General features: G+C 40.2%; 2 protein-coding genes across 4 annotated transcripts; one reads left to right on the top strand and one right to left on the bottom strand.

The window, feature by feature from the left end:
- Nucleotides 1-36,623: 36,623 nt before the first annotated feature.
- Nucleotides 36,624-166,088, top strand: adamts3 (ADAM metallopeptidase with thrombospondin type 1 motif, 3). Of its 3 annotated transcripts, XM_058636802.1 has the most exons (23): nucleotides 36,624-37,045; nucleotides 37,513-37,534; nucleotides 41,059-41,492; nucleotides 61,519-61,675; nucleotides 93,749-93,945; nucleotides 106,155-106,238; nucleotides 107,240-107,396; nucleotides 118,191-118,296; nucleotides 124,569-124,712; nucleotides 127,241-127,373; nucleotides 134,541-134,654; nucleotides 135,318-135,463; nucleotides 136,964-137,139; nucleotides 138,825-138,958; nucleotides 139,848-139,971; nucleotides 144,379-144,462; nucleotides 144,899-144,979; nucleotides 149,679-149,842; nucleotides 153,021-153,177; nucleotides 153,513-153,645; nucleotides 158,613-158,820; nucleotides 160,113-160,230; nucleotides 161,831-166,088. In XM_058636802.1, the coding sequence occupies exons 1-23, from the start codon at nucleotides 36,986-36,988 to the stop codon at nucleotides 162,313-162,315; spliced, it is 3,618 nt and encodes a 1,205-aa protein (XP_058492785.1). In that variant the 5' UTR covers nucleotides 36,624-36,985; the 3' UTR covers nucleotides 162,316-166,088. The 3 variants fall into 3 exon arrangements, with proteins under 3 accessions (XP_058492785.1, XP_058492787.1, XP_058492786.1); XM_058636804.1 differs by lacking the exon at nucleotides 144,379-144,462; XM_058636803.1 differs by lacking the exon at nucleotides 144,899-144,979.
- Nucleotides 166,089-190,722: 24,634 nt separating this feature from the next.
- Nucleotides 190,723-205,817, bottom strand: npffr2a (neuropeptide FF receptor 2a). The gene is made up of 4 exons (XM_058635138.1): nucleotides 205,536-205,817; nucleotides 200,520-200,854; nucleotides 193,771-193,870; nucleotides 190,723-191,600 (listed from the first exon to the last, which is right to left on the bottom strand). The coding sequence occupies exons 2-4, from the start codon at nucleotides 200,845-200,847 to the stop codon at nucleotides 190,748-190,750; spliced, it is 1,281 nt and encodes a 426-aa protein (XP_058491121.1). The 5' UTR covers nucleotides 200,848-200,854; nucleotides 205,536-205,817; the 3' UTR covers nucleotides 190,723-190,747.
- Nucleotides 205,818-230,359: the final 24,542 nt, after the last annotated feature.

The raw sequence follows: 230,359 nt of genomic DNA, 5'->3' as shown, positions 1-230,359 counted from the left end.
TCTTACACAGTGCAACTGGAGTTGAGGTGCAGTCATGGTTGCAGACTCTTTTTTCCCTTGTCTTTAACCTAAATTGGCTCTCTGGGACTGTCTCCCTCACCCCCAATTAAACGTCGCTCATATTGTCAGCGAGTGTGTGTGCAAGTGGATACTTGCTGAAATGGTCTAATTTAATAGAAGAGAGTTGACCACCGGCCTCATTTGTGGAACACAGCGTCTCTCTCGCTCTCCCTCTCTCTTTCCGCCCATAACGATGTGTGCGGCATGTGGCAGGTTTAGGATTTTGAACATTATTTATATAAAAAATATGTGCATATTTTTTATATTTATATATATATATATATATATCTATATCGTTTTTAAGTTATAAGTGTTCCTTCTTAAAGTGTTTACATTAAGAAGTTTACATTGAGCTTTGTTTTGTTGTTGTTGTTGTTGTCTTTAAACCTGTCCTCTGCAGCGTCCTTCATCTATAGTATAGTCTCTGAGTATCTGTGCCAGACTCTGCAGAGGAGGATGATGCAGGTGAGCACACTCCTCCGGAGGCACAATATATATTCTATGCATCGTTGAGATGAAGCAGGACTTGTCGGGTTGCACGGGGACATATGGAGAGTGGAAATGATGGTGGGGGGGACAAGAGAGATATGAAGGAATAACAACAGGATCAACCGCAAAATCTTATTATTATTTTATTTTATTATTATTATTATTATTATTATTATTATTGTTGTCACATCTTTAGTTCGGTGTTGCATGGCTTGTGAGTATATAAAAATTTTACCAGGCAATAACACAACTTTTTCTTTTTTTCTTTTTATCAAAGACAAATGTTGTTGCCCTGGGGCCACTGCATATTTAATGTAGATCTGTGTTATGTCCACCACTTTCTATTATTTCATTCAGGCAGAGCAGAAAGACATTCACCAGCAATTGACTTTGAGTTGAATTGATTTGAGCTGGAGTTTGTTTTTTAATGAATGTTTGTTTGCTTGTTTTTCAGGGTTTTTTTTTTGCAGCAGCGTTTGAAACAGGCAAAGTTAGAGATCGTGGTTTGGAGAAGATGGACATTTGGTTTGCCGTCAGATTTGCTGTGTTCAGTGGTGAAGCAGGTCGTCTTCCAACCTGGTTGGAGATTCTAAACTCAGCTTCTCTAGTCTACATGCCTATGTGTCCTAGTGGACGGCATTGTGTCTCCTCCAATCTCAGGTCCAGGCTAGGAGCCTGAGGGTTCTGTGAGGTATCTTCACTGTTCTTAGGACTGCGTGCTTTTCTGCACAGAGATCTCGGGTGTTGATCCTGGAATCTGTTGGAGCCACTCTCCCAGTTTGGGGGGGATTACAGCCCCTAGTGCTCATATCACTACTGGAACTACAGTGTTTCTCAAGCTTGTCTTGTCCCTTCTTCTTGAACTTGCTCTCCCTTGGGCATTGTCACATCTATCATTTCTGCTCTCTTCTGCTGTTTATCAACGCCCACCATGTCAGCTTGATGAGCCATCACTAGTGAAAGACCCACATTGTGATAACAGAGGGAATATAGCTGTAATAATTACACAGTGACACAACATTCACTCTGTAACACACATGATCTTAGCTCTTGTTGTTCTCCCACCAGTTTCCCAGCCAGCCTCTTACACCCTGCTGTGATGCGCTGCACGGTCTCAGGGGCAGACAACAGACTACAAAGCCGACACCTAGTGTCCTCCCTGTTGTGGTAGACCCCAGCCTCTATCGATCTTGTTCCTGTGTGGTGATTAACACACGAGAGATAACAGCGCAGTCGCAACATATTTGAAGTCACCACGAGAAAAGACATTTACTAATAAGCCACTGGATCAACTGAAGTCACAAAGACACTTTCCAACCGAGGATTGAATAAGGCCACTGTGGGTTCGAGTGGGTGAGGTGATTGCTTCTGAAAGGTAAGACATTTGGCCGGGAGAAATGAGCAGAGGGACAGAAACATAGGGAGCAAACCACTCAATGTATTAAAAAGAAATATCATTAGGGAAGTCTAGAATAAAATGAGTCTATATAAAATAGCAAATCATGGGAAATTGTGCCATAGTGGGAAAGTGACATAGATGATGTCCCAACTACACCCAGCAGGTGCACAACATGCAGAATAACTGACATGACATTTGTAATCTGCATACATGGGTCCATCTAAACTTTTCTTATTGGTTGCATCTGTGAGTGATCCAACAGATTATCAGTTATCAGATCACGAGCAGGGCCATGTAAACCTGTAATCCTCAGTGCGAAAACACATTGGCCTAAGGCTGCTCCCAGATTCCTTATTGTTGGCAACGTTTTTATTTTATTTCTCAGTAGATTGTTATATTTTGCCACCCGCAGGCAGTTTAAAGAAGCTGTAAACATTGCACGCATAATCACCTTTGAAGTTGATGTAGAAAAACAACTGTTGCACCAAGAGATTTTGTCTCTGCTTGTGTCATAGTCACTTTCGTTTTATTATTCACCTTCAATCTGCTCCAAACTCCAAAAATGAATATTCCTCTTAAGTTGCTAAAAGCTCTCTTGTGTTCAATCAGTGTCTATAACTGTGTGTGTTTGCTCTGTGACGCTGAGCAATTAGTGGAGCTTTTCCTCTGAAAACTGCCTGCTGTGGATTAAAGTGACACTTGGTGAGCAGTGAGTGAACCAAAACAGAAAGGTTATACGCTCGGCTGCAGAACACGAGCTGTTGTGTTTGTAGTCTGTCATTTTATTTACCTATTTTTATTTTTTTTCACATGTTCACATTCACGTTTGATAAATTGCTTTTTTAAAGAAAATTGCTTTTCTCTATAATGAGAGTTTCACTTATCAGCAGTTGTTTTCAGCGCAGCTGAATCAATTGCAGTACTTCCTGCACGAGCGCAGACTCAGTCACCGGACTGAAATACCGCAGTGCTGTCGCTAAATACACCAGACTCCTCTGTTAAATATGAGATTTAAGACATTTCCTTGCTAAATGTTGGAGATGAGCGCATGTTTTCAGGATTTGTAAGTCTTTTTAACTGCTCTACAGTCCGGCTTTGTCCCGTTTCACTCTTGTGTCGGACGTCGCGCTCATGACTCTTCCAGTGACGACACCCTCTGACCAGAGCAGGTACTAAAAACTACTATCCCTAATGGAAGTTTATAGTGAGAAAAGCACCATAATATAAAACTAATAATGCACTTGCAGTTACTCAAATGACCATTTCAGGGAAACAAAGACGTAAATGTATCAGATCTTCACCAAAGAGAAGAGTCATGAACTTGTTGAATGCTAAGTACTTAGAGCAGAGGCCATGTTTTAGATCTCCATTTTGAATCATTGTCAGATTGTCACCAGTAATGAAACCGGTGCGAGTCACACGGGACAGAGAGCAGTGAGTTGTGAGTTGGAGAGGTTTGTTTGCGGTGACAAAAAAAACTAGGTGTGGCAAGTCATCTCTTTATTTGACCCTGATGTGCTCAGGAGGAATTCAATGTCTGAAAGAGAAGTGGGATTAGAAAAGGCCGCCAGAGCAGGTGGCTGGATTGTAAATAGAGACGATCGCAGTCTGTTGGCTCAGTGCTTCGACGCTCTGATAACATTTTTTCCTGCAGCTGCAGTATCAGGGCTTTGATGTAATGATGGTGTTTTTTTCCCCCCAAAGATCCCGACAGTATGAGCAGATGCTCTTTGATGCTATTTGAACACTTGAACTCCGTCAACACGGCCCGCCGTACAGTGGACAGTTTGAAAAGGATGAAAGTTTTTTTTTTTCTCCACCCTGTCAAAATCTGGCCGCCACATTACCCACGGTGCATCTCGACAGGAGACGGTTCGTTTAAAGCTTTCAGTAACTTCAGTGTTGAGATAAGTTTGCCTTTGGGGATTTCTGCCAGAAAGCCTCATTGGCAAATTCCATAGTTGGCTCTTGTTTGATTATGTTTTGACAGTGAAATTATAGTGTTATATGGTTTTCTATATTCTTTAAAAAAATGACATTATATGTTTTCCTTCCTGGGCCTTTCTGCATGGAGTTTGCATGTTCTCCCCGTGTGTGCTAAGTTGTCTCCAGGTTCTCTGGCTTCCTCCCACAGTCCAAAAACATGCAGATTTGGGGATTAGGCAAATGTGACACTCTAAACTGATGTGAATGTGAGAGTGGATGGTTGTTTATCTCTATGTGGCCACGCAGTGGACAGGCGATCTGTCCAGGGTGTACCCCGCCTATCGCCCTATGTCAGCTGAGATTGGCACAGAACCTCCCGGGACCCTCATGTGGTGAAAACAGCGGTAGAGGATGGATGGATGGATGGATTTTCCTTCCTATATACATATTCTGTTCTGTTTTACTCTCAGGACAAATACAAATCCTTGAAATCTACTTGGTCAGTTTCACTAAAACATCATGGGTTAGATGGACCCCTCTGTAAAATTTAGCTCTCGCAAAGGATGTCAAGCCTGTAAAGCTGTAAGAGTTGAAAAGAGTTGATGTAGCTATCAACCACTACACACCAGATTTATTTTAGTATCATATTAGGCACTAAGCAATGCTTACTTTAGCGCCATGGTTCTCAAACTGTGGTACATGACATTCCTCTGGTGGTACTTGGAGGAAAATCGGGAATACTGTTCTCGTGTATATACCAGGGTAATGTGGTAGGGGTGGAGCTGAAGAATTTTAAAATGCTAATAATTAGAGTCACCTTATCTCTTGCTCCATCTCAATCAGTACACCAGTGGGTGAAGTATATGTGAGGAAGAAGAGGATGACGAGAGAGGAAATGATCTCACTGGGAAAAAAAAATCTGCCTCCTGTGAAAAGTCCTTGCTGACTTTGCTCGACCTGTTTCCACCATTATATTTTAACGGTGCAGATAATGATGGCACTTTATTTTCTCAGGTTGTTTAAGAACTGCTGATTTAGACCCTTAAAAGCTTTTAATAACCTCAAATTAACTCCACAAGATCTGTAAACAGATTTTTTTTTCTCCATATCAACTTGAAAACATTACATTGTTGTGAAATGATAGTATATAATAACAGTGTGTGTGTGTGTGTGTGTGTTGTGTCTCGTATTTATATCATTGTGTTTTGTGGTTAGGATCAGGTTAGGGTTAGGTTAGAGTTAGAAAGGGTTAGAGTTAAGGTTCGGGGTTAGGCCAGTAGTAAGTCATGTCTAAATATTTTTTTATTTTTAGTTTATTTATTTAAAAGGGATAGTGTACATTGATCAACATTTCAGTTTAACCCTAAAATGTAAATGTATCAGAGTTAGCAGTTGCCTAACCCTAAACCCAATGCTATGATTATGTCTTATCAAGAAGCAGCTTGAAGATACTATAGGTTGGTTATTCATGATTGCAAGTTTGGTTCATTTTAATCCATCGTTTAAGTTTAACTGTAGCTTGTACTGTAGCTAATTTAAACAATGTGAAGGTAAATCCCAGTGTTACAGTCAGTTACTTATTTGACAGAATAATTAAAAATAAACCCAGTACCTTTCTTAGGTCTGTGGGGAAAATGTGAAGAAAAGGTTCAATTCGGCCTCCACTGAATTATCTCCTATGTGTTTTAATGAGTTACTTAGTGGGCGCATTCAGGACATTTAGAGTTCGCCATAGTTCAGGAGAGCAGGGGCTGACAAATTATCTGCACCAAGAGTTCAGTCTGCTGCTGCTGCTGCTGCTGCTGCTGCTGCTGCTGCTGGGAAAAGTGATTAAAAAAAAACCGACATACATTTATTCAGAGGTGACTGATTACATTGACTGCCACAGAATTAATTCAGTCTCTGGCTGAAGCAGATAATGCACGTGCATGCGTTTTTGCTCTCAGGCAAAACAGAAGCCACGATACTGGTTCACAGACTTGAGAGTGAATGAGAGAAAGAACTGCATTTCATGACACGGATGTATGAGGTCCAGCTGTTTGCATGTTTGTGGTTCATTATAAAACAGAGGCTGGACAAATTAGAATATAGTGGTCCACGACAGTCCAGATCAGAGGTTCTTTACAGAGCCAGTTATTGACTGAGATTAATTGAACCATCTGTCCTATCCAGAGGTGGAAAGAGTACTGAGATATCCTACTCAAGATTATTTCCATAAAAGTTTACTGCAGTTCAAGTAAAAGTACTGGTCTAAAAAAGTACTCAAGTCAAAGTAAAAATTGTAACTTGTTTAAAAGTTATTTCTTCTGTAGTGCTAAAAGAACATGGGGACACATAATTATCTCACATTAATTGTTTTAAATTAAAGACAAATCTTACAAAATAAAATATGTAAATACATAATGTAATGGGTCAAAGGTCACAAATGCTTTAACTTTCTCACTCACTCACAGAGAGTGTCAATTCACCTGTCCTCATCATTTATTCAGCTGTCCTCATCATTCATTCACCTGTCCTCTACATTCATTTACCTGTCATCATTCATTCACCTGTCCTCTACATTCATTTACCTGTCATCATTCATTCACCTGTCCTCATCATTCACCTATCCTCATCATCCATTCACTTGTCTTCATCATTCATTCACCTGTCCTCATCATTCATTCACCTGTACTCATCATTCATTCACATGTCCCCATCAGTTATTCACCTGTCCTCATCATTCATTCATCTGTCTTCATCATTCATTCACCTGTCCTCTACATTCATTTACCTGTCATCATTCATTCACCTGTCCTCATCATTCACCTGTCCTCATCATTCACCTGACCTCATCATTCACCTATCCTCATCATTCATTCACCTGTCCTCATCATTCACCTATCTTCATCATCCATTCACCTGTCCTCATCATTCACCTGCCCTCATCATTCATTCACCTGTCCTCATCATTCATTCACCTGTCTTCATCATTCATTCACCTGTCCTCATCATTCACCTGTCCTCATCATTCATTCACCTGTCTTCATCATTCATTCACCTGTCCTCATCATTCATTCACCTGTCCTCATCATTCACCTATCTTCATCATCCATTCACCTGTCCTCATCATTCACCTGCCCTCATCATTCATTCACCTGTCCTCATCATTCATTCACCTGTCTTCATCATTCATTCACCTGTCCTCATCATTCACCTGTCCTCATCATTCATTCACCTGTCTTCATCATTCATTCACCTGTCCTCATCATTCATTCACCTGTCTTCATCATTCATTCACCTGTCCTCATCATTCACCTGTCCTCATCATTCATTCACCTGTCTTCATCATTCATTCACCTGTCCTCATCATTCACCTGTCCTCATCATTCACCTGACCTCATCATTCACCTATCCTCATCATTCATTCACCTGTCCTCATCATTCACCTATCTTCATCATCCATTCACCTGTCCTCATCATTCACCTGCCCTCATCATTCATTCACCTGTCCTCATCATTCATTCACCTGTCTTCATCATTCATTCACCTGTCCTCATCATTCACCTGTCCTCATCATTCATTCACCTGTCTTCATCATTCATTCACCTGTCCTCATCATTCATTCACCTGTCCTCATCATTCACCTATCTTCATCATCCATTCACCTGTCCTCATCATTCACCTGCCCTCATCATTCATTCACCTGTCCTCATCATTCATTCACCTGTCTTCATCATTCATTCACCTGTCCTCATCATTCACCTGTCCTCATCATTCATTCACCTGTCTTCATCATTCATTCACCTGTCCTCATCATTCATTCACCTGTCCTCATCATTCACCTATCTTCATCATCCATTCACCTGTCCTCATCATTCACCTGCCCTCATCATTCATTCACCTGTCCTCATCATTCATTCACCTGTCTTCATCATTCATTCACCTGTCCTCATCATTCACCTGTCCTCATCATTCATTCACCTGTCCTCATCATTCATTCACCTGTTCTCATCATTCACTAAAGTTTCTGGTGCGTGAAATGTATTTTTTAAATTCATTTATTCAGGCTCACATTTTTTTATATTCAGCTAAATCACAGATATGATTTCAAACGTAGTGAAGTACAGTACTTCCAGAACAACATACTTAAGTTAAAGTAAAAGTACACACACACACACACACACACAAAAACCGTCTCACGTACAGGAACGTGAGTAAATGTAATTGATTACTTTCCACCTCTGGTCCTGTCTGATAAACGATTTTGGTAAGAATCTGAATTCATGTGGTGATGAAAACTTGATGCGTATATTTCATTTCAAGCTCAGAGGGGGCCGTTCAGGATGTGGATGAGGGCCTGATGGCTGCACTTTGCATATCACTGATCTATACGAAATGGGAAATACTGAAGTGACACATAAATGACATATTTTGTATTCAAACCACGATGGTAAATGACACAAGTAAAGGGGGTTTCGTGATGATATGGTTTGGACAGCAACGTGTTTATCATTGAGATTTATGTGGTCATTGGGGGAAAAGTATTACTGGTCAGCATTCCAGGCTGGAGGACATGCTTGAATCATTCATTATTGTCACCGCAAAAAGTTAAGTGGCAATTTGTACTTGTTTACTGCAGGCGGTGAAGAGTTTTTGTTGAAAAAAGTGGAAACATCGGTGCCGTCATTGTGATTTTTTGAATGCAAATGTTTGCAATGATTCACCAAGACTGTATGCACAACTCCCGTCCGCTTGTGATGATGGATTTTCCCTCATATTTCGCACAATATTGAAAATAGAGTAATAAAAGACGCTGCTTAAATTGACTCTGGCACACAGGAGATGAACTGTGCCTGAACAGTCTGCCCACACAAACCCTGCTGACCAAATATTCACCAGGCATGTAGGCAAACCATCTATCTGCATTCCTGATGTGCTCGAGGCTCTGCAGAAACAAGAGTTTCATCACATGAACTCTGTGAAAGAACACTTTCTCAAAGAAACTGCTTCATTAGAAGGACAGAAAAAGTTTATTTTGAAAAAACACCCTGGCTATAAATAAGTCCAATATGGAGAACGAACGCCTGGCATGCAGCAGTGACATTCTTTTATATATATATATATATATATATATATATATATATATATATATATATATATATATATATATATATAATAAGTGAAATTGTCTTCTTTCTTTTTTTTTTTTTTGAGCAGAGAGATTAATTGAAGGATGACAGCCAGTCTCAGACTCATGCAGGGTAAACATAAATCACCGCTCTAATAGCTTTTCAGTTTTTTTTTTGTTTTTTTTTGGAACTCCAAAGTTTAAGCCCAGAGGCTTCACGTCAGTTTAAATCTGCAGCTGCAAATAATTCCTCCACAGAGTAACAGAGAGATTTTTCTAAAAACTGTCAGACTCTCTTAAGACTAAAGCTTTGTGGTCGCACATTTCTCACTTCACTTTAAATTGCTGCGCTTGTTATTAAACCATATGTGGCGTTGCTACTGTACATGGTGTAATGCTTCTTCATTTACACCATTTTTTTTTTCTTTAACTTCATGAATAATTCCCTGCCGTGTTCTGTTACAGCTGCCTTGTCAGGCATATTTGTCTTGACGGGAAGTTGCCGCGTGTCAGCAGTGTCTTCAGCAAAGGAAAACATAAATAAATGTCTGTATATTCAGACTGTCACGGGCTCTTATGTTTCAGACGTCTGATACCGAGGTGTTTATACACAGTTGATGTTTGATGTCAGAGGTGTCGAGGGCCAGATGAGGTCAAATAACCATCCCATTTGCTGCACTCAATATTTACTAGATGTCTGAAGCTAAAAGAGAGGAAGCCAAATACAAATAACCCCCCTCTAGTTCCGGCTCTGTGTTTTCAAAGTATTTATTTTACTGGCAAAGTAACTTGGTACTAATCAGTGAGTCAGTGGAGAAAAAGCTGGAATGATATTATCTCGCGGGCCAAATATAATTGCATGGCGGGCCAGTTTTGGCCCACAGGCCTTGAGTTTGACACCTGTGTTTTATGTGGTTTTGTTGGCACAGTTTTTTTTTTGTGGATTAAAAAGTAAAATGCTTGCATTTCCTCTTATTTCTGATGTTTGTGGGCACTGCATGGCGTATACAGTAATTGTCTTGAAAATGTCAATTTTCACAAATAATATTTTTAAATATAAATATAATTATGAACGTAAAATGTTCTAATTCTATAAAAGAGCATTTTGTCCAGTTGTATAAGTCTGTAGCAGAATGGTTGGATATTATACCATGTCGATATTATTTCTGCATTATCAGATAACTTGATGAATGAATATGTAATAATAATAATAATAATAGTTAAAAGACAACATAAAGGTGCCTTATTTTTTATACTAAGAAGGTAGTCAACATTATTGTAACTCTTGAGATATATAAATATTACATTTATCTGTCACCTTTTTTTTGGCTTAACTTTGAAAGGATGGATTGCATGTGACACCTTTGTGACGACATTGTGCGCTTCAAACATAAAATATGCAGTTTGAGTTTAATTTGCAAGTTAAAGCTTTTTAAACTTCACAAATATTTCATGTTCTTACGACAAAAGAACTCTCAAGAGAGTCGATAAACTAGGATTGTAAGAGAAATGCTCTCAGTCAGATCCAGAGGCCCCGATCACATTTAAAAGCATCGACGCACTAAACATTTTATTATACACAAGGTGTCCCACCGTGAAGTACTGAGACGCTGCAAAGGGAATGACACTCTTGAACTTTTAGTTCAGTGCTCCTTCAATCAGTTTCCAACGTATTTTCAGAGGGGAGGATGAGCGGTGGAGAATAAATTCTCTCGACTCATACATTTTCATATGGAACGTTTGGCAGAAACCTGTCATTATTTGCCTTCGGTCAAGGTGAATCTGATAACCTCGCCGTTAAGCTGCTGCCACAGTAGAGGAGTGAAAGAGAAGTGGGGCACGTGAGAAGGGGAAATACATAATCCTCTACTCTCTCCCGGAAATTGTACATGTAAATACATATTAATACAACAGATGGTAATACTGGCTGCTTTGAAAGGCATATAGAGCATGAATTTCACTTTCACTTCTTACAAAAGGAAGCTGTTCATGTGCTATTTCATCCATTTAAAATGTAATCTTCTCCCCGTGTGTGTGGGGGTTTTCTCCAGGTTCTCCAGTTTCCTCCCTTAGTCCAAAACATGCAGATGTGGAGATTAGGCATCTGTAGGTGTGAGTGTGAGAATGGATGATTGTTTGTCTCTATGTGTCCCTGTGATGGACTGGTGACCTGTCCCTGTCTTTTGCCCCCCCTGTAACCCTCATGTGGACTATAAAGTGCTTGAAGATGAGTGAGTGAGTGAGAATTGAACCTATAAGACAATAAAATGTGGAGTAAGTGAAGGATTGTCTTCTGAGACCACTCCATCCATCCCTCCATCTATCCATCCATCCATCCGTCTTCTACTGCTTTATCCTCCACATGAGGGATGCCAATCTCAGCTGACATAGGGCCTTGTGATGGACTGGACAGTCAGCCAGTCCATTACAAGGACACAGAGACAAAAAAAATATCCACTCAAACCTACGCTTAATTTAGATTATCCAATTTACCTAATCCCCATATTGCATGTTGTGTGGGAGGAAACTGGAGAAAACTGGAGAAAACCCACACACACACATGGGGTCGCGAACCCGAGTGTTCTTGCTGCAAAGGCAAGAGTGCTAACCACTACACCAACTGTGTGGCCCTACTCATATAATGCAACGACTTTTACACTGTAGTGCCTTTGATTTCACGATTTCGGTCAAAGCTGTGAGTAAACGTGACAAACGTAGCCGCAAACTCATACAAGCAAGAGCATCCATATGATCACGATAGAAAAACATGCTTCCACACATCATGACAGTGTGCACGACAACAATCTCCGTTCTCTCACTAGACAATACAGACAAAAAAACATCACACTCCACAGTTAAGGTTTGTAAGTGCTATCATCACAGTGAATTACTGTAAACATTCCCCCTCACAAATCCCTTTTATCTCTAAGGTAAAATCAGCTGCTATTCTATATCCCCTCAGCTCTCACAACAAACACATTTAATGGACATTTAATGGACAACAGAAATGCAATAATACCCACACCCATGCCATACAGCATGCTGAGGTTTAGCCTCTTACTTTACTTACTCCGCTAGTCTACCTGCTGATGTGTCCTGTGAGTGAATGGACGTGAAAGACTAGTAAAGCACTATATAAATACGGACCATTTATCATTTACCAAGTCTTAACTCAGGTGAGAATGAGGTGAGACTCTCGGTATCAGTTTTACTTTGGATATTATTTATGAATTATTTCATCCCACTTGTTATCTCCACCACATATTTGAGAATGAAATGAATCGTCTTGGATTTATGAATCTTCAACATTTACAATGGCGATTGTTTTGAGCTGAGCTTTTATAGAACAAACAAAGTCAGTACAATGTATTCCCTCAGTGCCAATAGGAACCATTTATATTTATATTATTCACATTATATGGGTTTTACAGATGCGTTTACTGCAAAGTCACATCCAGTCTTCTGTTTAAGTTAGTTAGACAAATGAAAGAAAAAAAAACAGTCACTGAAGGAGTGGTTTGTTTTAATGAGACAAATTATCTAGAGAATGACATCTCAGCATCACAGCTAGCAGGAAGAAAATGTTTAATGAGACCTATTACTCACAAATCAAAGATCTGTGGTATCTGTATCCGATAATGAAGTATAATAAGCAAACTGCAGCAAAGAAAAGATCTCAAAATAGGAGGTTTTGATAATAATGTCAAATTTCCCAAATTTAAAGACTGTTAATCAGTCAAAAGAACAAAGTAGCCTGTGAAGAGAAAAGACAGGAAATATTAGTTACACACTAACATTATACCAATCTGAACCACTGCACCTACAGATCACTGCATGGGTTTTGTCACAACAAATTAAGTTAAGTAGTTGGAATTAATTAGTATTTTGTATGCACGTTTTACCTATTTCGTGGAAATTAATACTAATATACTAATTTGTTCCCACATAATAGGTAAAACATGCACTCAAATGACTAATTTGTTCCTACAAAATAGGTAAAACGTGGCCATGAAATACTAATTTTTGGCAACAAAATACTAATTAATTCCCTCAAAATAGGTAAAACGTGGCCCCAAAATACTAATTAGTTCCCACAAAATAGGTAAAACGTGGCCACAAAATACTAATTAGTTCCCACAAAATAGGTCAAACGTGGCCACAAAATACTAATTAGTTCCCACAAAATAGGTCAAACGTGGCCACAAAATACTAATTAGTTCCCACAAAATAGGTCAAACGTGGCCCCAAAATACTAATTAGTTCCCACAAAATAGGTAAAACGTGGCCACAAAATACTAATTAGTTCCCACAAAATAGGTCAAACGTGGCCACAAAATACTAATTAGTTCCCACAAAATAGGTCAAACGTGTACACAAAATACAAATTTTTGGCCACGAAATACTAATTAATTCACATAAATTAGGTCAAACGTGGCTAAGAAATACTACTTAGTTCCCACAAAATAGGTAAAACATATGGATGGACATTGTACCTGTTTAATGGAAACAAATGAGTATTTTGTATTTTTTTTTTATCCCATGTCGTGTCTGGAGCTCCATTATTCTCACACTCACACCCATGGTCAATTTATAGTGTCCAATTTAACTAATCCCCATATTGCGTGTTTTTGGACTTTGGGAGGAAACCGGAGAACCCAGAGAAAACCCCAGGTCTTCTTGCCGCAAAGGCAGCACAGTATTATCTGCCAGTCGTGCTAATGAGGCAGAGCCTCATTTCTGAGGAACTGGTTAAGTTAAGGTGCAGTTAAGGTTATTGTTATTGCTCTCCAAATGAATGCACATCGTTGAGAGTCCTTAAAAAGATGGCTGTGTGTATATGTGTTCCACAGCTAAATGAGCACCATACACAGCCTTTTCAACTCTGTCTGAGTAGGCAAACCTCGTCAACAACACACCTCCCTGAGAATATCTGCCTCCTTATGAGACGAGAGATAAATATTATGTCACCAAATGGATTGTCAGCAGGAAGCAGCTCCATGCAGGGATTAGTATACAGGATGTGCTGTTGTGTAACAGCTACAAGAGAAATGCGTTTAATGCTGAATAGTAATTTAAACATGGAAATTGCTTCTTTTTTTTGTCTACCTCTGACATTTTTGCTGCTGTGACTAAAAAAATGAATTTTCCCTGGTGTGTGAATCAATAAAGTCTCATCTAATCTGATGATCATCTGATTGAGATAAATATGAACAAAAGTGGAACTGAATTAGAGCATAGACTAAGAATTAGATGTTCAATTCTGAATGGGTGTTTTTTTTAAAAAAAAAAGGCAAATCAATGAAAATAACAAATGACACAGATGAAGTTCTCCAATCTACATTGTTCCACACTGTGCAGCTGCGCTTTGAAATAGGGATTCTATGTTTCCAAGTATAGTTTTCTTCAAATAATAAATACGACTTAATTTGTCTAATTTGATTCATTTAATCGTAGAAAATAGAGACTGTATTCCAAAATACTTGCAGATTTTTATTCATGAAATATGTTAGCTTTTTGTTTTGTTTCGTTTTTTTGCATTTTTATGCATTTTATCTTATACTTTTTTCCTGCTCCATATATTAAAAATAGACTTATTACTCACTTGGCCACTTTCACACTCTAAAACTATGCAATTTGCACACTTGCACTTGCACACTCTCAAGCTGTTAATTATCTCCAGGTTCACCTGCGGTATTCTCACACTCTGTCTGACATTATTTTGAAACTTCACCAAAGTCCACTCGCAGGAGAAGTTTGGGCAAAATGTGCACACTGACTTTTGTGTACATTTGAGATGATGATAAGATATGACTTGATTGTCCTTTTGCGCCACCATTGTGACAGATGTTAGACAAAAAACAGACAGTATTTCAAAGTAAGTCCATAGAATACATTAAAATATAATAAATTACACATTAAATACATTAAATAGACCTCCGTAACGGCCTAACCAGTCCTTCCTTCGGGATTCATTTTTGTATCTGGATCTCTAATAGATAATTCAGTATCATTAATAAAGAGAGTTAGTTTACACTGTCAGTCAAGTCTCGTGGTCAAATCCAGCACCAGGATTAAGAGTGAACAGTTCAAATATTGGCACTTTTTGACAGGCTGGTTTAGTGGTTGACGGAACAATGTCACCACAAAGAGACAAAGATGCCGAGCAGCTCCGCACTGTCTCTTCCAAAACCAGTATGTGTCGGAGACGTGGGAGACATATTAATGTGGCGCTGTGTTCCTCCGTGTAGGCTCACACATGCAAATTCATATTTCACTGTCAACGTTCCCATTATCACTGTCACGTTGCTGTGCAATTGCTGGATCCACGTGGGATTAATTTCTTCACAGACCTGTTCACACATACTTACTTTGTCCCCCCTTCTCAGTGGACAACTGGAAGAAGGGGGAAAAAAGGAACACAACCCCAGAGACTTGCTGTTCTTTGAAATGAGCTTTATTTACACATTTTTATCCAGTTGTTTAGCAGAGGTTTAGCCGTCAGTCCCAGCAGATGCTTTTCTTTTTCATTAAATCCAATGCAGGTGAACTGTGCGGTCTCTCCCTCCCTCTCGCTCTCTCTCTTTCTCTCCCTCTGTGGGCGGATGGATGGATGGGTGGGTGGGTGTGTGTGAAAATTCACACCAATAGTAAGAACAAATATTCTCAAGATAGTACTTGAGTTCTCTAAAGTGTGGGGAGGCAGGCAAGCTCACTCCAAGGTCCATCGTGTGTGAAGTGCCAGGCCCAAACAGCGATTCAGGGGACGACAGAACCAACACTTCAATCAGTTTCCCACCAGAGAGTCCTCATCCTAAAATCTGTCTCCCTCGTAACACTAACACAGACACTTCCTGTTTCAAAACACTGTTAATGTACTATTTCACTATTTTGCATATGATGCTGGTTCTCTTTGTCCAATTCATTATTATGGCCTAGAATTATCATGTCTCAGGGTGCAGTTTGTGATGTTCACCCGTCCTTGTGAGTGTCTAGTTTTTATTTCTAGTGTCGAGAGTTTTTATTTTTTATTGTTAAACAAGAGCAATATCAGGCTGATGACCCGCTGTGACCAAATAAAAAGGACAAAAAAGTCATTGTTGCAAATGTTAAGGACAATCTAAAAATACACGTTGACAAAATGTGATACAAAAGTGCAGTTTTTTTAAATGTAGACCATAATATTAAGATGATGTGAGCATCACAAACATTGTCTGATATCCTTTAAATACTGAATATTTTCATCATTTCGTCTTTAAAACCCTTTAACAACGTTTGCCCAAGCTCATTTTGCATTACCGTAAATACATCATGGTTTGTGCTATCGGGAAAAATTCGAACAAGTCAAAGCCGACCTGTGGGTATTACGGTAATTTCCCTCTCGCTGTGACAGGAATCCGGCAAATCAGCGTCTTTGTCACCAGAGAGCGGAGAGTTGGAAAAACACCTGTACATAAGTTTCCTGTTTTTGGACATTGAGACAAAAACTCAAACAGATGTTATTTTAAATATGTTTTATACTGTTCAAAATTCAAATTTATACAGAATCTGGTGTCTGTGTACAACTGCAGGTTTTTTTCCTCAATAAAACTTTTTGTTTTTCTTCATTTTAATTGCTAATACACTATTTCTGGTCCTTTTATGGGTAAAACAAGCAAAAACAAGTCCAGATGGATCTTTTGAGGCTTAGGTGTTAAAGGATTAATGGTTTAGTAATACCGGCAGACACACACACACCTCATGCACCTATTGTTTTCCCACTTCACATACTGATGCTTACTGTACATGAGCGACAGCTAACTTTGCACTGTAATACTTGATAAAGGCTTCAAATTCATTTCATCTTCATCTCTTATATATGAATAATAATTAGTCCTTTGCCTTGGATAAGCAAGATAGAAAGTGTGTAATTCCAGGCAACTGGAATGACCAAAAATCAGCCTGAAGGGCCACAGGAAAAAAAAGCTCCTGATGATGTTTAAATTATTGAGCGACAAAGATAAAATCATCTCATCAGAGAAAAAAAAAAACTCTCAAACTGAAGCTTTAGGGGACATTTCTGTTTCATTTGACAAAATATCCAACCCAGCTGCCTTTCAATTTAATACAAGAACTGGAAAAATATCATCTGCGCTGAATCAAAGTGATTGTGTTGACAGTCTGCAGAGCTTGGAGACAGGATTGTTCTGTGGCATGAAATGTGTCCCGTAAACAGAAGTGGCCTCCAAAATGTTGGAAATGGAAGATCCAGCTGGCTGCCGCGTCCGAACTGAGTTAGTGTTTTTATGTACTTTCAAAAGTCATTCAGAGGAAGCTTCTGTCCGACCATTCTGACATAATCAGTGGGGATCTGAGTGTTGATGATGTGGAGAAACTTTGATGATCTCTGGAGCTCCAACTGCCTCGCCCCAAAAAAAATAGACACTGAATTTATTGTGATTTAGCGAAAAGCAGTTCATCCTCACATTTAAAAACCTTGAAATTAGGATTTTCAAAATGACTGTCTATGACCCTGCTTGCATGCCTGCGTGCAGTATCTTCCAGTTGTCCTCCGGGGGTGAAATCAGGGAGGGAAATGTAGCTCAGCCTCATTCTGTTCACCCATCTGTGCATTTATGTGTAATTCTTAATTAATCCACCTTCTGATATCCAGACTCTTCTGCACTAGAAACTGGATTTAATGAGACTTGAAAGGTTTTGATGTCTTCCACTGCCCATCTGTGGCACAAGATTTTTGTGTTACTTTTTATGTGAGGGTGTGGCGAGTATTTGTTTTATCTTCAAGGGTTTTTTTTTTTGGCGAGATTTGCTGTAGGGATTCTGTGATGTTTTCATTTTTATGCACTCAAACACCTACATTTATGTCCTTAATTTTTACCATCAGTAAACATGTCACCTCTTCCACAGTTATAGCAACGGTATAGCAGCGTCTTTCTTACCCGAGAGTCTTACCCCTCATCAATCCTCTTGCCAGCACCTCTCAGCAGAGGTTATCATTTCAGAGTAACAATACCAGGCTCCTAATGAGGGGAGAAAGATTAAACTTCACCATTAATGGCTGTCGGCACATAAAAGCTACACATATAGAATGAGCAGTGAGGTGTGATTCAAACATTTCAATAGATCAATGACTTAGCCCCAGTTAACCACTTACTTTTTAATGACTTATTCTATATGTGTTAGGTTGTGGCTCAGTCCACAGAAGTGATGCCTTCAAGCCTCTATTTAAATTATAATTTTAGCTCGTCCCACCATGACACGTGAACACATAGATGTATGTAATCCTGTATATGAAGCCTGATAGCTTGAGTCCCTCCGGCTGTCCCACATCAGTTGAAAGTGCTGCTGTAGATATATCTCCTGGCAGATGGCATCTAGGAGGAAAGGGCCATATTTTCTCCATCATTGGTGTTGTGGACTTTACGATACTCGGTCTCTTCTCTATTATGTCTCAGGGACATGAAAATGTGTGATGTATGTTGTATTTAATTTGATATGTTTGGATGAATTTCTTCAAAAGTTGCCTAAAATGTTTTGTTATGGTTAAATGTCTTGATGAGAATGTCTAGATGACCTGTACCTGCAGCTGGGGCGTCTTTTAGCGTGCTGAGGGCTCCGTGTCTTAACTGTGGATGCTGAAAGGAAACAAACTGAACTCTTCTGATCCCTGAAATCCTGTGTCTGGTGTGGCTGATTCCACGGATAAGCAATCACTGCACTTTGAAGTCTGCTACATTGACATGTGCAAAATGTCTTCATCCCGATTGGAAATTACAATTCCATTGTTTACATGGACGCATGAAGCGCTCAGTCGGAAAAGACTGTTTTGGCCACATGTGCAGTTTTGTCTAATGCTCTGGAAGAAGAAGAAGAAGAAGAAGAAGGAGAAGAACCTCCGGTTCCATAATAAACAAACATTGGACGTGTCTGCTTGTCGCCTCATTTTCCTCCTCTGTCGCGTCTGTGACCTTTGTGTCTCTTCATTATTCTTTTCTGTAATGAAAATACAGCAACAATAAAACGGAAACACATCCCGTTTACGTGGATCAGACACGTGATAGCACCAAACCTGGAATTCATGATCAATGATTGTTTATACGAACACCAATCTGATGAACGATCAGCATATACTAACCCTCTCATTCAGAATGAATATGCTGTAACGGATCAGAGTTTCCAAACTGGCACGTTTTCATGGCATATTGTTATTCTGATCATTATTGGGATTCCTTGTGTCCATGTAAACTTAGCAGAACGTATTTATTCAAATATTTCAAAGCGAATCATTGTCACACTCCGCTGCCCTTTTTATCACATCTGCATATCCTGCTGTGCTTATGTAATATTGTGGCATGTTTATGTATGAAAGCCGTGACCTTTTGTTGTAGCCTTTAATCACTGGAGCTTTGTCTTGCAATTGCACAGTCTTCCAGTTACAAAATGAATACAAAATGCTTTTTTTTTTGTTAAATTAATGTGTGCGTAAGCATCGGTCTAAAAACACTGCCCTGGGTTGTTTCAAAATACTCGTTGTTCTTCTCAGGACGGTTGTTTCTTAAAGGTTAACTATGTGGAAATGTTCCATGGTGAGGTAAAAACAAAGGAGCCCAATGGGATAAATGCAAAAAAACAAATGCGAACTTTCATACCTCTTCACACACTAAAATAAAGTGCCACATGTGGCCGTCCGATCGATTACCCGCCCACCACTGTGCCAGGTGATGGAATAGAGACAGAATATAAGACTAAATGTATTTGCCGGCAATATTTTTATAATAGTAATAAGACCTTCGGTTGTAATCAATGCTTTATTAAATGTATTACACTCAATATGAAATGACATATATTTAAGCTGTTTTAATCACAGTTATCCTCGTCATTATTTGCTAAATTTTCAATTTAATTCTCCGTTTTTGTGCATCATAAATATGTTTCTATTGTGAATCATTTTATATCAAAACAAGCACTTTTAATGCAATTCTGTCTAATATCATAATCAATATCTTATATTGCCCACCGGCTACTAAATAGTTGTTTTTTCCACTTTTTTTTCCCGTATGTCGGCCCCCGCTTGACCAGACACCCCTGATGAGTAATAATAATAATAATAATAATAATAAAAAACAGGCAATTGGACAACTTCCCGAGCCCAAGTAATCATGCAAAGGAGAAAATTGATGTATTGGCTGCGTACATCTGACTCCGCCTCCGTAGGTGGCGCTGTATCTCCCTGTAAGCTAGTGTGTATTGAATCAGTTTCCTGTTTCCTGGGCGGTGAGATGGATGGTGCTATGGTTCTGAGTGTTTCCAAATTAGATGAGCATGGCTCATGTGGCTCCTGTCTTATCCGCAGTTTATACGTCGTGTCTCCTTCTACGTCCGTTTCAAAGACCGGACAGGAAGTATTGGTACGTGCGCACAGCGCCAAGTCCGACTCCAGTCCGACTAAGCGTATGTTTGACATACGTGACATTAGGAAAACCAAATTATTGCCTTCGTTCCACTAAAATCTGACTTTTAACCTTCGTGTAAACGAGTGTGAACCGTCCTTCATCACTTTGTTATTATAATGATAATAATAAGGATTTAAACTGAAGACTTGTATAGCGTTTTTTTAATGTACCTATGGTTGCTTTTAAAAGTAGGGAAAGAAGAACACAAAAAAAAACTAAGGACAGAACATCTCATTGGGATATTGTTCTCATAAATAGACGATGGCTCGTTCTTTGGTGTTTGGCGCTGCCTCGTATGTCCACGTGTGCAGTCAGAGGAACATGTGAAAGGATACACTGACTCAACTCTATCCTGCGCACAAGCTTACAAAGAGTTGAACTGCTTTGTGCAACACAGCAGCTTATGAAGGAGCCAAGGCCCCAGGTGGGAGTGCTTTTTCATCCTCACTTTACAAGGTGACATGTAAAATGGTCAGACAAGGCAAAATGACGCAGGTTTAACGCCATATGGGGTCCCACAAATTCACCTCTTTCACCATTTGGACACGGTTGAGGTCTGTTTCCACTAAGCCACGTCTACTGAAGTGAGCCTCGTGAAAGCAGAGGGAGGCAGGGGGTGAGTGCGCGGCCCTGTTCTCTTTAATCGCAGACGGCTTGTGCGACGCGACGGAGGAAGTGAGGATAATGACTGTGTTTGGAGAGAACGCCACTGGTGTGATGGTCAGAGGTGCAACTCTGATGTGTCAGAGAATAAAAATCTAATGAAAATGGCATTTTAAATGGGCAGGGGGCTCTGGGACTTTCATTAAATGTCAATTTCATCTTTAAAAGGTAAACTTAAAACTTTAGCGCTTTAGAAGATAAAACACGTCTACTTTTTTTTATTCTCTCGACACACAGGTGTCTTGATTGCAGCCACAGTCTTCTAATAAGCAAACCAACTCAAATGAATGAGTACTTTGTCCCACATAGGGTTTTCTCAAGCTTACTATGATAAGTGCCTTGAGATAATGTATGTTACACACGTGGACTTTAATGCTTTTTTTATTTCTTACCCTTAGCCAATCTGAGTAACCTTAACTATAGTTGGATTTACATTGCACCGAGAAATATGCAAAACCTAAATATCGCAATAAAAGACTGGTAATGCAAACACCAACATTGGAAAAACCTCTGAAATATCGCTAAAACATTCTTATGCTCTGACTCCATCCAACTAAGAGTATGTTTGCAGGAGTAATCAGACTATGAATTGCATTATCCAGGTTTGTTAATCCGACTAAGAGCATGTTTGCAGGAGTAATCAGACTATGAATTGCATTATCCAGGTTTGTTAATCCGACTAAGAGTATGTTTGCAGGAGTAATCGGACTATGAATTGCATTATCCAGGTTTGTTAATCCGACTAAGAGCATGTTTGCAGGAGTAATCGGACTATGAATTGCATTATCCAGGTTTGTTAATCCGACTAAGAGTATGTTTGCAGGAGTAATCGGACTATGAATTGCATTATCCAGGTTTGTTAATCTGACTAAGACTAGCTTGATTTTAGTCAGACTAATGTGTTTACATGGTATTAGGAAAACCAAATGATTGTCTTAGTTCAACCCCCCTACGGTCATGGAAGAGAATAGGGGGGGGGGTCACTGTTCTCTTCAGACAAGATGGTGTGGTACGTGTGGACAGAACTCACCCCTGCCTTCGTCTTCTGTTGAGAACAGTCACAGCAACAGCAGGGGCGGCAGCCGAGTTCACTGTTCCAACGTTTCCCAGCGAGTCTCGTGGGAAATTTTAGAAATGGCACTTTTATTTTGCAAAAAAAAAAAAACTGTAATGGAAACACAATTGATGAGAGAATGGGGATTCTGTAGGACGCGGGGCATCTCACAAATGAAGTGACCCTATGACACACAGACATGGGAGGTCTATAAATGAGGTACATAGTTTGACCATCTTGGCTGTTGCCTCTGGCCTCGCACCAGTTCCTGAAGTCTACCTGCGGAGACACTCTGGCTTATATTAGGTTCCTCTCAGAAAACGCTTCATCCACCATCCGCCCCTGGAACATTTATCCCAACACACTAGCTTTCACTGTGGAGACAAGTTGAATACAGAGACAGTTCATTGTGTAAGAGGATGTGTACAGTCAGTCAGAGTGTGGGGTGGGGGGGGGGTACATCCATTCCTCTGCTGCTGAGGGTTGTTGACATTCACAGACTGTCGGAGGCTCTGCTGGTTCCGTTTCCGTAGAAACAGCAGAGAGATTGTTGGAATCAAGGAATGGAGAAGTCCATTCATTCCTCCATTTAACTGGTAAAAAAAAAAAAAAAAAAAAAAGCTAAGCAAATTAATTTGGGGACAGCATCACCTGCTGTGGCTTAGTTAGAAATAGTTTTTGCAAATTGCTACTTGTAAGAAAAGATAAAGACGCAGGAAAGCAGAATAAATATTGATTGATTGATTTTTTTAATGGAAAAGGTTGTTGTTGTAATTACTAAACATTAAAGTAGTACTGTACATGAGTCGGTGACACATCATGTGGCTCTGGCACAAAAGGTGAATTCTAAAGAAAATTGATATTTAAAAACATTGCAGTGCGCTGAGCTGGAGTTTACTTCATTCAATAATTGGCGTTTCACCTGAAGTTTGAAATCCAGTGACTGAACAATTTGTAATTGAAGTCATACGTTTTCTGTTTTCTCTGGTGTCCAATCATCACCGCTCATCTTCCCAGAGACGAACTGACAATCACTCGATACAGGGCTGGGATTATTATGACTTTGACTGACAGGGCTGGATGTACCTTATATTTTTGGTATATCCATGTATATATAGTAGGTCTTGGTTATATATTTTATTACAGCGTGTGTCTGTGGTTTTTGCTTAATAAATGTCCTTCCATCCCTGCATGTTGTTCCTCTTATTCAAGGTCAGGTTGTGGGAAGCAGTTTGCTAAGCATGGTTTTCCATGCTTAGCAAGCTCTGCGTCTTAGCTCTAAACGGCGGATCAAGAATAAATCCCAGACCAGCTTGAATATAAAACCCACACCTCCAGTGATTCGTGGGTTTACCTCGGGGCCTTCTTCCAGTTAGATATGTCTGGAAAACTTCCAATAAAAGGTGCACAGGATCCATCCTAATCAGACAGCTGAACCACCTGAACCCACCACTTTTAATGCAGAGAAGAAGCAGCACGACTCACAGCTCCAAACTCCTCGCCGTATCTCCAAGGCTTAGGAAGGAATCTCATTGAGGCCGGCATGACTGATAATGGTCTTTGAATCCCAACCCAAAGCCCATGACCATGAATGAATGAATGACAGCTGGGAAGTTGGCTGGTAAATTGAAAGCTGTATTTTCACCGTGTGATCTCTGCTCACAGCTTCCTTTTGAAAGCATGTCGGGGAATTTACGGTGGCCTTCGCGTATCTGAAAGGACGTAAACAGTGTTTCCTTCACTTTGTACGTTCAGTGTATTCTTCGTGTACCAAGATGGCAGCATTCATAAAGCAAGGCCCTCACGTATGAAAGGTTCAGAAAAAAAAGCTAAACAAACAATGGTTATTTAAAACTGCCTGTTTAACACAGTGGTACTATAACATGCTTCAATTTTCTCTTTTGGGGAAAATAACTCATTGAAGTCATGTTTTATTCAAACTCCACACAGACATCTGCATTAGATCTGTGTGTCTCATCGAGGACATGGGTGATGTCATACGTGTTCATTCATACACGTGTATGAATGAACGTGCCTTGAGAAACTATTTTTGTCCTTTTTTAACATAAATAACACATTTAATGACGCTGAATGTTCATTCTTGACGGAGCTTCGGTGCTCTTGAAATGACCAGATTATTTTTTGCTTTTGAAGGGAAATAACTTTGCTTCCTTTGGACTTCATATAGTGCCCGTCCATGTTTTTTTGCTGCGCCAGACAACATCACATCTTCACCCTCCACAATAAAGGCACCACCTGAATTGCTTGTTGATTGAGCAAACACCGTCTCCCATTGCCAAGAGCCACCCAGGAGAGGCCGTGTGTAAATACATGCATCATTAACTCCACATATTGATAGGACTCTAATGTGCTCCCTCTGTGACAGGTGGCTTTCATCTGATTACAGGAAATAAACAGACTATTCAGTCACATAATGCGGTCGCTTCACCAGTTAATTACACGCGGCAAAACAACGATGCCGCTGGTGTACATGACACAATCCTTTGCACAGGTGGATTCAGTGGGAAAAAAACGATTTCATTTGTTCTTTCAAAGCCATGAGTCATTTTCACTCATCTTTGAAGGATTGCTTTTTGATACTGTGTGCTCCCACTCATTTTAAAGGTTAAACGAATGCAATCGTCTTCTCTGTACTTCCTGTCACTAAACCTCAGCCCGAATCTGTGCGCGTTGGACCTGATGTTTTATTTTTAATTAGTTTTTTCTAATTATTGGGAGTTTGACGAAAGTACACAGCGGAATGCAAATGGCTGCATCTGTTCGCGTTTGTTAAAACAATAATTGACTTTATAAAGCCACTGTTTTGTTGTTATATATCAATCTTTTGATCTGCCACAATAATGTAATAATGAGTTTAAAGGAAAATACCTCAAGTTGAGGGCTTTTTGAAGTAATTTGTAGGTGCGATTAAAAAAAAGAGATTAATTGGATGAATTAATTACAGATCATAATGAATTAATCGCTCCATTTTTTTTAATCTCTTGACAGCACTACTTATAATACGCCTGCAACTCTTGATCCTTGCAGATTTGGTCAAAAATCACTTCCCCCACCTTTCATATGTATATTGCGAGACACCAAAGTAACCTCTATGCACTCAATTCGATTGTTTATCTCCAGTTCCCAAACAAATCTATTTAGCAGTGCATGTGCTGCTCACATAAGAGAAACAGAGGAACACAGAAATAAATGGTTTCCACTCTGGGGGAGGTAGCTCCCATTCAGAATATGACAACCGTGTTTTAAATTATGTCAAATCCCATGAGACCCCTCCCTCTGCTGGAATGTCACCTCCTTTTGCACCGAGGAATTTCACTGCCCTACCTTCCCGCTGCTGTCGTGTCACTGGGGGACAAAAAAAACGAGTGCTGACCCAAAGGGGGCATCTGCTTGGCTCGCCACCTAGATGCACATTGTGGCTGTGGAATAACTTTGCTGTTAGACGTCACGAGTCATTGTATTGGGGTGTTTTTGTGTCTCGGGACAAAGCGCGCGAGAGAGAAAAGAAAACAATCCAGATGCCTTCACTGAAATAGCCCAGCCTGCTCCCTTTTATAATGCAAGTGGGGGTCAGCTTTGTTCCAATGTGGTGATAGTTGTCGTTTTAGAGAAGCCAACTTTCAAAGCGCATACCTATGTCTTGTAATTAGGTTAGCTGCCCCCGCCCCCAACACCGTCCCCCACCCACCCACCCCCTGGTCTGGACTTCCAAATGGCCCTGTCCTCTCTTGAGGATTATTTTCACTACTCAACAAAATTATACAAGCAGGAATCCCGTGTATGTTCTACGTATTCATTACGTTTGACTAAATATCAGTTCCCGTAACTTGAGGCATGCAGAGCCTATAATTGAGGGCTTGTGAAACAATGGGCATTTACCAAAATGTAATTTGGGTTTTTTTTTGTTATCGGCTTTTTGTAAATATCTGGCATAATCATTCGGTCGCATGGGCTGCTGAACAAAAATGGCAGACAATTAAAAGAGCCCTCGGAAGATACTCAGTGTCTTTCAATATCTTCCCAGATGCCTTCTGTGACCTCTCTTTGTACGCACTGGGAAGTACTCAGATCATTCACTTATTACACTGTAAAAAAAACAAATAACACTGATGACTGATATTAAAATAGACTAAAATAGACCATGTTTCTGGCTCAAACTTTTCACAACGACGTTAAACCAGATTGTACAGTGTAACTGGAATATAAAAATCACATTCTCCACATTTATATTGGTCCCCTGTAAACCTTGAGCTCCCTATATTATTGTCCTGGCACTAAAGATGCAGCATTCATAGAAAAAAAAGGGGACAAAAGAACGGCATTTTGCAGCTGCAGCTGGTATCTACGGCATTTGTCACGGAAAGCAGTGCAGCAGTGACCTGCTACTTATGCATCTTTACTGCAAAAGCCTCTATAATTATCACTGTATAAAATACATATTTAACAGTGTAGGTTGTTAGCACGTTTCACAACTAAATGTGAGAGTTCATGAGAGTAGAAAGAGAGTTTTACAAGAACAGAATACATTACAATAGAGTACTATAATACTGTGACACTATTTTCTACACTGAAGGATTACGGGATTTATTTTATATGGCTTGTCGGGTTGTTATCACCCCTATGAAAGACGAAAACACCTGTTCTTTCAAGCAACTTCCTCCCACACAACTACATGAAAGCCAAACAATAAAATCTGTCTCTCTCTCTCTGTAACCACTTGAGTAAAAGGTTTTATTGCATGGAAATGTACTTTTGGCACACGGTTTCGTATTTGCTGCATGTCATTCACTGACAATTGTAACAGCAACTTCTTAGAGTGGCTCTGTGGTTGCGAGAAAGACCAGCTGTTGGAGGGTGTGAGGGTCTGAGTCTCTGCACTGGGTCAGGGATGAACAGGATGTTCAACCTAAAAAAAAAGAAAAGAAAACATCAATAATAATAAAAACAGGAAATCTTGATGGTTTACAGAAAAAAAAAAAAATCTTCTTCCTTTTCACCCAGCAGCCTTCATATCTTAATTGTTCAATTTAATGAATGTTTTGTGGTCTATATCCTGACATCCCATGAATATCTGCCTGCCTGCTTGTTCCTCTTCCACAGCAGTGAAGGCATGAGGCGTGCGGATGTGCCAATGAATTCAGTTTCCTTATCTGCGAGCAGCTCACCTACAGTCGAGCCAGCGAGGCACACACAGTGACTGACACAAACACGAGCAAACAACAGCAGTCATTAAATGAATCGTGTGACTGAATGAGAAGGCAGCTTCATCTCAACACAGTGCAGACGGAGAGAGGGAGGGAGGGAGAGAGAGCGTGGGGAGAAATGTGAGGGAAAGACACGTCGCAAGGCATGAGGACAATGAACAGAATGGCCTGATACTACCTTTTTTTTGTTGTGTCTACTAAAAGCAGCGATATATGATAATGTGGAGTATAATTCTGAGATTCCAAATGTGTGAAATTAATGTTTGTTTTTCTTTTGGCTGAGTGTGATCAGGTGAATGTGGGGCTTTTAAACAGAACATATCACATTGAATTACAGTATATGTATAGATATTAAGTAGAATTGTTTAGTATTTTAACCCTTGGTGCTCACACAGATACGTGCTGCATGCACCCTTGGTAAATTGTCGCGGGAAAATACACAACTCCTTATATGGACATCCTGGGGGGGGGGGGGGGTTATGTTAACATGTTCGAGCTTCACAAAATGCATTTTTCCGTCTTCTTTTTGTGATGCTTAGTCAAAGTTAGATTTTATTTGCATATTTTTTATTTTATTTTATTTTATTTTATTTTTTTAAGTAGCGATAATTGTGCAGAAGTCACAGTATATAATATACATATATATTTCAAAATTTCACAAATTCAATCCGATTTAAAGATTTCGTTTCAGGTTGTGCTGAAAAAAAGGATATAAGACTATACTCTAGATTGCACATTCTTATAGCCTCTGTATGTCATACATAGTAATGGACAAATGCAGTCAAAATGCTCTGTGTTCTAAGGGTTAACTGAACTGGTTGAATTGAAAACATATTCAAACTACACAATGGAATTATAATCCTCATTGCTGTATTTGTGTCACTTGCAGTTATTTTCAAAATCTGACTTAAATCCTTTAGCGCAAAAACACATCCTCATCACCAAATTGAAAGTCCAAATGCAAGTCTTTCCACTGGCGGAGTGCTCGTCATTAAAATGACAAGCATTTGAACATTATTTTCTTCTAAAGCTGTGTTCACACTGAGTTTTACCTCAGAGCAGTGGCCTAGTGATTACATATTCCAACTTTGTGGTCTGAGCAAGATATGATACTTCTGGGATTTTACAAGGTCACTTAGGACTTCATTTGCTTTACGAAACAAGTACAAGCAAACCAGAAAATAGCACAGACACTCATTAAATTTGAAGCGGAATAGCAATATAAAATTAAACTAACGAGGAAAAATAGTTCCTCCCATTTCTTTTTCAAGAAATGTCAAGGATTTCTTGTTCTGCATCATTGGAGGCGCACAGTGGGATTTAAGTTCTTGTCTGAAGTCGACAGCTCTGGCTATATTTAACTTTTCACGTTTCAGCCAATACAGCCAACACTGACATCATGTCCAGATTGTTGGACAAATTTAATAACATCTCTTGTCTAGAGTTTTGGGGGGTAAACATATCATTCCCACTAGTCTTCCTGACTATATATATATATATATATATATATATATATATACATGGCGTATTCTCCCATGGATGGTAAAATTAAATTGTGCACAACAGGAACATTATTAAGTTCCTTGGGGTAGAAGAATGAGAAGGGGGAGGGGGCGCTGCTGAAACATGATGGACAACAAGTTACAGACAGTGAGTGGAAAAGTTTAGTCTAGCTTCAAATCACAACTGAGCATTAAGAGAGAGAGAGAGAGGCCAAAGTTCACAGCACTCTGAAAACATTAGAGGCTCACACAAAGGTGAAATGCCATGGACGGCATGGCTATGAAATAAAAATTCATGAAAAACACGGAAAAATTAATTGATCATGAATGTTGACTTTCCTTCGGTTCATTTGAGTTCACTCACACATCAGAATGTCTGTCCGGTGCTAGAGTTTTGTCACATCTTCTGTTTCACTAGCTTGTGTCTAACAGGAAAGGGATGAGGCCAAACTGACAGCACGGCATGACATCTTTGAGGAGCAAATGGCCTCACTGATGGGCCACAGTCAGTCACACCATCTCAACTGCTGCAAAATTCTTTCCCTAAAATATTTTGCTCAAGGCTGCGTCAGAAGTATAGGTGATAACTACTGGTTAGTATTTGGATTAAAGTTGCAATAGATAAGAGTGTTAAAAATTGAAATATTGGGATTGCAGCCCTCTGTCCTGAGCTCCTCTCATCAGATAGGCACAGACATGGGCACTTACTTGAGCAACAGCTCAACAATCTCTTAATCTATGGAACACTCAACACGTTTAATTCCTCTTAAGGTTTCTTTGCAGCATAGGTCGTGCTTGCAGTAGCCTTGAAAGAGTGATTCCCACCGAAGGGTCATGAATGCATCAGAACAGCCATCCTTCTCTCACTGGAGGTGTAGTTCTCTCAGATCGTTTCATTTACAATATGTTGCAAGGCTGTTATGAAAGTATTCATCACTGAGGACAAAACTATGCTGCAGCCAGACAGCAGACAGACAGACAGTTTATTGATTTGTCAACAGAATAATCACAGCAGTCTAGGGAAAAAAAAACACAAAGTGTAGCCTTCGCTCAATCAAAGCCTGTATTCTTCTTCGGATAAACAACCACATACCAACAAAAAAATAACACAAAATGACCCACAAAGCTGACCCATCTATCACCATCCGGCCCACACTCGCCACAGTGGAAACATAAGCCAGATCCTGGTTTATCATTCCAAATGTCCAAATTGGACTGTATTGTAATGCTCGGTGAAAATAAGGCTTTAGTTGAGCCACTTGTCTTATGACAGACTGTACTTTCTGTTATAATTCATTTTTGTTAATATTCTAAATATTTACATTTTAAATAACTTTCACCCAGCTCTACCTGTCCACCAAACCCAACCCCACTCGCCCTTGCTCCATCACCAACCGTCTCCTTGAAATAAAATCCTGGTTCGCCTCAAACGTCCTAAAATTAAACAGCAATGAAACACAATTACTTCTATATTACTTGATGATACCCAGCTGTATCGTTCATTCCCACCTGACAACCACACATTCTCAGCAAGAATCCCAGACTGATGAAAGCCCATCACCTCCAGCTCAACCTCTCCAAAACTGAACTGCTGGTCTTCCCAGCCAAGCCAACAATACATCATAACATCTGCATTAATATCGTCTCCGTATCTCTGGGTCCTTCCAAGATAGCAAGAAACTTGGGTGTCATGATGGATGACCAGTTGACAGATTTACAGATCATGTCGCTTTGCAATATTCAATATAAGAAAAATCAGACCGTACCTAACTCAGCAGGCTACCTAGCTCCTAGTACAGGCTCTGGTCATCTCCCACTTTGACTACTACAACGCCCTGCTAACAGGCCTCCAGACCTGTGCTGTGAAACTACACTACAGATGGTCTAGAATGCGGCGGCGTGTCTGGTCTACAATCAGCCTTAAAGGGCACGTGTCACCCCTCTGTTCATTGAGCTCCACTGGCTACCTTTAGCCGCCCGCATCAAATTCAAATCACTGATGCTAGCCTACAAGGTTCTCCATGGGTCTGCTCCCACCTACTCAAATGCTCTCCCAAAGGCTTATGTTACCCCTCAACACCTCGTTCATTATTGTCGTCTGGCGGTGCCAACACCCCGCACAAGACAATCCAGGCTCTTTTCATGTGACGTTCCACGGTGGTGGAATGACCTACCAAGCCCTACCAGAACAGGGGCGTCCCTGTCTATCTTCAAGAAACTCTTGAAAACCCAGCTCTTCTAAGAGCATCTTCTGTCCTAGCACTTACCCTACACCTACCCTCTCCTTCTGCACTTGGATCCACCTCGGCACTCTCACCCTCTATCAATCCACTGTTCCTATCTAGTGGAGTTCTTTCCAAGACTACTTCTATGTAGCTTATTCCTCTTTTGGATGTAAATGTACTTTTAATTGGCACTAAATCCACTTCATCCAAACTCCATAGTTTCTCCATATCCATCGATGACTCTTCCATCTCCTCCTCCCCTCAGGTAAAGTGTCATGCTCAACAGCACACTCTCTTTCTCTCTTTCACAGCCCATATTAATAATGTTAGCCGGTGTGTTTTCTTCCACCTCCGAAGTATCAACTGTCTCCGCCCCCCTCTCACTCCTCACACCAATGCCAGCCTGGTCCACAGCCTTGTCACTTCCCGTATGGTTTACTGTAACTCACTTCTGTCTGATCTCCCTCAAAAAACTCTCCCTAAACTCCACCTGGATCAGAACTCAGCTGCGCGTATAATTCCATGAACTGCCTCCATCCATCACGTCACAACACATCAGTTACAAAATACTGCTCCTCACTTTCAAAGCCATCCACAACTTTGCACCTCCATACCTCTCTGATCTCCACATTTCCACTCCAGAATTCCATCCCTCCTGACATTTACAACACTGGCTCTCTCCCATATGTCACTATAGAAACATACCTGTCCAGAATGGCATACTCCCAATGAGCACATTGCATTTATTGTCTTTTCTTCTTCTTTTTGTGTTTCATGTATGTGACCTTCAGTGCTGAGAAAGGCGTCTTCAGACAGCCCTTGTTATTTTGTAATTTGAAGAGAACACTCATAATGGAAACTTGCTGTGTGTCATAAGTCACAGTTGTTTCTTTTTATAATAATAAAAACAGGAACGGGAAAGGAGCCATTACTCAATAGTTACTGGTTCAACTTCCATCTTAAATGTATTAAATGTTCTCTGAAGATTAATGAACTCACTGTACCAGAACCAACTGAGGCAACACGGAACTTTAGATCACTAATTTCAAGTTGAGGCCTTTTCAAGAACTATTTAGAATGTATCCATTCATTTAGCTAAAACTAGTATATGACTAACATTATAGGCCAAAAGTAAAAGATGAATAACCTTTCTCCTCTTTACTACTCTTATATTGATCTTATGAGCCTAGGATCCCTCAGTTGGGAATCACATTTATCTACAGTAGTAAAAAGTCAATCCAATAAAAACATACTTCCACCTGGCTGCTTCAAAGTCTATTTCAAACAGACTCCAGATATCCAGCTCCCTGCCGTATCTGTTGCCTTTCATTGGCAGGTTGGTGCTCGTGTCTGAAATACTTCAGTCTATAAATATGTCTTTTCACAATGTATTTGGATGTTGTTTCCCCTCACTCTCGCTAGCGTATGTGTAGCTGTGCTGGTTTGTGGCTCATAAACTAAAAAAAAAAAAATAACAAGTTGCAGCCGCAGTGGTGGGAGGATGACGGTGTTCTGTGCTCTCAGCATCAGAACGCACGTTATTTTGTTCATGAGGACATTGAGCTTTATAAATGTGGGGAGAGTCGGTGCTTCCACAGAGACTGACTCACTTGCATCAATAGACAGTATGTCTGTGTACTAATGTGGAAGTACAGAAATTGAATACACGCATACACACACACAAGTGAGTTAGTGGAGCACTCTTTTTTTGGTCAAAGGCATTGATGTTTTCATCCTGGTCCATTCTGAGGCCAACCAGGAAATGAGAATATATTGAATAGCCTCTAGGGGGCGACTCATCTGATCTATAGGACAATGAGTCTACTCACTTGATGCATTACGTCACATACGTTTCAGGTCTTCTTCAATGGCAGATGGTAATGATCAATTTTGTAAATTATGCTACACTTTAGAGGGAAATCGCAGATAAAGTACGGCACATATGACTTAGACTTAGACTTCCTTTTATTGTCATTGCACAGGAAACACAGCAGTGAAAACTGGCAACGAAATTTCGTTGCTTGGCAGCAGATAAGAAACCAACACATAGCATTGAATTTTGTCACTTCTGAGTTTTTATGGGAAATGTCTTTTATCTTACTGTAAATGTCTATACATGTATCCAACTCTTCAGCCTAACTATGATTAATAAAAAATAAATAAGTAAGTGTTTTTATGTATATAAATATATATAAAAGTAGTGCAAAAAGAAAAACAGGAATGAAAACTGTAAGCAGCAATATGAAAAGAAAAAGAAAAAAAAACAGTTAAATATTGCACAGATAGTGTCGGGGGGGGGACGGCTAAATTGTTATTTGGAATTTAGCAGTCTGATGGCCAGCGGAAAGTAACTGTTCTTGAGTCTGTTTGTTCTGCAGCGGATGCTGCGGAACCTCCTGCCAGACGCCAGCAGGGAGAACAGTCCATGGTGGGGGTGGGTGTGGTCAGTGAGGATCTGGTGGGCCCTGGTTAGGCAGCGCCTGTGTGCAATGTCCTTGATGGGTGGGAGTGGAGTCCCACACATGAGTGGACAACAGTGTGATTAATAGTTGATGTTTTTCAATCTGTTTGTAGACGATGCCTTCAAACGTTTGGTTGCAAAAATGTCACTGTGACACTGGCAAATGATGGGATTCTGGAAGCTTCAACATGGACGTTTGGGTGTTCTTATGACATCACAACTGTTTGCAAACTCAGTCAAAAAAGTGGAAAATACAAGGGCATACAACTCACTGCTCCCTAATATAGAACGTGAGATTGAGAGGCAGCAGTAGACCAAAAACTTCGAGCAAAAATCGGTTAACAAAGTGGCACGATCTTTAGATTCCTGTCGATAAAGGATGCGTAACAGTAGCAAACTAAACTAAAACATTAAGCAGACATTTCCTGCTGTCCTGCTTGCATTTTTTTCATTGCTCTTATACCTGTGTCCCCAGCACATGGAGTGTGCAGAGTAAGTAATTCATGTAGCCCCACTTCATAAAAACCTTGTATATTCTGTACATATAACCTTTAGGAGGTGAAACCTTTCACTCATTCAAATCTCAATGGTCTTTTGTTACATCTGCACTATGGCTTTTATCCTTTACAGAGAGTAAAAGCCCCGGGAAGAAGCCGCTGCAGACAGTGAACCAAATGATATGCTGTCAGTGATGAGGTGAGAGACGATAAATACCGTTTCTATTATTGCAAATGACTGCTACACCCCCTAACCTCATATTACATGCAACTCTCCCTGCTGGAGTTTTTCAGTCAGCGAAGGGAGGAACTCTACTGCTGTCACAGACGGTTAATGACAAATCATTCCTCCCATTCTTTCACTGACCCTTTCCAAACCTCAATGTGATCCGGGCTATTAAGAGATTCAATTCAGGGTTTTTTTTTTGGGAATAAAAGTATTAGTACAAATATCAGTGGAGTTAACGAACATGTATACATATGTTTGAGTTCTCTTTTCAGATAATGTAAAAGAATCACGTGAGAATAAATGCATTTTTGTATTGAATGAATTCAGTCACTTTCCACAGTTACGACTGATTCAGCAACTCAGATAGTTGCACTATTAATTCTAATTATCAGAATAATTATTATGAAATGAAGTTGATTTTCAGGCACATATACGATATATTATGTATATTTACAGATGAATGAACACATGTGATGAAGACTTGAGTGGCTTTATCCCATCAGTCCTCTGTAAAGGACATATTTCGATTACACTTTTGGGGAGGATGTAGGTTATAGGTTAATATATTTCTTCAGGATTAAAAATGGTTATCCTTTTGTTCATAATTTCAACATTGTTTTGAGTTGTTATCTGATTTACTGTTGCATTTCTGTCATTTCAAACCAGTCCGACTGTTCTCCTCTGACCCCGGGGAAAGTTTTCTCTCTTTGTCTTAAACAATTCTCTGTAAAACCTAGAGATGCTTGTGCAATAAAATCCCACTTGATCAGCACTTTCTGAAATACTCGCCTGGCATCAACAACCACGCCATAGGCAACGTCGCATGAATCACCTTCCTTTAGAAAGGAGATCGTAGACCTGTTTTTCAACAAGCTCATCTAAAAATATTGACATCTAAAGAAATCCTCCTCGGAATCTGAATTTAAAGGCATTTAGTGGGATTAACTCACTAAGCTGGAGCTCAGTCCATGCGGCTGGTGCAGAATACACAAGAAAGCTTCTTTTTTTCCGATCTCTATGTGAACATTTGGAACAGGAATCAAAACACAGCCCTGAGAACATGGAGTGCACTTTCACACCGGCACGATTCCCATTTAGGCTCTGGTTCCATTCAGCGCACAATGTGACCTCAAGCAAACACAACAATGGCAACAGTGAAGCTCTTCTTGTGCCTCTGCGGTCTCTAAGATCAGCTGCTCTTAGTTGTTCCTAAATCACAGCTGGAGCCCAGAGAAGGTCGGGCTTTCCAGTCGCAGCCCTTAAGTTGTGGAATGGACTGCCATTACACTTCAGACAGACCCGTTCACTGTGTCATTTCACATCGATTTTGAAAGACTCACCTGTTTTCCTTTGCATTCGAGACAGTGTGAGTCTGTTGTTCTGCACTTTCTTGGTTGCGATGTTGATGTCTACACATGTCTTTTATTTGTTTGTTTTGCATCAATTTTTATCTATTTAATCACTACTGTTGTTTTTAAATGTGCTTTATGAATAAATTGGATTGAGAGTGGACTCGGTAATCTGGAAAATTTTATTTTTTCCATCAATCCAGTTTGCAAAATTCAGGGGATGCCCGAATTGCCACCACACGTTTTGTCTCTCCTGGAGACCACGTATGTTCTTCATTTACTCGCCATTTTCACGGGTATTTGGTTCTTTCCCGTTTCCTCCAGTCGACAGCTTACGTTTTGAAACCCAAGGGAAAAATTCAGTGGTACAGCGAGTTGTCGTTTCAACTCAAAGGATGTGGGATCGATTCCTGGCTCCACTTGTCCATGTACCGATGTGTTGCCTTGGGCAAAAAGAAAAAAAAAACAGGCGACTTAAATCCTCACACTTGGGTGTAAAATAAGTCATCACACGGACGCTTACCTTGAAAGTATGAAAGGTGAGACCATTACAGACCATTAAACACACAAAAAAGGGTGATTCTTTTGGCTCCCGCTGGACACCACCTACTCAGCACCTGAAACTATTAATTTTTTGGTGTGAACATGCTGTAAAAAGCAGTAAGAGAGTGTTTACCCAGTAGTTTCTGCAAAATACTGACGATAAGGAAATACAAGAGAAGATCAACAGCAGCCTTATAAATAAATAAACTTACCAGGGACTGAAAGTGACATGAAGTTAGTCATCAGACAAACTCACCCTGTCCTGTCCTGGATGGGATGAAGATGGGAGTTTGGGAGTTTGGGATCCTCCTCCTCCTCCTCCTCCTCCTCACCATGTGTTCAGGGCTGGAGGAGAGGACATGGTGACGTCACACAGGGCTGGACGTTTATTACACAGGGAGCCAAGTGCCAAGTTGTAAGAGCTTCACTCCGCAGCTCTGTCCGGCCAGCGGCAGAGTGTGTGCCCTTAACTTCACCTAAAACTTTCTGGGAAACTTAGGCAACAGGAAGAAAAGAGGAGGGAAAACAAAACAAAAAGAAACGAAAAAAAAAAGAAAAACACTGACTGACAAAAGTGTCGTAACTCGCTTCACTCTTGTTTTAATGAAACTACTTATTATTCATGTCTTTGTTTTTTTAAACTGCCATGCCCCCCTGAGAAGTTTTGAATGAGCCGGGTGACGCGTGGGTTTTGACTTTGACTTTTTTCTTTTTTACATTTTTCTTTTCTTTTTCTTTTTTTTTGAATTTTTTTACTCTGACGTGCGGATAAAGTTCTTCTTCTTTCCCAATTGAAACTCGTGATGGCTGTCCTGTCACTAGCGTTTCTCCTTGCAGGATTTGTTTTGACTTCAGCTGACAAGGTAAGTGTCTGCGTGATGACTTATTTTACACACGAGTGTGACGAGTGAACTCGCCACCGAGGCTGCGTGGGGATATGAAAGAAAGTCGCTATCTCTCTCTGTGTGTGTGTGTGTGTGTGAGTGAGTGAGTGAGTGAGTGTGTGTGAGTGAGTGAGTGTGTGTGTGTGTCTGTGTGTGAGTGAGTCGCGGGGGAAAAGTGAAGGCAACTCTCTCCCGGAACTTTTCTTCCACTTTGCTGGGAGTATATGCGCACACTGCTTCCTCTGTGGAACACACGTTGACAGTGTTAGAGTGTATCCTGTTACATAAGACATGTGAAATAAAAGGGGCATTTTTGTAAGACGTTTTACGAGCAGCAGCAGCAGCAGCAGCAGCTTAGGCGACAGTAAACTGCTGCTTCACATCTCTCACATCATGATTTCCTCCTGACTTGTGCCTCATTTAACAAGCTTTTTCTTCTCCAACAGGCTGGCGAAGTTGATCGCGAGGGTAAGTCCTGTCTCTTTCTCTCCCCCCCACAACTTCCCTGTCCTCGACCTTGTTTTACAATTAGCTGTTAGAGAGTGGAAGAGAGTTTTCTCCTAAAGTTAGGAGGGCATCTTTGGAGGGGAGTTTGTGTGTGAGGAGCACTGTAGTGCACCTCCTCGCCCTCTCCTCACCCTCCTGTGCCACCCCACCATTCCCCCTACACACACACACACACACACAGCCATATTATATGAGCAAACTGCTTCAAGGGCTTTGTTATACAGGAAAGAAAATTCCACTTCTAAATCCTGCACATCTGTTCTCCATCCTGAGGTTGAGAAGTAAGTGAGCTTCAACAGTGTCCACGTAGGATCCCTGTTATCTCCCCTCGAGGGCCTTCACACAGAGAGAGGGCAGCTATAGTCTGTGGTCTGCCACTGTTGGCCTCATAAAGCAGCTAAATCACCCATTGACTTTGCTTTTCCTCCTCTCGCACCTTGTCCTCAGCGAGGAGACTCATTTTGTTGTGTGAGTCCTTTACAGTGATTCAAAGCACACACACACACACACACACACAGAGACTTCCTCTGACACATTTTCTCATTGATGAATTTGACATCAACAACACCAGCGACATCATTAATGATAATAATAATAGGACAGATCCCAAACAAGCCCCAAGCTATTTGCACGGGGCCTCATTAAGGGGTTTGCGACCATGGTGTTATAGCCGTCACCTGTACTTAATCCGGTCAAAGAATTTAAGGGGGTGCTCAATAAATTGTTGTTGCTTTGGACTAACATCATTAGTCTTGGCTGGGTTTATTCAGCCCGGGGGCCTCAGGCAGTCGCCTGCTTTACGCCCTGATTAACGCCCCAGGCTGCCAGCTACTGCTGATTTTGGCTTTAGTGGCCATTGAGCTCGAACATCCAGTTTTTGCCCTTTACTTCATTCACATCACATTCCCACGGCAAACAAACAACTCCACTCTGAGTCTGTGACTGCTTTGAGATCGCTTCTTCTGAAGAAAGTATCTTGATGACATCTTTTGGTCTGCGCCCAAGTGCAATTGCTGTGTTCTTGCCCAAACAAATTGTACTAAGGATTAAAATGAAAAAAAAAAAAAAACAGTTTGTGACTCAAACGGCACAGAAAGGGACCTTGTTTCTTTTCCCAACATGTTCTATAATTCTTGAAACCGAACTTATTCTTGAACAATTCACAAGTGGAGTGTCTGCACAACAATAGGAACAATGAACATGCTAATTATTACAGAGGGAGGCCTTAATTTGACTGAATTATCAGGACTGCATGATTTTGACTGGCATCTATCTACAGTTGTTAAAAAAACTCTCAGGTTTTTATGCAGGTTGGTGCCCTGAGGGTTATCCTGTGTTCGATGTAGCATCTCGCTGTATGAAGGTGTTTTTTTTAAAACCAATTTAATGTCAAGGCCCTGCGATGGACTGGCGAACTGTCCAGGGTGTACCCCGTCTATCGCCCGTTGTAGCTGAGATTGGCACAGCACCCCCCGCGACCCTCTGGTTGAGGATAAAGCGGTAGATGATGACTGACAATTTAATGTCAAATGATTCCCCTCTTGCCGCACGGTGGGGCACGTGGCTAGCACTGTTGCCCTGTGGCTAGAAGATTGCCGGTTCACATCCTAGTTAGAGCCTTTCTGTGTTGAGTTTGCATGTTCTCCTTGTGCAGGAGGAAACCATTGGACACTCTAAATTGACCATAGGTGTACGAGTGAATGGTTTCTTCGTCTCTATGTGTTGGTCCGGCGAAGGACTGGCAACCTGTCCAGGGTGAACTCCCCAACTCTCAGCTGTGTCAGCTGGGATTGGCTCCAGCGGCCCGTGACCCTCATGTGGAGGATAAAGTAGAGGACAATGAATGAATGAATGGATGATTTCTTGATTTTCTGTTCAACTTTATTTTTATAACATCCGTTGCTTAACAGCACCAGGTCTCAGTGCTCCACAGTGTTTTTTATCATTTGCTTTTAATGAAACCAATTGAGGCAGAACATGCAGCTAAAAGGAGGAGAGGTCTGAGGTCCAATTAAAATGACCTCACATGTTAATCCAATGTTTACTGTAGTACCAGAGTCAGATCTTAGTGTAGTGATTGACAGATGTGTAGAGAAGTAAAAGTGGTTACACATGTTTTTCTTTTCACATTAACAAAGCACCGTCATCATCTGCCTGCAGTTCAAGTTTACTCGTTTAAGTGATAGTATAGTCATAGCCATAGTCGACACTTGTTATTTATGGGCAGTTTTGAAGTCTGTATACTTCAACTGAAAACTGAAAAACAGGTTGTCGCGCAAGAAAAGGTTAAGCTCAAGGTTGCTTTTCCTGAAGGTTCAATGTCCTTCCCTTGGAAAGAAGAAAATTCATGAACATTTTTCAACAACATACTAACAACGTAGATTTGCTGTTCAAAATAGGACTATAACATACTGTCCTCTGTGGCCTAAACAAACAAACAAAAAACTTACAGGACTTCATAAACATGCAACACTTCATACTATGGAGGAATATGTTATACTTTATCTGAGTTTACATCAGCCCTACACGTGTTGCACAACCTTTTCGGGTGCCCATATTAAACAAGTAGCCCTGTGTCTTTCATGTTTGCACAAGGTGTAAAGTTAACATGATTTAAATGTAAGGAATTTTCTCTGTAAAAAAAAAAAAAAAGAAGGCCTTTGATGCGTTTGAAAACCAGGCACATGTCTGCCGTTGGCTTTCGCCGGCGGGTTACGAGCTTAATTTCCCATCTACACAAATCTGTCAAAGTCGGTGTGATCAAACTGCTTCTGTCCCTTAATCTTGAGTAGTCGTAAAGTTCTCAACTTGTCTTATATGACATCTGCATGTTTCTCCTCAAACGCCTGTCAGGATCATGTCTTTTCCATAGCATGTCCAGAGCTTACACACTGTGATTTGTAAAGCGTGTAATTTTCGGAGACGTGTAATTTAAATTTCGCCATTGACACGTGCTTGAATGTCTTCTAGTCAAAACCTACAAGATAATTATATGGTTTTCGATGTCATGGTACATTTTTTTTCCCCGACCAAAACCAACCAAAAATGTTTTGAATTTGTCTGACATTGCACACATTTCATAAACCCAAGCCTGAGTGGAAATTTCCTTTAAAGGCCCAAATATTTTTCCTTGTACTAAAGAGCTGACCTCAAATTTGCCAATGAACAATGACTCTCCATAATAGGATGCATATACTTTGGGGATGGTGGTTACGTATTTACATATTTAGTTATTTATTTATGCTAAAGACAATAACAATTTATCAAAAATAACTGTTTATTTTCCTCTGCACTCGACTACAATGCTGCTCAGCTTATGTCTGTTTTAAAAGACCTGCTCAGTCGGAGAGTAAGGGGTTAAAGTACAACCCTGCTGCATCTATTCCCCTTCCCTTCTTATTCCCATGAAACTTTGATAAATAAATAAAGTAAAAGATGCAACACTGTGTCATTTTTTTGTTGACGTTTTCACTGCTGTTTTACAGACCAGCTGAGGAGCCGCTTGAAGGAATATGGCCTGGTCACTCCGTTCAGCACCGACTCCCATGGACACTACCTGTCACACTTGCTCTCAGCCACTCACAAGCAGCGCATCAAGAGGGAGGTGTTTTCTTCTGGTGAACATGAACAGAAACTCTTTTTCAACATCACAGCATTTGGTAAGGAGTTCCACCTCCGCCTGCGCCCGAACAACAGACTGGTGGCCCCGGGTGCGATGGTGGAATGGCACGACGATGTTCAAGGAGCGGGGAATGGCACGGGCGGCGTGGGTGACGATGCCAGCGCCAACCAGACTGAGCGAAGCGGCATGACGGAGATGACACTGCGACGCGAACTGCTGAAGACCGACTGCACCTTCATTGGGGACATCTCGGACGTCCCCGGGGCCTCTGTTGCTATTAACAACTGTGACGGCTTGGTGAGTCCTCCTCAGCCATAAAGCTCCTACTTCTCCTCCCCTTCAAACCCTGTCTTTTCATTACAAAAGTGCCATGACCTTATCAAGTGACACCAAGGGATTTTAGATGTCCGTAACTCCTAAGTTAAGCATTTCTTTGCGTCAGCATGCAGCATGTTTACAGCACATTGTTCTGTTCAGGCGGACAGACATAATAGGTTTTTGTACAGAAGTTTGTCACGGGTGAGTGGCCATCCATTGCTTCCACAAACCCGAAGGATTTCCCCCAACCTCTTCCCAACATAAAACACCAAGTTCCCTTTGTGCTCTTGCAAAAGTCTGCAGTCTTATCCTCCCCGTCACCCCCCATAAAACACTTGAACAGTAATTGGGAAATGACCTCGGCCAAAATCGCCCGGATTAGGTCAGGGAAACATCTCTGCATTCAGGAAAAGTCTCAGTGAGCCAGAACCATCAAATGTTCTAGTTCTAGTTGGTGAGCAGAAATAGTTCAGACTTTGTAAAAGCAACACTGAGTTGCAACTCGGTAAGACACTCTAAGACTGTGTCTGTCTTACAAAAAAAAAGAAAAGAAAAAAGAAGCTGTTGCTGTTTTATACTTTTATCATGAAAATATTCTGCTGAGGAAAAGGAACCAACGATGATTTCAGCGATGAGTACAGTCTCTGTATCTGTGGTCAGATATTGCGTAAAAGTACTTTATTCTCTAAGAGGAGACAGGTGTGGTGTGTCTGCACTGAGTTCTTGTTGGACTGCAGTGTGTTTGTTTTTCCCAAAAAAACCAAGTGTTGGTGATAAAAGTGCATGACCGGCATCTCGTGTCTTCATCATTTTGCTGTCTTCAATTTACTTGGAACATATTGAGACATGAGTATTTCAGAGAAAATCCTTCATTGGAGCGTAGTTCTTGGCTCATGTCAGCTTGTCAAACTAATGTGACACTGATAACACGGGGGCATGTGCCCAGGCGTGATGTGTGCAATCAGAGACGCAGGCGCTGTGTTGTTTCTGACGAAAGCGCGCATAAAAATGTATGGCTCCCTTAGGATCTTATTTGTTGCCATGTAGCAGTAAAGCCTGTGTGTTCGTCCTCACCTTTGATCCAGACTAAAATACCTCACCAGGTATTTCCATCAAGGTCCATAGAGTCCATAGAGGATGAAATAGCAGCCAAAGTATTTTATTTATCAATCATGTTTTCCATGATTTGTGGGCTGGAGTGAAATAACATGCCAACTATTAGATGGATTACTTTGAAATCCGACCTGCTCATTTGATCTGTAACCAGTCTGGGAATCCTCGGACTCTTCATCCAGCCACATTAACTGAGCGTTAGTTCAGATATAATACTACTTTTGCTTGACTGGCCACGACATGAACATGGGGAACCTAACACCTGCAGAACATCACAATGTTACCATTGTCGTTATGTGCACGTTGGCATGGAGACGTCACAAACATTTTACAGTAGCATAAAACACTGCAGTGCCCAACTGCACAGTCGGAGCTGTTAACATGGCTGCACATTGTCTTGTTAATAAATCATAAAAGCAGAGGTGGGGGGGGGAGATCATTGATAATTTAAAACATAAAGAGACAGCAGACCTATCTTTTTAATTTTAGTGTACTGTACGTCTTCACCAGTGTCCATTTGAATACTCTGCATCTCCATGTACTGTGCAGTTGCTCACAAGACACAACAACAAGTGGACTGGCTAATAAGACGGGCGCGCAGCATCGCCCACTGCAGCGTCAGACCACCTCATGACCAGTCGAACACAAGCTGATTGCACCACTAAACCATGGGAGTGACGGCTGAGAATTACTATAAGAGCACACACTCCTCCAGAGGAGACGTAAGAGAATGAAATTATGATTAAACACCATGCGTGACTACCAAATTGAACTGAACAGTGGCTTCATTCAGTGTGAAAGAGAGACTGAAGTAAAATATCTGAATGCTGTATGTAACACTGTGACATTGTCACTGGTCTCCATGGGGCTGTCCTCTTTTGAGAGTTGCACTGACTGATCATCATTTTTGTGCCTCAAACACAACTCACTGGAGGGAAAAAAAACCCGGAGAGGTGAACGAAAAGAAGGGTTTAAAAAACAGCATATGATGCAAATTCTGGTGTAACAGACTGTAAGAGTTAAGGTTGCACTGGTTCTGCATTTGTACTGTATATGCACAAACCTGCAAAGTCAGGTAACACTTGTATGTGTGTTGTCGAATGTTTTGTGTGGATGTTCTCAGGTTTTGATTCGCCCCCCCCCGGGGAGGCGTGGCCACAAGGTGCTCTGCGGGGATGGACATTAAAGCACTCGGTATCATGGCAGCAGTTAAGCTGGCCAGCCAAAAAAAAAATGTGTGATACTGCGCAGCATGGCTATACAACGTTTAAACTGAAACATGCTGAAGCACAAGAAGCAAACTGTCAGATATTGTTTGGGAGTTTTGTTGGAAACTGAGTCGACCATGTGACAACTCGGATGAAAAATATAGAATATTTATTCACAGATAAGAGTGTAGAGAGTAAAAGGAGAGAAACGTTTATTTTCAGCCTCGAGTGCCAACACTTTTCCAAAGTGAAGTGAGACAAATACATGTCACTAATGGTTGTCATCTCCAGCTTTTAAGCTACGCCATTTACTCTTCGAAATTGTATCTTCAACGGCATTTTTGAAATTCTTAATTTGATTTCAGCAAACTAAAAACTAGAAATGATATTCAAATAACAACACGACTGTACAGGTGTCTTCACATCTCGTGTTTAAAAACAAACAAACAAAAAAAAAATGCTTCTGTATGCAATTAAAATGATTGCCACATTTCATGTTTTATAGAAATCAGTAGTAGCTCACAAACAAAATTCTGGCTTTGTTATTTCTCAGTTTAGTTAAAATAAACAAAACAAAAAAAAAACACTCACACACGTGGCCCTAATCCTATTCCATAGGAACGTAATGCTCAAGGCTTAAGTTTTATTGATGTGCTAAAGAAACACATGTGATTTTGCTTTGAATCAAGGTTTCTGACGTACTGCTGATGTCTGACAGGGTTATATAGAAGGCAATGTAAGGATATGGTATATTGCCTTAAGGTGTGTGTATACATATATATATATATATATATATGTATATATGCTGTGTATATATAATAGTTGTCAAATTTAAATTTGGAAAATATATAATCTCTTGTGTAGTTATTATAGAATAAATAAGTCAGAATTAAACCAGGGCATTTAACACAACCCCGATCGTTAATCTGCTTATCTCTGCTTATTAAGCTTATCTCTGAAAACTGTAAGAGTTTCCAACATGTAAGTCGTCTTAAATGGAGGACAATGTAGTGAATTATTTAGTTCAATGTTGAATTAACTTGATGTTGAAGGCCAATGTGTGTTAAATTTGCTAAATATAACCTCACAAAGGCAGTGCCAAGTACACAAACAAAGATAATGGCAGTCGTCTGCACTGCAAGATTTGGCCATTTCCTTTAATTGGAGCAAGAGGAAGCACTTTGTCACTTGGACAGATTTTTTTTTTTTTCTTTCCCTCCCCGAGACATTTATAGTTGAACCTCTCAGGAGTCATCCCTGAGAGGGGGGCCACACAGGATGTGAGAGTTTTACTCTGCAAATACTGTTTCGGCAGGATTTCACTTTGAAGATGCCAGGAGCTATCACAGGTCAGATGCTTTTCCCAGTGGAAGGAGGATTTGATTTGGCTGCTGTTGTGGAGCATTTCCGGTGCTTTTTTACGTCTTTTGCTGTCATGAAGGGACTTGAGTAGCGCCGCTGTCAGAAAGTCCCTCTTCCCCTTTTCTCATTTTTCTCTTCACTTTTTGAGTGCTCAGTGTACTGTCGGATGTGTTTAATACCCAGAGCTGCACATTCTGAAGTGATGTAATTCCGTGAAATCGGTGACATCCAGTAATCAACCATATATTTTCTTGTTTTTATAACCTGTTAAATATTGTATGTGAAGGATTTAGTTGCTTTTAGTGGTGACGTTGCATATAACGCCAACAAATGAATGCCTCACCCACGCCACCACCCTTCCAAGACCATAGGATGCCCCTCAAAGAACAGAAAAGGCCAGTTTTTGTTTGTCCATTATGGATTTCTTCACATAGCTTTTGCAACTTCTATCTCTGGCAGATGCCGCAGCAGAGCTGCATACATTCATACGTCGGACGTGAGATGCAAGCGGTGCGATTTGGCGGAGCTGTGCGGATCAGAGCGCAGCGCATCCATTCTGCGAACATGCGTGCATTTTGGGGGTTAAACATATCTAGGATATGTTGAGACACGTTCTCCAGGGGTGGAAATTGGTGAAAACCTGCGATTTTATAATACTATCATTCGATACAGGGTTCATAATGCCAGGTTTTCTGTTCTTCTGGCTGTCGCTGTCTGTCACACACAGAACATGATCACCTTTTGTGGTGTTGGGAGCCTTAATGTAAAGCATGCAGGACTGCATAACTTGACATCAAACACTCCCCAAACCAGTGGTTGCTGATGAAAAAGCATGTCGTTGTGGGCCAGTGGTCTTTGATCTCAAGTGGTAGCTCGAGCCCTCACTCGGTGTGTGTGTTTTACTGTTTCTTAATTATAGCCAGGGCTGCTGTGTAGAAGTCGTCTCAGCAACAGGCAGACAGACATCCAGCCTGGCTGCTGAATAATTATGAGGCAGATATGTCCTCTGTTCCAGCAGCAGCAGCAGCAGCAGCAGCAGCAGTGGTGTGGGGGTGAGATGAGGGTCATCTTTGCTGGCCTGTGTGGGAGAGACCCTTCACATTGCATGTTATAGAAGCAATCACAGAGAGGGATACCTTCATAAATACTGATGATGAACAGTGCTGTGGCCTGTTTTCTTACTCTTTAATGCATGGATCAGAAATATTCACATCCAAACATGGTGCAAAGCTCATTAAGAGCAGTGGAGGAGGCTCAAGAGCAATTTTTTCTTTTATTCAAGGGAATAAAAAAGTGCTATACAGTATAATGCAGTAGTTTGAATAACACATATGGACTGTATTCAAGTCTATTTTGACATCTTGACAATTGAATGGAAAGGAGGGATGTTGTTCCTTAGTTCTTGCTTGGCGTCTTGTCCATCAGCTTTAATTAAGACCAGTCTGATACATTTTATGTTTAGTTTTGCATAATACACATGTTTTTTTCCCCCCACACTTTGTTAATTAAAGTTTCCATATAACAGACACACACGTATACGTACGCACACACGCACACACGCGCACACACACACACACACACACCCACCCAAAAGGAACTGTCACAGTGTAGAACCCCAGCAGAACAGATCTAGAAAAAGGACACTAATTACATTATATTAACAATGATAATGGTTAATATGATGATTGTACTAGAAACAGTATAAATACACAGACACACATACATACATATACATTTCCCTTATCTGTGTGATATATATATATATATATATATATATACTGTGTATACATATATTTATATATCTATATATATATATATCTATATATATATATATATATACGCATACTGTATATGTATATATATACATATATACTGTATATGTATATATGCATATATACTGTACATATACACATAAACATATACATGTATATGTATGTGTGTATATATATATATACATATATACATAAATATATACATGTATATGTGTATATATGTATGTGTGTGTGTGTGTATATATATATATATATATATATATATCACACAGATAAGGGAAATAAAGTAAAATAATATAAATAGCAATATATACATATCACAAACGGATGCATAAAAAGACAAACGAGTGACTTGTCAAGCAGCTGTTTTCAGTGTAACTGAATCATTAGAATCAGTTAATTAAAAATAGGATTGCTAAATCTTTTTAACTGATCTACAGTTCAGCTTGATTCTTGTGTTGGACGTCTCTTCCTGTGACGGCACTCTGACCAATCAGTGGCCAGCAGTCTGGTGACATCACGCATAGTATCGCCTCAGCTCGCATGGAACCTTGCCAGAGGACGTACTAAAAAAAGTCAGTGGGAACACGCCCCTCGTAAGAAATCTTGTTCATGTCACGATGAATAAATACTGTACATTTAAGATGAAAGTCTAAAGTTTGGGGACTTTCTTTTGAACCTTTTCACTCTTGGCAGAACATATGGGCCTCCTAAAGGCATTCACTTCTGTTTACAGGATGTAATGACAGTGTTTAATTCCTCAAACGCACCTGGACGGTCTGCAGGTTTCAATAAAGGGATAGATGGCAGTTTTAAGAGTACAGTATGTCCATCGTAAACTGTGAGAAGGAGGAGGTATGCAGGCCCAGCTGATAATGGTGGTTTTTGGTGGTTTTTTTTTTGTTCATGTGGATGTTCATTTAAAACATTTAAAAATCTATCAGTGGATCAGAGCAGTCAGCAGTGTGCATCTATACTAGACACTCTACACACTCGGAGTGTTGCTCCTTCTCTCCATTTATCTTCTCCGTTTCATGTCCTCATTTTTTAGAAATGTGAAATGCAGTGGCGGAGCTTTTCTGTGCATCCGCTGGTGTAAGAGCAGGTGCCGTTACTCATGAGCGCACTGATGGTTTTTATATATTGTCACAGCGTTTGAGCAGGAGTGATGTGAACTACTGTACAGCCATCATTTCAGACATGCCTGAAAATCCTAAACCAAAGACGGGAGGGAAAGAGTGTTCAGCCCACTGTCCACTGATAGAACATCATCGGACACTAACGCCACAGAAAAAGTGGAATACCGGCGGAATTTTCTTAGTTCAGAAGTCGGACAATTGCTTTACAAGCCGCACAGTGGTCACAGATATACGTATATACATTTGCTTTATGTGACACAAATATATAGTGTAGTCTTGGCAAAAGTCTTTTTTTGTCAGTTCACTGCTCTGTGCCATATATCACGGGACTCGGATCTGATTGTTTCTTCCATATCCCGCTGAGAGATCTGTAATTGTATTTCATGTGAAAGAAAGAAAACAAAATGTGACCGTGCTCGCCTGCAGCATGGAGGATGTCTGCACGACATGAAGAACCAGCTTTTATGTCATCATGACAAACAAACTCCAAGCTGTTTGGAAACGCACTGAAAGCAACAGGTAAACACAGTTTCTACCTCACTCATTTGTTTTCCATGAGCCGAGGCAGCTCGAACAAAAACCTTCCCTTACTGTGTGTTGGATGAAGGACATTTTGGGTTGTTTTTTTTTCGGCGAGGCTTTGGCAGATGGACCGACTGACAGATGCACACAAACACAGAGCTGACCTGAGAACAGCATGGAGTGAATATCTGACTGCTGATACTAACGTTTACCCCGACGGTGGCTCTGTTAAACCCTGGCCAGCCTTTTAATGTGTGTCATGTTGCACATTCGGGTCCGCCAGCCAAAAAGAGTGAGGCGCTGCTGTGTCTGTGGTGCGAGAGACTCACAAGTGTAAACACACATCAGACCTGATGGGTAATGCATCAGTTAGCATATCCTTTTTGGAGCGAACGCTTCCCTGTTCCCTTCCATTTTAACTGAAATGATCTCTGATTTCTTCCCCGTCAGTCCAACGAGGCAGCGCAATGTTGCCTCTCTAAATTCTTGCCAAGACTCTCCCGAGGAGGGTTTAAAATGGCCAGATTCATGGAGAGTGACAACATTCAGTGGCCTAAACTTTTGGCCTCTGAGACATAAAAGAGCATTCTTGATGCGCACGGCTCCTGACGTATCTTAGGCTCCAGTGGAGGGAAATAAAGCTTAAAAAAAAAATCCTTTTTGATGAGGAAAAGAAAGTGAGCCAGTTCCTTTTTGCATTGAACTGAAGTCGGGCACAAGCGTTTTATTCACTAATAGTTCTTAATGTTCCTTGTTGACTTAGCCAAGGCTTGTTGCAGCGGCTTGACCCCAGAGCTGTTTGGGTATATGGTTTGAGGTACAGGAGGGGGAGGCACACCAAGATATGCAAAGCAAAGCTATTTCTTCCAACGTTTCTCCCCGGCAGTCCGAGAGCTCAGTCCACTGTGTGCTGCAGAGGGGCTTTTATTGATATTTATGTTTCAACATTTTAATCGTGACCTATATAAACTTGAGAGGAGCCCACATTTTCTGTTGTCCTTTCAGACAGACATTGAGAGCCATTCACCAGCGTGAGGTTTTATTTTGAGTCAAGTGTGGACTCCTCACCACCTCCTCAAAGCTGTCAGTAAATGTTTGCTCTTTTTGGTGAAGCAGCACAAAAAGACGGAGTGAAAATAAATGTGCGTATTGTTTCTCAGAGCGCAGCCTGTTTCACCTTTCTCTGCCCTCAATAAGTTTAACAGAAGCCCTTTGATTTTAGTGAATTATCTTTCAACGCTTTGATTCTGAATAGCTAATATTTATTTATTTGTCTCTAAAATCGTATACACTATCCTTAATTCAATTTAAGTCAAGTGTCCTGCAGATGACAATGGCACGATGTATGCGTGCTTAAGTAATGTTTTTGTCATTGTTGCGGTGACTCGGTCACAAAAATAGTCCCAAGTGTTTGAAGACTTTCATTGCAAAATCCTGCGAAAATTAAACGGTGTATTTTTTTTCCCCCCGTAAAGTTCCTGAAAGACTGGGTATGAAAATGGCAGGTAATGATGACGAAGGTTTGCTCACATTTTTGTAAGCAAACACACCTTTGAACAACACAGAGGGTGAAAGGTGGCAGTGTCCAGGCTGAATCCAGACCTTTTTTCACCGTCGCAGTACCTCAACTTTTTTTTTTTTTTTTTTTTTTTAAATGAAAGCACGTTCATACCGACCTCCTTAAGAAGTTTAGACTGAAAGAGACTGTTTTTGAAAAACTGGAGCCCTTCAGCTGAATCCCATATGTTTTCGTTGGCAGACGAGTGCTGTCTGCTTGGCTGGGGCTAATGTTGGGGATATTAAACTGATGGAACACAGGACTCTTGATCCCTATTTTGAGGGTTGTGTTGAGGTACGAACGGGCTGAGCCTCGATCAGACACCTGCCATTGTCTCCTCTGATAGTGGATATCACTGATGACAAAGTCATGTGGCACAGTGGAGATAAGAACGGTTGTCAGGGTTTTTTTTCTTCTTCACAGTTTCATGGCTGGTGTAATGCCAACATGTTTTAGTCTTCACAGCTTTTAGACTAATTATCAGGCCGATGCCACAAAATTGTCCACAGGGTGGTTTTTGTTTGTGAATGAAACACACAACTGGCTGGATAATCACTTTTAATTGGTATGTGATTACTCAATGTTCTGATAATCAGATAACGGTAGTGAAAAGTAATTCTCCTAAGCTGCTGCATAAGATATTAGACTGGGACTAATCATGTTTCCATTATCCAATTATGCATTTAGTCACTAATTAGTGATATCCCATCATTTTGAGAATACAATAACCAACTGCTTACACCTGAAAAGTTGGACCTAGCACATAAATGTCATCTTTTAAAAGCTTGATCACCATAGCTGTAGGGGAGACTGGGATAAGCTGAACATAAGGGTAAGTTGAGCCACCCTCTGTTGCTAGGAAACCATATAAAAATGAGCATTAGATCAAATATTTAGTCTGTGAAGGTAAGTGCAAAACACATTTTTCCCTCGTGAAAGGGAATTAAGTCAATCATACCTTTCTTGGGGATTGTGTTTAAAGCACAATAGATCATTTTGAATTTGTTTTATACCACAGCATGAGGCTGAGAACCTTACCATGATGGTGCACTATTTTAGCTGTGGGGGCCAATCAAGTCAATATTAAGCCATTTTGCCAGGGGCAAGTTGAGTCAGCGGCCCTGTGAGTGTGTTTTGGCTTTGTATGTCCTAAATATTCAATCAAGATTGTGCAATTTTATGTTTAGGTGCACATCATCGTGACCTGTGTGTATACTGTAGGCACAAAACAGGCCTCACTCAAGGAGAAGTGAGCAGCAGCAGCAAAAGACGCACAGAATGACACTGTGGATTTTGGATATTTTGGATGTCTTAAGTTTTCGTTTAAATTGTTTGAAATGCAATAATTACATAAAGTGTAGAAAGGAGGGAGGGGAATAGGTGGGGCAAGTGATGGGGGGCTTAAGAGGAAGAGAGTAAGAAGTAGGCAGGTTCCTATGGGCTTGACTCGCAGGTTACTGTTTCAATTCCTCACCAAGGCGAGGAAGAGTCAGGTGAAGGGTTTGCTAATTTTATTCCCACTTGCCGTACATTAACATCCACGTCCAAGTCGGATCAACAACACATAGAAATCGACGTTCCAGGTTTTGAATGACGATTTATAGATTTAACAGTAACAGAACGGTCAAAAAACCCTTTTTACACCAAACCTATTACAGCTTCTAAAAGACACGTCCACCAGCCCAAAATGCTAGATATTTTCTTGTACTTATCTGCTTATACCACTCTATCTATCATCGCTGCCAAAGGTATCAAGAGTCCACTGTACCCTTTATCTAATCAAACAAAGTTTTAAAAACATCAAAAGTCCTTAAAGCCACCTTCCTTTCCTTGCAAGAATATTTACTCAAAGGTCTAAGGCCAACGCTTCACTACTTCAACTGTTCAAAAATGACAGTAACAAGTAATCCTGCATTAATCATTTAAACTAAGCCTAAACTAAATGATCTCAATACTGGCTCCTACAGAGCGAGATGCCCAATCTTCCCCATATATGGGACCACCTTTTCTTTGGACATGCTATATTATCAAAACCGTCATGCTCACACTCATTCAGATTGTTTGTCAGGATGCACGTTATCCTGGAATATATGAAACCATATTAGTTGGCAACACAACCATAATTGCCTTAATGTAGGGTTCCTGAATATGAAAAGTGGCTCAACTCACTCCTGTCTCCCGCTCTGAGAGATCAGACTATAGAAGTCAATCGGCGTCTGGCTGACGATCAATCCGAGCACTGCGGTTTAAGTGCCACACAGTCTGCCTAAAGCAAGTGAGTGCAAGGTGATGATGGAGGCTGTTATCAAAAGGAACCTCATGAACTGCCTCATTGATTAAACAATATCGGAGACGCAGCCGAGAAGAGAAAGCAGCACTCAGTTTGGATCTGCACTCTATCAACCATCAGCACATGACTTGGGGTCAAGAAAAAGTGTTGATTCTCCACCCTTACGATGGATGTGAGGTCCACAAGGTGCTGTAGATTAGTTGAATAGTCAAATAGGCTAGATAGATGTTCTCAGTGAGTCCTTAGAATGCAATAAAATGTCCTTATACTAATGGTGTGAACTGCAGCTATTTTCTCTCGGGTGATACAGGCTCAGCAGCACATGAGTCACTGTTACGACAAAGGCGACAGAGAACAGTGGCTAATGATAGTTGGGGCTCGTTGCTTATTTTCATCAGTGAGGTTAATGATGACACAAGCCTGAACTGCTTGGAACATCTGGATTCCACGTTTCTAAATTAAAACTGCAACATTTATTGTGGAGGAGGAGGTTCATTGTAGTTCACCTGCCTTGAGGGGGACTGGTTTGTCGCTTCCTGTGAGCAGAGCCGACCCCAGCCACAAGCAAACCAAGCACTCACGGCCACTAGAGGGGCCCCAAGAGCACAGGGCATTGTCCATAAAGAAGATGGAATCTCAATTGTCAGAGCAACACAGCTGCAGACAAGGAAACACTGTGTGTTAGAATTATGGTTGATGTAGAATTTCTTAAACTTGACTAATTGAGGGTCTCAGTCAATATCACTGCACACTCAGGACACCATTTGATTACATTTCAATTTATTGTTCAGCCCTACCCCGTGACCACTGTTTTTCTCGTTAGAGTAATATTTTGTATAATATTTATTGTAATGCCAAATTTAATGTCATTTGAGTGTCCGTGAGGCACCAGCCTCATGTGGAGGATAAAGTGGTAGTAGATGAGTCTCATTGAGATATTATCATCACGTAATAAATGAAATAAACAAGGGAAAACAAAACAACCAAAGACCAACAACATCACCCCTGCAGTGAGGTTGATATTTATTTTGTTCAGAAACACTTCCCTCTATTCTACTAAAGGCCACAGTGACCCACGGGGAATCGATAATAACAGTGTCATGGGGGAGGGGTACAGTAACTGTTTTCTCTGAGTCTGAGCCTCGGATACTGAAGAAAACGATATAACAAAATTAAATTAGGGCTCTAATGAAACTTGCTGTAGATGTTTTATTCACCCAGAGACCTCAATGTCCATTTACAGCAATAATGTAAACAGATCACAAGTCAGACTTTGCAAACTTGTCGTTCTACGCGATGAAGCTCTTGTGTGCGTGTATTTAAACTTTCTCTTGCATTCACAACAAAAATCCTCCCAAATTGTTGTTGCTCAGTCACCAAACCAAGCACCAAAAAAAACCCAAACAAATGGCGCTTTTCCACTACATAGTCCCTACATAGTGAGATTTTAGACATTTCCTTGCTAAATGTTGGCGAATGATGATGATCTCCAGTTCGGCATTGTGCAGTTTGATTCTTGTGTCGGACGTCCTGCTTCTGACTCTTCCAGTGACGACGCTCTGACCACTCAGTGGCCGGCAGCCTGTTGACGTCACGCATAGTATCGGCTCAGCTTGCCTGGAACCTCGGCAGAGCAGGTACTAAAAAAAGTACCAGGTACCAGGTACTATCGCTAATGGAAAAGCAAAAAGTGCCGAGTCGAGTCGTGCCGGGACTGTATAGTAGAAAAACGCCAAAACAAAACAACTACGACAGATCATTAAGGCACTAATGTAGTAGTCATACACCAAAACGCTGCATGCTAACAGATATCAGGTATTTTCCATTACTTGTCGTCATTACAGTACTGTTCAAAAGTCATAGACCACCATTCCCTTTGTTGTTATAGCAATGCTCTAATGACCATACAGTGAAAATATATGATTTTTAAAATCTATTTTTCACAAAAGGAGAACTGCCTCCACACGTTATGGTGTCAAGTATTTAGTGTGACCTTCCCTTGTGTTTTTCCTTCGATTTCATGTCAAAGAAAAATATCTATCATGAACACGACATACACATGTTAAAATGTGTTTGATTGATTTTCAGATACAGGACCACATGTCAGTTCTAATCTAAATGCCAATGATCGGCCCTGAGACTTTTTCCACAGCACTGTGAGATTGAGAAAATAATCGGAATAAATAAGCCAGTAATAAAACAAGTTACACTGTGATTTATGTTTTTGTTGTATTTTTTTAAGTTTTACATTTTAGGCCAGCTCTATCTGGATTGGCTCCTACTGAAATAAATGTTGTTGTTGTTTTTTTGTTTTTTTTTAGTGAACACTAATGTGACACTGACTTCCTTAGCTTGTGTTAATTGCTCTGGCTGTATGTGACATGTCTTCCTCTGGCACCACCCACAGGCCAGAATACTTCTCTGCTTTACTGGTGCAGTAAAGACAGACTGAAGATGTCTCTATTTACCCGTTTGACAGGTTGTTACCGTCATGTAATACTGTAATACTGTGTGAAATGCAGTATTACGGGTCGTTATGACTTTATTCAACACACCGTGATTTGAATGTACCTTTTGGAATGTATAACCAGTTCCAGCTCATACTTTAAGACAAACATTTGCACTAAGGTTAAATGGATTCCTTTGAACACTTGAGCATGTTAATGGGAAAGAACTAGTAAGACAGTAATTTCTCTTTCTCTTGTTTTAAGGAGAGAAAATATGAAAATACAGACAATTATGTTTTATAGATTTACATAAGACAGAGCAAATACAGAATATAATATAGCTTTTAGGTTTTCCCCATTAGAGTCAAACTCAGATAAAAACATTTTCAAAACAATATTGGTTGTATTGGGCCACTTTTAATCCTTAAAAGTTATTTATAGAAAAGAAAAGAAAAAAACCCCAGCACCGTGTGAATGTGTAGACGTTATTCTTTGTTGTTTAGAAGCATCATCAGCTTTGATCATCTGCCTGTCATCACATTCACTCTTGGTTGTCAAAGTGTAACCTGCTTTTAAGAAGTCGTCAAATTCAGCTGCTGGTGTTGATGCTCACACGTGAACCACATGTAACAGGATCACTACTGTTGTTTCCAATTATCCCACTACCTCCCACCTAATCTACAATATGTTTGTGTGTAGCCTGTCAAACTTATGCTGCTTTTGCCCGTTGTTTTTTCTTTTTTAAATGAAAGAGAATAACTGAATAACAGAAGCATGACCTTGTAAAGCGGACTGTCCAGGGTGTAGCCCGCCTGTCCCCCTATGTCAGCTGAGATTGGCACAGCTCCCCCCACGGCCCTCACGTGGAGGATAAAGCCGTAGAACATGGATGGATGGATGGATGGATGGATGGATGACCTTGTGACATTTGGGGCCTTTAGCTTCACAGACGATCCACTTATTTTTCTTGACTTTCACATGTGTGGGATCAGTGAATAAGAGTGAGGGGTGTTAGTACTGGCTTCAGCGTAATTGTGAATACTGCTCATCTCCACTTGTCCTTGTGCCAGTGTTGAGTTGAATTTGTTTTAGCCGTGAGATGAGGAGTCGATACGATGGGAGACCAGCTCAGGGGGAAAACTGCTGTACGTGACAGGATCAGGTTATAATGATGCCAGCCAAAGTTAAACTGGATTTTATACGGAGGTGGGGCTTTTTACCCCTTTTTTTTGTTGGAGGGGCGACTGTATGACACTGTATGAGTGAATGGGTGAATGTCAAAGCTTCTGAGTGTTCGTCAAGTGCTGTATATACAGACGGACCATATCGTTGGATGTTTCACATCTCTCTCGTGAATCTGCTTCTTCGGTCTTACAAATAAATGTGTCCTGCTGCTTCTGTGTCACTGCACTGATTTAATGAAATGAAGAAGAAGCCGGGATAAGGAAAAAAGCTCACTCCCTTTAAATTATATATGATGTTTTAAGTTAAATGTTGTTCCTCTTCATGTTTTATTGCAGTTGGCATTAGGTTGCATTACTGTTGAGCATTGCTGAGTCCCTTGCCCCCTTTTTTTCTAAATTAACGTGAGAAGAAACATTGTGATTCCAGTCCATCGTCCACCCTCTCTCCCACTCACACCAGAGGGTGCAGGACCACTTAGAGTATTCACTCAACCTTCCACTACTGCATGATTGAGGAGCTTAAGCCCAGGACTGAACCATCAATAATATGCACCATGAACATATAACCATCTGTCACACCTCTCTCTGCACCAGAGACTATATTTATTATACATTAGTCAAGACTAAAAAGAGACTTTGCTTTATTTCACACGCGTGTAGGCTATATTCAACATTAATATTGATCAGTATTAAGCATTAAAATTCAAAGGACTTTTTTTTCTCTCTCTCTCTCTCATGTGGCTCAGAAAGGAGCCATTCTTTAATGCATATTCCTGTGGGTTGGGTGGTGTGGATTCACTCTTATAATAAATCAGGTGGATGTAGGTATGAGAAATATCTGACCATACAAAGAGTAATAATATTTCCATGATCATTCTGGGGTTAGCTTAGCCTTTTTTAGCATCTTAATTATCTCCAACTTTAACATAATTGTCACCATCTTTCTTCACACCATGGCCTATTAATTACACAGTCATTTCCTCTGCCTCATTGCCTCTGTTTTTCTTTGTCGCTCATGAAGACCTTCGTGTATCACTGCAGAGCGATAACGATATGATATCAAAGAGGAAGAACCTCAGCTTTGGTGGAGTGTGATTAGAGAAGGAGGAGGAGGAGGCAGAGTTTTGGCTCGTTTTAACCTCTGAAACCCAGGATCAATTCAGCCTGGATAACCTGCTGGCCTCATCTCTTAATTACACTGTTGGTGGGGAATTGATACTGATCAAAGAATACGTACAAATCTGTTTCTGTGGGCAAATATGGTTCAGTTGAAATGTTCCCTCGACATGAACCGTCTCCATTATTAAATGCAGTCCATGACTTTCAAGGCAGCAGCTTTGCAACAGTACAAAAAAAAAATCACTTCATAGTCGGATAGTTTTGAACCAAACCAATACTGTTCTCCTTAACAAGATACATGTATAATAAATCAACTCTTCACCTTCCCCGCCTTCTCCATTCATGTTGCGATAAGCTTGAAGTGTCAAATGCAAACCTTATTTGAATATAAATAGAATGTCATAATATTAAATTTACTGTTTGACGGTGTCTTTTGATTTACATATTTACATTTTTATTTATGTATATATATACTGTATATATATATATATATATATATACACATAATTATGGAAATCCTCTATCAGATATTACATATATACATTTTTATATATATATATATATATATATATATTTTTATTTTTTTTAATGTATATATATATATATATATATATATATATACATTAAAAAAATATATATATATATATATATATAAAAATGTATATATGTAATATCTGATAGAGGATTTCCATAATTATGTGAAGTGAGCAACAGTGCAAGAAAGAACATCCGCCAATGTGTTTGGCTCTTTATGTCTCTCATTTTTTAGTACACTGTAGATAACTGATAGAAAGAAGACCGAGTGCCCTTGGACGTCCACTGAAATTGATTCTTTATTCTCATTTATTCTCTGTTATTCCTGAATAATGTGATTGGGCTAGGTGCATGAATGTGTCGAACCAAAACCTCCTTGTTTTGCCAGAAGGGATCTGGTCCACTTGAACGACGACAAAATCTTAATTATGGCTGCTGGATTTTCTCTGCTGCAGTCGTCGGTGCCTGTCGTTTGCACAGTGCCATATGTGCACAGTCAGACAGTGTTAATGTAGAGGCCAGGGCCTGTGGGCTGTAGCAAAGGAGCTGGACCAAATGACTGGCCAAACAAGAGCTGGAACAAATTCCTCTGGAGCTCTGTGAGAGGTGTCTCTGTCTGGGCACAGGTGCACGGTAATGTGTTTTGTTTTTTTTTTTCTCCTAAGGCAACGTGCTCTTAAATCGATGAACATAATTGTTATTGCAGCAGCAAAGCGACAAATCTATTTGGCAAAAACAATAATAGTTAATTCATTTAGACATTATTTCAAGACTGAAAGCTTATTCGTGATCTGTTTTCTTACCATTTGAGGAGCACAGTTGTTTGTGTAGGGTAAATGCGCCACAGTGGAATTCCAGCAGCTATAATGATGAGCCCGTTCGAACCTGGTGCCTCATTTATGAAACTGCGCGGGATTCACTTCAGATGTCGGCGTACGTACAACACACGGACATAAATATTCTGGTTTATAAAACCATGCGCATGCACGTCCCTCGCCGGTTACACCTTTTTGAGATCGCAATTTATTCGGTGCAGCTTTTGCTTTAAAGTCAGAAAAACGCCAATTAATATGATTGACGATTGGACGATGGAGGGAAAGTCACGGCTAAGGCAGAGTAGGACCATTTCACGCAATGTGAGATCGAGGAACATGTGGGTGAAATGGATGCATACAAAAAAAAACAAGTTTTAATTGGTGGAAAAAGTGTCAACATTACTAATGCTAAGAGGGCTGAATGTGTGCATGTCCACAACAGCATGCATTTGGCTGTGACACATCAAAGTTCAGCTCCTCTGTGCACTGCGGCTTGGGGAAGAACGAGTCAGTAGCCACTGCTTCAGTTGGTTTTCACTGTCACATAGTTAGTGAATGGGTTAGACGTTGTATGGGGGGGGGGGGGGGGTTGTTCGTCAAGTTGGAACTGTGTGAACAGTAATTGCCTTACCTAGAAGCCTGACTTCACTGTGTGCGTCTCTCGAACGCGGGGTCTTGTTATAGCAGCACAGTGTGTGGGAGCACTTTATCTGAACACTGTTCAAACCATTCTTTGCAATGAACAAAAACATAACAAAAACATTTTTTATAACGCGGGAATGAAATGAACCCCAAAAACTGAAAACATAATTAGAAGCACAACATGATCGTTATTATCATATTGTGTGTGCATAGGATGCTTGGACGGTGAGTGGTGATGCGTCCTTTTGGATTTTAAAGGGTCAAGGACGCAGGACATGTACCTAATCGCGTCCCTGTCCTGAGTCATATCACTCATCGTACCACAGTCACATTACTTCCAGATTGCAATAAGTACAGGTCTGAATGCTCCCAATCTGCCCTGAATGCAACCACATTTGGAGGGTGTTTGAGGAAGCATGGCCACATATCTGATCATGAATAAACACAATATATTCTCAGGAAAAATGAAAGAACACCTCCTCAGCTCATGTCATCTCACCCACTGAATGTTTTTTACCCTTTTTTATCAGCTAGTGTGAGTAGTGTCTGGATTCTCTCTTTCTCTGTCACTTGGACACACACACACACACACACACACACACACACACACACACACACACACACACACACACACACTCACTCATCTGGACAGTCAGACTCATTAAAAACATCATTTTGTTCTTGGGAACAGTCATGACATGCATGTATTTTAACCCTTTAACACTCAAAATTGTCCGTCTGGACTTAATTGCTTATTTTAACCATACAAGGGCCAGAAAATGTCCTGTGAGTAAGTGCTTTTGTCACTTAACTTTCAATATCTGGCAGTTATTTACAATTTACTGCATGTTAAAATACTGTATTAACAATTTAAAATGCAGAAAAACTAAAAGTCTTATGTAGAAAAACACTGTAGCTGTACCTGAAGACCAGATTTTGCGTATTAAGTTTGAAATTAGAACACTATAATACATATTTAAAAAAACATTTTGTTTGAGTCTTTGTCTCAGTGTGCAAAAACAGACCAAAACAATGGAAACTACTGTATATACAGGTGCATTCAATCTCTCTCCTCTCTGGTGACAAAGATGCTGAATCGCCGGCTTCCTGCAACAGCATGAGTGAAATGACCGTAATAACTACATATTTGCTTCGACTTGCAACTTAGCAGCTTTTCAGAAACCGGTGGAATTTCTGCAATAGCACAAACCGTCAAGTAATTACAATAATTTTTGCAAACGTGTCGTCTTTGATACGCTCTGTGTTTAAGGGTTAATACACAAGAGATGAATTCACAACACATGTTTAAGGCCATCTACATGAAGCACGATTCACATGTGATCAGATCGCCATGGACAGATGTTTTGCTGTGTTTTGCACCACATCATTTGAATTGATTAAGCTGTGCATTCAGTGCATTTGTGCCCTTTTTGTGTTCACTGGGCAGCTGTGCAGCCGTGTATCACCCTTAACTACAGACATGGCTCGCTTCATATTGCAGGAAATCTGTGTGTGGCAGGTTGCCATCATGAGGCAATTTTCGACCAATATGTCACTAACGATATGGAGCTTTGTGTTCACTACCTGCAGCTGCTGGTAACCGCCTGGTAATTGCAAAAACAAGGTTGTAAATAATACAAACAACCAGTTTCTGATGCCTACACATTTTTTATCTCGGAAACACATGTGAATTACACGTGTTTTATGAGTCTGCTTGTTAGTTGCTCGGTATTAGTTGATTAGATGCTGTCATTGTGGTCATTGAAATTAATGATTCACATATTTGTCCTCGCATAAATACAAGCAAGATTTGTGAAAATGAATCCACAGCCTAATGCAACGAACCTCAGCATAATTACTGGTGTTAAATAGATCATGACACGGCATTGAAATTCCTATTGACTATTTCTTTTGCTAATAAATGAAATGCCGACATACTTCCTGAAATACTGTCACCCTTAGGTCACCCTTGCATGTTCACGTCCTTTACGTCTCTTTTTCCATTCAGTCAGACTCTCAGGTCCTGTGCACAGAAATGACTGGTAGTTCCATGGTAACAACAATATATCACTCTGTGATAATTGATACGTGGCAAGACAATCACATGACCTGATCCTGCCCACAGGTTATTGATTTATTCTTAAATAGTGATGCATTTCTGCACTTTATTTTGTGTACAGGGAACTGGCCGTTTGTGGTATTTGTGTTATGTTCTTTGGTTTTCTTGTTGCCTGTGTTCAAGTCTTGTGAAAAGAATGAGGAGCCTGGTTCCGCACACTGACTCGGTTCTTGCGTTGCAGGCTGGGATGATCCGGACCGACTCGGACGAGTACTTCATCGAGCCGCTAGAGCGAGGCACTCAGGAGCTGGAGGACCAGGGCAGGGTCCATGTGGTTTACCGCAGATCGGCCGTGCTGCAGGCCCCCTCGGACATCTCTGTGGACTACCAGCCGCACGGTAGGACAAACAGACCATCGCCACTATCGCTGTCTATCCAGGCAGCTTGTTCTTACTCCGGCTCTGCTGGAAGACAGTCGATAGTGAGGGGGCAGGCTGTTCTAATTTAATCTTGCAAATGAAATTGTATTGAAGCCTTTATGATGAAAGACTACTCCAGGGGGTAGAGAGTTTGCATCAGCTTTAATTCTTGCAAAGTTAGAGCAGTAGTGTGTGTGTTAAACTCCTCTAATTCAATCTGGAAGTCTCTACTTTGATTATGTTGTGTTGCATTTATTTCTTAAAGCCAACATGGGTGTCGAATGACCATTTTAGTTTAAATATTGTCCTGATTTATACACATCATATTCGACAGACTGAAGAAAGCGTCTTTGTTTCTCCCAGCTCTGCACTAATATCAAGCAGTAATCATTTAAGATATGTTGCTGAAATGAAAATGAGAATAATTGTGTAATTATGTTCCCTCAAAAATAATCACAATTGGATAAGTATTCAGAATCTTTCAGCCCTCGTTGGATTACACGGTCAAAACATTAGGGATGAGAAAACAGTCTAAATACTCCTGACTGAATTTAAATGAATACAAAGTGGCAGCACATTTTCAGGCAACAGTGTTCACAGAGGGAATATGAAAAGACTATTCATTTAATCACATTTAGGCAAAATGATAGCGATAGACAATGAGTTTAATCTGAGTTTGAGGTCGGGCTTTTCACATGGACACACTTCTCACGGTGATTTAAATGTCACCGGCCTTAAAATTCAAGTCAGGCAGTTGCCTATTTGTGGTCGTCGCAGTGGGGGTGCAAGAAGTGTGCCGCTTTTAAATCTGAAAAATCAGAGATGACAGGAATCCAGCGGGGAAGAATCACCAAACTGCATCGTAAATAAAGCGAGGATGTCACATTCTTCTGCTCTGACAGTTCCTTTGTATTCCAATTGATGAATGGAGGGGAAAACATGATTTCCCTGCACCGTTTGCTTTGATCACAGGGGGCTGTTTGCAAGTTTGTGCAGTATTGTGTGTCTGTTTGTGTGAATGTGCTGTACGGTCACTTCCTCCCACAGAGGGCTAATTGAAAGCAAATCAATAGTGTGTTTTGTTCTCGTGTTTTTATTGTATCCCTTCATGTCTTTTGGACAAAGCTGGACTCTCAAGTTTGGTTCCTTTGTGTCCTCCGAATGAGTCTTAGCAGGAGACCTTGGCGCGTGTGTCACTGTAATATACATGCTCAAGTGCTTATTTTGCCCCGCGGTGAATTCATAATCCCTTTAAATCTGTCAACGGCGACAGCGCGACACCCCTCAGAAGAATACGCCTGTGGTTGCTGCTGCAAACCTCCAGGAAAATCAATTTCACTGGCTTTTGTTTCTGGCTTGAAATTGTTGAGAGGAAATTCATAATACTGCAAAACAACACCATTTCTATTATCTATGGCCAGTTATTGTTATTGTCAGTGGCAAATGATTCCACTCAAAGAACCAGCTATGGGCCAGATCCTCAATGGTGATTTTTTTTTTTTGGTGCACTCCCTTCCTAGAGATGTCTCAGTCGGGTTTTTTGAGCCCCAATCCCAGTTAAATCCTTTTCATTATAGAACAGCACTGCATGCATGTCAGCTGCAGAGTTACTTTGGCGCTCCTGCTATGTTTAACATGGGATTTTGCTGTGGAAAATAATAATGTACAAGTTTTATGTACTCCAACTACTTCTCTGCTACTCTAACTAAATGATAGGACTCCATGCATTCGTCAGCCCAGTCAAAGGAGTTTGCTGTAGGCTACTGGATTTACTTGAGTAAAGCTGAAGATGTTCCAAGATCCAAGAGGCTTATTTACTTTGGAACTGAAGAAGCCTCTTGGATGAGAGGTGAAACATCTGTGCCTTTACAAGAGTGTGTCTGTCTCTCTGTGTGTGTGTGCGTGTGTGTGTGAGTGAGAGAGTGGGGCATTTTATTAAATAAAATAAAATATGACCAATTTAATCAAAACCGTGTGATAGGAAGTAAATACCACTAGCACAAAAGATCAGAGTAAAGAGATTGGGGTGACTGACTATCTCCGAGCGTGATGAGGACATCCCTTTTCTTTCCCGGTGCATGTGATGTTATTATTGATTGTTTTTCTTCTTCTTCTTCTTCTTCTACTTCTTTCTTCTTCTTGTCAAACCACGTTTCATTGGGAGTGATTTGGTATAGACAAATCTAATAGTATGTCAGATAGTCTTGGCTTTCAATCCAAAAAGAAAACTACCAAAAAAAAAGGTCACCATAGAACAACATATAGTGGGATTGTTTGCAACACTACAATATAATTATTGCTAAATGTGAGTGTGTACAACTGAACATGTGGTCCAACTCTTGCATCGAAAAGTTGAACCATTTAACGATCCACTATATCTATATCTTACACCTCTAAGGTCCTTTTCACACCTAATAGTCAATAGTTAATCTGCCACACTCAGTACGGTTGTACAAAAGTAACCTTTTGAATAACGTAGCTCCTTCCTCAACTGAGGCTGCATCAATAATTACTGCAGGAGAAGACAAGACAAACGATGAACACGAAAACTCGCTCACCTGTTGGTTAATGCGGGACAACGTCGGTTTCCTCCACATGAGAGCAACGCGTGGCGCTGCATCAAATCGTAAAAATCAGACATATTACACTCTGCAACAACAATGGGCTCAGCCATTTCTCCCGGCTATCGTTCTACACGCGCGTATGTTTCGGGTTGTGTTTACCCACAATGCCCTGCGTGGTTGACTTGAAGCGAGCCGAGACCCACATATTTAGGCGGACCAGTGTTTGAATGCGCATTCACACCTCCCCCAGTGAAACAAACTCGGGTTCGATTACGAACAGCTTGTGTGAATGCACCCCAAGAATCGTGAATTCTGTCCAGGCATTATCAGCGACACCTTGCCTTATATCTCTATATAGTCTAGTGTTGTTCAGATCTGGCAAACACCATGTCTAACATTATTAATAGATTCTTTCTACAATCGCAGCGTCTGCTTAACAACGCCTTCTCCATTTGTAATGGACGACTCCTATGAGCTGCTCTCACAGCTGTTGATAGGATAATAGGTTGTCATTGGAAATCGCTTAATGCGCTGCTTCCGAGGAAATAGCTCTCTCCTTACAGAGATATTGCACAGCAAGAGCTCTCTTCAGCGTGATTACAAGGTGCTAAATTAAAACGTATTATGTACTGATTAATGCCGCTTCCTGAGTCGCAGAGGTAGGGTTAGGAGACAAGGCTAACACACGTTTTTCCTATTTAGTTTCCTTACAATGTAGTACAGCTCTTACAGTACAATACGGTTGGTTTTTTGTCATTGCTTTGGGGTTGTGCTGACAGTTCTCCGTGACGTATTGTGTGAGTTTTATGGAATGGAGGGGAAGGAAGGCATCTGATAATTGCTCCGTATTGTTGTTTCCCATCTTTCCGATGTCACTTGTGTGACGGTAATTGTGCCTTGCATGAACAATAATAGAATTGTGTACAGGAGGAACAAAAAAGGGAAGCGATACTAAATCAAGACCCACTGGATATGCGGAAGAGACAGATCACGTTGCAGAGCGCTAATCTCTTGTAATTCTGGTTCCCGACCCACACACTTCACTCTGAGCCGGGGTGATTGTCCTGCTGCTGCTGCTTCTTAGCATCTTTACTGCATTGACCACACAAAACTGCTCGGTACATGAAAGTTGTGTGTTGCCTCGTCATATGCTGCTCCTTACAGTATTGTTTTAGTGATTTCCCAGGGTTCCTGAATGAGATTACACTGATTCATCTGTACAAGATTCACCTGGACTGTAGGTCATTGTTTCTCTGCTAGATTTCTGATATATACCAGAAATATGGAGTTGTTATATGGAGTTATTCGCTAAATAAAACGGATGTATTAGTAGAGATGCCGGGGTAACTTTCATTAGATTGCTCCAGCAGTAAAACATTGACTGCAGCGGTGCAATGACCTTTTCATTTGGGAAGTGTCTGCCTCGTTTGAGTTGCCGCTTTGATAAAAGTGGAATTGTGCTAATTTCTTTACCGTGCTTTCTTAATGAACTGTGGTGAAACAAGATTTATCAGATGAGTAAAAATGTTGGCATATTCAAGTTTTGTTTTTTTTTTCTTAAGGTGATGTTTTACAAAAATATAGAAAAGGTTTTTGTTTTGGTTAGACTATATAGCCAAAAGCAGGGTTTTACTATTTTGGGAAACCAACATCACATGAATCAATAATAATATAAAAAACCAAAAACCGAGGTGTTAAATTTCAAAGATCAAAAGTTAAATACCTCATCAAAAAACTCCTCACAGGCAACATTAAGTGTTATAGCGATACTTTGGGAAGATTATTTTTCATTGCAGGGCCATTGCTGCAGTTTCATTCGCGGCTTTGCTCCTTTCATGGCATATTGTTGATAGGATTTCATGTCTATCTTGGATGATGTAGGTTGAAGGATGAAGCAGGTCATATCAGTGATGTCTTGAGGCCAAGAAATTGTAAAATTGATTTTCCAGACACACTGTGTCATTTCACTTGTGTCATTTTGCAGGGAGGCAGTATAGGGACGTTTTTTTCTTGTAACGGGTTTCCATGACTTTTGCTTTCCTGATCTTTAAAAATCCATGGAATCTACAGGAATATGTTTTACCTGTAATTTCGTTTTTTTTGGAACTAAAATGATCGGGCAAATTTGTATTGATCTGACATTTAGTGTTGCTCGAACAATGAAAAGACAGCTGCGTTTCATCTTTTTCATATTGTGTTTTTTTTAAAATCAGTCATATTGGAGTGTTAGATCAGTAATCTCCATTACTGGACTTCACAGGCACACAGAGTGAGCGCAGAGCAGATGTGTTGCTGTGATTATGTGCTTGTCCCTGCTTGTGTGTGTGTGTGGATAAGATGATGCCGTTTTTTTCAGTGCCTTATATTTCCTGTTATAGACTCGGTGTCAGATTGTGAGCAGAGTGTGTAAAGACAAAGATCACCAGGAAACTGCTTCTTGGTTTGTGCACTTGGTGTAATGGTTAGCACTCTTGCCTTTGCAGCAAAAAGACCCGGGTTTGCGACCCGGTCGGAACAAGGGCCTTTCAGCATGGAGTTTGCATGTTCTCCTCGTGTGTGCATGGGTGTTCTCCGGGTTCTCCCACCGTGGGGATTAGGTAAATGGGACTGTAGGTGAGAGTGAATGGTTGTTTGTCTCTATGTAGCGAGGATCTGTCCACCTAGGTGAGATTGGCCCAGCACCCCCTTCATGTGGAGGATGCAGCGGTAGAGTTTCGTAGGTTTGTGGCAGTTTGTCTCAACAACGTGTCGAGCTTTCTATGAGAAGAGAAACACCAGTCGCAAGAGAGTGACACTTTTGTGAAGGGTACCAGAAAATGGGACAGTTATTTTGGTATTGTTCCCAATGGAAATGTAAAAAAACAAAAAAAAAACATGTACCGGACCAAATGAACAAATTCATTTATAATTGAATATTTGAAAGTGAAGGTTTTCCCCATGGAATAATCATCAAGTTTCTTCAAGTAACATCATACTTAGGTGTGTCTATATCTAAATTAAGCACAGAGCTGTCACATGGTGATAAGTCTTAGATGTGTTTAGTGAGAGTAATCCCTGTCCCTAAAGAGCAATCGCAATGTGCACAGTCACTGGTCTGAATATGCTCTCAGTCTCTTTTGGTTTTTAAACATTTCCTGCAGGATGTATCTACACAATCTTCCTGTAGTGACACAGCACGGCGTTAATATTTTGCCAACTCATCTTCCCCTGAAGCTGCTGCTTGCAGTCATCTCTGTTATCGCTGTCAGACACGTGGTTGTCAGACTGTGGAACATTAGTACTCAGTCATTTGTTTTCTTCCATCTCTGTCTAAGCTTCGTACAGATCTGACAGCAAGCGTACAGCATATTATGGTCTGTAGAGAGGCATTCCCCTGAAGATTAATGTAAATAACACCACAGTTTGCTGCAAATGTCACACCATAACACAATTAACTGCACTTAGCAGGTGTTTTTAGGCATGTAACGTGTATGGTAAATCTGGTGCACCGTATATGCACTGTTGTACCTTTGCTATCAGTGCAGTCATTTCACGCAAGGTTACCTTTGCTTGTCTTCCTCCCAAAGCTGCGATGGTGCATTTAAACGAAGCTTGCTGCAACATATTTGCATAGTGTGGTCTCTGGATCATTTGTGTTTCCTTGCATGAGCATCATAACAAACCTTGGGGTGACAATGGACTCTGACATTAGAATGGACAAACACATCAGTTCAAACCCGTTTTGGTGGCGGCAGGATTTTGAGAGAGTGATTCATGCGTTCATCACAACTCGCCTTGATTAGTGCACCGCTCCATATGCTGGGGTTAGCCAGGCTTCACTCTCCCACCTGCAGTTGGTCCTGAATGCTGCTGCTCGCCTGTCGACTGGAGCTCACAGACGCGAGCGCGTTACACCCAATTCTGGCCTCACTTCACTGGCTCCCGGTGTATTACAGGATCAGTTTCAAGATACTTTTGTTTGCTTTTAAATATCCACATGCCCTTGCTCCACGCTACCTCTGTGACTTGCTTCAGCACTACGCTCAGATCAGCTGCTTCTGACTGTACCCAAAACCAGGCTGAAGCTCAGAGGGTCAGACCGGTCTTTCGCAGCCTTCACTCCCAAACTCTGGAATGAGTTAATATTGGACCGGCTCCTTCAATTCCTGTTTTTAAAGCTTGTCTTAAGACGCACTTCTTCTCCTTGGCCTTTGGCGCAGTGTCAGCGTGGCCTTGTAAATGTGAGATGTTGTGTTTTTCACTTATTTTATTTTTTAAATGTATTTTTACCTGTGTTGTATGTAGAGTTGTTCCGATTCCGATACCAGTATCGGAAATGCCTCCGATACTGCCGAAAATGCTGTATTTGTTCATGTTTTACAGAGGGTTTAACCTGAACCAAACCTTACCACCAACGATAATCACATCACAGTCATGCAGGCGTAGTATGATATGTATTTTTTTATAACACACTGTTATCGGTATCGGTACTCTGTATCGGCCGATACCCACAGCACAAGTATCGGAATCGGTATCGGGAGGGAAAAAATGATATCGGAACATCTCTAGTTGTATGTAACTTTAATGTTATTGAACAGCACTTCCGGCCACATGGTTGGTGTATTGGTTAGCACTCTTGCCTTTGCAGCAAGAAGACCCGGTGTGGGGCCCGGTCCAAGGGCTTTTCTGCATGGAGTTTGCATGTTCTCCCTGTGTGTGCATGGGTTTTCTCCACGTTCTCCGGTTTCCTCCCACAGTCCAAAGATGTGCAGATTTGGGGATAAGGTAAATTGGACACTCTAAATTGACCGTAGGAGTGAGCGTGAGAGTGAATGGTTGTTTGTCCAGGGTGTGCCCCTCACACCCCCCACAACCCTCATGTGGAGGACAACCCAGTAGAAGATGGATGGATGGATGGATGGATGGATGGATGTACAGCAGTTTGAGAAACTGTGTCGTTTTTAAATGTGCTCTATAAGTAAAGTGGATTGGATTAGATTGGATTATTAGTAAACACAACCCATGACTACTTGCCTCGGGTAAGTAAAGTAAAACACATTAGTACTTACTTGGTAGTCCAACTGCCTCTTTCTGTTTCACCCTCTCCCTCTCCCTCTTCACCCAGTCTTGCTCGTCCTCCACAAATCTCAATGTCAATTGACTTTCGTGAAGTTTTTCGTTTGAGTGACACAGATTTAATCTAGTGATGCTTTGCATCGACTTTGTATGCAGGTCTGTGTTATTTTTTGGTCTGAATGCAGCATTATTGAGGTCTGGGCTCTGTGGAAGCCAGTGAACATGTCTTAAATCAAACTGGAAAACTATTTCTTTACAGACCTGGCTTTGTGCCAGTGTAAACCCTCTAAAACTAAAAAACTTGACAATCTTATCCACACACCATAAATGTTCTTTCATCATAAATTATGACTCGAGTCAGCATCTCTTTTCTCACCGAATAGGTCGCTCCGACTGTGGGAACTGGTCCTCACCTGTAACAAAAGATTATCCTGCTGTTTATGGAACAAGAATCTGGAAAAAAATAAATAATCCTCAAAGTCTTTGCTTAATTTTTCACTTGTAACAGGTTTAAACAGCTGGGAGCATTGTCTACTTTCCCATCACTTTAAATTCTGTGACTTGAGATGCCAAAGAAAGCGAAGAGAAGCCAGGGGATTACACTCGGAGAGGTGATAATAATCATTCAGAACATTTTTCTTGACAGAGCACCACTGGATAAACGGTGTGCATCATGGAACAGATTTGTTCAGCTGGAACGGGCCCTTGATGAATAGATGAAAATAGATGAATGTTTACCGTCAAACATGTTCAGTTAAGACCCATTTATTCAGTGTTTTTTTAATAGATTACAAACAATACAGTTCTCATAGTCGGAGCACCATTAAAATATTAAGTAATAAGTAAGTAAAGGTTTAAACCTCTTTGGATTTGTTCACTGTTGCTTTTTTGCATGTGAATTCTACCATATTGAAAAGCACGTCCAGCAATTGTGTTGTGCAAATTAGGTGCACGTGTGCGCTTATAGATGCACAGATTACACCTTTAATGGTGAAGACAAGCTTTAAAATGTGTAGGATCTGAAGTAAGGATGGCTAGGAAGACATCAGGAATATTATTATCCTCACGTTAAAGTCAAACCTAATCCAAAATATGAGCAGCATGTATGTGAGTTCTGACTCCAAGACAAACAAAAAATAAAAATCCAAAGACATATGACAAGGAAAATAACCATTTTGTTGGCAGCAACTCCATGCGCTCTGTTTCTGGAGTTTAACGCGAGCCTGATATTGATGACACCTCGGCCCAGTAACATTCCAGAAAATAGAAACATTCCCTTCCTGTAAACACCTTCAGTGTGAAATGCTGCTGGTTTTCCCGCTGACTCGAAGGAGTGGGCAAATAAAAGAGCTGAGATGTGCACAGAATCATTTCCTGGAATAGAAGTAACTCATGTACAAACAAATGGAAAACGTGCCTGGAATGACAAAGTGAACTGCACGGCGAGTCTCCTGCCTGGTCATTGTCTTCTGCTCTCCTCCATGTACACTATATGTATGTATGTGTTTATATATATATATATATATATATATACACAGATAACCAGGAAGCCATAGTAATTTACACAAATCCTGTTTGTTAAAAAACAGCATCAACACATCTGTCACGTTATCTTACAGAGAAGGATCTAGTGCGTGTTTATTAATCTGGGGGAGTATTATTATTTATTATTATAATAATAATAATGTCTTTATATTATCCTATCCTCATTCAACCATGGTAGACATAAATCGCCATAAAATACTCTCTTTTGCAACTCTTAAGTTGAAGGAAGAGGGTTTATGGGTCGAGTCGTCTTGATACACAGAAAAAAACAAGTGCATGCAAAATCTCTACAAGGGAAGTATGAGATAATGAGACCGTGTCGCTGTAAATGTGACAATACAATGTGCTACTGCCGCCTTTTCATGCATTATTAATAGATAATAATTAAATAAAATGTTAGAGAATGCCCAGTTACCCACAGATCTTTATTCTGAGGAAAATTGGAGGAAGTGCTCCAAACATGGTGGGTTAATTAGCAGATAATAAGTTCATGCTGATAATGACACTTGAAGCCACGATAATGCATGTATTCCAATTGCTGCCGAGAGAGGTCATTACAAACTGTGTTCTCACGTGTTAACAAACACGTGAGAACACGTATTCTTGTCTTTCTGAAGTCGTTGTAGTTGTACATGAACACCAGATTTTGCGTGTTAAATTTGAAGTTTGAACAGTATAAAAGATATTTAAAATAACATTTGTTTGAGTCTTGAGTCTCAATGTGCAAAAACAGGCCAAAAAATGGAAACTATGTACAGGCGTTTTTTTCAACACTTTCCTCTCTCTCGCTTATTTGCCGGCTTCCTGCAACAGCGCGTGTGAAATTACCGTAATAACTACATCTCGGCTTCAACTTCTCAGCTTTCAGAAACCGCTGGAATCTTGGTTTGTGCACTTGGTGCCCGCCTGCCATGCGCTGGGTGTTTAAGGGTTAAACTGCAGGGTTCTCAGAAGACAAAATATCTTCACATTGTTGGTCTTAGAACCGAATTCTTCCTCGCAACCACCAAACGGCACACACACGCAGCTAATCGTGTTGACAGATGGGTGCGTCTGATGCCGGGGAAATTGGAATTTTGTTTGTAACAACAAACATCTGGACTCCTCCTCAGTCTGCCCCTGAGATCTTATCTGCTATTATGTGGCTCGGTGCCCAGGTGAGGGATTCACCCTGCACAGCACTGTGGGATAAGGATTTATTTTCACATGGTCGTGAAAATCCAGCGAGAAACTAGACCAACATGTTTGACTAATGAGTGTGCTAATGACTTTCACAAGCTTCGACAAAATAAAAGTCAGACTCTCTGAAAGAGAAAAAAAGATCCATTCGGTAAAGGAAAAATCGTGATTTATATTTGTCACACAGATGTGTTAAGCAGAGTGTGGCTTGGCTGAGTGTGGAGAACTTTGGTGAGCTGGCAGGAATGAAAAACATCCAAGGGGGAAAGAAAGAGAAACAAAAAGAGAATGGTCTGTAGTGAGGTCGTAGTTGTCACTGCTGCCAAGCCAGTAACTAAGCAAATCACTGTTAGAGCACACAACTCATAGGTGCGCCTGAAGCCGAGCCAAATCTCACTGTGTGTGAGAAATGGCAGCATATCAGTAGGTTCCCAAAATGAGCAAACGCTTGACAACACGGCAGAGAAAAAAAAAAAATCTATATAAAAAAATAAACCCAGTTTAAAATGAATAAACATCTGAGAGCACCAGACTTGGGCTGGGTGGCCATCTGCCTCCTCAATTTGGGTTGAAAGGAAGTAATGGGGAAAGAGGAGAATGACGGGGTTTTCCATGTTAGACCTGCACATCATGGCAAAGTTACCGTAACAACGTGTGCATGACACATTCCGCTGGCCCATGGCAGTGGTCAGGAAATTGATTGTGAGGGATTGGTGAGGTCATTACTGAATACATTGCAAGTTCCTCTTACAATAAATTGCGGGTAGTCGGGGAAGAAGGAAACTAATGACTTCAGCAGCTTAGTGAATGTATGCGGTGCGAAATAATGTGCCACTCAATGCCAAGCGCAGCAGGCCCTGCTTTGATTAAATGTGTTTTGTGCAAAGTGCCTCTGTGCTCGGCTCTCCCTTGCTGCTTTTGTGTGGCAGTAGAAGAGACAGCTCTTGGTCGTTTTTTTCCCCCACTCACCACATATGCAGATAGCGCAGTCTGCTGTGAGAGGATCAGCAAAGTCGTTTCTCCTCACCGGGCCTCAGGATTCCTTTGATTTACAAAAAATGCAAAAGCTCCGCAAAAGCTCCCAGAGGTCTGCGTGAAGCCAGTGATGTCAGTAAAAGAGCAGACAAAGTGCTGCACTCTTCTTTTTTCTTTTCCTGTGTGAAGAACTTTTTATGTTTTTTATGTTGTCAGAGAGAGAGAGAGAGAGAGAGACAGAGAGAGAGAGAGAGAGAGAGAGAGACAGACGGAGAGAAAGACAGGGGACTAATGCATTTTTCACTGGCTGTTACAAGAGATGGTGTCCTGAGATACTGATGATCGTCATGACTACCATGATGGAGTATGACTCCATGGTGATACCGGTGAAGTGGTTCATCATGGAAGGGTCAGCTCTTACATTCCCAAGACCCAAGAATTAAATGTCATTTTTTTTCTCCTCTTTGGTTGAGAGGTGAAACGTCTTCAAAGTCCAGCCACCTACAGCGAACTACTGAAGACCTGGAGGAGCGAGAGCCGTCCCAGACATATACTTAATAACAAGTCTCAAAGTGGTCACTTCAGTATGATAATGTTAAATCTGACAAATTGACACTAAAGGTCGAAATTAAAATCTCAGACAAACCCTTATGTGTGTCTCTGACAACAGCTCGATGGTGAGATGAAAGTAAATAATCACGAAACGCAGAAAAGTGGTGTAATTCACTGCTGGCTGAGCATGTTTAATGAATTGCTGGTGCACTGATGTCTTGTGATAACAGCAAATGAATCCCCCTCACTTCACATGATTGAGCTTGACGAGGGAAAGATAAATCTCCGGAGGATTTTAATGGGACTGAACGCGAGGCTATAGTGTTTTAAATTGCAATGTGCGGGCGAGCACCGCGTAGCGCTAAGAAAAGCAATTTAGCTTCATTAAATCAAAAATAAACAAATGCATGATCAGGTATTGCGTTTGGCTGGAGCGTTGTTAATCAAGATGACTCCGTTAATGTGTTGTAAACAGTGGTGATTTATTTCTCCATATACTCCCCCATAGTCTGTCTAAACCCTGACTTTTTTATGACAGATAGTCCGCATGCAGACCACGGTCTGGTCCTAATGAGGCAACACCCCATTTATGAGATTTGCATTGAATCTCAAGTCTCCAGCAAATTGAATGCAAAGATAAAAAAAAAGAAGAAAAATAGACAGCCCTCCCTCTCCATCCTCATTAGCAGCGTAAACAAGTCTTGATCGCGGTTCATCTGATAGCTCTCCGTCAGATTGGAAGATATTTTCCACATTGCTTCATGTCTTCAGAAGAATGAACCCTGAACACATCTGATGAGTTCTTTCCATTCGAAACCTGGTGATAATTAGCTGCTCCGGCCTAAGCCAAGGATCTGGAAGCAGGGCGGAAAAGACCTTGGGAGCATTGAGCAACGTTTTGAATCGAGAAAAGAAAAATTCTCAGTTGTATGTAATCTCCTGACACCATGTGAATCATTGGGTTGCTTTGCTAAAACTCACATTGTAGCTAGAAGGGACCTCTGGGTATCTCGTTCTTCTTTCCATCCACTCTGCCTGCTAGGGAGAGGAAAATACATTCTTGAGACTCGCTGCTTGCTGCTCAGTGTCCCTGTGAGAGAAATACTGGAGCAGAACAAGAAGAGGCAAGAATTCATTTGTACGTTTACACTCTCTACCTGATTTTGTCAGAATATTAGCACTGCTGTAATACTATGATGTTAAGAAATTGCACTGTTCATATCGAAGCAAAAGGTCACGACTAGTTTTGTGATTAAATGTTGACGTTTGAGATTAGATATTGATGTTGTTTAGCACAATTCTCTACTTTTTCAGATTGGATGCTTTACTTCAGATAATATTGTATTACTTTTGCTAACAAGTAGTCTCACATTTTAATCCACAGTTTGATAGTCTCACGCTTTCACATAAATTGGTAAATTTATATCAACAGATGTTTAATCTGTCTTTATCATTAGATTCTCAGGTGTCATCGTCTCCAAATAAACAATGGCCTGTCTTGAGATCAACATCACCTGCGTCCTTATCAACACACCTGAAATAGTCTAGTATAGCACATGACCTTGTGCACTGGTGTTAATATGCTTCAACGGACGAACAGCAACTGTACAAATTAAGACAATGAGGTGAAATGAACTAAAAACAAGTGAACTGATGATGATGACTGAAGTATGAGTATGTCAACGTTTTCAAATCTCCATTTCTGCGTGGCTTTAAAGGCAGCCAAAGCGTGGATGCAAGGTGTAATTGTGCCTGGTGTGATTCCTTTTAGAATGAAAATAGTGTGGATGTGGCCACAGACCAAGTAGATGAGTGGAAAAATTCATTTTCAGATTTCATTCCTGCAGTTCCTACCTCTGCATAGGTGGTCTTTGTAACAAAGGACGTTAGGCGACTGTCTTTGCCAATGCAAAAAAATATAATGTGTGTGTCTAAAAAATAGAATCTAAAAATAAATAATAACGTTACATAAAAAAAAAAAAAAAAACGATAAGACAACACATATTTTCCACACAAGAACAGTACATTGCGTTTAAGTGTTTATGTTGAATGCACTAAATGGCTCAGGGATAGAAGCTTTTTTTTTTTTTTTTTTTAGCCTTTTAGTCTCTGCTTTCATGGCTGTGAAAGGCATCCCAGTGGGCAACACTTCAAAAGGGTGATGTCCTGGGTGGGATGAGTGTTTAAGAATATTTTGAGCTCTTCTGAGGCAACGTGTTTGGTAAATGTCCTCCAAGGAGGAGCGAGGGCAGCTGATGTTTCTTGAGGCAATGGAATCAACCAAACAATGAACCGCTGCCAAACCACTCTGACGGCCTGTCCACACAGAAATTAGCGTAGGTGAATATGCATAGATTTTTTTTAAAAAACCCAGCATTTTGGGCAACCTGTATGCTTTTTTTCAAAACGGTTCACAGAGTGGGAAAATCTCAAAACGCCGCCGTGCATTTTCATGTACACTGGCATTCTCTGTCCCTATCTTCGCCGTCGTTGTTGTCATCATGCTCCTGTGTTTGTGGAGATTGTGCAGTGTAGCCAAATAATGTCAATATCAAGTCACTAAAGTCAGCCTGAAAAAACACTACACATCGCTAGAAGACGTCGTGTCCTGTTGATATGGTAGTGAAGGAAAAAAACAAGTGTATGGTATGGATTTTTTAGCTATTCCATGAGGTACCAGAGTAATGGTACGGTATTACATTACATGTCATTTAGCAGACGCTTTTATCCAAAGCGACTTACAATGGAATTGAGTACAATCAGCCAGGGGTCTTTCGCACACAGGGTACCAGTCTTAACAACCGCGCCACTCCACCCATGGTATGGCTAGAGCTAGACCCACGACAGTCAGCTGATTTGGCAACAGAAAAGCGTCACTTCCTTGCGACTGGTGTTTCGTGAACACCCACAGTCTATTCTTGATTATTTACATTGTAATGTGTATGACGTCTTCTTCTCTGTTTTTGGTGTAGCAGCGCTACAGCGTCCCTTGCAGGCCTGCTGTGTGTACTGCAGCGTTTTCCGTCGTTTTGAGGGGTTTCGTGTGGATGGGGACATTTCCTGACATGGTGCCATGTTAATGGGAAACCTTTTCAAAACAACAAAGAAAAAGATTGTTTTTGTTAAAGTTCAGTTTCCGTGTGGATACGGCCTGAGATGCACACGACCACACGCAGCTACTTAGCCAAGTTGCTCTTCCTGAGTATCTTCAGGAAACTGAAAAGGCTGCTGACCCTTTTTTTTTTTTTTTACCTCAGTGGTATTTTTTATACCAGGGGAGATTTCATCTGCTGTATGTGCACGACAAGAAACTGGGAGTCTGACATCCTCTCTACAAGGTCTGTATTAACGAGAATTGGATGCAGATCAGAGTCAAAGTCAAAGTTCAACTCCTGAGACCCAGTTGTTCTTTGTGGACCACACTGACAGCCTCTGGACCTCACCTCTAAACTATGTTGTCTCGCCCCCCCATCACTATTGTAACACATAGCTTAATGATGGCATCGCTTGCATGTGTGTGGGTGTAAAGCTGTGGGTGTAAAGAGTGTGGAGTCGGTTGCTGAGGCTCTGGAGAGATGAGAGCATACTCTTAACTCTTTGCAAGTGATCCAGTGTTCTTGGGATAATTGTGTTAAAGGTGGGTCTTAGGTCAGTCTATCAGGAGCAGCCTTGCATAACTCCCCCTGATGTTTTAGATGGTAAATGTTCCATATTTATATGGCTCTTTTCTAGCCTTGATGATCGCTCAAAGCTGCTGTTTTGCTATTCACACCCGTTCACACTCATATTCATACATGCAGCGCTTTTTCTATGACACAGATCCATTCACACGCTAATTTGAGCTGTTTTTGTATGTATACCAATATATTTTCAAATGCAGTATAGAATTACATGATACTGTTTATACACATGGTTCTCAAGCTGTGGTACGTGAGCTTCCTCTGGTGGATCTACTGTTCTACTGTATATACCAGGGTATGTGATCGTGGAGTGGAGCTCTGTGGAGAGGAATGGGACGTGTGCTCATCATAAAGTTGAAAAAATAATAATGGAATAGTCCACTTGTATGTACAATGAATTAGTTTTCTCTATGATTCCAATAATGTTAGCGTTTCTTATAGTCCAAATCCCCAGATCCCTGAGCCGAGCCGAGCCGAGCCTCGCACTGTGCTATCGCTCACACTCTGGGTTGATGCATGTGTGCCTGTTGCTCTCTCTCCATATGTCGCCAATATAATGTTTTTCTTGTTATTAATAATACACTTGGACTGTCCACAGTCTGGTTATTATCTTTAATGGAAGGTGTGTGACACCTTTAGCCTCGCTGATCAAACGTAAAACCGCAGTGAAACAAGGTACAAGGTGAGGCGACCAAGGATGGAGAGTCTGGAGTCGGTGACGAGTGAAGTTGAAAAGCTTGATTGAAGACAGCTCAGATCTGAGGAGAACTGAGACGATGTCAAACATGAACGATGGGATGTTAACAGTTGGGCATCCTCTGTCATTCTGCCAGTGCATCTCAGAGGTAAGGTAGATCTTTGGTTTGGAGGAGAGGAGGAGAGAGTCAACCTGGGGGAGGACTGCGTAGTTGAGTTATCGGTTCTTTTCCCCTAGTTAGGTTAGGTAGACGAATTATGGGTGTCAGTGTTACACAGAGGCCTTTGTGATTTGCCAGTTTCAGCTGGTCTATACTGGGTTGTTAGGTTTGTGCTTAGGAATGTAAGTTGCTAATTTAAAGAAGGCAGAATAATAAGTTTGGCAGACAGTACCTCACCGCCCTGAAAGGGGCAGGCACACGTGAGCTGGACAGGTGCTTGTTGCTGCTGTTCTTGGAGGTTGCAGAGCAAATGAGCTCTCTCTGCTCTCTCCGCTCTCTCCCACCTCTGTAAATGTAACATTCTTTCTTAGCTCCAATATTTTTCTAACCCACTGCGATCAATGTCTCTTTTACAAGGGCAACCTGTAGTTAATGTGCAGGCTGCCAACTGAATAGTGAATCAGCTACTTTTTTGGGTTCGTATACCATGACCATGACCCTCACTGCATGTCACTGGTGAGGAAGAGGAAGACGATGAGGGAGCAAATGATGGAAAGTCTTTAGCTGACTTGGTTATTACGTGGTGTCTAACCAGTTTTTTTTTTTTTACATACTTCATGATCAGTAGGGTCAAAACAATTGGATGATAGTCATTTAGACTGTTCATTTCACAAGGTTGTGTATAGACTGTGGTGGGATTCAGGGAGGCACTGTAGACTGGGACAGGTACTGTACATGTTTAAGATTTTGGTGAAAACCTCAAAGAGCTGGTCTGCTCAGTTCGTCACATCCCAAACACTCCATCTGGTCCGCTCGCTTTTCTCTGAAAAACTGCCCTCAGTGCGCTCCTCATCTCATGTTTCTGTGTTGTCAGGATGTGACGGTTCTCAGCTGGTGTGTCAAGTGCTGCTGCCTGAGGTGTCTTCCCTCCATGGGCAGAGGAACAGTTTAGATGCTCACCCAGCATGATGTCCCCATTAGCAGCGATGAGGTTGCAGGGCCTGTGGCTGTGATGTGCTGGACACGTTGCCTTTCCTGCTGTGTGATATCGCTTCCAAAGAGGTCTTCTATCTTTCTTTTAGTCTAATTAGGCTTCAAATCACCTTTAAACGTTAGATAAACGACCAAGGTAAACTACAAAACACTGCCGAGGCGCCAAGGCTTTATTTATACTATCAATCAAGTTTAGTGGTCTAGGAGAAAGAGCGATAGAGAGGGAATAACAAAATGGTTCAAACGTACAACTGCATCTACAAATCCTTACACCATCAGACACCTGCATCTATAGGAACATCAAATCATAATATCCTTGGTGTGTGACCTAGCGCTACAACATTTCTATTTCCTGCCAAATAAGGACCAAAACATCTTTGAAGGCGAAAACCCGCTCAAACAATAAATAAAAAATCAAAAGAAAGAGATGAATAAAAAAACAACAACAACACACAGATGGCATTCACATCTCAGGATTGCCGGGTCTTATTTCTGTATTTTATCAGTTGTTTTGGGCATGGGCTGACTGGAAACTGTTTGTCACGTGACCTTTCAGCAATGACATTGGGTTGGTTGTTACATAAGAGAGAGAGAGAGAGAGAGAGAAACAGATGCAGGTCACCAAAATATATTGAACTCCTGAAAGGAAATACAGTGAGCATTTATTCCAAAAAGGCAGTTCACACCCTTCCATGAATGAAGCCTAAGTTTTGCAGCATGTTGTAACTGACCAACCCCAACAAGGCCTACCGTTGTCTGCACTCTCTCACTCTCTCTCTCTCTCTCTCTCTCTCTCTCTCTCTCTCTCCACAACTCTCAAAAACACACCCCACACACATTCAATATTCTATTACTGAACAACAGATAAGCACGTTTGTGCAGAAGAGACAAATTGGTGTCGTTAGTTTCAAGTTAAAGAACTTACGTATATTGTACTGAAAATGGGGTTCTGAAGATTGATCCTTTAGTTTCCCTCACAGATGTTTACATATGAATCAGATTATGGTTATCGCACAGCTTAGTATTAATACTCGAAGCAGAAGGAAACAGCTATCATTGGGAAAATGCAACAAATGATGCCAAACACTGCTAAAGCTCACACGACTCCACCTTTTTCAACTTAAACAAAAGGATTGTGCACTCGAAGAATAATCTTTGCACATCAGGGGACTTTTAATTGGAAAAGGATCACAAAACAAACAATGCTCTTACTTAACGTATTCCTCTTGGCCAAAACAAAAACAAAAGGTCTAATGGTTTTCAATGTTTTAAGACAATAATGACTCAATTGGAGAGAAAAATCCAATGTGCCCAAATAATATATTCTTGTGACTTGGTTTCACTTTTAAAAGTAAAAATGTACAAGAAAGTCCATGTGATTTAATTCCCGTTTCTGTCCATTCTAAGAACCTTGAAGAAGTACTAAGAAGAAGAAGATTTAGGCATAAAAAATGTGTCATCAAATGAAAGTTTGAACTCTGACCAAGTGCATAGGTATGACGTGTGCGGTGCTTAAAGAACTGTCTGAAAACTCTCAGCGTTAACGCAACATGTTGTGGTTTTGTGTTTGCACTTCTACTTTGTGATGTATCACCTAAATTCACTCCATTGGTCTGCAGCGGTCTCCAGATAGAATAATCAAGTGGGCGATTAGCACTGCCAGATGATGAACAGCATCTGCTGCCATGAGTTTCCTGGCGAGATCTTAATCGGGTTTAAATACTTAGACACTTTGCCTATTATCTTATCTTATTGTCGTATACTATTATTGACCATCACTTGTTACTGATTGGTCATCGCTCTGTGAGTATGGAGTAGTTAATCCACAGTCACACAGACTGATGTAATACACTGATCTGGTGTTAGTCACTGTGTCGATGTGGAAAACACACAGCGCACCTTTGCTAGAGTCGCATATCGACCTGACGCGGACCAATATTTGCTCTTATCCGAGCGCAGGTTGTGACGCCTGCGAGGAAAACATTAAATGCCAATCGAATGGGGAACAAAGTTTTCTCCATAATGTGCTGAACAAGTACTCAATTATTTAGTAGACTTTAGCAGTGGTAAAGTATTGATAAAGTATTAAGTAAATATCAATATTAAAGTGCTGACTCAGCATTCCCAACTAATTACCTGTGGCATAGTGATATTGTGAATAGCTCTGGTGTCTTAGAGCAAGAGGATTTTCAGTTTGAAACCTGGTTTGACCTTTTTATTAGGAGTTAATGTTCGCTCCACAGTCCACAATGTAGATTGAAGTTATGATATGCCAGTGACCTGTGACCTATGGATGGATGGATGGATGGATGGATGGATAATTGAGCTACAGAATAAACCCCATATTCATCAACGGTTCTTTGAAAGAATATATATTGTTATTCACGTCCAAAACAATGAAGGTAATGACCAGTCATTGTTTTTACACATGTGTATGGCTGCTTAGTTATGACACATTTCAGATTTGAGGAGTCGGTCCAGAGCTGTTACTGCTGCGTCTCTACAACAGTGTCCAAATAGAGAATTATTATTATTATTATTATTGTTGCCTCTTTATAATGTTGCCCCTCCTATTGTTGAGACGCCATCCCTGGAGATAATCATCCACCTACAGTTGAATCCACCAGGTGTCTGCATTAATGTCTGCTCGGTCAGCTTTAACAGTGGGGGGCGCTCCTCTATTTTTCATGATTACAATAATGTGTGGCAGCTGCTTGCTGGGGAGAATATGCTGATCGTGCCAATCAGGGGTGTCTTTTCTCTTGTTTGCTTAGCACAAATGCCATATTTCTTTTTTTGAAAAACGATGTGAGAGTAAAGCCATTAATGGGACAAATCATTCTGGCTTGACATTTCCATTTACAGTAGCTTTTTTTCCTGTTACTGCACCTACAGAGTTATGGCTCAGTGAATAATGGGCTGAAATCAGGTGCCCTCTTTAGGGGCCATAAATTCGACATCACTACTTAAATAAAGCTGCCATCCCTTCTAGCGTTATAATTTCGGCAGTGTGGTGGTCTCCAACTGGGGGTGCAGTTGATTTTGTGTTGGCATTTTATTTGGCATGTAATGGAAATGTCTTTACTCCCAGGGGCACATATAACGCAGCATAATTACATTAGCTTTGATGACTGAGGTAATATTGTCTTAGCCTTTTTCATCCCCTTGCCTCAATAGAGTATAAAATGTGTGGTGACAGCAGCAGCTGCAGCAGCAACAGCAATAATTACCAGCAGCGCAGAACAACAGGAGAAAAGATGCTGGCCTAGGCGTTTCACATGGTGGAGAGACGCCATGCAGGTTTATAGTTTTGATGTGAAGGCTGTTAGAGATTTGTGTGTGTGTGTGTGTGTGTGTGTCTATGTGTATTCTCCGTGGCCCACCTGAAGAATCTGAATCACTGCTACCAGCCTCATGGGGATTTTCAGGCACATAATTATAGCCAGCACTCCTGTTCCCACTGAGCCTTATATTAAAGCATCTCTAATGGTTTCTAAGTGTTGGCTGCTTTGCCTCAGAAAACTGCACGAATAAAAGGCCATTTATGTTAGGAATACACTTGAAAAAGTTTTAAGCATTTAGACAAATAAAAAGCATCTTTAAAGTATAAACTAATATCACTTAAGTACTTGCTGTATCAAAGTCTGAGCAAGATCCTATCTGTCGCAAATGTGACAGACCCACAGAGAGCATCGGTCCTCCTGAGATGTTTTCAGTAATTTCTCTCTCAGTATTTTCAGTAACCTTTCCTTGTATTTCCATCCATCCATTGTCTACCACTCTCTTCAACCCTCATGCTGGTGCCAATCCCAGCTGACATAGGGCAAAAGGCGGGGTATACCCTGGACAGGTCGCCAGTCCATCACAAGGCAAACATAAAGAGGCATACAACCATTTACTCATACCTACAGGACTTTTAGAATGGGAAATTAACCTCTGCATGTTGCCAAAGAACCAATAGAAAACCCACGCACACACGGGGAGATCATACAAACCCCATGCAGGAACCCAGGATAAACTGATACATCCCTAAGTCCAATTTGTCACACACAGGGCCAAACAGGTCTCCAGCATGCAAATATACAGTAAATAGCTGCCTTGCATGCTAGGTTGAATAAAAAAAATGGAGTAGAACCTTATTAAATACAATTTCACTTAATAGATTTCAATTTGACCACCTGCTGGAGGATACAACATCAAAGTCAGTGTTTGCTTTCAAAGTCAAAGCCATTTCTCTGAGCTCTCTTATCACCTGCTGGAGTAAAATCATGTTTGTCATTCCACTTTGTTCGGGAAAAATATGCCATTTTAGTATGAACATCTCCACAGGGGTTTATGTTCCAGAGGCATAACTGGCAACATGAAAGAGTAAACATGACATGACTGACATGAGATATACTGCATGCTTTAGCAAACAGATAAAGGCCGTGCTCGGACATACTGTACTGTACCTACTCCCTATATCAGTAATTCAGCGTAGCCTTAGGATACATGTAGCTGAAAAAATGACTAATGGAGGCCCCTGGACACAGCAGAGAACCAACATACTTCCAGATAAACAGTATGTCCACTCTATCTGGGTTCCTGTGCAGTTGAACATGCTTGACAATCTGCCATCAAAGTAAAATATCACAATTTAAACACGATTTATGAGTCGGTACGTTCTGTTTCAACTCATATTCTGATTGGATGACGCTTTGCCGTGTTCATTTTATACAGTGTATGGTTAATTTGATTTCATCAGGAGGAATGTACCAAGTGCTAATGGGGGTGTTTTCAGAACACCCGTGTTTCACAGGTAACGGTGTGTCTTCGAAATTTCAGAGCTTCAGTCGACCAATACTTTCTTTGGTTGATTACAGCCCTACCATTTATGTAAAAATGCTTTTGAAGGGTTGCAGATTATGTTGTTTTCCATCAACATTGCACTATATAATCACTTGAAACCTTAAAATGAACGTTGTTTGTTTTGAAAATATATCTTTTATAGCCATTATTGGGGAACTTTGTCTGCAGAACTGTAGTAATTGCAGAGTTATAAAGTTGAACAGCCTCACCATGAAGTTATTGGAAAGAGCTGTCGAAGCCCGGGTTAAGGAGAGCTGTATAATATCAGTAAACAGAATGTATGGGTTTATGCCATGAGGCAGTTTTTGCTTTGAGAGTGCTGATGGAGAAGTGGTATGGAAATGTGAGGGTGATGCAGGACATGTATGAAGACAGTGATACAGTGGTGTGGTGTGCACTTGGGAGTGATGGATGGGTTCACGGTGAAGGTGGGATTACATCAGGGACGAACTCTGAGCCCCTTCTTATTTGTAATGGTGATGGACAGGTTGACGGATGATCTCAGGCAGGAGCCTCCATGGACTATGTTGTTTGCAGATGATCTTGTGATCTGTAGTGAGACTAGAGGACAGATGGTAGAGCGCCTGTAGAGATGGAGGGATGCACTGGAGAGAAGAGGAATGAAGGTTCGTAGGAGCAACACAGCGTCTGCGTGTGAATTAAAGTCTGACAGTTGGTACAGTGAAGATGCAACGGGTAGAGGTCGAGAAAGAGTGCAGGCAGGGTGGAGTGGTCTACAAGACAATAGTGAGGCCTGCTATGATGTATGGCTTGGAGACAGTGGAGGTGGCAGAGCTGAAGATCCTGAGATTTTTGCTGGGAGGATGGACAGGATTAGAAATGAGCATATTCAAGGGCATAGTTCAGGTTGAACAGTTTGGAAATAAAGTAAGAGAGGCAAGGTTGAGATGGTTTGTTAATGTGTTGGAGAGATAGTGATTATATGAGACAAAGCATGTTGAAGATGGAACTGCCGGGTTTAGTAAAAGAGGAAGACCACAGATAATGTTCATGGTTTATGTTGTGAAGGAAGACAAGATGACAGTTGATGTAACAGAAGAGGACACAAGGAAGATGAGCCGCTGTGGCGATCCCTAAAAGGAGAAGCCTAAAGGAAAATATGAAGTGAGAAAATGTGTTATTATTGCGTTATCTGTCTGGCCAAAGGTGGTCTCTGAAACGCTCAATTACTCAAATTAAAATAATTAATTTTCCAGTGCTCATTAACATATATGGATCCACCTTTTCTCTGGAGGTTTCAGTCACAGGGCTTTTGTTTGCTGCAGTCACTGTTGTGGCTCAGTGAACACGTCCTGGTAGCACTTGTGCGTTGTGAGTGAGTGGCAGGGGTGAGGGCAGCGGTGAGAAGCCGAGATATCACAGATTTTTGTCACTGTAATCTCCATGATTCGTAAGTAATAGGAGCAGAAGAAATAGCTTTTGGAATGATATATGATGCTGAACAATCACCTTGTATTTTTTTTAAATGTTATTTCCATATGTGTATTTGCCATGTACACGTCACATGCCTGGCAAAGCCAGTGCTGGTTATAATTGCATCAGATTGTGCTGTAGGGATGAGCTCTCACAGCTCTCTTTAAGTCATGTAAATCCATGTTGCGGAAAGTCGGGTTGATAATTTAACTTTATATTGTGTGCTTTGTGCTCTGCTTTCGCTAGAGCATTTCATTTTAGCCAATTGCTCTGCTGTTTGAGTGTCAGGTGCAGATCCACCTTAAGTCATCTGTTCTTCTGATTCTCGCTTGTTTTTATGACGCTGAATATTTTTTTGATAAGACGTCTCTTTGTCTTGACATAACAAACTGGTTGGATTCTCAGGCGGGGTTGACTTTGAATGACATGAATCCAATTTACCAAAAGACCTGGTGTCGGAACAAGGGCTTTCCTGCATGAAGTTTGCATGTTCTCCCCATGTGTGCGTGGGTTTTCTCTGGGTTCTCCGGTTTCTTCCCACAGTCCAAAAACATGCAATGTGAGAGGATGGAGTGGTTGAAAATGGATTGGATGGATTGGAATAGTCTTTTGAAGTTTTGTTGCCCGAGCACTAAATCACGAGAATAAGTCATACTCATAACTAACTCATAAGAGCGTCACTCAATTACATTCTTTCTTAGGAAGAGCTCATCAAACAGTTAAACATTAAAACAATTCCCAGCTGACATAGGGTGATGGACAGGACAGTTTGCCAGTCCATCGCTAGGACGGATGGATGGATGGGTGGGTGGATGGATGGAGCCCCCTCCTGACCAGAGTAGAAGCTTAGTAGCCCCAAATCAAGACCCCCCAGATCTAAAGGATAAATTAAAACAGAAACATAAGTAAAAGATGCAAAATAGCAACCACCATCATTTTATCACTGAGGGCTATGGTGTTTTTTCTTCTTGAGGCTTGTTTTGTTTCCGGCCCATCTGTGACATCCCAATTCACAAAAAAACTATACACCACAGGACAGAACAACCCCCGCAACGGTAATGGTGATCATTAGTGGCTTCACCTGGGGTTAAAAAGAGGTATACCCGCTCATTTTAGTGTAAAAGGGGCATTCTTCGTTTTTAGTGTTCAGTGTTGCACGGTGGTCCCCTCTGAAGGTTTTAATCCCCGTAATTACCCTCATAAACATTTTATGACAGCCATTGCTTTAGTTCCCCAACTGCTGACTGTGTTCATGAAATTAACCAAATCAGATAAATGCCACCCAAAGCATTTTTATCTGTAACAATCTGTGCGTTCACATTAGAAGAAACTAATTATTAACCAGACTTTTACGATTCATGTAAACATGTTTATCCGACTGAAATTGACTCAGATTTGTCAAAGTCGGACTAACGCACCCACATAATGTGACTGGGAGTGGAGCTACTGCGTTGATTCAGATTCAGACTCAAGCTTGTCTGTGCATGTGCTCAGAAATAATGAAATAAGCTGGTACACTAAGAAATTAAACAACCACGACAAAAACATTGCGAAAGTCAGTCCAGTACGATTTTTGATGAGGAGACAGTTTTTATGCTCTGCCAGCTTCTAGAATTGTATATGTTTACGTTAATGAACTGCAAGAAGACTCTGAAACATGCTCAACCTAGCATGATTAACAAGCTGAAAGGACACGTTACTCGCCTTAATGGCGTAGAGGCAGACACACTTTATGAATTGAATAATTTCATACCCCACTAGTTCTTGTGTACTGGGACAAGAGCAGTAGTCAGTGTAACGGCAGAGTTGCTCAATGGCAATGGAAATGTACTGATATTTGACTCTCATTTGATAATATTCAGCTGGAAAGTGTTTTTAAATATATTTTTTTTATAACAGCTTTACATGTAAATGTTATTTCAGTGGGTTATTTTTTTACTTACATGAGTTCAGTGTGTACTAATTGTACTAATGTGTATCACTAATGTGTAACACTAATCACTAATAAGCATGAATGTACTAAGCATAATCCTACTCTAAACTGAAGAAACTGGTTATTCAGAGTCGAGATGTCTGTGTAGTGTTTACAGATTTAGCCAATGACTGTACTTTAACATGTGTAGAAATATTTGAATTCTCCCCGACGTTTTATACTGACAATGATTTTGTGAACCAGGTCCTGGACAAGGGACTGAAATATCATGATAATGAATAATAATCATGACTGAAATAAACAATACTCCTACATGATGCAGCATAGACACATTGCACAACGTTTCAAGTATCGTGTAATTTTCTCCCTGGCAGCAATTGTTCCACAGTAGTGGTCTATGAGTCTGTGGTTGGGAGTCACTACTTAACAATAAGTGTCCCATTTGAAGGCAGTATACTCCAGAACTGCAATGTCACCTCTTCATTTACATAAGACACTGAAGAAATGCATTGCACCGCTTGCTTTTTCATTACTACATGACAATTGGCATTCTCTGTTTGTCCGTGAGGAGGTTATACGCCTTATGAGGTGTCTTGCGTTGTGTTTCGTTCATCCCCTTTGACTTTGCCTTAAATTGGTGATCTTTTGCCTTTTTTCATGGTCCAGGAGATCACATCAGGGCTCCAGAGTGTGACCGATTTGGTCGCACATGCGAGTGCGACTAAATCTTTTCTTTGGCCGCTCTGGTGCACCTAACATTTAACAGAAACAGCACTCACTGTCACAAATTGATTCTGCAATTTAAAAGCATTGGGGGGGGTTCATTCATCTCCCTGCCCTGCCACTCACTTTCTCTTACACACACACACACACACTGCACTACACCACAGTATGGTATAGTAGTATTCATTATATATTAAAGTATTGTTTCAGAGTTAGAGATAGTTAGTAATAATTGAATAAATATGCCTTGCCATTCATTTTGTTTATCGTGAGTTTGTATTCCGTCCTATATACACTGTCCTATATATTTTTTTTTTTTTTTTCCATTTAATGTGAGAGTGTGTGTGTGTGTGTGTGTGTACAAACACTATGTTTGTGCTTCTAATGAAGACAAACAAAATTGTGGTACTGGAGGTGGTGCGTTGAAAAAATATGGGTACAATTCAATGTTGTGCTGTTGCACCTCAATGAAACCGACGCACCAGGGCAAAAAAAGACTAGATCAGACTAGACTAGAGCACACCGTCTTACACCTGCTTATGTCGCACCATACTGCATGGTCATTGATTGAAAAGGAAAGTATGGCGTCGCTGGCCTCAACCATGCACTACTCTTTCTAATCGAAGTATTTTTCAGATATTAACTATAAATAGTGTACCGATAATTGGGTCCAGGCGTTCTCTGGAGTTTGCTGATCACATGTGAGTTAAATGGGTTGACTACAGTAGGAGAATGTCCACAACATCCGCGTGTGGAGAGCCTTGAGCATGCAGGAGGCAGGACATTCACCCACGTACTCGCTGTGAATAAAACCTGGTTTATACTCCACGAAGCATGTCCGGCGCGAGGGTGCACCCAAGAGAAATTATCTCGGCTGGCTTGTTGGGCACGAGGTTGTGAAAAATTGAACTTTTGTTCAGAGGTGTATGTGTGTGTGTGTGTGTGTGTCCCATGAATAATGAAGGTGTCTCAGAGAGTCACTGAAAGTTTACAAGAGCCTGGAGGGTAACAAATGGACACAGACTTGGGTTTTTGTGACAAACATTCCACTCTGGAGTCTGCTATACATATCTCTGTTATACTATGGGATGGGAGTGAGGAGCAGTTGTAAACAATATGTGCACAGCAGACACAGTAGATTTCCATTGTAGGCTGATGGCGAGTTGCCCTCTTCTGTGCCATTTTTAGCATGGGACGGCTCTGGCTGGCCTTGTTGCCACCTTGCTGTACAGTGCCACGTGTGGGCTGCAGCTGGCTGGGGGCCTTTTCCAACTCCTGTGCTGCTGCTGCTGCTGCTGCTGCTGCTGCGTGGTGGGGCTCCCATGGGACTGGGGAATGGGTGGGGTCACGCCGCTGACTGAAGCACACTAGTGGTCTTAAGGAGCACTGCTGAGGGGAAGTCGTGTGCGTTTGAAGTAGGGACCTCAGAAGGCCTGTTTACTCAAGAGGAGGAGGGGGAGCTGGGCTACTGCACAAGAATGCCTGTGTGATGACGGGAGCAGCGGAGAGGAGGAATGTGCTCCACAATCCTAACACTGTAGGAGCCGAGCCACGGCTGTGGTGGCAGCCATTTCTCTGTATTTATTTTAGCTCCCTCTCCACTCAATCACTGGCCCTGTCTGCGGCTCGAGGCATACCTGGAAAAATGAAAAATGGCCTGTGCTTGTATTTATGGATTGTGATATTTAAGTATTTGCCAACCATGGACACTTTTCGTAAATAAATGAATAACTTGATGTTTTTAATCTTGATTTAATTTGAGATTAGGAATGATCTTCTTCAAGGTTCACCCTGTACAGTTTTAGTCTATATTCATAATTAGGAGGTTGTCAGCGGGGTCATAGTTGGCACTGACTGTGCTCTGCGAGGTTAAAGTTTAATCTTTATAGTCACTCAAGCAGGAACAACACTAGACTCCTGAATAATATGTCTTTATCAACTTCTGCACTGTGGGTTGGAGGTTGAAAGGTCATAAATAGATGCTTCTAATTATTTCCATGTGCTATTTCATATAGGATTAAAGGCCAGAGGAGGTTAATCTCAGAGTAGAGTGCTGGCATGAACCTGAGGTTTGTATAAAGGCACTGAAATGAGATTGGTTTTGACCCAGCCCACTGCCAAACCTCCTAACACGGCACGATGATGGCTTCAAGAAATGCCTGAGCTACTCTTGAGTGTATGTGACTTTTGTTTACCAAGCCTGGGTTTGTTTGTAAATGGACTGCGTGAACCCACGTGAACCCAATTTTCAGTTCAAGGCCAGCACTGTGTTGCTGACAGCCTGCAGAGGCTTATGGACGTTACTAAGGTAGATGACGTCCTTCGCCTCAAGTTTGCATTACATTTCGTGGCCAGAATGATGATCTTTCTGGTCACGACATGCTGAAGGAGCTGATAGAGACGGCACATGGGCAGCCTGTGCAATACTCAGCAGACACCACTGAGGGCAGCGTGTCACTAGGTGTTTGGTGCAATGTTGTCAGGATTTGAAAGTTCACATTATCTGTCAGATTGTTGGCAAATGCATGCATCACATTCACCTCATGTTCATTGACAACACGTGTCTATTCCGGGCAAATCGAAATGGACCTGTCAAGATGCAGACGCACGTCTTTGCTGAAAGCAACCTTAAGAATAAGGGATTTGCAGGTCTTTGAAGAGTTCAACGCCGGTGACAAGTTGCGCGTCAGTGGTGTTGCAACAACAGAGAAAGCCTCAGAAATCGAAATGTACTGCCCCAAAACATTGGAGTTTGTGATGAAGTCGGGGAGATTAAAATGAGACACATTTTAAAATGAAGAAAAAAAGAATATTGGATATTGTGCCGCTTAAGAAGACTGGGCCGTGAATCCACTAATCGGCTTTCTCTCCACACATAAACGGCATTATGGGGTCACTGAAATGCTAATTTGTGGAAACAGGTTTCAGAGTTTTTGTGTGTACAACCACAACACTACTTTGGGAAAAGGATGATGTCCCACTTCTCTGTTGCGCTGGCATTCGCTGTCGCTGTCTTTGTGGTGCTTGTTGTCTCCCCCTCTTGTTGTGTCTGTTTGGAGATTGTTTGGTCTGTTCACTTTTGTAATAACTTTCATTTTCTGTCCAGCCATGGTTCATTCCGTGTCTGGTTCTGTGATTATATACAATGTAATGTATACTTTACAGCTTTATTTCCAAAAAAAAAAAAACCTTTAGAGACGTTTTGGGGGCGTTTCATGTGGATAAAGACATTTCTTGAAATGATTCGTGTTTATAGAAAATGACAAAGAAATAGTTTTGCCAAAGTCCTGTTTCCATGTGGATAATAACACAAATAAGACCAAATTCAAACATAGTCACAGCCTTACTGTTGGCCCGCAGCTCAAACTAAATCAAAGACGACTTGCAGAGATTTTGAACGTGCATCGTCTCTTCTAACTGCTTTTACGACCAACCAAGGACCTTTATTAGGTCATTATAGTAGCAAATTTAATCTCTCGTGCCTTGTGCTGTGAAGCAGTAAAGTGGAAAGTAAGGGATATCTGTGGCCACTCAGATCTCAGATTAGGATTAGCAGCAGGACCCAAAGCAGGATTTTGCTCCAGCTTTTAAACAGTCCTCACAGAGTGTAAAGCTAAGCAGTATGAGGGGGATATTACTGCTTTCATCTGATAGGGCAGTGTCAGCTGTTTCATGGTCTGATTCAGTACAGTGAAGAGTGACCACATTCTGTCAACTCGGACGATTTACTTCATTTTCATATCAAGTGGAGATAGGCGCTTGCTTTGAAGTCAACTTTGATTTCAAAGGATATTCTATGAATGATAAAATAACAATGGATTTCTCTTGGTGGGAGTTAGCGTTATGGAACATTTTCCCCATGTTATGAGCTGCTTTTAAAGACCTCTTGCACACACAGGTGTAGCTTTAAGCTTTATTATTAGCAGCGACAACAGCATGTTGTAAGTTACTGACTTCAAGGCATGTGAACCACTGTGTGTTTGGAGCTGTGTTGCTCTGATTATGAGAAAAGAAAAAAAAAAATCCATTCAAATGTATATTTTAGTTCATGATGCTCTTTTCTTGTCTATTAAGTTGACATGAGTTCAGACTCAGCGCCCTTTTGCTTTGTTCTTGTTTGACTGTTGCTTTAGTCTGCCATCGTTCCGTTCATTAAACACATTATTACCTGCATGTGAGAGACAGTAGCTCAGTGGTAGCACGAATCGTAGGTGGTAATCAGTGGGAGGCCACATCTGTAAATATCTCAGTATAAAAACACATATAAATTAGCTAAGGTGATATCCAATAGCAAAATATTTGAAATGCACTACAGTACAAGGACAATTTCATGAGACCTTCATAAAATAAATTAGGTTTTTTTTAATTTGAATATACTTAATCTTATAGATGTATCTGTGGCTGTTTTCTGTATTTGCCTCATTGACAGTAAACAGCATAAGGCCAAACATCATGAGACAAATTAATTGTCAAAGAATACACTGTCATTATACTGTCATTACAGTAAATCACTTACTTTGCATATTAGCAGGGTTTCTTCCTTTGTAACAGAACAAATAAGTATTTTTAAAATTGTTTTTCAAGCGATGTGTTTAAGAAATGAACTCAATTACATCATAAAAACAAAGTAATTAAATAAATCTGGTGACTAGTCAACCTTGAAATCTTTGTGGCAAAGAAGGCACACTGGATTGTTATCTACCTCCACAAAAGCAAACCCTTGAAGGTGACATAGAGCGGAAGCTCCAATTAACGCTGCGTTTGTGTGTGTATCTGCGTCATTACCTCGTTTATGAAACCCTAAAGTTTCAGAACAAACAGTTCAGCCACTGCTGAGAAAATAGTGTTGTATTGTTTTCCTGGGCTCTGCGAAGCGGATCGGCACTTCCTTAATTTGATGTCGTCATCAGAAATCCTCACCACCGTAGCGCCTCCCGGTGCGGGCACTAGTCCGGGCACATCCGGTTGCGTACATTCAACCGCAGAAGAAGAAGAAGAACTAGTCTCGTTGTAGCTGCTGAGATGCAGAGCATCCACCGTGCCAGAGGGGGAGCTGTGTATCTGAGAGCTGGCCTATCTATTACGTCACTTCCAGGTACCTGGCCAATCACAGGACAGTAGGAAAGCTCTCGTTGGCTGGCCAATCACAGCAACTGTTTGGTCTGAAACAGCGCGGCTGACGAGAGCGTCAGTGAGGAGATATTTTGATCGGCTCGTTTGCAGCGATTAGGAGGTTTTTAATCATGAAAACAAGTTAATATATGTAAGTAGACCTCCATAACTAACATATATGTGTGATACAAGCATTCTATGTCACCTTTAAAGTAACCCTATGCACCTTGTAGCCAGTTTATTATTCATTTTGGTCGACAGCAATAAAAATCCAAACTTCTGCCTTTAACATCAGATAGCATAAGAAAGAGAAAAGATTGCACTGAAGAATAGGCTTCAGTTAATATTAATACAGTTAATCCACTAATTAATACGGATTGAAACCCTCTAACAGTCTCTGCATTCCTTAAATGTAAACTATGTGTGGCGTCTACTGTGTTACAAAAGCAATTTAAATGCAAATGGTGGAGACAGAAACTTCCGTGTGATGTGTGTATAAGAATGAGTGTGAGTTTATCATGGTTTTTCACTTTAATTCAAATCAGCTTTGAACAAAAGTCAAATAAAAACAATGAATTGCCCTTTTCCTGATCTCTCCACAGAACCACAGTTGGACGTACCTGGGACTCTCAACACTGTCGCCCGGCAGGTCAACCAAACCATACACCGCCGCCGCCGCCGCCGAGACGCCGGAGGAGAGGATTTCAACATTGAGATCCTGCTCGGCGTCGATGACTCGGTGGTGCGATTTCATGGCAAGGAGCATGTGCAGAACTACTTACTCACTCTGATGAATATAGTAAGTCACCGACACTTTTTCTTTTGTTAGGTAAAAGTCGTTGAATAATCATGTGGGGACATGAAGGACATGACTTTGTTGTTGCATGTATGATTGTCCCTGTTTACCTTTTACTGGTATGGACATGTTCATAGGCACAATAGGCAGTTTGACCTTGGGGAAAATACGTACTGTAGGTTTCAAATCCATACCACTATAGCCTTCGGCATTTTCTGCTTGTAGCTGTGGTTCTGTGACACATTTACTGTCTCATCATTTTTCATCAACCTTGTTCCCAGCATCAGCGGCTGATTTAAGCAAATAAGTTCATTACACTATACTCCTCCTGCCCTGCACCCTAAGGGACGCAGACAAGGTTAGCAACTTATTGGTGAACGGAGTGCCGCAAACAAGTCAGACATTTTCCCAGAAACTGTGATCATTTTTCGACCCAATGACCGGAAAAATCTATTTCTCCATAATGCTGTTGTGAAGAGGCAGCAGAAACTACTGAATTTGATTTGATATGATTTCATTTCATTTCATTTTTGTGTCATGCACTGAAGAACGCCAAAAGTTAGGTAGCAGCGGTCCATTAACAAATCATTACATCATTACATTGTAGCTCATTGAGAGGATGAGGAAGAAAGGATTATAACAATAATTAAGCTGGTAATTCAAAACAGATTATGTTTATAGCTCAGTTCCTAATAATAAAAAGAAATTGCCTGCTTTCCAAAGCCTGGCAAATTAAGTCTGCTATAATGAAACTTCATTCACTGTAGCACAACTCACATTTGTAATTGTCATCCAACTAAATCAAATCAGCACACATAGAGGACATTTTTTAGTAAAAGCAGGATTTCTTATATCCTTAACTTGGGCAGTAAAACAGAAAGTGAATTTTATTCTCATCCTCATCAGGTTCACACATTGGCAGTGTCCCTGTACGCAACTGTTCACACAAAGATATTTAAGTCACATAAAGTTCTACCTGATAACTGTTACGTTTGTAACTTTGGCTTGAACACACATCAACCAGCCACTCAAAAACATGTTGTCCCTAATCCCTTTAATATCACATGGTAATCTTTTATCTATGTTCCTTATGTCTGATGTTTGGAGGTTCCCAGCCCATATATACGCTAAATACTGAACAATTATACAAGAAAACAGCTATTAAACTTGCGTTTGATCATATTACTCTACATCTTTTAAGAATGGAGGCACTATGAAGCATTTAGTGGGACAAAGGCAGTACAGTGGAGGGATCCACTTCCCTGTAATCTGCCAAGACACTTACAGTTTGTAACTCACCATTATCGGACTCTTCATCTGTCAGCATTTCCAACAGCCTCACTGCTTTGGCCCATTGTTGTTTCCACTAATCTACTGAGTTTAGCCACTTGGAAATCTAATGCATGTTTGTACACATTATTAAGTTGTCTAAATGCCAATAGCCTCTACTTTCATCTGTTCAAAGACAAAGGAGTGCACTTTAATCACCAGCCTCATTCGGTCTTCTGTGTACAGCCGTTGGGCTGCAGTGGAGGTCATTTCATCAGAACAGTTCTTCTGGGAGTTCCATTGGCAGTGTTCACTTCAGGGGGGCATAGATATCGCTGAAAAGCCTCATCACACTGGCTGAAGACATTCACCAGTGTGAGCTGGCTGCAGTCCAAGGTGCTCCTCTAATGAAACGTCGACATGCAGATGGAGCCGATGGTCTCTTTAGAGAGCGGCTTCTGCTGTTCTCCAGCACCACGTCTGCTGATGATCACGGCTCCCCCGAGGGACTGGAAATGGGTCGATGACATTGTATCTACTGATTTAAAAAAAATAATTTTTTGTATTCCGGATGAATATTTGCACATTTTCTGTGACTTTCGAAAACCTTCTCAACTAACACTGCAAGAGATTATCAAGAGATTATCCTTTGCAATGCAGAAACATTTATGAGGATGTGGTAAAGCACAGAATTGTCTCTGTTTATTAATCGTGACAGTGCACTGTTTTATTTATTGTTGGTTTGAATTTAGAACCCTTACAAACTTTATCCTCCACTTGAGGGTCACGAGGGCACTGTGCCGATGTCAGCTGACAGGTCGCCGGTCCATCACAGGGCCACATTATAGAGACAAACAACCATCCACTCTCACACTCACACCTAGGAGTGTCCAATTTGCTTAATCCCCAAATCTGCATGTTTTTGGATTGTGGGAGGAAACTGGAGAACCCAAACTAAACTTTACAAACCCATTATAGGTAACATAATCCTCTTATAGTCTGAGTTTTGTGTTGAGATGAATTAAAAACTGAAATAAATTAGATAAATGGAATGCTCTCAAAGGAAAAACATTGTTATCCATGCTCGTTTGTCACCTCTGTTAAGATGAGGTGCTGTCGATGAAGGCCTCCAGATTTAAATGCTGACAGGATGTTGGCAGTTTGTCTCTGGTAGACATTGGTAGCTAATTTGTGTCTGTCAGTCATGTGTTTAATTTGTTTTGACTCTAGGTAAGGGAACTTAAAATAACTTACACTAAAATACTCCAATGCGCCCTGGTGGCCGTGATGTTGAATTGCAATGTCTACAGTCTGCAGCAACAGGCTGTTCGCCGGAAATAGACACAAATGATTAATCTGTCCTTGTGGTTTTTATCTATCTGTGTCACTCATTCTCTGTCAGTGGTTATGATGGCTGGTAACAATGATATTATGGGGGATATTGAAGCTGTTTTCCAGTTGATGTGTCTCCTCTCCTCTGCCCTTCCTACCCTTACTCCCCTCATGTCTTTTCATGTTTGTTTTTTGTCCAAATACATTGATTTTTTTCCTCTCCTCTTCTTGTCATTTCTTGTTTACCCATCTATCCTTTCACCCTCCCGTCTTGTCTCTTATGTGGAGCATCCAGTGAGGGGGAGAAAAAAAACCCATGTACAACATGTGATGTGAAGGAACATGTTCCTGAGATCAAAATAGAGAATGAAGTGAAGCGTAGAGAGCATGATCCTCTGTCCTTCTTCTCTCATTCATCTTCTCCTCCTGCCTGCAAGTATTGCTGGTAAACAGAGATGTGGCCAGTTTTCTTCACACAGACAAGTTTATCGTTTAACAGATTAGTGGCAAATTAATTATTAGTTAAATACAGACAGATATCTCCCTGTCCCCCAATGTGGAAGTTTAAAGGAGTACTTCACTGATTTGCATTTAGCTTTGTATTACTAGAATAGGGGTAGTATTTTTGAATAATTGTGCTTCCCAACTTCAGTTTCCACTGAGTCGAGAAATATCTTCATTCTTTTTTTTTGTCACTTGGTCCGAGCCTTGGTTCGAGGCTTGAAACTGCGACGCTAATTCCGCACTTTTTAGGCCCACACGCAGGACCTCGTTCCCAGAATGTTAACAGTGTCCGCCATCTTTGCTAACAGTTATGCTAACAGGACCTCGTGGGTGTCACTGGTGGTCAAGAAAAGAATGAAGATATTTCTCAACTCAGGGGAAACTGAGGTTTGGAAGCAAAATGTTTCAAAAATACTACCCCTACTCTAGTAATCCAAAGCTAAATGCAAATCGGTGAAGTATTCCTTTGACATGTGAGCTCTGGTCATGTTAAACATGATGAAAGATAAGATAAGGTTGTCCTTTATCAGTTGTCAGTCCCACACTGGGGAGATTTCCAGTGGTACAGCACCAAAGACGGTCAAAAGTAAAGGAAATAAATAATAAGTGTAGCGGCGTTGTACTCTATCATTGTGTTGTGTAGTTTAACAGACGAAGTAAACCTTCGAGTTGGCAGTCTTGCCTTTTATTTCGAACAATATGCACACAGAGCGTATACCTGACAGAGGGATAAATCATACAGTCAATCCCCGGTTCCTCTCACACACACACATACATGTCTGTAAATGTAAAATGAAAAGAAGGTGCAAGTAAGCTAACAACGTGTCATTTTGTAAACAAAAATAAAAGAAAACACCGTTAACTATTTATGAAAAAGGACGTGCTCGACCGTTCGGGAGCTATATGCCACATATGTCAGAGTCAAGGCCCACGGGCCAGATCCGGCCCGTGAATGAGTAATCTCTGGCCCGCGAGATGATATTGAATTACTATTAAAACCGGCCCGCATTATTATGTGCCCGCAGCACCATAATACTACAAATCCCAAGATGCACTGCGAGTGCATTGCCGCGTACCGAGTGCCCGCAAGCGAGCGCGATCCCGCGTCTTCTCTTCATGAGCAGCAGCACAGTTACAGTGGAGGACTAAACATCGCCGGCAATTTTCATTTACCTCTCCCCCAAAATGGCAAAAAGAAAGGTAGACGCTGAACACAGGGTGTTTCAAGACAGGTGGGAGGCAGAATGCATGTTTACCGAAGTAAAAGGAAAGCCTGTGTGTCTTGTGTGTGGAGACAGCGTGTCTGTTATGAAAGAATATAACTTAAGAAGGCACTATGAAACAACGAAACACACAGACGCACAGAAAGACAAATACAAGAATATGAACACAGAACAAAGGCTACAGAAGGTAGAAGAGTTAAAAAGAAATCTTTGAGCTTTGAAGGAAAATTACATTTTGCTGTTTACCTGTTAAAAAGAAAAAACGTTTTCAATTTGTTACTGAAAGAGCCTTGAGAAAATATTGCAACTGATTTTATTTATGTTTTGCTTAATTTAATTTAATGATTAATGTTAAGTGCAATATAGGCTGTGTTATTGGTTGGTATTGGTTCAATATGTGCAATAATATAATATATTATATATGTATATATATATATATATATATATATATGTAATATAATAATTGCGAGTTTTAATAAACATTGAACCAGCTCGGCCCTCCACTTGTACCATTTTTTTTATTTTGGCCCCCCGTGTATTTGACGTTGACATGACTGCTATTACAACTTAAACCACCCCTTAATATTAAAATTAACGGAATTAATATGAAACAATGGCAGAGCTCATAGTTCATGCACCTATACCAGGGAGACAGCGAGGTCCGACTGCTGTTACCCCCCCGGGGTGCACTACCCTAATCCACAGGGGTGCTGCATTTAATTACCATAGGACAAATAAGTTTCCGTGTTGAAAGATGACTTTTCTCTTTTCATGGCAAGTGGAATCACACTACTTCTTAACTCCATTACATAAGCGTGCATTTTAATAAAATAGTAAGGTAATAAAAAAGAGAATATTATGTGCAGTATAGACGGTGAGTTTCCAGAATTTATACAGCATGAGTTTATTATTATTTATTACACTGGTGGTGTTACACACTACTGATTCAACATTGGGTGATTTTTCATGTGGTCTGCTGAGTACAGGGCTTGTCGTACAGTCTAACAGCAGCAGGGAGGAACTACCTGCGATAGCGCTCTTTCAGGAAGTCTCAGTCTGTCACTGAAGGAGCAGCTCAGCACTCTGATGGTGTTCTGCAGGGGATGGGACAGGTTTTCGAGTCAGAGGAGATAACTTGGCTATCAGTCACCAGGGGGGGGGTCTGTCCAGCCCTCTGGCTGATGCAACCACAGAGTCATAGACGGTTTTGAAGAGCGCCACCTGCACTCCAAAGACCTCAGTCCCCAAGACATAGAGTCTGCGCCGTCCCTTCCTGTAGAGAGGTGATGCTCGTGACGTAATTTATTACATTTTAATAAACTGCATCACGAGCATCACTTGAACTTACGTCCCTTTTTTATGACCGAGCATAGTTTTTGGTTCAGCAAGAGCAGTGGTTCTCAACATTTTTCTGTTGGGCCTCCCTTTGTAGGAAGAAATGACCTGGGCTGTTGTTGTTAGGTTCTGGAACATGACACATTATTCTTTTTGCCCCTTTTAGAAACATCTCCATTATCCAAACCTTGTCACCAGTGTAGAGTGTGTTGTGGTACTTCACTAAAATGAGTCTGGGTTTACCGCAAGACCAAAAGTTCCACCTGCTAAACTTTAGTTACAACATCACTATTATTTTGTCCTGCTCCGGCATTACATTAGCTCCTCTGCTAGAGTGGATATGAATTTAAAATATAGTCCCTTATTTCACTGACACATCCTCCATCAAAGTGTATGGGCACAGGCTTTATACTTATCACCATTGTCAGACTCCATAGCTATATTTTATCGTTTGTTTTGATCAAATCTGCAATATGAGCCACCACTGCAGCAACTACCCTCTGTGTTTTCTCTGTCTCTTTCTCCTGATAAAAATGGATCAGTCCCTTGTACATTCAGCCATGCTCTGATTTTAGTCAAATCCATGCCTTTATTTAAATTCTAAGCATATTATTTTGACACAGTTTATGAGTAAATAATTTTTGACACAGGTTTTGTGGGATGGGTATTTGTGCCTTGTAGCTTTCAGTCTTTTGATATAGCTGTTATTAAGAATATTTCCTTTTAAACACAAACATGCTTCAACCGTGTACCAGACATTTGTGGCTAGCACTCATTCACATCCACATCTCCTCTTTACAACATGTTGTCTGTGTTTACTAAAGCAGATCATGTTTTACTTTTACTCATATCCTATCTAATGATTTTGCCCTGAGCTGAACCAGCTCCTGTACTGAATATCATATCTGCTCATCCATCGAAAAAAAGGTTGTTGCAGCTGCAGTTTGGTGTGCAGATACTGTAGAAGCTATTAGTCGTGCTTCCAGTCCAGTCGCCAGAAAAGCTTAAAAGAAAAGGTGGGTGTGCCCTATGCAAGTTTGCTGTCTTTAAGAAATGACACCTCAGAACCATATTAGTGTATCAGCAGGCAACGTATTAGAGCTGGTGAAGAGTATTTTTTTTCGTTTGGTCAAGATGACAATTGTAATGTAGTGCTTAAACAAATGTATTAGACCACCACTCAAAGCCACAGCTCCCCTAAATTAACAGCATTTGTAATTATCAAGTTCTTTAACCAAAATGAATTTTCAAATTTACTGTTTGACACCAAAAAAAACTGAAAAATTGTGAAGCACATTGTTATTTACTTGCATTCCTGAACAGAAAGATTCATTTTAGCTGTTGAATGTTGAGCTTGATTCATTTCTGACTTCTCCGAGAAGCCCAGTGAGTCAAATTTGGGTATAAAAGGTGAATTCAGTTAATTGTTAATTACCCAATAAATAACAAGTAAATAGCAAGTTTTTTGAAAGAATTCTAATTGTTTTTTCTCGTATTTATGAATTTCTCCAAAACAAAACTAAACTGAATCCAATTCAGGAAAAATAAATTAAACCACCCACACACCAGTGATGTGATATCTACAGAATCTGGCTTCACACTGCTTCATTAGTGACTGTTCCTAATGAGACATAAAGAAATGCATTTTATGGACCTCTGTTGGAGACATGTAGGTATTACAACAAGTTATATGTAAATATTATGTAAACTGAAATACCAGTACTACAAGTTTCCAACTTGTCTTATATTTCCAATATAGGTTAGTGTTACATATACTAGATCTATAAAACTGTATCACAACTGTATTCTATTAGATCACATTATCATGATGCAGAAAATGTAGGCTATGTTGCGAACATTACAAAATGGCCTACATTCATTCACCATAAGACGGTGAAGTGGTTAAATTCCAGTTTGGCGGGATAAGTTGTTGAGCTAGGAGATCAGTAAGTGCAAGAGTTTGGCTTTGCAGAGGCCTTAATTTGGGATTTGCTAGAATTAAGCTTAATGGGTTAAATGGATATTAAAAAGTCTGTGAAGCATTTGAAAATGTGGCTCCCAGCAAACCCAACAATTTGCTAATTTACAGAATCAGTGAGTCTCATGTGCATGTTTACTGCTTAGATTAGATGGATGAGCAATGAATTCTTCTTTAGATTCAGATTGTATATATCTAGCACTTTTCATACAAATAGAAATTGTAGCATGTGATGCTTTTCTTGATTAAATCATAATCTGATTGTAATAATTAATAATTAATTATTGGTGATTCATTTAGAATGTTAAGGAACATTTAGGGAAGTTCTGGGGAACAATTTTGGGGCACCACCCCTGAGGGGTTTGCCTTTAAATGAGTCTGCTTTTTTTTTTTTATTGAGTTTACAGACAATTCAATAAAACAAGGTTAGAGAGTAAATTCACACAGCGTCTTTTTCAACAAACACTTGTCACCATTTACGTGCGCAAATGATCCAGAGACTTTCTCACATTTTCAGTACGAGGCAGTGATTGTCTCAAATCCCACAGACGGGCGCAGGTGGGGGTCAGTCAGTCTGCAGCTTTGAAGATCTGGAAGAATAAGTCTCTGCACGTGATCGTCGGCTCACTGTAGGCTCTAGTGGAGCAGACGCACGGCAGCAAATGTGCTCAGTAAAGCAGTTTTAAAGACAGGCAGTGCCGCTAGCAGGCAATTCAACAAAGGAAACAGCACTCGTAGTAAAAGAAACGCGTGGGTACAACATGTTCAAACACAAGTAATACAACCGTATGCAATGCTGACAAAACTGTCCCTCGTCCCCACTTCAGGCACTCAGACCACATCTCCTTATTCCTGTATCCAGCCTACAGGCAGTGACTTAAACATGATGCCCCGCTTAACAAGACCATTTTGGGATTCTTATCTGGAACTGAGCTCATACTACACGATTATTTTGCTGGCACTCACAGGGGAATGTTTCAGGCTGCATCCACGTACTGTATGAGGGCTCTGGAACAGACACAGAGGAGTATGCAGCATGTGTCTACATCAGTACCGACACAGAAACCCAGGATAGATCAAGAGCTACAACACCTGCTGCATATTCGCTTCAGTGCCTGCAGACTCAGGAAGACTGTCAAACAGGTCAAGAGACAGTACAGACAGAGGCTTCACGATTTCCACTCAGTAGCTGACTCCTGGACAATGGGGCTGACTTCAGCAGCCAAAAAAAATGCCACTCACAAATAATAACACCTCCTTACCGGTAGAGTTGTTCCGATTCCAATACCAGTATCGGAAATGCCTCCGATACTGCCGAAAATGTGGGCATCGGTATCAGCGAGTACTGGAGTCCATGCACCGATCCGATACCACGTAATTTATTAGAGCTCCGTTAGCTCTGACACGGTTCTTCTTCGCTGCTCTTGAAACAGTTGCGCTGTGCTGTTTTAGAGGTGTGAAGAAGAACTGATCACCCGACACCTGTAGACAAGGAGCTAACGTCATCATGTCGGCGGTTTGGCAGTATTTACCAGTTAGCTCTGTTAGCGTTGTTAGCTGCATTAGCTCCGCGCCTACAGTCGAACTGGAGTGGTCCGTTTATTAAACGAAAAGAGCAGCGCTACAACTAACCAGCGTACCTGTGTCCTGCGTATGTATGCCTCTGTTTTTAAAGTTTAGCGTTACTTTAGAGACTCATTTTAACAATCTGGAGTCATGTAAAAATGATGTCACGCGCGTCCTTTCCCGGTCAGTCGTCATGGAAACATGAAGCTCTGCCAGTGCTGCGGTGTTTGGACCAGAGTCAAAACAAACGTACAAGCTGAAAAACGAAATAACATATCACTGGTAAAAATAAATGGTGTCCATTTGCTGTATTCGTTCATGTTTTACAGAGGGTTTAACCTGAGCCAAACCTTACCACCAATGATAATCATATCACAGTCATGCAGGCGTAGTATGATATTTTTTTTTTATAACACACTGGTATCGGTATCGGTACTCTGTATCGGCCGATACCCACAGCACAAGTATCGGGAGGGAAAAAATGGTATCGGAACATCTCTACAACCTTGACACACCGTACGCTCACTTTAAGCAACCAAAAAGCCCACAGACCCCTCCTACCTACACACATGGATCATATGACCACCCATTGCATCATCATGGACGTATGCAAAACATTTTTCTGAGGAAAACCAGGTCTCAAGGACATGTCCTCAAGGTGTCAGCTGCAGAAGTTGCTGATGTCTTATAATTAACCATATTTAACCTGTCTCTCTCTCAAGCCACAGTAGTTGTTTCAAAACTACCTCCATCACTCCAGTACCCAAGAAAAACCCAGTATCCTACTGGGATCATACTAGGAGCCATTAAAACCACTAAAAGCCACTAACTGGATAGGCGATAGTGATAGACCTGAGGAGGGAAAAGGAGTCGACATCCCCATTTATCACTTTACATTAGTGAGTCCACAGTAGAAGTACACGTTCCTCAGTGTCCACATCAGTGAGGACTTCGCATTGACACACCATGTACCCCAGCTGATCATGAAAGCTCAAAAGAGAACATTCTGTGCAGAATGACCTTTCTTTACAAAGAATATCCACAACAATCCTCACAAGCACCACTGTGGTATGGCAACAGCACACAGGCAGAGCATAGATGTGTGCAGAGAGTTATTAAAACTGCACAACACATTCATCTCTTATTCATATTCTTATTTTTGAGTCATTTCCTTTTTACACTATAGGTGATCCGGTAGTGGCACAGGGCAAGAAACATGTTATCTTTTGCACCTGACCATCACGTCTTTGAATCATACAGTACAGTAAAAATGGAAGTAAAACCTCACTGTACATATTTGAAGTTAAGTGCAGTTGCTGTAGTGCTCACTGCCTCGTTTTGACCAGACTGTGAGTGAGGAGATCAGCGTTCGTGGTAGAAAGACGTGGCTTTGTTTTAGCTCAGCCTGAAGCAGTGGCTCACGGCTCTGCCGGCAGGTGCAAGCTCAGGGTCAGCAGCATTTTTTTTCTTTCTTTCCTGAAACGAGACATGAGCAGCTTGGTTTGTGCTCAGGCTGATTGTAGCCTCGGAGCAGCGGGCTCATCTCGCTGTTTTGTTCTGTTTCACTCACTTCAGTGCAGTGGTAACAACAGACACTTCATTAGATGAAAGCATTGCTCTCAGGACTTATGCTGCCGGAATATTTTCCAAACTCAGGGAGGAATCACAGGTCCAAAAAGACCTGCTGTGATGCTGCCTGTTGCTTCAGTCCCGATACCCTTGGCTGCTAATGAGATCCTGAGAGAGACCTGGACCCGGATGTTGATCTCGTCAGTGATTCAATTGGTACATTCTTTATGGTCAGTTAGCAAGTGCTAAAACGGCCGCTCTAAAGAAGGAGTGATATTAACCACACGTGTCATACTGAGCCCTTTAAAGGTCAGTCAATAAAGGGGCATGTTGCCATTGTTTTAATATAATGTAATCTAACATGATTTAATAATGCCAATAACCCTCTGTAAAGCATCCAGGCTGAGAAGCAGCTGCAGTGGGAGGCTCATCCAATAGTGCAAGAGGTCTTTTGTCTCTGCAGATGTCAGCCAAAGACAGACATTCTTGGCACTCCCCCCCTCCATTGATCTACTTATTTATTTGTACATGCTTTTTGTTGAGACTTTAGGGTTGCCGATCAGTGACTTTAATTATGAGTGTATGTTTTTGTGTAAATTGTGGATGTGAGCTACTGGATACTGTCTGTCCGTCTGTCTGATATGATATGATATGATATCTGAAATGTGATGGTGTATTTTGGGAATCTTTCTTTTGAATAGTACAATGAGATCAATACTGATTTTGGAAAAGGAAATAGAATAAAAATAAAAATGAGGGCACACAAATACGGTGTAATAATCATCCTACGGCATATATGGGGACATGGCATCATTTGAACAGCACATCCATCAGTGTTTTTAATATGTCCCCGATATCTGTTTACAGTGAGCAACACGGATCGCCGGAGGGGAAATTTGATCCCCCTGACTGATTAGAAAATGCAGCTCTGATCAAAAATTCATGACAAGTCAAATCACAATGCCTGTCCAAAAATGTGCAATTAGATGTTTTCCCCAAATTGTTCAGCCCTTACTTGGACGACCTTCACAGTTATCCTCCATCACATTTGGCAGCTGCTCATTTCCTCTCAATAAATGTACTATTGAACTAGTCCCATGATGCAAATTCAACCTTGGTGTTTATGCCGTCACAAATACCCTCGTTTTCCTTGGATTCTTGCATAGTGGTCATGGCTATGAGGAAAAAAAGATGATTATAGAACAGTCCTCCATCCGTCCTGTATTCACTAGCTCTCAGAATACCACAAAATAGTGATTGCACAGGACTGTGATTACAGTCATTCACGCAAAGACTTGAGAAATGGTTTGTTGCTCGCACCCTCCTTTCCTGATGAGTGGAAACCAAAGATAGGAGTGCAAATCACTGATTGAAAATGGTGTTTGTGTGAGGTATTGAAAGAGCTGTGATTGATAACATCTCCCTCCTCTTCTCAGGTGAATGAAATTTACCACGACGAGTCACTGGGAGTACACATCAATGTGGTCCTGGTGAGGATGATCATGCTGGGTTATGCCAAGGTGAGCTTTTATCTGCCTTGTTTTGCAGCAAAAGTGCAAACTCAGGAAAGAGTTCACACCCTTTACTGCAATGTGTTGGTGTGTGCAAGTAAATGCTTCTCTGCACGGTTCCAGGTTTGATCATATCACAGTGAAGTCAACTGGCTTCCTAATGCCAAGCCAGCCCTCAGAGTAGCAGCAACTACTAGTGCTTATGTTCATTATTGGTTATGTTTAAAATTGGACACTCTAAATTGATCGTGAGTGTGAGAGTGGATGGTTGTTTGTCTCCATGTGGCCCTGTGCTGGATTGGCGATATGTCCAGGGTGTACGCCGCCTTTCGCCCCCACGACCCTTGCATGGAGGATAAAGCGCTAGAAGATGGATGGATGGATGGTTATGTTTAATTAATAACAATTGTAAAAGTACATAAGAACTTCAATAAGAAAAACTACAACAGTATTTAGTCGAACTGGTTAGCCAAGTAAAGAACAGACACCCTCTGAAGTCTCTGTGGACGAGTTGAGATGCAGCAAGTATAACCCCGGCAGCTTTTATCTATTGTCCTCAGAAGTTTCAGTTACCAGAATTCAGTATGAACTGAATCACAATTTTATTCTCTCTTGTTTCCTGTCTGCAGCACATAACACATAATGTGCCACAGATGTGGTTCATCCATCCTCACAGAACATGCTAGAAACACATCAAAAGCCATTAATAATGGATCAGAGATGCTAACTAGGGAAGAAAATATATGCAGATTGCAGGGGTCAGCCACTCTCGCTTTCTGTGTCACATGCTGTAGAAATGCACTCTTACATGGCGTATAATATGCAAACTATAAATGACATAATTGTGATGTATTCTTGGCAGGAATTTTGCTTTTGAGTGTCAGAGCGGAAAATCATTTAGGCTCCCTGCAGGTCACATGTCCAATCTATGCAGTTTTAGACTTCTGACAGAATACTAATGTGTGCATCTCTCTCTCTCTCTCTCACTCTCTCTTTCTCCGGCCTGTCAGTCCATCAGCCTCATTGAAAGAGGCAACCCGTCACGGAGCCTGGAGAACGTGTGCCGCTGGGCGTTTGTGCAACAAAAAGGCGACCCTGATCACGCTGAACACCATGACCATGCAATCTTCCTCACTCGCCAAGGTTTCGGCCCCACAGGAATGCAGGGTAAGGACGCACAGGCGTGGTCCAAATGAGGTTCCCTGACGAGTATGACTAATCTCAAGATCGTTATACAAGGTCATCAAACACAGCAGTCGAAACTAAAGTTTTTTTCAGGAAAGTTTCAGACTAGGCTTGAGCATATTTTCAAAGGTTTTATGAAGTCATTTAAATATTACTAACAATTTGTGAAAATGTTGTCTTAAAAAAGAAATTCCGTTGTTTGCACCGGTGTCTGGAATAAACAAAAAGATGTGGTGCCATGCAGAAAATGCGTCAAAAAGCTAGAAGATGAAAACGTCATTATTTTAGAACTCGCTCTCTCTCTTGCCTAAAATGGGTGTCCCTAGTTCAGACACGACTGTCACCTGTGAATTCTGTTCGGATTCACCTTGGCACGCACTTCATATGCAGCTCCAAAAAAATTGCATTGCCCCAGTTGCTCAAAGTGGAGCCACAGAGCCTTTGTTTGATTCCAAAAAAAACATCAACTCTTGACGAAGAGCATTGAAGTGAAACTGCGTTTCTCTCACCTCAGTTGTGAAGCACAAACGTTGCTTCTGCTCGTTCAAGGATAACACTCCAAAACCCCGAAACTTCTCTTCTATTCTGTTCAAACCTGGATATGCTGGAATCACATTGGGCTTTTTTTTTCTCCACAGCAGCTTTCTTTTATTATCATCCAATAATGAATGTGTCACAAAAACATCCAACCCAAATGCTTTCCTAATGCGTGGGCACATGGAGCATGCTATCAGTATGTCATCTTCTATTTAACTATCATGTGAATACTGACTTATCATGGCACAGCGTGTGGTGGTCCTGCTGTCGATCCATCACAGATACTTTACTACACTGAACAACGCGGATCAGTGAGTGCCGCCATGCTGGTGAGTCACCGTGAGTCACCGCCTGCTTACCTTGACAGAATGTTGAGCACTCCACCTCCATCTCCCCAAGAAAGATTGGATTGGAGATACCAAAAGATATGAAATAATGGAAGCAAAGGGCAGTGGCTTTTTCAGAAAAAATACTATAAACTCACAGTGTGTTGTTACGGCCGAGATTAACGGGATAAAATAATTTAAATCAGTAAAACGAGAGGAGAGACCACCACCCTCGTGCAGCAAACACCGGGTAAAAGGAGGTGGAGCACAAATATCAGTTGAATATCCAACTTGAAACCCTCCATCCCTCCCATTTTCTACCCTTTATCCTCCACATGAGGTGTCGCGGGGGTGCTGCTGTGCCAATCTCCGCTAATTAACTGAAACCGGCGCTTTACTTCCGGTTAAAAGTCCAATCAGTGACAATCCTTGTTTGACAGCACCTACCTTTTCCATTGCAGTTAATGTGGTTGTGTTCAGGTTAATGTGGAATGTGGTTGTGTGGAATGTGGTTGTGTTCAGGTTAATGTGGTTGTGTTTTCTGCCTTTGGGGTTGTGTGTTGTATGTTAATGTGGTTGTGTTTTAGTTAATGTTAGTGTTTACCTATTTGTGTTGTTGATTTCACACTTCAGGGCCACCGTGTGGTGTGTTGTTGTTGCATACAGGATGGCAGTCAACCGTGTTGAGCGTTTATTTTAAGATGACCTGGTTGGCACTTGATAGGCCTGAGTCTCTTTGAAATCACATAGGTCTGTGTTTAAAAACAAAGATGCAATTAAACAATGGTGTCTGAAAAGCACACTGTCTGATTACTCAGTAATTTAGGCATTAGAAGAAAAGCAAACCTTTAATCGCGATTAATCTAGAGGAATGAATTTCGAAATGTGAGATTATTTAGTAGAAAAAAATGTCTATTGACAGCCCTAGTCACTGCAATGTTAGTCATATGAAATCCGTGGATTATTTGTCCAGATTCATTATTTCAAGTGGTGTTACCACAGAGAACCCGTCCAACCAGCTCATTAGGTCAAATCGCTTGCACTTGCAAGGGCCTTCGCTTTGACACTTTTCAGATGGGATGCTTCTGAACTTGCCATGACAGGTCATTAAAACTTGCAGGCTACCTGAGTTTATGACAGTTTACTCCCGAAGCCCAAAGTTGAGCTCTTTAATTGGGTAGCATAGGGAGCAACGAGGAAAAAGCCCTCAGTAAGTGCATAGGCCATTTTGTTTTGTCTTTCAGTGTCAACACACTCTGCTAACTAGCAAATTTAAAAATTGTTCCATATCTGGATCACAAGAAAAAGCTAATCTTTTCTTCCTGGAGCCGTAACCTACAGCCCCATTCAGCCTGTTCAGGTATAAAGTTAAAAAGAGTGTGAGCAGCTGGGACTAAAAAGTGTGACCTTGCAGCGTGCTCTGAAATTTGAGAGCGTGCATGATCATAAAACCTGGACCGGCTGAACTAGAGCTGCTCTCATTCATTCATTCATTCATTCATTCATTCATTGTCTTTATCCTCCACATGAGGGTTATGAGGAGCGGGAGCCAATCCCTGCTGACATTGAGCAAATGGTGGGGTACACCCTGGACTGGTCCGTGGCGGGGCCGACACTCGGAGACAAGCAACCATTCATTCAGAGTTGTTTTAAGTCCAGGAATTAGTTTAAAACCATAGTTCTTTCACTCCGGAGCAAAATTCAATCATAATAGCTCAATAAATGATCATTGTGAACCTTATTATCATCAATATCATAATAAAAAAAACAATGTGTAAACTTTGTCCCCCTAGTTTAAATTACTTTATAATCTAATCTACTGAAAACTGCTCCTTTTGTTATTTTAAATGTAAAATGTTGCTGTTCTAGTTCCTCTACAACGCTCTCATTGAATCCGTGTTGTCTGCAGCAGCCTGTTGTTTTCAGTGAAAAATCAGCACCAAGCATCAGACACAGTGAGTCAGAACTTAACGGACCATAATTGCATGTCATCACACTCATGTTATTGACTTTCTGGATAAGGGTTTAGCAACACAGCAGGGTGGTGATACTATTTATTACTGTTTTGGGGGCGACTCTGTGTTTTTGAAAGCAAAATATATTTATTAATGAATTAAAATGGTTCTTTATCGTTTTACTGGATCAACACAAACAGACACTAAAACATAAAACCCTGAACAGTGTTTCTGTTTCCACTTTATTTCAGTTGTTTCTTGCTTGCCAGATATCAACTCTGTGTTCAGAGTTACAGATGCATCCATACTGAGCAGCTTTGGTGTCATCCTGAGAGCAACACAATGACGGGTTTGAGGGACACTTCCCTCGCTGCTCCTGCATGCATCATTAGCAATAATTGCCTGTCTGCATAATGTATGTGGAAATAACATGTTGCTATACTTTCCATACAGACAAAACCTTTTATCATTCATTTTCACTTCGTTTGTCACGTTGTTTGTGAATGGCTGATAGGAGTGGAATACCAAAATGAGAAATGCAGTATGTCTGGCACAGAGAAAAAACTGTTGTGTGTGGAACTAGGCAATCCAGTGTGTTCCAGGAGCAGATCACTGAAGTTGCATTCAAACATTTAACCTGTACAGGGTGAAAACAAGTCTGGTACAGTACTGAGCAAAGGGCACTGCCAGCTTTTATTGTTTTTATCTGTCTGTCAAATTCTTGTGACCACTGGCATTTGGATTGGAATGACCACTGAAAGTTGGTCTTATATGTAAGTGTTAACTCCGAAGCATGTCTTGAACAAACCTGGCGTGATACACTTCTCAGATTAGGGTTCCCACATGATTGAGAAATGATAACATTGCTTAAACAACAAATCTAATGGTGGTATTTTGTGGATGAGAACATCGAAAGCCTTTAGCTTGCTTTTATTTATTTTTTTAGCTTCTGCTTTCATACAGTTTTACTGCCAGGTTCCCACTAGTTGTATATTTAAAACCATCTTACACACGGTGAGAAGTGGTGCACTGCGCTGCTCAATTGTCATTGCTGGTTTCCACTCGACATAGTTGTCATTGTTATGTGCAGGCGGCAGCCAGTGCACTTGCCTCCTCAGTGTTGTTCTTAAAATGAGGAGAGATCAGGCACATTGTCGCCGCGTGTCTATCTTCAGGCGCAGTATTTATGTGTGTCTTTAAACAGCACATTTACACTACATGTAACGCCACAATTATATGTATCGCAGCCGCACATCACGTGAGACTGTCTGTCTGATCACCATCAACTTCTGGTGCTTGTTCTTGACTTCAAACCTGACTTTGCCACATTTTCTCTTTTAAACACTGCTTTTTTTCAGCTTTTATTCTGCATTTTTTTTTTTTTTTTTCCATCCTGTCTCTCACATCTGCCCTCATTGGTCGCTGCCCAAACAGACCCACTGACCCACTGAGAAGGGGAATGAGCAGACCCGTCTCCTCGACAGGGAATCATTCACTCCTGCGTTGAATGTGCCAAGCACAGGTGCACCTGGCTTTTAAAGAGAATAAGGAGCAAAATCGGAATGGCTTGATTGATGTTATGCCCAAACATACCTACCAATATTTCACACCCTAAATACAACCACTTTGCAACTCACTGTACTTGCGTCATGTGCTACAGACCATTTAATTCGGGACAAAAAAATATGAAATCCCTCTCTCCTGCATAGAACGAAATGTACAGTGTATATATATAGATATGTATATCTATATATATATGTATATCTTAATGTGTAATATTATTTCCAGTATCATTTATAATAATCAATCAGTTCAATATTTCAAAGGTATAGTTCAATATTCATTGACACAGATTTATTCTATGCTGTATTGGAAGGATGTGAACTGATTCTAAAATGTGTTACATTCACTTTTAACTTGAATATGAATAATGAAAAAGTCCAATTAAATGGCAGCCTTTCAATGCTAACTGCATTGTCTCAAATAGCCTTTTTAATTTGAAAAATTAGCCCGAGTATAAATCGTATTCTAATCTTTCCCAGCAGGCTTTACACTGAGAGGTGTAATGCTTAATCACAGTTCTTCTCATCCTCGTCGTATCTTCTCAATTTCATCATTTTCTCATTCTTCATCCTTACAATACGAAGTTCTTTATCGCAGCTCAAAGTTTCCACCCAACTTCTTGGTTAGGATACGTGCATTTGACAGTATTTGTGTCTCTTGGTCTTTGGGCTTCTCCCTTTAGCTGATCACCTGCCTCCATCGCTCACCTCCTGTCACACCAAATGTCCTGCTTCACAACATGAACCACGAACCTCCATCGCCAACATCCTCTGTCCAATATAATCGCTAACCATCTCAACCTTGACTCTCTTGCTTTATTTCCAAACCATTGAACCTGAGCTCTCATAATGCACATTTCTAATCCTGTCCATCGTGTCTCTGACACCTCCAGTTCTGCCTCCTATCTTTAAGACCACAGGAGGTCTCACTCCCGTCTTGTAGACCTTCCCTTTTACTTTTGTTGCTATCCTTCTATCACACATCACCCCTGACACTCATCTCCACCCACTCCACCCTGCCTGCAATCTCTTCTTCACCTCTCGTGTGCACTGTCCACTGCTTTGGATGATTGTCTCACTGTTAATCACACACAGGTATTCTGTCTTGCTCCTACTAACCTCCGTTCCTCTTCTCTCCGGTGCATACCTCCACCTCTCCAGGCTCTCTTCTTCCACCTGTCCACTACTCTCACTACAGATTACAAATATCCTCCACAAACAACAGCACAGACCCCTGCCTGACCTTATCTGTCAACCTGTCCGTCACCACTGCAAACAAGAAGGGGCTCAGAGCTGATCCCTGATGTAATTCCACCTTTATCCCATCCTGCACCACCCTGACACGTTTCTCTGCCACTCCGGACTTCCTCATGCAGTACCACAGTTCCTCTCTTGGCACCCCATCATAAGCTTTCTCTAGATCCTCAAAGACACAATACAACTCCATCTGGACCAACTGCCTTCCCACCCTTCATCCTCTTCATAGCTGCCCTCACATCGTCCATACTAATCGTCTGCACTTCCTGAGGCACCATCTCGCCTCCATCTGTCCTCTCTCTCTCTCTCATTTTCCTTCCATGTTCTCAACACCCTATTTTCACTTGTCAGAACATTTCTATTTCTGTCCTTAATCACTCGAACCTGCTACAGCTCTCTGTCTAGCCAATTGATACAAGTCCTCGTCTCTTTCCTTGGTGTCCAGTCTCTCATACAACTCATTATAAGCCTTTTCCTTTGCCTTTGCCACCTCTCTCTCTCTCTTTGAACTCCTTCCTACTGTCTTACTTTTCCTGGCTGTCCCACTTTTTCTTTGCCATCTTTTTCCCTTTGGATATTTTCCTGTAGGTCCTTGTTACACCACCACGTTTCGACCATCTGTCCTTCCACATTTCTCCTGAACTCCATACCTATCCAACGTCCTCCTCGTCGCCTCTGTTCCCTTCACCAACATGCCCTTTGACGTCTGCTCCAGTCAACTCTGGAGGGGACACTCTTGTCAACCCCATTTCGCTTTCTATCCAAACCATGGCAGAACAGTTTGAATGCGCGTCTGATGCTCTTGGCCTTGCTCCCCTTCCACCTGGTTCTCTGCTCCTGCACACACAACATATCCTCCTTTTTTTCTCTCCACCATATCAGCCATCACTCTCCCCTTACTGGACATAGTCCCTACATTTAAAGTCCCAACTCTCACCTCACACATTAGCATGCCTTCAGCTAAGAGTAGCACAAGTACCCTCAGCAACCTGTTGGTTAATAGCACTGAAGGCGGGGGTTGTTAACCCAGACCTCGACAGATCTGGTATGTCAGTACTGTTTTCAGCAGTTTGATGTGGCAAAGGTTTTATGCTGGATGCCCTTCCCATTTATTTGGACTTGGGACCATTTCAAGGAGTACAATGGATGTGTGGCCCCCAAGTGGCTAGGTTAGTATTTGTTTCTCAGGTATTATATATATATATATATATATATATATATATACATGTATTTAATTTGACTCGCTTGCAATGTCCATTTTGAGAATAATCTTATGATGCCACTGATAATGGTTGCGCTAATGGCAACATCTCGCAGGCCTATTGGCTTTCTTCTTAATTTGCTTCTGGTTAATCACCGTAATGTAGGCCCATGACACAGTTATTTATTTATTTATTTATTTATTTATGTATGTATTTATTTATTTATTTATTTATTTATTTAATTAATTAAATGTTTCCTTTGCTTCAATTTTCCACATGTCTTCCCTGACCCTTTTTTGTTGCATTGGAATTCATTGCCTTGTGATTGCACCATGTTGAATCCTTGCACAACAAACAAAACAGTTTGTTTTGCCTTTTTTTTTTGTAGTGTGATCCCACGTTCACATTACACTCTCATATCACAGTTTGAGTTTTCACAGCAGCAGTGGACATCATATCGATGTGAGACACAAGCTGTGTCAACAGGAATACGAATGGAATATTCTTTCACTAGCTCCTGTAAACATGGTAATCTGAATGCCTTGTTCAGAATAATGACAATAACCAGGTTGTCAGTGTCTATTAAAATGTACTCAGTGATTCATTTCTGAGCACAACAGTTATTTCTCAAAAGTAAGAAATATGACTTGACACTACATTTCCATACAGTTTTAAGAAAACAATAGCTACAATATAAATAACACACAACGCCATAGCTAGATTTTGATAAACGTAGAGCCGTGCTGCAAGATTTCATTACACGTCTCTGTTTGAGTGTGACATGTTTTGAAATTGAGTCATTTTTACAGACTGGGAAAGAAAAACAAGCAAACCACATCTTCCACCACGGGCAGTGAACTGACGATAACGTTGATACGAACATTAGATGGTAAAGATGGGATGGAAATGCAGGTTATGTCTTCCATAAAAAACAAAAATAATCCATCAAACCACAGGATCAGACAACTATTACCACTGCTTCATGTGGAATCATTTGTCGAGGATGTGATTCTGCATTCTCTAAGCGTTCCGTGTTGCTACTCACTCACAGGGTGGAAATAGATCACCCTGTGCTCGTACTTGTTTTTGTAACTCAGTATGCGTGTGGTAGATGCAGTAACTCTATGGTGAGGCTCTCCCGTAAGGTGGGAATGTAATTATATCTGTCTGTTTAGAATTAAAGGTAAATCTGTCAAGTGTGTAGAAGCTTTCAAAGATACTGAAATTACTTTCAAAGTACTTTGGAAAGTACTCTGGAAAGTTGGCAGGCACAAAAATACTTACATCTTATCTTGTCTTACCTTATCTTATGTTATCCTATCCTATCCCATTTTATCTTATATAAAACAGAGGTGATATTTGTTTCTTGATATGTTGTATCTGGCTATTTTATTTACAATTTACTGGATGTTATAATTGTGTTTTAACAATTTAAAATTGATTCTGCAACTTCCTGCGTGTGAAATTATCATAATAACCACATGTTGGATTTGACTTGTAACTTCTCATCTTTCAGAAACAGTTGGAATTTTTACGACAGCACAAACCGTTACGTAATTACGGGAATGCGATATGCCCGGTGTTAAAGGGTTAATACAATTTGGAGAGAACATCAGCTTTGTGAAAAAAAACTGTAGGGTATGACTTTAAATTCGTCTTGAGTTGTATCCTTCAAGGTCATGTGGAAAGCTTTGTACTGAATTGACAATATTAGACTTCCTATTTCTTGTTTTTTCTCTTCTTTCTTCTCTGAGTTCAGACCATTGTCTCACTTTCCCTTATTTGCATCAAAAAACCTTGTTGATTGAAACTTTTCATTGTTCTGTTTTGTTTTTTTTTGTCTTAATTGATTTTGCTGCCTCCTTGGAGAGTGTGCTCTCTCTCGCACCAGAAAAAAAAAAAACTCTGAGAGAAAATGAAATGATTTACAATTACACTGCAACACTACAAAAGACACTTTTGGAAAGCAGTTATAATTCAACAACAACAAGGTGAAAGTGACCTTGAGGAGCACTCTTTGTAGCATAGTTTGTGGTTAATTGGGGCTGTGTGATAATGGAGGACATATGCGGCTTTAAGATATATAATATTTATTATCATTATTATTTATTTTCATACTCTATCATATGAAATACTACAGTTTTCTTGAATTATAATTAATCTGACAAGGACGATGAATGGCTGCTTCTGGATCTGTTTGGGTTGCTGTTTTTTTTTTATTGCAGCCTGTAGGTTGTTCTTTTGTTTAAAATGTAGAAAGAAATAGAGTTGTAATTAACATAAATATTTACATAGATCCAAAGATATATCATGTACAACGGAGTATTAGGGCCAAACTGAAGAGAAAAAAAAAGTAATCTTTTGATAAATCGTAAGGTCGTAATATTATGAGAATAAAGTCGTAATTTTAGGAGAATAAAGTCGTAATATTATGAGAACAAAGTCGTAATTTTAGGAGAATAAAGTCGTAATATTATGAGAATAAAGTTGTAATCTGACAAGAATAAAGTCGTAATATTATGAGAATAAAGTTGTAATCTTAAAAGAATAAAGTCGTAATATTATGAGAATAAAGTTGTAATCTGACGAGAATAAAGTCGTAATATTATGAGAATAAAATTGTAATTTTACAAGAATAAAGTCGCAATATTATGAGATTCTTTTAATTATTATCTAATGTATTATTATTAAATAGCAACCGTACACAGATGCACTTGCAGTCAACCACTAGCAGCCATTCCCTCCTCCACAAAATAGATGATTTCCTTCAAGTCAGTGTGGTTCAGGTTCAATCTTTTCAACCTCCTGATGCTAAAGATAATGTGGTGCTGATGTGCCAAAAATATAAAATATTTCTTTTATTTGTAATCAAACTATAACTTGCTCCGCGTTTCTCATCTTGACGCAGGTTGCAGCTGATCATCTGAGATTTTGCTTGAATAATAATTACAACTGTATTCTCATAATATTATGGCTTTGTTCTCAAAGGATTTAAAAAAAAAAACATTATTCCGTCCCTAGTACTTATGAGATCTCTGCAAAAGTAGCTCCAGTTTAACCATTCAAAATGTAATCTATCTATTCTCAGTATTATGCTAATCTATCTATTCTCAGTATTATGCTATGCCCAAAGCAGCATAAAGTGAAATAAAAAAAATCTAAATAATTCAAATGATAAGTGGTTGCATCCAGATAAACAATACATGTATATTTAAGTCAAAACATTCTGTTATTAGTGGCAATACGCCAAATATTTACTTGGAGTGACGTCCCAGAATCTATACTGTGTGTGTGTGGTAGTGTGTGGCTGACTTCTCACAGTTTGAAGCTAAACAAGGTTAATCTTGATTCAATATGTCATTGCTAAAACAGCACAGTGGGAGAACTAAATGAGGAAACACATGTTTGTTCCAATTTTGGCACAGCTGAGGCTCATCAGTGCTGCCATCTGTAGCCTCCGTACTCTTAGTGTCGACTGTCATGTGGCGGCAGCGACTTATGAATCATCATGCAAATAAGGAATAGCAGGACGCGGGAGGATTGGGAAAATCTGAATATGATTCATGGTAAATAAGCGTTAAAATGACGAAAAGAGGACAGTTTCCTTTCCTCTCCCTGCTGTTCTTCCCTCTCCTGCTTGTTTTGTGTGATGCTTCCCGTTGTGCAGCAGAGCTCATCCTTACATTACACGTTTTACCATAAAAAAATCATTTGTATATAAATGATTTTGTCCTAATATGATCACTGTAATGTTGTATCTGATTTTTTTTTTTACCCCAACTCGTTTCTATGAAAAACCATTTCATTCAACAAAAGCAGCCTAAATAAAGACTGCTCATGTGTAAGCATAATATGCAAGTTGTGACAGTTATTCACTACAGGCGTCTGTATTTAAAATGTGTATTTTTTTTTTTGACTTTTTTGTTTTGTCCAACAGGTTACGCTCCAGTCACGGGAATGTGTCACCCTGTGAGGAGCTGCACCCTCAACCATGAAGATGGCTTCTCTTCTGCCTTCGTTGTGGCTCATGAGACCGGACACGTGTAGGTCCCTCTTGTTATGTTCCTTCCTTCTTTTAAAGCCTCTAAGTGTACATATTCTCCTTCTCAATGAAAAGGGAATTTATTTTCCTTGAACACACAGTACTAATACATACTTACACTTGCACGCATGTTGAGGGAATTTCCCTGGGATTTCTTATTTTAGTGACACTGGGGAAAGGCCTTCAGCACTCTGACAGCAAACGTTGTTCACTGACCACATTTGCATGTGCTGATTGTTATCATGTCTCTTCTCTACCTGCGGCCACACCTACTCCATATGTCACCTGGCAGTGACAGGGATATTTATTGGACCTGCAGAGACTGAATATGATGCCATATATTGATGAATATGGATGCTTCTCAAAGGAGAGGGACAGTACACTGTGAATACACTCAAATAAAATATCTACGTGTGTAGAAACAATGAAATTGCTTATAAATATCGTCAAATTTTGCTCTAACACAAATAATTAGGCTCAAAATTAAGTAGTGTTATCAAGTAGGGATGGGAATCGGTATCAGTCAGTATCGGTATCTGGATCGGATATCGGACAGATAAAAATGTAAAAACGGATGCAATGGAAAAAAGCCTGTATATCGCATGCTTCACTTTGCACAGACCGTAAAAATGTTGGGGGGGAAAAGGCATTTTTGCTGAGTCATGTTTGGGCTGTTCATTTCTTCTTTATTGGGAGAACCATATTTGTTACTGTCGTGGAAGACTTTGAGAAAAATCAATGAAGTAACAAAAAACAAGGACTCACTCTGGAGTCCAATCAAAGAGTTGAGGCAGCAGTCACCTGTTGAGACAGGTGTTTATTGTGGATCCACGGGTCAAAACACGTGAGAGCACCGAAGTACACTGAAAACTTGCTCTTATACACAGGGTTGGGGGTTGGACCCCTCCTCCTGACCCTCCTTTATTATATAACAGAGTGTATCCCCTTATCCTCCATTAGCTTTTACAAATAAGTTTTACCGGTGCCAGGTCTGTTTGTCTTTGGTTTTTTGAAACAAAAACACAGTGGAAAACCCCGCTTGGCCCCTCTGGCTGAGAGGCTTTGCAGGTGTTTTTCCACTTAGTGTTTGCAGGTACTTTCCATCTAGTGTTTCACTTTATATCACAACGTGTCCATTATCATGACAACCAACATAACCTTCAACACACTTCATTTAACAGAGTTATACATTGACAGACTGGGAAGCTAATGTCAGTAACCCTAACCCTCGACATTACACAGTTGGAAAATTGTGTCTTTGAAATGACTCAGCACAAATGTGTCGTTAACAGCTTCATAGTTGATAATTGGTCTAAAATGACTGTATTGGACCAAAACCAGTATCGGTAGATACTCGAGTTTGTGATATCTTCCCATCCCTATTATTAAGGGAGTTTTTAAAATATATATAATGTTTTAGTGTGTTTCTCTTAATTTGTTATATATATATATATATATATATATATATATGTATGTATATATATATATATATATATATATGTATGTATATATATATATATATATATATATATATATATGTATGTATATATATATATATATATATGTATGTATATATATATATATATATGTGTGTGTGTATGTGTATATATATATATATATATATATATATATATATATATATATATATAATATAATAAATATGATCAGGAAAAGTCATCACAGATACCATCAGACCATATCTTGTCCCATGTCATGATGTAAATATAATACTGATATTACCCATTATTACCCAGCCTTACGTCAGCCATACTCAGCGCAAACAAAGCAAAGAATGGTTCCCACAATGCAGTCTGGCAACAATTGATGCAGCCCTTTTCAAAGTGAGTGAGCAGTGTGTCATTTGAAGCCTCCACTGTGTTGTACAGCGAAATCTAATTCTGCAGTCAGTTTTGGCATTGCGCAGCAGTTTCTTGTTACCTTTCAATCAAAGCCACTTCACTCATCAAACTTAATCACCACTGACATAGCAAATGAACTAGTTACTAATTAGCTTATTGATTCGTTATAGCCATTATAACCATATGCTGAGTAAATCCTCTGTAGCACACTCTTGCAACAACATACAAAAAAAATAATCTATCTCTCGTCAGTGGTAAAAGAACAGTGTCAGCAAATGTTGAAACTTTCCTTTTATTCATGGAACATTTTACAGCTGCACTACAACTTACTTTTTTTTTTCTTTCCCTGAGCTTACATTAAATAATGCCAGTGAAGATAGGAAAAAATAAAGTGACTCGAACTGTCGATGTTGCACTTCGTGATCCGCATGTTGACCAGGACAAACCTCTTGGCTGTTGAGCCAATGATTGGGTTTTAGAATGGAAACTAATGGGCTGAAGCTGGACCTCTCCCAAGCCCGGGAGGTCCTCTTTCTGTGATTCTGTTTGTAAAGAACATGCAGAGGAGCTTAAATCTTGAAGAAGGAAATCAATTCAAATCAGACCAAGACTGATGCTTTCCATCACGAGGTATGTTCTCGTGGGATTTGCTGGCTTGTTGTTGGTCGGTCAGTGTGATTTGTCTATCCAAACGCACACAATCAACAATGTGCCCTTCCTCCTTTCTTAGTAACTTTACATCAAAATAATAATGAAAAAAAAGCGTTGCTGTCCATTGCACCCAATTTGAACGCAGTCATTCCATTGAAAAATGCAGTATCTTTGGTGAAGTTACTGTACATGTTGCAGCTGAATATTTTTTAAAACGATAACCTTCAGTTATCATTAAAAATTAAACGGTGTGCAGTTTGTCCAATAAAAACACGATGGTTTATAGAGAAGGTCAATAAGATTAATATAAAAGGCAAAGAAAACAACTTCATCACGTCACTTACAGACATTTTTACATTCAGGTGTATCGTTATTTCTCCTTTAATTATTTATATCTGAAAGTCTGAAGGGTTGATCTATTTAGTTTAAAACATGAAGTACATGACAGTACATGAAGTAAATTAACTCCTAGTGCAAGGACATTACTGTTACAATGCCACAGATTTCCATAAAGGACCCAAAACCAGAAACTGTCGTAAGTCGACGTACCGTCAAATTAGGTTGAAATCCTCTATTGTGTTGCTTTAAACACTAATTCCACACACTGATTTGTAAAGCCGCAGAAGTGCTTCACAGATATAACATATATTGTTGATGCACTGTAGGTAAAGGCTACTGACACAATTGCTTAGTGTCGTGTTTGCCTCTCATTTAGAACAAGGACAGAACAGCATGACCAGAGGCGCATAGATAACATATTAGCCTTACTGTACATGCACACCCTGTTCTTCTTGAGGCTTTTCCCTACTGTGCATTCACACTGACTGTGACATGTTGGAGAACATGAAAGACATCAACCGTCATCAGTCCACTCTCATCCTCACCCATGCGTCTTGTTAATTATTAATGAGTTCTACTTGTACTTGTACTAGTTACTTTAATAAGAAGGCTGGGGTTCTTTCTTGTGTCATGTAAAAAAGAACAAGGGGACACAAATCTCACGTTAATTGTTTTTAATTAAAGACAAACCTTTGCAAATTAAAGTGCTGGCAAAATGTAACACAAATGTTAAGTAATCACATGATCTATCATTAAAATGGGTCAAAGGTCGCAAATGCCTTAACTTTCGCACTCACTCAGGGACCTTAATTAGCATCAATTCACCTGTCTTCATCATTTGCCTGTCCTAATTATTCACCTGTCCTCGTCATTCACTTGTCCTTAGCATTCGCCTGTCCTCATCATTCACCTGTCCTCGTCATTCGCCTGTCCTCATCATACGCCTGTCCTCATTAGTCACGTTTCCTCATCATTCACCTGTCCTCATCATTTATTGCTAAAGTTTCCGGTGCATGAATTTTATTTACATTTATTTTACTTAGTAAAGGATGTAAAATATACAGTACAGTTCCAAAAAAACATACTTAAGTAAAAGTAAAAATGACTTTAAAAAGTAAACAAAAACCTTCTCAATTACAGTAACGTGAGTAATTGTAATTCATTATTTTCCAAATTGTGTCACCTCTATGAAATCGGAAGAAGGCAATGGAAACAATGTACCATAGGAGATCAACACAGTGCAATAATCATAATCCAAACCTGTAAACATTTAGCGATGATGCACAAAACTAAAAAAGCATTGAAATCCACTGCTGCTCTGTAGCCTCAATATAAAGCATCATTGTTCATCTCCATAAAATCAAAGTCCTGTTGTCACTGACGACCACAGTTATTACAGACACTGTTGAGCATGGTGATGTTCAACAAGGTAACATCACCATCACAACAAGATAATTTATTGTAGATGAGGATTATGAGACGAGGAGCTTCAATAACAGCTCTGCATTGGCTGAAGGAGGGATTAAGATGACAAAGAGATGTGCTTATATGCAGTATCCTCCTGTGGATGAGATTTATATTACACAGTATAGGTGTTTATCTCCGTAAAGGACAAGAGGGACATACATGAGAACCATTACGCTCATTAACTTGAGTAGCTCTATTGTTAAGATGACTCAATTGCACATAACCATATTAAAGACGAGCTTTATGTAAAGTTCAGAGCAAATTTTGACTGAATTCACACTGACTTACTCTCATTTTTCACGAGAGTAAATCAGTGTGAATTAAAAACATCACAATGATGGTTGTTTTTTTGGAATCCTAACAAATTGAACTACAGGCGTGAAAGTCACCCCTGATTTACTGAGTATTAAAAACTTTAAAACAAGTTTAATCCCACAGTAATGACATCAGGCCACATATAAAAATGCCATCTGTATAAAGAATTGCATTTTGAGTCTCATGTTGATTGACATCTGCTGCATTTGGGTTAGGGACAAAAAGAACAGCTGGTATCTCTTTGAGATGAGCAGTAAAATATCACCATGGTCAGGTACAAAGTAATAAACCACAAGACGTCTTTGCAATGGCACAGAGAGCAATGCCAAATGAGTTCAGATGCTTTGTCCTTCAGTTCCTCCAGGAGTGTCTGTAATTGTGTAACCTGTGTACACATACAGTAATATCTGACCTGCCCTGGCAACACTAATCTTCAGAGGGATTAACAGTGGGGCTGCGTAATAGATTGTTAGTGCCAGGAGATCTATGCATAGTTTGTTCAAGTTACATGAAGCAATTATATTCTTAGTTTTGAGTTTCTAGTGAAGTGACACATGGGGATTGGCCTTAAACCCTCATTAATACAAACATTACAATACATCCCATGGTTTGTTCACTGACCACACGTCCAGAAACTCAAGGATTCATGTGCTCATTGTTATCATGTCTCTTCTCTAGCTGCGCCCACACCTACTCTATGTCACACACAAAAAAAAACACATCTATTCACATGATCTGGCAGTGGCGCGGATATTTATTGAACCCTGCAAAGATTGAATATGAGAGATGCTATAGCTAAATATGGATATGTCTGGATCTATTATGTGAAGGCCCTGGTTGGAACAAGGGCCTTCCTGCATGGAGTTTGCATGTTCTCCCTGTGTGTGCATGGTTTTTCTCCGGGTTCTCCGGGTTCCTCACACAGTCCAAAAACAAGTGAATTATATATATATTATTATTATTATTATTATTATTATATATAATATTTGATTTATAATATTTGGTGTATTCCACACATTTGTACAATATAATAAATACTTTTAAACCGGGAAAGGTCATCACAGATACCTTAAGACGATATCTTGTCCCATGTCATGATATAAATATAATATTGTTGCTATTGTATTACCCAGCCTTACTTGAAAGAAATGTTTCCACAGTGCAGTCCGGCAGCAACTGATGCAGCCCTTTTCAAAGTGAATCAGCAGTGTTTCATTTGAAGCCTTAGTCAGTTACAGGAGATACATGTATATGCATAGTATGTTCAAGTCACGTGAAGCAATTACATTCTTAGTTTTGAGTGAATGAAGGTAATATCTTTCAGGTGAAAGAATGTGAATTCTTTAATAAATTGTAACAAGAACACCATGGCACTTAACTCCTGGTATGATGAAAATGAAAGGTACCTGTCATCACAAGTCTCCAAAGAAATAGCTACAGAAAATTGGATTATTTCAAACTATAAAGTGAAGCAAGTATCCAGGACAATGGAAGAGACTGACCTTATAACAATACTGACATTTACACATATAGCTCCGGCTGAAGGATGCAATATCTTATTTGTATTGAAATTTTGGAGATTGGTCGGTTGTGACAGTCGACTGTTGTTGAAGCATTTGCTTGTCTCTCCCCGTGGGAGCAGGTTGGGCATGGAACATGACGGCCAAGGCAACCGCTGCGGGGATGAGACAGCGATGGGAAGCGTGATGGCTCCCCTGGTGCAGGCGGCCTTCCATCGATACCACTGGTCCATGTGCAGCGGACAGGAGCTGAAGCGATACATCAAGTGAGTTCCTACGTTTGCAGGTCAAGCGCACAACACTGTGAGCGGCTTGAGTTGTTATCAGCTGACAGAGGGAAACTGAGGGTACACACGAGAAGTGGCATCGTGCCGTTTAAAAAAAAAAAAAAAAACAGAGCAGTGTAGTGTGCGCCTGAATGTCGCTCAGTTTATGCACCCAGAGCTTCTGATGGGTTAATAATCCAGAGTTTCACTCAGCTGTAAAAGAATCAATTTCTGACTGGGAATGTTTAGCAGAGCGTGAACCAAACTGCTGACAGACAGTACGATGAGATGACAGAGGCAATGTGCAATCAATCACCATGTATTTTACTCTCTGTGTGGGTTTTTTAGAGCAGCTCTAGTCTTCTATACTTTGCTGGGGGAAAAATAAATAATATAACAAAAAGATGAGATATAGACAGTATATGTACTCTAGGGTGTCTACTGCAGAATGATTAATTAAGATATATAACAGATATACACTTACAAAAAATGCATGTAGTTTGTCTTGTCTGGCTGTGAGCAAGGTTGAGGTAAGCTTGGATTTGCTGCAGCTCAGCCACTTTTCACCAGCTTGCCGCTAAATCTCCCCCCTAAGCTGAAACATAAACACTGTGGAAACGAAGAATCAAAACGAGTGGACGATGCCTCCGAAAGGCTAATGCGGCATTCAGCAGCAGTTGCAACAATTATTATCAAGTGGTTGCATGTTTTGCATTCAGAGTCAGTCGTTCAGAGGAACTCTGTGAAGCCCCAGCAAGGGCGTGTTTAATATAGAGAATGAAACGGAACTTTGAGCTAACAAATGTTCACCAGTCGTACAGTAAGTGAACAGATGTGTGTGTTTGGAATGTAAAATGACATTTAGGAACCTTCATTTCACACTGATTGGGTTTCAAGGGCTGCTTTTGAACACGAGCTGAAATCCAAACATTTCCTCCTGCCAGCTTCCTTTAGTCAAATCCCCAGACAACGTCCAAGTGACTCCATGTGAGAACACAGCAGGAAAATAAGTGTAGTAAGTCAGGCTCTCTGCCCTTACGCGGTTGTTCCAGTCTCCTGTTGTTGTTAATGTGTCTGACCCAGACAGTCTCCTGATGAGTTCCTCATATCTGAATGGCAAACACTGAAACATGTCAGGAAAATTTTTTTTCGTGGCCTCCAGTTTTGCCATGTCAAAATCACCGTCCCATTCATCCATGGTAAATTCTGTGTAACTCCTGTGTAACAACTCATTCCACTGCGCTGAGCTCCAAATCACCATTTTCTGAACTATATTGGCAATGAAACGGTCTACAGATGTATCGCATTTAACAGCTGCTGCTGGTGTTCTGGAAAGTTTTTTTGGAAAGTTACATGGTGTCAACAAACTGTAAAGTGCACTCAGACAAAACATTGCATGAATAGTGCAATGTCAAAATTGATGGAGGCATGGAAGAGTTTGTGAGTGAGTCAAACCATTGTGTCAGTTTCCTAATTATTCCATTTCATCAAGCTCGCCTTTGAAAGAGATTTGAAAGAAAGCTTTTTCCAATGCCGCGAGAGATGCCCTTTAATTTCCTCACAACTAGTGTTTGACCCGCCTTAGAAGTACTGTCTGAATCTACTCAAGGGTGAAGGACACAACAGATTAGATTTCCTGTTTTGTCATTTCTGTTTTTTTTTTTTTTTGGTTTTTAAAAACATGTTAGTTCAAGGAACACACCACAAGTAATGGAAACTAAGTTCTTTAATTAAAAAAAATTACATTTTCTTAACAGGAGAATATCAAAGAGAAAAAGGAAGTATTTACTAAAAGGACTACATAGTTATGGAAATAAGCAGTTTATAGATGTCAAGTCCATTCCCTGCCACACACTTTTTCTGTTGGGTGAGAAAGCAATTTTCAAATAAAAATCGGAAATGTGCAATTATAACTATAATAGCGTCATTTTTTTAAACAATAAATACATTTGGATAACAAAGAATACTTTACAAATATCAATCATGTGCTGTGCAATTAATTTTTGTCCCCTGCCAATGTTTTGAGACACAACACACATGGTGGCATTTTGTGGTCTTGGGTTTTGGTCGTCGTGAATCATTGTTCCGTTCGGCTGACGTTGGCTTGTTGTTAGTTTGGCCCTTAGAAACTTCTCTATTATCCAAACCTCGTCACCAGTGTAGGTTTTGTTGTGGTACGTCACTTAAATGAGTCAAGCTTACAGCGAGACCAAAAGTTCCGCCTGCTAAACTTTAGTAAGGAAAAAAATAACAGAACTCGCGCCCCCCCCGGAGAGTCTCCACGCCCCCCAAGTTTGAAAAAGGCTGCACTAAGTTAATTATCCAATGATATAATGTCAAATACATAAATGTCAATTAATCGACCTAAAACCAGACCATCGGCATCTTTTCTCTTCTCCTCATTTTTCCTCCTTACATTCTCTTTTCCAGGCCGTATTCAAGAAAGAAAATGAGTTAACGCTTAGGGGGAATTTATAATTATATTTGCTTCAAAAACGTCACCCGTTTCACTTATGTTTTTTCGACAGCACATATGACTGCCTCTTGGACGACCCCTTCAAGCACGACTGGCCTCAACTTCCTGAACTTCCTGGCATCAACTACTCCATGGACGAGCAGTGTCGATTTGACTTTGGAGTGGGCTATAAGATCTGCACTTCAGTGAGTACAGCTTCCGTAGTGGGTAACAGCACAAGCTCAGCCGGGATAATCTGAACTTCATTTGCTCTCAAAGAGCAGATAAAATTAGGATCACCTGTCTGGAGATGTTCTTGGGATTTAAAAAGGGACACTTGACATGTGCAAGCTAGCTTTTTGCAATAATGATGATGATGATGATGATGATGATGATGATGATGGTGATGACAGCCGTATCGGTCATGTAAGAAGTTTTGACCCCTTGATAACTGAGCAAGTCAGTCGAGCATCCATTACATTACATTAATAAGTGCATTTCAACATTTGGGTACAAACAAGAGCTAGTACGATGTACAAGTAAGTGAATTATTTATTTTTTGTGTGTGTCATCTTTGTAGTCGAGGTTGAGTTAAAAGAAATGTGGAGGCTTTCTGCTGTTGGTACGTCGATGGGGAGCTCGCTCCACCATTTGGAAGCTAGGACAGCGAACAGTTGTGAGTTTGGCGAATGACTCTGCAATCCTCTCAGTGAGGGGGCAGCAAGCCGGTTTGCCGATGCAGAGAGTGGGGCGGGCTGGGGTGTAGGGTTTGATTATGTCCTGGATGTAGACTGGACCGGATCCGTTTGTAGCATGGAACGCAAGCACTAGAGTCTTGAAGCAGATGCGAGCAGCTACAGGAAGCCAGTGAAGGGAGCGGAGGAGCGCTGTAGTGTGAGAGAACTTTAGTAAGTTGAAGACCAGTCGAGCTGCTGCATTCTGGATGAGCTGCAGAGGTTGTATTGCAGACACAGGGAGACTGGCCAGGAGGGAGTTGCAGTAGTCCAAGTGTGAGATGACAAGAGCTTGGACCAGAACCTGTGTCGCCTTTTGGGTTAGAAGAGGCTGTATCCTTCTGATGTTGGGCAACATGTATCTGCAAGATCGAGCTGTTGCAGCAATGTTGGCGGCGAGGGAGAAATGGTCATCAAGTGTCACACCCAGGTTCTTTACGGTATGAGAGGGAGCTATTACAGAGTTGTCGAGGGTGATGGTCAGGTTTGTGGTGGGAGAGCCCTATCCTGGAAGAAAAAGAAACTCGGTCTTGTCAAGACTGAGTTTCAAGTGATGATCAGACATCCACTGAGAGATGTCGGTCAGACAAGCAGAGATCCCTTCTGATACATGTGTGTCGGAGCTGGGAAAAGAGAGAATGAGTTGGGTGTCGTCAGCGTAGCTGTGATAGGAAAAACCATGAGAGTGAATTACAGAACCAAGAGAGTTGGCGTACAGAGAGAAGAGGAGAGGGCCCAGGACAGAACCCTGAGGGACCCCAGTAGTTAGAGGACAAGGTTCCGACACAGATCCTCTACAGGTTACTCTGTCTGTTCAGTTTGAAGAGAGTAGATGAGAGTAGGGCATGTGCAGAGCCTGAGATACCTAGTTCTTGAAGGGAGGAAGTAAGGATTTGGTGTTTAAATGTGTCAAACGCTGCAGAAATGTGCAAGAGGATGAGCACAGAGGAGAGAGAGGCAGCCGTGACTGTGTGGAGTTGCTCAGAGACATCAAGAAGGGCAGTTTCGGTCGAGTGACCTGCTTTAAAACCAGACTGATGAGGATCGAGAAGGTTGTTCCGGTGAAGGTAGGAAGAGTTTAAGAGTTGATTAAAGATAGCACGCTCCAGAGTTTTGGAAAGAAAAGAAAGAAGAGAGACAGTTCTGTAGTTATTTACTTCAGACAGGTCAAGGGTGGGTTTTTTAAGGAGGGGGGTCAGAGAGTCGGGGAAAGCAACCAGATGATAGAGATGTGTTAATGAGGTGGGTGATAAAAGGAAGAAGATCAGAAGCAATTGACTGGAAAAGGTGAGAAGGAATAGGGTCAAGGGGGCAGGAGGTGAGGCGGGCAGAGGTTATACCCTTCTATCTCAAATTGATCTTGAGATAGAAGGGTGAAAGAGGATGGAGAAGGAGATGAATTTGTGGTTGGTGGAATGGTGAGATCAGGAGGTGGGGTGGAGAAAGAAGAGCGAATGTCATCTACCTTTTTTGTGAAGCACCCGCTTTACACTTCATGCTACATATGAATATGTTATATATATATACATATATATGTATATATATATATATATATATACATAAACATATATGTTTATATATGTATATATATATATATGTATATATATGTGTATATATATATACAGTATATATATATATATATACACATATGCTCAGATTACTCCTACAGTGTCTAAGAACTGATACTAATTAGAGCTGTGTTTCAACAGAAATTCAGAAACAGAAACTCTTACTCTGGAAACATTTATTTGATTTAGAACAGATGAAAATGCAACTAAGTATGGGGATAATATTTGAAAGAAAAAGACAGCACAAGCTACAAAGTGAGTTAAAAAATATATATATATATATATATAAAATCGCAATAACAGATTAGATATTAGATGAAGTTGCTCAAATCTCACAACAAATATAACCTAGTAACTCACCAGTTGATAAGACACCAGGAATTATTATAGGACCTCCTTAAATTGCAGGGGGAAAACATTAAAAAATGTTGGAAAATAGACAGTGGCAACATTTTATTTTCAGATCATGTGGCGGTATACTTAGAAATAATGTGTTTGTGTTTGTGTCTTAAGATACTTTGCTGCTTCTCCTTTTCCACTTATGTTGGTCAGTCGTTGTCAGTTATAATGTGTTTTTTTTTTTTATTGTGATTGGCATACTTTTCAGTTATCTTCAAACTATATTTGATGTTGCAAATGATTCATGTATATTATTAATGTATTTTCCATGAAACCTCCAGGGTTGAGTCTGTCACTGATGGTTGACGCATCATTAGAGCTGCAGCGTTTATCCGCCTGCACTAAATCTGCACTGGTGTTGTTCAATACTGGACAGGCAATGTAATAAGTAGGCTACTGATGCTGTGCGTACACAGTTCATGTGTCTTTCTCAATCATCATGCGAGCTCACACCACAGGCAACGTTAAATTGACACCAATTCATATTGGCGTAGCTGACAGCTCGCCGGGCGCTTCATCTCATTGGCCAAATTGCGTCAATGCAGATGCAGAGCCCTCACATGTGAGAAGTCAAACATGGTTTTTACTGCAGGCTCCATGCTGAGGTTGCAGTGGTTATCCAGTGGAGGATCTCTCATAGAATTTTCATCTTAAAAACATGAGTATGAAGCTAAAAACTACTAAATATACAGTATTTGACAAGTTATCACATCAGCTTAAAGCTACAGATAGATAGATAGATAGATAGATAGATAGATAGATAGATAGAAAGATAGATAGATAGATAGATAGATAGATAGATAGATAGATAGATAGATAGATAGATAGATAGATAGATAGATAGACAAGCTTTGGCACAGCCCTGTGTCAGTAAATCATGTTGTTGTCTTATTCATGAATGTTTACGTTGTCTGTTTATTGCACATTAATCGCACTAATGTTGAAAGACCAGTTTATCATTCAGCACAAATGACCCAAATGAACAAGTTGAAAAAATCTAAAACTTTTCGCAAACAATTCTAAACACATGTTCAAGTTTAAGCCTCATGCTGATTTACAGTTTAAAGCTTTTTCCTTTTTCTTTTTTTTAAGAGTTTGCTTTGTTTTTGTTGTCGACTGTTGGTTGAATAAGTCACGCTTCCATAAGATTACTTTTCTGTGGGGAATTACTTCTCATAACAATTAATCAGGAAAACACCTAGTAGATTAAATCATAATGTGTTTAATCTCAAGCTGGTTTTAAGAGATAAAAGTGTGCTGATGCACAGCACAAAAGATATCATGTGAAAGTAACTATCTTGGTCTAGACCATCAACCTTTACTTCTATGGGGACAAACTTCATTCTTGTTTAGTCTAATCCACAGTAATTGTCGTAAGAAAAAGCATCCTGATGGACAGTATATAGAAAGATATCACGTGAAAGTAACTTCTGTGGTCTGAACTATTAACCTTCTCTTCTATGGGGACAAACGTCATACCTATTTAGTATAATCCACAGTAATTGGTGGAATGTTCTCCTTGATAAAGAACATATGACTGCACTCAAGAGGCGAGTTCATGGACATTAAAATGCAGTATCGGAGTATGGTCCTGCACACACATGTGTCAATGTAGCAGTGGCGAAGCTTCCATTTTGTGCAACCGAGTGAAACAAGAAGCCTCCTGTGGCGAAGGAAATCTGCGGTGTGTTTTTCGCTTGGTGAACTTTGACCAGTCAAATTGCAACCTCAACCAAGTAGTTGAACCCACTTGGCCGTCGTTTTCACAAGATGGAGAGGAGAACATCATGCGAGCTTGCATTCAGCAAGCCATGATACCACACATACTGTACACTGATTGATTAAAGGAGAAATGCCTTTAAACCATAAAACAAAATGACATTACATAACATGCCAGTTATGTTTTATTGATTCAGTGATGGCATATTGATTGTATATGTACATTTTTACGTTACATTTATCCTATGTGGTGCCACATTTAATCAATATTGGATGAATGCAAATGAGCACTGAGGACTGACCTGCAAACCCTGTCAACTGGTCAGGCATACACACACACATTTGCACAACTAGCCTTATCTTAGCCTTTAACTTTGCCAGTTCCCCAAAAGGGAGGTTCTGCCTCATCAGGATCAAGTTTTGGTCTCAATGAGAACTTCTTGTCCTGACAAGATCAGTGTCTATGCCTGAAAAGGTCATGAAGAGGTAACAAATACAAGTACACACACACATTCACCAGCCAAAATATCCTCCCTTCCTTTGATTTATGCATCAATATGGTCCTCACAAAGATACACGTTCAAATACACACTCATGTAAAACTCATCAGGGACGTGTGTGTGTGTGTGTTTATCAGGGAGGGCATTTATGAATTTGGTACACCAAGTAAACAAAAACAGATGTCAGAGCTGCTGCTTTACAACAGCTGTGGATTGTATTTGTGTCTTATACTAAAAGTCACTCAGCTCACCTAATTGTCTAGTTTACCTCAGTAAACAAAGAGTCACTCAACCAACTCAATGAATCACAATTTTGGACGTGGCTGTGGCAGACCTGTTCGGAAACTTGTTCCATCCGTATTTAATATACAAGGGAAGGAGTACTGTCATGCTGCATTGGTAAACAGAAATAAATGGAAAATGATTGTGACGTGCTGTGGGACTGTATAACCACAGGAATAATATATAATATGGATGATTAAAGATCTGCAAACATTTATAGAATTCCCATTAGTCTGAGTGGCGATTAGGCTCCACTTACATCTAATTATAGGCATTGCATAACAGAGCTGCTGCCATTGTTGCATTTGCGAGACAAATTACAATACGACCAGGGTTTCCACTGAAAGCTACAGTGACTCTTCACCAGTAAGTGACGAGAAAGGGAGGTCGGTTGTCATCTTAATTTTAACTTCACTAATGGACTAAATTTGCGGCATCTCGATAACTAGTCGGTAAAAAGGTGGCAATTCTGACAGATGCCAAGCAATGTAGCAAAAAAAAGGAACCCATGGAAACTCGGCTTTAGTGATCTTCAAGTGACCACGCTGCTATAGTGGCTCAACATTATCTGTCATATACAGCAGTTAAGAACGGTTGTTCGTCTCTATGAGTTAGCCCTGCAATTGACTGGTGACTTATTCGGCGTGTTCCCTGGAGTTCGCCCTATGTCAGCTGGGATTGGCTCCAGTGGCCCCCACGACCCTCACGTGGAGAATAACATGGTAGACAATGAAAGTAGTAATTAAGGCGTACATGTCCCGGCCTAGGCTCTGGGAATGTGAACAGCAGATAAGAATGAATCCATAATGTGCAGCAGTGATGCAGGAAGCAGTGTGTATGGCTAGAGCATGCTTCACACGATAAACCTGCCAGTTAGATTAATTACCAATTCATTTCGATTCAGTTTTATTTGTAGAGCGCCAAATCACAACGTACGTTATCTCAAGGTAGGAACCTTTACAATATTATAGAGGGAAGAGAAACCCAACAGTTCACACAATGAGCAAAGTAACAGGCATCAGTCGAGAGGGAAAAAAAAACTCCCTTTTAACCGGAAGAAATCTCTGCGGCATCTGCCTCGACGGGTTGGGGTGAAAGGAAAAATGGCAAACAGAGGAGAGTTCTGAATCAGTTATGACATGTTTATCGTGCTACAATGTAATTTATACATGCGATTATGCTGATGATACAGTTTAATCATAGCATGATAATGATGATAATACTTCTACTGCTAATGATAATAATAATAATAATAATAATATCCTCGAAACTGGATCTGGGTCCTGCAGCCTGCAAGATGAGGACAGAGAGAAAGTGAGAGAGAGGACAGGAAGGAAAGACACAAACTAGGGAGAGAAAAAGCAAGTTTAATGACATGCAATATAGTCATATTCATACCCTGAGTGTGTGAGTGCACCACAGAGTTTCCCCCAGCAGTCTGAGTATATAGCAGCATAACGAAGAGCTGATTAAACATCGAGAGGGTGTCATTATGAAATTCTTTCTGCAGCACCGACGTGTCCATTCATTTGATCTCATGCTTTATTGATGCGTGCTTCCAGAGACAAAGTTACATATAATGTAAAATTCCCGCTAGCACACTTTGATTGGTTGGTTAACCGGAGACTATGAACTAAATAATTAATAATTAATTGGAGAGCCCTGCAAACCCTGCAAATTGGACATCATGGTTCCAGCAAGAGGAGCTGCAGCTGCTTTGTGAATCAAATGCAGATGTAATAGACAGAGAGAACAGTGGCAGCAGGAAAGAGAGAAGAAACTGACTGGTGTCTGGTTTGAGAGGCTAATTCAAAGAAACAGATCCTAAAAGGCACGCCAACGGCTCATGTTGCTTACAAACATATTGGCTAAGGCAAAGCTCAGAGGTCCTCTCATGATCTACTCAGCTGATCGTGGAGTTGGAAAAAGATCTGCACCGTTCTTTTTATAGTTTTGTTTTTATTATTATTTGTATCAGATTGATTTAAACAAATCTAAATCTACAGTATTTATAATTGTTTCCATATGTGTGTGCGTGCCATGTTTTTTTCACAAAAAACGAGAATCTGACCGATGCTGTGTCTTTAGAAGCTACTTTTTCCACGTACTCTGGTTTTAATTTACCAGTTCACGTACCCTAACGCATCGCTTTTCTCTTCTCTGTATTACAGTTTCGTACTTTCGACCCTTGCAAACAATTGTGGTGCAGTCACCCGGACAACCCTTACTTCTGCAAAACCAAGAAGGGGCCACCTCTCGATGGGACGGAGTGTGCTCCCGGAAAAGTAGGTTTCAATGAGAACACTTGAAAAGAGAGTTCCCAGACACAGTGAGCATTCTTTAAAGCAACCGAGTATGCACACCATTGTTTTTATTTTACGCACACCGTCATTGTAATACTGTAAAGCCAGTGTCTAATTGTAAAAGTGGGGGGATGGGTGTCTAATAATCTCTGGCTGTGAATGGAGGACTTTTGTACCAAGAAAAAAAGAAATTTGCTCCCAGTTAGCATCAGGTCCAACTCTGATGCGATAGTAATGTGTGGTTCACAGTGAAGGGTCAGATTTATACCAGAAGTGCTGGAAGGGGTTGAGGTCAGAGCTCTTTAAAGGCCACTCACGTTTTCCACACCACACCAGGAGAAACCCTTCATCAAGGAACCTGGAAATTGACCTTCCCCAAACTGTTGACACGGCATTGGAAGCACACAATTGTCTAAAATAACACTGTGTTATGTAAAATCAAAAAAATCCTTAACTGGAAATAAGGCACATTGGCGTGATCTCAGAAAACAGTCTGAGACCAGTGGTACACAGACACTGTTTTCCACATCCTTTTGGCCAAGTGTTTTCCCATTTTTTCCAGTAATAACATTTGCTGGATGTCAAACGAAGGCTGTTGTGTTTGGCTGACTTTTCTCCCTCCTTCTAACATGTCATCCCCTGTAGTGGTGCTACAAAGGTCACTGCATGTGGAAAATCCCAAATCAGGTCAAGCAAGATGGGGCCTGGGGATCCTGGAGCAAATATGGCTCCTGTTCACGCTCGTGTGGAACTGGAGTTCGATTCCGGACACGTCTTTGCAATAACCCAGCGTAAGTGACCAAAAGCAGCATTTTAATGATTTTAATCCACGCATGTGATTTCTCATCTGTAAGAAAAGCCTTTGGTTATGTTTTGTTTGGAAATAAGAACTCTCTTGTGTGCCATCAAAAGCTTTATCAATAATACAGAAACTCATCGTCCAAAAATCCCACAGTAAAGTCATGTCCTACCTTTATAGACAACCATTTTCTTAATCTTCTAGACCAGGGCTATTCAATTACAAACTCAGTTGGGCCTCATTTAGCGGAAAGAAATTTAGCTGGGCCAGACATTTTCTGCAGCCAGTAAGCAGCAGGTGAGGACACATTTGTCATTGTCATCTCAGGTGCATCTCAAAGTGCACAATATAAGCATTTGTTTCTCTTTGGAAAAAGATAAACATAGGTCATATACTACGCACAAAGTGCCTTTAACAGAATACAAAAAAAACACTCTAACTAACATACCAGACTACTGTAAGTATTGTTGGAATCTGAGGGACAGTGAAAAGTGTTTCTCTAGTTATTTCTGGTGAAACCACAGGCTGGGCCACACGGGCCGCATGTGGCCCACGGGCCGCCATTTGAATAGCCTGGGTCTGTAGTCCAGCTTGTCTCAAGCTTCCACACCTCCAACAATCTCACCTGGTCTCTGACCTCGTCTATTCTGAACAAAAGAGATAAAACAGTCCTTTTATTTCCCATATTTATATTCATTAAAAATATTCACTGCTGGGCTGAGTGAAAAGCAGTGGTGAACTCGCATTGTACAGCCAACTGCTTATAATATCTCTCATACAGGGAGAGTCATTAAAGTCCCTGTACTGTGATAAAAAAATATCTCTTCTGACTTTGTCACCCCGCAGGAAAATGTCTTAGTAATCACCTCACCAAAGCAAAACTAAGGCAGGAGTGTAGGAGTAGGTGCAGTGACTCACGAGTTAAAGAGAGTTTTTATATTAAGACCGATATAAGGAGTGGAGCTCACTTTTTTGAAAAGCCAATTTTCAGTTTTAACTCCATAATCGTTTTTCAGTTTTACCTTCATAATCCTTTACTCTACACATGTCACTTCGTATCACAACACTTTCTTACGTGTGAAGAAAACCTCTTTAATACGTTGTTCACATCCAAGCATCACGTATGCTGTGAAAGATTGTTAATTGTAAAATAACATTATTTATCTTTCCTATTTAAAGAAAATGACAATTTTATTGAGTCTAATCTAGTCTAATCCAGGAGTACGCCCCCACTAGCAAATGACGTATAGGAAATGAATTATGACACACTGTCGGCGGGTAATGTATGCTAATGGTAATTGTCAATTAGCTATGTTTATAAGCCGTGACAAACAATATCGTCATCATTTTTAATTTATCATAGAAGCCTCGGGACTTGAAAAAGGCTGAGTAATCTGTTGGGGGAGAATCCATGAGTTTTACTCCTTTAATTTCAAGCAAATGTTCAGTGTCTGCCCAGCTCTTCTCATGTCCATCTGTTTCCCTCCCCAAGGCCATCCAACGGTGGTCAGGACTGCCCTGGGGTAAATTATGAGTACCAGTTGTGCAACACTGATGACTGTCCCAAGCACTTTGAAGATTTTCGAGCACAGCAGTGCCAGCTCCGCAATTCCCACTTTGAGTTCCAAAATGCCAAACACCACTGGCTACCCTACGAGCATCCTGACAGTAAGTCTGCAACGTCTCCACAGATTGTTTCCTCCATTATGTGGCTATTTTTTTATTTTTTTTTTTTTAAAGAACAATCAAAGACCATCTGGATTTTATGGGGCATTCGCGGCACTCGTCGCACTTTCTGCATACTGACCAGAAAACTGTGTGTATTCTGGACATTTTCAAGTGTTTTATGTGTCTGGTTTTTAAGTTGTCCAACTGCGTCCAACTGCACCCCTCTGACAAAGGTGATCGATGTGCAGATGCAGAACCCATATCATATTTGAACTCGGATTCTTTATCAGATATTGCTTTTATCTGGCCTCACATCATGGAGCCGTTTGCCACTTATTGCCACTAAATCGTTTTCAGTGCCGAGAGTCTGTCATGTAGAAAAAAAGAAGTAAGAGGGCCCGCTGAGACTCTGCAGGGGCAGCGGGCAGCAATTTGGGAAGCTATTGTTCTGTTGAAAGTACAAAGCTTTTCAAAGATGGTGGTATTTGACACTGGGCTGTACAGTGGTTTTATACAAGGTCCTGTTTTAATATAAATATCTCACTTTAGATGGTTTAATTCAATGATGGATTCATTCCATTGATTATTACTAACTCATTATTGTGGTTTGTGGTGAGCTAAAGGCAAAGGACAGATTTGATGTTGCAATTTGCTGTTTTTATAATTCATTTCAAACAACAGGACAAAAGAAATAAAGCCATTATTTGGTCCCTTATATAAAATCATACGACCTTGCACATATAGCGGCGGTTTTAAAAGCTTACACAGATTACCGTTCTTATCAGTAATTTCTATAATGACTGTGAAAGGGTCCACTCGTCCACTGGATTTGTGTGTTCCACTATCTAACAAAGCCTCCGTCACCACAGTGACAGGTCTTTGTGACTGCCGGCTGCTGTGTGCAGACTCAGATGGTCAGCGGCTCCTCATTACTGACGCAGTCAGGCAAGTTGTGCCAATAGCAAATATAGCCACAAGTAGTAGAAGTGGAAGGGTGTAAAGTGTTTTTCATGCAGGGATTGCAGCTCAAAGTGCTTCACAGTAAAAAGAAAATAACATTTGAAAAGAAAAGAATCGCAAATACAACAATAAAATACAACACAGGCTAGAGTCAAGAGGTTTTAACTTTAAAATAAGCTAAAAGATGCAAATAAAACACGACACAGGGTGGAATACGATAGGTTTTAATGGCTTAATATTTAAGTGTACTGTGTTCCAAAGTTACAAATGTGGCATCCCCAATTTTCTTTCGAGCAGAGGACGATCGCTGTCTTCTTTGCGGTAACAACGGAGTTGACAATGTAACTTGGTCCTCGCCCATGAAGTGCTTTGTATACAAGGGGGAGGAGCTTAATGTCAACTCTAAATGTCACAGTGAGCCAGTGTAGGGCAGCTAAGACTGGACTTATATGCTCTCTCTTTCTGTTTCTGGTGAATGAGAGTGGGACACGAGTGGGACACATCGTCACATCGAGTTAATACAATTTCTGTTTTTCATTTTTTTATTTAATTAAATTTTAAAGAAACCAATAGGAATCATTGCGGAGTAAAGGCCTGGTCAATTTAAAAAATGTGTCACGCACACTCAGTCAATGTGCTGTACAGAATAACACAACCTTTCATAATCTTCATGTTGTTACATATCTAAATGCTTCTGTGTAATGATTTCATATTATGTCCTGTAGCCAACAAGAGGTGTCACTTGTACTGTCAGTCAAAGGAAACGGCAGACGTGGCGTACATGAAGCAGCTGGTGCATGATGGGACGCGGTGCTCCTATAAAGATGCTTATAGCATCTGCGTGCGTGGAGAATGTGTGGTAAGTTGTTTGTTTGTTTGTTTTTTCTTTTTCCGATGTTGACATTTTAAAACCTGCACGAGGTAATTATGTATTAGGGGTACATTAAGGGGCATTTATTAAATGATAATGATTATACTAATGATAACTGCACAGCACTTGCCCACAGCTGTGGGAGAACATGCTGTAATGGAGTAGATGTCAAGCAGCACTGCATGTTTTAATACATTAAAGGTTATTATTTATAGCAGCAACAAAAATGTAACCTAATATTTTTCCAGGCTCACCCAAATCTGGAATAATATAATAAAAAATCTGATTTACTGATACTGATACTACTTTCTTTGCACTTTTTATAACAACTAAACTCTAGTATAGCAAAGAATATTTTTGGATTTGTGGCCAAAAAATACATTTGAGGATGTTGTTTTAAAGTTTAGTAAACACAGATTGACATGTTCTTACACCATCTTGACCAATCAACTCAATAATGAATCGAGGAAATAATTGATCAGATTAATCAGTGATGTAAACACCAGCATCCATGGCGAATGAAAACACATCTTGAATCTGACTCTGTCACCAAAGTCTCAACAATGAATGTGTCTTCATATAACTTGTGTAATTAAGACTGCATGTAGTTTTTTAAGTTTTTCAACAGTTTATCAAAACACATTTCCTTTTTTTGGTCTCAGTCTCATGTGCAGTAGTTTGACTTGTTAAAAAAAAAAGGTTTATTTTTTTGTAAAAGAGTTTAGTACGTCAGCTCAATTGCATACAAGTAGCATAAATCAAATGTTATCTACATCTTTGTCCATGACAACTTGAGTCTAAATTGTGAATTGTAGTTTTTTCATGACCAAAATGACTGATCTCTTGAGTGGGTTTGTCTTTTTTGGGGGGTTTGCAGAAAGTTGGCTGTGACAGAGAAATTGGCTCAAGCAAAGTCGAGGACAAATGTGGCGTTTGTGGTGGGGATAACTCCCACTGCCGCACCGTCAAAGGCACCTTCACTAGAACTCCAAAGAAACCTGGTAAGAATACATGAATACATTCTTTTTATTATTTCTTTGAATGTTTAATCAGTCCATCTATGCGCCATGACAGAATCCTTAATTAGACTCAGCCTTATTCATATTTTATGATTCATAAAGATAGTCATGGGAACATAATAGAAGGAAGATAAAAGAGAAACCAGCAATGAATGGGTCCATGCTGCCCAGCTACACTGTGATTAGCTGATGCGTTTTGTGTTGTTTTTGTTTGTTTTCGGGTCCTTAGACACAAAGAAATATGACTGTGACTGAACATATAATGCCAGTTAATATGACGCCTTCAGGGCTGCACGTTGGAGCCATGTGCCTCGTGCTGTTGCCTCACAGCAAGATGCCAGAGTGCGTTTTCTTTGTGGAGTTTGCATGTTCTCCCCATGTGCACATGAGTTTTCTCCTGGTTCTCTGGTTTCCTCCCGCAAATCCAAAAGTGTCCACATAATGAATGTTCCCAAACTGTGGAGCGTTTGTTTCTCGTTAGCCTCGTCTCAGCCAAATCCATGCTGTTGCTTATCATTGTGTTCCGGGTCACTTGTGCGCATGTGCTGTCAGTGCATCAAAGATTTGGGAAAAGTGCGATGTCTCGCTCGGAGTTACGGTGAAACATTTTTTTAGCGCTGTGGGATACACTCAATGACGTCACGAATGACTCGTCAACTACTAAATTAGTTGCCGGCTACTTTTGCCATTGACTATTAGTCGACTAGTTGTTGCAGCCCTAATGCCAGCTAGGATTGGCTCTGGCGCCCTTAATTATTTATTGATGGTGATAAGGAAATGTTGAGTTATAATCAGTTAGTGTTTTTTTTGCCTTTAACCCTTAGGTTAAGTTAGTTTGACCAGCATTTGCTGCCTGGGAATGGATAATTAGGGTAAAGCATGAGGGTAACTGCCTTTGGACACAATGAACTCTTGTGTGGTTAAATTGTTAGGAGATTGCTCCAACTTTCTAACTGAATGTCATGTGACAGTTGGAGTCTGAAGGCTTTTCCCACTTTATAACTTGCTCTGGGATGAAGGAGTTCAGTATAGAAACACAAACCTCAGCTTCTGTCACAACATGGGTCATGTCTAAAGGGATTTCTCATTACGATGAAGGTCCTGGGCGGCGCCGAAGAGGCCAAAGCTGAGTAATTAATGATGATAATCAATAAAAAAAAATAAATGCAACTATCTTTTTAAATGTTATTTCTTGCACAAAAACTAATTAAAAAACATAATGAGCCCATTGACAGTCGTGGCTCACAGCTTGTAGCGCTGTAAGCTGCATGCAGATAAGTGGCAAATTGGCTTTTACTTTCACATCATTTGTCTGGCTAAATAGAAAATCAAAGCAAATACTAGCACATTTTCTCCACTTGAAAGGACACTGTATCATGAAGTGTGTGAGCTCCACGGCTGCAGAAGAAAAGCCAGGACAGTTTCTTTGCCGGAGTAAGGGTCAATCTCCCGAGTTCACCTGTGTGCAAAATGTGCTGTATAAATAAAGGTGACTCGGCTTGACTGATCTCATGGAAAAAGAGTCAAATTGGGGGGAAATAGTAGAAATGTTCCCTTTGAAGACACTCTTAGCTGAGTTCTCATCCCACACTGCATGGTTTATTTATAATGTTTGAGTGCAAAGGTTAATGCTTGAGTTTGGAGAATCTGAATCACAAACCTCCAACTACATTTTTTTCCCCCAGCGTTTTCATTTGACCTTGTGTGGATATAGTTCTTCTCCTTCTTTTTCTTCTTATGGCTTCTCCCTTTAGGCGTAACCACAGTGGGTCATCTTGCCTCCATCTTGCCCTCTCCCTTCCTCATTCCTACAAAGTATCTCCTCACAACCTCTCAGACACTCACGACTCCTCCCGGATCTCTGCACAACATTTTTTTCCTTTTTCAGCTTCCACTATTTAATCCTGGACTCGCCTTCATTTGCTTCCTCTTCTCGGTTTCCAAAGCCATCCTCCACACCATCCAATGCTTCCTAGCCACTCTCTCCCTTTGCATACCTTTGCAGTCTCCTATCTCCTTCAGATTTCATCTTGCATAGTATATAATCTACCCGTGAGCATCTTCCTCCACTCTTATAGGTCACCCTCTGCTCCTCCTGAAATATGTATTCACTTCAGCCATTTCCATCCTTTTCACAAAATTGACAACCCTCTATCCTCCCAAATTCCCCTCCTTAACCCAACACCTCCTCATCACTTCTGTTCCCTTCACCAACATACCCATTGACGTCTGCTCCAATCATCTCTATCTCTCCCCTGGGAAAACCCTCCAACACTTCATCCAACTTACCCCAGAACTCCCACTGCTCTTGTAACTGAAACGCAATGTGTGGGCCATAAACAGTGAGCACATTCAACATAACACCTTCAGTTTCCGGCTTCTGACACTCTCGCCACTTCCAGAACTCGCTTCACAAACAGTTTCTTCACAAATACCACGACTCCATCTCGCTCTCTATCTAAACAATCTACCTTCCTTCTCTCCATCATATCAGCCAGGTCTCATCCCTACATTTAAAGTCCTTACTCCCACCTCAACAGTACTTCCCTTCCTTCTCTCTCGTTGCCTCCTAACATGCCTTCCCCCCTCTACTCTTCTTTTGTCTTTGGCAAACAATAGCTCAATTTTCTGTTGGTATTTGAAGTGTTGTGTGGTGGCAAAGTGACAAATTCTTTATTCATTGGGTTTGGTCATACAGGACTTTTAAGGCCCTGGTATACTTCTGCGGACCCAGGTGTACTGTTTTTAATCACATTATTTTATATTAAGCTGTCTTGTTAAAATGTCTTTTGTTTAAATGTTTAAATGTTTACATGAGATCGTACAGGTGAAAATATACAGTAACTTGACTCAAAGGTGTGCTGAGTATCTGACGGCCGTCACAGCCATTACTTCAGACAGTTGGGATCATTTTAGATTAATACCCTTAGTAATTAACAGAGATAATGAAAGATATTAATTTATTTATTAATGCATTTGTGCTTTTTTTCACCGATCAAACTTATGAGCTTATTAAAAATGAAACTCACCCTTTTTTCCAAACGTCGTTAATTGAAGGCACTTCCCTCAGGTTATGTTGCGTGAATGCACAGAGCAAACAAAACCCAGTCCACTTATGTTTTGCCTAGAACTCATTAACTTAATGAGTATGAGATAAGAGATAAGTAAAATGTCGCTGTCGTTGATTAGCTGATTAGTCATTGCCTTTTTAAGCCTCTGTATCAATAATGTGTCATAACATTTATTGGCTGTATAAGAAGATATTAGATGGAAAGGCGAATATGGGGCTTGAGACAATTAAAAAGTGTGTAGTGAGCGGCTTGGCGTGATCAAACCGTCTCAGGATGTTGAAATTATGATACGTTTCCATTTGATCTCACTCTTATTTAACCACCCACCTTTTTTAACAGGGAAACAGTTAAGCAAGAGAGCCCAAAAAGAAACCTCATTGTTGGAAAACACACTATGCAAGTATCCAATGCTACCGTGTCCCTCGCAGACTCTTTTCTGTCCATTGTTTTTTTGTTTTTTTTTTGTCTGTCCAGCTTGTAGTGCCGATGGATGCCTAACGCCGTAGAGATGTTCGATGAAAGCTTTTTGCTTCTTCTGTTCCGTGTCACTAATTAAGTGTTCTAGTTCGGTCCGACTCGACTTTAGTGACTGTCACTGGCTCCTCATACGGCCGAGTCTCTCTCGAAATAAAAAAGGAAATTCATGTGGTCATTTCATGTAAGTGTGTCTCTTGCAGTCGCTTCAACAGCCTAACAAACTAACTTAAACGTGTCTGTACACATTCAAGTGTCACATTGAACGAGGTAATAGGTTAATAGGATGCTGTTGGCCACATAGCAGCTGAGTGACTGAATGGAAACTGGCATAGTGATTACTTGCTTCACCCGAACACTCCAAGGATCTTTTTAGACAGCCACCTTGCAAGTGTTTGTGTTTTTGTTTTTTTACCAAAAACCCTCAGATTTTAATTTCTAAGCTGTTGTCTTAACAGTGAAGGGGCAATTATTTGCCTCTGCAGTTTGTTTTTAATATACCGTGGACCGTGTATTATTTGCCATGCTCCCACGTGCTGTATCCTCCTCTGAACCCTGCTACATTCCTCCACTCACCGACAGTGACGCGTCAGGACGCAGAGGGTGTAGAACCTGCTTGTCAACTCCAAGGGCCAGTAATTACACCTCTGAGGTTTAGTCGTGGTGATGTGCAAGTGTCTCTGTGCCAGCGGAAATAGTTTGCCTCCTCCTCCAGTGTTAGTTGCTGTGGCTCGTGCTCTGCTAATTCTATTAATCGTTGTAGGTTTTGCAGGGAAAAGAGGATGTAGATGGAGCAAAGAAGAGAAACTGTGAGACTAACTAACTGATGCATTTCATTTTTAAGGGAAGACCAGAGGAGTTTTCTCCTTACCCAAAGGAGCACGGAATGTAATTTTGAATGAAACAGAAGACTCTAGAAATGTACTTGGTGAGTCATACTAGGTTTGTAAGTGGTGGACATCCATGACAGAGGGCGACTTTGCTTCCCTGTAGTCTGAGAACCTGTTATTTCTGCCTTATTGAAACATGGCTGAAGGTTTTAATTCATACTTGCATTCTGTCATGGCAACACTAGGAAAGGAATGAGACGGTAGATGGATATGAATGAACCACTCAGGCCTGTTTGAATAAAACCATTTCCCTGCTCACAGCGAGGGAAAGCTGATGCAACATCTGCTTTAATTCTCAAATTCCTTTTAAACATCTTTGTAGACCGAAGCAAACAAAACCTTTGGAGCTCACGGGATGTCCACCTCTGCAAACAAACAGATTGTTACTGGACCTGTTTATCTTAACCTGTCTCTGTCTTATCTTTCCTAACACCACCCCTCCTCTGCTTCCACTGCTGCTACAAATTGACAAAGGCTACCTTAAGATGTTTCTTATTCCTCCTGGAGCTAGACATGTGATCATACAAGAACATGAGGCCTCCCCTCAAATTCTTGGTAAGTGTGACTTCATATCACGTACAAAAAAATAGCTCCGTGTCGTCAGTTTCCTGTATGACTGGGAAGGTAAAATCATAGCTATCAGATACATAATTTAGTCCATGATCAGGCTGACAAAATTATCTTCCTCATGGATTATTCATCAATTTCATTTATCTGCTTTATCTGGATGATTTTTCTCTTGGCTGCACAGAGGTACTGATTAGAATTCATGTGCAGAGAAATATAGAGTTAACATATGTAAAATGTCGTGTATTTAACACAGGCTCAGGTTCATAGTATAGGAACACCACCCTTTGTGCAAATAACATATAGTGATGTCTCTTTCACAAACCGAACCACAAAACACTCTTAATTAGGGTTGCAAAATTCTGGGAAAAGTTGGAAAATTTCCATTGGAATTCATGGGAATAAACTGGAAAATTTCAAAGTTGAAGGTTGGGAACATAAATATGGTTGGTAAAAAAAAAATATATATATATATAGTAGCATAGTCTAGAATATTTCTTACAGCTTCCCCTTAAAAATGTGAATCTAAAAAAGTCTGATTAAAAATGTTCAATTAAAGCAGCTTTCCTGAAGCTCCTCAAGCCTGGTCTCTGCATGTTCTGGAGGTTCTGGAGGCCAAATACTTTCAGGCTTCTCCCTGTTGAAGATGGCTCTGTGTTAGACTCAAAGAGCCACTCATTTCTCCACTCCATGCCTCAACAAGGTTGGGCGCTGACACTGAGAAGCTTTGGGCAAAAAATGCTTTTATTTGACATGTTGAATGGGACTTTTTTGGGAGGAGAAAGCTGCTTTAACTTCACATTTTTAAGCAGACTTTTTTAGACGAGAGGGGAGTTGCTTTCATTTTACACTCTGAAGGGGGGAGCTGTAAAATATATTCTAGTCAACATTCAGAGTTATAGTTAGAATTGATTGTTCTATGAAAGTTCTAAATACAAATACATCTGCATCATGTTTTTTTAATTGTATGGTCTTTGGTTTGCTTATGACAAAACAATTGTATATATTTATTATGGTATATGACTCAGTTTCTTTAAATAATCCCAAATTTCAAGTGAATTTTTCGTCGATTCCCAAAATTCCCATAATTCCCATGGAAAGTTACCAATCTGGAATACTTCCAAAATTCCCAAGCTAAAGTTTCCATGGACATTTTCTGGGAATTTATTGGGAATTTTTCACCCCCTTTGCAACCCTACTGTTAATATTCTTACAGTGACGTCACACAATCATTTAACCAGGAAAAGCTCCTGAAAAACAAAAAGTACCAGTGCTAGTTCCAAGTTCCAAGATCAACAAGATCTTTAAATTCATTCTTGCCGGGGTTTGTGAGGACGCAGTCAATTCCCCGTTTTTGAAATAAACAAATACCAATCAGTTTGTTAAAAGCATCAGTAAAAACAAAGACAATATCTGCCTTTTTTTTTGCATACATAGGATATATATTACAGCATATTGAGGCAGTTTGTCAACCTCAGGCTGAGCCATGGAGATTATTCTTTTTGATCTGGCCTTATTTTCTGGTTTGAAAACTGGCAGAGCAGCTGCTGTGCTATTGTGTGTGTTGTTTTTTTTTTTTTACATATTTATTTTATACATGATTAATAATTTCAGTCCCCACGACCCTCATGTGGAAGATAAAGCAGTAGACAATGAATAATCATTACAGTGACAGTGCTCAGAGCAACAGAGCAACAGAGCGCCCCCTTGATCTCCTTCTTGAGAACAAACCAGAGTGCTGTCGTCAATGTAGTAAACTCATAATAAGTGGAGATAAACGTCTGACCATGTGAGACGTCAATCCACTGCCAACATGAGTACAGTATGCATAAATCACAGTCCATTGACACATATATTTCAATATCCTACTATGTAGATGTGACCTCCTCTTATTAGGAAGGAAATTATACCATCAGAAGCAGCAATAATGAGTCACCCTCCCCCACACCCACAACCAACACCCACATCCACTATGCGCTTTTTAAAAAAACGAACGAAAAAAAAGCTTCCAGCTGAACCTACTACTAGTTAAGGAGACTCAATCACAGACATTCAAGCATATAATTCTTGGTACTCAAAGAAACTGATTTGTATTTCATACGTACGTGATTAGGAGAAAATCACTACCTCCCTGTGCAGGAAAGGCAGCATGTCAGCAGGTATGTGGGACTATTCATGGCCATTTGCAACATTTGCACAGCTGTCCCTACTGTTAGAAATCAGCTTAAAAATGTCAGAAATCAGCTCAAAAATAAGTACCGTCTGTGTCCTTTAAAGCTGGAGAAGGCAACATGCTTTTGTCATCATTGATCAATCATTCCCAAATAATCTGGTAGCATAATGTAAATGAAGTGATCTGACTGAGAGCTAGGACTTCTCTGTTTTCTTTTCTTGTGGAAATCGGTCCAGTTCAGAGACGACAGCACACTCGTTGGCTGCACATGCACATTTCTTTACTGCAAAGATGGCTTTTCTAGGATTGTCAAAAACTCCCTATGAAAGCCCCCCCCCACCCCCCAAAAAAAATGTAGACGACAATAGGGGACATCTGTCTATCTTTGCTCATATGGGGACAGGAGCTCAGGACAGTCTCACAATAGAGACGCAATAATCAGCTCTTTGTAGAGCAATCCTGCTTTCTATAGCTTTTAACTAGAGAAAGCTATGTTTCCCACAGTGTCAAAACACTATTGATGTCTAGCCACTAGAATCGAATCATTTATATAACAATAACAAAATCCTTACTTGATAGATATCGTTACATGCTTTTTTCGGCAATGTCATATCATAGAGTCCAAGTCTAGTCTGTGTCTTACATAACCATTGTTTCAAATCACCATCATCAAAAGTAATCAAATGACCTTGATGGTAATGGTGAGAATAAGCTGCACACAAATAGGTTAAGAGATGAATAGCTGCATGTATGTACGTATAAATTAAGCTGATGATTTTGGCCTTCCGAAAACGACTGATTTCCTCTTATAACGTCTTTTTCAGGAAGACATTAGTGATTAAAGAGTATAACTATGGCGCCATGTGATGCTGCACATGAATGTTCGTGACCGTACTATGGAAGGGATAGTGATGCAGGGAAGACGTTGCACCATGTGGCACATCCTCAAAAGTCAAATCTAAGTCAAATACTGCATTCATGTTTCATAAAACACTGCATAAGATGTAAAACAGAGGTGACGAAATACACTTTTAGCAGCTTTTTGACAGCACTGTGATGCAAACACACATCTTACTTTTGATTAAGCTGTTTGCACTCACCAATTGTGTTTCTTATGCTTGGGAAAAAAAGAAAAAGCTTTTAAATGTATCTTCTCCACTACTTGAGTTTTACAAAGAGCATCCATCCCTCCTCTCACCGTCATTGTCTGTGTAATGACGTGCTGATGGATTTCTTGCTCCTATTTCAAGGACTGATGTTTTCTGTGTTAGTTTCCTGCTGCTAGTTTTCTCAGTACTGCATAGTCATTATAGCAGTAAATAATCCTTTTTTTTTTTCTTTCTTTTTTCTTTTTTAAGTATCTGAGGTAAGTAAACACTAGCGAGGAGAGCAGATAGATTTTTTTATTACTATTATTTCCAAAACATATTTATTAATGACATTTTCATTATTAAATTAAAACTCATTTTCTGGCATTCAGATATTTGAGACAGTGGTCACAATTTTGAGTACAATACAGTACAATGTTACACAAATCCATCATTTCTTTTGTGATAACAATATTCAATGATTTAAAGGAGCAGTGAATGTAAATGTAAAAGAATGTAAATCTTATTTATGTCTGCCCCTAACTTAAACTCGGAGAATATTCGATGGTCTGTCACTTACAGTTACTACGCCCTCATCGACACCCTTGATTACATCAACAACAAAAACAAACAAAACAACCAATAACTGTTCATTTTTAACACCCAGTCAAATTTCCAATGCATATTTTATCATGTGTTTGTCTTTATAGATCTTTTTTTTTAAAATGAGAACCCTTCAAATCATTCTGTTGACAATTCCAGGATTTCACTCCAACAACAGAAGTATATAGTATGTTCATATTATGAAGAAAATTAACAATATGTAGAAGAAGAAAAGAACTAAACATTCAATGTAGAGAAATAATCCAAGTACACATCTATATTCCAATGTCAACAATATCCTTTTTTTCCAGAGAAAGAAGGTGATATCAAGTCCAAATTAATAAAATATGGCCATTTTTTATGATTAGAGTATCAAATATCAAAAGCCTCCAAGAGTAACAACCAGATGATAAAGAGCTAAACCATAATATGTAATTCTTAACCACCACATTGTTATTCATGCAGAAATTAAAAAAAAGTAAAAGCATGAATATGAACGGGAGTTACAAATAGTACATTTGAAAATCAAGTATACGGTCATGCTGGTGTCACTAACGTCAGACAGAAACTGTTTGCAAAGCCTCAGCATGCAAACATTAAGACAAAAACAGTGAGGGCTTCAATATTTAAACATAAATGTGATTGGAATTAGTAGCCAATAAAAACCTATTTCCTGTGCTAGAGAAGCCAATGATGATTTACTCCATTGAGAAATCATTGTACTTGCCAGCAAATATTATTATCCTGAACTTTTGTGATTAAGGAAAAAAAAAAGAAGATATTTTACCCCTCTCAATAGCACATAACAAATGACTGATTTCAGCAATCAAGAACCAGGCAACGGGGCATTATGTTCTCAACGGAAAAGGGGAGGAGGTCAAATCCAGGAGCTTCATTGACCTGGGAGTGGAGTGGCACTACATCATTGAAGACAATGTGGAGACCCTGCACACTGATGGACCTCTGCATGACCCTGTGGTGGTTCTGGTAATAAAATCCTCTTTTTCCATCAAAGCTTCTTATTTGTGATTGAATTGAAAAGTCGTGTTGTTCTTTGATGGCGAGCAAGAAGAAAGCAGGGTCATTGGGTTCAGTTCCTCTCGACCATCCTGATGATCTCCAGCTCGAGACGTTTTAGTGAAATTCGACGTTTTATCCACATTTAGCACTTAACGCTAAAGAGAGATGACAATATGCACGGGAGACATCTGTGAGACGTGGTAACACTGTGCAGCACAGCAACTAAATGGTGATTATATGGTTATAATATTAAGTAGAGCAGTGGTATTATGATTCTAGCATCTTAATCAACAATGACAATTATCAATTTTGCTTCACAGATATTTTCAAGTGAAGGTATTATTGATGGTAGCTTATAGCCTTTGTCATTACCAAGGTATTACATAGACATAATTATTATTACTGTTATATTCCACCCTACTGCACTATTGCCATGAAGCTGGAAATTCTATGTAAAATAAAAAATGGTGTTACTATAATTTTACCTTTACCTACTACTGTAGTATATTATGATGTAAACTGTCACCCTATAGTTTTTAGGGACATCTATAGTCGATGCAGTACACTATCTGTCTCAGGTTTTAGGTCATTTAAGTGTGGATGTTATCAAGAACAATGACATTTTTTTAACTCCATTATCCTCACACAAAATGCAACAAACTATAATTCAAAAGATAGATGGATAACAACTGGTAGAAAACCAGAGAACCCGGAGAAAACCCAAGCGCCACGCACACACCAGGTCGCAATACCGGACCTTCTTGCTGTAAGGCAGCAGTGCTAGCCACTACTCCGCCGTGTGGCCCGATTTGAAATGTTACTCTTTTTCAGCTTATGTACACATACACAGTGGGAAATAGTTTGTAAAAAGTAGTTCCAAAATATTGCGAGGAATGCAAAACGTAACGTGAAACGGGAACGTGAAAGTACAGTCTTAAAATATTTCCCATTGTGACCCTAAATGGATAATAAATAATAAATTAATAAAAAATAATTTGGAAAACCTCTTACAACATTGTAATTATGACACGTCTTATCTCTTATGTTTACATTTATAATACAACAAAATGTAATGAATATCCAGAAAAATGTTGACAATGGTCATAAATGAAAGCTTTGTTAAATGTAAATGAAGAATCCATCATACTACTACTAATACTTCACTGATTTGCATTTAGCTTTGTGTTACTATAATAGAGGAAGTATTTTTGAAAAATTGTGCTTCCCAACCTCAGTTTCCCCTGAGTCGAGAAATATCTTCCTTCTTTTCTTTGTTACGCGCCCACCAGTGACACTTTGTCCGAGGCGTAAAACCGCAAAGCTAATTCCGCACTTCTTAGGGACGGGATCTCGTTCTCAGAATGTAAACAGTGTCCGCCATCTTTGCTAACAGGTACGCTAACAGGCAAAAGTGTCACTTGTGGGCACGTAACAAAGAAAGAATGAAGATATTTCTCAACTCAGGGGAAACTGAGGTTGGGAAGCACAATTTTTCAAAAATACTAGCCCTATTCTAGTAATACAAAGCTAAATGCAAATCGGTGAAGTATTATTAAAGTCCCTCCCTATAACCAGACTGAGGATAATTAAATTAGTGACTGCGTGAATGACCGGGAAAGGTCTGCTTTTCAGACTCAGGTAAACCAGCTGAGTTTGTGTGTGGAGTTTGCATGTTCTTCCAGTGCCTGTGTGGGTTTCAGTCACGTCCCCAAGATTTTCAGCGTAGGTAACCTAGCAACTAAGAGAGTGTTGTTTGTCTCCATATTGACCCTGTGGGATAAACACTACAGTGTATAAAAAGAAAAGTCATTCATGATTCTATTTTTTTCACTTTGTTATTCTCTTAACTACTTGTACGGGGTTTTCACAGAAAATAATATGATTTTGGTTTATAACATGTAAAAAAGTGACTGTTTTTGCTTTGCATACAGAATAGTTTTTGTGACTTTACACAGTGGTGTTTACCAGCATGTAGTTATAGTGAGAACCAAACTGGAAAAGCTGCGTCTTTATCTGCATTGTCCTCCTCACACATAAATCAATGCAGTATTACTTTCTTTGGTGTGGCATTGTACCAATAATGCATCGGGTGTTCAGTCAGGTTAAGAGTCCCCAGCAAGACCTTGAGCAGGTGTAGACGTTGATGGCCTGACTTTCAATCCATAACCTATTTTTATTGTCAGTATAGTGTTATAGTGTTAGAATATTATTGAACTGAAGAAGTTGTGTTTTAAAACGTTTTACTAGCAATGTGATCATGTTCATCTTTATAAATGTGAACCTCAGCACAAAGCAAGGGTTCTTCAAATATTGTCATTTGTAATTACTTTGTTGTGTAATTACTAAGTTCATTTACAGATCTTATTAGAGGAGAAGTATAAGATATTTATTTTTCCCTGTTCTTGAATCATTCACTTTTAATTTGGCAGCAAGTAGACGGTGAAAGCAAATGAGTCCCCTCAGGGGCGTAGATATAAAGGAGGCATCTTGTCTTGCTTGAATGGCCTATAACCACTCAAGCAAGGTCAGGGGTCTATGTCTACACTCATGAGGAAACAATAACCTGAATGACTGAGAACCTTCCCTCTTCATCCTCCTCCTGATGACGTCTTCATCCTCCTCCTGCTGACGTCTTCATCCTCCTTTCTTATGTACATTTATTTATTTAATCATGTGTAAAGTGATTATATATCATATTAATAATATGGTTAGGGCTGTCATATAAATTCAAAGGCTATTGATAATCCCACATGCAGTGCTCTCATCACACGTGAAGTAACTAAATCTGAGAAACATGGATCCGTATAATCCCACTTAATCCCCCAGACCATACCTCCCATAACAACAGCTCATTTTTATTTCCTCACTCCTGGTGGGGATTGTTTGTTTGTTTTTTTCTTTAATTCGCGACGCAACTTTGGCGTGAGGAAAAATTAAGAATCGGTTTTCAGAGTCGTCATCTTCAGCATGAATTTCGCTTAATTTGTTCAGATTTAATCGTCTGCCCTTTGTTTGGCACAAGGCTCGAGCTATTTCCTTCTGTTTTGGCTGCTGTCTCTTGAAATGAAACATGTACTCTTTTCAAATAAACACTGCTTCTATGATGTTACTGTAATGGTGCTGCCTTTCTCTCCTCGGTTTTCAGATAATACCCAAGGACAATGAGACCCGGTCTACTTTAATGTACAAGTACATCATCCACGAAGATTCTGTGCCCGTCAACACCAACAACGTCATCCAGGAGGAAACGTATGAGTGGGCTCTGAAGAGCTGGTCCCCATGTTCCAAACCTTGTGCTGGAGGTAACTGATGGATTAGCATCAACATAATAGAAAGGAATAATTTCTGTCCATTTATGCTAATATAATTATCTGTATTTCATTCTCTGTTCCCCTTCAAAGAGACTTAATATGTTTTTATGAGCTTTATTTCCCACCTTTTCAAGATGAGTCTTGTTCTTGTTTTGATGTTAAAAGCCTTTAATTATTAGTGTTATTTCCAACTGATGTTATTGCGGTGTGTTTCGTCAAGAGCTTTACACCTAAAGTGACGTGGGATCATTTCTTCTCTGTTAAAAGTAGGCTTTTTTATGCATTCTATATATTGCATTATTGAAAACCCCTCTCTGCTGTCCCAGGGTTCCAGTATACCAAATATGGATGTCGAAAGAAAGGAGACACCAAGATGGTCCATCGAGGATACTGTGACGCCAGTAAGAAGCCGAAACCCATCCGTAGAATGTGTAACCTCCAGGACTGCACGCAGCCTCAGTGAGTATAGACCCACATCCAAACATTCAAACTGTTTATAAAAATGTTAAAGTCTCTCAACGTGAGCTACACTGAAATTAAAAACGTTATAACTGTGGTGCGAGGTGCGCTGGTGCCAATCCCAGGTGACGGCTGACATAGGGCAAAGGACAGTGTCACTAGTCCGTCACAGGGTCACATACAGCCCTTTCACACTGACAGGGCTCTGCGCCAGTTCCAGTTCCTGAACCTAATTTTGAAGTGGCCAGCGTGTTCAAACCATTGGTTTTGGAACCTGGAAAGTTGGTTCTCAGCTGGAACCAAAAACCAGCATTTCTTTCTCTTGAACCGTGACATCATCAGTGGGTGTGTCATATTCTGTGTTGTGAAGACGAGCAGAAAGTAGAGGAAGTATGGACATTTTGCCGATGTTTTCTTCCACCTGACTATCGTGGAGTAACATTCTCCCACTTTGGTTCCTCTTAAACTGGTGTGAACGTAGGCGGATTCACCAGAAAGCCCCAATATTCTGAGGCTCCTGAAAGGCGGCAGAACCAGAACCGTCTCTATCTGAAAGCACTATAGAAACAAACAACTTTCCACTCTTACTCTCACACCTATAGTACAGTCTATTTAGAGTGTCCAATTTGCCTAATCCCAAAATCTTCATGTTTTTTCATGTGAGGAAACCCACGCACACACAGGGAGAATATTGTGGTAAACATCCATCCATCTGTCTTCTTCCGCTCTATCTTCCACATGAGGGTCGCGGGGGTAGCTGTGCCAATCTCAGCTGACGTAGGCCGATAAGTGGGGTACACCCTGGACAGATAGCCAGTCCTTCGCAGGGCCACATATAGAGACAAACAACCATTCACTCTCACACCAAGGGTCAATTAAAGTGTCCAATTTACCAATTTAATCCCCAAATCTGCATGTTTTTGGACTGTGGGAGGAATCCCACACACACACACACACACACGGGGAGAACATTGTGGTAAACATGATTGACCAAAATTGTACGTCCAATTTCTTACAGTTTGACAAAAAAAAAATCTGTGATGTGATTATTTGACATATTGTTGCTAGTGTGCTTATGTGATTGTGCGATGCAGACGAATTGTTGTCATTTAGAAATGAGATCACGTGTAGCTGTGAATCGCGATCACCATTTTTTAACGATTTACCGTGCAGCCCTAGCTCCAAACATTGCTGTTTCTTCGTAACGTGTATATCATCACAGTGAGGAGAACACAGAAGAAAATGTGACTGATTCTCAATTTCAGCTAATCTGCGTAATTTGCGTCTATTTTCTTCATGGATATTTTTAACTCTGCAAATTCCAAAGGCAGATTTATATTTACATATTCACACAATCATGTTGTTTAGGTATATATACATATATATATATATATATATATATATATATCTAGTATTGAGCAAGCAATATACTCACTGAGCCATTACATTACAAGCCGATTGTCTGCATGCATGCATATGTGGCAGATCGGAGACAATGAGGGCTTTAATGAATGGATGAACGGCTCTGCAGTGTTATTAGATTTTTATCATTTGAATTGTAAAAACGAATGACGTGACTAAAGAAAGAAGATTAATCAGTGGTGATCAGTGTTCGTAAGTGAATGAGTGTGGAGGGAAAGGATGCCCAGTGAGTAGCGGGCACTCAGTAAAAATGTGTGAAAAAATGTGTGAAAATGTGGGGGGGGGGTTTTTTGCAGTCAAACTGCTTCAAAGAACGTGGCCACAAATGCTTCCCATTACAGACCAGACTGCTGAATGTGGTCCAATTGATTCTGCTGTATCTCCACTGCACCCTTACAGCCGTCCTCATGTCACAACATCACCTGACCTGTGTGTCAGAGCGACATCCGCTAACAGCTTTGGTCTTGCAGAGGGTAAGAAAACCAGAGCCATTAACGGAGAGTCCAGAGTGTCCTTGGACCCTTACAGGGTTAGTCCTCGGGATGAATAAAAGTAAATAAATCTAACAGAAATATGCCTGTGGCTCCTGTGCCTCTTCCACAGAAACTGTTGAAGAGTGAACATTTTTAATGAATACTCTATCTTGTTTGCTGCTGAAGATTCATATTAATCTTGTGGGGTTTTTTTAAAGGGCGGCTAACCCTCAGTGTTTCATTAGACAGGACTGATTATCTAAATGCTGTTTCCCCGCTGATAAGATGTGATTCTGGAGTAAATATTTGTCTTACTTAAATTTAGACAAAAAACAAACACACTGTGGATTTTTTGGCAGCATTCTGCATTTTTAGTGGCTCATTTCAAGCTCAGTCCTGTTGTTTGATGACAGAGAAGTCATGTTTTGGTGTCTTATTATTTATTTATTTATTAGATTTATTTCAAGAGGGTAAGATCTAACTACAATCAGTTTTTGTCAATATATCCTTTCATAGGAGAACGACATGGTTCAAAAAATTGGGGGGTATTTTGTCTAAAAGTCATTCAAAAAAGATGACGATAGGGTGAGATAAAATATAATGTGTGAGGAAAATCCCACTCCGCATTAAACCTAGCAGGAAGGTGAAAGTGAAGAGGAAATTGTCACGAGGTCATGTCGTCTGAATACATGAATGACAGTAAAGGCCTGTGGGGAGAAAGAAGTGGTTTTGAGAGAGGGGATGAAGAAGCTGAGAAGAGGTAGAGGCTTTAAAGATGACGGGGGGATTTGAAGGCAGCTGTCCTTAACGACACTGTTGCCAATATCTTCCATCCAAATCTCAAATCTGCTTGTGGCAGGTCTTAAGGATACTAGAAGTTCAATTATTCAACCTCACACTGTAAATCGACTCTCCGTCTGCCAGCTGCTGTGCTCAGGAAGAGCTCTTACCTTGTCAGAGTGTCAATTACACAGATATTGTGACCTAAATTAAATCAATATGGAAATCCTATTGTGATAGAGAAAATGACAAATGAATAATTAATGAATATCCTTCAGTTCCAGCTTTAACTTTGGTTTTGGTTGATTCCCGAGTCGACCCTTCAGCTTGTCATGTTGTCCCTTGTCTCAAGATCACTTTCTGAAGGTCCTGGAGTTTTATTTTTTACAAAACAGCTCAGAACTGTGATGATAGATTGATCTTCCACTCACCAAGGTCTGAGCGTCATCTCTTTGTGATGGGGATGTGATTGTAGCTCGGGAGTGTGAGGAGAGTTTTAGCTCAGTACACATAAAACATGCTTTCACAGCTTTTATTTTTATATACCCCGGAAGTCTCCCGGAATGCATGCCACACCAACTCGTGGTCCTGGGGGAGACAAGGCATTTATAACTTCTATCCAACGATTGAAAGTAATTATTTAGGTTTTGAGTAAATGTGGTCAGTTCATCTCAAACAGAGATGTGACGACTCACCTGCCAGGTAAAAATGGCTCCTAGGATGGCTACAGGGGTCCCAGAAGAACAGCCTTATTTTAGGAAGTCCCTTGATAATTTACCATGGAATCTACAAAGCTCTGTTCTGTAAACCTAAAAAAAGCTACATAATATTCCATCCCCTCCCATTGGCCCTCATGTCAAAGCTCCACCCTCCAAAACACCACTAAGTCCTCTGCTTCAGCAGGACATTTGCATATCTAGCTTTATTTATTTCAGGATATAGGAATGTGAAGAGTATGGGCAGAGCCTGGCAGAGTGAGGAAAAAAACCCATCATGTGGCAGTGCATTAATAATGTGTGGGAACAAGATATATAACTGGTGGCCGCTCATTAATAATGTGTGTTATTGTTATTGGTTGTTATTGAGACACAATATGGTGGATTTTTCCTACCAAAATAAAGTAGATAAACGAGACGTCCTGTCAGCTGTGCAAGGACTGTCCACAAAATGGATGGTTTTACAGGCACGGCGTTGTTATTATGGTGATGATTTTAGCTAATATTCTGAATATAAATTATGAAAATGCACGTGTTTTAGTATCATTTAAAGGAGACTAATGAACTGTGTTGTCGTTCCAAAGACACTACAATGTATGATGGTGAAATATTGAACGTTTGCTTTGTCCGTGTTGCAATTTGTAGACGGTCCCTGCACTCATATCACAGCCAGCTGTTCATGATGATGATGATGATAATAACAATAATGATAATAATAAAAATAATAATGATGATGATGATAATAACTTAGATTTATAAAGCGCCTTTCACGAAACCCAAGGTCTCTGTATAGATAAAAACATAAAAAGACAGATCTTTGCCTGTTCCTGGAGGACGTTCAGGTTGTCGCTGATGACAGGCTGTTCGCCGCACTTTGGTAGAAAAAAAACATAATTTACAACACATATATAACAACACAATAACATTTGCCATGGTTGCTGTTTCTTTTATTACATATTTACAAAAAAGAAATAGCACGTGCTTGCAAACGCCACGGGTTATGTATGTCGTTCCCACGGGTCACTTGTGAAAAAGACACACATGTTTGTTTGTTTTCCACACATGTCACTTCCTAGGCTCCATTCGAGAGGTTTCTAGCAAATGAGATGAAAAGTGTCTCAGAAACACATTTCAACAAGGATGTGTTAAGGATAAGATGTCTTATTTTTCATTTAATAGTTGTTATTGGAAACATATCAAACAAACGAGTGAACTTGAAATCAGTCACCTTGTGTTGCGTGCACTTTAATCCAGGAACGCACAGAAACACTTTCCAACACTGGAGAGCTACAGGCTAGGTTGCCGGGTCATATGTATATCACGTACATATTTTTGGCCAAGTGAAATTGATTGCAAGAGCAGATTTTCTCAATTTGAATGTGCCGGTTTTGCAAAATCAAAACTAAGAACTTGTTTCCACCTTGGAATTATCTTGTTTCTGAGTCTATTGAGTATTTATCAGATCAGATTTATTTATTTTTTTTTCATTGAAAGTGTATCTTCTTTAAAAGTACTGCACCTCCTGTATAATCAGCACAGGAGTAACTCTATGATCTCCTCATGTGTATTTCTCCAGATGGATCTCAGATGAGTGGGAGCATTGTACTAAAACCTGCAGCAGCCTGGGCTTTCAGATCCGGACCGTTCGTTGCATGCAGCTGCTGCATGATGGCACCAACCGCTCTGTCCACAGCAAATACTGCAGCAGCGAGAAGCCAGAGAGCCGGCGACCCTGTAACAGAGTCCCATGTCCTGCTCAATGGAGGACCGGAGCCTGGTCAGAGGTTCCGTATACACTTTTAAAACTATTAAAAATGTCTTTTCCCCCGTCTCTTTTTGACGGCCAATGCAGTTTCCACACGAGTTAAACTCTGTGCTTGGTTTATTTTGTCCGTCACATCTTGTCAAAAGCAGTTTCCATTGACGTGGGTTGTTACAGCAGCAGCTTGAAAGACGCTTTTTGTTTTCATTTTACAAAATGAAATATTTATAAACCAAAGAAAAATCCAATTAATGATGCGTCTGGCTGAGTGATGGGCACAGATTAGAGCATTCTTTATGGAATGCCCATGTCAGTTTCCATGTAATGTATAAAGGCATTTTTGAGCACTTAATAGAATGTATTAAACAATTTACCTAATAAGATTCTGATTGAAGTAGCAATGTTTGCGACTTTACACCCAGTTTTTTTAAAGTTGTGCTCGAGAAAGTCCGGTCCAAATATCTAAATATAGTATAGTTTAAATCAGGCCAGATTGAGCTTATAACAAAAATGTTATTTTTATTTTATATTTGATTTTATCTGTGAGTCATTGGGTGAAGCCATTGTGAGGAAAATAAAAGTTTTGCAGACCTGACTTATGAAAAGTTGGTTTTGAAAAGAATAATGTTGGATATAACCCTCAACTATAAATGTGCAAATATCTCTGGGAAAGATTTCAGACTCTTTTCAAACCTTTTTTTATTCATGGGTAATGGGTTTTATATGTTTTTGTTCAATTATCAGAATCTCTCAGAGACCGGCGTCTAGATTTGGTTCAGATCTAGGGAGGAGTTAAGCAGTGAGCCGAGAAACATTTTCAGCACCACCGTATTATTTATACTTCATATATTTATACGCAGCTAAAGATAAGGCACAAGAAACAATTGCTCTCATTTTAATGATCATTTTCAGATCACTTTCATTTAAGAAAGAAAACGAAGGATTTGGTTATCCTTCGACACATTATTCAAAGTAAAGTAAACAGTTAATCATTGAATTGTGAATCTGCTGGAGTTATGAATTATTGGTACATTGATCTAGCTTTTTCCTAGTTAGAATAAAAAAAATCTGATTCTGAATATGAATATCCTCCAATGCTGCCAGATGGAGGTATGAAAAAATCTATTCTAGTCTAATTTAAAATGTAAACCTGCTGCATGTGCACAGATATTCCGGAGCCCTCACACAAAGTCACACCAGTCTGGAAAGGGGACAAAGTGATGTCCCCTTGAGGAGATTCCCTCGCATCTGTGTGACCTGCACTAATTTTCGCTGGGCACTCCAACTGTTATATTTTGTTGTCTCTTTCTGCAGTGCTCGGTGACCTGTGGCGAGGGGATGGAGAGGCGTCTGGTGACTTGCCGGATTGGAGATCAGTGTAGCGGTGAAAAACCAGAGGCTGTGAGACCATGCAGACCTGGACCCTGTCATGGTAAAGATGTCCTTTAGGGCTGCCACTTTGCCCCAAAAACTGAGTTTGTATCATTTATAATGACCCATAATTCATTTGTAAGTTGTACCGAGACATGCAGTTTCACTGTCACTGAGTGACTAGGATGGATGGATGGATGGATGGATGGATGGATAAATAGATAGATAGATAGATAGATAGATAGATAGATAAAGACAGGTACTCCCTATGGAGGAGTGCAGCACATGAGTTGGGTAAATTGAGGTAATCAGTTCTATTTCTGTTTAATGCATATGTGTGTGTGAGTGTTCAAGGCTCTGACAGCTTGGGGGAAGAAGCTGTTGTTGTTGTGGATGGCAGGAGGTCAATGATTGCAGAAGCACTGCGCACACAGCGTGTGAGGAAGAGGTCCTGGATGGTAGGAGGGGAACAGCTGAAAAATGACCTTTTCAGCTGTTCTCACAACGTGTTGCAAGGTCTTGCACGGTGATGCAGCTTGTCAGGGCAGTGCCTCTGTAGAATGTGGTGGGAGGCTGGCTCGCTTCACCTCCGCGCTGGAAATGAAGACATCATTGTTATCATTGTTACCAGCTGCTGGTGGATGATTGTGTTGAATGCTGAGCTCAAAGTCAATAAACAGCGTTCTGACATAGTTGTCCTTATTTTCCAGATGTGACAGGGTAGGTAGGACGTGACGATGCGCAAACTTGCTGGGGTTCCAGTGAAGTGGCGAGGGAAGAGTGGATATGTGTCTTAAAAGCACTGACTAGTCATCAGTCATTGAGACACATCACTGTTGACTTCTGTGGCACAGAAAGTGGTTTTCTTGAAGCTCGTAGGGCCTGGCTCAGGGAGGTTTTTTCAACAGTGGCTTGTAAGCCCGGAGAAGCAGGACAGGGGTGGAGGCGGGGTGTGGCCCTGTATGAATCACGGATCTTTGTGTAGAATAAGTCCAGTATATTGTCTCCTCTTGTGGCAAAGGTCACTTGCTGGCAGAACTTTGGTGCAACAGTTCTGAAGTTGGCATGGTTGAAATCGCCGGCGATAATGAAAAAGCAGACACTGATGGCATCATGTCGGTTACGTTGACTTGCAGCAACTTCAGCGTGAAAATGAAAACACAACAGTTCCGCGTTTCAGGCTGTGTGGTCAGTCAAAGTCTGAGGTAGTCCAGTTTATTGTCCAGAGAGCGCATATTGGCCATTCGTATTGATGGGAGAACTGGTCGGTTTGGGTTAGCCTCTGGCCTACAGCATGCACCCGGACCACTTGCAGTGCCTCCTCACCCAGACAGCTGAGTCAGATGATGCCCCTGCTGGCCACCGTCCGCACAGTAGTCCCACACCACGTAGCTTCTCTGATAGAGGTATTGGCATTAATGTCTCATATTTGGTCTTAGAGCCCAAGATTCAAAAGTTGCAAAGAGTTGGTTCCACAGCTAACCCGACACAAAACACAGAGACAAACATCAACACACAAACTAGCACCATTCATTGGAGCCAGTGATGCCGGCGAGGCCACTGTGTCCATGCATGCCGCCTTTGTTGATCTCTGTCATAGACCACCTCTGACCACCTTTCAGCATGCACCAAGCTCACATTGTATACTGTTTCATTTTCAGATGAACCGTGTAGTGGTGACAAATCCATCTTCTGCCAAATGGAGGTCCTAGCAAGGTACTGCTCCATTCCAGGCTACAACAAACTGTGTTGCGACTCTTGCAGCAAACGCAGCGGAGCTTTGTCTTTGTTCTCTGAGGCGGCTGAGACAGAGGAGCATGTCCGCTTCGGATCAGCCTCCCAGCTGCTTGAGACATTAACAGCTTCTGTAGCGGCGAACGCCACTCGCAGTGGAAAACAAGGTTCTGGCAAAGGATCCGCGGCATCCGGCAACGCTGTGAAACACATAACGACCCCTGCTCCACTTAAGAAAGACCACTCAAAGGTCACTACAAAACCAAGACGGGTTCCACGACATGTGGTTCTCCCTGGCAGGAAGCTGCCCGCTATGGCCCCATTTCCCCCGGCAGATCCTACCGAGGGTCAAAGGTGGAGCAGCTTGACAGATAATCGGTGGCCCACAGCACATTCTGAAGTGGAGAGATGAAGGTGACATCCTTCCCTTCAGGACTCTTTATGTACAGTAGATAACCCAGCTTCATCCTGAGTCCTCTCATGCCGAAAAAAACACCAGAAAGAGAGAAACAGAGAGTGAGAAAGAAAAGTGCTGGTTCACTTTGTTAAGAATTCCCCTGTTACCCCCTCACACTGACTTTAAATATCACTTCAGAAGCATCTTATACTGTTTGAACTACAACAGCTCATGTTACTTTGCCATAGTACTCGATATACTATATTTAAGCAAAGAAAAATCAATACAGTAATTTCGAGGTTAAGGGCTTTACGGTCTGGAGGGAATTGTCATCCACGTCAAATAAAAAGCTGAAGGAGACGCAGCTTTGGTAGTTTATAGTGAATCATGTCAACAATACAAAATAGCCAAAGGTCAGTTGTTGTTGTTTTCCTTTTGGCCTCTCCCTCTTGAGGGTCGCCACAGCAGATCATCTGCTTTTTCAGTGATCCGCATATCTGGTTTGGCAACACGGAATGCCCCTCCTGACACATTGGATGTGGCCCCCTGTGGCTGAGTCTCCAATTAACCCCATCAATGGGGAGCAATGGGGATTAGGTATCTTGCTCAGAGGTAAAATTACCAAAGGACAGTCCAAACCTTTCCAAAAGACACCGGCGTTCTCTACTCCTCTAACATATCGGTGGATATTATAAAGAAATCCTTTACTTGTGGTCATATTCTTGACTTTTTGACCAACGATCCATGTTTTTTTTTCCCAAAACCCTGAAGTCTCAGAGGAGGTAACAGATTGCAGGAAGGTATCATAATTCAATGTCTGACATCTCAGCAGGTGGTGAGGGTGACAATGTCAACAGGTGCTGGCATTACAGTAAATGTATTTTGATAGTACAAAAATAGTTACTGGAGACTGATATGTTGCACTCGACAGCATTCATTCTTATACCTGCTGTGTTGTTCTTCTTAAGGTAAATCCGAGATATAATGCATTTTGAAAATGTCTCCATATCATTATGTTTCGATCAGAACCCGGAGCCTGGTTTAAGTTTCTAAGTTAAGGATAGTGGGATAGAACAGCTGATAGAACTGAAAGAAACGTCATAAACTGTCATTTATTTGCCAAAAAAAAGACACAGTATTTTCCCAGACACAAGATTTTGGGAACATATGAAATAGGAAAAATATCCAGCGTGAGGACCTTTAGGAAATGGTTCAAGTTGTATAATTTTTATATATATATACAGATCCAGCAATGTCGGTCTGAGTGTCACTCTTCATTTTTATGAAAATTGTTATTTATAAAGGTTCCTGTAAATACTGTATATGAAAATATCAGTATTATTATTATTTTTAATTTTTTTTTTAAAAAAACAAGATTCTCTTCCACCACCCTTTCAATTTATCCATCAGAATAACTGCGAATCCTCTGAATGTTGACTGTTTCAGACAGTAAACAGATGAACTGACGGCTCGTGTCATATTTTAAGGCTGAATACGTTTCTCGCCTAAAGGTTGAAACTATGTCATGTCTGTTAAAATCTTTTCACACATTTTTCTCAGTTTAAATGTTCAATATTGTACTTTAGTGGCATTCACGTGACGTTCATGTTACCAATCACAAACAATAAAAAAGAAAAAAGTAAGGTGCTGCAGAGAATATCCTCCAGAGAGATGACACAAACAAAAGGAAACCGACATTGTTGGTTAATAATACGTTAATAATACGTTTTTAATCAGTTCAATTCTCAACAGCATACTTTATCCTAGACAGTAAAAGGTAAGTTTAGTCAAGCATAAAGCCTGGAAACAGAGGGGAACAGCTTATCTTAAAAATCTAAAACAATAAGGGCTGCAACTGACAATTCATTTCATTATGGATCAACATCTCAATATTAACATGGCAGAAAGTCGGGGGAATGTTGGTTATAAACACTCATTATACTGATGCTGATTATTGGATTAACAAAATTGTTGCTGATTCATTTAGTTGTGCATAATCAATTAAGTGTTGCAGCGCCCAGCAAAGAAAGTGAAACCCTTTCTGATCCCAGCATTTTTTCTAAAAAAAAAATTTCTAAAGAGAAATTTGTGTGAAAAGCCTTTGTTAAGTTCAAAAATTGTCATGTCAGATTAAGAAAAATAAGTGTTCTCAATGCTGAGTTTCTCACAATAAGCTATTGTTCAGCTCAAACCTTCACACCATATTTTGTAAGTGTTATGACTTTTTTTTTCCTTTTTTTTTTTTACTGTGTGACCCTGAAAAAACCCAAACTCTTATCCTGAAATGCTTTTCACTGTTGTATTTTCTATTACGAGATGCAGCCACTGAACTCCAACCTAATAAAGCTGCATTAAGTGACTTTTGACCACTAGGGAACAGTCAACTTAGGTCACATTAACATAAGTGCTGATGAATAACCTGTTGGCAAGCATTTGCTTATTTGCATATCCGGAGGACACGTCTCTGTCCACATGATGAATGAAAGTCAAATATTCAGTCTCAGACTCGGTCTCCGCTAAATTCTCCCCCAGCCGCTTAAGTTGATTCCAAACCCTCACAAAACTGCAGAGGTGAAAGTTACCTTGCTGGGAGGGGTTCAGCTCTGTGTGCGACCGTTTCACACAGCACAACAATTTTAATAATTTATCTATCAGAAATATGTTAAATTGGAGCTCTCAGCCCGCTTCGCCCTTCAGTCTGAACACGGTTCTGTTTACCGCTGTGTGTTTGCAGGAACAAAGCCAGACTGTTTGCACAAAGAAACTGAATAATTGTATTGTTTGTGGATCAGTTCTTCAAGTATTTTTCCTCGATGGCGTTTTATGGACAAAGGTTCAGGCTGAAAACAGAAAGGATGTCCTCACAACTACCATGCATCTGACTGCAATAGCAAGAAGCACAGTTTTGTGTTTTTAGCAGAGAAGTACACTCGCAACTATTCACACTCACTCCTGTGTGCCAATGTATAGTACATGTATATAGCATTGAGTACATGAATATTTATTGAAAGTTAAAGGGTCCTGCTTTGTTTTTACAGCATGTGAGGTGCCAAATGATCAATAAGCTGCAGCTGATTTAACATTCTTTTTTTTTTTTCTTTTTTCCTTTTTTTCTTTTTTTACATCCACTAACCCATCCATTATTTTTTTTTTAATATTAACTGGATCTTAAAAACACAATAGATTAGAAATGACATTGTTGTTTTTTTTGCAAAACAATTAGATGTAAATGTACATGCTCACTTTTGAGATGTTTTACTTTTTGTCAGAAGGCTGTCCTTTGTTTGCGACGGCGGTTTCGTAGAACAGAGCTGTAACATCGCCGTAACGTGTACCGACCAGACAAATGCTTTTATTATAACCAATAAAACATAAATAGTGTAGTACCAGTAAACCAGTAATGTTGTTTTAATGCTGTTTGTAGTTGTCAGTTTTGTCTAAACATTATTTTCATTCTCCTCCCCAGTTCTTTTTTTACATCCTTGACTTGCTGCCTGTAAAACATTGCTGCTAATGTTATAGAGAGCTTGTTATGATAAATAGGATAGTTATAGATGTTACATTGACAATCCCTGAGCCTCAGACAGATATTACTGCATAGGATTTCCCCGTGCCATGTACTGTATAAATGCCCCTGTGCTATCTGTGCAGTGAACAAATTCCAATTGTAATGACTCTCACAGCTCTTTTTTCGCTTTTTCTGTGTATGTGTGTAGATTGAAGTGTACACTACTGATACTGTTTGTTGTAAAGGGGAGCACATAGCAATAAAATATATGATTAACTTATCTGATTTCTTGTTTTTAGGCTTTATCCGGCATCAGCTGAACACCTGGGAGGTTCATTGATGTCGCATTAAAGCTAAAACGGCTCAATATTTTGGATAATTCGGAGCAAACGGGTTTGGTAAGTGACACAAGAGTGTGTCAGTCTCGTGGGTTTGACAGTAAACGTAGGAGGTCATGAGGTCATGATAACAAATGGTGTCTCGTGCTGCGTTTAACACCAATCTGACAACAGCTTTAAGGAGTAAGTGCTCGTCCATACTTTTTTTTGTCACACAGAGACAGCATTTTAGGGGCGTTTTATTGACAGTTTTACCAACTACTGTCAATAAAATGTAACTAAAGTCAGCCTGAAAAGACTAGATATCACTAAAACACGTCCTGTCTTTAGAGATCCCACACACGGGCGTGGAAAAAGTGTTGAAGCGTAAAATAGGGAGAGAAGAAAACCAACTTTACTGATCAGTAATTGCTGTGTGATGTGTGTGCCCGCAGTAAATCCAGTTAGATGAATCTCACTCTGCGGCAGAATTGTGCATTCTCGTAAGGTATTTATATTTATGACAGAAAGTCCGTAGATTTGTCGCTAGTTGCTTTTTTAAAAAGAAAAAACAGTAATCGGGGGTCTGTAAAGTCGCTAAATATTCACACGGAAACGGCACGAACAGTAAATTTAAACAGACATTATTTCCCTTTCTTTCCCCCGGCTCGGTTCTGTCTGTCTCCATTTCTATATCCATTTATTATATTTGTAATGTGAGCAACGTCGTCTCAGCTCACCAGTCCACAGGGCCACACATAGAGACAAACAACCGTCCATTCCACACCTACGGTCAATTTAGTGTGTCCAACTTGCCTAATCCTCAAATTTGCATGTCTTTGAACTGTGGGAGGAAACCCACGCACACGGGGAGAACATGCAAAACTCTATTCACAACATGACATTATCTAATGGTTAAGCCTTTGCAATATAATGAGGCGAGAATGGTTCTCTACATGTGTCATATTATATGTTAATCACCTAATATAGAGAGTATTTTCATTAAATATTTGCCGCGAATAGTCCACGACATTTGCGATATGTTAATAATGGAATGTAGATAACGCTTCATACGTCGTCTGTGAATAGTCTTCTACATTTGTAATATGTTAATAATAAGATAATAATAAGAGACAACAATTTATTAATATGTCAGCGGTTAATATCCTTCTTCACTTCTGATTTGTATATAATATAATATAATATAATATAATATAGACAGGGGTCCACGAGTTCAAGGCGTTAAATAAGTCCTTACTGTGGTCCTTTTTCTTTTTTTGTTCGAAATAAATAATTTAAATAAACCCAACAGCTTGCAATTAATCTTGCTCAATCTTGCATTGAGCAACAGCAGAGAGAGAAACTCTATAGAGGCCTTGACACTGGTAAAATAATCATAAAAAAATCAATATAATTGTTGTCCATGCACTTCTTAAATAATATAAATAATATATATTGTGATTGTGTGTAAACATTCAAGCCTCTCGTCAGTGTCTCGTCACTGAGCGTCTGCTATAGCTCTATAACAATCCCCTGTAAGACAAATGAACCGTGACGTGTGTGTGTGTGTGTGTGTGTCGTCTTAAATCTCAAAGGTATGAGATCTGAAAAGTTCAGGCAAAGTCCTTGAATGTCACGTGTAAGAAGATGTCGGCGCCCTCAGACAAAGCTGTGCATACTCGCCTCTGAAATAACAACACACTGACGTGGTTTGAAGTTGACACACTCAACAGGCTTCTACACAATTAATAAGCTGTTTTACATCACATCAAGTATTTATAGCAACTTTGTCACCACAGTTTCCCCTTCCTGCTTTGGTCTTTTCAATATGCAGGCTTCACAATTAAAGGGACAGTTTGACATTTTGGGAAATTGGGTTACACCTTATTATTTACACTCTTCTGTTTCGGCTATTTGGCTTGAAACGGAATAATTGTAGCTCCTCGTGGATCCGTCTTAAGGTTTATGCAGGACTGGTTTGTCAAACTACCTGGCAACCTAGAGTCTCTGGAGAGGAGAGGATGGGGGGGGGGACAATGATCGCCGATCTCTTTTTATTTGGATTGCAGTCGAGGTTTAAACCTCTAGTTGCATATCAGATCCCCTTTTCATAACTCTAATTTTGTCTTGTACGTCAACAGTGGTAGTGGTTTATCAATCATCAACAAAAAGCAATCATGTTTCCTCTAGCAATATTGATTAAAAGGAGTAGAGCAGCGTCCAGAAAGTCTATTTAATTTTTACTGAGGAGAAAAAGTCTCTGTGAAATATCAGGCTGAAATATCACTCTGTTTCAGCATTCCAGTTGTTCCCCGGTGTTTTGTGCCTCATTTGTTGTGGATTTGTTTTCGTCACGCTTGAAACTGATAAGTGGGTTGTGTGGTGCACGCTGATGTGATTTAATTAAATCAATCATGTGACAATTAAGTCTGAATGACTTTTGCATTGGCTGGAATAATTACATCTCTGACTAAATAGCGTAATTGATTTGGAATTGACAGGTTTGGTCAGTTTGTGGCGCTTATGAACGTTTAGATTCCAGCGCATGTGCCCTCTGTGTGGCTCAAAGACATGTTCTGGATGTTAATTGTGAGTTTTATTGATTTATAGAAACCCCTTAATTTCCTGTAATACTATTGGCCTTTAAGTTCCAGTCATGGGAAATGGCATTTCATGAAAATGAAATCTCTGCACATGACGTAAGTGGACACTTACACCCTTCCAGACGACTATAGGAGACTATTTTCAATAATACAATAAAGAAATAACATTATTGAAATACTTAGATGAGGCGAGCTTGTGAGCTAGTTCAGACAGTCAACTACAGCTACAAAAGGTCTCTCTCCTCTGCTCGTCAGTGCTACTGCTGCCCTGTGCTGCTGTTCCTGCTCATGCATAAGCCCAACCACCACCACCACCACCACCACCACCACCCCAGCATCCACCTGCAGGCTCCACAGGGGGGAGGTTTAAGATGTTTGCTCTTCACTCCCCATTACGTCCACGTAACGTACTGTGGGGAGAGATTGAGCCAGAGCCTGGACACCAAACATAACCATAAGCGTAACATAATCACGTTTCTAACATTGAAACGTGACTGAAATATAGTTGATTCCAACCCTGACTAATGAGATATATTCTATTTTCAAATGTACAATTTGATTGTGCAGTTAAGTGGAAAATCTTATCTCTGGCTGCACTATTTCCACCGTGCAGGCAAGGCACATTTCTTTGTGTACCACATTATAATATGCATAACAAAAGAGCACAAAGAAGCAGACAGACACACACAACATTAACATTAACCCAGCATCTTTGTCGCCAGAGAGGAGAGAGTGGGAAGAACATCTGTATATAGTCTCCATAGTCTTGTTGGTCTGTTTTTACACATTGAGAGACAAAGGCTCAAAAAATGTCATGTTTGATACTGTTCTTCAATTTCAATTGTTAAGAAAAGTTAAGCACTTAGTTACAGGACATTCTCTGGACCTTTTATGGTTAAAATGAGCAAAAAAAGTCCAGGGTTAAAGGGTTAAAGGTCTCAGTCTCTTCAATTAAAACTGGAGTTACATTATTCAATATTGGTTCAAATTGGGATTGTAATCCATCATAGGAATCCTTCTCCTTAACAGATAATGACAAGTTTGTCACATGGTAGATTCTGATGGTAATCTACGGAGTCCCTAAAGCAGGCATGGCCAAAGTACGGCGTGTGAGCAAATCACAGCCGTCGGTCAGATTTTGTACGGCCCGTAGCTTCGGTTTTATGATGTCTTATTTCTGGCCAAGGGACCGAGTGGGACAGATAATCGCCCGGTAAGGGGGTTGCGCTTTTAAAATCCCGGTCCCGGCTTTTTACATGCATTCACCTCCTATTATGATATCTAACTCCAGATGTGTTGGATTTATTCACTACGCCGTGACTTAAATTCGGTTACATTGCCATTTAAAAATGATAATTGTGACAATGAGAATAAAATAATTATACAACAGTGCATTTGTATTTAACTTGTAATGTTAAATGTAACATCTGGCCCTCCTTAAAAAAAGTTTGTACACCCCTTCTCTAAAGGGACATAATATATATATTTCAGTTTCTCAAGCTTACAAGAATGTTTCTGTGCACACCAGAAAGTATGGGCGCACACAAGATGGTCTTCTGAGATCTCTGGAGACCTCGCACTGCAGCCTGTTATGTTTCTGTATGGATATGACATAACCGGAGCTTGTTCGCTTGTGTTGGAAACCTTGGACATGAGATGAAAAATCTTTGTCATTTTGTCTCCAAGCGACATTTAGGACGAATTCTTAAGTCTTAAGTAAGGGATACATCACTTTTGGATCGGATATATATTTTCGGTCATGAACAGTTCTCCCCGTCCATGCAACTAGCCTCTGGCGGCCTCTGTTGGTCATGTTGGTAGTAATAACTAGATCCAAGAAGCATTGAATTCAGGCGATCCAGATGTCTCATTCACAGAAGCTATTTTGCCAAAGGGCCCAATTATATCTGGCAACTGGGCAGATATTCACAGAAAATCATGTGGATGAATGCATTTACCTCAAGAGGTGACACAAAGGTCTTATGAGACTATTATATGGAGGCAGGTGAAAAAGGAGCTGGGTTTCTAAGGACTGTGTGCACAGTCACCGGGGCACAGAGAATGTTAATGTCGGAGACTTTCAGTGCTTTTGCTGCCACAATATACAGGAAGGCTCTGCTATTGAAAGCTACACTGAAAGGGCAAGCACAAGTAGGTCAATCAACGAGAAAGAGAAAGTTGTTGGTCTTTCCTCAGGAGGGAATCAAAGGAGTTCTACATCTCTCTGTTCATCTGAAGGACAGTGGTTTGTTCGCTGGTACATACTCTGCATCATGGGAATCATCCAGGTTAGCAACACATGCACCCTTGTGGGCTACCATGGTCTCATGTATAACAGATACTGTAAATCCCATACTCATCATAAACATAAACTAAACAAAAGGATTGCGCTGCTAAATTTCCAAAAATAAAACAAATTCTCAAAGAGCACACAAAGGGTTAAATGCCCCCGTGACTGCCGTGCTCCTCAGAGAGCTGATGTAAGTCCATGAGTCTGCTGCGGTGTTCAAGGCAACTTGTTGAAACTTACGGCGCTTTTCCACGACATGGACCCGCCCCCTCAGCAGTGCTCTCGCTAAATACGCCAGACTCCTCTGTTAAATATTGACAAATATTGAATTTTAGACATTTCCTTGCTCAAAGTTGGAGATGAATGCATGATTTCAGGATTATTGAAGTCTTTTTAATTGATCTACAGTTGGGCATTGTTTGGTTTGATTCTTGAGTCTTGCTCGTGCCTCCTTCTGTGATAGCAGTCGGACCAATCAGTGGCCGGCAGTCTGATGACGTCACGCATAGTATCGTACTAAAAAAGTACCAGGTACTAAAAAAGAAAAACATGCTGTGGCGGGCCGAGCATTATTGGCAGAGGGAGACAAAGTTATTAGCTCCATCATACCACTCCACCAGCAAAGTGTCCATTTATTTGATTTTCAAGACCATGTGATTGCATTTCTGAGATAATCAAGTTCATTAGTTGGGTCATTAAAATGTAACATCTGTTGAACATCTAGCTGGTCCAGACAAAAGGCAGCAGCTTATCTCCATGTGGGCCCCCTTTCAAAGGAACTTCATGCACTTACGTCACATCTTCACACAGGAGCTCACTCTCACAAAGAGATAGCCCACACTTAGTGTGTCCATGTCCTTATTTTAAGGTATCAAGCCTCAAGTTATGTTCAGATCAGTTCAATCCAGTTGACTAATCAGTATTATTATTATTATTCACTGTTGGTGTCGTGTATTTTTCCAGCAGCTCCAGAGTCGTCCTTATATTACACTGAAACCTGTTCACACATCATCTGTTCTCCAGTTATATCACTAAAAGAGGGGCCCACACATCAGCCACAGGCATTTATTGAAAGGATACTGCAATTACTCTGATATGAATTTGCTTCTTTATCTGTATAAAAAAAAAATGGTTCAGCTGATATTCAGCACAGTATTATTAGTCCGGTTTGCCTTTTAATAAGGAACTACATTATTCCACACTAAGATTCAATACCTCCAATCCAAACATTTTTGACAAACTGATTATACAAGCAACAGTATTTGTCCAAATACATTTCCAGGAATCATTCTTATTCCAAACAGTGTTGCAATGCTTCTGCCTCTAGATGCTGAGGAGACACAAAGAGCAGCAGCATACGATAACAAGTGTGTTGGATGGACCAACGGACGGATGGACGGACGGACAGTATGAGACAGAGCCACACCATGAGCACATCTGCCCACTGATCTGGGACAACATACAGAAAGTGACACAGATCTGATTGTATAATCAGAATTGTCTACACAGCCCTTGAGAAATCAGATCTGAGTCACGTCAAGTGAAAAATCAGACATGAGTCACTTCAGCCTGAATCTGAATTTTGTTACCACATTAACTTTTTGACCACACCCACCTTGAAACATGTCTACTTTATAAATATAATGAATTATTATTATTACTGTATAATCTAATTTTAAAATAGTTTGTGACCACGTCCACCTTGGGATAATGTGACCACCCACATGTGCATCATTCACTGTGTGCATGTATTTATCGTCCCAATAACGGAGACCGTGATGTCTCTCGTTTAAAAGGTTTTGATTTGTGCCCCCCCTTTTTTTTAAGATGAGTTGTTAAAACGGGATAGTTTTGAGACACTTAAAGAAGGAAATAGTAAAAAAAAACAATCACATTGTACAAATAGCAAAATACTGTATCATACAATACAATTCAATACAGAACATCTGTCCCTCTGTGCAACAACAAAGAGTGTTTGCCACAGGTCAAAACACAGACCTGAAATCAGCGCCATGACATAAAAGAGTTGTCTTAACGAAGAAGAAAAATGATATTATTGTTACTGATGTATCGTTACCACAGTGGTCGTATTTGCAGCGATCCATCCTTGTGGCAGGCTGCCAACAGGATGCTCTGCATGACAGTGTGTGCAATGGTGTGAGCTGGTGGTTGAGAAGTAAGCTTCTCAACCAAAATCTATTCCTCGCAGTGAAACTGTCAGTCAGTGGTTTGACTGATGAGCTCGTTTCCTGTGTTTGCTTAAATGTCCTTTTTTTTTTGGCTTCAACCGACTTATTATATTATTATTATTTTATTATTATAATTTATGCCAGTAACCTTTACGAACATCCAAATCTTGACTTAACACGCAGATGCTGCTCGGACAGAGGCCAGGGTGTGTTTGAGGGTGTCTGATGACCTCACAAACATCACTATTGATGTTTCCCAGTGCATCCTTCCTTGTACATATATAGCTTCCAATCATTTCACTCTAAGTCATCATTATTTCTGCATTTCATCTCCAGGACACAGGCCACCAATTACATTTTGTAAACCCAATGCTCATCAAAGTGAGTGAACAGTGGAAGTGTGAATGTTACCTCCTCTGCATCCAATTGAAACTGGAGTACATTATGCAGGAGTATTAGTTCTGTTGTAATTACTGTATGTGTGCATGGCTGCTCTCTCTCTCTCTCTCTCTCTCTCTCTCTCTCTCTCTCTCTCTCTCTCTCTCTCTCTCCACACTACTGGAGCTGCTGCTTATTCACTCTTTTTTTATTAATTCAGCCTCACTGCTACCATCGCTGGCCCTTGAAGCATAAAGCCTCTCTGTAATCTGTTTCATTAGACCAAATGTGAGCCCTGCCACTGAATCTGAGAGTTGTGAAGCTCTGCTCACTCATGGGTTTTGTAATGATCCAGGAACTTTGTGAACCGTGACCTGGACCAACAACATCAATCAAAATCCATACCTCCTGGAAAAGACAATACATATTGAATTATTGCATGAGTGAAGGAGGGCCACACGGTTGGTGTAGGGGGTTTCCAACGAGAGATCGACATAGGCTGTATCCCCGCATAACCCCACAGACCGATTCAAGTACTTTGATATTTCCACCACTATTCTCCTTTTCCAGTGGAGAGAACATATATAATTCATACACTAAAACGTATGAGCAGCTGATAAAGGTTGATGCATTAATATAGTTTCAAGACTCCTATAAACATACAGTATACTGTATGTGACTGTAGAAATTAATGTGAGGGCTAGATGATTACAAAGATGTGATGCAACAAAACTAACTGATTCTTTTTGTGTACAGACTGTACACAAAGTACCACATGTAAAGGTGTGTATACCATATGGATAAGCTGCCAGGAAGGTACCTACTCAACGTGGGCGAAGTCATCCCTGCGACTGTCAACATGAATCTGAATCTGAATCTAGTTTTCTGAAAAGGCTCTAAAAGAAGTTCTTTTGGAGGGAAACAACAAGAAGTCCCCTCCACTCCGCATCCCTCGGGACCTGAGACTGAAGTGTCAGTTTGACTTTAAGTTTGTTAAACCTGAAGAGACTGAGGCAGGTTGTGAGTTAACGCTGCACCATTTTCTTTATTTTTTATTTTTTTTTTACCCTTGTGATTGTCTCTGTCTTTACAGATCACAGGCGAGCTAACATATACTGACCCTGATGAATGTGGTGAGTTCAAAGCTTGATACCTAACTACTTAAATGGACTTGGAGAAGCGCATTATTACAAACAAAGTGTTTTACTCAAGAGTAAAAGGCCTTTTTCAGGTGAAAAGGGGTAACAGGTTGTGCGTGATCTACAAACATCAAAATGTGTCACACTCATTAAACTTATGATGTATTTTTTCAAATATGAATATTGATTTAATTGTCTTAAGAGTTCGTTGGTAAATATGACCCGGGGTCTCCAAAGTGTTGGTTGTTTTATTATAAAAACAAAGCGTCCTTGCAGCAGCTGGTAGATTAAATTCCATCTCTGTTGAAGCTACATATTTGCATGTGAGAGCCCAGTGGAAGAGGCCTTCTGCAGCATTAATGTTTGTCAGCATCCAGACTGTGTTCAATGAGGTGTGCATCATATTCATAATGTTTGATTGTTGTGTATTAGGCAAATTGGACACTCTAAATTGACCGTTGGTGTGAATGTGAGAGTGGATGGTTGTTTGCCTTTTGCCCTGTGTTGGCTGGGATTGGCACCAGCGCTCCCCACGACCCTCCTGTGGAGATGAGTAAGTAAGTGAGAGTGATTGTTGACCGGCACTTTACTCTCTCGAAACACACTTTCCTTTCACTCATTCAAAGGGGGCGACGGCTGTAGCTTGATTTGTCATTCAGTTGGACAACTATACCCGTGTCCCAGTATACAAGCACTTCCATTCCATTGAAGTGTGTCCACCTCTACTACACAAGTTGGTAAAACACTCTATTTTAACATGTTAGTATTAGCTGGTTTCCAGTTTAGCATGCGGCTAGTTGTTAGCATGTCTACTGTTTTGTTTTGGTTTTTTTTTTTTTGCTTTTCCATTAAGCGTAGCACCTGGCACCTGAGCCGATACTAAATGTGACGTGCATTAAATCAGTCTTAAATCAGAAGTTCAGCCTGTTTTTGTTGCCGTTGTGTAACTTTTATTTCGTGTTTCTCAGTTTTAGTCAGTCTGACACTAATTGATTTGGGGTATACTTTTCATGTAATCTCATGTATACTGTATGTATTGACTCTCAGAGAGCCCATTTTACATTGGCCAAAGTGAATGTGTAAATATGACTGTCCCTGTGGAATTCTTATGGAAGTCATGTTTTTAAATTCAAGTTATTTAGTTTTCTAGTAGCTGTGGCAGAGCTGCTATATTGGATCCTTTTGCAATGTGCGGACTCAATCTAGTGTGCATTATGCATGAGCTACAAGTGGCAACAGGCCAGCCACACCAATCTGACCTCCTGTTTGTAAGCTTCCAAAATAATCATTTGGCAGATTCAATGCATTTATTGATTTATTGATTGACTGATTGTCTCTTAAACTCACAATCCCAAACGCGTTGTTTAAATGACATGAGCCATAGTTTGGTGAATAGTTTCAGTATTAAGACTGGATGGTAATTCCTGTGAGTTAGTACTCCAGTTGACCAAATTGGTGAGTATAGAAAAAATGAATGCATGAATAAATTAATCCTAATTGTACCAGCAAGTAAATATTAATACAGGTGCTCCCAATTATTAAGGGAAACCCTAATTGTGGCAGTATTTGGACTGTATTTTGGTTATGTAAACTACAACTGATCGCTAATATTTCCTAATGTTTTTTTCCCCCAAAAGCTATAACTTCTTCATTAAAAAGTTATATGTTTGCACAAAATATAAATGAGAAGGAAGCTTGCAAATTTGTAAACTCCATGAAAAGTTTATGTGGGATAAAGAGAGAGTGGTGATATTCACTGTTTATCTGTAGGCGTAGTTATTTAGTTTTGCCCCGGTGGCCCAAATGGATTGATTATTTATTGTATTTTCCGTACGTGGGTTTATAAAAAATGAAATCAAATGATATGATTATATATAAATTCATGATGTCTAATACAGATTCAAGACCGCTGCCTTTTATTTCATCATTCAGCGTTTAACTCAGCAGTGAGCCGCATTAAATGGGTCCTTGAGGAGGTCAGCTCAGAAATGTTTCACTTCTCCTTGAGTCATACTCATTAGCTTCCGTATATTCAGAATGGTATCTTGTGCAACCAGTTCCTTTTCTATGGGTGAGGCAAAGGGCTGCTGTTACAAAAGGGAAAATTGACAAAAAAGACTAGAGAATATCAAAAGGGGGAAAAAAGACTTTGCACATCACGGTCTCTGGAAGTATATCATGCAAATGCATCTCTATTTGCATATTGCACAATTACAGTGAGGTGAACATCTGGTCATTGTGGAGCCAATTATCTTTCACAGCAATTTTTGTATGGTGATCTATTTTATAATGGTAGTATTTAATGTTAAGCTTCTGTGAATTGAGTGAGTATTAAGAGTATTTATTACCTCATCACAGTGCTATGGAGTTGTGTTCACTTTTGTGCCGTAGAAATCAGTGCTGGCTGGAACTGCCATGGTTATACAACTGATTAAAAGAGGTCATGTTGGCTTCCATGACTATCTTTCCACAGGATAAATCTATAAAGTCTTGTATTTACTTACTTAGTGCTTGCAGGTATCCTGTGACAACAGTGCGTGACATAAAAATGATTAGCTTCAGTTCATGTTTACATCAAGCATCAGCGACATTGGCAGTGGCATTCTGCTCAGGAGCGTGGTATGAGGATTTATTGCTTATCTTCCGTCTGGTATTTTAATTATTTATTTTTCATCCTGTCTTATGCACAAACCTTTCCTGACTTTATTCAGGATGGTGCACAAAAACCCGCTGCAGAAATGCCTTTCTGATGACAGGGGTAAGTCAAGGAATTACTGGTGATGTTGTCATGTCAACATTAAAGCAGATTAAATTAAAAATTATTTTATTAAAATAAAATACAAATTTGATCACAAAAAAACCCAAAACATTAAAGCAGATTAAATTAAAAATGATTTTATTAAAATAAAATAAAAATTGGATCACAAAAAAAACAAAACGTTAAAGCAGATTCTCAAAAGACATTTTGTAATGTCTTGTGAAATTCATGCATTCAAGCACAAACAGAAGGCGTAACCAGTATCATGGTGTTCTCAATACAAGACAAACCAAAGGTACTGTGTATCTTTCACAGGTCAGGGATTGGGTGTGAATTGCAATTTCAGTGGTAAAGCCATATAATACATCACACCAGGCCAAGCAATCAGAAGGTAGCAAAAAAAAAAGTTGTGAAGGTCAGTAGCATCACACTTCCCATGATGGTTTTCTCTTCCTCAAAGACCCACTCTGGAACACTTTGATTCCATGTAATATAATGGAGACATTAATGAATGAATCAAACAGGTTCTATCTTATAAATACTTGAGTGTCATGATTGACCAGCAGTTGTTGGAAAGACCATATAGAACTGCAAAAATGACAAAACAAAGGATCCATTTCCTCCAATGCCTGAGGTCTTTTGGGGCAAGTAAACAAGTCCTTTAGTTTTATACCTCTGTGGTAATGAGTGTTCTGCAGTACTATAATTCCACGTGTTACAAAACTCAGGCCACTGCTGTGAAATCAAAACTGCTTCATGAAATGAAAATCTACTCAAACATTGTAATCCAACCAATTGAAAAACAACATGAATCAAATGACCACAATAACATGTCGAGACAGGCTAAGAACATTGCCTCTGACCCTAAGCATGTCCTGAACCATGAATACAAACTACTACCATCAGGCCAGCGGTACAGGGCTCCACAATTCAATAAGGGAAGACTACATATGGAACATTGAGGAGTCTTGAAATTCTGTGGTTTCCTATAGAATTGTAATGTTTAATGTCCGTATTTATTGCCGTCGTGTATGTTTTGGGAACAATCTGCTGTGAGGCAAGACAAATTGCAGGCATGTTGTGACAATGAAGTATTATCGTCTCGTATAAAGCTTGTCACCTTCCAAAGCCTCTTCTTTTTCATTTTTCTTTTTGTTGTCATATATTCCAGCTGAAGATTAGGGCGCAGTGAACAGAACAGTGCCAAACATTATTCACACTTCTTCTTGTTTTGTGCGACAACAAGAATTCAACCAGTGCTTTCTCTTGCACAAAATGTTAAAATGAAAATGAAATTTTTTTTTTTTTTATAAAGGCTTTTTCTGCCTAGAGAGTCACCATTGGTGAAGGTAAACTAACATTCTATGATGTACATTAGGTCTATAGTGTCCCAAGATCATGGGTGACGGCTAATGTTCATCTAAATGGAAATCTCATGATGCTTTTATCTCAGTTTTCAAAACGCACCCTGGGATCTACACGTCAGGATAATGGTGGGCCATAACCCCTGAATGTAATTTCATTGTAGCTTGAGGATGTCCACATTGTAAAGTCTCACAGCCAGTGGTAATATGTGCTCCATAAATGGCTGAAAAGAGGCCACTCTTATCTTGTCTTCAAAAAGATGAATCAAGAGTTCATTGTTAACATATCAACTTGCTAAACCTTGCATTTTACTGTTAAATTACTCTTGCTTCCGGATCTTAGTGCAGCATTTGAGATGATTGGGCTTAGTATTCTTCTTGAAAATAGTTTTGGCATCTCTGGTCCAGCTCTTACTTGGTTTAAATCACATTTGTATGAAAGACAAATGCTATAATGCTTTTGTGCTATAATAATAATAAGAATAACCTCCCTGCTGACATCAGACAATACAACTCTCTTTTTAAAACAAAACTTAATTAACTGAATATTTAATTAATGGCATGTTTGCCAACTCACTTATGTTGGATTTCTTATCCGACCATTATGGGTGCTGATCTCAGTCTTATTGCCATTTCAGTCACTGTAATAGTGTAGGTTTTCCTGCCTGAATTTATCTGGTGCTTTTCTCGAACCCCTGCTGTCTGTGCTGTTTCCAAGCTGTATATTAGCTCTAAATCCTGTCATTGTCATTTCCTTTGTGGTCTGTCCTCTTCCAGACTTCCATGGTGGTCGGGGGCTTTGCTCCATTTGGCAGCTCAGATGTTTCCTCCTCCCTAGGCTGGACCTGCAACTGAGAACCATCCGCAGCCTTGTATCTTCACATCCTCATTAATACTAATATTGATATTAATATTGAGGTTACGGTTATAGCAACCATCTGTCTCTCTATTTCGTTTCTCTTACAAACTCTGTTACTTTATCTTTTTTTGTACATGGGACACCCACTGCACATCTGTCCGTCCCGGGTGATGGATCCCTCCTTTGTGAATGTTTAGACCTTTTCTCAATGTGAGAGTCTAAGGATAAAGGGTGTTAGACTGTAAAGCTCTTCAAGGCAAATTGTGTTTGTGATGTTGGGGTTAGATAAACAAAATTGACATGACTTGACTTAAATATCAATAACATGACAACACTGTCTTTGAGAGTGGGTACCGGTTTTTATTTTGATTATATACTGTAAGTTATCCATAGCCTGTATAGTGTCAGCTGTTTTGTTCAGGGCCAGGAGGCGAGAAGAGCAGATTGTCCATATACTGTCTTTCACATACTGACAGTTCATCTGTCTCACATCCTATTAAGTGATTTCACTTCTAATCTTTTGACTGGAGTACCCATCGAAAAAACACAGGCAAACATGCAAATGCACACAAAAACAAATTCTGATTGATTTCATTCCCCTTCTCTTGAAAAAAGTGTCACAATCCATCAAGGCACAGTAATGTCATTGCAATCAGACTATGGTAATGTGGTTTAATGTCCCTGTAATTCCTCAGTAATTCCATATGATTATTTTATTTTTCAATCTAATACAGTGTCTGGGGCCAACAGCTGCCACCCAGAATAAACATACACATCCCATTGCATATATTGTACAAATACAGCAACTGTACCATAAAAGCAATCTTGAACTCTTGATGAGGTTTATTAAAGTATTCATTTTATGATTGCAATGGATCGTTTGTAGAGAAGTGGCAATTATTGTCAATTTGTTACATCTCAGGAGGGTGTGAAGTTACTGTGCAGGAGCATCTTAATTGTAATAACTCTTTACGGTGTGCAGTGAGGATACGTTATTGTCTGCAGCTAAAAGATTATAAGAGCTCTTTGGTCCAGACTGAAATATCGAAACAACACGCGACCGTAATCGTATACAGCACTGACAGACCTGTTACGGCTACAAAAAACAGAATTCTTTTAAATTCTTATATAATAGTAAAACTAAAAGCGATAACACGTTATATGAAAACATGAATTGAAAGTTTTTGTTGTACTGTCACTCACATAAATGAAAGTTTTTTTCGTGATATTATGTAGTGATGTGGTTCAACCCCTGTAAATCAAAGTGAGGTGAAACTTGGTGTCAAACCTGGAACCATTACTCTGTACTCTGTGCTCAGGAGTTTTGTGAGGGACTACAAAATGGAACGTTTTGACCACCGTCACCCATAGATCATTTTCTGATGATAATAAAAAAAAAAAGGACACAGTTATCGGAGAAGTCTTTAGCTATAAAAGAAAAATGGGAGCTAGTAGAAAGTATTGTTATTATTGAATATAGGAAAAAAAGGAAAGGGGCTTAATAATAAGATACGTTAAGACATCAAAATATCATGGGGAAAAAACTATGATGGATGAATTATAAACAATTTTTTTGTGGGATTGCCCCAAACTAAAACCAATTTGGGAGTGGATTCAAGCAGATATTTGAACCATTCGGATATTTACTTCCCACTGGACCCACTATATTACATATAAATAATTGATTTACCTCCACGGGGAGATTTAGGAAAGAGGGAAGTTCAATGTTTATTCCTCTACTGGTAGCTAGGAAACTGCTAACGTTGTATTGGCTCAATCCCCTACCCCCACCGCCCGCCCTTCACTAACAACAAAACTTAACATAAAATGTGATTTATTTTTGGACTCGTGGCCTCCTGTACTTCAATTCTGGGACAAAATGCAGCTGATTATGTTCACAGCTATGATTGAAATGGATGAAATTTATAAAAGAGTCTTACATTCGAGCATACAGCAACCCGTTAAATTCGTATGACATACATAGATATATGTAAAATGTTGTAAATGAATTACAATTATGAAAAGCCTCTGAATTGAATCTGATTATATCTTTCATTAAACTAAATAAACAACCTGTCCTCCAACTGAAACGTAACTATGGGTCGTTTTGGGCGCTGGTTTTAAACACGTAGACATCTCCGTTTTCCGGTGCGCTAACCCGGTTAGCCTGAGGTTAGGGTTAGGGCAAAAAGGATAGGGTTAGGCAGTAAAAATTAAAAGGTTGGTATAGGGAATCAAACCCTTGTTGACCACACTCCGGTGCAGTGCTCTCGTCACTGAGCCTACTGCCGGTGGCAACTTTCGGCGAAGCTACTAGATAACACTTCCAAGGTACTACCAGGTGTTTACAACCGCTAGGGGGCGCTGGTTTTGAAAACGTAGACATAGGTGGTAATTCCTGCATATGACCTATATGTTCGTTTCATTGGAGGACAGTCTCAAATAAATACAACCACACTTGACTGACTTGGAGCAAAAAAAAATGGAGACAAATGGATGTACATCCTACAAATGATCAATATTAGTAAAATAGATAGTAAAAACTTGTTGAAACCAGATCTTTTCAGGGTGGAACATCTTCAGACTTCTTCAAATCGATAGCCTAAAGTTTAGAAAAGCTGGTGACTCGATGTTTCAATGTGTAGCCAAATCCACAGCAGCACTTTTGATCTTGATTTTCCATCGTCTTTTCACTCCGGCTGGTTGATTTCTCGTGTAATGACTTCACTGTGATTTCTTTGCAAGGAAAAATGGGGAGTGAATATGGCAGAAATACCAATGCTATTGAAGAACATATGCTAAGCTAAATACCCATAGGCATGTGTGAGCTCCATAGTTTTGAAATGTCTTTCAAGTAATTACCTGAAACTAACTGCAGTGTGTTGTATTATTTCTTTGGACTTGTCCGCACTGAAACAATTACACTGGCAGAGAGAGACTTTCATGCTTAATTGTTGGTGGTGGTAAGTTTATCTTTATTAAGGACCATATGAAAAACACAAACTGCACCCTGTCACAGCTTTGGGAACATTGAAATATCTCTTGAAACAAGGCAAGACAAAAAAAAAAAATAAGCTTGACAAATTCAAAAAACAAAACATAAACACGGCAGCAGCAGCAACAACAACAACAACTATATTTTGTCATTGATTCAAGTTTCTACAGATTATAAAAACCAAAAATATTTTTTTAAGGACAAACTCTATACAAAACATTAATTTTCTCTAACATAGTGTAAGCAGAATGGGAGAGAGAGCCCTTGGTAGGCAAATGTGGGAGACATTTTTCAACTGCTGTGCTTTGAGGCTTTAAATCTCTAAGGGCCAAACATCACGAGTTCAGTTCAGCATTAAAACCACTGAGCGACATCACGTATGAAGGAATTGGACAAAGCTATGTATTCTTAGGCCACGTGTAAGACAGCATGAATTCTGCGGAAATAGTCAGAATTCTGACTAATCCCACAATTCATGTTTTTTTTAATTCTGACTAACCTTAAAATTTATCCTTTTTTTTATTTCAAAAAAACTTCTGACATGTGGTCCTTATATGCTTCCCTAGCTTTTAGAACACAAACCTCAACAACAACAAAAACAAAAAACATAATAATTACCAGGCAGTGTACAGATAACACTTTAAAAATTGTATCGTGACCAAAATATTGAGTATATACAAAAGCGTATTTAACATTCAGCCAAGATTTCATCTTGTAAGAGATGATGCTTCTTTTGAAAAGACAACACAGTCTCTCTCACGTCTGACAAAGACACCAAGTGAATAGATCATTCCCAAAACAAAATACACAAAACAAACAATGCCATCTGTCTCGGCTCCACATGACACATTAAATGATTTTGGACGTATCCAAAGGGCTAAAAGTGGTCCAGTACGGTACGAAAACAGAGACCTGCCTTTTTTTCTGGTCGCAGAATGTAAACTGTACAAAACATCAAACTTTTCATACAGATAGAAGACAGAAAAGAAACAAACAAAAGCTTTGACAATAATAACTCATTATTTTATTATAGATTTTCATTTTTCACAAAGCAATACTAGATAGTTTCATCACACTTCAATGAGATCTGACCATGTCCATAGCGTAACGGATCACTTACGTTTAAAATGAAAATGACAACTAATAGTTCACATTTTTCTTGTAGAAGTTAAAAGTTAAAAATAACCCTGTATTATTATTATTATTATTATTATTATTATTATTATTATTAAGTATTATGGAGTAGAACTCAATGGCTGGCACATTTGGAGAGAGGGATGAGTCCTGTGCACAGATACTGCTCTCATCAAATCTCACAACATCGCCACAACAAAATGCTCAAAATGATTGTCTGAGGCCTTTTCTCCTGGAACAATGAACGTTGCAATGCACCGAGTTGCTGCGTAAATGTAAGAAATGTCCTGAAAATAACCAGCAGACATCTTTGTGGAGTTGGTCAACCGGAAAATAGGACTGCGCCGTGAATAAAGGCTGTGTCTGTGAGACATTGCGCTGTTTTATTCTGTCCTGCATCCAATTAACCCGTGTTAATCCTTCACTCACGTTTAAATGAGTGCGTGTGGATCAGACTGCTGACCTTGTGCTGAACTAAACATGTCCACGTATCAAGCAGTTTTAATGAGCTGCTGAGTTATTCCACCATCATGCCAGCATAGATGATATGAGGCGTTATGTAACGTGTTGTCCAGGGGTGTCAAAATCAAATGAGCATCTAGTCCGATCAAAAGGGGCCCGGTCTAGAGAAAAAAACTGGTGGGTATAGAGCAGGTAACATGAATTTAAGATTATAACATCCCGATGTCGCAATACAGATGATATTTCACATAATTTCAAAGTAAAAGTGTTTGTTTTGATGTGGAGCAATCTGGACCTTCACAATAAACACGTGTTTACAATGCTAAATAAATCTATTCATTCACGTCCAAAAACTTAATGAAACCTGATGACAACTGTCAAACTCTAAACAAGCTTATATATTATATATCAAATAAAGTGGTGGGCCACATGTTGTCCATCGTGGGGCCACGAGTTTGACACCTGCGCTGTAGTCACTAGTCAAGACGAGATAAACAGCAGGTGAACATTAAACAAAGAACAAACAACTTTACAAATGGGAGGCGATTTGAAAAACGATCTACTTTTCTTTGGTTCTTTTTTCTTTTTTATGTGAATCAGACGTGAATCACTGAGCATTGCTGACATAGCTTTGCTCCTCAAGTTCACTGTTCCCCCGCTTGGGTTGTACCTCAAATGCTTTCTTTTAAACTGGTTCTAAGTTGAGTTTTGATTTTCTGGAATTGAATTATCCTGGATAGTGAGTGTGAGAATGGGGCCACACAGTTGGTGTAGAGTGAATGGTTGTTTGTCTCCATATGTGGTCCTGTAAAGGGGAGGATACAGCGGTAGAAGATGAGCGACTAGAAAGACAAATCAGATATGTGGGTTTTTTTTGTAATTCTACATTTAGCCTTGTGTCATTTGAACAAATGACACACCGTGACGGCGATGTGATGTTAAATATGAATGATGAAGTGTGAAGTAGTTTTTTGGCCATTTAAATGTATCAGTATGCTTCTCACAACTGTTCAGTCTGGCTTGATGCAAAATTCACTTCCACCAATGCGGCTGCCTGTTCCTTGTCCAGTAAGGCAAACCATATGTGATCGAGCAGTTTGTCACATCTGTAATATTGGTGTAGAAGAAAAAGAAAACCAATAATCCTCTTTATTTTTATAAGCATATATCTTACTGTAGTCTACGTAGGCAACTATTTCCATTAGGCCTGTTTTGTATTCCACAGTGTATCAGTCAAAATCCTTTTCAAATAAATGTAATTATGGGAGATTGCTTTCCCCAAGAGGCACAGCAGCAGCATTCATCATTTAGAATTTTTTTTTTTTTAAATGAACTATCACTCAGATTATGGGCAAAGCAAAGTCATTATATCAGAGATGCCACAAAGCTGTGACATCAGCAGACGTGTGTTAATGAGCAAAGCCTTCTCACAGAAGACAATCACAGAAGTAAAAGGTTTTCATGTGATAAGTAGCCCTTCACAATTCAGTAGGACACTAGTTACTTATTTGCTTTGTGTTAAAAGAAAATAATAATCTGTGTCCCAACAACTTAATCTTTAATATCATACAAGAACACATGGAGACACTAAAACCGGACATGCTGGTACACGAGCTACTCACATGCAGATTACACCAATCTAAATAAGACGTTCAGGTCACTTCATTCATACTTCTTTAAAAGAAAGAAATACTTTAGTAGAAAGGCGGTGTTTCACCACAGGCACCAAAAAGTACAACTTATTATTACATTCAATATTTATTATGGAGTGGAGAATTAATCACTGAGAGAACAGGTTTAAACGTGTTTATCAAAAGGACACTGTAAAGTTAATTTTGGATTAGTGACCAAAAAACTCTTGTTATTGTCTTTGGCACTGATGTCTAACTCAATTTGAAACAATGCGCATTCATAGCTGTAAGGGTTTCAAACCGCAACAAAGAGACATGACCCTGTGGTTTTATTACGTCTTGGCTTAAATGATATAGAACATTTTGATCCCAGTTTCTTGACAAAGAATATCAGAGTTTTTGGGCTTGACATAAAACTGAAGAAGAGCTGAACTCCAACAATATCCAAAGAATTCATTTCTGTTTGCAGCCTACATAACAGCACTCACAGATGCCCTCACTATGTTATGCAGCCGACAGGAACTACATCCAATTATGACCGGATATGTAAACAAAGTCTCCAGAGGCTCAGTCAACCAAGAAATTCACGGGACGATGCATTATTTCTGAATGAACAATAGCATTTGAATGAGCGGCAGTATTCTCCGAGGGCACGTGACGTGGGGGGGGGAGAAACATGTTGGAACATCACCCTGTCATGTCTAAAAGGGGGACATGAACCCTTTTCACCAGAGGTCAAGTCCTAACCAGTGAACGCAGTCACACAGTGCGGCTGAATAAGTTATGAGCAGAAAGAATAAGGGTGTGAATACAACACAGTGGGTGTGAGAAATCTCTCTCTCTCTCAGCAACCACATTTACATGGAAGGTCCACTCCACATCGAGATTAAAACATGTGTCGTGATCTCTGTTGCGTTTCTAGATTCACATTTTAACACATAATACATGAGGGTCACTTAATATCACCTAATATGAGTGACTGTCACTTCAGCACGATTGAAATGCCTGGGGCAGATGGGATATAGCCATGTTTCCAACAGCAGAGGTCAAATGCTTTTTGACATTGTGAGTGTGGATATCCAATAACCTTGATGATTGAGAATCTTGTCAAATTTGTGTCATAATCTGAAGGGGGGGGGGTTTGTGCCTGATGTTCCCCGTGACAGCTATGGTTCTAGTGCATAATGCTCCCAAATAGTTCAGACGGACCTTTTCAAATTTAACATGAGCGGAATAAAGATTTGAGAATGTTATTAAATGCATTTTAGTTCCCCAGAAAACCACCTTAAAAGCAAATGATACATTTCATAGTGCATTCTCGGTTTGTGGATGAAACTTTAAGCTGCTAAACAAGAACAAAGACGTACTTTATGTTGGCCAGGCCATTTAAATGTGTAAGGGACAATAAGTGCTATCTTAACTCTTTAACACTGAGAGCATCGCAAGGGCACTCTGCTGCATACTGTGCGATAATTTCACTCGCGATGTTGCAGGAAGTCTTTGTCACCAGAGAGTTCCCTGTACATAGTTCCCTGTTTTTGCAAATCAGGACTCAAAGACTCAAAGAAATGTCTTTCAAAAATATGTTTTACACTGTTCAAATTTAACATACAACTGGATTTTAGTTACAGGACATTTTCTGGCCCTTTTATGGCTAAAATACGCAAAAACTGATCCAGTCCAGACTGACATTTTGAGGCTTAGGTGTTAAAGGGATAAGGTAAAGCATAAATCTGGTAACAACTTGTGTCAATGGTTCACTGAACCAATGAATAATTAATAACATTATAAATTATTTAACTACTCTTGGAACTGACGGAGAATCTGCTCATAAATTAGCAAACAAAGCATTGCTTTAAGTACCCACCAAATTCAGTGTGTGTTTGTATAATGCAGTAGTATTTAATCCGTGGTTGACTTGTAGTTAAACAGTTTCACCTCAATGCCTCGGTCCCTTGGAAAATACAGATCAAATGCAAATCTGATTCATGTAAAAGATTCTAGGTTATACATTTTTTTTTATAGTTAATGAAAATTAACAAAATAATGAAAACTAAAATTGGAAAAAAACATTTTGTTTACTGAAATAAAAATAAAAACGAAATAATAAAATGTATTTAAAAAAATAAAATAAATAAATAACTAAAACTAACTAACATTGTAGCGAAAATGTGCTTAGTCAGTTAGTTCATTTGTTTATGTTTGCAATGTGAGCTGTGCAAGTACAACATAACATTCGTTATTGGGTCGAGTTGGCTCATCTAAGTGATCTTTCATTGGGATTATTGTTGAGATTGAGCTCCCTGAGACTCCTGGCTCACAAACAATGTTATTTATTATTATTCATGTTACTATGTTCATGTCTATTTAAGAGATTTCTCTTTTTTTTTTTGCTTTTATTTTTTTTAAATGGCATCTTTTGTTGGGTTTTTATCACACACAATACTTATAATGACCTTCTTGCATCTTTTATACTCCATAATACAAAAAACTAACACTAAAACTAAAAGAAAAAAAAAACTAGCAAACCCAAAAACAAACTTATTTGAACAAAGTCCATCCATCCATCATCTACTGCTTTATCCTCCACCAGGGGGTTGCTGTGCCAATCTCAGCGGACATAGGGCGATAGGCAGTGTATTCCCTGGACAGCTCGCCAGTCCATTGCAGGGCCACACATAGAGACAAACAACCATTCACTCTCACATATGGCCAATTTAGAGTGACCAAGAAGGTGGTCCCCCCCCCCCACACACACACACACACAGGGAGAACATGCAGAAAGGCCCTTGTTTCAACCGGGGCTCAAACCCAGATCTTGTGCTAACCATGACACCAACCACGTGGCCCTGAACGAAAAGTCAAAACTAAATAAAAACTAAAACAGACTATTATAAAATCCAAACCTATTATAACCTTGATTACTCCACACCATGCATTCAAAAGTTGAAAAAGTTTAACTTCTTAGAAACGTGTCCGGGGTTCCATGAAAGACAGATATGCTGTACCACAGAAAACAATGTTGTTTTTTCTGGTAACACTGTATGATTGACCCCACAGGCTTTTTTTTTATTCTTCAGGATAACCGTTAAAAAACTGCTTTGTAGCAGTTACACTACACTAAGTGACATTTCTGATGCAACCAGGTGTTTTCCCTGAAGAAATCAATGTCATCAAATGCTCCAAAAGAGCAGATTATTAGTATGTGTGTTACACAAGTAGAAAACTCCAATATGGCTGTATTTTAATATCCTTTTTTTTTTCTTTTTCGTCAAATATAAACTCACAAAATGGTCGCCTTTGACGACATCAAAAGAGACACACATATGCGGTATGTATGAAGTGTGAGAACGACGTGTTTGAAGCAAAGGGGAAACAAAACCAACACATTCACATTGACACTTGCACTTAGCTTCAGACTTTAGTAACGCACATTTACGGCAGACAATACACGTTTCCCCATTCACTGTAGCCACTGACTGCACGTGAGTAAAACACTTTTGTGCATGATTCAAAAAACAAACATGGCACATTCAGCAGGCTCGTGAGATATTCAGTAATTAATAATGTTTAATCAGCATCATCACGTGTACGTGTGTTCACAGTGCAGGTTTCATAATAAAAGCCAGAGAAGTGAAATCCACAAACATAATCATTGGTTTTGTCTTCTAAGACCAATTTAAACGAGAAAATCCAACGTTAATTAAAAGTGTTAAGCGTGTCGCATGATTGTTCTTTTCATTTGAATGCCAGTATGATTTAGTTTTCTTTATACACGTACTTGCTTAAATTAAGCTGAAAATGTAATGGCTTAGGTGATGTTTTGTTTTTTTCAAACATCTGAAATAAAGCAAGTCATTTTCACAACATCAATTGAATTACCATACAGAGAGTCAGCAAACTCATTTGACAGTGTGGGCCCCGGGCTTGAAAATGGGTTTTTAAAAAAACGTATGCGTCGGCATTTTCTTTTCTTCTCATTTTTTGTCGTGTTCCAGACGTTCGAGCGGGTCTGTCGATAAACCTGTTGAACCTGTCGTTTTCTCTGAATGAAAACGAACATGTTTACATTAATGCTGATATTCAAACTCATGGAGAGACAAATTAAGACAAAAATCTGTCAACGCGGGCTTAATTCTCTGAAATGACTGAGAAATGAGAAAAGATGGAACACCAGGAGACTTCTTTTTGCATCAGAGTTTGACAACGTTTGACTTCCGTGCCTTGGTTCTGTGCTCGCTTTTGTCAATTGTGCTAATCTGCAAGGAAATTAAATAAAAGAAAAAAAATCTTATTTGAGTGGTTCATTTGGAAATCTTCTCTGCAAACATCACAAACATGACATGCCTGATGCATCTTTATACATTTATACATAGTTTTGTAAGAGAGCGGAACACTAGCCTGTTATCAGTCATAGTTTACGATATCAGCACTGGACCGTTATTGTTTTGTTGGTTTGTTTTCCAGCCTAAAACAGCACAACATATGTCAAATATTGCACAGCATGTGCAACATAAAGTGCATGCCTGTGTGTGTCGTCTTTAGTATTTCACACAAGTGACTTTTTAAATTGTGCAGGGCCAGGAAGGAACCCGTTTTTTTTTTCTCTGCAGTGTATTTATTAAATATGGCCTTAGAAAGATTATCTGTTAAATAATGTTTCTTTATTTATCTATTTAGAAGAGTTCTGAAGTCTACTTGAGCTAAGTGGAGGCTGTAAGTTTGAAAGGTAGCTGCAGTTTTATTGGAACACGAGAACCTTAGCTTATCTCCTTGAAAAATGTCTCTGTGTGTGTGTGTGTGTGTGTGTGTGTGTCTTCTCAAATAGACACAGCTGTCACACCCCCACTACTGCACGACGCCTTTTCCAGATCCTCCATGACCAAGTCCTGCTCAGTGACGTGGTTGAGGCGCCTGGAAGTGGTTTTATCCAAGCTATTAAGAGAAATAGGCTCCAGAGAAGTTTGTGCGTTGTTGGCCGGGAGCACAGAGTTCCCCTGCAGCCTGTGCGAGTAGGTCTTCCTCCGATGTCCATCCGCCGCGCACAGGCTGAACTTGAACACAGCTTGAAATCCGCTGCGGAAATTCTCATTGAAGAAACCGTAGATGATGGGATTGACGCTGCTGTTGAAGAAGGCGAGCCAGTGGGCAAAGGGGTAAATGTAAATGTTAATGATTCGGTACTGCGGCTCGGTCAGGCTGGCATAGTCGCTCAGCATCATGAGAGTCCACAGAGGCAGCCAGGAAAGAATGAAGAGCAAAGCGACGATCAAGAGCATCTTAATCACCCGTTGCTTCTTCTTTGACACAGTGTGACGGTTGTTGTGGCCCGGCTTTCCTTCTGACGGAACTGACGTCTTGAAAAGCGTAATGCCAATCCGGGCGTACATTATCACAATGAGGGAAAGCGGGGCAAGGTAGATGTTTGCGAACAAGACCGTGGTGTAGATCTTCCTCATCTCCTGGTTTGGCCAGTTCTCCCTGCACCAATAAAACGGAGTGGTTTTGTTGTCGTAGCCGAGTAAAACCCGAATGCTTTGCTCCTTGGTCACTTGTAGCATCACGCCAGAAGGACACATAATGGATATGGCCAGAACCCAGATGATGACTATTATCAAGGTGGCTGTGGATATGGTCAGCTTTTGCTTGAAAGGGTAGACAATGCATCGGAATCTGCGAAGGAAGGATTTAGACATTAAACATGATGTTTCAAAGGATCGTTAAATGAAATCATAAGGAACATAACTGGAGTCAAATGTACTTGTCAGTATTTCTGCAATAACACAGAACTAAATTGTATTTGTTTTGCAAGGCAAGGCAAGGCAAGTTTATTTGTATAGCACCTTTCAACAACACGGTCATTCAAAGTGCTTCACATAAAACATTAAAAAGTATAGAAAGAGATGTTTATAAAATGGCATTCAGATGAAAACAAAACAGGTGAAATATATATAAAAGATATTAAGTAATAGAAGATTAAAATAAAAAAATAAAAAAACAAATAAAAAATAAATAAAAATACAAATAAAAATACAAATAAAATAAAAAGGATAAAAATTCTAAAATCAAGAGTATCAAAGGGATAGAGGGTACAGTGCAGTATTAGAAACGACTGAAAGGCAGCGGCAAACAGAAAAGTCTTCAGTCTTGATTTATCGCTGCCTCACCATGTGTAGTTCTGACTCTGGGTACACGGAGCAGACCTGTCCCAGACGATCTAAGAGTTCTGGATGGTTCGTAGCTAAGCAGAAGATCAGAGATGTATAATATTTTGAAGTCAATTCTTTCATACACAGGAAGCCGGTGTAAGGACTTCAGAACTGGAGTGATATGATCTACTTTTTTGGTCTTAGCGAGGACTCTAGCGGCAGCATTCTGAAATAACTGCAGCTGTCTGATCGACTTTTTGGGGAGACCTGTAAGGAGACTGTTACAATAGTCCAGCCTGCTAAAGATAAATGCATGGACAAGTTTTTCCAAATCCTGCTGAGACATAAGTCCTTTAATCCTTGATATATTCTTTAGGTGGTAGTAGGCTGACTTTGTAACTGTTTTAATGTGGCTGTTGAAGTTCAGGTCTGAGTCTATGACAACCCCGAAGTTTCTGTCTTGGTTTCTTGCTTGCAGTTATATTCAAATATTAACTTTCATTGTTCTTATTTTAATCAAAAGGGACAAAGAAAATAAGACGGTTGCCATGGATACGTGCTTTTAGTTATGTGAAGAATGGGGACAAACTCCGAGTTAAAAGAAAAAAATCACAGCTGAATGGAATGAGAGATGGAGCACACATGTGACTGATGCAGAGTCTCATTTAGTATGAATGGAATCACAGGCTCAACGCAACTCTCTGTGGACACGGAATGTGGGAAGTATGACCGAAGACGAGGACGCGCACAGACACACCATGTGTTCACAACATGAAACCATAATTCTCAGCGCTCCGAGGACAAAGACGGAGTGGTGACAGGCTAAGACAAAGAAAAGGGAACATTCCAAGGAGATGTGCACCTTCAAGACACTGACGTTTCAGAGAGAAAGTCTCTGTCGTGCCATATTAGCGTTTGTAGCATTTAAATGGTGTGACAGATAAGGGGAGGGCAGAAATAGGACTGCAAAGTGATCTGTATGTGCCACAGGGTGAAAGAGGGGAGCTCTTTGTCTTCTCGCCCATTCAAATCGGATTCTAATCGCGTGGCTGATAAATATGTGACATGACTTTGACTTTTTGATGCCAGTGCGTGTCAACGTCTGTCCGTCTCTTCCAGAGGCACAGACACCGCGGAGTGATTTTCAAAGGGCGACGGATTGACATCGCTGCATGTCTGAGGACGAGGCGTTCAAATATCAGCTCTCTCAGTTTTCGAACTTGACGACCCATTTTCACCCTCCTGTCCTCCATAATATCCTTTTAATATCCTTTAACTCCACTGTCCTCGAAAACTGAAACTCTTCTCTATGCAAACGGCACGCTCCAAGATGCTATTTATTATTTATTTACTGCAAAGCACTTTGATAGAAAGTGCTATACAAATAAATGTAGTATTATTATTATGGGCATTGTGAACCCGCCTATAGTGCATCTAATTGGCATTTACATAAGCATGAATACACTGTGCCATCTGCTACTTTAGACCAGGTTTTTGTTGCACTTTAAAGTCAATCAAATATATTGGGACGTGTTCCTTGGAAAAGAACAGAATATATCTGGAGGACAATTCTTGGAAAAGGCAGGACGTGAACAGTTTAACCCTCAGACGTTGTCACATAAGTCATATAATAAAAAAGAAAAGGTGCCATTAAAATGAATGGAATCTTAAATGTCAAAAATCAGCCACTGTACCTGTCAACGGCAATAGCCACCAGAGTGAAGACAGATGCTGACACAGAGATCCCTTGAACCATGCCACTCATTTTGCAGACCAAGCTCCCAAAAGGCCATCCTGTTTGACGGGAAAACATATTTATCAGATTAACAACAGAGACAGGCAGGCAGCTGAATTTTACATCTGTACACCACGTGCATGAATTAGGGCTGTGCTTTGAAAAGAGCCATGCTGACAATGTGGTGTACTGCATGGAGCAGCTGAAATGATTCATAATAGTGTATTATCTCAACTTAATCCCTCCTTCAGCAGTACTTAAAGCAGCGCTTTAAAGTGTCCATGTGATACTAGGGCAAACTAATCTAATCATACAGTAGAGCAGGCTCTCATCAATACAACACAACCTTTCCTTGAACCTAATTGTCATACATGTTTTATTAAACGTTAACTGATTCTGGTTCAGTGTTCGAAGTAAGTATTAATTATGATAGAAAGATAATTTTGAATGTTAAAACCAGAGACATTATTGAATTGCGGAGAGAAACCGTTTCAACTTGGCTTATTAATCAGCACTATGACTAAACAGAGAGTCTTAGAAGTGAATGTTAAAAAAAAACAGGGCCCCCCCCACTAGTCAATTAAAAACAAAGGCAATTTTAAAAGAAATAAGCCTTTCAAGTGATACTGAAGAAGTGCATTAAAGGACGTTTGCCCCCTTCTGAAAAAAGAATTTGAAAAAGTTAATGTTTGCCCTTTCAGATGAACCAAATGATATGACCGAGTGAAATGATTGATTAGTCCCTCTAGTGCACTCACACTAGTTTTTTTAAACAAGATTTGACCCAGTTCTTGAAACTTGCATCTCTTTGACCTTCAGAGGGACAAATGCACCGCGATCCGCTGGTCAGTTGATGTTTTGCAGAGTTTGGAGTGTTCCAGGCAATCCTGATCTTTGTTCTCTTTGGTGGCATGATGAGGGCACTTTCGCTTTCAAGAGAGTGGAGGTGAGAGTAATGATACACTCAAGAGTCACCTCCATTTGTTTCCCCTTGACCTTTCATTTTAACTGTTCCTTTTTTATATATATCCTTCCTCCCTTCTGTTGGAGAGCAAGCACTTTATTAATTTCTTTTTTTAAACTGAAAACATATCCCGAGTGGAAACACTCTTTTTCAAAAATGTCTTTTTCACTGTAAGCAGTTACTGCCATAAAACGTATGTGCCGTGATATGCACTTTTGAACGGGCGTGGCATACACTTTCCTGTATTTCATGTATTGCTCGTTGCTTCTTTTGTCAGATTCAAGAATCGCAAGTGGCCAGTCGTGATGCCCTCGATGAAATGCCATGACCAAATGCATCGCTAAATAAAACAGTGCAAACTGTAGAGATTAAAATGGTAGATTAGATCAAAAGGTTCTCTGAAAGACAGCCTGAAATTCTCAGTTTTATATTTGTAAGACAAACAAGAGGCTCATATCACTGCAGACAGACAGAACTTCATGCAATCATATATCTAAAGGCTCTTTTCCACATATCAAAAGACAAAAAAAACAAACAAAACAAAAAAATACCCCCAAACATTTGGCTCTTGTTTGTAATGGAAATCAACATTCAGTACTGGGTAAAAGAACTCTTTAGGCACAGGTTTGCCTTGGCTCTGGCTCCCAATCAGCAGCGATGCTAAAATAACACACGGGCAACCTCATTAATTTAATCTTCTACTGCTTTTATTTTGGGAGTCTAGTTACAAAGTCTGCGCATTGTGATGCACACCGCTCAAGGAACCACCTCATATTGTTCAGTTTGACTGTTTGACTGTTCAGTCCACTGTAACATGTGACGTCTCTGCAAAACCACAGAAGAACATCAACCAGGTGTTAAATAACTGTATTTTAAACGTAATACTGTACGTAATACTGTAATACTTTTGTTTCAGTGTATTTACAGTGTATGGCCACTCCCCTTTGAGAAGTTCATACATCTCAAAAATATTGCCATATCCCTTGACAGAAATATAACCATATCACCCATACTTGTTCTGTTCAAGTCATAAATAGGGAAGGTTCATTACTCAGCTCAGGCAGCTGGTTAGGTAGAAGGACAATTTTGGCTACTTTGAACCCACATGAACACTGGTGGAAATGCCACACAACTCATTGTGCCTTGTCCATGCACGAAAACTCACCAAGCTTAGTGTCAGGACCTGCAAAAGTAGGAAGCAGAAGGGAGCCCAATCCCCATTGCTCGTTATTAACTGGACACCAACTCAGACAAGTTGTTGGTTTTGGATAATGTTTTATTGACGATAAAACAAGTGGGGAATATTCTCATTTCCCCATAGATTTCTGTTCAAACCAAATTCTTTTTTGCAGCCAGCACAGTCAGCCCCTAATGGTGGTTCAATATATCCATATTTTCTGGTTTCTGGTCCAATAGTTCTGCTTCAAAAAAGAAAGAAAATACGAGAAACACTCTTGTCTGTCTGTATTAGTCAGATAAGTGCTAGGTGTGTCACCATATACAGTACTGTGCACAGTCTCATTTATTCTAGCAATGCTATAATGGCCATACAGTGAAATTGTTCCACACTTTATTGGAACACATCCAGATAATACAAGAAAGATTGATTTTTAAAAGTGCAAATTTAAAAAAAAAAAAAAAAAGTGTGACCTGTGGAATCCTAAATACTGTACTGTCCTACTATATAATGTTATCGTGGCAGGTTTATTCAAGGCATGCTCGACATAAGAACAACAGAGCTGGTGGTGCTCTGAGACTGTAGTTCAGTATGTGCGTGGCATCAGCAGCGTTTGATGAATATTGGAGGAACAGCTAATGACATTACGAGCTGCAATAACTCATTATTCTGGTTCAGAAGTCAGGGGTGGAGGCAAAAATAATCATTGTAATTACCTTTCATAAGCTTACTTAAAGTGCTGCAAACATTTTTGGTTAATGACGGACCAAAAGTGCACCTTGCGAACACATTAACACAAAAGTTGCGGTGTGAAATATTCAATTTCGAAGAATCTATTTGAACAGGATAAAGGCTCTTAGTGATAAGGTGAGCATACAAAGGAAACATGGAGGAGCTGGACTTCTGCAGATAATGTGGATCCCTGAATGATTTAAGATTTAAGATTTTAGAACACAATTTGTTATTTTATCTTCTTTATGCCCTTGTAGCTATAAATAACATTGTCTGAGGACAGAAACTGAACACAATCTGGTGTGGTTGTAGGACTTTGTAAAATAAAAGTCGTCACAGCAGCTCATAAGTGCAACATATACATCCCACCACCACAGAAGCCAAACTCTTGGAAGAAGAACATGGAGGACAGCTTCACTTAATCTATCTACATTATCGGGCTGGGGAGCTGTATCAACGTTAGGTGACACGTTGGATTTAGGTGAAACTTTTCCCTAATTTCCTCCACTTCTCACTACTTGTCATGCTGCAAATTTCATTACATCATTCACTTTGCTCTTCCACGTCCACAGCAACTTAGAATAACTTGAATTAATCAGGAGCTGCAAGTGAATAAATATAAAAGCGGAGTCCTCTCGTGCAGGCAGCTAAAAGCACGTTTGGTGCTGCAGGAGAGGTGCTCTGGTTTCTTCTATCTGGTCATTTCATTGCCACTTCATTGCACTTTCACTTCATTTTCTATTAATTGCACGATTTCACTGTAATACCACTTTTGTTATAATGTCTTTTGCGAGGGACAACGTGAGTAGACGCGTTGTGTAATCTTGTCAAGCGCAGTTGAAAATAAAGCAGTTTTTCTAGGTATTTTTGGTCATGTGCTTAGTTTAACTGACTAAAGAATCCTAATCAAACGTTCAAAGTCAGTCCTGATGAAGCATGTATTGCCTGTGTGCCATCCCAGGGCTTTTTAAACTTTTTAAACTGCTGATAAACTGCTCCAGATGAATGTGTTTCTGTTTTTTAATCGACTGTTGTGCACGGACGGGCTTTAAATCCTCTGGGTCCTCCTCACACATGCTGTGTTTTGAATTGAGCGTTGGTTGATTTAAACCCAGCATGCAATTCGAAGAAGACGTAAAACATTTTCTTTCAGCGAACTCTCCTCTCGTTCAAAGTACGTTATTATTAACGTCAATTAATCGCTTGATCCCTTGGAACTCTTCGTGATGTGCTTATATGGTGCCGTAGTTGTAATTTAATTAAGTCTATACATGTTCAGACCACAGAAGAAGAAAAAAGAGTCTAGAGAATAAAGTCTAAATCTGACCTTATGCTTCATCAAAAGTCTGTATCTATGGCGTATTGCCATCTGCAGAGAAAAATAAGGTATGTGGTATTTTCTTTTCCATTCTTATTTAAATCGGGTAGTCGTAATCGCTTGATTTATTTATTCATTGAGTGTTTAATTGTGAGTATTGTCATTACCGCAGCAATTTCATAAAACAAAACCCTCTAGATTTCCTTAAACCCCATGTGCCTGATGTAGACGATAATGACTCATTACGCTGCTTTCGGTTGTTTCAAATTGACACAGTAACAGGAAAGCAATGGGGGAAATAAGTGGTGTTGTAATTATTTAGGTGAGTCACAGCAATCCCAAGCAAGTAATTTCTCTGCTCACATTCTTGTGATTGTTACAAAATGTGCTTGCAGGCCTTGTAGTTTTAATAATTTTTCCAAATTACTCTTGACACGGGGTTGTATCCAGATCAAATGTAATTTCAAAAAGCCTCGGAAACAACATGGAATGAATTTGGTGCACCGATCCCCAATGATTGCACTTGTTTTCAAAACATTCATCTTCATGCATTTACAAATGCACTGCAGGCTATCCCAGTCACTACCGCTGGCCTGAAGATCACTCATGCGGGATTTGTTTCATCAACTGTCAAGTCGAATCAGCACAATAAGTAAAAAGCCCTGATCTTATGCATGCGACTACTGCCTCCCTGACAAATCACCATTTTAGCCCCTGACTCCTCCTTGGTCACCACAGGCTGTGGTTGAAAAATAGGTCATTCCATGTTGTTCTCGAGGTCCATTTTGTTTGTCCTTCTTACACCCTTCTTTGTCCCAATTCGTAACCCTGCAATTAATGAAATAATCTCCAAATGTATTAGGATCAGGGTTAATCAAAAGACTCTCCGAAAGTCCGCCCTACAGCACAGCGAACCTGTAATTCTTCATTACAAAACCCTGAATTACTGAAGGGTTTATCTTCCAATTTCAGTGTTAGACTAACCCCTACAATAAGGCTCAGTTTCCAGCATTTACTCCATCCATTAATCCCAGCTGTTCTTAAACTCGGCTATGCCCCAGGATTAAGGCTTACGTGTTCAGGATATAACAGTTAGCTGCGTTACCATATTGATACCATAATATACCTCTTGTTTCCCACATAAATAATCCAGTCAATAGCAGTAATATGGTGCATGCACATGCAATATCTAATCCACTCTTTGTGTGCAACAGAGCCACAGTGACGGTTCAGTGACACGGCGACAGACTACACCATGTATGAGGCATTCTCGTGTGAGATAGGAAACAACTGTTGAAAAGGCTCCAGGTGAAAAGGGTCCGGCTGTGTGTATGTGGATGGTTTAAACTTTATTGACGTTGAAGCCTGGCATAGTGCACAAGCAACCACCAAGGATCATAGCACTGAAAACACACTGCAGCAACAGAGCAAGACACCACGTTTATTCATTGGCTACCACTTTATCCTCCCCTTGAGGGTCGCAAGGCTGCTGGAGCCAATCCCAGGGCCACGGGGCCAATATACAGAGACAAACGAGCATTCGCTCTTGCACCTACGGCGAATTTAGAGTGTCCAATTAACCTTGTACCTTGCATGAAAGTGCCCATGAAAAAAAAAAAACGCAAGCACACGGGGAGAACATTTGAACCGATTTCTTTGCTGTGAGGCACTCAAAGTCCAAAAACAGGCCAAAAGATGTGTAACTATGTACAGGCGCTTCTCCAACTCTCTCCTCTCTGGCGACAAAGACGCTGATTCGCCGGTTTCCCGCAACAGCGCAAGGGAAATTACTGTAATAACCACATGTTGCCTTTGACCTGCAACTTCGCGGCTTTTAGAAACCGCTGAAATGTTTCCGACAGCACAGACCGTCGCGTAATTGCGGTCATGCAAAGTGTCGTCTGTTAAAGGGTGAATGACATGGCACATTCAGACATTCAGACGGGACTAAAATCACTGAGAAGCTCTGGAAATAATTACTTTACCTCCTAATCCCTTGTGAATAGGGTTAAAGATAGTAAATGAACTGTGTTTGTGTAGTGCGCTTCTCACCTTGTTGACCTACAAACACTACTGTTTTGTCACTCATACAGCACATCTATACACACAGTGCCTTCTCTGTCATACACCATTCACTCGCTGCCACACAGCCATCGGAGATTTGGAGCAATTTGGGGCGTCAGTGTTGTGAAATTGAAAATGTTTTTTTTTCTTCTTCTTTTTTTCATTAACTGTGAAACTGTAACTGGAGCATGGCAGGCGGCACTGCATTTATAACGCTCTTCATTGCAGAGTTAGATATGAGGATTGATATAAAACCCTGCACAATTAATATCTACAACTACAGAACATTTTTATCCTCTGAAGGCCTTTAATACCAAGCCATTGGAGAGCTTTTTTTGACATACAGTACGTTGTTATCCCTATGACCACACTGCCAGTTTTGCTTGAACAACAAACTTCTAGTTTTTACACAGTCACAGTAAAGCACAGTAAGACGAGTACTCTTCTGCTCACCTGTGATAATGTTGTCCAGGAGTGTGGTGGGCATGCAGAAAATCCCGACCAGGAGGTCGCTCACAGCGAGATTCAGGATGAACAAGTTGGTCACAGTCCGCATGTTTTTGCTCCGCAGCACGATGAAGCACACCACCCCATTCCCCACCATGCACACGAGGAAGATGAGCAGGTAGGACACGATGAAGATAGCTGCGGTGGAGGACTGGTGCAGGTAAAATCCTACATAGGTGATGTTTTTCCTGGGTATGACGGACTCTTCCGAGTTGTTGTAAAACGTCCAGTTGTCATAGAGTAGAGAGAGGTTGGTCTCGGGCGCTTCGTTCATTTTAAACCTGGAAAAAATGAAAGAGGGTCTGATGACTTCACGATGAGTAAGGTCTTCTTATGTTGTAGTTTAAAACGATGGAAGTGTTGGCGGCATGATGAGTATGTGAAAGTATAAGGTCAATGGAGGAAGGTAAAACTGATTTTGTTTCAGTTTGTTTTTGCTTGGTCCTATTCTTGTTCAGCTGTGATCTTTTTTTCCTTTGGACTTCTTTATGTTGTTCAGCCATAAAGAATGAACACAAGCTCTTCTTCTGGCTGTAAAGAGACTATATTATATTCCTAGTGGGGATGGGTGAAGAATTCCTTCTCCATTGTGGAGCATGAGCAAGGCTTAAAACTTTGCTGTGTTCAAATGTACAAAAGCACTATCGCCAACAGTTGTGTGTTCCTACATTCAGCCAAACAACATCAGCCTCTATTCGGAGCCAGATCTTTCACCACCTGCTGAACTTCAAGACCTTCACTTCTCTTGTGCCATGACTTCATGCAGCCTGCACCACCTGCTGCCGGCTCTTTAGCTGCTGCTTTCTGCACTTGTTAACTTTGTCCATCTGTTGTTTAGCACTGGGCAGGTTGTGTACAGCGGCTGCATGTATACTGACTAATATATCTGGAAACAATATGTATGTGGGCAAAGGGAGAAAAATGGCTGGCAATGAATCCAAAACAATGGGATAAAAACCTTAAACTGCAAGACGGGAGCTACAGCTTTGGAAAATGGTTATTTAAAAATTTGCCACAAGTGATTTATTCTTTTTGACAGTTGTCCTCTTGCTCATTAAAGCTGGGCCCATTGTTCATGCAAACTTGTTTCTTTTGCTTTTGTTTCACTGGAAAAACAACATTTTTATTTTCTAAATATACGTAGTTATTTTTTTTCAGGATGCAGGGCCTGCTGGATGACTGAAGACAGATGCAGAGCTGCTCAGCCTTTGACAGGGGTGACACCCACCCTGTTGTAAGTTGGCGTGCCATCAAAATAATCTTGGAGATATTATTTGAAGATTGAAATCCTGAAAACTGTTTCCCTAAAACCCAAAATACAAACAGGGACTAGTAAATGTGTTTTGTAGACGAACAATGTCACAACACATTATCAAAATGCTCTTTGACTTTCATCAGCATAAAACAAACAAAAAGAAAATGACTCTGAAAGCAATTTTACACAGAAACCTGAAAAAGCTCATGTCGGTTGAACACCAATGCAAATGTGATTCATATGATTTGTGCAATTCCCACAGACGTGAGGGATGCAGTTGATTTGTATTGCTCTGCACTAACGGCAGCCATAACTGGAGGGACATATGTTCTCATGTTGTCATTTGCATTATTGTGACCACAATATCTTAGAAAAGCCTTGTGGGGAATTTCTTTATTGATTGCGTTCAAGGATGAAGGGATTAGGATTCAGTGGTTCATAGGTCAAACCGCAAATATGTTAATAACTCAATTACTCTGTAACTCAGTTATCATCAAGATACTTTAAAATAATATGATTAGAAAAAATCATATTACCCTACAGCTTAAAGGTAAGACATATGTAAGACATTTATTTATTTTAAAATGACCATAATGTGTCATCAGAGAGGAAGGAAACATGTATAATTGAAATACTGGTTTCACTGATAATAATGGGGATGTCTGCAGGAAGGGGCTTGCACTTTTGAATTCAAGATGTAGCTTGTTTAAACAGGTTTTTTCCAGGCACAGTCAACGTAGGCAATATGGAAATGAGACATGATTACATCGCAAATATACAAATGAGTGTATGATAACATCTAGCGCCTTTTCAGGCTGGCTTTCCATTGAAAGTAGTTTGTAGCGACACTGATTCCAGCAGAACAGCATTGCAAAACCTAAAAAGCCTCACTACTCCTCTCAAAAATGTCTCAACTGTGGTCAAACCCAGTGTCTTGGACAGAGAAGCAAAATTGGGAATTTCAGCCAACATTAGCTCATGCTCTCTGTCTCCCTCTCTTTCATACACTTCATCAGTAGACATTTAATGTATATAAATGTTTTTACAGACCATCAGTGTTGCTTTGATTACTCCTCTCACCATATACTGTGTGTCTGAGCTGCTGTAACCTTGCTGCTGCTGCTGCTGTTATCAGTTTTAACTGGTTGTTGGAGATGTAAGGTGGTACATTCAGAGATTGTGGGATTCAAATCTCAGGGCCACTTTTCCTTTATCTTTGTCTTACTGGGCAGACATATGTTATTAGATATCCTCTTTGGGTGAAATATAATATATCTGTCCAAATAACAGATTGAAGATGACTTTAAAAAAAAAACCTAATAAGGTTTGACTTTACCTGTGTTCTTTTCCATTGCCTTAGTAAGACACTGAGCTGATATTCTAGCATTTCCATCAAGATAAATCCTGTTTGTATATTAATGCAGAGACATAATTGACATAATGTAGTTACATCATACCACAGGGCACAGCCTGCACAATGATAATGACAGATTTCTTCTGTATCCTTCCAGATTTGTTTTCCAAGATTAAGTGGATTGCTTTCACAGTGCACTGCTGAGATTCACTTGCAGCATGTTTGTGTAACTGTTGTTCGACTGTGGAGGAATCACTGTGGGGTGATCTCGTTCTCCCGGAATGTGTGTTATTTGGTAAAAAAGTGCTGACCTAAGAAAGTCCAGCTAACACCACGGTCATCTATAGGGATTTTATAGACATCATGTTTTTCCAGTGAATTATAGATGTGGTTTGAGAGGCTTTGCTCCATCGTGAGAGGATGGAGGATTTTCTTGAAAAATCTGCACTAACTCTAATTCATGGTGCAAGGTTAGCACTTTGGAATTCCAGCACAGATATGATCATTTTGCACTTTTAACCTTGCTGTTTTATAATGGAATTACATATGACTCCTTCTTTCACATATATTCAACACATGCCATAATTCAGGAGTTGGAATGGTGGAGGATTGAGGTAAGGTCATTATGGTGTATGGAGACCACATAGTACTGCCATCATAACCTGTGGAAAATATGTACACTATTACTTGCTTAGAAGTGCACTGATCCTGACGTGATCTGGATTAACATTTGCCTCAGGCTTAAGGATTTACGTCAGGTTGCAGAGATACAGTGTGTGCCATAGGTTGTCTTCAAGTTGAAAAACAAATCACTAGTGGACAGAGGCGACTTGCAAAATATTACAAACATGACACAGTGTGGTCTTAGGACTTGATGTTTTTTGTACTTGCAGAAGGATTTTAACACCAAACATTCAACTATTGGAGAAAACAATGCAGGTATTTGTAGCCATCATTCACTCTCACTGTAACCTCATTAACCAATCATCATACCATGGACTGCAGGCCATGGGAGGCTTTCTAATATGACTCATGATGACCAATGTTTAATAGGACAGAACCATGAGGATCTCCATCTCTCAGCAATGCAGTGCCATGGTATAGTATTAGCAGGTTGCACAACCTACAACAGGGCTTAGAGAGAACAATGCACATGACTGCATGTGACTTGTATGGTCACTGGTAATTTAGCCCATAATCAATTACTCTGTTACCCAAAGACAAATCAGAAGATGAAAAATCAATCATGCCAGCAAACACACATTTATCAAGACTTTTGCCTGAGGAAATGTCAAAACAGTCAGTCAGTCTTTGAAATCCATGATTACAACATGACAACATAATCGTTATAATAAGAGCATAATCCAGCTGTGTCTGACTCAGTGCTCAGGTTGTATGTACAGCAGAGACTTTTATTCCAGGCCAGTGTCACTCAAAAACTTATCTGAACCCATCAACACCTGAGAATTGTCAGATTTCTTTTTTTTTATTTTTTTTATTTGCACATTCACACACCAATTATCCCACTTCAGTTATACAGTAGATGTGTTGATATTTCAGGTGCTTTAATTGGCTGCATGTGAGTAAATGAGCAATACTTGACTGAGGGCTGCTGCACTTGTCATGCTTGATCTCACTTTGACACGTTCTACCGTGTTACATCTTCAATTTCCAATATAAAGTGGAAATGTTCGGGGGGAGGCAGTGGCTGGTCAAAGGCAATGCCCGGTTCAGGGTTGAATTTATTTTATGAATTAAATTATTATTATTATTATTATTATTCATTTATTATGAACGCTTGTTCATCGAGGTCTCAGACTCTCCTCAGCCCCTCAATGAGTACAGCATATGCCCCTGGTTCTATCCATCAGTGAAACACACGCAAAACCGAATGTATTCGTTTCGCTCTTTTACCAGCAGCCTGTCTCCATGGATCGGGGTGAGAGGATCCATGGATCTGAACTATCGCCAACTCTGCGTGCTGAAAGTGCGCGTGTTAGAGTTGTGTGCAAATGTGAGGAGCTGACCGCGCTTAAACGCACGCATGACTGACTTCTCCTAGACAACGATGTCCCTGTGGTTCCTGGCATCAGTGAATCAAAGCGGACAGCAGGACGGAGAGGATCAGGACTGCCGCGCACGAAAAAGCGTGGTTTTGGACCCGATTCCGTCGGTGCGCTACAGCAACTCCAACTTTACGCAGAGAGAATTTGTGTTTGTTGGGTCTTTTTTCCCCTCTTTTTAAAAAAAAATGGAATTTCACTGATAAATATCCACCACACATGCGGTACCTGGTATTATATCGTGCACAAGGATAATTGACAGTAAATGGCGACGATGGGAAAAGTCTTACCTCGTTAATTTGTTTCAAATCACGCTGACGACGGGCTGTGCGCTGCGAGGAAAAGAAAAGTAAGGAGAAAGAAAAAGTCCAATTTCCTCAGAATAAGACATACGAAGAGAAAAGAAAATACTCAGGGGAGTATGTGGAAAATTAAGAGTATAGCAGCAGCTCGGTCCCCCGCTGTGTCCGCTTTATTATTCTGGGTTTGCTTCATGAGGCACAGGACGCGCGTATGGAGCCGCTTAGGGCGCAAGTGGAGGATTTACGGTCGGATCCGTTAGTATTTGATGCGTGACGTGGAGAGTGAAGTGGGTGGGGGTGTAAGAGGGATATATGAACAGGCTAATGGTTGAGTGATAACCACGCGCGCACACACACAAACACCCTCCTCCTCTGATCTTTTCCAGCTGCAGTCTCTCCCTGAAATGTCAAGAGCTGGTGATTAGAGAAACCGATGTGATGGTGAGAGTGCGGGTCACAGATGGGTCTGATGGATCGGCACATATAGAATGTAAACTGTCAGAGTAAAGCCCCTCTGCAACAACACATAGTCTTCTTCCGTCTATCCTGCGTGATATGGACACATATTTGAATCACGTGTTAACTCAAACTTATGGGAACACTGGTACCCAGACAATGCACCCTTATCCAGGGTATTATCATTCCAAACCGTACTGTGCTATGCCAAGCATGACTGTAAAACCTTCAGAACTTCAGAGAAACTGGACAATGTTTGTGATGTCAAGAACCAAATTCTCCCAGATCCTTTTGTACTGATAAGTCCCAGCATCAGACAGTCTCCATTTTTCAGCACTTTCATCACGAAGCTCATCCTACTCAAAGTCAGGGTTCTTCATCTTGTGTGTTTCACAGCCATGCAGTACAAGAAGATAATGAACTTCTTCAGATCTTCCTTGGACCGCTCCACTGTCGTCAGGACTGATGGTGATGTTGAACACATATAGGGCAGAACATCTTAAGGCCTGGATCTTCACTGGACCATGAAGGTTCTGTGGTGAAACATTCACCGTGGATTCACCTAAAATAATCGTTAAGTCATTCACTGGTCAGTGCTCAAACATCAGCATAATTCCGTGAGCACATCTGTCGTCATTAATCACGCCTACATTTACTGAGCTTTACATAAAAATGTGTGTTATCATGTTATCAAATACTACCATGATAACTATGATAAATCCAATGTTTACGAAGATGTTAACAATGTGGAAAAAGGTGTGTTTGTTTACATTTCACATAGGTTAGCTGCAGTGCCTCTGGAGACAAATAGTCCAGTTGTTGTTTTTTGGTTGCTGGTTTTTTAAACAGCACATACATACCTCATCTCATCTCATCTTCAGCCGCTTCAGCAGTATAAAATTCCATCAGTTCTTCTGTGGGCATCCCAAGGCGTTCCCAGGCCAGTGCCATTCCCAGAACACACCTGTTTGTTTTAATCTTCTGTGAAGACCAACAAAAATCCAAATAAAATGGAAAATAGACAGAAAATAACAATAGCACAATTTACTTTTTCACTTTTCAGCACACAATATGTCAAGGAGCAGATGGTAAAGTGGAGCTAGCTCATTGGTCCACTTCCCAGGAGATATTAACGTTTATTTTCCTACTGTTAACTAAAACTGTTGTTTTAACACCGCTTTTCAACACTCAAGTTTGTAATTCCTCATTTATCAGTAGGAATTACTTGTGTAAATCATTAAACAATGGCATATTTCCATTTAGTTTAGTTCGAGGGTTAATGTTTTGTTATTATTAATAACACCCATAATTTTGGTGTGTTCCATTTGTGGTCTGAACTCAGATTTCTGTCGTATTTATTTCACAGTAAATCAGTCGTACATTACATGTCATTTAGCAGACACTTTTATCCAAAGCAACTTACAATGGAATTGAGTACAATCAGCCAGGGGTGGAGTCAAACTTGCAACCATTGCGACCATGATGTCTTTCGCACACAGAGTACCGGTGTTAACCACTTAGCCACTCCACCCCCACACAGTGCTGTAACCGTAGACAGGTTGCTACGCTGTTTGTGTGCACAAAATACAACATAGAGCAACTGGTATTGCTAACAATGGCTAGCCCCATGTATGTTTGCCTCCATGTTTTTTTCCAACTTCTCAAGTGGAGCGTGGTGACGTCACTCCCAGTTACACTTTCTGATCTAGATGGGACCCAGCATTTTACCGGCTCATTTTTCAAAATGGCTGCTGTAAATATTTTATGGGATAGATTTAAAAAATGTTTCAGCCCCTTGTTGAATCTACACCAGAAATAGTTTGGCCCATATTGACATAATGTCATGTCATGTCTGCAGGGCACCAATAGAGGGCGCACTACGATCACAGATGGCTGACACTTACACACAATGACCAATTTATGCAGATGAGGTGCTTCAATTTGAGGAAACTGTCCACAAACTTTTCATCTTGTTATATGGACTTTAGATATTTATCACTTTTTTTATGTTCAAGAGTTTTTTTTTGCAGACATTTAAATATGGATTAATTATCTTTTCTATTTTCAGGCTCTTTTACTTTTGTTTGTGGCAAACTGATGGCTGACTTTAAATAACTACTATATCTAGAATGTTTTTAAATATTTGCATTCATCATATTTAAAAAAATCTTACAATTTAGACTGTATACATATACATATGTATATGTATATACACACATAAATACATATAAATATATGTATGCTTTAAATTGTACATTATGTCCACTGTGGTCACATTCATGAGCCTGGTAATATTAAATCCGAGCATTCATGAATAAATTATAAAGGTCTTTAAAAACCTACAAATTGGTTATTTTAAGGTTTTGACTGAACTAACTAAATATAGAAAATAAAAGACATCGGGATATTAATAATAATCAAAATAAAAGCAAGTAGAAAGTGTCTTTCTGCTTGTTAAGAAGACAGTAATTAAAATATTGTATTGTAAATTTTTCTTGTTGTGAAGAGGTTTGGACAGGAAGTTGTTGTGGCCGAAGCCAAGGGCTCTTATTTTGAAGGCCAGAGTAAAAAAGTGTGTTAGGGCAAAAAGTTGCTTGACTGTGTCTAAAAACAGTCGAATTGCCGGTATTCTACACGTCTCCGAGTCTAATTTATTTCTAGCTACACAGTGTAGTTATTATAGTATACTGGCATTTGTGATTTATTTTATAAATACAGGCATGGAGGGACATGTGAATATGTTATATAAGAGGCGACTGATTTGGCATCATTTTCACGCAGGTGTTTTCAATCAGCTGATGACCGCGGCTTCCTCTTCTTTCTCCTCCTTCAGCCAAAGTTGATTCAGCGCTGTTACCTCAAAGAGAAGCCACATAAACGAGCCGCAAAACGAAAAAAAGACAAAAAGTGATGCTGCTTAGCTACATAAACTGTTCCTTTAAAAAAGAAAACAAAACTACCGCAGCGTGACGTCAAACTCGTGCTGCAGATTCAAGGTGGAAGGCTCACCTGGTCGAGATTGATGGTTGTCCAGAACGGTAAGTAACTTTTGTCAACTTGACAGACTCTATCGGCTCAATTTTTGGCTTAATGTTGGCATAATTATATCCTAAAATAGCCATGCAGTGTTAGCCATGCAGTGCTTCATTCTAAGTGCAATTTTGGCTTAATGTTAGCTTGGTTATTTGCTCAAAATTAGCTTTGGCTCCATGTTAGCACACACTCTGCATCATTGTAGGCTCAATTCTGCCTTAATGTTGGTGGGACAACCCTAACCCTAACCCAGGTGGGACGGCACCTGTCGTCATCATTACACTGTGATTGGATGATGACAGGTGTCATCGATTATTCTCAAGTGTCGTGATCAGCACTGCTGCTGTCGTATCATTCAGTGGTTAGATCAGCGTAGCAGTCAATAAACGGGACAAGAGAGGGCACGTACGGGACAAATAAATTAGGCCCAATATATGGGACGTCCCGGCTAATACGGGACAGTTGGCAACCCTGGCTGTGACATAAAATCACTAGTTTTCACTATGGACTTTGCAGTGGGAGAGTTTACAAACCGTGTTGAAAATGGCTGTCAAACGGGGATATAAAGCCGTGAACATATTCAGATTACATAGAATTTGTGCTGACAGCCATGTTTTCACTGGAAGTGAATCTTTATATCTCAGGCAGGTTGAGCCATTATACCTCACACCTGAAGCAATTTTACACCTGTCACAGCAGGTTCCTTACACCTATCACCTTGACACCTGTCAAGGAACCTTGAGCCTCCGGTCTCAAGGTTTGAGACTCGAGTCAAAACATTTTTTTTTTTGTTTTTCAGGTTGATCTTCATGAAGATCTTCAAACAGTAGGTGTCATATTTTAATTCTGGGTGGCTGCTGTGTCCCCACTCGCTCTTTTTTTGGCCGCCGTGCCTGTATCTATCTATCTATCTGCATTTCCATTTTAATTTGCTGAAACTGTCCCTATGTCCAGCATGGCCATGCTTTTTGGGTTGTCTGAATTATGCAAGATGATAATTTGGTCCTTTATCTTTTTGTGGAACTGCTGAGCAAGTGATTGGGAAGAATGAGGTGCTTGACTGTGGGCTTTAAGGTACTTTGTCATGTTGTCTTTGAAATAATGCTTATCAGGGTGTTGAATGAGTTTTGTGTGTATGCGTTACCTGGATTGAATAGTTGAGATGCTCAGAGTATAGGATTCTGCTCAGCAGTTCACATTAGAGTATGGTGTGAAGATGCCTTCTCTTTGGGGTTGGGGGGAAAAACCCCTTTTCTTTCCATCATTACTAAAGTGGACAACCATGTTCTAGCATGGTCGGGGATTCATCCAAGTTTTTCTGGGTGAATCCACAAACCGTTAGTGCCACGCATTTTCTCGGCCGCTGTGCCTTCGTTGTTTTTTCCAGCCACTTTGCTGATCTGTCTAATGGCCTCCGTTTTTAGCTTAATCATTACTCATGACCTTCTTGCTGCATTTAACAAAAAAATACAAAATGCAGAAATTCTGCCTTTAGCTCTATATGTGTAGTGATGGAGGACCAGATGTTAAATAGGGTTGAATGGATTTGGTATGCAGTAGATGCTATATATTGGGAAGACATCTGCGGTTGTGCCATGTCTTGTTGTTCAGTTTCAAGTTTACACACTCACACACCACACATTTTTCACACTAATAAGTGATAAAAGTCACCGCAAATAAATGAATAATCTATGCAAATTGCTCTGTGTAGTTCATTCATACAGCAGTCTTGAATTAGTGACCCAGCAGATCAGAAAATAGTATTCACTGTTGCTGGGCAGAATGGACGTGCTGTGGTCTGGTTCGCACAGCTAAGCCAACTGTCCAGGGTGTACCCCCCCCCATCGCCCTATGTCAGCTGAGATTGGCATAGCACCGCCGTGACAATCTGGTGGAGGATAAATCGGTAGATGATGGATGGTGTTTAGCCAGAGAAGGCAGTACATACGCCTATTTTCACAAAATACTTAATTCTAATACTTTACACAAAACTACCAAGAGTTTGACCTGGATCACTAAGTAATATTACTAGATAACCTTATGCACTAGTTTTAACCTGAAAAAAGTGGTTTAGGGGTTTACTGCAGAGAATTCTGCTACAAAACTACATCGGCACTAATGACACTAGTCTGATGCCAGTGATGAAACTATTCTCGATGCAACCCAAGATTTTACAATTACGTGGTTTGACGTTGAATTAGTATGAAAAGGACCCAAACCTCAGAGTGGAAATGAGGAATTATGGTTGGGAAAAGGCTAAGCTCTAATTAAAAAAAAAATGTATTCTGTTTTAACACCATATATCGCATCGCGTCCAGGAAGTGGCTGCAGTTGTTAGTCAGTCTTAAAATTACTGTTATTCAAAAGTTTGTTACAGTGCTCCACTGTCAATCTTTTCGATGATGCTAGACATTTATATTTTGAAGAGAACTAGGTCTTTTAAATACCATAGCTGACATTTATTTTAACATCAGAACATCAGAAACCTTCAGCTAAGGCAGATTACTATGACCAGTTAAGGCATTCCTAAATAATAATCACAATGAGAATTTCAGTCGCTGGCTTTTCCTGATGAAAGATTGTCTTTTTAATCCCCTGTTGTTTCTCACTTGTTTGAACTCCGTAACAACTTCAACGACTCATATTTGGCAAATGGTAATAAAGGAATAATTTAATTGTAGACACAAATGTTCTGTTGCCACTTCAGGTGTTTCTTTTCTCCAAGGTGATGGTAACACCTTATCTGATAGCAATTGAGTGACAAACAAATGCACTAGAATTTACTTCTGAAACCTTTTGTGGGCGCATAAGCTGCACAAAGCTGCTGATGTGATGTTTACTCCATATTAAACATAACATGGACAGGTGTTGTGAAGTTTAATGTTTGCAAATGTACATAATGCTGATAATAAAAAGTTACAGTCTGTAGATGGATTAGTGTACGTTCCATGACTTCAAAACACATGAAAACATTTTTAACTTGGCCTGCCCAGTACCTAGCACAGGGTGTCCTGTAATTATTATAATTTTTATTCTTGTTTATTTTCTGACTGTGGGATAATTGGACAGGGGGATGGAGGGTGGACAAACAAGGGGAAGGGAAGGTGGAGCAGTGGGAAGAGAGGGAGATGGAGTGAAGAAGCAAGTCCAGTTGCCCACAGCCAACTACTGAAAAAGTATACTACAGCAGTGATGTCACTGAGTTCTCTGATATTGTAGTTCTATATTTCCCTTCTCCCCTTCTGATGAATCACAGTTGTATTAAGCTTTTACCCACCATCACCCAGCCCTCTGGTCTCTGATTGACTGGGATGGCTTGAGCCTTTGCCAACTCAGAACAAATTTCTAACATGCTTTAACTGAGATTGCGCCCTGTGATGGGACGAGTGGGTCAGCGTGTCTCAGTGGAAGGAGATTTTGAATATTTCACACAATGGTGACTGCTGATCTTAAGCCAATATTAGCCACTGCTTGCCAAAAACTGTCAGCAAACAGGTTATCAAGCTAAATATCTTATTGTAGTGTGAAGCCTCTTCAGCATCCTGCCAGCATGAATGAAGATGGGACTAAATCAACACATGACAACATTCCAACACCCAATGAAATTCAAAGTTTTTCAACTTTGACTGAGCATAGTACATGATGCTGTTTTGATAAATAGCTCTCTATGGTCATTTTAAAGTGTATTTGTACAGGATACTTTGGGGATTTTGATAAAAAAAAGTTAAGGAAGTTTGGCTTGTTTGACTTAATTTACAAATATGAATAAACATTTAAAATGTGTTCAAATAACTGAATTCCTGCAGTGAAATATTAAAACAAACAGAAATGTTTTCCATTGTAATGAGCAGTTTCATTTTGCGTAATTGGCAGGGGAGGTTTATCCCACAGAGCTTTTGTATGATGGCACATTAAAATGTTCCCCACAGAAAGTATAATTTCCCTGGTTTCTTACTGCAAGTTATTTGATTAAAACTTGTCAGGTAACCGTATACCCCAAACTTTTGATGAAAGGGAAAGCAAAAGCATTTACCCAAACAATTTCTTTTATATAGCTAGTTTCAGTAACAAGTGACCGGAAGTTCACAAGGCAAGTTTTCGAAAAAACAATTGGTCACAGTCATTCTAAAGGATCCCTCGCCTTCTTCAATAAGGTTTTGTCACACATAAAAAATGTCACTTTCAGTATTAAGAGTGACCTTAAGCGAGTAGGACAAAGAAACTAAACAATAAGATGGCCGCGTCAGTGAGATACATAGCATCATGATGAATATGACATTTATTGTGAACAATACAAGCATAATAGGTACTGGCAAACAACATTAACATTAACCATTGGTCTCCCTCTCTCAACCTTTCGGTGTATGCTTATAAACTTTGTGAAACTTTTGGAGTTTGTAGAGCTTCTACACACTGACAAGAAATCTAATGGTGGCTGAAGACTCATGGAAAAAACTTTCCTCACTTGGGTTTCTTTATATAATCATTTCTTTAAACATGCACATGTATTCATTCTCCTTTCACTGTCTACATCATGTTCATTTCCTCTATTTTGCCTTTCATGCTCGTGCCTATCCCTTATTTGTTTTTAATATTATGACCCGGCTCTTTTTTTTTTTTGTCCTCACAGTGACAAATTAAAATCTAACTCAGAATCCTATCAGATGTCTGATATAAAGCTGTGATTATCTGAAATGATAATCACAGCCTTAATCGCAGTGAAATCTGCTATTTTATTTTCTATGAATCAAATCTTCCCAATGCAGAGATATTTTTTGTTCATTATATATGAATATGAGTAGCAATTCTTTCTGTTTAAGAAGCTCAAAACTGAAAACATTTTTCTAACCCCTCGAATTTCAAACCATGTAATTAGTCATATTGTACAAGTAATGGATTCCTACAAGGTGGTGAAGTTACCCATGATAATTTCTCACAACAACATAAATCAAGCAGCTGGAAACCATACCCAGCTCTGAATCTGGCTGTGTAGCTTTTGTGTTGGTGGGTGTTTCAAACAGCATGGAATTCAGGTTGAGTAGAAAGTATATTTTCCTGCAAAAGCAAGAAAACAAAACCAATTTAACAAAAAAATTAATTGCATAACTTCTTTAAACAGAATTTGGAATACTTAATTTGCCATGATTTGAAATCCCAATTCAACAAATAATTTGAGCAAACTTTTCTTTAAAAAACCTAGCTGTATTTCTGTTTCTGTATTTCTGTTTCTGCCTTGTTTACTCAATTCTGTGTTTTAGAAACCACTGCAAAACAGCTAGATGATGTAACAGTAAAACATTAAAGAAAAATACAAAAATGCCTTGGAACATGTCCAGAATGGAGCAAAACTCGGGGTGAAACAACCAAGACAATGGAGCACAGAGACTAATACACTAGTGAGGCAGGGGCATTTGAATACAGGTCAAGGAAGGGTCTCAAAGAGATGTCTGGGGTGAGAGAGAAGATCACTGTATTAAAAGCAGAGCTGAAATCCACAAATTGGATCCTGGTTCCTGCTGAGTCCAGATGGTCCAGGTTGAAGTGGAGGGCCAGGTTAACAGCATCGTCTACAGACCTGTTGGCTCTATAGGCGAACTGCAGGGGATCCAGCCGAGGGTCTGTGATGGTTTTGAGGTGGGACAGCACAAGGCACTCACAGGACTTCATTACCACAGAGGTCAGGGCGATAGGTCTGTAGTTGTTGAGTCCTGTGATCCTTGGAGCCTTGAAGCAAGCAGATACCTGGCAAGTCTTCAGCGAGGTGTTAAAGATGGTGTAAAAACTGAAAACAGCTGTTCAGCACAGTGCTTCAAGGTAATGGGGGAGACAGTCAGGGCCAGTAGCTTAAGAGTGGATCAACACACCTAGGCAACTATCCATGGCGCTATCTTGGTAGAAGGAATAGAAATAAGTACTTAATGACTAGCATATCTATGGAACAGTGACTAAATGTGATCATTTGGGGGGGGGGAAGCTATTCTAGGACGAACTACAAAAAAATAACAAGAAACTAGCATTGTACAAGGAGAACAGAAATCCAGAAACAAAGAAGTAAAAGCCCAAGGTTAATGGAAACAGAATGAACAATAACAATTACAAACAGAAATAATATCAAGGGTCGACACTGAAATTAGACCCCATTCAGGCCTGGTATTAACACACATCATGTGTTAATACCATTCAATCACAAGATAACATTGCTGCGCAGACTTGCACCAAATACATTTTGAGTGGATCTTCAGACACATTTGGAGGTGTTTTGGGATGTGGATTGTGTGAATATAATTTGTGCTCAGGACGCATTCAAGACTGCTTCCACAGCTGATCTCCTCTAACCTGCTACAGCGTCAAACTAATTTTACACCTCTGAGAGAGCGATAATGAATGAGCATGTGTATGTTTCCAGTAACACATGCATAAGATTAATATTGTGATTCATTTCTCAACATGTATCTGTTGAAAGCGTCAGAGTTACCTTCCAAAATAAGAGGTTACACAAATGGCAGTAAAAAAAAAAAGTAATTGTATAACATTATAATATGCACACATTTGTTTTGGTTCTGATTTATATTGTAAATTGGGTTGAGATAGTTTGCCATTTGAAAAAAAAAAAAGCTGCTTTCTCATACAAAACATTTAGGAAACACTGCTTTATCTGGCAGTGACTTGTAAGGCAGTCTAGTAAAGAGTGTGAAGCTGTTAGTGAAGGAGATAGTGTATTGGGTTCCTTTTCATAAGTGAGAGGAGAATGGACAAGCATATTTGCACAATGTCAGCACGAACATGGATCTGACTGTAGTAGTGAAGAGGGAGCTGAGATTACAGCCTTTGATTTAACATTTTAACTTTCCAAACCTTACCTTTAGTCATGAGCTCTGGAGAGAGACTGGAACAAAATGTGTGAATACAAGCAACCAAAGAGTGTTTCCTCTGTACAATGTCTGGGCTCAGGATTAGAGACATTAAGGTGATGCCCTTGGACATCAAGAGGCAGCATCAACTAGAGGTGCTGCTCATCTATGTCAAATGACAATTGAGGTGTTAACAGTCATTTACCATTCATTTGTGACTAACTGCACCTGCTCCTACACTACTGCCTTTGGTTTGCTAGATGAAATGTATTTGTGTCTTACCTTGATGCCAAAATTACAGAAAAGCTCTTTCACTTAAAACTCAATTAAAATTCCTAATAATAAGGAAATGAACTTGACTCCTCCTGTGAGGCTGCAGATACCACTGATGGAGAATGAGGGAGAGAGAGCAGGACTGTAGCTAAATTATCTGTGTTTGTGTTCTATGGTAAACTATGACCAAAATGGTGAAAATGTGGTTTGATACCACAGCATTTACATTTGTGTTCTGTACAAACACTTGAGAAGGAGCAATCTCATAATCATTCAAATTTTCAGAGGTGGTTAGTAACACGTTTTCCTGTAGGGTGACACTTAATATACACTTTAATATGACAATGCTGACTGACTTTCTTCACAGAGCTCTGTGTTGCACTGTAAGTGATCTGAAAGTTTGACACATTTTTGAAAAATTAGCTGTTTACGAGATGTTGGTAGCCACAGGCACTTTTGATTTCAATTTGATCTGTCCCTCACACTATTAAACACCAGTTAGTATTATAAAACAAAACATACATCGACACAACATCCTGAGGGTGTTTTCCTCTCCACTTTCTTTAAGTACTTGCTCTTTGTGGGAACTGTTGTTTCATTGTAATAATGTAAGATCCCAAAGTTACTCTGGAAAGTGCTTTTAGGTAATTAAAATGGAAGTGAATTGAACCCATAATCCATCTATGGCCGTGGTATATTTCTGTTAGTGGAAATTGGCCCCATTTAGCAGAAGACTGCAGTCTATTTAGCTCTGGGACTGCAGTCCGCAACTTTTCCTTAAAATACAATACCCAGTTTTAAGCCTCCTACACAGCTGTTTTTGTTTCAGGTAATTGCTGTGTTTCAACCTATGAAAATGATGATCATTAACACCTGCTTGGTATAAGGTTAACCATACGCCTGACTACAATCCCAGGAAATCCACTTTACATTTGTACTTAGTTTCTCACGCACATCTAAACCTTACAGTTCTGTCAGGTGATTGCACGATTGTTCATGTGTCTTCCTCTGGAGTGTTAACACCAGACATGTTTCTGACTTGTGATTAGCTACAGACTGGCAGAAAACCCTATATATGCATCATAATGTGTCTTAATTTCATGTCATGACAGCGGGCATTTCAATCTAGTATCACTTGATTTTCTTTCATGACATTCTCTGCAGAGAATATGTACTCACATTGAATCATTTAATTTAATGTATCAAATTAGTTTTAAAATGTGATCGACGTTACGTTGGGTAACAAGTTGTTTTTCACAAATGTCTACGCAGAAGTAATACAATTTCTTAGAGATCATTGTGTTCTGTGTTTTTATTTATTCATGTCTTAAATAACTATAGATATATAAGATAAATAAAGCCTTACATTTAAGCCACATTTATTCTTCACTTTATCCATAAATGTTTCTGTATGCTTTTGTTGGAAAAACATGTAGGGCTTGTGCGACTGAGCAGAGGCAGAGCTAGAGGGGGGGCGGGGTAGCACTGGACCCCCCTGAAATCTGATTGGACCCTCCAGGTCCCCCCCCAGATGATTGACATATCACGGTACCGCACGTCTTGTCGAAAGGAGCCAGCTGCATTATGAAATCAGTGACGCCTATTGACTGCTAAGTCCCTCCTGTACACTAGTTGGCGTTATGTACCACAAAGAGTTGTAATCCACATTTATTAGGAGAAGAAGAAGAATCGCCACAGAAGAAGAGGACCGTTTATCGTTGCTGGAGTGCGTTGAGCCAGGAGTACAGGACAGAGGATCAACACAAGACACGACGAAAAAGAAGAAGAGAGGTAGGATAAATAGACTTCATGGACAGTGAAATCCTCATTCTAAAGTAAGTTTTACGGTGGTGTCCTAATAAGCCACAGACAGTGACTCATTAGGAGCCACGGGTATAAAGTTAACAAAGTTAACATTAAGTTACATCTCATGGTGTCTACAGATGACCAGTGTCAGCTTCCAACAGCTGCTCCGCATTAAAGTCTAACGTTACATTTAATTCGGGTTGCTGCTTAGGATGCATTTACATGTTTCTCCGATGATTTTAGAGGAATGAAACTAGCAGACAATCAGCCAGCTAGCTGTTTCATGCTCTGTTTATCCTTCACGTCTTGCCCTTTGTTATGTCTCTATACTGTTGGTATACGTTACTGATATGTTTGTATACATTACATAAATCTGAAAATAAAATTTATTAAAAACGTAACGTGAAGATGGTAGCCAGCCTGTCAACTAGCTGAAAAGTTTGAATATTAATCAGTAATTTTAAGTTAAGTTTTAAATATTTGAAATGTTGGTTACTGATGTGTGTTGTTTTATCAATGGTGGTTGCATTTCTAATATTAATATTTTTATACAATGTAGTTCCATCGAAGGAGGACACAGAAGCCTCTGATTCTGACGAAGATGTTGGTGAGCCAGAAGTGTGTGCGTGTGTATCCCTTCTTGAGTGTGTGTGTGAGTGGGTAACTGTGTGTGAGTGTGTAACTGTGTGTGAGTGAGTACCAAAGAGAGAGAGCATTTTCATAATTTTTGTAAAAATGATGTCATTATTGAAAAATTGTTGCCAAGTTGTGTTTTTTACATTTTGTACATTGTTAATAAACTGCAAATTATACACACAAATCTGATCACCTGTGTGCTTAGTATGTACATTTTAACATTAAGAGACTCAGATTGCAATTCATTGGTTGAGAAACAAATTCATTGTCGTAGTCTGTGGACCCCCTGAAATAGCCTTGCCCCGCCACCCCAAAGACAAAAGTCTAGCTCCGCCACTGAAACTGAGATACCTGTGGAGAATCAGCGGGGTAGCAACAATGTGACTAGCCTATCTATGGAGCAGTGAGTAGACATCTCGTGTGCCTATAAGCAGTGTCTTTCAGAAAGTGAAGTTTCTAATGTATGATGATCTAGTTTGTGTTTCTAAACAGGTTTTAAGTTCAAAGCTGTGGATATTCATGTTAAATTAGAACAGTACACGACCCCATGTAACTACTCTGCACTGAACTGAGTAAATAAAGCAAGATGTGTGTAGCTTTACTTGTCACATTCTTAATTCAGCCATTATAGTAGCAGTCAGTCTATTCTATGAGCCAGTAAACCATTCTCCAGTATATCGGTCTCTTTTCTGTGTTCTGTATTGTTCAGTTTATTACAACAGTCTCGAACTCAAAGTTATTGATATCAGCGGTTATCAATTGCTCTCTTGTTCCTTTATCAGCATCAGTGTTGCTGATACTGTATCTAAAGGCACAAGTAAAGGTAATTATTTTCCAATTTCAAAACATTACTCAACCCTCCCACCACCTTGACACCTAGACACCAACATCTCAGCTGAAATCTTTGCCACCTTCTTCACTAAAAAGGTGGCAGCCAACAGGAGCCAATTCTGTGAGCCACTCAGACAGCCAACCTCCCACAGTTAAGGGCATATCACTCTCCATGGTCTACCCTCTCTCTGAGGGTAGCACACCCGCCAGCCAGATGCGTAGCACACCTGCTCTGCTTCGCTCTGTCAATAACTCACTGCCTTGTTCACTCAATCTTCAAGCTGAGTGCAGGGCTTCAAAAGGCCTAACATGTTACAACTCTCTGAGAATGAAGTACCACAACTCTCAACTAGAAACCATCATACTTTATAAGGCCGAGTTCCATTCCCACCAAGCAATATCTCCCACAATTGTACCAGCATTTGGACAGACTTTATTGTTATGTCAACCTGTCTCATTATTTCTGTTTTTGGCTTCAAAAAAGCACCATGCCTTTCACCAAATACACTTCTTTATCAAAATCACTTGGATTAAGCAGCCATTCCACAAAATGTTTTGTTTTTGCAAATATTCTGTAAGGGCTGCTGAAATTGCACCTCATTCATTCATTGTCTACTGCTTTATCCTCCACATGAAAGTTGCTGGAGCCAATCCCAGCTAACACAAGGCGAAAGGCAAGGTACAGGTCACACACATCTCACGACCCATAGGCAATTTTTTTTCAAAAGTGTTCAGTAAACCTCTCCATATTTTTGGGCTGTGGAGGGGAAACTGGAGTACCCGGTGAACATGCAAACTCCATCCAGAAAGGCCCTCATTCAGACCGGGTCACAACCCCGGGTAGTGAGCCACTACACCTGCCACTACACAAGCTCACAAACAATATATGTAACAAACAAAGTGTAGCATATTAATACACAACAGCTACTCTGTGTTCCTGGCAGTTTTACAGTGTATCTGGGGATTGTGACTGCTTTAACGATAATGAAGAAATGTCAGCCAGAGCAACTTGACTTCACTGATGTGTTCATAATAGGCTTTGGAAAACAATGTAGCTCATGCTCAGAGGAATATGATGTATCAAGCTGAACAAAGCTTTGGGTTTGTTGGAAAAGAATGCCTCCAGACTTGTCATTCAATACGAAAATAAAAATACCATGATTTGGCCCACATTTTGGGATTTCTCCTTAAGAAAGCGTGAGTGCAATCTTAAGCTTACTATACACTCATTGCCACCTGCACGAGAGATTCACTCACTCATCTTCAACTGCTTTACCCTCTAGATGAGGGTTGCTGGGGCGCTGTTGCAAATCCCAGCTGACACAAGGCAAACGTGTTACAAAGTGAAAATGACAAAGAAAGAGAAGAACAAGGGAGAGGATAATTAAAAATGAACTGAACAGACATTTGAGCCTCAGCATCTTCAGTTACTGTCTGTGCGTAACTGACAGGGGCAACATGAATAAAAAAGAACTGTCTGCGCTGGTGACAAATGATTAATCATCTCCGTTCAAACCAACTGCAGCTCAAATAATGACCTCCCTTTCATGCCTGTAAATAACAAAGCAACTTTTTAGTCATTCTTCTCATTTTATCCACAGGGGAATATAAATATCAATTCTACAGGAGCGGTTTCTGCTGTAATTATTTGCTATTTTTGTGTGGCATCTCTGGTTGTAGCTGCTACTTAGTTTCCCATATCACCACCAAAATTGTATCAATTTTTGGGGGGTGGAGTGGCTCAGTGGTTAAGACCCTACCTTGTGTACCAAAGACATCATGGTCGCAAGTTCGATTCGAATGTAATGTAATGACTACAATCTACATCCCCAGAATTCATTCATTCATTGATCGAGTGTGTACCGCTTTATCCTCCACATGAGGGTCACGGTAGCGCTGATGGGAAATGATGTCTCTTTGTTTACGTTTATAGTTTGTGGCGTTTCTGTGTGCATACTTAATGACTTAAATGACTTTAATGACTGTCCACCTGCAATCCAGGTGATTTAACAGCTTTTCCAGTGAGTATCACAAGGTTCTAACTTTAAAATGCAAATGCTGATATAAAAACCTGGCCAAATAATAAGTAAGAGCTGTTTCACACAAGGCATCAGTGTCTTCACAAATCGGTGCAGTTGGAGTGATTAATCCAAAGATCATTTGAGAAGAATAGAACTGTGGCGGGCAGCATTACACCACTCGATGTAAAGCCTGCCAGAAATTATTAGAAGAAGAATCTCTATATACATTTAAGGAACGTCTGTCTGTCTGATTTCCCATCTGTCCATCTGTTCTGTCCTGACTGTTCAACAGGTCACTTGACAGGCTTTAAACTTCACAGGTGAATTACTAAGGGGCAAAAATTAGCCTGTTCTGCATGCATAAACACATTCAGTAGAGACAGGATACACAAGGCAATGTGCCATACTGAGTCAGCTGAAGTCCAAGCTGCAGGTACTGCACTAGTTTAAAAAAAATTGTGTAATAGTCAATTAGTTTATTTGTGTGAAAAGACTTTCATTTGTAATCATGCACCATATGAAATCTCACGTCAGAGCGTAAAAACAAACATTTCAAGCTCTATGAGTTCGCCCTGGCCAGTCAGAAATAAGAATTAATAAGCTGTTAATATGTCCCGTGCTGTTTGCCTTTCTAGTTTTTTCAGGCCACACTGTGCTTATCAGCATCATTTCTTCAGAAGATCTCTGCTGTGAAACCAGTTTTAAGATGACATTTTGCTGTCCGCAAATCAGCACTTTAAATCACGGTTGCAACTTTTTGTTGTACAAAGTTTGGAGATTTGAATAAATGCAGTGTGTCCTCCCCTGATGTATGTAATCAAAACAAATGACAATTGAGGCCATAAATGTGGACTGTGCTTGACATTTGCCAGGTTGTGACTTGCACTTTTTGATTAGTCGTTAAAAAAGCTTCTAATATGGACATGATAATTTCTACAATTTTGATACCTCATACGCACATTTTGATTTAGTTGTAGTCATAGTCTTATGAAATCAAACTTTCATCTCTCATGACTGTAATGACTGTTTTAATTTTAATGCCTTGCTTTTATTATGATTCATGTAATTTAAATGTCAAGCTTTTATTATGATAATGCAATTTTAATGTTTTTTTCTGTGATTTTCTATATGTATTTCTCAGCCCTTGTAAAGCACTTTGAGTTGCCCTGTGTATAAATAGTGCCCTGCAAATAAACTTGTCTTGTGTTAGCAGAGCAAGGTCAAACAGTGGCTACACATTGCGAACCCAGATCGGCAACAAACTTTTAACGAAGGGAAAGGAAAGAGACGCCCTTCTCCATTTTACTGGGCTTTTATTGGACACAGCATCAGTAGCACAAGTGGCTTGTCAGTTCCACAAATTTGGGCAGCCTGTGGAAAGTGGAAAGGGAACTTGACTTGTAACCGGAGGGTCGCTGGTACCCAACCCCCAATGCTCCCCGGGCGCTACTCAGTGTGGCAGCCCACTGCTCCTAATTCTAGGATGGGTCAAATGCAGAGGAATACTTTCCCTAAGGGGATAAAAAAAAAATTAAGTTAAGTATCCCAACATCAATAAATAATAAATACAAATAAACAAATAATTGAAGGCACAGTCCAACACCTTGCCCTTATGAGTTAAATACCAGTTTTTGTCATATTTTAGTCAACCCTAAAATCGCATAGGTTTGTTTGGATTATTTAAATGTTTCTCTATCATCCTATGTATTAATAAAATGATAACAACAACAATAAGAATAATTATTATAATAATAATAACAATAATAATAATAATACTAATAATGATAAATGTTATTTGTTGGTGCCTTCTTGTCACCTTACATACAATGCAAAAAATAGAATAAAATAGAATAATAAAAGACATTACATTGAACAGTGCTGTGTGGTGAATGGGAGTATGCTATTCTGAAGAGGTGAGATTTTAACTTGGATTTGACATTTGGGAGGGAGGGAAGGAAGGTGAGGTAATTTTGTAACTGATGCGTTGTGTGTCGAGCCAGTGGAGCTGCTGTAGGACGGATGTGATGTGATGGAAGGAGGGCGTTGTGAAATTATACGAGCGGCTGAGTTCTGAACCAGTTGAAGTTTATGGAGGGTTTTTTGAGAGGGAGACCAGACAGAAGTGAGTTACAGTAATCCAAACGTGAAGTGACAAAGCTGTGGAGCAGGACTGGTGTGAGGAGTGAGAGAGGGGCGGAGATGGTTGATATTTCAGAGGTGGAAGTAACATTATTGATATGGGATGTGAAAGAGAGAGAGAGAGAGAGAGAGCGCGTGCTGTTGAGGATGACACTCAGACTTTAAAGGCGACATAGACCGGAAACTCCAATTAACGCTGCGTTTGTGTGTGTATCTGCGTCATTACCTCATTTATGAAACCCTAAAGTTTCAGAATAAACAGTTCAGCCACTGCTGAGGAAATAGTGTTGTATTGTTTTCCTGGGCTCTGCGAATCGGCGGATCGGCACTTCCCTATGCTGATGATGTCATTAGAAATCCTCACCACTCCTCTCACCCCTGTAGCGCCTCCTGGTGCAGCACTAATCCGGGCACATCCGGTTGCGTACATTCAACCGCAGAAGAAGAAGAACTACTCTCGTTGTAGCTGCTGAGATGCAGAGCATCCACCGTGCCAGAGGGGGAGCTGTGTATCTGAGAGCTGGCCTACCAATTACGTCACTTCCAGGTACCTGGCCAATCACAGGACTCGTTGGCTGGCCAATCACAACACAGTCCACGTTCTGGGGGTGTGGTTTTGGTCTGAAACAGCGCGGCTGACGAGAGCGTCAGTGAGGAGATATTTTTGATCGGCTTGTTCGCAGCGATTAGGAGGTTTATAACCATGAAAACAAGTTAATATATGTAAGTAGACCTCCATAACTAACATATATGTGTGATACAAGCATTCGATGTCACCTTTAAATATATTATCATTAAGGTTGAAATTTACAACACAGTTTTGATATGAAAATTAACAATCAAAAAAATCAAATACAGTTTTTGTTTTTGTTAGATGAGTGAAAAAAAAACCCAATGCTGCTAATAATATAATAATAACAAAAATAACAGTTTGAACTGTATTTTAGTGACAGCTAAATTATGCCGAATCATGTTCTCTCAGGTAACATCATATGTGAAATTTGACCATATGTCGTCTCTTCTCATTCTTCCTTACTACTTAACTTCCGCCATTTCTGCCACTCTCCTCATGTGTCCTCCTCCGTGTTGACATCTGGGTAGATCGACCCAACCTCTGTACCTCACAAAGACAGTAGTCTGATTGGATCTCTTCTTATTATTGTTCTCTTCTGAGTGGTTCTCTTTCCAGTTCATCATTTTCAACTGTGTCAACATATCAACTTTATTTTAATCTACTTACCCTGGATTTCCACTGGACGCGGAACGGCCGCGGAACGGCAGCGGCCCGGTAGCCGTTGCAAATCGCTTCCATTCTAATCAATGTGAGCATTCCCACCGGCCGCGCTGCGGCGCGGATCAGCAGCGGCCCAGAAGCGGCTCGCCGCGCCGCAGCGCTATCGATAGGAATCAGTTCTATTTTTTCCGTTGCCGCTGCTGAACCTCGTAAATTTCAACGAAGCAGATCGCACAAGACGGGAAGTCCGACACAGTATCAAAGTAAAACACTTCCGCCCCCCTTTCAAAATAAAACACAATACGCAGGTCACAACTTCACCTCAACGTTACGTCATAACCGGTGCTCCCAGGTCAACAGTCATTTGATCCGAGGGTCTCGGAGACAATGGACGACGAGAGACTGATTATGGAAGTGGAGAAATGAAAGAAGCTGTGTTGTTGTTTCCTTTATACACACAGTCTATCGCGGGATCTCGTGTCCGTTCGAGATTATCGCGCGATCTTCTGTGAATACCGCTGGCTCCCAAGGCTCCGCGCCGCTGCTGCCGTAACGCGCCCGGTGGGGATTGACGTTTGGGAGAGGACGAAGCAGAACCGCGCCGCGGCCGTTTCGCGGCCGTTCCGCGTCCAGTGGAAAAACATCAGTGATCATCGTCATTGGTGAAAAAGGGTCACTGATGAACATTTGTCATCATAGATTCCGTCATTGAAATTAATACTGGCTGGAGGAAATGGAGATGCATAGATGCAGCACTGTGGACAAGTAAAATAATTTCCTTTAAATCTTTTAATTTCATAACCAAAAGTTACAAACCAGAAATACGATTTGCATAGTTATTATAAATTATTCACAACAGATCATTTTCAGGTTCGACAAGGTCAAATAAATGTTGTCCAGTTCGTCCTGTTCTTTGCCAGATCATAGTTTGTCCTCCTTCCTTCTTTGTATCCCGCCTGTTTCATGAAACTCTGTATCTTGTGGATTTTTGACCTGTGCCTGCCCTTATGGTTTTTGTATATGTTTGCCTGTTGGTTCTGTGCCTCTGTCTGGTAGGACCGCTCCCCTGCTTTATTTTTTTAACTGTTATCCTCTGCCTGCCTTCTCCAGTAAACTCTGTTTGCATCGTGCAGCGTCTGTTGTCCTGCGGGTGGTTCTCCTCTGATTTGCGATGTGTGTATTGGCTCTTGCACTACAATGAAAAGGTTAGTTGATTTGTTCATGGTTTTGCTCGATGATTTATATGTTTCTGTAGTCTGCTCCGCCACTCCACCACATCGATTTGAAAGAAAAACAGAAGGCAGAAGCTTACACAAAAACAAGCTTGAAGAGCTGTGCCATGTCTGTAGGCATTAAGTACTTAAAAGCAATGAATCAATGAAGAACTGAATCCTCAAAAACATACATAAAAAAACATATTGTGAATATTTTTCACCTGCGTCTTGAGGCTATGGGGGGGGGGTTGTCAGGAAATGGGCTTCAGCTCATCAGCCCTGTAGAACATACAGTCTCTACCTCTGCTGCTACAGGGACTTCTTTATTTCATCCAAACAGCAAAGTACTGATTTCAGCAAGAACCAAGCTTCAAGCCCCATCATTGGTGTTTTTATGATTCATTAATTCCTTAACCGTCACCAGGTGCAATTTAATGCACCCAAAATTAAACGTTTGCTTCTCATTGACCCATGAGAGTCACACCCTTAAGATTACTTTCTAAATTTCATAGCCGAAAAGTCAAGGGTGAGTAATGAAGAGAAGAACCTAAAGTTACTGAGGCACAAACACAGTGGTTAACAAAAGCTGTGTCCCAATAGTCGAGGCTGCGTCCTCTACTTAGCTTAACTAGGTCAAATAAACCTGGTTAAGCTTCTTCTTGCAAAATTTTAATCCACAAATGCCAATTCTTAAGAGGTACACCCTGTTAAAAATAATATGAAGAATGAGTTGAAATGACTTAGTAAGTCCCTGTCAATATGGAATGATAAAAAGGCTATATTTTTGTATTGTTATCATTTTAGAGTTTATTTATATATCCGTTGTTTGCATTTGTGTTTATCTCCAGGCTCCACCAAACCCGTTGTTACAAGTCGTGTTGTTACAAAAAACAGAGCCGGCAATTCATGTGACAATTGGGACAGCCCACGACGCGGTGCTGTGACGCATTTTGACAACATCGGGATGACAAATGCATACTTGGAGGATGCAGCCTCGACTGTTGGGACACATACGAGTTATATCTCAACTTTTTACCCTGCAGGTATACTTTGTGCATTGATATAGAAGATGGTTGTGTACCAAGGATGGTAATGTTTACATGCAGTGTATAATTATTTTTCATGTTTTGTTGCTGGAGACCGAGGGGGCACTCATCAAGCAGATTACTTTCAGGTCAAAGGGCTTTTATATTTTCATCGTGTGGGTGTGTGTGTGTGTGTGTGTGCTTGTATTTGTTCCCTGTCTATAGGGAGCTCTTCTGGCAGAACCTTCTTTCTGAGATTCAGTTGGTTCAGTTTATACTTGAATTGTGATTAGGTTAGGGTTAGGCATTAACTGGTTATTGTTATAGTTATGAATAGTGTGTGTAGTGTTCCAGGTATTACTCATGTTGTGGGGACCTCAATCTGTTTACACAGTCACATTATGGGGGACTTGTCTTCCTTATGGGGACAAAAATCAAGTCCCCATAATGTAAATGATTACTTTTTAATAGTATTATGGTTAGGGTGAGGTTAGGTTAGTTTTGAGTTAGCTAGGGTTAGGTCAGAAGTAGTTATGGTTAAGGTTAGAGTAAGTCTCCAGGAAATATAGTCAATGTAACGTCCTCTGAAGTCTTGGAAACCAGAGTGTGTATGGTGGTGGGTGGACAGTGTCAGAACCAGTGTTGTGGTTGTATAGAGACACTGGCCGATTTATCCTCCTTTTCTTGTGAGGAAGTATGAAGCCTTTGGCTTGTGTGAACCAGTAGATATGTTCAGTGTAATAGTTGTTCACACAAAGACAGTCTAACTGCACATTAATGTATCTGTAACAGAGGCACGTCAACTTTCAGTAGGGTGAAACAGGTTCACATCGGATAAAATCAGGAGACTTAAGAAAAGGATGGATGTAAGCTATTTGTTTATTCCCTCTTCTCACTTTATTCCTGCCTTGTCTATGTACAGTATGTGCTCAGCTGAATAATACTGATATTGACATTGATATTCATGTATATGGAAATGTGGCTCTGCATCCTGCCATCTGATTCTCTTTCTCTATAATGTATAGCATGTCTCATTCTGAAGGGTTGATGGAGAAAACCTCAAAGATTTGTTGGAATGATTGATACACCACAAACTTTCTTTGTTTGTTTGTTTGTTTGTCAGTTTTTACTTTTCAAGATGCAACTTTCTGGACTCACTGGAGTGCAGGTGTAAGTGTAGTTTCACAGAGAGAGAACAAATACCTGTAACCCATTTAAGTCCCTTCTTGACCCCAAATTGTTTTTAGTACATGTACATACTTAAGGACAGTATGATGATTGGTGGGCCACATTGATGATGTAGTGGTTAGCACTCTTGCCTTTTGCAGCAAGACGACCCAGGTTTGTGACCTGGTCAGAACAAGTGTCTTTTTGCATGGAGTTTGCATGTTCTCCCCGGAGAACAGATTTGCAGATTTGGGGATTAGGCAAATTGGACATTTGAGAGAGGATGATTGTTTGTCTCTATGTGGCCCTGTGATGGAATGGCGACCTGACCAGGGTGTTCCATTTTTTGGGGGGGGGGGGGAGAAGGTAGCTCAAGGCTTGTCTTCCAACTTGATGGTTTTGGGTTTGATTCTCGGCTCTGCTAGTCTACATGCCGATGTGTCCTTGGACATTTAACCCATATTGCTCCTGGCAGCTGTGCTGGCAGCGTGTTGTTTGGTAACTGTGTAATGATCCTTAATATTTTCACTAACATATTTGATTTATGTGGTCAGGAGGAATTTGTTGTATGTTGTATCTGATGGTCTCTGGGCTACGTTTTGGTTGGTTGTAAATTATTTCACATCTGAATGGATAGTAACCTGCTCATACAGTAGACGAAGCCAGCTCCCGTGTGACAGACCCTTTTTCAGCAAAGAGTGCTGCTGTTACTCCACAACACAACACTCTTTGAAATCTAAGTATTGAATTTCTGCAACTTTGCTCATTAGAGTTCATTAGTTACATTATTCCTTAAATTAGACAATAACCTGCTGTGAACATCTCCACTGACTTCTTGCATTTCATTATAGATTGTAGTCAGTATTTGAATACAAATGCTCAATTTAGAGCAATGAAGTGAGAGATTGGCTTTTTTTCGCAGCCAAACAGGTGAAAATGTTGGCAAAGGTGAATCCCTTGTATTTGATTTTGTTTGAAGTAACCCATGTTTGCTATTTGACTTTTCTGTAGACCATGGAAACATTGCTTTTGTACATTCTGTAAGAAGTTTTAGCGGAAGTACAGTCAGGAAGATTATTGTTCATAATCACATCCTGATACTGTCATACAGGGCTGTTTCTAGCTTTGTGGGGGCCCTATGTGCTGCTTGGGGCCCCCTAGTTTGCCAAACTATAATGGAGAGATTCCTAACTCTTTTAGATGATCCACAGAGACGCCACAATCTGTTACACTTCACAAGCAAAACAGGCTTCAGTCATTATGAAAGCATTTAAAAGCAAATAAAATCATTTTAATCCGGCAGCACACAGGGAGCCAGTGCAGGGAAGACGGAATTAGTGTAATGTGTTAATGCCTCTGAGTCTGAGTGAGTAGGAGGCGATTAATTATTGCCTGATTTGCCCCCATATAAAGGACATTGCTATACTCTAGGTGAGTGGAAATAAAAGCATGAACCACCTTTTCAAGATCATCACGTGATAAAATTGATCTGACCTTCGCAAGCTGACAAAGCTGACAAAAACTCCTTTTTGTCACTGCACTGACTTTTTTTTTAATCAGATTTAAGGTCACTGCTAAGTTTGACTCCCAGGTTTGTGACTTTGTGAACTTTTACAGTATGGCGTAAGGGGCCCTAGGTTGTTCAGATGAATCTGTCTGAATCACTGCTATTTTGACTTATTATACCACAAAAACACCAGCCACAGCGTATCATTGCAGCTTATCTTATTTATATCGCATATCGAGCTTATTTATATAGCATCCTACCTTTTATTTATTTTTTTAAGCATATAAGGCATGGGTGTCAAACTCAAATTTGGCCCGCCGTGTAATTTCATTTGGCCCTTGAGGCAATATCAAATTAACATTAGAGTTGGCCCGCCAGTATTATACAGCGGCACCGCATTCACCGCTAATACTACAAATCCCATAATGCTCTGCTGTTGTTTTGGCGCGCCAGCCATGCTCTCTCCTCTGTGTCAGTAGCGATCCGTGTTCTTGCGCAACGCTTCGGCTGAAAGCCGGCCGGCTCACCCTGCCTCCCCGTGCCTCTCTCCCAGACGTGCTGCGGCCTCATACTACAACTGTCAGTGTCACTGTGTTACCACTACCAAAAATGGCGAAAA

The sequence above is a fragment of the Solea solea genome, chromosome 8, assembly GCF_958295425.1.
Source record: "Solea solea chromosome 8, fSolSol10.1, whole genome shotgun sequence".
Taxonomy (NCBI): domain Eukaryota; kingdom Metazoa; phylum Chordata; class Actinopteri; order Pleuronectiformes; family Soleidae; genus Solea; species Solea solea.
Note: the sequence above shows the minus strand (reverse complement) of the source record. Positions and strands in the feature narration are given on the sequence as shown.

Coding starts and splice junctions, on each gene's coding strand:
- adamts3 (XM_058636802.1), top strand. CDS start 36,986: ATGGCTGTCCTGTCACTAGCGTTTCTCCTTGCAGGATTTGTTTTGACT. Junction 37,535..41,058: donor TGGCGAAGTTGATCGCGAGG/GTAAGTCCTGTC, acceptor GCTGTTTTACAG/ACCAGCTGAGGAGCCGCTTG. Junction 134,655..135,317: donor CGGAGTGTGCTCCCGGAAAA/GTAGGTTTCAAT, acceptor CATCCCCTGTAG/TGGTGCTACAAAGGTCACTG.
- npffr2a (XM_058635138.1), bottom strand. CDS start 200,847: ATGAACGAAGCGCCCGAGACCAACCTCTCTCTACTCTATGACAACTGG. Junction 193,871..200,519: donor CCTGGACAACATTATCACAG/GTGAGCAGAAGA, acceptor CCCGTCAAACAG/GATGGCCTTTTGGGAGCTTG. Junction 191,601..193,770: donor GTGGCTATTGCCGTTGACAG/GTACAGTGGCTG, acceptor CTTCCTTCGCAG/ATTCCGATGCATTGTCTACC.